Here is a 288,358-nt window from a genome sequence, read left to right as displayed (position 1 = left end):
GCAGAGGGTTGGCAGGGCCAGGCAGCGACCCTCTTTAAAAGGGGTGGGGCGATAGCCCACAATGCTGTACAGAAGCAATGAGAAATCCAATCCTGTGCCACCTCCATCAGGAGCTACACACGTGGGCATAGCAATGGGGAATCCAAGTGCCACACACTATTCATTCTGTCAAGGTGTCGCATAGCTCAATCGACACTGCAAGGGGAAAGCCGTTTGCGCTCTGCCCCCTACCCAAGTCAGTCAGTGTCTTTGTGCCAGACAGGTCAAACACCGCGATGGGAGCTAAGTTTGCACCAACAGCATAGGTGGGTCCTACGAAACCCAAGACATGAACCAAAAATTGATTTGAGCGGCCAAACATGGCAGACTTGCACCGCACCCATGACATAGGCCTCGGCCCACAGCTTCAGCAATCCTAGGCAGGAAGCGGACTTTCACTGCACCCAGGACATAGGCCTCTGCACAAACCCTCAGCAATCGCGGGCCTATAGCGGACTCTATTGCTAGCGAAGCTGTGCACGTCTCATTAGCGCTGTATTGCTCCTGTGGGTTTCGGCCCACACTGCATGCCCCAGTCAGACTGGGGTTTTTTATAAATAGTCACAGGCAGGTACAACTCCGCAATGGGAATTCCGTGTGCACCCACGGCTCCCTGAAACCCACCGGCGGTACATAAACAAATCCCATTGCAGTGCCCAGCACAGCTGAGGTAACGTCAGATTAAATGCAGGTGGGCTTCGGCCCACACTGCATGCCCCAGTCAGGCTGGGGTTCTTTATAAGTAGACACATGCAGTTACAACTCCGGGTGGACCGACAGCATAGGTGGGTCCCAGGAAGCCACCGGCGGTTCATAAATAAATCCCATTGCATTGCCCAGCACAGCTGAGATAACGTCAGATTAAATGCAGGGGGGCTTCGGCCCACACTGCATGCCCCAGTCAGACTGTGTTTTTTTATAAGTTGACACAGGCAGGTACAACTCCCTAATGTGAAGTCCGTGTGGACCCAAAGGATGTGTGGCTCCGTGGAACCCACCGGCGGTACATAAACAAATCCCATTGCAGTGCCCAGCACAGCTGAGGTAACGTCAGATTAAATGCAGGTGGGCTTCGGCCCACACTGCATGCCCCAGTCAGACTGGGGTTCTTTATAAGTAGACACATGCAGTTACAACTCCGTGTGGACCGACAGCATAGGTGGGTCCCAGGAAGCCACCGGCGGTACATAAATAAATCCCATTGCATTGCCCAGCACAGCTGAGGTAACGTCAGATTAAATGCAGGTGGGCTTCAGCCCACACTGCATGCCCCAGTCGGACCGGGGCTTTTAATACATAGACACAGGCAGGTACAAATCTCCTATGTGAAGTCCCTTTGGACCGACAGCATGGGTGGCACCCTGGAACCCACCGGCGGTACATAAATGTATCCCATTGCAGTGCCCTGCTCAGCAGAGCTAACGTCACATACAATACAGGTGGGCTTCGGCCCACAGTGCATGCCCCAGTCAGACTGGTAATATGTACTTTAACTGTAACCGCGTTGGTGGGAATGTGGTGGCGACTGCGGACCTAGTAGCGCGGTTTTACTTAGTTGGTTTTCGGAATGTGGCCAGGATTAAGTGGGCCGTGGCGGGGGGATGGTTGGGGGGCTCTCTTGTTGTGTCGTTAAAGGTGAAATTCTTGGACTGGCGCCAGACGGACCAATGCAAAGGCATTTGCCAAGAATGTTTTCATTGTTGGAGGAGGAGGGGGATGTTTTTGAGGCACTACGTGTCCTCTCCACGTGCCCGTGGTTATATGCACCTTAACAGTAACCGCGTTGGTGGGAAATGGCCTCGCCGCCATCATGTCTTTGGGAAGCCTCTGTTTCCACACCCCAGTGACACAGCATTAGCAGAGGTATAGGCAGAGCCCAGAATTAGTAACATTTCAGCGGTAGCATTAGGGACAGGCCCCAGTAACATATCACTAGCAGCATTATAGGGGGAGCACAGTATTAGTTCCATATCAATAGTAGTAGCAGTCCAGACAGGCCCCAGTAACAATTCCGAAGCAGCATTATAGGGGGAGCACAGTCTTAGTTCCATTTCAGTAATAGTAGCAGTCTAGACAGGCCCCAGTAACAATTCCGAAGCAGCAGTATAGGGGGAGCACAGTCTTAGTTCCATTTCAGTAATAGTAGCACTCAAGACAGGCCACAGTAGCATTCCCGTTGCAGCAGTTTAGGGAGATAACAGTCTTTCACATTTCAGTAGTTGCAGTATAGACAAGGCCCCAGTTACATTTATGTAGCAAAAGTGTAGGCCAACCCCACACACCTTGCTGCACCATGAGTGCAGGCGAAGCCCATAAAAATTACTAGGATTACACTGTAGGCGAGGGCCCCAAAAAATTGGTCTACCAACAGTACTAATGTACCTGAGAAAAATTGCCCATGCCCAACCGAGAGGGAAGGTGAAACCCAGGCAGCCCAGTTAAAATAAAAAATTGGTTCAGGTGCAAGTTTCAACGCTTTAATGAGAATTGAAACGTATAAACATTGTTTACAAAAGTAATATGACTGAGCCTTGTGGGCCTAAGAAAAATTGCCAGTTCGGTGTGATTACGTGAGGTTTCAGGAGGAGGAACAGGAGGAGGAGGAGAATGAATATAATACACAGATTGATGAAGCTAAAAGGTCCCCGTTTTTTTATGGTGATAGAGAACGATGCTTCCATCCGCGGGTGCAGCCTACGTATTGTTTAGGTATCGCTGCTGACCACTGGTGGAGAAGAGAAGTCTGGGGAAATCCAGGCTTTGTTCATCTTTATGAGTGTAAGCCTGTCGGCACTGTCGGTTGACAGGCGGGTACGCTTATCCGTGATGATTCCCACAGCCGCACTAAACACCCTCTCTGACAAGACGCTAGCCGCAGGACAAGCAAGCACCTCCAGGGCATACAGCGCGAGTTCAGGCCACGTGTCCAGCTTCGACACCCAGTAGTTGTAGGGGGCAGAGGCGTCACGGAGGACGGTCGTGCGATCGGCTACGTACTCCCTCACCATCCTTTTACAGTGCTCCCCTCAGCCTTGACTGGAGAGCGGTGACACAGTCTTGCTGGGGAGCCATAAAGCTGGCAAAGGCCTTGGAGAGTGTTCCCCTGCCTGTGCTGTACATGCTGCCTGATCTCCGCGCCTCCCCTGCTACCTGGCCCTCGGAACTGCGCCTTCTGCCACTAGCACTGTCGGATGGGAATTCTACCATCAGTTTGCCTGCCAGGGTCCTGTGGTATAGCATCACTCTCGAACCCCTTTCCTCTTCGGGTATGAGAGTGGAAAGGTTCTCCTTATACCGTGGGTCGAGCAGTGTATACACCCAGTAATCCGTAGAGGCCAGAATGTGTGTAACGCGAGGGTCACGAGAAAGGCATCCTAACATGAAATCAGCCATGTGTGCCAGGGTACCTGTATGGAACACATGGCTATCCTCACTAGAAAGATTACTTTCAGGATCCTCCTCCTCCTCAAGCCATACACGCTGAAAGGATGATAGGCAAGCAGCATGGGTACCCTCAGCAGTGGGCCAAGCTGTCTCTTCCCCCTCCTCCTCATCCTCCTCCCCCTCCTCCTCCTCCTCCTCAACTCGCTGAGATATAGACATGAGGGTGCTCTGACTATCCAGCGACATACTGTCTTCCCCCGCCTCCGTTTCCGAGCGCAAAGCGTCTGCCTTTATGCTTTGCAGAGAACTTCTCAACAGGCATAGCAGAGGAATGGTGACGCTAATGATTGCAGCATCGCCGCTCACCATCTGGGTAGACTTCTCAAAGTTTCCAAGGACGTGGCAGATGTCTGCCAACCAGGCACACTCTTCTGTAAAGAATTGAGGAGGCTGACTCCCACTACACCGCCCATGTTGGAGTTGGTATTCCACTATAGCTCTACGCTGCTCATAGAGCCTGGCCAACATGTGGAGCGTAGAGTTCCACTGTGTGGGCACGTCGCACAACAGTCGGTGCACTGGCAGATTAAACCGATGTTGCTGGGTCTGCAGGGTGGCAGCGTCCGTGTTGGACTTGCGGAAATGTGCGCAGAGCCGGCACACCTTTCCGAGCAGGTCTGACAAGCGTGGGTAGCTTTTCAGAAAGCGCTGAACCACCAAATTAAAGACGTGGGCCAGGCATGGCACGTGCGTGAGCCTGCCAAGCTGCAGAGTCGCCACCAGGTTACGGCCGTTGTCACACACGACCATGCCCGGTTGGAGGCTCAGCGGCGAAAGCCAGCAGTCGGTCTGCTCTGTCAGACCCTGCAGCAGTTTGTGGGCCGTGTGCCTCTTCTCTCCTAAGCTGAGTAGTTTCAGCACGGCCTGCTGACGCTTGCCCACCGCTGTGCTGCCACGCCGCACGACACCGACTGCTGCCGACGTGCTGCTGCTGACACATCTTGATTGCGAGACAGAGGTTGCATAGGAGGAGTAGGTGGAGGAGGGTGGTTTAGTGGAGGAAGCATTCACCGCCGCAGATACCAGCACCGAGCTGGGGCCCGCAATTCTGGGGGTGGGTAGGACGTGAGCGGTCCCAGGCTCTGACTTGGTCCCAGCCTCCACTAAATTCACCCAATGTGCCGTCAGGGTGATATAGTGGCCCTGCCCGCCTGTGCTTGTCCACGTATCCGTTGTTAAGTGGACCTTGGCAGTAACCGCATTGGTGAGGGCGCGTACAATGTTGCGGGAGACGTGGTCGTGCAGGGCTGGGACGGCACATCGGAAAAAGTAGTGGCGACTGGGAACGGAGTAGCGCGGGACCGCCGCCGCCATCATGTTTTTGAAAGCCTCCATTTCCACAAGCCTATACGGCAGCATCTCCAGGCTGATCAATTTGGCTATGGGCACGTTTAACGCTTGAGCATGCGGGTGCGTGGCGGCGTACTTGCGCTTGCGCTCACACAGTTGCACTAGGGACGGCTGGACGCTGCGCTGAGAGACATTGCTGGATGGGGCCGAGGACAGCGGAGGTGAGGGTGTGGGTGCAGGCCGGGAGACGGTCGTGCCTGTGTCCTGAGAGGGGGGTTGCATCTCAGTGGCAGGTTGGGGCACAGGGGGAGAGGCAGTGGTGCAAACCGGAGGCGGTGAACGGCCTTTGTCCCACCTTGTGGGGTGCTTGGCCATCATATGCCTGCGCATGCTGGTGGTCGTGAGGCTGTTGGTGGTGGCTCCCCGGCTGATCTTGGCGCGACAAACCTTGCACACCACAGTTCGTCGGTCGTCTGCACTCTCAGTGAAAAACTGCCACACCTTTGAGCACCTCGGCCTCTGCAGGGTGGCATGGCGCGAGGGGGCGCTTTGGGAAACAGATGGTGGATTATTCGGTCTGGCCCTGCCTCTACCCCTGGACACCGCACTGCCTCTTCCAACCTGCCCTGCTGCTGCACTTGCCTCCCCCTCTGAAGACCTGTCCTCAGTAGGCTTAGCAAACCAGGTGCGGTTAGTCACCTGATCGTCCAGCAGCTCTTCCTCCGATTCCTCTATGCGCTCCTCCCTCGTACTTACTGCCCTTACTACTACCTCCCTGACAGACAAATGTGTCTCATCATCCTCCTTCACAAAAAAAACTCTTGAGACAGTTGCCGGAAGTCCCCAGCCTCATCCCCCGGACCCCGAGAACTTTCCAAAGGTTGGGCATCGGTCACGACAAACTCCTCCGGTGGGAGAGGAAGCATTGCTGCCCATTCTGGGCAGGGGCCCGAGAACAGTTCCTGAGAGTCTGCCTGCTCCTCAGAATGTGTCATTTTAATGGAGTGAGGAGGCTGGGAGGAAGGAGGAGCAGCCGCCAGAGGATTCAGAGTTGCAGCAGTGGACGGCGTAGAAGACTGGGTGGTCGATAGATTGCTGGATGCACTTTCTGCCATCCACGACAGGACCTGCTCACACTGCTCAGTTTCTAATAAAGGTCTACCGCGTGGACCCATTAATTGTGAGATGAATCTCGGGACACCAGAAACTTGCCTCTCTCCTAATCCTGCAGCAGTCGGCTGCGATACACCTGGACCAGGAGCTCGGCCTGTGCCCACACTCTGACTTGTGCCTCCGCGTCTTCGCCCACGTCAACATCCTCTCGGCCTACCCCTACCCCTCAGCATGGTGTATTACGAGTAGAGCAGAAACAGAACGCTGTAATTAAATGTGCCGCTTATTGGCCTGTGGTTGGAGGCTGACTTCGCTTACGGAGCGCACAGCAAAGCAAGGAAACAATTATGCGCAAGCCTGTAGTGAGACCTAGGTGCATATGACTGAGCTACTGTAATTCACCGGGCAGAACCAGTCAAGTGGCCAAATGGCAGTGGTAGGCCTTAAGTATTTTGCTACAATTTTTTAAAATGGTGAGGTGAAAAAGCAGACAGACACCGTATGCAGCGTATATATGTGGCTCCCTGGCTGATCTTGGCGCGACAAAGGTTGCACACCACTATTCGTCGGTCGTCTGGCGTCTCCGTGAAAAACTGCCACACCTTAGAGCACCTCGGCCTCTGCACGGTGGCTTGGCGCGAGGGGGTGCTTTGGGAAACAGCTGGTTGATTATTCGCTCGTGTCCTGCCTCTACCCCTGGCCACCCCACTGCCTCTTCCAACCTGTCCTGCGGCTGCAATTGCCTCCCCCTCTGAAGACCGGTCCTCAGTTGGCTTATCACACCAGGTGGGGTCAGTCATCTCATCGTCCAGCGGCTCTTCCTCCGAATTGTGATATGAAGCTGGGGACCCCAGAAACTGTCCTCTCTCCTACTCCCACAGCAGCCGGCTGCGATTCACCTGGACCAGGAACTCGGCCTATGCCCACACCCTCACTTGGGACTCTGCGTCCTCGACCGCAACCGCGTCCACGTCCTCTGCCCCTACCCATACCCCTCAGCATGCTGGATTAAGAATCGAGAAGAGACAGAGGGGTGTAAAAATGTTTGTGAATTATTGAAGCGCAGTTGCTGGCTGCCAGCGGTAATATAATGCGTTATACGTTACACTAACTGCCACCAGAGAAAAATTGACACTGAAGGCTGAACTGAAGCCTTGCAGTGCACTATGCAGTTGAGATTCACCTCAAGTCCCACAGGCCACGCAGTAATGTGCACTGGGTTACAAGCAGACGTAAAAAAGGAATCGTTTTTAAAAATTAGTTTTTTTTTCCAATGCAATGCAGGCAATGGAGCGTGTATTGGACTCTCCCTCTATGGCTGTCTGGCACCATACACTGCGCCTGCAGCTGTCTAGTAACACAGAGCGGAGAAAAATATTGGTGCTTTTTAAACGTGCACTTGGAAGCAGAGAGCGCTTACGTTACGCTAACTGCCCCCAGCAAAACTGACACTGAAGGCTGAACTGATGCCTTGCAGTGCAATGCTGAGCTACTACAACTCCCAGAAACCACGGAGTTAAATGCACAGGTAGACAGGATTCCACACTACCACTGTCCCTGCCTCACCAATACTTCCCCTATACTACTTAGTACAGACTGCAGCCTGAGAACGCTATAGCTGTAATGGGGCTGCACGCCCGATATACCAAAAAAAAAAAATTGTGCAAAACTGCTCACAGCACCCACAACAGTAGTGCACTAGGTGAGCTGTGGCCCTAAAAGGACTGTTGGGGTTCTTGTAGACACTAACACTGTCCCTATAGCAGCAGCAGCATCAGCAGCACTTTCCCTGATCTCTCCCAGTGTGTCTGTGGCGAGCCGTGGGCGGGGCTGATTTAAATACTCGGGGGTCATTTGATCTCGCCAGCCACTCACTGCAGGGGGGTGGGATAGGGCTGGATCGTCACAGGAGGAAGTTGTAATGCCTTCCTTGTGTTTCTATTGGCCAGAAAAGGGCGCAAATTTCTCAGGGAAGGAAATATAACGAGCATCTCGAGCACCCTAATACTGGAACGAGCATCAAGCTCGGACGAGTGCACTCGCTCATCTCTAATAATGTCCCTTCTGGCCTTCCATTGGCTGCAGTGGTCACGTGGGTAAACAACCCACATCACCTCTGCAACTAATGTAAATGGAAGACCAGAGCAGTGGTGGGGGAGCAGCGCACAGCAGGAGCTGAGTATTTGTGGTTTTTTTTAATATGTGTCTCTCCCTATTGCCAGCAATGTTTCGGGTGATCTGAAAACCCCTTTACATCCAGTACTGTTCCAATAAAATTAATGGTATTTTAAAAACAAAGGCAGCACCAATAGATTATCAGCCATGGAAAACTGTATTTAGTCCTGATTGGGGTCAAGCTAATTACCAAGCACTTCCCCTTATTGGTGGTTCCAGCTCAAGAACCTCCACGAATGTCATGGACTACGTATCTCAATAAGAGATACCAGAGTATGTCTGAATGGCATGTCACTAGACAACTAAAGATGGAATTCCCCATCGGGATGGTACATATGGTGAGATGCAAGAGGAGCTTCCATCTGCTTCTTGTTTTGAACTTTTTATGGTACACAAAGATTTCCACCAAACAACACAGGTCTCCACTATTAGGGCGCCCACCCACTGGCGATTTTTTTCCCTGCGAAATTCGCAGCATTTTTTTCTCTGCAGGGGTCTATGGGACTTGTAATGTTAAAATCGCGATCGCGCAAAATCGCAATTTACCGTGAAATCGCGATTTTGCGCGATCGCGATTTTAACATTACAAGTCCCATAGACCCCTGCAGAGAAAAAAATGCTGCGAATTTCGCAGGGGAAAAAAAACGCCAGTGGGTGGGCGCCCTTAATCTAGTAGTTCCATTCTCAGATACCTCTGTGAAGCTCAATTGTCTAATAAATGTATTGTATCTTTGCACTAGAATGTTGTCTATGCCGAAGTAAACTTCAAGGCTAATGGACAAGTCAAGAGTTCTCAAGGGACATCTGACACCTCAACGACATCTATCAGAATATCAGCTCCAACATATGAAATCATCTCCAAGTGGGACCATGAACATGCATGAACATGTAAAATGCAATAGAAAATAACATCTATAAATTCTCTATAGTGATGCACAGGTATATCACTAGTCAGAACAGAAATCTATTTTATTTGTGAGACCATTGCAGACTAGCTTGTAGGAGACGTTTTGCGTTCCTATGGATCAACATTATGGACAATGTAACTATGCTGCTACCAACCTGATGACAAAGTGACCTACAGATCCCATACCTTATCTAGCCACTTGCAGAACCCACAGTGACTTACAGTAGGTCAGGGGCAGCCTAAGCAGCAGAGCAGTTAGTCAGTACTTTTGGTTGAATCACGTGAGAGACCATCAACCATTTTCCCACCCTGTACAAAAGCCTGATGCCATTTTTTGCACCTTCATCTGAAAATCACTAAAACAGAATGCATCCAGCTCCATTTATACATTTGTCAATCATCTGGTCAACTATTTGGCTGTCCAGCAGTAAAGGGTGTAATGTTTCCTCAGAGGTGAAGTTACCAATAACACCATGGGGTCCATGATAAAGAAAATGGCCAGCAATGTTTTGAGACTATTCAGCAGCAGAACTGCATGCAAAACCCTCTCTGACTCTGTCATAAACATGGATGCCCAAGAGGAAACTCATACTTCAAAATAAGCATGATCAGTCAGCTTTACTGTAATGTGTATACCAGCTAAAAGGCTTCCAGACCGCAGTTATCTCAAATGTGTAGGCAATGGAAGAACTGAACCTCCTTAAATTACTCAGAGGATTGCTGCTTACAGGAAACATACAGCAGTTGTGTTATCACTTTATACGTCTTTTTACTTGGCTGTTATTTTTAATTTTCCTAGAAAACACCTCTTTTATATGCTTCAATGCAACTGGATATCCTGGTGTTCATCCCAGGTTAGAGGCCTGCTGTGTTTGGCTTGTTTGTTGCACATCAATTCCCTTTCCCTCTCCCTCTCCCGACAGTTACGCCCCCCCCCCCCCCCCCACGTAGATCGTTCGATTTCCATCATTGCCACTAATTCTCTCACTTCCCGATGTCGTAGAAACATGAAATTTGGCACGAGCATTGAATATGTCATAAATAGGAAAAGCTAATGGGTCCCAACTCCATTATTCAATTCTATGCGCAAAAGAATTAGCGTCCAAAGTTTACGTACGGAATCTAATTCTCTCACTTCCTGATATATATAAATGAATGTATGTCTGTGTGTCTGTCTGTCTGTCCTTTATGCATTACTACACCATTCATCTGATCGCCATGAGACTTTGGGAAGTTGTTGAGTACACTCCTGGGAAGATTATAGGCATAGTACATTACTGCTATGATAAATGGCGCGTGTGCAAGCGTCATCGACAGTTATGCCCCCCAGACAAAGATCGTTTGATTTCCATCTCAAGCAGGAAACCAAAAGGCATTACGAGCAACGGGATGCGTGTTCAACTACAAAATGATGCATCCGCCGAACGTTTCGCAAGACAATTGCTGGATATTGAGAATGCTGAGGCAACATGAAAGCTGCACTGTGATTGGTTGCTATTCCTTATACTGCTGAGGTAAAATAAGAGCTGTGCTGTGATTGGTTGCTCTTATACTGCTGAGGTAAAAAGAAAGCTGCGCTGTGATTGGTTGCTCTTATACTGCTGAGGTAACATGAAAGCTGCGCTGTGATTGGTTGTTATATATTATACTGCTGAGGTAACATGAAAGATGCGCTGTGATTGGTTGCGATTTCTTATACTGCTGAGGTAACATAAAAGCTGCGCTGTGATTGGTTGCTATTTCTTATACTGCTGAGGTAACATAAAAGCTGCGCTGTGATTGGTTGCTATTTCTTATACTGCTGAGGTAACATAAAAGCTGTGCTGTGATTGGTTGTTATTTCTTATACTGCTGAGGTAAAAAGAAAGCTGCGCTGTGATTGGTTGTTATTTCTTATTCTGCTGAGGTTACATGAAAGCTGCGCTGTGATTGGTTGCTAATTCTTATACTGCTGAGGTAAAAAGAAAGCTGTGCTGTGATTGGCTGCTATTTCTTATTCTGCTGAGGTTACATGAAAGCTGCGCTGTGATTGGTTGCTAATTCTTATACTGCTGAGGTAAAAAGAAAGCTGTGCTGTGATTGGCTGCTATTTCTTATACTGCTGAGGTAACATGAACACTGCGCTGTGATTGGTTGCTATTTCTTATACTGCTGAGGGAACATAAGAGCTGTGCTGTGATTGGTTGCTATTCCTTATACCGCTGAGGTAACATAAAAGCTGTGCTGTGATTGGTTGCTATTTCCTATACTGCTGAGGTAACATGAAAGCTGTGCTGTGATTGGTTGCTATTCCTTATACTGCTGAGGGAACATAAGAGCTGTGCTGTGATTGGTTGCTATTCCTTATACCGCTGAGGTAACATAAAAGCTGTGCTGTGATTGGTTGCTATTTCCTATACTGCTGAGGTAACATGAAAGCTGTGCTGTGATTGGTTGCTATTCCTTATACTGCTGAGGGAACATAAGAGCTGTGCTGTGATTGGTTGCTATTTCTAATACTGCTGAGGTAACATAAAAGCTGCGCTGTGATTGGTTGTTATTTCTTATACTGCTGAGGGAACATGAAAGCTGCGCTGTGATTTTTTTGCTATTCCTTATACTGCTGAGGTAACATGAAAGCTGCGCTGTCATTGGTTGCTTTTTCTTAGGCCGCCTGCACACGAGCGGAAATCCCGCCGTGGGATTTACCGCGGGATTTCCGCCGCTGAAAGTTTGCATAGGAGTGCATTAAAATACGCACTCCTATGCAGACGGCCGCGGTTTGGCCGCGCGAAATCTCGCGCGGCAAACAAACCGCGGCATGTCCTAATTTTCTGCGGGGCACACACTCACCCGGCCGCCTGCTCTGGTCTGCGCATGTGCCGGCTGCACGGCAGCCGGCACATGAAAGAGCCGGGGCCGCCAGGCGCGGGTCAGTACGCGCTCGTCCCTGCAGGCGCTCGGGTCGGATCGCGCGGCGAGAATTCTCGCTACCGGATCCGACCCGCTCGTCTGCAGGCGGCCTAAGGGTGCATTCACACGAACGTATATCGGCTCGGTTTTCACGCCGGGCCGATATACGTTGTCCTCATGTGCAGGGGGGGGGGGGGGGAGGATGGAAGAGCCCAAGAGCAGGAACTGAGCTCCCGCCCCCTCTCTGCCTCCTCTCCACCCCCATGGCACTATTTGCAATAAGAAGTGGTGGGACGGAGGCGGGGCTCATTCACGCTACTTTCTTGTGAATGCAGCCTTATTCTGCTGAGGTAACATGAAAGCTGCGCTGTGATTGATTTGTTATTTCCAATATCCCTGAGGTAAAATAAAAGCTGCGCTGTGATTGATTGTTATTTCCTATATCCCTGAGGTAAAATAAAAGCTGCACTGTGATTGGTTGCTATTTCTTATACTGCTGAGGTAAAATAAAAGCTGCACTGTGATTGGTTGCTATTCCTTATACTGCTGAGGTAACATAAGAGCTGTGCTGTGATTGGTTGCTCTTATACTGCTGAGGTAAAATGAAAGCTGTGCTGTGATTGGTTGCTATTTCTTATACCGCTGAGGTAACATGAAAGCTGTGCTGTGATTGGTTGATATTTCTTATACTGCTGAGGTAAAAAGAAAGCTGTGCTGTGATTGGTTGTTATTTCTTATACTGCTGGGGTTACATGAAAGCTACGCTGTGATTGGTTGCTATTCCTTATACTGCTGAGGGAACATAAGAGCTGCGCTGCGATTGGTTGCTCTTATACTGCTGAGGTAACATGAAAGCTGCGCTGTGATTGGTTGCTATTCCTTATACTGCTGAGGTAAAATAAACGTTGCGCTGTGATTGGTTGCAATTTCTTATACCGCTGAGGTAACATGAAAGCTGTGCTGTGATTGGTTGCTCTTATGCTGCTGAGGTAACATGAAAGCTGCGCTGTGATTGGTTGCTATTCCTTATACTGCTGAGCTAAAATAAAAGCTGTGCTGTGATTGGTTGCTATTTCTCATACTGCTGAGGTAAAATAAATGCTGTGCTGTGATTGGTTGCTATTTCTTATACCGCTCAGGTAAAAAGAAAGCTGTGCTGTGATTGGCTGCTATTCCTTATACTGCTGAGGAAACATAAGGCCTCATGTCCACGGGGAAAATCAGATCCGCTGCAGATTCTCCATGGAGAATCTGCAGCGGGTCCCTCCTGCCCCGCGGACATGAGCGCCGAAAATAGCAATTTAAAAGCATTTACCTATCCGGCGCGGGCGGGGAATGTCAGCTGTTCCTCACGGCCGGATCTTCATTTTCGGCCGGCGGATGAATTCCTGACGCCGGCGGCACGTCGCCAGCACGTCGTCGACGTGCCGCGCGCATGCGCCGGGCACATCCGCCGAGCCGAAGCAAGGAAGATGCGGCCGTGAGGAACAGCTGACATTCCCCGCCCGCGCCGGATAGGTAAATACTTTAAATTCCTATTTTAGGTCTCCCGCGCATCCGGACGGCTTCCATAGGCTTTAATAGAAGCCCGCGGGAGCCGTCCCCGCGGGAGACCCGCATGAAAATGGAGCATGGTCCACATTTTTTCATGCTCCATTTTTTTTAAAATCACTTTTATTGACGATCCGCGGGTATTTATGTACCCCGCGGGTGGTCAATGCATCCCTATGGGGTGCGGATCCGCGCGCGGGAGATCCGCTGCGGATTTTAAATGTCATTTTGCCCGTGGACATGAGCCCTAAGAGCTGTGCTGTGATTGGTTGCTCTTAGACTGCTGAGGTAAAATAAACGTTGTGTTGTAATTGGTTGTTATTTCTTATACCCCTGAGGTAAAATAAAAGCTGCGCTGTGATTGGTTGCTATTTCTTATACTGCTGAGGTAACATGAACGCTGTGCTGTGATTGGCTGCTATTTCTTATACTGCTGAGGTAACATAAAAGCTGCGCTGTGATTGGTTGCTATTTCTTATACCGCTGAGGTAACATAAAAGCTGTGCTGTGATTGGTTGATACATCTTATACTGCTGAGGTAACATGAAAGCTGCGCTGTCATTGGTTGCTATTTCTTATACTGCTGAGGTAAAATGAACGCTGCGCTGTCATTGGTTGCTATTTCTTATTCTGCTGGGGTAACATGAAAGCTGCGCTGTGATTGGTTGCTATTTCTTATACTGCTGAGGTTACATGAAAGCTGTGCTGTGATTGGTTGCTATTTCTTTTTCTGCTGAGGTTACATGAAAGCTGCGCTGTGATTGGTTGCTATTTCTTATACTGCTGAGGTTACATGAAAGCTGTGCTGTGATTGGTTGCTATTCCTTATACTGCTGAGGGAACATAAGAGCTGTGCTGTGATTGGTTGCTCTTATACTGCTGAGGTAAAAAGAAAGCTGCGCTGTCATTGGTTGCTATTTCTCATACTGCTGAGGTAACATGAAAGCTGTGCTGTGATTGGTTGCTATTTCTTATACTGCTGAGGTAAAATAAAAGCTGCGCTGTCATTGGTTGCTATTTCTTATACTGATGAGGTAAAATGAATGCTGCGCTGTGATTGGTTGCTATTTCTTATACTGCTGAGGTAACATGAACGCTGTGCTGTGATTGCCTGTTATTTCTTATACTGCTGAGGTAACATGAACGCTGCGCTGTCATTGGTTGCTACTTCTTATACTGCTGAGGTAACATGAAAGCTGCACTGCGATTGGTTGCTTTTCCTTATACTGCTGAGGGAACATAAGAGCTGTGCTGTGATTGGTTGCTATTTCTTATACTGCTGAGGTAACATGAAAGCTGTGCTGTGATTGGTTGCTATTTCTTATACTGCTGAGGTTACATGAACGCTGCGCTGTGATTGGTTGCTATTCCTTATACTGCTGAGGGAACATAAGAGCTGTGCTGTGATTGGTTGCTATTTCTTATACTGCTGAGGTTACATGAAAGCTGCGCTGTGATTGGTTGCTATTTCTTATACTGCTGAGGTAAAATGAATGCTGCGCTGTGATTGGTTGCTATTTCTTATACTGCTGAGGTAAAATGAATGCTGCGCTGTGATTGGTTGCTATTTCTTATACTGCTGAGGTAACATGAACGCTGCGCTGTCATTGGTTGCTATTTCTTATACCGCTGAGGTAACATGAAAGCTGCGCTGTAATTGGTTGCTATTTCTTATACTGCTGAGGGAACATAAGAGCTGTGCTGTGATTGGTTGCTATTTCTTATACCGCTGAGGTAACATGAACGCTGCGCTGTGATTGGTTGCTATTTCTTATACTGCTGAGGTTACATGAAAGCTGCGCTGTGATTGGTTGCTATTTGTTATACTGCTGAGGTAACATGAAAGCTGTGCTGTGATTGGTGGCTATTTCCTATACTGCTGAGGTAAAATGAACGCTGCGCTGTCATTGGTTGCTATTTCTTATACTGCTGAGGTAAAATGAAAGCTGCGCTGCCATTGGTTGCTATTTCTTCTACTGCTTAGGTACCATGAAAGCTGTGCTGTGATTGGTTGTTATTTCCTACATCCCTGAGGTAAAATAAAAGCTGCACTGTGATTGGTTGCTATTCCTTATACTGCTGAGGGAACATAAGAGGTGTGCTTTGATTGGTTGCTCTTATACTGCTGAGGTTACATGAAAGCTGTGCTGTGATTGGTTGCTATTCCTTATACTGCTGAGGGAACATAAGAGCTGTGCTTTGATTGGGTGCTCTTATATTGCTGAGGTAACATGACAGCTGCGCTGTGATTGGTTTCTATTTCTCATACTGCTGAGGAAAAATGAACGCTGCGCTGTGATTGGTAGCAATTTCTTATACTGCTGAGGTAAAATGAACGCTGCGCTGTGATTGGTTGCTATATATTATACCGCTGAGGTTACATGAAAGCTGTGCTGTGATTGGTTGCTATTTTTTATACTGCTGAGGTTACATGAAAGCGGCGCTGTGATTTTTTGCTATTCCTTATATTGCTAAGGTAAAATAAAAGCTGTGCTGTGATTGGTTGAAACTTCTTATACTGCTGAGGTAACATGAAAGCTGTGCTGTGATTGGTTGCTATTTCTTTTACTGCTGAGGTAAAATGAACGCTACGCTGTCATTGGTTGCTATTTCTTAGGGTGCATTCACACGAACGTATATGGGCTCGGTTTTCACGCCGAGCCGATATACGTTGTCCTCATGTGCAGGGGGGGGGGGGAGGCTGGAAGAGCCAGGAGCAGGAACTGAGCTCCTGCCCCATCTCTGCCTCCTCTCCACCCCTCTGCACTATTTGCAATAAGAAGTGGTGGGACGGAGGCGGGGCTCATTCACGCTACTTTCTTGTGAATGCAGCCTTATTCTGCTGAGGTAACATGAAAGCTGCGCTGTGATTGATTGTTATTTCCTATATCCCTGAGGTAAAATAAAAGCTGCACTGTGATTGGTTGCTATTCCTTATACTGCTGAGGTAACATAAGAGCTGTGCTGTGATTGGTTGCTCTTATACTGCTGAGGTAACATAAAAGCTGTGCTGTGATTGGTTGCTATTCATTATACTGCTGAGGTAAAAAGAAAGCTGTGCTGTGATTGGTTGCTATTCCTTATACTGCTGAGGTAAAAAGAAAGCTGTGCTGTGATTGGTTGCTATTTCTTATACTGCTGAGGTAAAAAGAAAGCTGTGCTGTGATTGGTTGTTATTTCTTATACTGCTGAGGTAAAATGAAAGCTGCACTGTGATTGGTTGCTATTCCTTATACTGCTGAGGTAACATAAGAGCTGTGCTGTGATTGGTTGCTCTTATACTGCTGAGGTAACATAAAAGCTGTGCTGTGATTGGTTGCTATTCCTTATACTGCTGAGGTAAAAAGAAAGCTGTGCTGTGATTGGTTGCTATTTCTTATACTGCTGAGGTAAAAAGAAAGCTGTGCTGTGATTGGTTGTTATTTCTTATACTGCTGAGGTAAAATGAAAGCTGCGCTGTGATTGGTTGCTATTTCTTATACTGCTGAGGTAAAATGAAGGCTGCGCTGTGATTGGTTGCTATTTCTTATACTGCTGAGGTAACATGAACGCTGCACTGTCATTAGTTGCTATTTCTTATACCGCTGAGGTCACATGAACGCTGCGCTGTGATTGGTTGCTATTCCTTATACTGCTGAGGGAACATAAGAGCTGTGCTGTGATTGGTTGCTATTTCTTATACTGCTGAGGTAACATGAAAGCTGTGCTGTGATTGGTTGCTATTTCTTATACTGCTGAGGTTACATGAAAGCTGCGCTGTGATTGGTTGCTATTTGTTATACTGCTGAGGTAACCTGAAAACTGTGCTGTGATTGGTGGCTATTTCCTATACTGCTGAGGTAAAATGAACGCTGCGCTGTCATTGGTTGCTACTTCTCATACTGCTGAGGTAAAATGAACGCTGCGCTGCCATTGGTTGCTATTTCTTATACTGCTGAAGTAACATGAAAGCTGTGCTGTGATTGATTATTTCCTATATCCCTGAGGTAAAATAAAAGCTGCACTGTGATTGGTTGCTATTCTTTATACTGCTGAGGGAACATAAGAGGTGTGCTTTGATTGGTTGCTCTTATACTGCTGAGGTTACATGAAAGCTGTGCTTTGATTTTTTGCTCTTATACTGCTGAGGTTACATGAAAGCTGCGCTGTGATTGGTTGCTATTCCTTACACTGCTGAGGGAACATAAGAGCTGTGCTGTGATTGGTTGCTATTTCTTATACTGCTGAGGAAAAATGAACGCTGCGCTGTGATTGGTTGCTATTTCTTATACCGCTGAGGTAACATGAAAGCTGCGCTGTAATTGGTTGCTATTTCTTATACTGCGGAGGTAACATGAACGCTGCGCTGTGATTGGTTGCTATTCCTTACACTGCTGAGGGAACATAAGAGCTGTGCTTTGATTGGGTGCTTTTATACTGCTGAGGTAACATGAAAGCTGCGCTGTGATTGGTTTCTATTTCTCATACTGCTGAGGAAAAATGAACGCTGCGCTGTGATTGGTTGCTATTTCTTATACTGCTGAGGTAACATGAACGCTGCGCTGTCATTGGTTGCTATTTCTTATACCGCTGAGGTAACATGAAAGCTGCGCTGTAATTGGTTGCTATTTCTTATACTGCTGAGGTAACATGAACGCTGCGCTGTGATTGGTTGCTATTCCTTATACTGCTGAGGGAACATAAGAGCTGTGCTGTGATTGGTTGCTATTTCTTATACTGCTGAGGTAACATGAACGCTGCGCTGTGATTGGTTGCTATTTCTTATACTGCTGAGGTTACATGAAAGCTGCGCTGTGATTGGTTGCTATTTGTTATAATGCTGAGGTAACTTGAAAACTGTGCTGTGATTGGCGGCTATTTCCTATACTGCTGAGGTAACATGAACGCTGCGCTGTCATTGGTTGCTACTTCTCATACTGCTGAGGTAAAATGAACGCTGCGCTGTCATTGGTTGCTATTTCTTATACTGCTGAGGTAAAATGAAAGCTGCGCTGTGATTGGTTGCTATTCCTTATACTGCTGAGGGAACATAAGAGGTGTGCTTTGATTGGTTGCTCTTATACTGCTGAGGTTACATGAAAGCTGCGCTGTGATTGGTTGCTATTCCTTATACTGCTGAGGGAACATAAGAGCTGTGCTTTGATTGGGTGCTCTTATATTGCTGAGGTAACATGAAAGCTGCGCTGTGATTGGTTTCTATTTCTCATACTGCAGGGGAAAAATGAACGCTGCGCTGTGATTGATTGCAATTTCTTATACTGCTGAGGTAAAATGAATGCTGCGCTGTGATTGATTGCTATTTCTTATACCGCTGAGGTTACATGAAAGCTGTGCTGTGATTGGTTGCTATTTTTTATACCGCTGAGGTTACATGAAAGCGGCGCTGTGATTTTTTGCTATTCCTTATATTGCTGAGGTAAAATAAAAGCTGTGCTGTGATTGGTTGAAACTTCTTATACTGCAGAGGTAACATGAAAGCTGCGCTGTGATTGGTTGCTATTTATTTTACTGCTGAGGCAAAATGAACGCTGCGCTGTGATCGGTTGCTATTTCTTAGGGTGCATTCACACGAACGTATATAGGCTCGGTTTTCACGCCGAGCCGATATACGTTGTTCTCATGTGCAGGGGGGGGGGGGGGGGGGGCTGGAAGAGCCCAGGAGCAGGAACTGAGCTCCTGCCCCATCTCTGCCTCCTCTCCACCCCTCTGCACTATTTGCAATAAGAAGTGGTGGGACGGAGGCGGGGCTCATTCACGCTACTTTCTTGTGAATGCAGCCTTATTCTGCTGAGGTAACATGAAAGCTGCGCTGTGATTGATTTGTTATTTCCAATATCCCTGAGGTAAAATAAAAGCTGCACTGTGATTGGTTGCTATTCCTTATACTGCTGAGGTAACATAAGAGCTGTGCTGTGATTGGTTGCTCTTATACTGCTGAGGTAACATAAAAGCTGTGCTGTGATTGGTTGCTATTCCTTATACTGCTGAGGTAAAAAGAAAGCTGTGCTGTGATTGGTTGCTATTTCTTATACTGCTGAGGTAAAAAGAAAGCTGTGCTGTGATTGGTTGTTATTTCTTATACTGCTGAGGTAAAATGAAAGCTGCACTGTGATTGGTTGCTATTCCTTATACTGCGGAGGTAACATAAGAGCTGTGCTGTGATTGGTTGCTCTTATACTGCTGAGGTAACATAAACGCTGTGCTGTGATTGGTTGCTATTCCTTATACTGCTGAGGTAAAAAGAAAGCTGTGCTGTGATTGGTTGTTATTTGTTATACTGCTGAGGTAAAATGAACGCTGCGTTGTCATTGGTTGCTATTTCTTATACTGCTGAGGTAAAATGAAAGCTGCGCTGTGATTGGTTGCTATTCCTTATACTGCTGAGGGAACATAAGAGGTGTGCTTTGATTGGTTGCTCTTATACTGCTGAGGTTACATGAAAGCTGCGCTGTGATTGGTTGCTATTCCTTATACTGCTGAGGGAACATAAGAGCTGTGCTTTGATTGGGTGCTCTTATATTGCTGAGGTAACATGAAAGCTGTGCTGTGATTGGTTTCTATTTCTCATACTGCTGAGGAAAAATGAACGCTGCGCTGTCATTGGTTGCTATTTCTTATACCGCTGAGGTTACATGAAAGCTGTGCTGTGATTGGTTGCTATTTTTTATACTGCTGAGGTTACATGAAAGCTGCGCTGTGATTTTTTGCTATTCCTTATATTGCTGAGGTAAAATAAAAGCTGTGCTGTGATTGGTTGAAACTTCTTATACTGCAGAGGTAACATGAAAGCTGCGCTGTGATTGGTTGCTATTTCTTTTACTGCTGAGGTAAAATGAACGCTGCGCTGTGATTGGTTGCTATTTCTTAGGGTGCATTCACACGAACGTATATGCGCTCGGTTTTCACGCCGAGCCGATATACGTTGTCCTCATGTGCAGGGGGGGGGGGGGGGGGGGCTGGAAGAGCCCAGGAGCAGGAACTGAGCTCCTGCCCCATCTCTGCCTCCTCTCCACCCCTCTGCACTATTTGCAATAAGAAGTGGTGGGACGGAGGCGGGGCTCATTCACGCTACTTTCTTGTGAATGCAGCCTTATTCTGCTGAGGTAACATGAAAGCTGCGCTGTGATTGATTGTTATTTCCTATATCCCTGAGGTAAAATAAAAGCTGCACTGTGGTTGGTTGCTATTCCTTATACTGCTGAGGTAACATAAGAGCTGTGCTGTGATTGGTTGCTCTTATACTGCTGAGGTAAAAAGAAAGCTGCGCTGTCATTGGTTTCTATTTCTCATACTGCTGAGGTAAAATAAACGCTGTGCTGTGATTGGTTATTATTTCTTATACTGCTGAGGTAACATGAACGCTGCGCTGTGATTGGTTGATCTTATACTGCTGAGGTAACATGAAAGCTGCGCTGTGATTGGTTGCTATTCCTTATACTGCTGAAGTAACATGAAAGCTGTGCTATGATTGGTTGTTAATTCCTATATCCCTGAGGTAAAATAAATGCTGCAATGTGATTGGTTGCTATTCCTTATACTGCTGAGGGAACATAAGAGCTGTGCTGTGATTGGTTGCTCTTATACTGCTGAGGTAAAAAGAACGCTGCGCTGAGATTGGTTGCTATTTCTTATACCGCTGAGGTAACATAAAAGCTGTGCTGTGATTGGTTGTTATTTCTTATTCTACTTAGGTAACATGAAAGCTGTGCTGTGATTGGTTGTTATTTCCTATATCCCTGAGGTAAAATAAATGCTGCACTGTGATTGGTTGCTATTCCTTATACTGCTGAGGGAGCATAAGAGCTGTGCTGTGATTGGTTGCTATTTCTTATACTGCTGAGGTAAAAAGAAAGCTGTGCTGTGATTGGTTGTTATTCCTTATACTACTGAGGTAAAATGAAAGCTGCGCTGTGATTGGTTGCTATTCCTTATACTGCTGAGGTAAAATGAAAGCTGTGCTGTGATTGGTTGCTATTCCTTAAACTGCTGAGTAAACATAAGAGCTGCGCTGCGATTGGTTGCTCTTATACTGCTGAGGTAAAAAGAACGCTGCGCTGAGAATGGTTGCTATTTCGTATACCGCTGAGGTAACATAAAAGCTGTGCTGTGATTGGTTGTTATTTCTTTTACTGCTGAGGTAAAATGAAAGCTGTGCTGTGATTGGTTGCTATTCCTTATACTGCTGAGGTAAAATAAAAGCTGCGCTGTGATTGGTTGCTATTTCTTATACTGCTGAGGAAAAATGAAAGCTGTGCTGTGATTGGTTGCTATTCCTTATACTGCTGAGTGAACATAAGAGCTGCGCTGCGATAGGTTGCTCTTATACTGCTGAGGTAAAAAGAACGCTGCGCTGAGATTGGTGGCTATTCCTTATACTGCTGAGGTAACATAAGAGCTGTGCTGTGATTGGTTGCTCTTATACTGCTGAGGTAACATGAAAGCTGTGCTGTGATTGGTTGCTATTCCTTATACTGCTGAGGTAAAAAGAAAGCTGTGCTGTGATTGGTTGTTATTTCTTATGCTGGTGAGGAAAAATGAAAGCTGCACTGTGATTGGTTGCTATTCCTTATACTGCTGAGGTAAAAAGAAAGCTGCGCTGAGATTGGTTGCAATTTCTTATACTGGTGAGGTAAAATGAACGCTGCGCTGCCATTGGTTGCTATTTCTTATACCGCTGAGGTAACATAAAAGCTGTGCTGTGATTGGTTGCTATTTCTTATACTGCTGAGGTATAAAGAAAGCTGTGCTGTGATTGGTTGTTATTTCTTATACTGCTGAGGTAAAATGAAAGCTGCGCTGTGATTGGTTGTTATTTCTTATACTGCTGAGGTAAAATGAAAGCTGCGCTGTGATTGGTTGCTATTCCTTATACTGCTGAGGTAAAAAGAAAGCTGCGCTGAGATTGGTTGCAATTTCTTATACTGCTGAGGTAAAATGAACGCTGCACTGCCATTGGTTACTATTTCTTATACTGCTGAGGTAAAATGAACGCTGCACTGCCATTGGTTGCTATTTCGTATACCGCTGAGGTAACATAAAAGCTGTGCTGTGATTGGTTGTTATTTCTTATACTGCTGAGGTAAAATGAAAGCTGTGCTGTGATTGGTTGCTATTCCTTATACTGCTGAGGTAAAATAAAAGCTGCGCTGTGATTGGTTGCTATTTCTTATACTGCTGAGGAAAAATGAAAGCTGTGCTGTGATTGGTTGCTATTCCTTATACTGCTGAGTGAACATAAGAGCTGCGCTGCGATTGGTTGCTCTTATACTGCTGAGGTAAAAAGAACGCTGCGCTGAGATTGGTTGCTATTCCTTATACTGCTGAGGGAACATAAGAGCTGCGCTGTGATTGGTTGTTCTTATACTGCTGAGGTAAAAAGAAAGCTGCGCTGTGATTGGTTGCTATTTCTTATACTGCTGAGGTAACATGAAAGCTGTGCTGTGATTGGTTGCTATTCCTTATACTGCTGAGGGAACATAAGAGCTGCGCTGTGATTGGTTGCTCTTATACTGCTGAGGTAACATGAAAGCTGTGCTGTGATTGGTTGCTATTTCTTATACTGCTGGGGTTACATGAAAGCAGCGCTGTGATTTTTTGCTATTCCTTATACTGCTTAGGTAAAATGAAAGCTGTGCTGTGATTGGTTGCTATTTCTTATACTGCTGAGGGAACATAAGAGCTGCGCTGCGATTGGTTGCTCTTATACTGCTGAGGTAAAAAGAAAGCTGCAATGTCATTGGTTTCTATTTCTCATACTGCTGAGGTAAATTGAACGCTGTGTTGTAATTGGTTGTTATTTCTTATACTGCTGAGGTAACATAAAAGCTGTGCTGTGATTGGTTGTTATTTCTTATACTGCTGGGGTTACATGAAAGCTGCGCTGTGATTGGCTGCTATTCCTTATACTGCTGAGGGAACATAAGAGCTGCGCTGCGATTGGTTGCTCTAATACTGCTGAGGTAAAATAAACGCTGTGTTGTATACGATTGTTATTTCTTATACTGCTGAGGTAAAATAAAAGCTGCGCTGTGATTGGTTGATCTTATACTGCTGAGGTAACATGAAAGCTGTGCTGTGATTGGTTGTTATTTCCTATATCCCTGAGGTAAAATAAATGCTGCAATGTGATTGGTTGCTATTTCTTATACCGCTGAGGTAACATAAAAGCTGTGCTGTGATTGGTTGTTATTTCTTATACTGCTTAGGTAACATGAAAGCTGTACTGTGATTGGTTGTTATTTCCTATATCCCTGAGGTAAAATAAATGCTGCACTGTGATTCGTTGCTATTCCTTATACTGCTGAGGGAGCATAAAAGCTGTGCTGTGATTGGTTGCTCTTATACTGCTTAGGTAACATAAAAGCTGTGCTGTGATTGGTTGTTATTTCTTATACTGCTGAGGTAAATAGAAAGCTGTGCTGTGATTGGTTGCTATTCCTTATACTGCTGAGGTAAAATGAAAGCTGTGCTGTGATTGGTTGCCATTCCTTATACTGCTGAGTGAACATAAGAGCTGCGCTGCGATTGGTTGCTCTTATACTGCTGAGGTAAAAAAAAGAACGCTGCGCTGAGATTGGTTGCTATTTCTTATACCGCTGAGGTAACATAAAAGCTGTGCTGTGATTGGTTGTTATTCCTTATACTGCTGAGGTAAAATGAAAGCTGCGCTGTGATTGGTTGCTATTTCTTATACTGCTGAAGTAAAATGAAAGCTGTGCTGTGATTGGTTGCTATTCCTTATACTGCTGAGTGAACATAAGAGCTGCGCTGCGATTGGTTGCTCTTATACTGCTGAGGTAAAAAGAACGCTGCGCTGAGATTGGTTGCTATTTCTTATACCGCTGAGGTAACATAAAAGCTGTGCTGTGATTGGTTGCTATTTCTTGTACTGCTTAGGTAACATGAAAGCTGTGCTGTGATTGGTTGCTCTTATACTGCTGAGGTAACATGAAAGCGGTGCTGCGATTTTTGCTATTCCTTATACTGCTGAGGTAACATGAAAGTTGTGCTGTGATTGGTTGCTATTCCTTATACTGCTGAGGTAAAAAGAAAGCTGCGCTGAGATTGGTTGCAATTTCTTATACGGCTGAGGGAACATAAGAGCTGCGCTGCGATTGGTTGCTCTTATACTGCTGAGGTAAAAAGAAAGCTGCGCTGTCATTGGTTTCTATTTCTCATACTGCTTAGGTAAAATGAACGCTGCGCTGAGATTGGTTGCAATTTCTTATACTACTGAGGCAACATAAAAGCTGCGCTGTGATTGGTTGTTATTTCTTATACTGCTGAGGTAAAATAAAAGCTGTGCTGTGATTGGTTGCTATTTCTTATACTTCTGAGGTAACATAAAAGCTATGCTGTGATTGGTTGTTATTTCTTATACTGCTGAGGTAGCATAAAAGCTGTGCTGTGATTGGTTGTTATTTCTTATACTGCTGAGGTAACATGAAAGCTGTGCTGTGATTGGTTGCTCTTATACTGCTGAGGTAACATGAAAGCTGCGCTGTGATTGGTTGTTATATATTATACTGCTGAGGTAACATAAAAGCTGTGCTGTGATTGGTTGATACTTCTACTGAGGTAACATGAAAGCTGCGCTGTGGTTGGTTGCTATTTCTTATACTGCTGAGGTAACATGAAAGCTGTGCTGTGATTGGTTGCTATTTCTTATATTGCTGAGGTAAAATGAATGCTGTGTTGTCATTGGTTGCTATTTCTTATACTTCTGAAGTAACATGAAAGCTGTGCTGTGATTGGTTGTTATTTCCTACATCCCTGAGGTAAAATAAAAGCTGCACTGTGATTGGTTGCTATTCCTTATACTGCTGAGGGAACATAAAAGCTGCACCGTGATTTTTTGCTATTCCTTATACTACTGAGGCTACATGAAAGCTGCGCTGTGATTGGTTGCTATTCCTTATACTACTGAGGTAAAATGAACGCTGCGCTGAGATTGGTTGCAACTTCTTATACTGCTGAGGTAAAAAGAAAGCTGTGCTGTGATTGGTTGCTATTTTTATACTGCTGAGGTAACATAAAAGCTGTGCTGTGATTGGTTGTTATTTCTTATACTGCTGGGGATACATGAAAGCTGCGCTGTGATTTTTTGCTATTCCTTAGGCCTCATGTCCAAGGGGAAAATCAGATCCGCTGCAGATTCTACATGTAGAATCTGCAGCGGGTCCCTCCTGCCCCGCGGACATGAGCGCTGAAAATAGAAATTTAAAAGCATTTACCTTTCCGTAGCGGGCGGCGAAGGTCAGCTGTTCCTCACGGCCGGATCTTCATTTTCGGCCGGCGGATGAATTCCTGACGCCGGCGGCACGTCGCCGGCACGTCGTCGACGTGCCGCGCGCATGCGCCGGGCACATCCGCCGAGCCGAAGCAAGGGAGATGCGGCCGTGAGGAAGAGCAGAGCTTCGCGGTCCGCTGCGGGTGAGTAAATGCTTTTAATTCCTATTTTAGGTCTCCCGCGGATCCGGACGGCTTCCATAGGCTTCAATAGAAGCCCGCGGGAGCCGTCCCCGCGGGAGACCCGCATGAAAATGGAGCATGGTCCAGATTTTTTCATGCTCCATTTTTTTTTAAATGCCTTTTATTGACGATCCGCGGGTATTTATCTACCCCGCGGGTGGTCAATGCATCCCTATGGGGTGCGGATCCGCATGCAGGAAATCCGCTGCGGATCCTAAATCCTATTTTCCCCGTGGACATGAGCCCTTATACTGCTGAGGTAAAATGAAAGCTGCGCTGTGATTGGTTGATATTCCTTATACTGCTGAGTGAACATAAGAGCTGCGCTGTGATTGGTTGCTCTTATACTGCTGAGGTAAAAAGAAAGCTGCGCTGCCATTGGTTGCTATTTCTTATACCGCTGAGGTAACATAAAAGCTGCGCTGAGATTGGTTGTTACTTCTTATACTGCTGAGGTAACATGAAAGCTGTGCTGTGATTGGTTGCTCTTATACTGCTGAGGTAACATGAAAGCGGCGCTGCGATTTTTGCTATTCCTTATACTGCTGAGGTAACATGAAAGTTGTGCTGTGATTGGTTGCTATTCCTTATACTGCTGAGGTAAAAAGAAAGCTGCGCTGTCATTGGTTTCTATTTCTCATACTGCTTAGGTAAAATGAACGCTGCGCTGAGATTGGTTGCAATTTCTTATACTACTGAGGCAACATAAAAGCTGCGCTGTGATTGGTTGTTATTTCTTATACTGCTGAGGTAAAATAAAAGCTGTGCTGTGATTGGTTGCTATTTCTTATACTGCTGAGGTAGCATAAAAGCTGTGCTGTGATTGGTTGTTATTTCTTATACTGCTGAGGTATCATGAAAGCTGTGCTGTGATTGGTTGCTCTTATACTGCTGAGGTAACATGAAAGCTGCGCTGTGATTGGTTGTTATATATTATACTGCTGAGGTAACATAAAAGCTGTGCTGTGATTGGTTGATACTTCTACTGCTGAGGTAACATGAAAGCTGCGCTGTGATTGGTTGCTATTTCTTATACTGCTGAGGTAACATGAAAGCTGTGCTGTGATTGGTTGCTATTTCTTATATTGCTGAGGTAAAATGACTGCTGCGTTGTCATTGGTTGCTATTTCTTATACTTCTGAAGTAACATGAAAGCTGTGCTGTGATTGGTTGTTATTTCCTACATCCCTGAGGTAAAATAAAAGCTGCACTGTGATTGGTTGCTATTCCTTATACTGCTGAGGGAACATAAAAGCTGCACCGTGATTTTTTGCTATTCCTTATACTGCTGAGGTAAAATGAAAGCTGCGCTGTGATTGGTTGCTATTCCTTATACTACTGAGGTTACATGAAAGCTGCGCTGTGATTGGTTGCTATTCCTTATACTACTGAGGTAAAATGAACGCTGCGCTGAGATTGGTTGCAATTTCTTATACTGCTGAGGTAAAAAGAAAGCTGTCCTGTGATTGGTTGCTATTTTTATACTGCTGAGGTAACATAAAAGCTGTGCTGTGATTGGTTGTTATTTCTTATACTGCTGGGGATACATGAAAGCTGCGCTGTGATTTTTTGCTATTCCTTATACTGCTGAGGTAAAATGAAAGCTGCGCTGTGATTGGTTGATATTCCTTATACTGCTGAGTGAACATAAGAGCTGCGCTGTGATTGGTTGCTCTTATACTGCTGAGGTAAAAAGAAAGCTGCGCTGCCATTGGTTGCTATTTCTTATACCGCTGAGGTAACATAAAAGCTGCGCTGAGATTGGTTGTTATTTCTTATACTGCTGAGGTAACATGAAAGCTGTGCTGTGATTGGTTGCTCTTATACTGCTGAGGTAACATGAAAGCTGCGCTGTGAAAGCTGCGCTGTGATTGGTTGCTATTTCTTATACTGCTGAGGTTACATGAAAGCGGCGCTGTGATTTTTTGCTATTCCTTATACTGCTGAGGTAAAATAAAAGCTGTGCTGTGATTGGTTGCTATTTCTCATACTGCTGAGGTAAAATGAAAGCTGTGCTGTGATTGGTTGCTCTTATACTGCTGAGGTTACATAAAGCTGCGCCGTGATTTTTTGCTATTTCTTATACTGCTGAGGTAAAATTAACACTGTGCTGTGATTGGTTGTTATTTCTTATACCCCTGAGTTTCCTTGACTTTCCTTTCTTCTGATGTCGCAGCGATGGGTAAGCTAGTTGTTTCATTAAAAAAAGGGTGACTTAACCTTTCTTATTTATGTCCCTCAAATTTCCTATTTGCAATAATGTAAAAAGTATGATTCAAAGACAACAGGGCTCATGGCATGTGACACAGGGTATGACCACAAGGCTGACTTACTCCTACTCCTTCAATCCCACACCTGTTTTAAGAAGGAAGATAAATCATTCCCCAACACAGTCCTGCATGCTCCAAAAATCTTCGTTGCCAACATTGACCGTTTTTCTGCAAGGCCGGTCAGCTACCTGGACTCTACTCCCTTACTGGATACAGGCCTTCCTGGCTCTCAAGTCGTCAAGATAACCACATGTATCAGGGTCTATGGGGTCATTATAGAGCAGCAAGGACTGACTAATAAAGGTTAACACTTTATTACTAGAGATGAGCGAGCACCAAAATGCTCGGGTGCTCGTTACTCGGGACGAAATTATCGCGATGCTCGAGGGTTCGTTTCGAGTAACGAACCCCATTGAAGTCAATGGGCGACCCGAGCATTTTTGTATTTCGCCGATGCTCGCTAAGGTTTTCATGTGTGAAAATCTGGGCAATTCAAGAAAGTGATGGGAACGACACAGCAACGGATAGGGCAGGCGAGGGGCTACATGTTGGGCTGCATCTCAAGTTCACAGGTCCCACTATTAAGCCACAATACCGGCAAGAGTGGGCCCCCCCTCCCAACAACTTTTACTTCTGAAAAGCCCTCATTAGCATGGCATACCTTAGCTAAGCACCACACTACCTCCAACAAAGCACAATCACTGCCTACATGACACTCCACTGCCACTTCTCCTGGGTTACATGCTGCCCAACCCCCCCCCCCCCCCCGCACGACAGTGTCCACAGCGTACACCAAATTGTCCCTGCCCAGCCTTCAGCTGCCCTCATGCCACGCCACCCTCATGTCTATTTATAAGTGCGCCTGCTAGAGGAAAAGCAGGCACACACTGCAGAGGGTTGGCATGGCTAGGCAGCGACCCCCCCATAAAAGGGGCGGGCCGATAGTCCACAATGCTGTACAGAAGCAATGAGAAATCCAATCCTGTGCCACCTCCATCTGGAGCTGCACACGTGGGCATAGCAATGGGGAACCTATGTGCCACACACTATTCATTCTGTCAAGGTGTCTGCATGCCCCAGTCAGACCGCGTTTTTTTATAAATAGTCACAGCCAGGTCCAACTCCGCAATGGGAATTCCGTGTGCACCCACAGCATGGGTGGCTCCCTGGAACCCACCGGCGGTACATAAAAATATCCCATTGCATTGCCCATCACAGCTGAGGTAATGTCGTGCTTAATACAGGTTGGCTTCGGCCCACACTGCATGCCCCAGTCTGACTGGGGTTCTTTACAAGTGGACAGATGTAGTAACAACTCCCTGTAGACCCACAGCATGGGTGGGTGCCAGGAAGCCACCGGCGGTACATAAATATATCCCATTGCAGTGCCCTACTCAGCAGAGCTAACGTCAGATACAATACAGGTGGGCTTCGGCCCACACTGCATGCCCCAGTCAGACTGGGTTTCTTTACAAGTGGACAGATGTAGGTTCAACTCCGTGTGCACCTACAGCATGGGTGGCTCCCTGGAACCCACCGGTGGTACATAAATAAATCCCATTGCATTGCCCATCACAGCTGAGGTAATGTCGTGGTTAATGCAGGTGGGCTTCGGCCCACACTGCATGCCCCAGTCAGACTGGGGTTCTTTACAAGTGGACAGATGTAGTAACAACACCCTGTGGACCCACAGCATGGGTGGGTGCCAGGAAGCCACCGGCATTACATAAATAAATCCCATTGCATTGCCCATCACAGCTGAGGTAATGTCGTGGTTAATGCAGCTGGGCTTCGGCCCACACTGCATGCCCCAGTCAGACTGGGGTTCTTTACAAGTGGACAGATGCAGTTACAACTCCGTGTGGACCCACAGCATGGGTGGCTCCCTGGAACCCACCGGCGGTACATAAATATATCCCATTGCAGTGCCCTACTCAGCAGAGCTAACGTCAGATACAATACAGGTGGGCTTCGGCCCACACTGCATGCCCCAGTCAGACTGGTAATATGTACCTTAACAGTAACCTCGTTGGTGGTAATGTGGTGGTGACTGCGGACCTGGTAGCGCGGTTTTATGTAGTTGGTTTTCAGAATGTAGCCAGGATTAAGTGGGCCGTGGCGGGGGGATGGTGGTGGTGCTCTCTTGTTGTGTCGTTAAAGGTGAAATTCTTGGGACAGCCACCAGACGGACCAATGCAAAGGTATTTGCCAAGAATGTTTTCATTGTTGGAGGAGGAGGGGGATGTTTTGGAGGCACTATGTGTCCTCTACACGTGTCCGTGGTTATATGCACCTTAACAGTAACAGCGTTGGTGGGAAATGGCCTCGCCGCCATCATGTCTTTGTGAAGCCTCTGTTTCCACACCCCAGTGACATACCATTAGCAGCGGTATAGGCAGAGCCCAGAATTATTAACATTTCAGCGGTAGCATTAGGGACAGGCCCCACTAACATATCACTAGCAGCAGTATAGGGGGAGCGCAGTCTTAGTTCCATTTCAGTAATAGTAGCACTCAAGACAGGCCCCAGTAACATTCCCATTGCAGCAGTTTTGGGAGATAACAGTCTCTTTCACATTTCAGTAGCTGCAGTATAGACAAGGCCCCAGTTACATTTACGTAGCTAAAGTGTAGGCCAACCCCACACACCTTTCTGTACCATGAGTGCAGGCGAAGAACATAGAAATTACTATGATTACACTGTAGGTGAGGGCCCAAAAAAATTGGTGTACCAACAGTACTAATGTACCTCAGAAAAAATTGGCCATGCCCAACCAAGATGGCAGGTGAAACCCATTAATCGCTTTGGTTAATGTGGCTTAAGTGGTAACTAGGCCTGGAGGCAGCCCAGTTTAACGAAAAATTGGTTCAAGTTAAAGTTTCAACGCTTTTAAGAGCATTGAAACGTATAAAAATTGTTTAGAAAAATTACATGAGTGAGCCTTGTGGCCCTAAGAAAAATTGCCCGTTCGGCGTGATTACGTGAGGTTTCAGGAGGAGGAGCAGGAGGAGGAGGAGGAATATTATACACAGATTGATGAAGCAGAAATGTCCCCGTTTTGGATGGTGATAGAGAACGATGCTTCCATCCGCGGGTGCAGCCTACGTATTGTTTAGGTATCGCTGCTGTCCGCTGGTGGAGAAGAGAAGTCTGGGGAAATCCAGGCTTTGTTCATCTTGATGAGTGTAAGCCTGTCGGCACTGTCGGTTGACAGGCGTGTACGCTTATCTGTAATGATTCCCCCAGCCGCACTAAACACCCTCTCTGACAAGACGCTAGCCGCAGGACAAGCAAGCACCTCCAGAGCATACAGCGCGAGTTCAGGCCACGTGTCCAGCTTCGACACCCAGTAGTTGTAGGTGGCAGAGGCGTCACGGAGGACGGTCGTGCGATCGGCTACGTACTCCCTCACCATCCTTTTACAGTGCTCCTGCCGACTCAGCCTTGACTGGGGAGCGGTGACACAGTCTTGGTGGGGAGCCATAAAGCTGTCCAGGGCCTTAAAGAGTGTTGCACTGCCTGTGCTGTACATGCTGCTCGATCTCCGCACCTCCCCTGCTACCTGGCCCTCGGAACTGCGCCTTCTGCCACTAGCGCTGTCAGATGGGAATTTTACCATCAGCTTGTCCGCCAGGGTCCTGTGGTATAGCAACACTCTCGAACCCCTTTCCTCTTCGGGAATGAGAGTGGAAAGGTTCTCCTTATACCGTGGGTCGAGCAGTGTGTACACCCAGTAATCCGTAGTGGCCAGAATGCGTGCAACGCGAGGGTCACGAGAAAGGCATCCTAACATGAAGTCAGCCATGTGTGCCAGGGTACCTGTACGCAACACATGGCTGTCTTCACTAGGAAGATCACTTTCAGGATCCTCCTCCTCCTCTTCCTCCTCAGGCCATACACGCTGAAAGGATGACAGGCAAGCAGCATGAGTACCCTCAGCAGTGGGCCAAGCTGTCTCTTCCCCCTCCTCCTCATCCTCCTCATGCTCCTCCTCCTCCTCCTCACCGCGCTGAGATATAGACAGGAGGGTGCTCTGACTATCCAGCGACATACTGTCTTCCCCCGCCTCCGTTTCCGAGCGCAAAGCATCTGCCTTTATGCTTTGCAGGGAACTTCTCAAGAGGCATAGCAGAGGAATGGCGACGCTAATGATTGCAGCATCGCCGCTCACCACCTGGGTAGACTCCTCAAACTTTCCAAGGACCTGGCAGATGTCTGCCAACCAGGCCCACTCTTCTGAAAAGAATTGAGGAGGCTGACTCCCACTGCGCCGCCCATGTTGGAGTTGGTATTCCACTATAGCTCTACGCTGCTCATAGAGCCTGGCCAACATGTGGAGCGTAGAGTTCCACCGTGTGGGCACGTTGCACAGCAGTCGGTGCACTGGCAGATTAAACCGATGTTTCAGGGTGCGCAGGGTGGCAGCGTCCGTGTGGGACTTGCGGAAATGTGCGCAGAGCCGGCGCACCTTTACGAGCAGGTCTGACAAGCGTGGGTAGCTTTTCAGAAAGCGCTGAACCACCAAATTAAAGACGTGGGCCAGGCATGGCACGTGCGTGAGGCTGCCGAGCTGCAGAGCCGCCACCAGGTTACGCCCGTTGTCACACACGACCATGCCCGGTTGGAGGCTCAGCGGCGCAAGCCAACGGTCGGTCTGCTCTGTTAGACCCCGCAGCAGTTCGTGGGCCGTGTGCCTCTTATCTCCTAAGCTGAGTAGTTTCAGCACGGCCTGCTAATGCTTGCCCACCGCTGTGCTGCCACGCCGCGCGACACCGACTGCTGGCGATGTCCTGATGCTGCTGACACATCTAGATTGCGAGACAGAGGTTGCGGAGGAGGAGGAGGAGGAGTAGGGTGCTTTAGTGGAGGAAGCATACACCCCCGAAGATACCACCACCGAGCTGGGGCCCGCAATTCTGGGGGTGGGTAGGACGTGAGCGGTCCCAGGCTCTGACTCTGTCCCAGCCTCCACTATATTCACCCAATGTGCCGTCAGGGAGATGTAGTGGCCCTGCCCGCCTGTGCTTGTCCACGTGTCCATTGTTAAGTGGACCTTGGCAGTAACCGCGTTGGTGAGGGCGCGTACAATGTTGCGGGAGACGTGGTCGTGCAGGGCTGGGACGGCACATCGGGAAAAGTAGTGGCGACTGGGAACTGAGTAGCGCGGGGCCGCCGCCGCCATCATACTTTTGAAGGACTCCGTTTCCACAACCCTATACGGCAGCATCTCAAGGCTGATAAATTTGGCTATGTGCACGTTTAACGCTTGAGCGTGCGGGTGCGTGGCGGCGTACTTGCGCTTGCGCTCAAACACTTGCGCTAGCGACGGCTGGACGGTGCGGTGCGAGACATTGGTGGATGGGGCCAAGGACAGCGGAGGTGAGGGTGTGGGTGCAGGCCAGGAGACGGTCGTGCCTGTGTCCTGAGAGGGGGGTTGGATCTCAGTGGCAGGTTGGGGCACAGGGGGAGAGGCAGCGGTGCAAACCGGAGGCGGTGAACAGCCTTCGTCCCACCTTGTGGGGTGCTTGGCCATCATATGTCTGCGCATGCTGGTGGTGGTGAGGCTGGTGGTGGTGGCTCCCTGGCTGATCTTGGCGCGACAAAGGTTGCACACCAGTGTTCGTCGGTCGTCAGGCGTCTCTGTGAAAAACTGCCAGACCTTAGAGCACCTTGGCCTCTGCAGGGTGGCATGGCGCGAGGGTGCGCTTTGGGATACAGTTGGTGGATTATTCGGTCTGGCCCTGCCTCTACCCCTGGCCACCGCACTTCTGGGGTGGGTAGGAAGTGAGCGGTCCCAGGCTCTGACTCTGTCCCAGCCTCCACTAAATTCACCCAATGTGCCGTCATGGAGATATAGTGGCCCTGCCCGCCTGTGCTTGTCCACGTGTCCGTTGTTAAGTGGACCTTGCCAGTAACCGCGTTGGTGAGGGCGCGTACAATGTTGCGGGAGACGTGGTCGTGCAGGGCTGGGACGGCACATCGGGAAAAGTAGTGGCGACTGGGAACTGAGTAGCGCGGGGCCCCCGCCGCCATCATACCTTTGAAAGCCTCCGTTTCCACAACCCTATACGGCAGCATCTCCAGGCTGATAAATTTGGCTATGTGCACGTTTAACGCTTGAGCGTGCGGGTGCGTGGCGGCGTACTTGCGCTTGCACTCCAACACTTGCGCTAGCGACAGCTGGACGGTGCGCTGACAGACATTGGTGGATGGGGCCGAGGACAGCGGAGGTGAGGGTGTGGGTGCAGGCTGGGAGACGGTCGTGCCTGTGTCCTGAGAGGGGGGTTGGATCTCAGTGGCAGGTTGGGGCACAGGGGGAGAGGCAGCGGTGCAAACCGGAGGCGGTGAACGGCCTTCGTCCCACCTTGTGGGGTGCTTGGCCATCATATGTCTGCGCATGCTGGTGGTGGTGAGGCTGGTGGTGGTGGCTCCCCGGCTGATCTTGGCGTGACACAGGTTGCACACCACTGTTCCTTGGTCGCCTGCACTCTCAGTGAAAAACTGCCAGACCTTTGAGCACCTCGGCCTCTGCAGGGTGGCATGGCGCGAGGGGGCGCTTTGGGAAACAGTTGGTGGATTATTCGGTCTGGCCCTGCCTCTACCCCTGGCCACCGCACTACCTCTTCCAACCTGCCCTGCTGCTGCCCTTGCCTCCCCCTCTGAAGACCTGTCCTGAGTAGGCGTTGCAAACCAGGTGGGGTCAGTCACCTCATCGTCCTGCTGCTCTTCATCAGAATCCTCTGTGCGCTCCTCCCTCGGACTTACTGCCCTTACTACTACCTCACTGATAGACAACTGTGTCTCATCGTCATCGTCCTCCTCACCCACTGAAAGGTCTTGAGACAGTTGCCGGAAGTCCCTAGCTTCATCCCCCGGACCCCGGGAACTTTCCAATGGTTGGGCATCAGTGACGATAAACTCCTCTGGTGGGAGAGGAACCACAGCTGCCCAATCTGAGCAGGGGCCCGAGAACAGTTCCTGGGAGTCTTCCCACTCCTGAGCAGGTCTCATTGTAGTGGAGTGAGGAGGCTGGGAGGAAGGAGGAGCAGCAGCCAGAGGATTCGGATTTGCAGCAGTGGACGGCGCAGAACTGTGGGTGGACGATAGGTTGCTCGAAGCACTTTCTGCCATCCACGACAGGACCTGCTCACACTGCTCATTTTCTAATAAAGGTCTCCCGCGTGGACCCATTAATTGTGCGATGAATGTGGGGACGCCAGAAACGTGCCTCTCTCCTAATCGCGCAGCAGTCGGCTGCGATACACCTGGATCAGGAGTTCGGCCTGTGCCCACACCCTCACTTGGGCCTACGCGTCCTCGGCCGCGTCCACGTCCTCTAGGCCTACCCCTACCTCTCAGCATGCTGTATTACCAGTGATTTGATTTCCCAGCCAGAAAATAAATTGGCGCAAGCCTGCTGTTAAACTTAGCTGGCTGCGTATGATTTTTGTTTAAGTTCTCCACCCAGCACACACGTACCCAGAACGCTGAGGACTGTCAGAGGCAGGCCAAATAGAATAGTTGCCCTTTTTTTTAAAAGGAAAGGCCCACTGCCTATATTCAATCAATAATAAATGTGTTGTGGCCCTGCAGTGTGTCACAGAACTGCAGTGTTGCACTGTTATTAACTGCAGCAGAGCGGTGATTTCCCAGCCAGGAAATAAATTGGCGCAAGCCTGCAGGCCAAATAGAATTTTTGCCCTTTTTTTGTAAAGGAAAGGCCCACTGACTATATTCAATCAATTAATAAATGTGTTGTGTCGCCCTGCTGTGTGTCACAGAACTGCAGTGTTGCACTGTTATTAACTGCAGCAGAGCGGTGATTTCCCAGCCAGGAAATAAATTGGCGCAAGCCTGCAGGCCAAATAGAATTTTTGCCCTTTTTTTTAAAGGAAAGGCCCACTGACTATATTCAATCAATTAATAAATGTGTTGTGGCCCTGCTGTGTGTCACAGAACTGCAGTGTTGCACTGTTATTAACTACAGCAGAGCGGTGATTTCCCAGCCAGGAAATAAATTGGCGCAAGCCTGCTGTTAAACTTAGCTGGCTGCGTATGATTTTTTTTACGTTTTCCACCCAGCACACACGTACCCAGAACGCTGAGGACTGTCAGAGGCAGGCCAAATAGAATTTTTTCCCTTTTTTTTTAAAGGAAAGGCCCACTGCCTATATTCAATCAATAAAATATGTCTTCTGGCCCTGCCTACACAATTCTGTCCCTGGAGTATTACTGCAGGGCGCAATGCTCTGCACGGCCGATTTGGAAAAAAAAAAAATGTGCAACACTGATAACAGCAGCCTCCACAGTACTGCACACGGTTAGATGTGGTCCTAAGAAGGACCGTTGGGGTTCTTGAAGCCTACACTAACTCCTAACACTCTCCCTACAGCAGCTCCAACACGATACCACTGTCCCTGATCTCTGTCACAACGCATCTGAGGCGAGCCGCGGGAGGGGCCGACGTTTATACTCGGGTGACACCTGATCTCGCCAGCCACTCACAGCAGTGGGGTGGTATAGGGCTGGAACATCACAGGGGGAAGTTGTAATGCCTTCCCTGTCTTTCAATTGGCCAGAAAAGCGCGCTAACGTCTCAGAGATGAAAGTGAAAGTAACCCGAACATCGCGTGGTACTCGTTACGAGTAACGAGCATCCCGAACACCCTAATATTCGCCCGAGCATCAAGCTCGGACGAGTACGTTCGCTCATCTCTATTTATTACTAAAAATTGCAATGCTTTCAAAACATATTTAAAAAAGGATATTTGGTGAAGATGGCCTGATGTATGCAATTAATAGAGGGAGAGAGGTAGGAAGATGGAGAAGAGTTAGGGTTTTTTCTCTTTCCTTTTTATATATCTATAATTATTTTTTTTGTTGAGGATGGGGGAGATTATGATTTTCCTAAATATAGTTAGGATTAATTGCATTGCCTGGGTGTAGTAACACTATATTTTGCTTATGCATGTATAAATGTGTAGAACTTAGGGTGTTTTCAGCGAGCGTGTGCGTATATAGGTGCGCACAAAACCACGTATCTATTAGAACCATTGGCCCCTATGGTGTGTTCACATGTCCATGTTTTACCGGCGTGCAAACACATGTACCTGAAAAACATAGGACATGCGTGCACCATAGGTCCATGTTGTGTGTCAATATTCCCCAGCGGGGAGTTCCCTTGTTACTGAACACTGTGACAGCACTGTCACAGTGTTCAGTGACAAGGGGACTCCCTGTAGGAAGTAAAGAATTCCCCGCCACAGCTATGATAGCTGTGGCAGAGGATTTCTTCATCCCCGTGAGGAGTAAAGAATCCCCTGTCACAGCTGTGATAGCTGTGGCAGGGGAATAAAGACAGCCGTGGCAAAGGATTCAGTGTTCAGTGACAAAGAGACTCCCTGCAGGGCTGAAAAATTCCCCTGCCTCAGCTGTCACAGCTGTGGCAGAGGATCAAAAAGTTCTCCCATTGCTTTCAATGCGACCGACGCTTCTGCAGCTTTAAGGGAAGGGCTTTAAATATAAGCCTTTCCCTGAAAATCATCCCTAGAATGTGTTAAAAATAAACAAATAATATGCTCCCTTCTCCCCACTGCTCTGAATCTCTTTCAGCAGGCAGGGATTTAAAACCCCTGTCTGCTAAAAGGGCTGTATCTGATTGGCCGAGCACTCAGAAAATCACAGATAGAGCCCAGCCATTGATTAAATGACAGCTGATCACTGCCTTTGATTGGTCACAGTGCTCAGCCACTCACAGGCAGCCCTTGGCCATTCATTGAAATCAATGAATGGCTGAGTGCTGCCCTTGATTTGCTGAGTGCTGGGACCAGTTACAGGCAGCACTCAGATTTCATTCAATAAATGGCTGAGTGCTGCCTGTGATTGCTAAGCGCTCAGCCAGTCAGATACAGCCCTTTTAGCAGGTGAGGATTTTAAATCCCTGCCTGCTGATACAGATTCAAAGCAGTGCAGGCAGAAGACGAGCTGAATGAGCCTGAGCCCTGGCAGCTGAGGAGAAGTGAGTGTGTATATATATATATATATATATATATATATATATTTTTTTTTTTTTTTAACACATTCTAGGGATGATTTTCAGGGAAGGTCTTATATTTAAAGCCCTTCCCCGAAAATCCCTGCAGGGCTTGCCAGCAGCCCATTGCTTTCTATGGGAATGTGGAAGTGCGGGTCCCATTGAAACAATGGGAGAACATCGCTGTGACAGGAGATTCTTTACTTCGCACGGGGATGAAGAACTCCTCTGCCACAGCTGTCAAAGCTGTGGCAGAGAAATTCTTCAGCCTCACAGGGAGTCCCCTTGTCACTGAACACTGTGACAGCACTGTCACAGTGTTCAGTGACAAAGGGACTCCCTGTGAAACTGGAGAATTCCCCTGCCACAGCTGTGATAGCTGTGGCAAGGGATTCTTTACATACCGTATAATATTTACACAGCAGCGGCAGAGAGGTGAGTGTGTGTGTATGTATGTATTTCTAATTACATAAATGTCATTGACCACACTGGGATGTGCATATAATTCACTGCAGACACAGACCGGTGTAAATAATTATAGAATTTTTTGCGTACACTTTCACGCTGACAGCGGTACTGTAATGCAAACTCCAGCCAGAAAAAAATTATACGGAAGGCTGCAAACAGGCCAAGCTGCGTAATAGTGAGGCACTACAACTCCCAGCAGCCACCTAGTAAAATGCAGACGGTCGAAGGTAGCCCTAAGAAAGACCGTTGGGGTTCTTGAGGACAGGATCCTACACTAACACTTTCCCTATCTCAGTAGCAGCACTTTCGCTAATCTCTCCCAGTGTGTGTCTGCGGCGAGCCACGGGTGGGACCACTTTAAGTACTCAGCGGTCACTTGATCACGCCAGCCACTCACTGCAGGGGGGGGGGGGGGGGATAGGGCTGCACGCCACAGGATGAAGTGGTAATACCTTCCCTGCATGTCTATTGGCCAGAAAATGGCGCTAAACATGCAGGGAAGGAAATGGAATTGACTCAAGTACCGCGTGGTGCTCGTCTCGAGTAACGAGCATCTCGAGCACCCTGTAACAGACCCCTGTAACACTTCTGTAGCGGCAGTAAAGGCAGACCCCTGTAACATTTATGTAGCAGCAGTATAGGCAGACCCCAGAACCATTTTTGTAGCAGAAGTATAGGCCGACACCTTTAACATTTATGTGGCAGAAGTATAGGCAGACCCCAGTACCATTTCTGTAGTAGAAGTATAGGCAGACTCCTGTAACATTTATGTGGCAGCAGTATAGGGAGACGACTGTAAAATTTCTGTAGCAGAAGTATAGGCAGACCCCTGTAACATTTCTGTAGCAGAAGTATAGGCAGACCCCTGTAACATTTATGTGGCAGCAGTATAGGGAGACGACTGTAACATTTATTTGGCAGAAGTATAGGCAGACCCCTGTAACATTTCTGTAGTAGTATAGGCAGACCCCTGTAACAGTTTTGTAGCAGAAGTATAGGCAGACCCCTGTAACAGTTTTGTAGCAGAAGTATAGGCAGACCCCTGTAACATTTCTGTAGCAGAAGTATAGGCAGACCCCTGTAACAGTTTTGTAGCAGAAGTATAGGCAGACCCCTGTAACAGTTTTGTAGCAGAAGTATAGGCAGACCCCTGTAACATTTATGCAGCAGAAGTTTAGGCAGACCCCAATAACATGTATGTAGCAGACGTTTAGGCAGACCCCAGTAACATTTATGTAGCAGAAGTATAGTCAGACCCCAGTAAAATTTCTGCAGCTAGAGTATAGGCGAAACCCCTGAAAATTGGGGTACCGTGACTGTAGGCGAAGGCCGGAAAAATTAGTAAGTTAACAGTATAGGCGAGGGCCAGAGCAATTAGTGTACCAAGAGTACAAATGTACCCCTGAAAAATTGCTCAACCGAGAGGGCAGGTGAAACCCATAAACATGGCAGAGTTTCACCCCTGTAACATTTCTGTAGCAAGGGTATAAACAGACCCCAGTAAGATTTCTGTAGCACAAGTATAGGCAGACCCCTGTAGCATTTCTGTAGTAAACATATAGACAGACCCCAGTACCATTTCTGTAGCAGCAGTATAGGCAGACCCCTGTAACATATCTGTAGCAGAATACGAAAATTTACAAGGAAAAAAACCCTGGTGCTCCAGTTGTTTGGTGTGTTAAGAGGAGAAAAACGAAAGGCAACTTATTTCATAGGGGGGTCAATGCCTGTGACACCCCTAAAATCCCAGTTGGAGTGTAGGATTATAGATGAAATACGTGTTCATGAAGTTCCAAAGAAGGAGTGTTTCTTTTAAAGTACATGCAACTAGAGATGAGCGAACGTACTCGTCCGAGCTTGATGCTCGTTCGAGTATTAGCGTGTTCGAGATGCTCGTTATTCGAAACGAGCACCACGCGATGTTCGAGTTACTTTCACTTTCATCTCTGAGATGTTAGCGCACTTTTCTGGCCAATAGAAAGACAGGGAAGACATTACAACTTCCTCCTGCGACGGTCAAGCCCTATACCACCCCCCTGCAGTGAGCGGCTGGCGAGATCAGGTGTCACCCGAGTTGTCCTAATTCATACGCAGCCAGCTAAGTGTTACAGCAGGCTTGCGCAAAATTCTTTTCTGGCTCTGCGTTGCCCGTCACATCACCGCTGTATTCCTGTCCACAGTGAAACAGTCTGCAGTAATTTTACATAGTCCAGGGCCAGTAGTGGTGAGGCAGGGACAGAAGACATATACAGTCTGTATGGGCAGTGGTCTTTTCCAAAAAAAATTTGGGAAAAAAAATCTATTTGGGCTGCCTGTGACCGTCCTGAGTGTACTGCGTCTCTGCTGGGGGTAGTTCTCCTAATTCATACGCAGCCTGCTAAGTGTTACAGCAGGCTTGCGCAAAATTCTTTCCTGGCTCTGCGTTGACCGTCACATCACCGCTGTATTCCTGTCCACAGTGAAACAGTCTGCAGTAATTTTACATAGTCCAGGGCCAGTAGTGGTGAGGCAGGGACAAAAGACATATACAGTCTATATAGGCAGTGGTCTTTTCCAAAAAAATTTAGGGAAAAAATCTATTTGGGCTGCCTGTGACCGTCCTGAGTGTACTGCGTCTCTGCTGGGGGTAGTTGTCCTAATCCATACGCAGCCAGCTAAGTGTTACAGCAGGCTTGCGCAAAATTCTTTCCTGGCTCTGCGTTGACCGTCACATCACCGCTGTATTCCTGTCCACAGTGAAACAGTCTGCAGTAATTTTACATAGTCCAGGGCCAGTAGTGGTGGTGAGGCAGGTACAGAAGACATATACAGTCTATATAGGCAGTGGTCTTTTCCAAAAAAATTTGGGGAAAAAAATCTATTTGGGCTGCCTGTGACCGTCCTCAGTGTACTGCGTCTCTGCTGGGGGTAGTTGTCCTAATTCATACGCAGCCAGCTAAGTGTTACAGCAGGCTTGCGCAAAATTCTTCCCTGGCTCTGCTGTGCGTTCCGTAAGCGAAGTCAGCATCCAACTACAGGCCAGTAAGCGGCACATTTAATTACAGCGTTCTGTTTCTGCACTACTGGTAATACACCATGCTGAGGGGTAGGGGTAGGCCTAGAGGACATGGACGTGGACGCGGGCGAGGACGCGGAGGCCCAAGTCAGGGTGTGGGCACAGGCCGAGCTCCTGATCCAGGTGTATCGCAGCCGACTGTTGCGAGATTAGGAGAGAGGCACGTTTCTGGCGTCCCCACATTCATCTCACAATTAATGGGTCCACGCGGTAGACCTTTATTAGAAAATGAGCAGTGTGAGCAGGTCCTGTCGTGGATGGCAGAAAGTGCATCCAGCAATCTATCGACCACCCAGAGTTCTGCGTGGTCCACTGCTGCAACTCTGAATCCTCTGGCTGCTGCTCCTCCTTCCTCCCAGCCTCCTAACTCCATTACAATGACACATTCTGAGGAGCAGGCAGACTCCCAGGAACTGTTCTCGGGCCCCTGCCCAGAATGGGCAGCAATGGTTCCGAATCCTCTCCCACTGGAGGAGTTTGTCGTGACCGATGCCCAACCTTTGGAAAGTTCCCGGGGTCCGGGGGATGAGGCTGGGGACTTCCGGCAACTGTCTCAAGAGCTTTCAGTCGGTGAGGAGGACGATGACGATGAGACACAGTTGTCTATCAGTGAGGTAGTAGTAAGGGCAGTAAGTCCGAATGAGGAGCGCAAAGAGGATTCAGAGGAAGAGCAGCAAGACGATGAGGTGACTGACCCCACCTGGTTTGCTACGCCTACTGAGGACAGGTCTTCAGAGGGGGAGGCAAGGGCAGCAGCAGGGCAGGTTGGAAGAGGTAGTGCGGTGGCCAGGGGTAGAGGCAGGGCCAGACCGAATAATCCACCAACTGTTTCCCAAAGCGCCCCCTCGCGCCATGCCACCCTGCAGAGGCCGAGGTGCTCAAAGGTCTGGCAGTTTTTCACTGAGAGTGCAGGCGACCAAGGAACAGTGGTGTGCAACCTGTGTCACGCCAAGATCAGCCGGGGAGCCACCACCACCAGCCTCACCACCACCAGCATGCGCAGACATATGATGGCGAAGCACCCCACAAGGTGGGACGAAGGCCGTTCACCGCCTCCGGTTTGCACCGCTGCCTCTCCCCCTGTGCCCCAACCTGCCACTGAGATCCAACCCCCCTCTCAGGACACAGGCACGACCGTCTCCCGGCCTGCACCCACACCCTCACCTCCGCTGTCTTCGGCCCCATCCACCAATGTCTGTCAGCGCACCGTCCAGCTGTCGCTAGCGCAAGTGTTGGAGTGCAAGCGCAAGTACGCCGCCACGCACCCGCACGCTCAAGCGTTAAACGTGCACATAGCCAAATTTATCAGCCTGGAGATGCTGCCGTATAGGGTTGTGGAAACGGAGGCTTTCAAAGGTATGATGGCGGCGGGGGCCCCGCGCTACTCAGTTCCCAGTCGCCACTACTTTTCCCGATGTGCCGTCCCAGCCCTGCACGACCATGTCTCCCGCAACATTGTACAGCCTCACGCACGTGCCATGCCTGGCCCACGTCTTTAATTTGGTGGTTCAGTGCTTTCTGAAAAGCTACCCACGCTTGTCAGACCTGCTCGGAAAGGTGCACCGCCTCTGCGCACATTTCCGCAAGTCCCACACGGACGCTGCCACCCTGCGCACCCTGCAACATCGGTTTCATCTGCCAGTGCACCGACTGCTGTGCGACGTGCCCACACGGTGGAACTCTACGCTCCACATGTTGGCCAGGCTCTATGAGCAGCATAGAGCTATAGTGGAATACCAACTCCAACATGGGCGGCGCAGTGGGAGTCAGCCCCCTCAATTCTTTACAGAAGAGTGGGCCTGGTTGGCAGACATCTGCCAGGTCCTTGGAAACTTTGAGGAGTCTACCCAGATGGTGAGCGGCGATGCTGCAATCATTAGCGTCACCATTCCTCTGCTATGCCTCTTGAGAAGTTCCCTGCAAAGCATAAAGGCAGACGCTTTGCGCTCGGAAACAGAGGCGGGGGAAGACAGTATGTCGCTGGATAGTCAGAGCACCCTCCTGTCTATCTCAGCACGTTGAGGAGGAGGAGGAGAAGGAGCATGAGGAAGATGAGGAGGAGGGGGAAGAGACAGCTTGGCCCACTGCTGAGGGTACCTATGCTGCTTGCCTGTCATCCTTTCAGCGTGTATGGCCTGAGGAGGAGGAGCAGGAGGAGGAGGAGGAGGAGGATCCTGAAAGTGATCTTCCTAGTGAGGACAGCCATGTGTTGCGTACAGGTACTCTGGCACACATGGCTGACTTCATGTTAGGATGCCTTTCTCGTGACCCTCGCGTTACACGCATTCTTGCCACTACGGATTACTGGGTGTACAAACTGCTCGACCCACGGTATAAGGAGAACCTTTGCACTCTCATACCCGAAGAGGAAAGGGGTTTGAGAGTGATGCTATACCACAGGACCCTGGCGGACAAGCTGATGGTAAAATTCCCATCCGACAGCGCTAGTGGCAGAAGGCGCAGTTCCGAGAACCAGGTAGCAGGGAAGGCGCGGAGATCAGGCAGCATGTACAGCACAGGCAGGGGAACACTCTCTAAGGCCTTTGACAGCTTTCTGGCTCCCCAGCAAGACTGTGTCACTGCTCCCCAGTCAAGGCTGAGTCGGCGGGAGCACTGTAAAAGGATGGTGAGGGAGTACGTAGCCGATCGCACGACCGTCCTCCGTGACGCCTCTGCCCCCTACAACTACTGGGTGTCGAAGCTGGACACGTGGCCTGAACTCGCGCTCTATGCCCTGGAGGTGCTTGCTTGTCCTGCAGCTAGCGTCTTGTCAGAGAGGGTGTTTAGTGCGGCTGGGGGAATCATCACGGGTAAGCGTACCCGCCTGTCAACCGACAGTGCCGACAGGCTTACACTCATCAAGATGAACAAAGCCTGGATTTCCCCAGACTTCTCTTCTCCACCAGCGGACAGCAGCGATACCTAAACAATACGTAGGCTGCACCCGCGGATGGAAGCATTGTTCTCTATCACCATCAAAAACGTCGACCTTTTAGCTTCATCAATCTGTGTATAATATTCCTCCTCCTCCTCCTGCTCCTCCTCCTAAAACCTCACGTAATCACGCCGAACGGGCAATTTTTCTTAGGCCCACAAGGCTCAGTCATATAATTTTTGTAAACAATTTTTATACGTTTCAATGCTCATTAAAGTGTTGAAACTTTCACCTCAACCAATTTTTATTTTAACTGGGCTGCCTCCAGGCCTAGTTACAAATTAAGTCACATTAACAAAAGCGATTAATGGGTTTCACCTGCCCTCTTGGTTGGGCATGGGCAATTTTTCTGAGGTACATCACTACTGTTGGTACACCATTTTTTGGGGCCCTCGCCTACAGTGTAATCCAATTAATTTTTTGCACACCTGCATTACAGCTGACGTAACATCAGCTATGTTGGGCACTGCAATGGGATATATTTATGTACCGCCGGTGGGTTCCAGGGAGCCACCCATGCTGTGGGTCCACAGGGAGTTGTAACTGCATGTGTCTACTTCTAAAGAACCCCAGTCTGACTGGGGCATGCAGTGTGGGCCGAAGCCCACCTGCATTAAACATGACATTACCTCAGCTGTTATGGGCAATGCAATGGGATATATTTATGTACCGCCGGTGGCTTCCTGGCACCCACCCATGCTGTCGGTCCACAGGGACTTCACAATAGGGAGTTGTACCTGCCTGTGTCTATGAATTAAAAACCCCGGTCAGGTTGGGGCATGCAGTGTGGGCCGAAGCCCACCTGCATTTAATCTGACGTTAGCTCTGCTGTCCAGGGCACTGCAATGGGATACATTTATGTACAGCCGGTGGGTTCCAGGGAGGCACCCATGCTGTGAGTGCACACGGAATTCCCATTGCGGAGTTGTACCTGCCTGTGACTATTTATAAAAAAACGCGGTCTGACTGGGGCATGCAGACACCTTGACAGAATGAATAGTGTGTGGCACATAGGTTCCCCATTGCTATGCCCACGTGTGCAGCTCCTGATGGCGGAGGCACAGGATTATATTTCTCATTGCTTCTGTACAGCATTGTGGGCTATCGTCCTGCCCCTTTTAAAGAGGGTTGCTGCCTAGCCGTGCCAACCCTCTGCAGTGTGTGCCTGCAGTTCCTCCTCATGGCAGACGCACTTATAAATAGATATGAGGGTGGCGTGGCATGAGGGCAGCTGAAGGCTGCGCAGGGACACTTTGGTGTGCGCTGTGGACACTGGGTCGTGCAGGGGGGGGTGGGGGTGGGCAGCATGTAACCGAGGAGAAGTGGCAGCGGAGTGTCATGCAGGCAGTGATTGTGCTTTGTTGGAGGTAGTGTGGTGCTTAGCTAAGGTATGCATTGCTAATGAGCGCTTTTCAGAAGTAAAAATTGTTGGGAGGGGGGGCCCACTCTTGCCGCTATTGTGGCTTAATAGTGGGACCTGGGAACTTGAGATGCAGCCCAACATGTAGCCCCTCGCCTGCCCTATCCGTTGCTGTGTCGTTCCCATCACTTTCTTGAATTGCCAAGATTTTCACAAATGAAAACCTTAGCGAGCATCGGCGATATACAAAAATGCTCGGGTCGCCCATTGACTTCAATGGGGTTCGTTATTCGAAACGAACCCTCGAGCATCGCGAAAATTTCGTCCCGAGTAATGAGCACCCGAGCATTTTGGTGCTCGCTCATCTCTACATGCAACGCGTTTCGGCTATATGAATAGCCTTTATCAAGCATACTTAAAATGCAATAATAAGTCATATTTATATAGAAAAGAGATACCTTATGGTATTTGATCAGCTTGTCAGGAGGACCTGTGTGGATAGGATGGCCCCTTCCGGGTCATGTGTTCGGTGTCACGGGTTCCGTCAGAGGGAGAGGGGAGGGAATGTAGAGAGGGGGAGTGATCTAAGGGCTGGATGAATACACTGCGTTAAGATCAAGGAAACGATTTGTATGGAATATGAAGAAGCAGTATGGAGAACAAGCAAGTTTATAGGTGTTCGGGCGTTCGATAGGTGAAACAAACAGAGAGGCCCTGTGTGATATCGTAATGACGCGGGGACGTAATGACATAGCAAAAGTCACATGACCGGTCATATGGGATAGGGGGAAAATGCTGGGTTGTGAATGGACGTGATGACGTAGGACATAATGACGTGGCATGGGTAATGTGACTGGTCACATGGAACTGAATGGGATGGATAGACGCTGGGTTATAGCGTCATGACGTGGGCACATGGAGACGCAATAGCGTGGTGTCATGTGACTATTCACATGGGAGGTATCTAATAGCTAGTGTTATTCTGGATCTGTGGGCGTGGTTTGCGTCACGTGACTAATCACATGGGCCTCGCTGAATGAAGGTGACATATGTAGCTATAGGAACGGAACATTGTGTTAAGTCACTGGATGGTGACTAGTTGAAATGAATATGACGATACACTAGAGTTACTAGGGATTAATGATATTCCTTAGGAGCTGTTAGGGAAGTATTGGCTATTGGTGTAGATTGCCTAAAATGGTGTAATAATAAAAGATGGGTATTGATATACCAATAGGTACCTTGTCACTTGTAATTGTCAAAAAGAAGTGCATTACAGACTAAATAGCCAAAAGACACACACAAATTAAAACCAGAGCAGTTAAAAATATGATTATGCGATTGAACCAATATCTGATGTTATCTACCAAATGGTTATATCGTAAAATCGACATACATAAAAATTACATAAATATATGTTGACAAACATGCAAAAAGCAATAAAAATGCAATAAAGGTGCAATATAAATGTAATATGAATAAAATGCATATTAATGTATATATTAAAAATTATATATATGTCTATGGACATTTTTCACTGAGATCTAGGTACTAGATCTTTTCAAGAACCTCATTTAAACCAGGAGGGTGTAAAGTGTTAAAATAATAAATCTAAAACATTTCTTTTGCTCTCAGCCTAGAGAATTCACCCTTAGGGATTTGGTCAATAGGGGTGACTCTCATGGAGGAGGGGTCAGATTTGTAGTGTAGAAGGAAGTGTTTAGAGAGGCTGTGTTTTAAAAAACTTTTATTTATATTATGCCTATGTTGGTTTATTCGAACTCTTAAGGAGTTGATTGTACAGCCGATGTATCTCATCTGACATGGACATTTGATTAGGTAGACCAGGTGTTCGGAGGCACAATTTAAATGTTGTTTGATTTCGAGGGGCTTGTCAGAGGTCCCTGTATCAATGTTTTTTCTCCTATGGCAGATGCTGTCAAAGCATTTGCAACCGGATGATCCACATCTGTAAGATCCTATGATGTTGGAAAGAAAGGTGGAATTGGTTTTGTTTTTATTTTTGTTTTTTGAAGGACGTGATGGAGCCAAAATATTGCCCAGTGTTTTGTTTCTTCTGAAGATTATATTCGGATAAATTGTCAGTTTGTCCGAAATGAAAGGATCATCTTTTTAGGGTTTTCCAATGTTTTTTAAGAATGTCCTTTAGTTCATTCTGTTTTGAGTTATATCTAGTTGTAAAACAGACATCTAAGCTTGGATTGATCAATTTTTTTCAATTTTTTGTCCGCCTAATTGTCATTCCTGGGACGGATCGATCGTTCTTCATGTTTGGCCCTATTTATAGAGTTCTCTAGGAGGGTTTTTGGATATTTTTTCTCCAAAAATCTTTTATGAAGGATTTTGGATTGTTCATTAAACATTTGCAAGGTTGAGCAGTTTCTTCGTATTTTCTTAAACTGGCTGTACGGAACATTAGTCTTCCATTTCTTCGCGTGACAGCTTCTGAAATCAAGATAGCTGTTCGCATTTACCTGCTTAAAATGAGTTTTAGTATGTAGAGAGCCTTCCTTGATGTATATATCCAGATCAAGGAATGTAATCTCAGTAGTACTGAAAGTGCCAGTAAACTCTAAACCCCATGTGTTAGTGTTCAGTTGATTGATATATTGTTTGGCTTTCTCCATGGGTCCATCCCAGATCAGTATGATGTCATTTATAAATCGTTTGAAGAAAATGATATGGGGGTCATCGATTTGTTTCTCGAACGCACCCATGTACAGATTAGCATAGCAGGGCGCACATTTTGTGCCCATGGTGGTACCTTTTATTTGTAAATAAAAATGATTATTAAACTTCAAATAGTTATTATAAAGAATGAACTCTAAACTATTTAGTATGAATTGTTTCTGTTTGGGTGGTAACAATGTATCATTTTCCAAAAATGACGCAGTAGCGTTAATACCTTGAGTATGCGGTATACTGGAATAGAGGGAACAAACATCAAGAGTAATCAGGATATATGAAGTTTTCCATGTGAAATGTTGTAATAGTTGGAGCAAATGAGAGGTATCTTTTAGGTAAGTCGGAAGGTGAATGTGAAAAATCTCTGTAATTGCCGGTCGACATATTCTGAAAGATTACTAGTGAGAGAGCCTATACCAGATATAATCGGTCTCCCCGGTGGTTTTTCTATACATTTGTGAATTTTTGGCAAGATATAAAAATAGGCTGTTCTGGATGGGGAGGAGATAAGAAAAATTTCTCGTCTTTGGTTATACAATGGTTTGCACACGCATCCTCTATTAAAGGAGGGTGTTGGATTTTCCGTCAGGGTTTGGTATTGATTGGTGTCGTTTAGGATACGTTTAGCTTCTTCCTGATAATATGCCATATTCATCAACACTATACCTCCTCCCTTGTCCGCATGTTTAATCACTAGGTTTTCATTCTTGGCTAGTTGTTTGATTAAATTCCACTGGCGTTTGTTGAGATTGCCAACACTTTAAGAAGTTTTTTTATCTTTTGTAAGATGTCTGAAGTCTTCTAAGACTTCATTATAGAAGGTGGTAATGTATGGACCTTTGGCGTCAACCGGATAAAATGTACTCGGTATACCCGAGATACCATAAGGTATCTCTTTTCTATATAAGTATGACTTATTATTGCATTTTATGTATGCTTGATAAAGGCTATTCAAATAGCTGAAACGCGTTGCATGTACTTTAAAATAAACACACCTTCTTTGGAACTTCATGAACACGTATTTCATCTATAATCCTACACGCCAACCGGGATTTTAGGGGTGTCACAGGCAATGACCCCCCTACGAAGTAAGTTGCCTTTAATTTTTCTCCTCATACCACACCAAACAACTGGAGCACCAGGGTTTTTTTCCTTGTAAATTTTCGTATCCTGCGTTCTCTGGTATATATTTTGCCTAGAGATACCCAGTGATGCTCTCCCACCTTGGGATGTTTTCCTGACCAGTTCTTTGGATCTACACTTGACAGCATCTGCCTCCTTGGATAATCTGGACGAAACCGTTACCACCCCCCCCCCCCCCCCCCCCACACACACACACACACACACACACCAGGGTATGGTTGCGTCTGGGGTAAGTTTTTTCATTTAGCTCACTCTAGAAAAGCGCCATTTCTCCCCCACCTCACATTGGAGCGCCACTAATCTCACTCTTTGCCTTATATCTGTAGCAGAAGTATAGGCAGACCCCAGTAACATTTTTGCAGCAGAAGTATAGGCAGACCCCTGTAACATTTATGTGGCAAAAGTATAGACAGACCCCTGTAACATTTATGTAGCAGCAGTATAGGCTGACCCCTGTAACATTTTTGTAGCAGCAGTATAGGCAGACCCCTGTAACATTTCTGTAGCGGCAGCATAGGCAGACCCCTGTAACATTTCTGTAGCAGCAGTATAGGCATAACCCTGTAACATTTCTGGAGCAGTAGTATAGGCAGACCTCTGTAACATTTTTGTAGCAGCAGTATAAGCAGACCCCAGTACCATTTCTGTATCAGCTGTATAGGCAGACCCCTGTAATATATCTGTAGCAGAAGTATAGGCAGACCCCAGTAACATTTCTGTAGCAGAAGTATAAGCAGAACCCTGTAACACTTATGTGGCAGATGTATAGGCAGACCCCTGTAACTTCTGCTACAGAAATGTTACAGGGGTCTGCCTATACTGCTGCTACAAAAATGTTACAGGGGTCTGCCTATACTGCTGCTACATAAATGCTACATTACAGTTAGGATTATTTAAAACGTTCAAACTTTATTAAAACCAGAACACAGTGTGGGCAACAGACAAAACAACGAACAAAAAAGAGAATATTTTCCGATGTCTAAATAGACGTGGTTCAGGGAAATAGATCTCAGCGTAAAATTTACACAGGACACCGCTAATGTGTGAGAAACAAGAAGGACTGACTAAACACCGTATGTGATGCCACCAAGATACACAGCCAATCCAATTAACAGTTTTCTAGTCGTATTGTTGTCCATATAGCGATGTACAAGTCACTTATGGAGCTTGTTAGCCTTCATAATTGTGCATAATACCCTGCGGAAATGCATTTATGCTTTTGATGTCAATAGAGCTCTATTCTAATTACAGGACTCTATAGATAGGCATAATGGCCTTCATAAATGCGTACTTTCTTGTGATGTGGACTCACGTAGAGGTAATTGTATTGATAATATAGTGTTATGCTCGTAATGATGTCAAAACGTATGATACTTGTCTAAACATCAAACTCTTGTATTCTGATGTCAAACGTTCAATGTACATTTGTTTCTTATGCTCTTATATTCCAATATACGTTTGGATATCATATTATAACAATCTTGTACTCAACGCGTTTCCCCGCTGAGTGGCAGCGGTTCATCAGGAGTATACAATACATAATCCTTCGTAGTTAGTTATGTATTTCAATGGATTCGTCCCCTAATCATGCCGACTGTATAGTTACAAAGATGACTTGTTGAGAGTGACCTGTCGGTTTATACAGAGACTTATTTGCAATTCTTTTATAGCAGAGTCAAGGGTGGACGTATGCTTAATTTCATCACGTCGCTATCCCAGAACTCAGCTGTTAGTATACTGATCACTATGGAATAAGGACACAAGGGGTGAATGCCCTATGATCGTTTATCCTTTGGACCTCAATGTATCTCGTTCAGTGTAGGGCCAGAGGTAAAAGGATTAAACACAAGGTTCAGATTGACGCTGGGAATATAATCAGTTGCCCTATAGTTGGATTGACTAGATCACTGTCAGTCCCTATATTACTCACAATGTGTTTAGCATTACAGGTTCCACTACCCAATACAACCACTCAGATAAGGTGGAAGAATGGGTCGAGACCTATATGCCAGTGAGGCCAAGTACTGCGCACACCAGGATAGGATAAAGGAGTGCATAAAATAGGATTCAGGTTACAGCCCCTTTTGACCCCTCAGTGATCACAAATAAGCTCCTTAGTATGATTGGTAAGGATCAATCTCTATTAGCTCTACTATTCCTGCATCAGCCCAGAGCGCAAGATGTTTGGTGTGAGAATGCCTAATAGAGCAGGTATTAAACCACAAGAAACATAAGTCAAGATATAGAGCCTCCGGCCTGGATGGTAGGGCGGGGCATTTTTGTAGCAGCAGTATAGGCAGACCCCTGTAACATTTCTGTAGCAGCAGCATAGGCAGACCCCTGTAACATTTCTGTAGCAGCAGTATGAGCATACCCCTGTAACATTTCTGTAGCAGTAGTATAGGCAGACCCCTGTAACATTTTTATAGCAGCAGTATAAGCAGACCCCAGTACCATTTCTGTATCAGCTGTATAGGCAGACCCCTGTAACATATCTGTAGCAGAAGTATAGGCAGACCCCATTAACATTTCTGTAGTAACAGTATAGGCAGACCCCTGTAACATTTATGTGGCAGATGTAAAGGCAGACCCCAGTAACATTTATGTAGCAGCAGTATAGGCAGACCCCTGTAACTTCTGCTACAGAAATGTTACAGGGGTCTGCCTATACTGCTGCTACATAAATGTTACAGGGGTCTGTCTATACTTCTGCCACATAAATGTTACAGTGGTCAGCCTATACTTCTGCTACAAAAATGTTACTGGGGTCTGCCTATACTGCTGCTACAGAAATGTTACTGGGGTCTGTCTATACGTTTACTACAGAAATGCTACAGGGGTCTGCCTATACTTGTGCTACAGAAATGTTACTGGGGTCTGTTTATACCTTTGCTACAGGAATGTTACAGGGGTCTGCCTATACTTCTGCTACAAAAATGTTACAGGGGTCTGCCTATACTGCTGCTACAGAAATGTTACTGGGGTCTGTCTATACGTTTACTACAGAAATGCTACAGGGGTCTGCCTATACTTGTGCTACAGAAATGTTACTGGGGTCTGTTTATACCTTTGCTACAGGAATGTTACAGGGGTCTGTCTATACTATGGGTGCACTAAGTCTTTCCATCGTGGTGTTTTACCTATCTAGCACAAATAATACAGTGACTGACTAGGCCAGAATTGTGGGCCGATGCCAAGTTGCTAGGCGACGTGAAACTCTCCGATGGTTGGGCACTCTGATTTCTTCCTGTGTAATAACATCTTTGTGCGCTTATAGCATAGGCGAGTCCAAGGAACTCAAAGACTTCCCCTTGCAGTGTTGAGCTACCTGTGTTGGGACACATGGATTTCCCATTGCTATGTAACTCAGGGCTCCTTGGGTCACACAAGGTGGAGGCTAGGACCGAGCCTTACCCTGGGCCCGCTAACGTGCTTCCCACGCAGACTATAGCGGGTCCTGGTCATGGTGTCTTGGCCTTGTAATGCCACCTCCTCCTCCTGCTTGGGGTCAGGGGATCTGCACTGGGCATCATGTATTTTCTCCTGTGTTACCACAGTTATCTGAGACACTGGTTTGGGCCAAAGAAGAGTAGTGTTACTACATTAATGAGACGTTCACAGCTGTACTAGCATTGGAGTCCGCTCTATGCCCACGATTACTGAGGGTGTGTGCAGAGGCCTACGTTCTCGGCGCAGTGCAAGTCTGCCATGTTTGGGCACTGTTATTTCTTCATGTTTATTACTGTCTTTGGGTTCCTTCATCTGGCCTATGCTGTGGGTGCACAAAGACTTCACATAGCGGTGTTTGACCTGTCTGGCACAAATACACTGACTTGGGTAGGGTGCAGAGTGCAGATGGCTTTCCCCTTGCGGTGTCAATCAAGCTATCCGACACCAACACAGAATGAATCGTGTGTGGGCACATGGATTCCCCATTGCTATGTAACTCGCGGCACCTTGTGTCACACAAGATGGAGGCTGGAACAAGCTTGAACCTGGGCCCGCTTACGTGAAGATCGAACGTCAATTTCTTATCAATTCTCAACACCATTGTGGCTTTCCCCTTGCGGTGTCGATTGAGCTATCCGACACCTACACAGAATGAATAGTGTGTGGGCACATGGATTTTCCCATTGCTATGTCAGTCGCGGCACCTTGGGTCACACAAGGTGTTTGCTGGGGCCAAGCCTGACCAAAGGCCCGCTCACATACTTCCCACACAGGTTACAGCGGGTGCTGGTCATGGTTTCATGGCCTTGTAAGTCCACCTCCTCCTCCTGCTTGGGGTCAGGGGATCAGCACTGGGCATCATGTATTTGCTCTCGTGTTACCACAGTTATCTGGGAAACTCGTTTGGGCCAAAGGAGAGGAGCGTTACTGCATTAATGAGACGTTCACAGCTGCACTAGCATCGGAGTCCGCTTCATGCTCGCCATTGCTGAGGGTGTGGGCTGAGGCCTATGTCCTGGGGAAACTGCAAATGCGCCCTGTTGGGCCCGTGGAACTTGTTCCACGTTAATCCCGTCTTTGGAGCGGTGAAAGAAAACGTAACTGATTTAATGAGACCTTCACAGCTGTACTAGCATCGGAGTCCGCTTCATGCCCGCATTTGCTGATGGTGTAGGCTGAGGCCTATGTCCTGGGGGAAATGGCAAATGCGCCAGGTTGGGCCTGTGGAACTTGTTCCTGGTTAATCCAGTCTTTGGAGCGGTGAAAGCAACAGCAACTAATTTAATGAGATGTTCACAGCTGTACTAGCATTGAAGTTCGCTTTATGCCCACGATTGCTGAGGGTGTGGGCCGAGGTCCTTGGCGGGGTGTAACTTTGCCATGTTTGGCGCTGTGATTTCCTTATGCGTAATACCATCTTTAAGTTCCTGGGGCTCGCCTATACTGTGGGTGCACAAAGACTTCCCATTGCGGTGTTTTACCCATCTGACACAAACTCACTGACTGACTAGGGCAGAAAAGTAGGCCGAGGCCCTTCGCAGGGTGAAACTCTGCCATGTTTGGGCACTCTGATTTCCTCATATGTAATACCATGCTTGAGTTTCTTGGGCTAGCCTATGCTGCGAGTGCACAATGAGTTCCCATTGCGTTGCTTTACCTGTCTGGCACAAATACACTGACTGACTAGGATAGAAATGTGGGCCGAGGTCCTTGGCGGGGTGAAAGTCTGCCATGTTTCAATGCTCTGATTTCTTCTTGTGTAATACCATCTTTGTGCACTGACAGCATAGGCAAGACCAAGGAACTCAAAGACTTTCCATTGCGGTGTTGAGCTATCTAACACCTACACAGAATGAATTGTGTGGAGACATATAGATTTCCCATTGCTCTGCAACTCGCGGCACCCTGGGTCACACAGGATGGAGGCTGGGACCGAGCCTGACCCTGGGCCTGCTCACGTGCTTCCCACATAGAATATTGCTGCATTGTGGAGATGTGTGGAAGTGCTGGCACCTAAGTCCCCTTTATGCCCACGTTTGCGGCTCCTGACTATTTTTCGACGAAGGTGGCACGGGATTGGAATGATGATCGTACATCAATTTATCATCAATTCTCAACAGCATTGTGGGCTATCGCCCCCCTCTTTCCCTTTCAAAGAGGGTCGCTGCCCGGCCCTGCCAACCCTCTGCAGTGTGTGCCTCCGGTTCCCCCTCATCGCAGACGCACTTGGAAATAGACATGAGAGTGGTGTAGCTATGATGCGAGCGTGTGGCATGAGGGCAGCTGAAGGCTGCGCAGGGAAACTTTTGTGTGCGCTGTGGACGCAGGGTCGTGCGGGGAGTTGGGCAGCATGTAACCCAGGAGAAGAGGCAGCGGTGTGACCCCCAGGCAGTGATTGTCCTTGGTTGCAGGTAGTGTGGTGGTTTGCTAAGGTGTGCCTTGCTAATGACGGTTTGTCCAAAGTAAAAATTGTTGGGGGGGGGGGCAGACTCTTGCCCCTATTGTGGCCTAATAGTGGGACCTGGGAGCCTGAGATGCAGCCCTGCATGTTGCCCCTGCCCTGCCCTATCTGTTTCTGTGGTGTTTCCATGGATTTCGGATGTTTTCTGTTTTTTCACAAGTAAAGACTTATCCGGAGCATCGGTTATATACAAAAATGCTCGACTCCCCCATTGACTTCAATAGGGTTGGTTACTCGAAACAAGCTCTCCAGCATCGTGGAAAGTTTATTCGAGCAACGAGCACCCGAGCATTTTGGTGCTCGCTCATCTCTAGTGGTGACGTTATGAGATGATGTTCTTAGTAACAAGAACGTTGCATTTTTTTTGTAACAATATGGGGGTGGTGCAGGCCATTAATAGTTTAACAGCTTCTTCTTCCCCAGTAGTAAGTTGGTGTTACAAGCTTTATTACTAGAGATGAGCGAACATACTCGGGTGAAAAGATTCGGGGGGCGGGGGAAGGCGTGGCGGCGCGGGGGTAGCAGCGGGGAACAGGGGGGAGCCCTCTCTCTCTCGCTCTCTCCCCCACTCCCCGCTGCAACCCCCCACTCACCCACGGCGCCCCCCGAATCTTTTCGCCCGAGTACGGAAGTACTCGAAAATCGCGGTACTCGGGCGAAAAAGGGGCGTGGCCGAGTACGTTCGCTCATCTCTATTTATCACTGAACATGTGGGTGGTGGCGGTACATCTATCAAGTGTAAAAATTTCAATTATGAATGCTCTCTCAGTTTCAGTGGGACCGTTAACGAGTTGGCTCCAGGTGCGGAAGAAGCGGGGAGTACATGCCCAGCTCGGCTTTGGAACTTGGTCAGGAAGCAGTAAATCACCTGATCAGTGCTTCACTGGCTTCAGGTACAGTGATGGTGTACACGGCTGCATGGCAGGGGTGGAAGAACAGGTTGGAGTCCTTAGGAAACATAAGGACGGATGAGGACCAAGAAGGAGCCCTATTGTACTGGTTGGGAAATGCATCCATGGCGGACAGGTCTGTCACTACGGTGAATCGGTTCATGGCAGGGCTGACACACGATTTAAAATTGAGGGGTAGGTAGGATGTAACAAAAAGTTTTTTAGTGGGCCAAGCAGTAAAAGGTTTTAGGAGGGGCAGGATAAAAGAGGCAGGATAAAAGGAGACCGGTTTCATTTATATTGTTGAAACAGATGGGAGTTGCTTTGGAAAAAATTTGTAAGGGTGAATTTAAATTGGCTTTATTTAAAGTGCAAGCAGAAGAGAAGAATTTGTGGCAGCAAGCAGCGATGCAGTAAAAAACTTCTTCCTTTATTACTCCATACACATACGACGTTTCGATCAACACAGTGATCTTTGTCAAGATCTTTGTAATAAAGGAAGAAGTTTTTTACTGCATCGCTGCTTGCTGCCACAAATTCTTCTCTTCTGCTTGCACTACTTTGGGGTCTCAGGATCCGGATCCCTTTTGTGGCGTGCACAAGGTTGGTCCCACCCTGTGGGTTGAGTGGAGTAGTGCTGCCCTGAATTGTATTATAGGCTTTATTTAAAGTGGCATTTTCATTTGTATATTTTGGAGCATTGCAATTGGGGGAGTTGGTTTGTCCCAGTATAAAAAAGGGGGTGGTCTATTTGTGTAGGAAGGGCGTTTGAAGGTCATTATATGCCAGTCTAAGATGGATCAAGCGGGAAAAGGAAAGAAGATTGTCATTAGTCGAGTGCTGGGTTCACGGATGCGCCCTGTCAGGTGTTGGTAGGTTTATTGTGAACTTTTCCAGAGTGGTGGTGGATTCTTTCCTGCGTCATGCAGACCGGTCCTTTTTGTCCAGATTCTAGTGTATTAAGGTTTTACCAATTTTAGGTTTCGATAGTTCCAGGTTCAGGTCCCACTCTTTAAAAGGGGGTACAGCAATAGAAGTGGCTAACTCGGGTTGGCATTTGGAGGTAATTAAGAGGATTAGGAGATGGGAGTCAGAAAGGTAAAGATATTATGACAAATCACATTTATTGTAAATGTATAGATTGTATGGTAGTGAAGAGTTTGGGGAAAGTGGGACTTATTTCAGGAGGAGGATTGTCGAATCGGTTTATAAAAAATTTAGGTTTATTTTCCTCCTCCCAATTTTTCCCCTCCCCCTTCTTTTTCTTCTTTTACAGATTGTGAATGGCCCGAGTGTGGATTTTGGGGCATTCATGTCTATTGGGTGGGGAAAGAGCAAGCATATGCCAGAATGGAAGACAATTGGGATTTGCAGAGGATGTAGCAGTGATAGAGTGGATAGGGTTATGGGGCATTTCGTAGTGCAGAGTGATACCGGAATTTCAGCATTTTGTGGGTTTGGATAGGATACCGAGTACTGTGGTGCTGCATGTTGGTAGAAATAATTTGGGGCGGAGACCGTTGCGGGAGCTTTCTTGGGATATCAGGTATGACATTTTGCGTTTATTGAAGTCATACCTGGGGTTGGTGGCGGTATGGTTGGAAATTGTACTGCATAAGTCATGGTGTAATGAAAGATTGGTGAACAGATTGAACTAGGCACAGACAAGGTGGAATAGGGAAATTTTGAGTTTTATGGTGAGGAATGGTGGTGTGGCTGGACAGGGTATCTGGAGGGAATTATCATACCAGAGAAAATCTATGATGGTCTACTCTGTAGTTTTCCTCAGACCCTGACTCTTTATTTGTTACTAAAGGTACATAAAAATACACGTAAACCCTCAGAACGCCCAACAGTATCTGGCATAGGAGGTTTATGTGAACAACTTTGCAGGTGTATTGATTACTATTTTAAACAACTTGTTCTTAACTTGTCCTCCTATGTTTATGGTGAGACTGAGAAGCCGAAAAACCTTCTTGTTCGTAGTATTGATGTAGTCCATTGTGGCATTAGGGAGAAAGATGTCAGAAAGATACTTACTGAGAAGGAATGCAGATGGATTGTCAGACTTGGAACCTTGGTCCTTTGGGGATTAAATTAAGTGGTCAGCTTTGCCCTTCTCCTTTAGTTCTCCCTGTTCCTCTTCCCTTTCCTATAGTTCCCCAAGTTCCCCTTCCCATGCTTTTTATATAATAATTTTTATGTTTCTTTACAGTTTATGGCTCCTGCATGTTTTGTGTCCCTATCTTTGTGTTTGTTACATATTTGGAGAGTGGATCAGAGATCCTTCTGATTTTAGTATTATCATCATGTATGCCTCAAAGTACTTTGGTGATCCTACATGGGAGATGGACTGACAACAATTATCACACAATATTGTTTATTGTCATTTTGATACAATTTATTTCCATTTTCACTTTTTATGCACTTTGTGCTTCTTAATGGACTTTTACACTTAACTTACATTGCATTTATTGTTTACGCATATTTAACCTATTATTGATATGGATTTTACTATGAGTATATATATATATACATATATATATATATATATATATATATATATATATTTGTTTTTATTAATTCACTTAACATTTGCTGTATGACTGAATATCGACCATTTGTGCGCTCGGTGTCCGTCCTCAATCTTCTCTCAGCGTATGCACATTACCTTTGCAGTCTGCGTTTACTCTGACCAATGAGTGTTGGGTATCAGGCTTGCAATTACCCAGCATGCGCTATCTTGTCTTCAGTGCCGTTTCTTGTCACATGACCATTCAGAGGGATACAACAGGAGTACTTTGTTTACTTTATAATTATCTATGTGTAGTTTTACTTTTACTGAAAAAAAAAAAGATAAGCATTTTGGAATCTTTGTAATTGTACCGACCTGTAGACAAAATGTGTTGTGCCATTTATGCTGCATGATTAACACTGTAAAAGAAATTGTGTGTGTGTGTGTGGGGGGGGGGGGGGCGTTGCCCAAACTCAGAGTGGGAGAGACGCATGGTGGTCCGGTTCCCATCTAATCAATAAAAAAACCCCAGGAAAAAACCTTTAAAAGGGGATCTGGGTGCACTGCAACTCACCCTTGCCGGCTCCCCTAACCACTGGAGAAGAGATTCGGAGGGCTGGTTTGCGACCTGGAGTGGCTGAGACAACCAGTAGCCCGCTGGTTACCTAAAATCGTGTGCCTCTTCATAGCCAGTCTTGGTCCCCAGAGGACCCGAACAGAGAGAGGAGCTAGCGGAACCCATCGCTGCCGGCGCACACCCAACGAGTCCCCGACACTCACACAGAAGCTGTGCCTGCCTGCGAAGCGGAGGTGAGATCAGATGCTGCCGGGGCCGCCATCTTGCCACGACGGGAAGTAGTGCTTCCAGATCAGAGCTGCTGCTGGACTGTGCTCAGGTCCTTCCCTTACTCACCGGAGCGCAGTGAATAACTGGCCGTATCAGCGGTGGGGGTCGGCCTGGCTGTCAGTGGAGCCCACTTCACATCCAGAGCTTGGTGTCTGTTCCTGTCCCTGTCAGTGGCGTTACTGAGCATAGCACCAGGGAGGAATCCCCCTCACCGGCCTATTACATCGGGGCACCCTGTTGCTTGCCTGGGTGGAGAGCGGGGGTGACACCGTTGGTTCCTACTGCTGGGTCTCTGGTGCTGGGTCCTGCGACACCCAGAGCCACCATCTTGATGCCACAGGGATTTTCAAGTGGGGCACTGCCATCTTGCTACCTCAGGGCATAGAGAGAGAGATTCCCCAACTCACTGCAATTAATAAGAGCTGTTGAGAAGAGCAGCGGACAGGGGGCTGACAACAGCCACATATCTTTGCAGCAGGGGCAAGCACAGAAAAGCCCACCTGAGAATCAAACTACTGTAGTGAGTGCAGCAACCACACAGAGCAAGTAGCGAGAGGTGTAACCTGCCTCTTATAAAGGGACACAGCTAATTTTACAGCATTAAGCAGTTCCTATAGCTACACATATGTTACCATAACATATCCTAAATCTTCCCAGAGAAACTGTATGTTTGCTCGACTACTCACATTTTACATTTCCTAAAAAGCTGCTGACCGTCCTGACCAAATGGCAGTTATTTTATATTTCATATCATCTCTCTATTGTATTCAGCTGCTTGCTGCCACCTAATGGTTTACATAAAAAATCTACTATTCCAAAACTTCCCTTCAATAATGACTGTTCTGAAATAGTCCATTGATGATTCATCTATAATGGCCTAAGTCACATATATCCAGCTATCACCATTCATTTATTCTAAACAGGAGGTTCATTCTCCCTAGACCTGTCAATTACAGCTCTCTCAAACACTTCATATACCTTATCTACCACAGTCTGCAACAATATGACAAGAGGCAAGAAAAGGGACCTTAGTCCCCCAAACTCACTTCCTTCTTCGCATTTACAGCATTGTCTCATCGTAACAAGAATCTTAATGACTCTCCTGATGAAGAAAGTGAGAGTCCTCCGTTCAAACAAGCACTAGGGGATATATTGCCACAACAAACCAATACAAGTCTGGAACACATCACACCAGAGATCCTGAGAGCCATGTTCCAGAATCTCAAAGAAACAATGATGTTATAGCCATAGGTGAACACACTTCTCACCTTAAAGAGAAAATGGAGGACTTTGTTGTGGCTCACAACACACTGGTGGACGCTCACAAGAAAGCAGAAGATGACATCACTGCAAATAAACTAAAGCTGGTGGATCTAGAGAACAGATCAAGGAGGAACACCATCCGGTTTAGAAATATCCCAGAATCCTTAAAAGATTCTCAACTCGTGGAATTTCTTACCAATCTCTTTATTGCAAAAGTCCCCAAAGCTCCACAACCTGACCTTTTGATCGACAGGGCTCATAGGGTACCTAAACCCCAAAACCTCCCAGCTACGGTACCCAGAGACGTTATTGCGAAATTGCACTTCTTTAGAGATGAGCGAGCACCAAAATGCTCGGGTGCTCGTTACTCGGGACGAAATTTTCGCAATGCTCGAGGGTTCGTTTCGAATAACGAACCCCATTGAAGTCAATGGGCGACCCGAGCATTTTTGTATTTCGCCGATGCTCGCTAAGGTTTCCATGTGTGAAAATCTGGGAAATTCAAGAAAGTGATGGGAACGACACAGCAACGGATAGGGCAGGCGAGGGGCTACATGTTGGGCTGCATCTCAAGTTCACAGGTCCCACTATTAAGCCACAATACCGGCAAGAGTGGCCCCCCCCCCCTCCCAACAACTTTTACTTCTGAAAAGCCCTCATTAGCATGGCATACCTTAGCTAAGCACCACACTACCTACAACAAAGCACAATCACTGCCTGCATGACACTCTGCTGCCACTTCTCCTGGGTTACATGCTGCCCAACCCCCCTCCCCCCTGCACGACGCAGTGTCCACAGCGCACACCTAACTGTCCCTGCGCAGCCTTCAGCTGCCCTCATGCCACACCACCCTCATGTCTATTTATAAGTGCGTCTGCCATGAGGAGGAACTGCAGGCACACACTGCAGAGGGTTGGCACGGCTAGGCAGCGACCCTCTTTAAAAGTGGTGGGGCGATAGCCCACAATGCTGTACAGAAGCAATGAGAAATATAATCCTGTGTCACTGCCATCAGGAGCTGCACACGTGGGCATAGCCATGGGGAACCTATGTGCCACACACTATTCATTCTGTCAAGGTGTCTGCATGCCCCAGTCAGACTGGTAATATGTACCTTATCAGTAACCGCGTTGGTGGTAATGTGGTGGTGACTGCGGACCTAGTAGCGCGGTTTTATTTTGTTGGTTTTCGGAATGTGGCCAGGATTAAGTTGGCCGTGGCGGGGGAGGTTTTTGAGGCACTACGTGTCCTCTCCACGTGTCCGTGGTTATATGCACCTTAACAGTAACCACGTTGGTGGTAATGTGGTGGTGACTGCGGACCTAGTAGCGCGGTTTTATTTTGTTGGTTTTCGGAATGTGGCCAGGATTAAGTGGGCCGTGGCGGGGGGATGGTGGGGGGACTCTCTTGTTGTGTCGGTAAAGGTGAAATTCTTGGACTGCCACCAGACGAACCAATGCAAAGGCATTTGTCAAGAATGTTTTCATTGTTGGAGGAGGAGGGGTATGTTTTTGAGGCACTATGTGTCCTCTCCACGTGTCCGTGGTTATATGCACCTTAACAGTAACCGCGTTGGTGGTAATGTGGTGGTGACTGCGGACCTAGCAGCGCGGTTTTATTTTGTTGGTTTTCGGAATGTGGCCAGGATTAAGTTGGCCGTGGCGGGGGATGTTTTTGAGGCACTACGTATCCTCTCTACGTGTCCGTGGTTATATGCACCTTAACAGTAACCGCGTTGGAGGGAAATGGCCTCGCCGCCATCATGTCTTTGGGAAGCCTCTGTTTCCACACCCCAGAGACATACCATTAGCAGCGGTATAGGCAGAGCCCATAATTCGTAACATTTCAGCCGTAGCATTAGGACAGGCCCCACTAACATATCACTAGCAGCATTATAGGGGGAGCACAGTATTAGTTCCATGTCAGTCATAGTAGCACTCAAGACAGGCCCCAGTAACAATTCCGAAGCAGCAGTATAGTGGGAGCGCAGTCTTCGTTCCATTTCAGTAATAGTAGCACTCAAGACAGGCCCCAGTAACAATTCCGAAGCAGCAGTATAGGAGGAGCATAGTCTAAGTTCCATTTAAGTAATAGTAGCAGCCTACACAGGCCCCAGGAACAATTCCGAAGCAGCAGTATAGTGGGAGCGCAGTCTTAGTTCCATTTCAGTAGCTGCAGTATAGCCAAGGCCCAAGTTACATTTATCTAGCTAAAGTGCAGGCCAACCCCACACACCTTTCTGTACCATGAGTGCAGGCGAAGAACATAGAAATTGCTATGATTACACTGTAGGTGAGGGCCCAAAAAAATTGGTGTACCAACAGTACTAATGTACCTCAGTAAAAATTGGCCATGCCCAACCAAGATGGCAGGTGAAACCCATTAATCGCTTTGGTTAATGTGGCTTAAGTGGTAACTAGGCCTGGAGGCAGCCCAGTTTAACGAAAAATTGGTTCAAGTTAAAGTTCCAACGCTTTTAAGAGCATTGAAACGTATAAAAAATTTTTAGAAAAATTATATGAGTGAGCCTTGTGGCCCTAAGAAAAATTGCCCGTTCAGCGTGATTACGTGAGGTTTCAGGAGGAGGAGCAGGAGGAGGAGGAGGAATATTATACACAGATTGATGAAGCAGAAATGTCCCCGTTTTGGATGGTGAGAGAGAACGATGCTTCCATCCGCGGGTGCAGCCTACGTATTGCTTAGGTATCGCTGCTGTCCACTGGTGGAGAAGAGAAGTCTGGGGAAATCCAGCCTTTGTTCATCTTGATGAGTGTTAGCCTGTCGGCACTGTCGGTTGACAGGCGGGTACGCTTATCTGTGATGATTCCCCCAGCCGCACTAAACACCCTCTCCGACAAGACGCTAGCCGCAGGACAAGCAAGCACCTCCAGGGCATACAGCGCGAGTTCAGGCCACGTGTCCAGCTTCGACACCCAGTAGTTGTAGGTGGCAGAGGCGTCACGGAGGACGGTCGTGCGATCGGCTACGTACTCCCTCACCATCCTTTTACAGTGCTCCCGCCGACTCAGCCTTGACTGGGGAGCGGTGACACAGTCTTGGTGGGGAGCCATAAAGCTGTCCAGGCCCTTAAAGACTGTTGCACTGCCTGGGCTGTACATGCTGCTCGATCTCCGCACCTCCCCTGCTACCTGGCCCTCGGAACTGCGCCTTCTGCCACTAGCGCTGTCGGATGGGAATTTTACCCATCAGCTTGTCCGCCAGGGTCCTGTGGTATAGCAACACTCTCGAACCCCTTTCCTCTTCGGGAATGAGACTGGGAAGGTTCTCCTTATAGCGTGGGTCGAGCAGTGTGTACACCCAGTTAACCGTAGTGGCCAGAATGCGTGCAACGCGAGGGTCACGAGAAAGGCATCCTAACATGAAGTCAGCCATGTGTGCCAGGGTACCCGTACGCAACACATGGCTGTTTTCACTAGGAAGATCACTTTCATCCTCCTCCTCCTCCTCCTCCTCATCCTCCTCAGGCCATACACGCTGAAAGGATGACAGGCAAGCAGCAGGGGCACCGTCAGCAGTGGGCCAAGCTGTCTCTTCCCCCTCCTCCTCATCTTCCTCATGCTCCTCCTCCTCCTCCTCCTGAATGCGCTGAGATATAGACAGAAGGGGGCTCTGACTATCCAGCGACATACTGTCTTCCCCCGCCTCCGTTTCCGAGCGCAAAGCGGCTGCCTTTATGGTTTGCAGGGAACTTCTCAAGATGCATAGCAGAGGAATGGTGACGCTAATGATTGCAGCATCGCCGCTCACCACCTGGGTAGACTGCTCAAAGTTTCCAAGGACCTGGCAGATGTCTGCCAACCAGGCCCACTCTTCTGAAAATAATTGAGGAGGCTGACTCCCACTGCGCCGCCCATGTTGGAGTTGGTATTCCACGATAGCTCTACGCTGCTCATAGAGCCTGGCCAACATGTGGAGCGTAGAGTTCCACCGTGTGGGCACGTCGCACAGCAATCGGTGCACTGGCAGATTAACGCGATGTTGCAGGGTGCGCAGGGTGGCAGCGTCCGTGTGGGACTTGCGGAAATGTGCGCAGAGCCGGCGCACCTTTCCGAGCAGGTCTGACAAGCGTGGGTAGCTTTTCAGAAAGCGCTGAACCACCAAATTAAAGACGTGGGCCAGGCATGGCACGTGCGTGAGGCTGCCGAGCTGCAGAGCCGCCACCAGGTTACGGCCGTTGTCACACACGACCATGCCCGGTTGGAGGCTCAGCGGCGCAAGCCAGCGGTCGGTCTGCTCTGTCAGACCCTGCAGCAGTTCGTGGGCCGTGTGCCTCCTATCTCCTAAGCTGAGTAGTTTCAGCACGGCCTGCTGACGCTTGCCCACCGCTGTGCTGCCACGCTGCGCGACACCGACTGCTGGCGACGTCCTGCTGCTGCTGACACATCTAGATTGCGAGACAGAGGTTGAGAAGGAGGAGGAGGAGGAGGAGGGTGCTTTAGTGGAGGAAGCATACACCGCCGAACATACCACCACCGAGCTGTGGCCCGCAATTCTGGGGGTGGGTAGGACGTGAGCGGTCCCAGGCTCTGACTCTGTCCCAGCCTCCACTAAATTCACCCAATGTGCCGTCAGGGAGATGTAGTGGCCCTGCCCGCCTGTGCTTGTCCACGTGTCCGTAGTTAAGTGGACCTTGCCACTAACCGCATTGGTGAGGGCGCGTACAATGTTGCGGGAGACGTGGTCGTGCAGGGCTGGGACGGCACATCGGGAAAAGTAGTGGCGACTGGGAACTGAGTAGCGCGGGGCTGCCGCCGCCATCATAGCTTTGAAAGCCTCCGTTTCCACAACCCTATACGGCAGCATTTCAAGGCTGATAAATTTGGCTATGTGGATGGTTAACGATTGAGCGTGCGGGTGCGTGGCGGCGTACTTGCGCTTGCGCTCCAACACTTGCGCTAGCAACGGCTGGACTGTGCGGTGCGAGACATTGGTGGATGGGGCCGAGGACAGCGGAGGTGAGGGTGTGGGTGCAGGCCATGAGACGGTAGTGCCTGTGTCCTGAGAGGGGGGGTTGGATCTCAGTGGCAGGTTGGGGCACAGGGGGAGAGGCAGCGGTGCCAACCGGAGGCGGTGAACGGCCTTCGTCCCACCTTGTGGGGTGCTTGGCCATCATATGTCTGCGCATGCTGGTGGTGGTGAGGCTGTTGGTGGTGGCTCTCCGGCTGATCTTGGCGTGACAAAGGTTGCACACCACTGTTCGTCGGTCGTCAGGCGTCTCGGTGAAAAACTGCCAGACCTTAGAGCACCTCGGCCTCTGCAGGGTGGCATGGCGCGCGGGTGCGCTTTGGTAAACAGTTGGTGGATTAATCGGTCTGGCCCTGCCTCTACCCCTGGCCACCGCACTGCCTCTTGCAACCTGCCCTGCTGCTGCCCGTGCCTCCCCCTCTGAAGACCTGTCCTGTGTAGGCGTTGCACACCAGGTGGGGTCAGTCACCTCATCGTCCAGCTGCTCTTCCTCCGAATCCTCTGTGCGCTCCTCCCTCGGACTTACTGCCCTTACTACTACCTCACTGCAAGACAACTGTGTCTCATCGTCATCGTCCTCCTCACCCACAGAAAGTTCTTGAGACAGTTGGCGGAAGTCCCCCGGACCCCGGGAACTTTCCAATGGTTGTGCATCAGTGACGATAAACTCCTCTGGTGGGAGAGGAACCACTGCTGCCCAATCTGAGCAGGGGCCCGAGAACAGTTCCTGGGAGTGTTCCCGCTCCTGAGCATGTGTCATTGTAGTGGAGTGAGGAGGCTGGGAGGAAGGAGGAGCAGCAGACAGAGGATTCGGATTTGCAGCAGTGGACGGCGCAGAACTGTGGCTGGACGATAGGTTGCTCGAAGCACTTTCTGCCATCCAGGACAGGACCTGCTCACACTGCTCATTTTCTAATAAAGGTCTCCCGCGTGGACCCATTAATTGGGCGATGAATGTGGGGACGCCAGAAACGTGCCTCTCTCCTAATCGCGCAGCAGTCGGCTGTGACACACCTGGATCAGGAGCTCGGCCTGTGCCCACACCCTCACTTGGGCCTACGCGTCCTCGGCCGCGTCCACGTCCTCTAGGCCTACCCCTACCCCTCAGCATGCTGTATTACCAGTGATTTGATTTCACAGGCAGGAAAGAAATTGGCGCAAGCCTGCAGGCCAAATATAATTTTTTAACTTTTTTTAAAAAGGAAAGGCCCACTGCCTCTAGTGAATGAATAATAAGTTTAATAACTGTGTTGCGGCCCTGCAAAAGTGTCACAGAACTTTACTGTTGCAGAGTTATTAACTGTGGCAGAGCAGGTATTTCCCAGGCAGGAAAGAAATTGGCGCAAGGCTGCACTCAACCGTAGCTGGTTGCGTCTGATTTTTTTACGTTCTCCACGCAGCACACACGTACCCAGAGCCCTTAGGACTGACAGAGGCAGGGCAAATATACTTTTTTCCCTTTTGTTAAAAAAGAAAAGGCCCACTGCGTCTATTCAATGACTAATAACTGTGTTGTGGCCCTGCCTACACAATTCTGTGCCTGTAGTATCAATGCAGGGTGCAATGCTCTGCACTGCCGATTTTGAGAAAAAAAAAAAAAGCAACACAGCTAACAGCAGCCTGCACAGTACTCCACACAGTTAAATGTGGCCCTAGAAAGGACCGTTGAGGTTCTTGAAGGCTACACTCACTCCTAACACTCTCCTTGCCTAAGCACCACTTCTGTCCCTAATACCGGGTGCAATGCTCTGCACTGCCGATTTTGAGAAAAAAAAAAAAATTTCTCCACTACTAACAGCAGCCTGCACACACGTAGATGTGGCCCTAAGAAGGACCGTTGGGGTTCTTGAAGCCTACACTCACTACAAACACTCACCCTACAGCAACTCCAATAGAACAGCACTTTCCCTCACTAACTCACACGGCATCTGAGGCGAGCCGCGGGAGGGGCCGACTTTTATACTCGGGTGACATCTGATCGCCCCAGCCACTCACAGCAGGGGGGTGGTATAGGGCTTGAACGTCACAGGGGGAAGTTGTAATGCCTTCCCTGTCTTTCAATTGGCCAGAAAAGCGCGCTAACGTCTCAGAGATGAAAGTGAAAGTAACCGGAACACCGCGTGGTACTCGTTACGAGTAACGAGCATCCCGAACGCCCTAATATTCGCACGAATATCAAGCTCGGACGAGTACGTTCGCTCATCTCTAAATTTGACGCATACCCAATGCCGAGAGTGGACGAGTTGATTGAGAGACTGGGTTATGCCAGGTACTTTTCCACTCACGACCTTACTAAAGGCTACTGGCAGGTTCCCCTTACAGAGAGCGCGAAAGAAAAGACGGCGTTTGCCACACCAGAAGGGTTGTTTCAGTACATCTGCCTACCCTTCGGTTTGCATGGAGCCCCAGCAACCTTTCAAAGATTGATGGATGTCATACTCAAACCCCATCGTCAATATGCGTCAGCATATTTAGATGATATCATCATCTTTAGCGAAGACTGGGACAGCCATCTACCCAAGGTACAGGCAGTACTGAACTCCCTTAGGAAAGCGGGGCTCACAGCAAACCCAAAGAAGTGCGCCATAGGCCTCGAAGAAGCACGATACCTGGGGTATGTAATAGGCAGGGGTATTATAAAACCCCAGATCAATAAAGTTGAAGCCGTTCAGGACTGGCCACAACCCACTACTAAAAAGCAGGTGAGGGCTTTTTTAGGCATTGTAGGGTACTATAGGCGGTTCGTGCAGAACTTTGCTAGCATAGCAGCACCCCTAACAGACTTGACCAAGAACAGTAAGTCAGTCATGGTCAAGTGGAACCCTGATGCAGAAAAGGCGTTCCCAGAGTTAAAACGGACCCTCTGTAGACGTCCAGTGTTGGTCACACCTAATTTTAAAAGAGAATTTGTCTTTCAAACAGACGCGTCCGACGTGGGACTGGGAGCAGTTCTGTCCCAAGAAGTAGAGGGAGAGGAACATCCCGTAATTTATCTGAGCAGGAAGCTCACGCCACCCGAGAAAAATTACAGCATTGTTGAACAGGAGTGCCTAGCCATTAGAGATGAGCGAGCGTACTCGGATAAGCACTACTCGCTCGAGTAATGTGCTTTATCCGAGTATCGCTGTACTCGGGGCTAAAGATTCGGGTGCCGGCACGGAGCGGGGAGCTGCAGGGGAGAGCGGGGAGGAACGGAGGTAAGATCTTTCTCTCCTTTCTCACCTGTCAGCCGCAGCGGCACCCGAATCTTTAGCCCCGAGCACAGCGATACTCGGATAAAGCCAATTACTCGAACGAGTAGTGCTTATCCGAGTACGCTCGCTCATCTCTACTAGCCATGAAATGGGCCCTTGAATCCCTAAACTACCTTCTAGGTCGGCACTTCAGGCTGATCACAGACCACTCTCCCTTAACCTGGATGTCACAGGCAAAAGAAAGAAACGCCAGAGTCACTAGGTGGTTCCTGACACTTCAAAACTTCAGTTTTTCTGTTGAACACAGGGCAGGAAAGCTACAGGGCAATGCCGATGCCTTATCAAGGACGCATTGCATGGCAGCTAAAGGTGTCCGACCCCACAGGCTCGAACAAAAGGGGAGGGTTTGTGAGACGGTGACCGGCAAAGTGCTGGAGGGCAGATATATTTTGCCTAGGATGCTCTCCTATGCAGCTTTAGGGAGCACTGGGGCAGATACATTTCACCGAGCAGCCTGGGCTCGGTGGAGGAAGCCGGCAGTAGGGTGTCAGTAACATTAAGTTACTGACACGTTGTAGTGTGTAAGTGGCTCCAAGCCACATAATCCGGGCCGGCTTTTCCTGGAGTGGTCAAAGCGAAGGGTGGGATGGCCACTCCCACGTACCAGGTGAGGCTGGTACCAGGCCTTATAAAGCCTGGGCCTACAGGGCCTGGAAAGAGAGCTGAGACCTTTGCAGTTCTAGGAGCCTGGCTGGCTGTGCGCAGATACCATTTGTTTACCAGTACGTAGACAGGGACGCTACATGTATAGTAAGTGCTCAGACGAGCAGGATTTACTTTCTGTTGGCCTGAAGTAAAGGCCTGTATTTTGCTTTGTTTGCTTGGAAATAAACCCAGGCAAAGCCTGGACTAAAGACTTTATCCCATGTGTCACTGTCTTTGACTGCTTATGCCCAGGTTGCTACCGATCCTAAACGCTAATCCCTCACAATATATATATATATATATATATATATATATATATATATATATATATATATATATATATGTGTGTGTGTGTGTGCTGATCTAATATTAGTACCAAGTCTGCTTGAAATTGCTCCAGTCGTTCATGAGTTATAGTGGCACATACACACATACGCTGATGACCTGGCGTTGCCTGTGTATTTTTTTTTTTTAGACACAAAAAGAATTTAAGTGTGTGTGTGTACTGATTTTACATATTAGTATATGAGGAAGAAGCGGTCATCTGTGTAATATAAGACTGAAATAAAAAACATCTGCTCAAGTGCAATTCCGGCTTTCCCTCCCCTTCCTCCCCATGGGTAGTGGGGCTGTGTTAACACTCCCAAATTTGTCCCCATTGAATGAATTCTATATGTACCAAATTTGGTTGACATCGCTCCAGGCACTTATGACTTAGGGCGCCTACCCACTTGCGTTGCCGATTTTCGTGCGTCAAAAAAGGCAGCGTTTTTGGCGCGTTTTCCACATGTTTTTCGTGGCGATTTTCGCGCCTTTTTCGCGCCTTTTCTGTTAATTTCCATTGACATTCATGGGTGCATTAAGAGAAAAATAAGGACACATATGCAACTGACAGTTCCTATGTGAAAAATTGCAACGGACCAAAAAAAAAAACGCAAATGGACAAGAACACATTCTATCCTAATTGCTCTTCAGAAAAAACGCAAAGGAAAAAAAATCGCAAGTGGGTAGGCGCCCTTAGGGTGGCACATATACACATACATCCTACACCCCCCCCCTTCTCCCCACGGGTAGTGTGGGGCTGTGTTATCCCCACCATTGTTTCCTAATGGGATGAGTTATATATGTATTAAGTTTGGTTGGAATTGCTCCAGGGGCCCTTGAGTTATGGTGGCACATACACACATACATACATCCTATTTTATATATAAATACAGATATGGCGAAAGGGGGGTGATTTAAACTTTTAAAACTTTTTTTACATTTAGTAAAACTTCATTGATCTTGTTTTAGTTTTTTAGACCCCCCCAGAGAACCACAATATGTGATGTCTTGATTACTCCTGCAGTATGATGCTATTGCATTACATCATATTGTGATTGGGCAGGCAGTCTATCAAGCCACCCCACAGGGATGGCTTGATAGGCAGACTGCCAAGACAACCCTGGAGCTTTTCAGAAGGCCCCCGGCTGTGATGACACCTGCACTGTTCCCTGTGAACTCATAGTGGGGGGGCCAGTCAGGACCCCCGAACATCATTCAGAGGATTTAAATGCCGCTGTCAGAAATAACAGCGGCATTTAAATGGTTAATAGCGCCATTCGGCCGAGTGTTCGGTTGCAGCTATTGCCTGCAGGTGTCAGCTGTAATAAACAGCTGGCGCCCGCGCTGTATGAAGAGAGGTCGCCCTGTGATCTCTCATCATACATGCCCCGACCCCGCAGGACGTAACTGTATGTCCTATAGAGGGAAGGGGTTAATACATACTAACATACATAGTAACAATAATACATAGTAACATAGTATGTTAGGCTGAATGAATAGATGGAAAATTAGAAGGAATGGAGACCCCAATGGTCAGCACTTTAGAGGGATTTTTCAGTAGAAAATGTCACTTTAGGTAAATAAAGTAATTTACACTTTTCTATGTATCACATTAGTGCAAATTGTTTGAAAAGTTAGTAAGCATTTAAAGGTAAATGAGCTATTGGGCATTTCTTGCCTGCAAGGAGAAAACTTTCTTTTTAAGTTTGGTAAAATTTTTATTCAACAAACATAACATGGTAAGTACCCTGTATATGAGCGATACATCACAAGTGACACCTGCGAAAAGATTCGGGGGGGGGGGGGGGGCGCTGTGGGCGAGTGGGGGGTTGCAGCGGGGAGTGGGGGGGAGAGGGAGAGAGAGAGGGCTCCCCCCTGTTCCCCGCTGCTACCCCCCCCCCCCCCCCCCCCCCGCGCGCCGCCACGCCTCTCCCCGCGCCCCGGCGCCCCCCAAATCTTTTCACCCGAGTACTGAAGTACTCGAAAATCGCGGTGCTCGATCGATTACTCGAAACGAGTACGTTCGCTCATCTCTAGGTTTCTGATCCATGCCTGCAACTGTTGTTGGAAGTGTATCATTCACAACAGTCCAACCCGCATCATTGATCTGGCAACTATTATGCAGAACCACAGCGGCTTTAACAACCGAGCACATTTTTTTGGGTTCCATCTGAATAGTGCCTGGGAAAACTTGCCAGTTATTGGTAAAAATTCCGAAGGCACATTTGGCAAAATAGATATATCCAGTTCAGTGTGCAAAAAAATCTTATTTCTTTATTTGAAGTTTTCACATAAAAGCTCGAGACAAAAGATTAAAATCTTTGTGTCATTATGCCATGGCAACTAATGTGTTTCCACCTGCTTGCAAGACCACAAGCCTGTCGACAGACAAATAAAAAAATTATTGTACGCAGAAAATGGAGACAGAAAATAAATTTTTAAAAATTAGGTCTTTGAAAAAAAAATAAAAGTAGTATAGAAAAAAAAAAACTATATAAGTTTGGTATTGTAGTAATCATACTGACCCATTGAAAAAAGTTATCTTGTCATTTTTGTTGCAGTTTGTGCGCCGTAGAAACAAGACACACTGAAAGATCGCGGAATGTGTTTTTTTCAGAGATGAGCGAACGTACTCGGCAAGGCCGATTTCGCAATCGAGCACCGCGATTTTCGAGTACTTCACTACTCGGGTGAAAAGTACTCGGGTGCGCTGTGGGGCGGGGGGTTGCAGAGGGGAGTGGGGGGTAGCAGCAGGGAACAGGGGGGAGCCCTCTCTCTCTCTCTCCCTCTCCCCCCCCCCCACTCCCCACTGCAACCCCCCGCTCACCCACAGCGCACCCGAGTACTTTTCACCCGAGTAGTGAAGTACTCGAAAATCGCGGTGCTCGATTGCGAAATCGCCCTTACCGAGTACGTTCGCTCATCTCTAGTTTTTTAGTTTTTTTTTCATTTTACCTTGCTTAGAATTTTAAAAAAGTTTTTCAGTACATTATATGGTACATTAAATAGCACCATTGAAATATACAACTTGCCCCGCAAAAAAACAGGGCCACATGAATGCATAAATAAAGAAGTTAGTATTTTTTTTAAAAGGGGGGAGGAAAAAACAAGAATGGAAAAGCAAAAGGAGTAGAGTCATTAAGGGGTTAAAAATTACTGTATGATTCAATTTTTTTGGTTCAGTAGACCATGTGTAGAAATAAGATATACGGCAGTAGGGTTCTTAAAAGCAGTATCACACAGGGCATCATCCAATCTAGGGTCCTAATGACGCATCTCATGGTCAACCACAGATGTATTTAAGTACAAATTACTATTTATATAAAGGCAGTGACTATTTCACACTTCTTACTTCCTTTTATTTTACAGGAAGATACCAGCACTAAACCAAATTGTCTCTTTAGATGCGGCAGCCTTGTCTCCATCTATCCTGTCCACAGAGATGTCCGTGTTATTACTCTGTAAGTACAATCATCTTCATGTGTGTTGGTTTCTGTCTGATGGGGAACCATAGGAGGGGTTTAATAATGTCATATAACACTGGACATTACTACAAGTTACCGGTATACATTCACTGAAAAAGCCAAAAATACAATACCTGAAGGTCTGCAAAGCAGACACGGTCGCCATTGGCACGATCGCCATAAGGCAGGCACAATCGCCGTAGGGCAGGCGCAATGGCCTTAAGCCCTGAAGATATGTAGTCAGCCAGACAATAATGTGTGGAGGAGCAGCTTGTTCCTGGCAGGCTAATATGCAGTCACCCACTCAACCCAGCCCAGAATGGGGAGGAGTGACTGCATATACTAATAGCCTGCACATGTGAACGATACCAAAGATGTCAGCCATAGATGGGTGGTGACCCACCATACAGGATATCAACCCTGGCTGATATGACAGCGGGTTGCCCTGTATCTCCAAGGTGGGCCACACTGGCTGACATCTTGGGCTCCCCCACCAACTAGCAAACTACATACAAAGATACTAATGCATACTAATAAAATGCAGGTGTTGGTACTGCATTTTGGCCAAAACGCATAGGCTGACGGACCGCGTCGAGGTCACACCGCTTCCGTCAGTACCTACGCTAACTCACGATAAATTACATAAAATCACAGAGGTGAGGAAAAAGAAAAAACACATTCACTGAAAAAGCCAAAAATACAATACCTGAAGGTCTGCAAAGCAGACACGGTCGCCATTGGCACGATCGCCATAAGGCAGGCACAACCACCGTAGGGCAGGCGCAATGGCCTTAAGCCCTGAAGATATGTAGTCAGCCAGACAATAATGTGTGGAGGAGCAGCTTGTTCCTGGCAGGCTAATATGCAGTCACCCACTCAACCCAGCCCAGATTGGGGAGGAGTGACTGCATATACTAATAGCCTGCACATGTGAACGATACCAAAGATGTCAGCCATAGATGGGTGGTGACCCACCATACAGGATATCCACCCTGGCTGATATGACAGCAGGTTGCCCTGTATCTCCAAGGTGGGCCACACTGGCTGACATCTTGGGCTCCCCCACCAACTAGCAAACTACATACAAAGATACTAATGCATACTAATAAAATGCGGGTGTTGGTACTGCATTTTGGCCAAAACGCATAGGCTGACGGACCGCGTCGAGGTCACACCGCTTCCGTCAGTACCAACGCTAACTCACAATAAATTACATAAAATCACAGAGGTGAGGAAAAAGAAAAAACACATTCACTGAAAAAGCCAAAAATACAATACCTGAAGCAAAGCAGACACGGTCGCCATAGGCACGATCGCCATAAGGCAGGCACAATCGCCGTAGGGCAGGCGCAATGGCCTTAAGCCCTGAAGATATGTAGTCAGCCAGACAATAATGTGTGGAGGAGCAGCTTGTTCCTGGCAGGCTAATATGCAGTCACCCACTCTTGTGGGCTGGGCTGGGCTGGGTTGAGTGGGTGACTGCATATTAGCCTGCCAGGAACAAGCTGCTCCTCCACACATTATTGTCTGGCTGACTACATATCTTCAGGGCTTAAGGCCATTGCGCCTGCCCTACGGCGATAGTGCCTGCCTTATGGCGATCGTGCCAATGGCGACCGTGTCTGCTTTGCAGACCTGAGGTATTGTATTTTTGGCTTTTTCAGTGAATGTGTTTTTTCTTTTTCCTCACCTCTGTGATTTTATGTAATTTATCGTGAGTTAGCGTAGGTACTGACGGACGCGGTGTGACCTCGACGCGGTCCGTCAGCCTATGCGTTTTGGCCAAAATGCAGTACCAACACCCGCATTTTATTAGTATGCATTAGTATCTTTGTATGTAGTTTGCTAGTTGGTGGGGGAGCCCAAGATGTCAGCCAGTGTGGCCCACCTTGGAGATACAGGGCAACCCGCTGTCATATCAGCCAGGGTTGATATCCTGTATGGTGGGTCACCACCCATCTATGGCTGACATCTTTGGTATCGTTCACATGTGCAGGCTATTAGTATATGCAGTCACTCCTCCCCATTCTGGGCTGGGTTGAGTGGGTGACTGCATATTAGCCTGCCAGGAACAAGCTGCTCCTCCACACATTATTGTCTGGCTGACTACATATCTTCAGGGCTTAAGGCCATTGCGCCTGCCCTACGGCGATTGTGCCTGCCTTATGGCGATCGTGCCTATGGCGACCGTGTTTGCTTTGCAGACCTTCAGGTATTGTATTTTTGGCTTTTTCAGTGAATGTGTTTTTTCTTTTTCCTCACCTCTGTGATTTTAAGTTACCGGTATACACATCAAGTCTTCATCATAGGTCCCGCTATACAGCTGTGTAGTGTATAGTGTCAGATGTGACTATTCATTATATAACACTATGTACAATTAATTATTTATTGTACTGCTAAATCTGATTGCTTAGAAGTAATATATTGAGTAGATCACTATAATTATCGTGACTGGACTGTGGTGAGAATTCTTTCACTAGCTCGGGTCACTAAGCAGCAGCCGCCACATACAGCCAACACCCTGCCCACCCACTGTGGCTAATGGCTACATGATTCTGCTGGTAATAGGCCAATGTTACCTACAAAATCATGTGGCCTTTGTTCGCCATGGGTGGGTGAGGTTTGACCACATTTGTCTGCTACAGTATGGACACCCAACTATATGCCTTGGACATTTTCCCAAGCCAGTATTTTAGTCAGTATGACTTACTACCAGTCGTAATGTTCCCAAACTCCCGGGAGTACAGCTCATTTCAAGCTCTGATATATTTAAAGCTTCTGTACACATTAGATAAAAGTCATTGAAACCCACCATTTTGAGCCGGACCATCTGACTGTTGGATGTGTATGGGGGTCTACTGACTTTAACATGATTGATGATGTTGGGGAAAGAAAGATCAGGCATGTTAAATGTAATGCCGGATCCTGTTCATATTCCTGGAGATAAGCCCCACTAGAGCGATCTGGCTGCAGCTTTCTGCACTGTCCCCATGGAAAACACATGGACGCTCGGCTGAACACAATGCATTAGGCTGCTACAACTATGCTTACGAAGCTCTGGATTCTGATATGTGACGTATAAGAATGAATTGTTATAACAGTTAGTCTCTATAATGCAGGTGTAGCAACACTAATGTGTTAATTCAATAGGCATTCAGTAGAGGGTCAAAGATTATAGATAGGTATTTATTTTATTAAACATATAACTAATAAGTTATTACTAGTAACCAGTAGTTTCTGTAATTGCCACTTTCTCTAATTAATGAAGCCTAACTTTTATTTATCACCTTATTTTTGCTAAACATTATTTTTAGTGTCTGTTAAAAAGGTAGGAATATATAAAATGTCCTGTAGATGGAGATCTGGGGAGAATGTCATGATCAATGCTGATAGTGATCAGTCCTTACTGTGTCCTATGTCTGACAGGGTCTATTTATCTGTATTGTCACCTTCAGTTTACATTGTATTTCTCTTGTAGGTATATGTAGTTACTTCTATCAGAGACTGTGATAAAGTGACCAGTAAATGCTTTGTATCTGCATTAGAGATGAGCGAACGTACTCGTCCGAGCTTGATATTCGTGCGAATATTAGGGTGTTCGGGATGCTCGTTACTCGTAACGAGTACCACGCGGTGTTCCGGTTACTTTCAGTTTCCTCTCTGAGACGTTAGCGCGCTTTTCTGGCCAATTGAAAGACAGGGAAGGCATTACAACTTCCCCCTGTGACGTTCAAGCCCTATAGCACCCCCCTGCTGTGAGTGGCTGGGGCGATCAGATGTCACCCGAGTATAAAAATCGGCCCCTCCCGCGGCTCGGCTCAGATGCCTTGTGACTTAGCTGAGGGAAAGTGCTGCTGCTGGTGCTGCTGTAGGGAGAGCGTTAGGAGTCAGTGTAGGCTTCAAGAACCCCAACGGCCCTTCTTAGGGCCACATCTACTAGTGTGCAGTACTGTGTTAGCACAGTATTTTTTTTTTTTTTTTTGTCCAAAATTGGATCTGCAGAGCATTGCGCCCAGCAATAGGGACAGAAGTGGTGGTTAGGCAGGGAGAGTGTTAGGAGTTAGTGTAGGCTTCAAGAACCCCAACGGTCCTTTCTAGGGCCACTTCTATCCGTGTGCAGTACTGTCCAGGCTGCTGTTAGCAGTGTTGCATTTTTATTTTTTTTCTCAAAACCGGCTGTGCAGAGCATTGCACCCGGCATTAATACTACAGGGATAGAATTGTGTAGGCAGGGCCAGAAGACATTTATTATTCATTGAATATACGCAGTGGGTCCTTCCCTTTGCTAAAAAGGAAAAAAATTATATTTGGCCTGCCTGTGTCAGTCCTAAGGTCTCTGTGTACGTGTGTGCTGCGTGGACAACGTACAAAAATCAGACGCAACCAGCTACGCTTTACTGCAGCCTAGCGCCATTGTCTTTCCTGACTGGCAAATACCTGCTCTGCTAGAGTTAATAACTCTGCTACACTATACTTGTGTGACACTTTTTGAGGGCCACACCACAGATATTAAACTTCTTGTTCATTGAATATACGCAGTGGGTCCTTCCCTTTGCCAAAAAGGAAAAGAAATTATATTTGGCCTGCCTGTGTCAGTCCTAAGGTCTGCGTGTACGTGTGTGCTGCGTGTACAACGTACAAAAATCAGACGCAACCAGCTATGCTTTACTGCAGCCTAGCGCCATTGTCTTTCCTGACTGGCAAATACCTGCTCTGCTAGAGTTAATAACTCTGCTACACTATACTTGTGTGACACTTTTTGAGGGCCACACCACAGATATTAAACTTCTTGTTTTTCATTGAATACACGCAGTGGGGTCTTCCCTAAGTTAAAAAGGAAATAAATTATATTTGGCCTGCCTGTGTCAGTCCTAAGGTCTCCGTGTACGTGTGTGCTGCGTGGACAACGTACAAAAATCAGACGCAACCAGCTACGGTTTACTGCAGCCTTGCGCCAATTTCTTTCCTGCCTGGGAAATCAAATCACTGGTAATACAGCATGCTGAGGGGTAGGGGTAGGCCTAGAGGATGTGGACGCGGCCGAGGACGCGGAGGGCCAAGTGAGGGTGTGGGCACAGGCAGAGCCAGTGCGGTGGCCAGGGTAGAGGCAGGGCCAGACCGAATAATCCACCAACTGTTTCCCAAAGCGCCCCCTCGCGCCATGCCACCCTGCAGAGGTCAAGGTGCTCTACGGTGTGGCAGTTTTTCACAGAGACGCCTGACGACCGACGAACAGTGGTGTGCAACCTTTGTCGCGCCAAGATCAGCTGGGGAGGCACCACCAACAGCATGCGCAGGCATATGATGGCCAAGCACCCCACAAGGTGGGACGATGCCCGTTCACCGCCTCCGGTTTGCACCACTGCCTCTCCCCCTGTGCCCCAACCTGCCACTAAGATCCAACCCCCCCTCTGAGGACACAGGCACTACCTGGCCTGCACCCACACCCTCACCTCCGCTGTCCTCGGCCCCATCCAGCAATGTCTCTCAGCGCAGCGTCCAGACATCGCTAGTGCCACAGTTTGAGCGCGAGCGCAACTACGCCGCCACGCACCCGCACGCTCAAGCGTTAAACGTGCACATTGCAAAATTGATCAGCCTAGAGATGCTGCCGTATAGGCTTGTGGAAACGGAGGCTTTCAAAAGCATGATGGCGGCGGCTGCCCCGCGCTACTCGGTTCCCAGTCGCCACTACTTTTCCCGATGTGCCGTCCCAGCCCTGCACGACCACGTCTCCCGCAACATTGTACGCGCCCTCACTAACGCGGTTACTGCCAAGGTCCACTTAACAACGGACACGTGGACAAGCACAGGCGGGCAGGGCCACTATATCTCCCTGACGGCACATTGGGTGAATTTAGTGGAGGCTGGGACAGAGTCAGAGCCTGGGACCGCTCATACCCTACCCACCCCCAGAATTGAGGGCCCCAGCTCGGTGGTGGTATCTGCGGCGGTGTATGCTTCCTCCACTAAAGCACCTTCCTCCTCCTCCTCCTCCTCCTCCAACGCAACCTCTGTCTCGCAATCAAGATGTGTCAGCAGCACGTCGCCAGCAGTCGGTGTCACGCGGCGTGGCAGCACAGCGGTGGGCAAGCGTCAGCAGGCCGTGCTGAAACTACTCAGCTTAGGAGAGAAGAGGCACACGGCCCACGAACTGCTGCAGGGTCTGACAGAGCAGACCGATCACTGGCTTGCGCCGCTGAGCCTCCAACCGGGCATGGTCGTGTGTGACAACGGCCGTAAGCTGGTGGCGGCTCTGCAGCTCGGCAGCCTCACGCACGTGCCATGCCTGGCCCATGTCTTTAATTTGGTGGTTCAGCGCTTTCTGAAAAGCTACCCCCACTTGTCATACCTGCTCGGAAAGGTGCGCCAGCTCTGCGCACATTTCCGCAAATCCCACACGCACGCTGCCACCCTGCGGACACTGCAACATAGGTTTAATCTGCCAGTGCACCGACTGCTGTGTGACGTGCCCACACAGTGGAACTCTACGCTCCACATGTTGGCCAGACTCTATGAGCAGCGTAGAGCTATAGTGGAATACCAACTCCAACTTGCGCGGCGCAGTGGGAGTCAGCCTCCTCAATTATTTACAGAAGAGTGGCCCTGGTTGGCAGCCATCTGCCAGGTCCTTGGAAAATTTGAGGAGTCTACCCAGGTGGTGAGCGGCGATGCTGCAATCATTAGCGTCACCATTCCTCTGCTATGCATCTTGAGAAGTTCCCTGCAAAGCATAAAGGCAGACGCTTTGCGCTCGGAAACAGAGCAGGGGGAAGACAGTATGTCGCTGGATAGTCAGAGCACCCGCCTGTCTATATCTCAGCGCGTTGAGGAGGAGGAGGAGGAGGAGCATGAGGAGGATGAGGAGGAGGGGGAAGAGACAGCTTGGCCCACTGGTGAGGGTACACATGCTGCTGGGCTGTCATCCTTTCAGCGTGTATGGCCTGAGGAGGAGGAAGAGGAGGAGGAGGAGGAGGATCCTGAAAGTGATCTTCCTAGTGAGGACAGCCATGTGTTGCGTACAGGTACCCTGGCGCACATGGCTGACTTCATGTTAGGATGCCTTTCTCGTGACCCTCGCGTTACACGCATTCTGGCCACTACGGATTACTGGGTGTACACACTGCTCGACCCACGCTATAAGGACAACCTTCCCACTCTCATTCCCGAAGAGGAAAGGGGTTCGAGAGTGTTGCTATACCACAGGGCGCTGGTGGACAAACTGATGGTAAACTTCCCATCCGACAGCGCTAGTGGCAGAAGGCGCAGTTCCGAGGGCCAGGTAGCAGGGGAGGCGCATAGATCAGGCAGCATGTACAGCGCAGGCAGGGGAACATTCTCCAAGGCCTTTGCCAGCTTTATGGCTCCCCAGCAAGACTGTATCACCGATCCCCAGTCAAGGCTGAGTCGGCGGGAGCACTGTAAAAGGATGGTGAGGGAGTACGTAGCCGATCGCACCACCGTCCTCCGTGACGCCTCTGACCCCTACAACTACTGGGTGTCGAAGCTGGACACGTGGCCTGAACTCGCGCTGTATGCCCTGGAGGTGCTTGCTTGTCCTGCGGCTAGCGTCTTGTCAGAGAGTGTGTTTAGTGTGGCTGGGGGAATCATCACGGATAAGCATACCCACCTGTCAAACGACAGTGCCGACAGGCTTACACTCATCAAGATGAACAAAGCCTGGATTTCCCCAGACTTCTCTTCTCCACCAGCGGACAGCAGCGATACCTAAGCAATACGTAGGCTGCACCCGCGGATGGAAGCTACGCTCTCTCTCACCATCCAAAACGGGGACATTTCTGCTTCATCAATCTGTGTCTAATATTCCTCCTCCTCCTCCTGCTCCTCCTCCTGAAACCTCACGTAATCACGCTGAACGGGCAATTTTTCTTAGGGCCACAAGGCTCACTCATAATTTTTCTAAACAATTTTTATATGTTTCAATGCTCTTAAAAGCGTTGAAACTTTAACTTGAACCAATTTTTCGTTAAACTGGGCTGCCTCCAGGCCTAGTTACCACTTAAGCCACATTAACCAAAGCGATTAATGGGTTTCACCTGCCCTCTTGGTTGGCCATGGCCAATTTTTTGGATGTACATTAGTACTGTTGATACAGCAATTTTTGTGGGCCCTCGCCTACAGTGTTATCAAATGAATTTTTAGCCCACCTGCATTACAGCTGACGTTACATCCGCTGTGTTGGGCAATGCACTGGGATATTTTTCTGTATCGCCGGTGGGTTCCAGGGAGCCACCCATGCTGTAGGTGCACACGGAGTTTAACCTACATCTGTCCACTTGTAAAGAACCCCAGTCTGACTGGGGCATGCAGTGTGGGCCGAAGCCCACCTGTATTAAGCACGACATTACTACCTCAGCTGTGTTGGGCAATGCAATGGGATATTTCTATGTACCGCCGGTGGCTTCCTGGCACCCACCCCTGCTGTGGGTCCACAGGGAATTATAAATGCATCTGTTTCCACTTGTAAAGAACCCCAGTCTGACTGGGGCATGCAGTGTGGGCCGAAGCCCACCTGCATTAAGCACGACATTACTACCTCAGCTGTGTTGGGCAATGCAATGGGATATTTTTATGTACCGCCGGTGGGTTCCAGGGAGCCACCCATGCTGTGGGTCCACAGGGACTTCACAATAGGGAGTTGTACCTGCCTGTGTCTATTAATTAAAAACCGCGGTCTGACTGGGGCATGCAGACACCTTGACAGAATGAATAGTGTGTGGCACATAGGTTCCCCATTGCTATGCCCACGTGTGCAGCTCCTGATGGCGGTGGCACAGGATTCTATTCCTCATTGCTTCTGTACAGCATTGTGGGCTATCGCCCCGCCACTTTTAAAGAGGGTCGCTGCCTAGCCGTGCCAACCTCTGCAGTGTGTGCCTGCGGTTCCTCCTCATGGCAGACGCACTTCTAAATAGACATGAGGGTGGTGAGGCATTGGGGCAGCTGAAGGCTGCGCAGGGACACTTTGGTGTGCGCTGTGGGGGGGAGGGGGGGCGGTTGGGCAGCATATAACCCAGGAGAAGTGGCAGTGGAGTGTCATGCAGGCAGTGATTGTGCTTTGTTGGAGGTAGTGTGGTGCTTAGCTAAGGTATGCCATGCTAATGAGGGCTTTTCAGAAGTAAAAGTTTTTGGGAGGGGGGGGGCCCACTCTTGCCACTATTGTGGCTTAATAGTGGGACCTGTGAACTTGAGATGCAGCCCAACATGTAGCCCCTCGCCTGCCCTATCCGTTGCTGTGTCGTTCCCATCACTTTCTTGAATTGCCCAGATTTTCACAGAAGGAAACCTTAGCGAGCATCGGCGAAATACAAAAATGCTCGGGTCGCCCATTGACTTCAATGGGGTTCGTTACTCGAAACGAACCCTCGAGCATCGCGAAAAGTTCGTCCCGAATAACGAGCACCCGAGCATTTTGGTGTTCGCTCATCTCTAATCTGTATATATGAAGGGCTCTTACAACTACTAACAACTGATGAGATGTTTACATATAGTAACAATGAAATAACAAAACTGGTTATATTTAGGTATTCCAATTGTGGGCACTGGTGGCTGTGATGGCAGCAGATGAGCTGAGCTCAACCTCAGTCCTGCCATACGCTAATTACAGATATTAGATAAAGATGCACTATTAGACTCCCAACATGTTTTACGGCTAGAAGCAGCATCATCGGGGGACAAAAAAAAACAGCAATACCGCCCATACCTGGCTCAGCATCCCCCTCTTAAAAGTTTGCCCTTCACTAATCCTTTCTTGCCTGACATGCCTCTGATGGAAGTAACTCCATACACCGTACAAATGAATAAAAATGTCCACTGATGGTGAGGATAGAAATAAATAGACTCTGTCAATCATAGGTCACACTAAGGACTGATCACTATCAGGATCATTCATGAGATTCTCTCCATATCTCTATCCACAAGAAATTTTATTCATCCACACCTTTTTGTTGGGAACTAAAAACAATGTTCAGAAAAAAATGATCTCTTTAGGTGGTAAATATAAGTTAAGTTATAGTAGAGAAAACTTTTTTGACTTCTAGTAAAAACCTATTAGTTATGCATGTACACTAATGGTGGCCCTAAGCTGTTATAACTCCAATGTACCAGGACTACATGATATCTGATGACTATTTTCATGTTCTCTTTTATAGTGTTGGTTCTCGTACAAGAAGGTAAGAAACCAGCCTGGTTCTTCAATCCTTTATTTTATAGCACCGACCTATATACAGTAGGGTTTGGAAGTATTTGGACAGTCACAATTCTCCTTATTTGGCGTCTGCACACTCCACAATGGATGTAAAAAGCCAATAATTTGTGAATGAAGGGGAGACTTTTCACTTTAAGTCAAAGGGTTTAGTACAAATATTGTGTTGACGGTGAATAATAGTTATTTATTATGTAGTCCTTCCATTTTCATAGGCTCAAAAGTATTTAAACAATTAAAGGGGTGGTCTCGCGAAATCAAGTGGGGTTATACACTTCTGTATGGCCATATTAATGCACTTTGTAATATACATCGTGCATTAAATATGAGCCATACAGAAGTTATTCACTTACCTGCTCCGTTGCTAGCGTCCCCGTCGCCATGGTTCCGTCTAATTTCGGTGTCTTCTTGCCTTTTTAGACGCGCTTGCGCAGATCCGTCTTCTCCCTTCTTCTCCCTTCGGCTCCGCTCGGCAGTATCGGCATTTTGGCTCCGCCCCCTTGTACGCATCATCGCGTAGCTCCGCCCCCGTCACGTGCCGATTCCAGCCAATCAGGAGGCTGGAACCGGCACATCATGGGGCGGAGCTACGCGATGATGCGTACAAGGGGGTGGAGCCAAAATGCCGATGCTGCCGAGCGGAGCCGAAGGGAGAAGGGAGAAGACGGATCTGCGCAAGCGCGTCTAAAAAGGCAAGAAGACACCGAAATTAGACGGAACCATGGCGACGGGGACGCTAGCAACGGAGCAGGTAAGTGAATAACTTCTGTATGGCTCATATTTAATGCACGATGTATATTACAAAGTGCATTAATATGGCCATACAGAAGTGCTGAACCCCACTTGCTGCCGCGAGACCACCCCTTTAACTCACAAGCTTAAGATTAAAGTATCTGGGAATGTTTAGCTTGCAAAAAGGAAGGCTGAGAGGCGACTTAATAGCGGTCTACAAATATCTAAAGGGTTGTCACAGTGCAGAGGGATCAGCCATATTCTCATCTGCACAAGGAAAGACCAGAAGCAATGGGCTGAAACTAAATAGGAGGTGACACATTGGATATTAGAAAAAACGTTCTGACAGTGAGGGTGATCAATGAGTGGAACAGGTTACCATGGGAGGGGGTGAGTTCTCCTTCTCTGGAAGTCTTCAAACAAAGGCTGGACAAATATCTGTCTGGGATGATTTAGTAAATCTTGCACTGAACAGGGGGTTGGACTCGATGACCCTGGAGGTCCCTTCCAACTCTACCATTCTATGATTCTATGAAATCAACAATTGGGTACATTGCAGGAGGAGAAGGTGGCATAACAAGTCCAAGAAACCATGACCGAGGTAGGACCCGCAATAGTCTGTGTGGGAAGTATGTGAGTGGGCCCTGAGTCAGGCTCGGTCCCAGTCTCCTCCTTGCGTGACCCAAGGTGCCACGAGTTACATAGCAATGGGAAATCCATGTGTCCACACACTTTTCTTTCTGTGTAAGTGTCAGATAGCATAGGCAAGCCCAAGGAGCTAAAAGACTTCCTCTTGCGGTGTTAAGCTATCAGTGCACAAAGATGGTATTACACAGGAAGAAATCAGAGTGCCCAAACATGGCAGAGTTTCTCACCGCCAAGGACCTCGGCCTCGGCCCACATTTCTGCCCTACTAACACTTCTGTAGCAAAGGTATAGGCGGACCCCTGTAACATTTCTGCAGCAAGAGTATAGGCGAACCCCTGAAACATTGGTGTACCATGAGTGTAGGCGAAGGCCGGAAAAATCAGTTAGATAACAGTATAGGTGAGGGCCAGAAAAATTGGTGTACCAAGAGTACAAGTGTACCCCTTAAAAATTGCTCAACCGCGAAGGCAGGTGAAACCCATAAACATTTTTTAAAGATACAGCTCGCTGTTGCTTAATTTGTTACAGAGCCTGGAGGCACCCCTGTGAAAAAAATTGGTTTCTGTTAAAGTATCAATACTTTTGAAACTTTTAAAAATTGTAAAAAAAATTATAAACAGAGCCTTTTGGGCTGCAGTAAAATTGGCAGTTCAGCGTGATGACATGCTGTTTTAGGAGGAGGCGTAATAATAGCCAAGAGTGATTGACAAAGCTAATTCCCCCTTTTTTTCTGGTGATAGAGAATGCTTTTTTCTCCTATTGCAGCGAAAAGAATCATTAGGTTACACTGCTTTCCGCCGGTGGAGAAGAGAAGTCTGGGGAAATCAAGCTTTTGTTCATCTTTATGATTGTAAGCATGTCGGCAGTGGCAGTTGACAGGCAGGTACGCTTATCCGTGATGATTCCCCCAGCTGAACTAAACACCCTCTCTGACAAGACGCTGGTGGCAGGACAGGAGAGCACCTCCAGGGCGTACAGCACAAGTTCGTGCCACGTGTCTAGCTTTGACACCCAATAGTTGTATGGAGCAGAGGCATCACGGAGGACGGTGGTACAATCGGCTACGTACTCCCTCACCATCTTTTTACAGTGCTCCCTCCGACTCAGCCTTGACTGGGGAATGGTGACACAGTCTTGCAGGGGAGCCATAAAGCTGGCAAAGGCCTTGGAGTGTTCTCCTGCCTGCGCTGAACATGCTGCCTGATCTCCGTGCCTCCCCTGCTACTTGGCCCTCGGAACTGCGTCTTCTGCCACTAGCGCTGTCAGATGGGAAGTTTAGCATCACTTTTTCCACCAGGGCCCTGTGGTATTGCACACTCTCGTACCCCTTTTCTCTTTGGGAATGAGAGTGGAAAGGTTCTCCTTATACCGTGGGTCGAAAAGGGTATACACCCAGTAATCCGTGTTGGCCAGAATGCGTCTAACGTGAGGGTCACGGGAAAGGCAGCCTAACATGAAGTCAGCTATGCGTGCCAGGGTACCAGTACACAGCACCTCGCTGTCCTCACTAGCAAGATGACTTTCAGGATCCTCCTCCTCCTCTACAGCCCATACATGCTGAACAGATGAGAGGCAAGCAGCATGGGTACCCTCTGCAGTGTGCCCAGCTGTCTCTTCCCCCTCCTCCTCCTGCTCCTCCCCCTCCTCCTCCTTCTCCAAAACGTGCTGAGATATAGACATAAGGGTGATCTGGCTATCAAGCGACATACTGTCATCCCCCTTTTCCTGTTCCAATAGCAAAGCGTCGGCCTTTATGCTTAGCAGCGAACTTCTCAGCAGGCAAAGCAGCGGGATGGTAACGCTAATGATTGCCGCATCGCTGCTCACCATCTGGGTAGACTCCTCAAAGTTTCCGATGACCTGGCAGGTATCTGCCATCCATGCCCACTCAGTAAACAATTACGGAGGCTGACTACCACTCCGCCGCCCATGTTGCAGCTGGTATTTCACTATTGCTCTACGCTGCTCGTACAGCCTGGCCAACATGTGCAGCGTAGAATTCCAGCGTGTGGGCATGTCGCACAGCAGTCGGTGCTCTGGCAGCTGAAACCGATGTTACAGGGTCCTCAGGGCTGGCAGCGTCTATGGTGGACTTGCAGAAATGTGCGCACACGCAGCGAACCTTGCCAAGCAGGTTAGACAAGTGGGGGTAGTTTTTCTGAAACCGCTGAACCACCAAATTGAAGACGTGGGCCAGGCATGCCACGTGTGTGAGGCTGCCGAGCTGCTGAGCCGCCACCAGGTTACGGCCGTTGTCACACATGACCATGCCCGGTTGGAGGCTCAGCGGCGAAAGCCAGAAGTCGGTCGGCTCTGTCAGATCCTGCAATAGCTCGGGGTTCGTGTGCCTCTTGTCACCTAAGCTGATTAGTTTCAGCAGGGCCTGCTAATGCTTGCCCAGCACTCTGCTGGTGACGTGCTCACACTTCTTAATTGAAATGTAGAGGTGGCGGAGGAGGAGGGTTTGGAGGAGGTGGCATAAAACGCCACAGATACCAGCACCGAGGTAGGACCCTCTATACTGGGTGTGGGTAAGACATGAGCAGTCCCAGGCTCTGACTCGGTCCCAGCCTCCACCTAATTCACCCAATGTGCCGTCAGGGAGATATAGTGGCCCTGCCCGCCAGTACTTGTCCACGTGTCCGTGATTAAGTGGACCTTCCCAGTAACCGCGATGGTGAGGGCACGATTTATGTTGCGGGAGACGTGCTGGTGTAGGGCTGGGACGGCACACCGGGAAAAATAGTGGCGACTGGGGACCAAGAAGCATGGGATCGCAGCCACTATCATGTTTTTCAAAGCCTCCGTTTCCACAAGCCTCTACAGCAGCATCTCCAGGCTGATTAATTTGGCAATGTGCACGTTTAAAGATTGTGCGTGCGGGTGCGTGGTGGCGTATTTGCGCTTGTGCTCCAACGCTTGTGTTAGCGACAGCTGAACGCTGCACTGAGAGACATTGCTGGATGGAGTGGAGGTGAGGGTGTGGGTGCAGGCTGGTAGGTGCTCGTGCCGGTGCCCTGGGAGGGAGATTGGATCTGTGTGGCAGGTTGGGGCACAGGGGAAGAGGCAGTGGTGTGACCCGGAGGCGGTGAACAGCCTTCGTCCCACCTTGTGGGGTGCTTGGCCATCATATGCCTGCGCATGTTGGTGGTGGTGAGGCTGGTAGTGGTGGCTCCCAGGCTGATCTTGGTGCGACACAGGTTGCACACCACTGTTCGTCGGTCGTCCGCGCTCTCACTAAAAACATCCACATCTTTCAACACCTAGCCCTCTGCACGGAGGCTTGCCGCGAGGGGGTGCTTTGGGAAAAAGTTGGGGGATTCTTCGCTCTGGCCCTGCCTCTACCCCTGGCCACTCCACTGACTCTTCTAACCTGTCATGCTGCTGCACTTGCCTCCCCCTCTGAAGCCCTGTCCTCAGTAGGCTTAGCAAACCAGATGGGGTCAGTCACCTCATCGTTCAGCTGCTCTTCCTCTGAATCCTCTGTGCGCTCCTCCCTCAGACTTTCTGCCCTTACTACTACCTCACTGACAGACAACTGTGTCTCATCATCATCCTCACGCACAAAAAGCTCTTGAGACATGTGCCGGAAGTCCCCAGCCTCATCACCCGGACTCCGGGAACTTTCCAAAGGTTGGGCATCGGTAACAACAAACTCCTCAGGTGAGAGAGGAACCAGTTTTTTTCCCACTCATGGCAGGGACCCGAGAACAGTTCCTGGGAGTCTGCCTGCTCAGAATATGTCATTTTCATGGAGTGAGGAGGCTGGGAGGAAGGAGGTGCAGTCCCTAGGCTGGGAGTAGTGGACTGCGTAGAAGACTGGGTGGTCGATACATTGCTGGACGCATTTGCTGCCATCCACGACAGGACCTGCTCACACTGCTCTGTTTGCAATAAAGGTCTACCATGCGAACCCGTAAATTGTTATATGAAGCTGGGGACCCCAGAAACTTGCCTCTCTCCTAATACCACAGCAGCCGGCTGTGATTCACCCGGAGCAGGAACTCGGCCTGTGCCCACACCCTCCCTTGGACGTCAGCGTCCTTGACACTTACTCCTACTGCTCATCATGGGGGATTAAAAATAGAGCAGGGGCCAAATAAATTACCCCACAGTACAGCACTGACAACTGTGGCTTAGTTCACCACGCACAGAGACTTGTAGATAGCGGAGGCTCTATGCTGTGACTTGAAAAAATAAACCCGCTGTCTTGCGCTTATACCTAGGGGTAATTTACCTCTCGCAGAGACTTGTAGATACTAGAGGCTGTGTGAAGTGGGAGAATACTCTAAAGCCAGTGGATAGTGCTGGTAACTGCGGCTATCTCAACCCCACCAAGGAAAGGGTATTGTGAGACGCATTGCACAGCGGCAGAGCTGAAATACTTTGCAATGGCCCAGGAAATATAACAGTACAGTTTAGCGGTGAGACCTCTGTCTAATGCACTGCAGACACAGAACGATATAACTGAAGTAGTTTGCAGTAGGCTAGGAAATGTTAGAGTGCAGTTTCACGGTGAGAGCTGGTTGTACGGCACTGCAGCCTGAGAACGCTATTACTGACAGGCTGGGAACTGGCCTAGGCCCTAGATGCGTGATACAAAAATGGATGCACTACAACTCCCAGCAAGCCACAACTATAATGCACACGGTCAGATGTAGCCCTAAGAAGGAGCTTTGGGGTTCTTGCATGGAGGATCAGGAGTGGGACTGTATAGTGTATAACTTTCCCTATAAAAGTGGCTGTGCCCCAACACTCTGTGTCTAATGCACTGCAGATACAGAATGGTATAAATGAAGTCGCTCGCAGTAGGCTAGGAGATCTTAGAGAGCAGTTTCACGGTGAGAGCTGGTTGTACGGCACTGCAGCCTGAGAATGCTATTACTGAAAGGCTGGGAACTGGCCTTGATGCGTAATATAAAAATGGATGCACTACATCTCCCAGTAAGCCACAACTATAATGCACATGGTCAGATGTAGCCCTAAGAAGAACTGTTGGGGCTCTTGAAGACAGGATCCTACTCTAACACTTTCTCTATATCAGCAGCAGCTCAGTCCCTAAACTCTGCATAATACACTGCAGACTGAGAACGCTATAGCTGAAATGGCCTGCACAGCCCGAGATGAAAGAAAAAAAAATGGTGCACTACTGCTCCCAGCCAGCCACAACAGTAATGCACACTACGAAGAGTTAGTAGCCCTAAGAAGGACCATTGGGGTTCTTGAAAACTGGATCCTACTCTAACACTTTCCCTATATCAGCAGCAGCACTTTCCCTAACCTCTGCCAGCATGTGTCTGAGGCGAGCCGCGGGCGGGACCAGTTTAAGTACTCGGCGGTCCCCTGATCGGCCCAGCCACTCACTACTGTGGGGTGGGATAGGGCTGGCACGTCACAGCAGGAAGTGGTAATGCCTTGCCCGCATGTCTATTGGCTAGAAAATGGCGCTAAACATGCGGGGAAGAGAAATGCAATTGACTCAAGTACCGTGTGGTGTTTGTCTCAAGTAACGAGCATCTCGAGTACCCTAATGCTCAAACGAGCATCAAGCTCGGACGAGTGTGCTCGCTCATCTCTAGTTAAGACCATTTATAAAGTGGGATATTGACTCAAGAAGTACAGTAGCTAGCTCCCAACAGGGGGTGTTTATACACACACACAGGGTAAGATGCTTTGAAATATATAGAAATTTAATTAGTTCACTTATGTCAATTAACAAAAGACAAAGTGACTGAACAAAGGAGAACTGTAAAATCCCATCAATATTTAGTGTGACCGTTCTTTGCTTTCAAAACATCATCAATTCTTCTAGGTACAATTGCACACATTTTTTTAGGGAACTTGGCAGGGAGGTTGCCCAAACATCCTGGAGAACTAACCAGATCTTCTGTGGATGTTGGCTTGTCTCTTCATGTAATCCCAGACAGACTAATGAGATCAGGCCTTTGTGAGGGCTATAGCATCATTTTCAGGACTCCCTGTTCCTCTTTACGCTGAAGATAGTTCTTAATGACTGTACGTTTATTCTTGCTCCTGCAGAAAAAAATTGGAGCAAGTCAAAAGCCTGCTCGATGGTATTGCATGATGGATAAGTATCTGCCTGTACTTCTCAGCATTGAGGACATTATTAATCCTAAGCAAATCCCCAATTCCATTTGCTGAAATGCAGACTTAGGGCGAGCACCCACTGGCGTTTGCGTTTTCCGCGGGAAAAAAACGCAGCGGTTTCCGCGATTTTTCCGCGCGTTTTTCGCGGCGTTTTCGCGGCTTTTCCATTAATTTTCATTGACTTTCATGGGTGCATTAGGAGAAAAATAAGGACACATATGCAACTGACAGTTCCTATGTTAAAAACGCAAACGCAACGCAAAAAAAACGCCAGTGGACAGGAACACATGTTATCTCTATGCCTGTGCAGGAAAAACGCAAGACGCAGGTAAAAAAAACGCCAGTGGGTGCTCGCCCTTAAACTTGCAAGGAGACTAAACCATGCTTTACTTCTGCCTGCAAACACTCATTATCATACTGCTCTCCACCATGCTTCACTGCTGCCTGCAGATACTCATTATCGTATGGCTCTCTACCATGCTTCACTTCTGCCTGCAGACACTCATTGTACCGCTTTCCACCATGCTTCACTGCTGCCTGCACTCATTACTGTACAGCTCTCCACTATGCTTCACTGCTGACTGCAGACAGTCATTATTATACCATTCTACACCATGCTTCAGTGCTGTCTGCAGACACTCAATATTGTACCACCCTCCCCAATGCTTCACTGTTGCCTGCAGATACTCATTATTGTACCACTCTCCACCATGCTTCACTGCAGACACTCATTACTGTACTGCTCTCCACCATGCTTCACTGCTGCCTACAGACACTCATAATGCTATCCACCATACTACAGTGCTGCCTACACACACTTATTGTACTGCTCTCCACCACGCTACAGTGCTGCCTGCGGACACTTATTATTGTACTGCTATCTACCATGCTTCACGGCTACCTGCAGGCACTCATTATTGTATACCTCTCCAGCCCTTTTGTTAGTCAAATTTTCACAGTTTGACTGATAACTCAGAAGTACTGGCTGCCATTTTTCTGCACCCCAGTTCCTATTTTTTGGTGCACGGTTGTGTCCCGTGGCTTTGTTTTTACTTCAAAAAGGTATAGGTTTGTGACAGCAGTTCCTGCATAAAGAACACATTTAGCCATACTCTCCAAGCAGCAGATAGGTGTACCTGAGTCTCACTAGTTTCTGCCAGTGCTGACATCTTCTGAATTTAAAGGGAAGTAAACGTGATGTGTCTTTCATGTGATGTGTCTCCTGTAAAAACGATCTCTGGGATGAGCCTTGCTGATGCAGTATTACTACCTTGTGTCTTACTGCTGTTAGTTGTGCTGTGGTGTATGACCTGTGATATTAAACTAGAAAACTATTATGAGACGGCGCTCCTCCCACTGTGGTGTGAAGTTATTATGAATAATATAAATAATATATAAATAGGACATTATCCCACTGATCAAACGTCTTCTGTTTCTTCTTCAAGTTGGACACAATCTGATGTTGGTGACCCCGATCCATACTGATATCTTCTACTTCTTGCTGAAGTCTAGTGTTAGCCTCCTCTAGTTTGTCATGAGCAGCTGCTTTTTCTTCATGCCCTTGATTTGCAGCTTCTAACTCCTTTTGAACTTTCTTCTTTTGCTCTTCAACAAAATCCAAGCACTCAGCACTCTTCTCCACTTTCTTTTCCAGAACCGACACCTCAGTCTGAATGGTTGCAATCTGCTCTGACAGGTCTCTCTTAGTTTGTGCATCTTCCTCTAACCGCTTGAGGAACACATTTTTCTCATTTTGCACTGTCTTCGGGTGTGCACTGAGACTAAGCCTCTTCTGCGTCTCTTCTTGCTCTAGCTTCTGGGACTCTTCACTCTGAGCTTCCAGCTCCACCTGCAGTTTGCTCACCTGTTCAGACAACGCTGTCTGCACACTGTCACCTTCAGTGATTTTTTATTTGTAGCACTTGAAGCTGCAGCTCTACTGTATTTTTTGCATTCAGACTCCTGTTTATCCTGCAATAGCATCTTCATAGCTAGCTCATGAGTCTGATTAAGGTCCTGTATCTGGGCTTCATATAGTTCTATTTCTTCATTCTGGTTATCTGTAGCTGGGTCAGCACTTGCTCCTGACGAGCTTCTCGGGCTTCCTTGAAGTCCAGTATGCCTCTCAAGACCTTTGTTTGCTTCTCTGCTCGGCTGCAAGCAGCTTTCTCCATTTCCACCTTTTCTTGGAGCTGATTTATCTGAACTTCCCATTCAACATTTCTCTTTGCTGACTGTGTTTTCAACTTTTTCAAGCCTTGTTCACAGTTGTGGGTTTGTTTTCCCAGCAACACCCTGTGATCAGCTTCAGTTAATCTTGTGAGGTGCTCATTCTCCTTTAAGAGAGCTGCATTCTCTGCTTTCAGCTGCTCAGCTTCCTGGAAAATACTTTCCTTTAGGAATTTATCTCTCTGCTCCTCTGCTAACAGCCTTTGCCTCTTGGCCTCTTCTCCAAGCAGACACAAGTTGGCCCTTTCTTTCTCCAACTGTGCGTCAAGTCTTTCATTAGCAGTCTGACATGCTTCCTCAAGAAACTTTACGTAGGCTTGCATTGGTGCAAATCCTTCCTGAGTTTTAAACAAGGGTTCTCTTGCTGTCTCATCCTGGACCTTATGACCTGCAATGACAACCTCACTTGTCTCAATCACCGCAGCCCCCCCCATCTGCTTTTCTGCTTTGCACCTTTAGTACTGTCTTCTCAGACAGCTCTAGTTTGCTTTCACTACTTCTCCCTATCACTAGAGGCATCCTTGTGCTTACTCCAACATGAGCGTTGGCTGCACGCCTTACAGCTACCTGTTCACACCCTGACTTCATTTGGGAAACATATCTACACATATTAGGCACAAAATACATTCCACCATCCCCCACACATGACACTTCAGGGTTAATGGAATTTTCTTGCACCACCCCATCAGCAACACAGTTCTCAGACAAATCTTCCTTAAATATCTGTGCACACTGTGCGGCTTTCACGGTATCATCGTGCACAGAAAACATATTATGAAACACATTATGCACCATACGGTTTTTGAAATTTTTTGCACCCAATGCAGACACTGCAGTGTTTTCACAGTACTCTCCTGCAAGGAAAACATTTGGTCATGCAAAAATTTCCACACATCCTCATCTCTGGACGAATCTTCACCAAATGTCCAGTTACATTGTGCAGCTTTTGCTGAGCCACCCTGCACATAAGATGTTCTATTAGCCTTTTTAGTGGCCTCACGACTCCATGGAGTCTTCTCCGAATATTTGACACAGTCCTTCTGCAAACACCCCCAGCGTGGCTCTTGTTGGTTGCCTTCCACACCACCCGCCATCTTGACTTCAGTCCAACAAACAAACAAACAAACAAACAAGTTCACAAATTTGCATTGCAACTTTCCTCTGCCTGGTCCTCTAATGCTCCCAAAGCAACCGCAAACTTCGGCCTCCTGGCCCGTTAAACCGCAAACTTCGGCCTCCTGGCCCTTTAAGCTCTGCATCCAGCAGCGCTGCATTCAGCAGACATCCACGTGTTGCTCCTGCAGCTTTGTGCGCCACTCCAAATCATGCCAGCGCATCTTCCACCATATGTGGTAAGTTGGGGTCACTCGCCTCAGGATCACTGACCTCTCTTACATGAAAATGGCGCACCACACGTGTAGAAACTCCAGAGACGTGGATTTCTTTATCTGGCTCCTGCCAGCCTTTATTTGTCATCACATCACACAACGGAAACAGAGTCAAAAATAAACCTTCTTCAGTAAAACAAAGTCCATATAAGCACCCCAACTTGGGTGTGAGTCCAGGGTTGTTGTCCCTGTCGGACTCTGGCCTTTGCTAGGTCACCAGCCTGCAACACCTCAGCTCTGCTGTGCTGGTCCTCACTTCCTGCACAGCTGTGTCTTTTGTAGCTAACTCTTGCTACAACTAGGGTATCGACTCTCTCTTTCCCTCTTACAGGTATTAGGATGCCTGACTAGCACACTCTGCAGGTCATTCTGTGTAACACTCATAGAAAACACCTGTGGAAATCTCACGTACATAGAACTGCTGCATTTTGAAAGCAAAAATGCATCACACTCACAACCAGAATTGTAAGTTTAAGGCTGGATTCAGATGAATGTATATTGGCTCGGTTTTCACGCCCAGCCGATATACGTCATCTCTCTGTGCAGGGGGGGAAACCTCGAAGAGCCAGGAGCAGTGCTCTGAGCTCCCGCCCCCTCTCTGCCTCCTCTCGCCACTTAGCCCAGCCCCCATCCCACCTCCTTTCATTGCAAATAGTGCAGAGGGGCGGAGAGGAGGCAGAGAGGGGGCAGGAGCTCAGAGCACTGCTCCTGGCTCTTCCACCCCCCCCCCCCCTGCAGATGAGGACACCGTATATCGGCTCGGCGTGAAAATTGAGACGATATAGGGTCGTCTGAATCCACCCTAAGGCTGAAAAAAACCACACTGCCAAAGGCGCAACTTCGCTCGGCAGTATGGAGCATAGCTGCGCCTTTACAAGGGAGAGCTTCTCTCCTCGCCAGCAGTTCAAACTCCGTGCCAGAGAGTAAAGTTTGAAATAAGAGGCAGGAAGACATGGGCTGCCCGATCTTCCCCGCACCATGTGTTCACTACATGCAATAAAAATAGGGCATGACCTATATTTTCTCGGCCGCACAAATCAGGGCCGAGAAATCCCTGCAGTGAGAAGAAAACCATTGAACTCCTATTGAAATCAGTGGTTTTGTTTTGTCTGCTTCTACGGCCGTGATTATCATGGCTATATAAGAGGATAAAAAAACGCTGCTGTGTTTATGTCCTTAGAGTGCAATATTGGTCAGATAAAGTTGCCTGTATGACTGCATCCGAATACAGTTATACAGGTTAGTACAGATCTGATAAGGCACAAGTCAAGAAATGTTTATGTTTATTTTAAAAAATTCATTCAAAATGCCCTTTTTCATAGAAAAAAATAAACACATAAACATGTTACACATCACTGCATTCATAATGAGCCATATAATAATACTATTATACACAGTATACGGTGTAAAAAAAAGTTTCAAAATGTTTTTGTTTTTTTTGCTTTCATCCGCCTTCCAAAAAAATCTATAAAAAACCTTCAAAAAGTCGCATGTTCCCTAAAATGGAATGAATGGAAACTAAATCTAGTCCGAAGCTCCTTAATGCCCATTTGGCAAAAAAGTAAAAATTGCATTGGTTGTGGAAGGCGGTGATGTAATTATGATTATTTTTTTTAAGTGTTTTTATTGTTGAAAAATTGGCATATAAAAACTATATAAAATTAGTATGGCAGTAATTACAACTCGCCTTAAAACAAGACCTCATATGGCTGTGTCGACAAAAAAAAAATGTTCTGGATCCTGGAACGTAATAATGTAAAAACAGACAAAAATTGCCTGGTGCAAAACAGGTTCTCTATAACAGCAGTGATGGTTTATGGGGTCGGTAATTCAGCTGTAGACCTCGTGGTTTCGGCAGATGATGGTTGTTTCTATGTGGACTACACATTATGTACATGTTATGGTCCTAATCTGTACTATGAAGATGTGAAGAATGTGCAGGTCATTGTGTCTACAAGTCCTCTATATAATCCATGATGTCTTATAGGAGCCGCCATCAGACCTGCGGTGACCTTCTCTCCAAACTACAAGAAGATATTTACCACAGAGTCTATAACGATGACGTGTTATGGGGGCTCTACTACAGGAGGGGGGCTGAATTATATATGGTACAAAGACAACTCTACTGTACACAATGGAAAATCCTATACAATACAAAGTGCTGAAATATTACACAGTGGAAGTTACCGATGTCAGACCAGACCTGGAGAAATAAGTGACCCTGCTGGACTGGATGTTAGTGATGGTGAGTAAATCAAACAGGTCAAACATATAACACAAGGTAACACATTGTATCACACAGACTGATAACACATCATATATATCACCTCATCTTATATCATGCTGTATTACAGGTCGGGTCATCCTGCAAACCCCTCTATATGTCTATGAAGGAGATGAGATAAATATAAGATGTCACCACCGTCCCAGATACCCTGGAGGACCGACAAGATTCTACAAAGATAACCGAGTCATTAGAGACTGGACAGATACTGCAGAATATTATATAGGAAATGTAGATGGGACGACTGCCGGGACTTACAGATGTGAGAAGCAAATCAGTGGGCCGTACATCTATGGAGATGAAGTTTCTGTATCTGTAGAAGGTAAGTCCAGGATCAGTTATATACGAATTATCTGGCAGTGTTTGTATACTGATGGAGTCACATTGTCTCCTGACCGGCCATCTGTAATTATTACTTTGGCCGAATGAGGATGGCTATGTCGGATTCCTACTGCGAGATCTCGTAGCGGAATCAGACCCTGTGCCCTGGCAGGGACCTCTGTGTACCTGTGTGATGTCTTCTCTGTGCTGCGGATGTGCTGGCTGTCGCTGCACATGCACAGTGGAGACGATGGCGCGCAGCTGCATCGGTGATGACGCGAGCCTGTGGAGATCTTGAAGTTCTTATTTCGGAATCACCACGAGGCGAATGGCACCCATTAACCCTTTAATGACGCGGCCCTTTTTTTCCATTTTCGTTTTTCCTCTCCCATTTAAAGAAAAAAAAAACACCTTTATTTATCCATCAACACCACTTATTTTTTGCCGGTTGTATTTTTTAATGGCGCTATTTAAAGTACCATATAATGTACTGAAAAACGTAAAAAAAATTCTAAGTGGAGTAAAATGAAAAAAAAAAAAACATTCCGCCATCTTTCAGTGCGTCTTGTTTCTGTGGCGCACAACCTGCAACAAAAACGACAAACTTGTTTAGTTTTTTTTCACTGTACTACACTTTTTTTGAAAGACATTTAATTTTTTTCAATTATATTCTGCATTCATCTTGTGCGCTCAATAACTTTATTTTTCCGTCGACGTAGTTCAGCGAGGGCTCCTTTCTTGCAGGATGTCCTGTATTTTCCTGTTAGTAGCAATTCAAAATAAATACGGCTTTTTGCTCGCTTTTTATTGCGTTGTTTTCCTGGAGACAGGGTGACTAAAAAAGTGCATTTTGCGGGTTTTTTTCGTTTGTTTTTTTTCAGACGACGTTCACCGTGCGGGGTAAATAATCTACTACTTTGATAAATCTGACTTTTACAGACGCGGTGATACCAAATATGTATTTTTATTTTATGATTTAGATTTTTTAATTATAGATATGGCAAAAGAGGGGTGATTTAAACTTTTATGACTTTTTTTTTTTACAATTAAAAAACTTTATAGATTTTTCCTTTTTTCCTTTTACTTTTGAGTCCCCCTGGGGGACTACAATATGCAATGCTTTGATCGCTCCTGCAGTATGACGTAATGCTATAGCATTACGTCATACTGCATTCTGACAGGCAGCATATCGGGGATGGCTTGATAGGCAGTCTCCCAAGGCAGCCCTGCGGCCTTTCTGGCTGCCATGACATCTGCACGGCTCCCCCGGTCTCACAGTGGGGGCGGGGCATACAGGACATTCAGGGGATTTAAATACCGCTGTCAGAATTGACAGCAGCATTTAAAGGGTTAATAGCCGCGATCGGCCTTTCAGGTGTCAGTTGTAGTAAACAGCTGACACCCACGCTGTATGCAGAGAGGTCGCCCCGCGACCTCTCTGCATACATACCCCGACGCTCCAGGACGTAAATGTACGTTCTGGAGCGGGAAGGGGTTAACTGCAATGGAAGCCGTCCATGCGAGGCCACACTAGAATAGGACATGCTGTCCCCCCCCCCCCCCCCCCCAGCAGCTGATTTCCGCTCATGGGTATTGAAAAGAGTTTTAACATATCTATGGGTGGTATTTGCTGTGGGATCCAGAGGCGAACGCCCATGTGCATTGGGCCTAAGTCAGGTTATGGTTAAATGTGCAGAATTTTTGGCATGGAATTCTACAGACTGAAACTCTGTAACAAACAGCACTACAATGGAGGATTATCACATTCACAGCGGGATCTACAGCATGGGGCCGTATCGGGGCCCTGGAAGGGCCCATTAGAGAAGGCCCTGCATGACAGGGTTGCTAGGGAACTAGAATAGGCAGGATAGGGTTAACAGTGTTTTGAAAGTGAGCTGTACAGAGAGGGGAGTGTTAGTAGAATAGTGGAGGAATGAGATGATTGGACAGGGTTTATGTAGGGGGAGGGGTTATGGAAGTTTATAAAAGTGGAGGTTTGGGCGGGAGCGCCATATTCGAGAACAGTTGGAAGCTGAGTGCAGAGCTGAGAGTAGGTCAGTGTTTAAATAGGAGTATAGCAGCAGTAGTAGGTGGGGCCGCGGTCGGTGAGCGGCTTTGTGTTGCAATCAGCGGTGTCTGTGTGAGAAAAGAGCAAGCAGACTTACTGTATGGCGTCGGTAGAGGAAGTGCTGGAGCAGCTGCGGGCAGCGGCAGAGCGTCACCCTCCAGGGTGGTTACAACAGGAGGTAGCCGGCATGCTAGTCGGGGCTCCAGCGGCGGTGTTGGGACCAGCGGCAGTGTCAGGAGCAGTGGCAACGTCAGAGACAGTAGACAGAGCGCGGCGTGTGCGCAGGGCCTGTCCTCCAGCAAGGCTGATAGCTGAGGGGGCTAAGCCACAGACCCGGCGCAGGGTAAGGAGCCCCTCCGGGGACCCTTTGGTCGGTCGTCCTGGTCCCAGAGCTAGGGGGAGCAGAGATAGACCAGTTAGGAGGAATCCTGCAGGCCGGCCGGGTCTAACGGTTTCTCACAGGTCTCGCTCTCCTTGGGGGGCAGGGCTAGCAGAGCCAGTATACAGAGTCAGTGGAGAAGAAGCGGCTGGTTTACTAAGTGATGCACTGGTCCAGAAGCCAGCCAGCCAGGTAGTGAGAGGCATGTGGAAGGCAGCCTGGGGGAAAAAGCAGCACGGTCGGCTCAAGGGGAGCAGGGCCAGGTATGGATGTAGTCAACGGAAGGAAAATCCACCTAGGGCCACGGTGTGCTCAGCTGAGCACACCCAGGATAAGAACAGGTCTGGCAATATTCTGGAAGGAGGTCCGATGAGGAGCTATGTTAAGTCGGCAGTGCTGGTGCCGCAACAGGACGAGCATCAGTTGGGCTCGGGATACATCGCGACAGGACAGCAGCTTGTTCCGGTACCAGCTGGAGGACTTGATGGTGGATGCGGACAGAAGGTTGGAGAGTCGACAGGATCCACGTAGCACGCCAGGTGGAAACACAGCGCCCGTACGGCCGGGTGAGCAGAATGTTTCATCTTTTTTTGTCATTTACTGAAGATAATAGAAATGTTAGAAGGGGGTTTAGTAATGTGGGAGGGGCTAAGTTATGTTACAGAGGGATGGGGAAGAATAGCAAGGTTGATTTAAGTCTGTTATTGGGTAATGTGCGGGAGATTTTGGATAGGTGTGAGAAGGGTTTAGGGTCAAGAGGCCAGGTTGGTCCGTCGCCTGTGGCGGCATGGCTAGCTGGGGGGGGGGGAGGGTTTGTACTGGTTTTGGTGGCGGAACAGTAATGGGGAGTCAGCAGATCACTACAGCATCAGCGACATCAGGCGTGACAGTCGCCGTTCAGACTGAAAAGGACGGGGATGCAGTTGGGCTGGACGATAAGGCTAAGGGAAAGGTATATGTGTGCTTTGAAGGTCCGTTAGGGGCACATTTGAAAAAAAAAGATAAAAGAAAAGATTTGGCGGGATGAGCATGTGGAGATTTTTTCTCTACCATTAGAGAAATTTAATCTCAAAAAGGGAAAATGGACAGAATATAAAAAAGAGGAGGAAGAAAAGAAACGGTGACGACTGATTCCGCAAACTTTTCAGAATTGGATGCAGGCGTTCGCGATATTAGCGAGCGTCATTGGGGAAAAGAATCCTGAAAATTTGGGGGTAGTCCAAGCTATTAATGCATTAAGTGCGCACTCTCCGCCAGTGGTAGATTTGTTGCGGCATTTGGTTTTGTTGTGTTTGTCACTGAATACATTGGTAGTTGCGGTATATGTTTCGGGGGTTGAGAACACCATTGCTGACTCAATTTCTCATTTTCAGTGGGAGCGCTTTTGGACTTTGGTACCAGATGCATAGACGGAAGGAATTCAATGCCCTCAGGAACTTTGGAGTCTGGTAGATGTGCGGCGGAGCACCTTATAAGAGGGTCGTTGGCAGCAAATACTTGGAAAGCATATGAGGCTGCATGGAAAGAATGGGAGCGTTGGGTTGAAATTTTGGGTGAAGTTAATAATGATGAGGATAGGATAGGGGCTTTGCTATTGTTATTAAGTGAAGCAGCAAGTAGGGGGTGGTCAGTGGCAAAGGTGGATCGGATAATGGCAGGTCTAGCGTTTAATTTTAAATTGCGAAGGTTGCAAGATGTGACTAAAGATTTTGTGGTACGGCAAGCCTTAAAAGGTTTCAGAAAAGGTAAAACGTGAAAAAGATAGAAGAAGGCCAATTTCCTTTGCAATTTTGGAGGAATAATGGAAGGCTTTGGGGGTGGTCTGTCACAATTCTTTTGTGGTGGTGTTATTCAGGGCGGCTTTTTCGTTGGCATTTTTCGGGGCTTTTCGCATTAGCGAACTGGTATCACCTAATACGAAAATTGGGGGTGGTTTAATGGTCACAGATGTGACATTATTGGGGGAGCAGGTAGAAATCAGGTTGAAACGCTCTAAGACCGATCAATTAGGGGAGGAAAAAAGGATCATTTTGGAAACAGTGCCTGGGGCAAGGATGTGTCCTGTAAGGTGTTTGAAGAAACTAAGGGAGGGTTTGTCATTGGAGGGTGGTCCGTTGTTGAAGCATATGGATGGATCGTTCTTATCCAATTTTCAATTTGGGGCTTTGTTGCAGAAGGCTTTGAAGGAGTTGGGTCTTGACAGAGTGGGCTATTCCTCCCACTCTTTTAGAATTGGAGCGGCAATGGAAGCTGCGGAATGGTGTTTGAGCCCGGCGGTGGTTCAAAAAATTGGAAGATGGGAATCAAGGAGATACCAAATTTACATTAGACCTGAGGGATGGTTTAATGATATGGACTAAAGTTTAGTGAGTTGTGGGGGGGGGGGGTATCGGGAATAGTTATCATAGGGTTGGAAGTATTGTTGTCTGGTTTTTGTTTTAACAGGTCAAGATCCAGTGTTGATTTGGATTGTCGGACATTCCTTTGTCTTCTGGGCGGCGGAGCAGGCAAAGATAAGACCGGAAGGCCGCAAATTAGGTTTTTCCAGGAATGAGGCGATTATCCGCTGGTTAGGTATCAGGGGAATGATGTGGGGTAGGGTACTTCCGGAGGTGAAATCGTTTGCTGAGTTAGATAGGGCCCCTGATATACTAATGTTGCATGCCGGCGGGAATTATTTGGGAGGAAGACCTGCAAGGGAGGTGCGCAGGGATATACAGCACGATTTCTTGCGTTTGAGAAGGCTCTTTCCTGACGTGATAATTGTCTGGTCAGAAATACTGCCCAGAAAGAGGTGGCGGATGGCCAGATCGGTAGAAAAAATTAACAAAGCCCTTATAAAGATCCATAGACACATTTCCAATTTTGTGGCATGAAATGGAGGTGTGAAAATTTGTCACAATAATTTAGAAGGGGTGTATGAGGGCTATTGGAGAAGTGGTGGGGTACATCTGAATCATGTAGGTACGGACATGTGGACACTGGCGATCCAAGAGGGGATCAAAAGGGCTCTTCAATTATGGGGGCTGCGCAGAGTTAGGCAGTAAGTTCTGCTGGCTGTGGGGCGGTCCTTGGAGGCAGATTTGATATATTGGGTAGAAGGAAGTCTTGGTGGGGATGGCCTCACCTGTATGACCACCCTGGTGTTATAGTGGTTGGGTCTGGTGTGTGGGAGAAGGCCAGGGAAGGGATCCCGGGTGGCCTTAATCAATTTTGTTATTATAGCCTGCCAGTGGGGGCGGGCTAGTGGTGTCTCCGAGCCGGGTGCACGGTTGGAGACAAGGTACGGTTTTAGTTGGAAAAACACTAGACCTTTTTAGTTCTGGTTTTGTCTCCAAGGGCCTCCTCTCCTTTATGTAAAGGTTAACAAAGAATAAAATTATTCTGGTTTTGTTAAATAAATTTGGCTGCTGTGGCCAAAAATTTCCGAGTTTAGTTTCTGTGGTTTTATTTTTGATAAGTGGGGGGGGGGGGGGGTAGTAATATGGGGGTGAGTCTAGCATACCCGTGTCAAGCACGGGGCCGTATTGGGGCCCTGGAAGGGCCGATTAGAGAAGGCCCTGCATGACAGGGATGCTAGGGAACTAGAATAGGCATGATAGGAAGCGGGGGTTTGGGCGGGAGCGCCATATTTGAGAACAGTGGCAGCCGTTGGCAGGCGGGGGGGTCCTTGGAGGCAGATTTGATATTTTGGGTGGAAGGAAGTCTTGGTGGGGTCTGGTGTGTGGGAGAAGGCCAGGGAAGGGATCCCGGGTGGCCTTAATCAATTTTGTTATTCTGGCCTCCCAGTGGGGGGGGGGGGCTAGTGGTGTCTCCGAACCGGGTGTAGGCAAGGTACGGTTTTAGTTGGAAAAACACCAGACCTTTTTAGTTTTGGTTTGGTCTCCAAGGGCCTCCTCTCCTTTATGTAAAGGTTAACAAAGAATAAAATGAATGCGGTTTTGTTAAATAAATTTGGCTGTTGTGGCCAAAAATTTCCAACGCGTTTAGGTTCTGTGGTTTTATTTTAGATAAGTGGGGGGGTGGGGGGAGAGTACTATGGGGGTGAGTCTAACATACTCATGTTTTGTAGATGTGATGGGTTTGGGGCACAGATTTTCCCCTTTACAATGTAGACAGTGAAATCTGCAGTAAAATCTATGTGTAGCATCTGTAGCTTTAAGACCATATCTGTAGCAGAGATCTTCCACCATCTTTGAGCTTAGTCTTCAGTCAGTAAATCTTCAGGGTCATGAAGCTGAAAGTAGTGGTCCACTTTCTATGGTACCCCAAGACTTGTAGGACATTCATCCGTGCCTGTGCCCTGACAGAGCCAAAGAGCTGTTGATGACTCTGCAGACCCAGAATGACACGTGGCTAACCCAGAACAATCTGAAGCCAGGTAAGGTTGTGTGTGACAATAGACCATTAAAGAAGATCAGCTCATTATCCATCCAGTCCTATTATAATCAAAATCAAAAATGCTGTTGTCATAGCAATAACAGTGGATTGGTTCCCTTAAAAATGTAACTTTACTTAACAAAAAGATTACACATGGAAACAAAAATATTTAAAAACACAGTATATAGTGCAGACGAATATATTTTTTTGTATTGTGGTTTATTACCATCCACAGTATCATCATTATCCCATATTCAGATAGCTGTCGGTCTATGACTGTAGTTATGTTTGCATTTGTTATTCAGCAGGTCAGTACTGGAGAGAATGGTGAGTGGCACGCCTTCCCCATAAAGACCAGTAACACCCAATAAGTCCTCCTAAGTAGAGGTACAGTGAAGCCTCCAGAGTACTGCCTATGGCATCTGACTAATTAGTTTGATCGTTAGAACCTGCTACATCATCCCCGCAGGTACATGTGTGACAATAGGGCCCTAGCCTTGGTAAGCTCACACATGTACCTTGCCTGGCCCACCTAAACCTGGTAGTACAATTACTCAGGTTTACATCCACTGCTGGAAAAGTCCAGGAGCATTCACACTCAGTCGCCTCTCATCTGGCAGAGGTGCAGTGACAGTTTGGACTACCACCCAAACGCCTGATCTGTGACATACTTAGAGGGTGGAATTCCACTTTCCTTATGTTACAGAGGTTAAGCCAGCAGTAGAAAGTGAGAACGGAGCATCACATGGTGTGTGCGATTAGAAGGTGGTGTATGGAGTTCGGTCACATGACTCCTGCGGAGTGTCTGCAGATTAATGACATTTGTGCCATTTTAGCCTACTTTGAGGAAGCTACCAAAATTCACCGTCATGTAAATGCAATGATCAGTATGACCATGCTAGTTGTCTGCCTGCTGGAACAGACCCTACAGGTCCTCATGGACAATGACGTGTTGTCATAGGAGATGGAGCAAGGGATACCAATCTCCCAATTGTCTCGCCACACCACTATTACACAACACTGGATGGAGGGTGTCTTTGGGTAAGAAAGTGGGGTTTCTAACACATTTTTTCCACCCATAGGAGAAGTATACAGGGGTAGCAGAAGGAAAAAAAGAGAAGTGGAATAATATAGGTCCACAGGCCAGGGAGCAGGCTATGCAACGTTGCTTTCATCCATCACTGCCCTCAGGTATTCTATGTAGATGGAGGACCAGCTGAAGGATACTCTTAGGCCTGACCTCAAGGGATTGGGGGTTACTACTCTTGGGTACTTTGAAGCATATGAGTGCCTTTATGCTACAGTGCCTGCAGAAGGACCGTTACATAGAACACATGAAAACATCAGAACATTTCAGGTTGGCCAACCTCCCTGGTCCCCGCTACAATGCCAAAAGGACAAATTTAATTTTGGCAGTATAGTGGGACCTCTAGATGCAGCATTATCAGGATAGACTGTTGAGGAGCATTTCCCCATGGCTGCAGAGATGCATACTCAAAGGATCACACCTCTGTGGCTCATGGCAGATGAGCAGGAAACCATCACATTAGTCTGTTGCATCTTGCAGCAACAGCTGACAGCCACAGACAGCACTTATCCATGATGGTTCAAGAGTATTTCAGTTCCCTCATGGATGTACTCAGACATGGCATTGGCCTCCTTGATTTCTGGGTGTCTAAGCTGGATGAGTGTCAAGAGCTTATACAACATGCTTTAGGCCTCTCTCACAAAGGCCTTTCGCAAAGCGCCATGAATTCGAGCGCAGCGCTTTGCTTTTCTTCTTTCATTTTTGGCTGCAGCTGGCTTTTAGCACTCCTCGTCATTGATCAATCTTCCATTCCTGAATTTTTAACCCCTCACATGCTGTGATTAATAGCACCCTGCAAGCCGATCACTGCACATAAGTAGTGCAGTGTAGGATACACGCGATTGAACAATCGTATCTTCAAGTTTCTTCGAAGGACAAAATCATATGTTAAAAAAGTTCAATAAAAATTAAATAAAGTCTTATTTTTGGAAAACAAACTGTTTTTTAAAATCCACCTTTATCATAGAAGAAAAATCAATGCATAAACATATTACATATCACTGCATTTGTAATAACCCGTACTACAAAAATCTTATATTCCACACAGTAAGCGGGTAAAAAAAGGCGAAAGTTGTTTCTTTTAACGTTCATCTGCATTCCAAAAAATGCAATAGAAAGTGTTCAAAAAGTCACAACTACCCCAAATTGGTATGAATGTAAACTAAAGCTCATCTCAAGGCCTCCAAAGGCTCATTTGGCAAAAAATAACAATCGTATGGGTTGTGGAGAGCGGCGATGCAAATACTATTTTTTAGAGTTGTTATTGTAGAAAAATATTAACACATAAAAAAACTATATACGATTGGTATCCCAGTAATTACAATGACCCACAGAATAAAAGTAACTTTTTTTTAATACTGTATGTAAACCCTATAAAGGAAACAAAAACAAAATGGCGGAATTTCAATTTGTTTTCCTGTTCCCTCCAAAACAAATTAACAATACATTATATGTACCTTAAAGCGGTCTACTTACAACTCATCCCACATAAAACAAGGGGCCATAGGACTATGTCGATGGAAAAACAAAATGTTATCACTCGTGGAATGCCTGGAGACTAAGGTGCAAAATAGGCCAGTCACTATGGGGTTAAAGGCCACCATAGTGACAGGTTCTCTATAACAGCAGTGATGGTTTATGGGGTCGGTGATTATCTGTAGACCTCGTGGTTTCAGCAGATGATGATTTTTCCTACATGTTATGTTCCTAATTTGTACTATGAAGATATGAAGAATGTGCAGGTCATTGTGTCTACAAGTCCTCTATATAATCCATGATGTCTTATAGGAGCCGCCATCAGACCTGCGGTGACCTTCTCTCCAAACTACAAGAAGATATTTACCACAGAGTCTATAACGATGAGCTGTGATGGGGGCTCTACTATAGGAGGGGGGTCGAATTATATATGGTACAAAGACTATTCTCCTGTACACAATGGAAAATCCTATACAATACAAAGTGCTGGAACATCAGACAGTGGAAGTTACCGATGTCAGACCAGACCTGGAGAAATAAGTGACCCTGCTAGACTGGACGTTAGTGATGGTGAGTAAATATACTGGGTCATACATATAGACACAAGGTAACACATTGTATCACACAGACTGATAACGCATCATATATGTCACCTCATCTTATTTCATGCTGTATTACAGGTTGGGTCATCCTGCAGACCCCTCTATATGTCTATGAGGGAGATAAGATAAATATAAGATGTCACCACCGTCCCGGATACTCTGGAGGACCGACAAGATTCTACAAAGATAACAGATTCATTGCAGACTGGACAGATAATGCAGAATATTACATTGGACATGTAGACAGGACGACTGCCGGGACTTACGGATGTGAGAAAGACATCTCTGGACAGAACATCCATTATGATGTAGCTTCTGTATCTGTAGAAGGTAAGTCCAGGATCAGTTATATAAGAATTATCCGGCAGCGCTTGTATACTGATGGAGTCACATTGTCTCCTGACCGGCCATCTCTAATTATTACTTAGTCAGGTTACGGTTAGATGTAGAATTTTTGGCATGGAATTCTATAGACTGAAACTCTGCAACAAACTGCACTACAATGGAGGATTATCACATTCACAGCGGGATCTACTGTAGATGTGATGGATTTGGGGCACAGATTTCCCCCTTTGTAGTGTAGACAGTGAAATCTGCAGTAAAATCTATCTGTAGCATCTGTAGCTTTAAGACCATATCTGTAGCAGAGATCTTCCACCATCTTTTATTGTTCAATGTTTTTATTTATTATAAAATATCAGGAATTACAGCACATCGATAGCATGTTAAGAACAGATATTATTTCAAGAAGCTTGTTTACATAAAAGGTGCGTCATTTCAACAATTGTGATGAAAACAACTTCTTCATCTTCAGCTAGGATCATTCTAAAAGTCAGAAGAGAAACTCTCGAATATTAATACTTAAATTTATAATGTAATAACTATGTCCAGTTACTTCTAAAATTTCTGAAGTGCTGAGACATATGAGAGAAGGAAGGGAGGGGACAGGGAAGGTTAAAGGATCTCTCTTGAGTGGTAGAAGTCGAATCCTACAAGGTTTAACACATAACAAGATAAACTTTAAATTTTAGTGAGACATAGTCAATTGGTAGGCAAGGGTTGGGATCGACTACTCGATGCATCCAAACCCCTAACTGTTGTGAGCCATTCTACTTTCTTTCTCTAGTGTCTAGAACTCAAAGTTTATATCAACGATTGAATGGACCATGAAGTTCCTCGAGATCCACTTTATGTGGATGCGTGAGCCACGTCTAATTTAAAGTAATTTTCCCATGGACCCCAATTCTCCTTGAAAATTTCTTCCACAATCTTTTAGTAGTCAGTCAGCAAATCTTCCCAGTCCCTGGATGATGATGAGGAGGAGGAGGATTTTTTCTATTTTTCACAGGCAACAAAGTTTCCAGTTGGACCATATTAGATTGAGTACATTTTGTACCTCCCTGTAGTTCTTTATAAACTAAAAAAAACACACAGAAAAAAAAGAAAATATGAAGAAAGCAAGGGATAGTCTTGGGGGTGAATGAGCCAAGTTGGTGCCTTAAGTGGCAACTCTGCTGCCATTCCTTAGAAGTGGTTCTGCCACAGCATTACGTCCACAGCAAGCAGATGAGGTTGTAGAGTAGATGACACAGCATGCTCAAGTACCACCACCAACTCTTCCTCCCAGTCACAGGCACACAGCAGGCAGTCTGTACCAGTCAGCCAGGAGCATCCACATTGTACTTCACCCCATGCCAAATCCTCAGTACCCTCCCAAACAGTGCACATGGACCAGACTGAGGAGCTTTTTGATCATTATATGTCATACACATCAATAGAAAGGCCAAACAGCCAATCAGAGGCTAATTTCACACAGGAAAGCACACTATCAGGCCAAGATACCGCGGATGCGTGGTATTTTTTGGCAAAAAACACTTTTCATCATTTCTGGGAAGTTGTGATCCTCCAGCACAGCTTTTAGCCGAGGTGGAGGATCATCACGTGTTTCGTATTGTTTTCAATGTAAAATCTTGCATCACACTTGTGTGCATATCACACACTGTAATTTTTTTTCCAGCCCCATTGAAAACAATAGACAAGGCATTCCAGGGGAGTGCCCAAAGATAGGACATCGCTCATGTGTGTGTTCCGATTAAAAAAAATGGGGTTAATATTTGTGTGAGATTTGTAAGTCTCGCAACACACAAATCTTGCATGATTTTCTTGATCATGTGAAAGCAGCCAGAGAAGACCAGACATTGAATGCACTGATGCTCAATGATTTTTTTCCCTCCAAATAGGAAGGTGGGGGTGGGTCAGTGCACACAGTCAGCCCTACAAAGACAATGTGTACTCAGGGGGATGTGGAAATGGAGGTGCTAACTCCTGGTGCTCACAGTGACAGAAGGAAAATGATGAAGAAGATGGTGGAAGATGATTAAGTACTTGACCCAACATGGTGTGAAAGCAGGGAGCATCATTATAGCAGTTCGCAGAAGGGAGAGAAAGAGGCGGGCATTGCAGGGCAGCACCTTGCCAAGGCAGCCATTAGAGTGTCCTAAAAAAACAAATGGGCAATGCCGCCACCCTCAGATACTACTAGTCACAGCATCACCAACATCCGTCCCACAGGGCAGGTCTGCTCAGAGAACTTGTACAGCCTGGGCATTCTTTGAAACCACGTGTAATGACAGATAATTGGCCATCTGTAACTTCTGCGATAAGAGTTTAAAACGTGAAAGCATGTAAACAACTCTAACACAACATGCATAAACAGCCACACAAACTTCCATCACCCACTGCTTTGAAGAGCAGTGTATGGCTGCTTGCACTAGAAATGCTGCCCTTCAGGCTAATGGACAAAGATGCCTTCCCCAATGTGATGCTCCATGCTAACCCATAATACCAGATGCCCAGCCACCATTGAGTGATAATGTGTACCTGGCTTTGAAGAACACTGTCAATAGCAGGTTGTACCTGACCATAGTCACCTGGTCCAGCAAGCATGGGTAGGGGCATTACATATCCCTAACAGCATATTGGGTCAATTTCCTAGAGGTGGTGTATCAAGCCAAAATGGGTGGCCTTCATTTCATAATACCCCCAAGACTTGCAGGACATTCCTCCGTGTCTATCCCACAAAACCTGACCTCCATACAGTGGAGCCCATGTCTAATGGCAACATGCTGTGCTAAAACTCATATATCTAGGTTATCCTGGCCACACTACCGAAGAGCTTTTGATGGCTCTGCAGACCCAAACTAACATGTGGCTGACCCGGCACAATCTGAAGCCAGACAAGGTCATGTGTGACAAAGAGATCAACCTGCTGGCAGCCCTTCACCTGAAAAATCTTAAACATGTACCTTGTCTGGTCCATGTGATGAACCTGGAAGTCCTCCCAAAACAAAAATATCTAAATAGCACAATAAAGAGCTATAGAGCTAATGCTTTATGAGGAGCACGCTCTGCCCTCAGGGTGGTATCAGTGGTGCTGCTACTGTTCTTCCCCTACTTCCACTATTTTTCTTCTTTCTGCCCCTCTCTCCTCCCCAAAGCAAAAATATTTAAAAACCATGAGAAAGAGCTCTATCTCTAATGCTTTCCCTTGGAGGAGTACACTGTTTGGGTTTTCTCTATCCCTGGTGTAATTTTTCTTTTAAAAATCTAATTTGTTGTAAATAAGTAGGGGGGCATTACCTCGTATATTATTACAGGATGGGGGCATTACCTCATATATTATTACAGTAATGGAAATTGCCTCGTGTATTATTATAGTAGTGGGGACTTTACATCATATATTATTACAGGATGGGGGAGATTACCTTATATACTATTACAATATGGGGACTTTACATCATATATTATTACAGGATGGGGGAGATTACCTTATATACTATTACAATATGGGGACTTTACATCATATATTATTATAGGATGGGGGAGATTACCTTATATACTATTACAATATGGGGACTTTACATCATATATTATTACAGGATGGGGGAGATTACCTTATATATCATTACAATATGAGGACTTTACATCATATATTATTACAGGATGGGGGAGATTACCTTATATACTATTACAATATGGGGACTTTACATCATATATTATTACAGTAGGGGACAACATTACCTTATATATAACCATAGTAAGGGGACTATACGCCATATAATATTTTCAGCATGAGGAATCTTATGTCATATATCATTACAGTAGAAGGGACATTACCTCATGTATTATTAGAGTAAGGGACTTTACGCTATACTTTATTAACCCCTTCCAGATCCATGACGTAAGGGTACGTCATGGAGCATCGGGGTATGTAGGAAGAGAGGTCGCGTGGCGACCCCTATTCATACAGCGCGAGTGTCAGCTGTTTATTACAGCTGACACCCACAGGCAATAGCCGTTTGGCCAATCGCGGCTGTTAACCCTTTAAATGCCCCGAACGACGCCCCCCCCCCCCCCGCATTGAGATCGGGGGAACCGTGCAGGTGTCATGGCAGGCGGGGGCCTTCTGAAAGGCCCCAGGGCTGGCTCAGCAGACTGCCTATCAAGCCATCCCCGTGGGGTGGCTTGATAGACTGCCTGTCAAATAGCAGGAGCTATCCAAGCATCGCTGGTTGTAGTCGCCCAGGGGGACTTTAAAGTAAAGTTAACAAGAAATATCAATAAAATTTTATTAATTGTAAAAAAAAAAAAGTGATAAAAGTTTAAATCACCCCCCTTTTTGCCATATCTATTATTAAAAAGTCTGAATCCTAAATTATTTTTCCCGCACGGTGAACGTCGTCTGAAAAAAAAAAAAGAACGACAGAAATGCACTTTTTTAGTTATCTAGAAAAAACGCAATAAAAAGTGATTAAAAAGTCGTATGTATTCCGAATTGGTACTATCGGAAACTACAGGACATCCTGCAAAAAATGAGCCCTCGCTCAAGTACGTCGACGGAAAAATAAAAAAATTTATTGCGCGCACAAAATGACCGCACAAAAAAAATTGAAACAAGACGCGCTCAAAGATGACGGAATGTTGTTTGTTTTTTTCATTTTACTCCACTTAAAATTTTTTAAAAGTTTTTCAGTACATAATACGGTACATTAAATAGCACGATTAAAAACTAAAACTCGTCCCGCAAAAAAAAGCCCTCATTCAGCGACGTCGATCGATAAATAAAGGAGTTACAATTTTTTTGAACGGGGGAGAAAAAAACTAAAATGGAAAAAGAAAAAGGGGCCCCGTCATTAAAGGGGTTGTCTCGCAAAATCAAGTGGGTCTATACACTTCTGTATGGCCATATTAATGCACTTTGTAATGTACATCGTGCATTAATTATGAGCCATACAGAAGTTATTCACTTACCTGCTCCGTTGCTAGCGTCCTCGTCTCCATGGTTCCGTCTAAATTCGCTGGCAGCTTGCTTTTTTAGACGCGCTTGCGCAGTCCGTTCTTCTCCTTTCAGCACGAGCCGCTTCAGTGTGCTCCCCGCTACAGCTCTTCTGCGCATGCGCAGACGAGCTGTCACTGCTCGGGAGCGCGCTGGAGAGGCCAGTCTGTACCATCCTCTGTTAGAGGAAGGTGCAGAGCCGCCCAGCTGTCCCGAGAAGCCGCCCAGCTGTCCCGCCGTCCAGGTAAGTGATGGGCCGGGGGGGCTGCCGCTGCGCCGGGGGCGGGCTGCGCCGGGGGGGGGGCTGCCGCTGTGATGGGGGGGCTGCCGCTGCGCCGGGGGGCTGCGCCGGGGGGGGGGGCTGCCGCTGTGATGGGGGGGCTGTCGCTGCGATGGGGGGGCTGTTGCTGCGATGGGGGGGCTGTCGCTGCGATGGGGGGGCTGTCGCTGCGATGGGGGGGGCTGCCGCTGCGATGGGGGGGCTGTCGCTGCTATGGGGGGGCTGCCGCTGTGATGGGGGGGCTGCCGCTGTGCAGGGGGGGGGGGGCTGCGTCGGTTACCTGCTGCCTGGCGGTGGGTGACTGGTCGGCCGTGTTCACTCCAGGGGTCCGGTCGGCGGCTGCGGGGCGTCTGGTTGTCAGGGAGACACAGCTGGTAGCGTCTCGGAAGCGCGCACGTCGGGCTACAGCAAGCGATGGGAAAAGAGCCGGCGGCCATCTTGGGAAAATTTTTATAAGTTGCTGAAACGCTGGAACGGTAAGTACAAACCAGCTTGAAAAGTCATTTACAGGGGGGCTTAGTAATGTATGCTTAATTAGGGGGACTGGGCAATAAAAAAAAATCCACTCCTGCCTCGAGACATCTCCTTTAAGGGGTCAAAGTACTAGCTTACCCGACGCGCGTTGCTGCAACCAATCACAGCGCAGCTTTCATTTTACCTAAGCAGTATAAGAAATAGCAACCAATCACAGCAACGCTTTCATGTGACCTCAGCAGTATAAGGAATAACAACCAATCACAGCACAGCTTTCATGTTACCTCAGCAGTATAATATATAGCAACCAATCACAGCACAGCTTTTATGTTACGTCAGCAGTATAATATATAACAACCAATCACAGCACAGCTCTAATGTAATCTCAGTAGTATAAGATAAAACAACCAATCACAGCGCAGCTTTCATGCTACCTCAACAGTTTAGAAAGTAACAACCAATCACAGCACAGCTTTCATGTTAACTTAGCAGTATAAGAAATAGCAAGCAGTCACAGCTCAGCTTTCATGTTACCTCAGTAGTATAATTTATAACAACCAATCACAGCGCAGATTTCATGTTACCTCAGCAGTATAATATATAACAACTAGAAATGAGCAAGCACCAAAATGCTCGGGTGCTCGTTGCTCGAGTTGAGCTTTCCGCGATGCTCGAGGGTTCGTTTCGAGTAACAAACCCCATTGAAGTCAATGGGCGACTCGAGCATTTTTATATATATCTGATGCTCTCTAAGGTTTTTATTTGTGAAAATCTGCAAAACCTACGAAAGTGATAGAATCGACACAGAAACGGATAGGGCAGGCGAGGGGCAACATGCAGGGCTGCATCTCAAGCTCCCAGGTCCCACTATTAAGCCACAATAGCGGCAAGAGTGGCCCCACCACCCCCCTAACAATTTTTACTTCGGACAAACCCTCATTAGCAAGGCACACCTGAGCTAAGCACCACACTACCTCCAACCAAGAACAAGCACTGCCTGCGGGACACACCGCTGCCTCTTCTCCTGGGTTACATGCTGCCCGACCCCCTACCCCCCCACCCCCCGCACGACCCTGCATCAGCAGAGCACACAAAAGTGTCCCTGCGCAGCCTTTCAGCTGCCCTCATGCCACACGCTGGCCTCATAGCCACACCACCCTCATGTCTATTTATAAGTGCATCTGCCATGAGGAGGAACCGGAGGCACACACTGCAGAGGGTTAGCAGGGCCAGGTAGCGACCCTCTTTAAAAGGGGCGGGGCGATAACCCACAATGCTGTACAGAATCGATGAGAAATTGACGTTCGATCTTCATTCCAATCCTGTGCCACCTCCGTCAGGAGCTGCAAACGTGGGCATAAGTTACATAGCAATGGGGAATCCATGTGCCCACACAGTATTCATTTTGTCTAGGTGTCGCATAGCTCAATCGACATCGCAAGGGAAAAGCCATCTGCACTCTGCCCCCTACCCAAGTCAGTCAGTGTCTTTGTGCCAGACAGGTCAAACACCGCGATGGGAACTAAGTGTGCACCAACAGCATAGGTGGGTCCAAGGCAACCCAAGACATGAAAAATAAATAAATCAGAGCGGCCAAATATGGCAGACTTGCACTGCATCGACGACATAGGCCTTGGCCCACAGCTTCAGCAATCGTAGGCAGGAAGCGGACTTTCACTGCACCCAGGACATAGGCCTCTGCACAAACCCTCAGCAATCCGGGCCTACTGCGGACTCCAATACTAGCGTAGCTGTGAACGTCTCATTAGCGCTGTATTGCTCCTCTAGTGTGTCCCAATTTAGTGCCTCAGATAGCTGAGCTAATGTGAGATAAAGTACAGGTTGGCTTCAGCCCACAATCCATGCCCTGGTCAGTCTGGCCTTTTTTCATAGTTACAGGCAGGTACAACTCTGCTCTGGGAAGTCTGTGTGGACCCACAGCATGGGTGGGTCCCAGGAAGCCACCAACGGTACATTAATAAATCCCATTGCAGTGCCCTGGACAGAAGAGCTAACGTCAGATAAAATACAGGTGGGCTTCGGCCCACACTGCATGCCCGAGTTAGACTGGGGTTTTTAATTAATAGTCACAGGCAGGTACAACTCCGCAATAGGAAGTCTTTGAGCACCCACAGCATGGGTGGCTTCCTGGAACCCACCAACGGTACATAAGTAAGTCCCATTGCAGTGCCCTGCACAGCTGAGGTAACGTCAGATAAAATACAGGTGGGCTTCGGGCCACACTGCATGCCCGAGTTAGACTGGGGTTCTTTAATAGTCACAGGCAGGTACAACTCCCCTATGGTAAGTCTGTGTGGAGTGGACCCACAGCATGGGTGGCTCCCTGGAACCCACCGACGGTACATAAATAAATCCCATTGCAGTACTCCGGATAGCAGAGCTAACGTCAGAAAAAATACAGGTGGGCTTCGGCCCACACTGTACGCCCCAGTCAGACTGGGTTTTTTTAATTAATAGTCACAGACAGGTACAACTCCCCTATGGGAAGTCTGTGTGGAGTGGACCCACAGCATGGGTGGGTCCCAGGAAGCCACCGACAGAACATTAATAAATCCCATTGCAGTGCCCCGGACAGAAGAGCTAACGTCAGATAAAATACAGGTGGGCTTCGGCCAACACTGCATTCCCGAGTCAGACTGGGGTTTTTTTAATAAATAGTCACAGGCAGGTACAACTCCCATATGGGAAGTCTGTGTGGAGTGGACCCACAGCATGGGTGGCTCCCTGGAACCTACCGTCGGTACATAAGTAAGTCCCATTGCAGTGCCCTGCACAGCTGAGGTAACGTCAGATAAAATACAGGTGGGCTTCGGGCCACACTGCATGCCCGAGTTAGACTGGGGTTCTTTAATAGTCACAGGCAGGTACAACTCCCCTATGGTAAGTCTGTGTGGAGTGGACCCACAGCATGGGTGGGTCCCAGGAAGCCACTGACGGTACATTAATAAATCCCATTGCAGTGCCCCGGACAGAAGAGCTAACATCAGATAAAATACAGGTGGGCTTTGGCCCACACTGCATGCCCCAGTCAGACTGAGTTTTTTTTATAAATAGACACAGGCAGGTACAACTCCCCTATGGGAAGTCTGTGTGGAGTGGACCCACAGCATGGGTGGCTCCCTGGAACCCACCGACGGTACATAAATAAATCCCATTGCAGTACCCCGGATAGCAGAGCTAACGTCAGAAAAAATACAGGTGGGCTTCGGCCCACACTGTACGCCCCAGTCAGACTGGGTTTTTTTAATTAATAGTCACAGACAGGTACAACTCCCCTATGGGAAGTCTGTGTGGAGTGGACCCACAGCATGGGTGGGTCCCAGGAAGCCACCGACGGTACATTAATAAATCCCATTGCAGTGCCCCGGACAGAAGAGCTAACGTCAGATAAAATACAGGTGGGCTTCGGCCAACACTGCATTCCCGAGTCAGACTGGGGTTTTTTTAATAAATAGTCACAGGCAGGTACAACTCCCATATGGGAAGTCTGTGTGGAGTGGACCCACAGCATGGGTGGCTCCCTGGAACCTACCGTCGGTACATAAATAAATCCCATCGCAGTGCCCTGGATAGCAGAGCTAATGTCAGATAAAATACAGGTGGGCTTCGGCCCACACTGCATGCCCCAGTGAGACTGGGTTTTTTTTCTTGGGCCAGATACACAGAACACCGCGATGTGAAAACTTAGTGCAACCATACTATGCACAGACCCCTGTAGTATTCCTGTAGCAAAGGTATAAGCTGACCCCACTAACACTTATATTGAAGAAGTCTGGGTTGCAGCAGTGTAGGCAGAGCCCAGTAACATTTCATTTGCAGCAGTATAGACAGACCCCAGTAACATTTCAGTAGCAGCAGTGTAGGCAGAGCCCAGTAACATTTCATTTGCAGCATTATAGACAGACCCCAGTAACATTTCATTTGCAGCAGTATAGACAGACCCCTGTTACATTTCAGTAGCAGCAGTGTAGGCAGAGCCCAGTAACATTTCAGGAGTAACAGTATAGACAGACCCCAGTAACATTTCATTTGCAGCATTATAGACAGACCCCAGTTGCATTTCAGTTGCAGCAGTGTAGGCAGAGCCCAGTAACATTTCAGTAGCAGCAGTGTAGGCAGAGCCCAGTAACATTTCATTTGCAGCAATATAGACAGCCCCCTGTAATATTTCATTTGCAGCAGTATAGACAGACCCCTGTAACATTTCATTTGCAGCAGTATAGACAGACCCCAGTAACATTTCAGTAGTAACAGAATAGACAGACCCCAAAAACATTTCAGTTGCAGCAGTATAGATAGACCCAAGTTACATTTCAGTAGCAGCAGTGTAGGCAGAGCCCAGTAACATTTCATTTGCAGCATTATAGACAGACCCCAGTTACATTTCAGTAGCAGCAGTGTAGGCAGAGCCCAGTAACATTTCAGTAGCAGCAGTGTAGGCAGAGCCCAGTAACATTTCAAGAGTAACAGTGTAGACAGACCCAGTAACATTTCATTTGCAGCATTATAGACAGACCCCAATAACATTTCAGGAGTAACAGTATAGACAGACCCCAGTAACATTTCATTTGCAGCATTATAGAAAGACCCCAGTAACATTTCAGTAGTAACAATATAGACAGACACCAAAAACATTTCAGTTGCAGCAGTGTAGACAGAGCCCAGTAACATTTCAGTAGTAACAGTATAGACAGACCCCAGTAATATTTCATTTGCAGCATTATAGACAGACCCCAGTAACATTTCATTTGCAGCATTATAGACAGACACCAGTAACATTTCAGTAGTAACAGTATAGACAGACCCCAGTAATATTTCATTTGCAGCATTATACACAGACCCCAGTAACATTTCATTTGCAGCAGTATAGACAGACCCCAGTAACATTTCAGTAGCAGCAGTGTAGGCAGACCCCAGTAACATTTCAGTAGCAGCAGTGTAGGCAGAGCCCTGTAACATTTCAGTAGTTAGAGTATAGACAGACCCCAGTAACATTTCCGTAGCAGCAGCATAGGCAGAGCCCAGTATTAGTAACAATTCAGTAGTAACAGTATAGACAGACCCCAGTAGCATTTCAGTAGCAGCAGTATAGGCAGAGCAGCACATTAACATTTCCGTAGCAGCAGTATAGGCGGAGCCCAGTATTAGTAACATTTCAGTAGTAGCAGTATAGACAGACCCCAGTAACATTTCCGTAGCAGCAGTATAGGCAGAGCCTAGTATTAGTAACATTCCAGTAGTAACAGTATAGACAGACCCTGTAACATTTGTGTAGCAGCAGTATAAGCAGAGCACAGCATTAGTAACATTTCTGTGCTAACAGTATAGACAGACCCCAAGTAGCATTTCAGTAGCAGCAGTATAGGCAGAGCCCAGTAACATTTCAATAGTAACAGTATAACCAGACCTCTGTAACATTTCCGTAGCAGCAGTATAGGCAGAGCAGCACATTAACATTTCCGTAGCAGCAGTATAGGCATAGCCCAGTATTAGTTACATTTCAGTAGTAACAGTATAGACAGACCCCAGTAACATTTCTGTAGCAGCAGTATAGGCAGAGCCCAGTATTAGTAACATTACAGTAGTAACAGTATACACAGACCACGGTACACATTTCAGGAGCAGAAGCATCGGCAGACCAAAGTTACATTTCTGTTGCAGAAGTATAGGCAGACCACTGTAGCATTACTGTGGCAGAAGTATAGGCAGGCAGAACCGAGTTACATTTCTGTAGCAAAAGTGTAGGCCAACCCCAGACACATTGGTGTACCATGAGTGCAGGCGAAGCCCATAAAAATTACTTGGATTACATTGTAGGCGAGGGCCCAAAAAATTGGTACACCAACAGTACAAATGTACCCCAGAAAAATTGCCCATGCCCAACCCAGAGGGCAGGTGAAACCCATAACTCGCTGACCTTATTGTGGCTTAATTTGCAACTAGGCCTGGAGGCAGCCCAGTTAAAAAAAATTGGTTCATGTGGATGTTTCAATGCTTTAATTAAAATAGAAACGTATAAATATTGTTTATAAAAGTTATATGAGCCTTTTGGCCCACCGAAAAATTGGTTGTTCGGGGTGATTACGTGAGGTTTCAGGAGGTGGAGGACGAATATCATACACGGATTGACAAAGGTAAATGTCCCCGTTTTTTACGGTGATAGAGAACAATGCTTGCATCCGCGGTTGCAGCGAAAATAATCTTTAGGTACCGCTGCTTTTCACTGGTGGAGAAGAGAAGTCTGGGGAAATCCAGGCTTTGTTCATCTCTATGAGGGTAAGCATGTCGGTGCTGGCAGTTGACAGGCGGGTACGCTTATCCCTGATGATTCCCCCAGCTGCACTAAACACCCTCTCCGACAAGATGCTAGTGGCAGGGCAGGCCAGCACCTCCAGGGCGTACAGCGCAAGTTTGTGCCACGTGTCCAGCTTTGACACCCAATAGTTGTATGGAGCAGAGGCATCACGGAGGACGGTGGTACGATCGGCTATGTACTCCCTCACCATCTTTTTACAGTGCTCCCTTCAACTCAGCCTTGACTGGGGAGTGGTGACACAGTCTTGCTGGGGAGCCATAAAGCTAGCAAAGGCCTTGGAGAGTGTTCCCCTGCCTCTGCTGAACATGCTGCCTGATCTCCGCGCCTCCCCTGCTACTTGGCCTTCGGAACTGCACCTTCTGCCGCTAGCACTGTCAGATGGGAAGTTTACCATCAGTTTGTCCACCAGAGCCCTGTGGTATTGCATCACTCTCGAACCCCTTTCCTCTTCAGGAACGAGAGTGGAAAGGTTCTCCTTATACCGTGGGTCGAGCAGTGTGTACACCCAGTAATCCGTAGTGGCCAGAATGCGTCTAACGCGAGGGTCACAAGAAAGGCATCCTAACATGAAGTTAGCCATGTGTGCCAGGGTACCTGTAGGCAACACATCACTGTCCTCACTAGGAAGATCCCTTTCTGGATCCTCCTCCTCCTTCTCCACAGGCCATACACGCTGAATGGATGAGAGGCAAGCAGCATGGGTACACTCTGCAGTGTGCCCAGCTGTCTCTTCCCCCTCCTCCTCCTCAGGCTCGTCCCCCTCCTCCTTCTCCTCAACGCGCTGAGATATAGACATGAGGGTGCTCTGACTATCCAGCGACATACTGTCTTCCGCCGCCTTCATTTCCGACAGCAAAGCGTCAGCCTTTATGCTTTGCAGGGAACTACTCAACAGGCATAGCAGAGGAATGGTGATGCTAATGATTGCAGCATCGCCGCTCACCATCTGGGTAGACTCCTCAAAGTTTCTAAGGACCTGGCAGATATCTGCCATCCATGCCCACTCCTCTGTAAAGAATTGAGGAGGCTGACTCCCACTATTCTTTACAGAGGAGTGGGCATGTGTAGACAGAGCCCATGTTGGAGTTGGTATTCCACTATAGCTCTACGCTGCTCATACAGCCTGGGCAACATGTACAGCGTAGAGTTCCACAGTGTGGGCACGTCGCAGAGCAGTCGGTGCACTGGCAGATTAAACCGATGTTGCAGGGTCCGCAGGGTGGCAGCGTCCGTGTTGGACTTGTGGAAATGTGCGCTGACCTGGCGCACATTGCGGAGGAGGTCTGACAAGTGTGGGTAGCTTTTCAGAAAGCGCTGAACCACCAAATTAAAGACGTGGGCCAGGCATGGCACTTGTGTGAGGCTGCCGAGCTGCAGAGCCACCACCAGGTTACGGCCGTTGTCACACACGACCATGCCCGGTTGGAGGCTCAGCGGCGAAAGCCAGCGGTCAGTCTGCTCTGTCAGACCATGCAACAGTTCGTGGGCTGTGTGCCTCTTCTCTCCTAAGCTGAGTAGTTTCAGCACGGCCTGCTGGGGCTTGCCCACCACTGTGCTGCCACGCCGCGCGACACCCACTGCTGACACATCTTGATTGCGAGGTAGAGGTTGCGTAGGAGGAGGGGGAGGAAGGTTTAGTGGAGGTGGCATACACCGCTGGAGATACCCGCACCGAGCTGGGGCCCGCATTTCTGGGGATGGGTAGGACGTGAGCGGTCCCAAGCTCTGACTCGGTCCCAGCCTCCACTAAATTCACCCAATGTGCCGTCAGGGAGATATGGTGGCCCTGCCCGCCTGTGCTTGTCCACGTGTCCATTGTTAAGTGGACCTTCCCAGTAACCGCGTTGGTGAGGGTACGTACAATGTTGTGGGAGCCGTGGTCGTGCAGGGCTGGGACGGCACACCGTGAAAAACAGTGGTGATGGGGACCGAGTAGCGCGGGGCCACCGCCGCCATCATGTTTTTGAAAGCCTCCATTTCCACAAGCCTGTACAAAGCTTGAGCGTGCGGGTGTGTGGCGGTGTATTTGCGCTTTCACTCCAACACTTGCGCTAGCGACAGCTGGACGCAGAGCTGAGAGACATTGCTGGATGAGGTCGAGGACAGGGGAGGTGAGGGTATGGGTGCAGGCCGGGAGGAGCTGAGTGGCAGTTTGGGGCACAGGGGGAGAGGCAGTGGTGCGACCCGGAGCCGGTGAACGGCCTTCGTCCCACCTTGTGGGGTGCTTGGCCATCATATGCCTGCGCATGCTGGTGGTGGTGAGGCTGGTAGTGGTGGCTCCCCGGCTGATCTTGGCGCGACAAAGGTTGCACACCACTGTTCGTCGGTCGTCCGCGCTCTTCGTGAAAAACTGCCATACCTTTGAGCACCTTGGCCTCTGCACGGTGGCTTAGCGCGAGGGAGTGCTTTGGGAAACAGCTGGGGGATTATTCGCTCTGGCCCTGCCTCTACCCCTGGCCACCCCACTGCCTCTTCCAACCTGTCCTGTGGCTGCACTTGCCTCCCCCTCTGAAGACCTGTCCTCAGTTGGCTTATCAAACCAGGTGGGGTCAGTCACCTCATCGTCCAGCTGCTCTTCCTCCGAATCCTCTGTGCGCTCCTCCCTCGGACTTACTGCCCTTACTACTGCCTTACTGATAGACAACTGTGTCTCATCGTCATCGTCCTCCTCACCCACTGAAAGCTTTTGAGACAGTTGCCGGAAGTCCCCAGCCTCATCACCTGGACCCCGGGAACTTTCCAAAGGTTGGCCATCAGTCACGACAAACTCCTCAGGTGGGAGAGGAACCATTTTTTCCCCAATCAGGGCAGGGGCCCGAGAACAGTTCCTGGGAGTCTGTCTGCTCATCAGAATGCGTCATTTTCATGGAGTGAGGAGGCTCAAAGGAAGGAGGAGCAGCAGCGAGAGGATTCAGAGTTGCAGCGGTGGACGGCGTAGAAGACTGGGTGGTCGATACATTGCTGGATGCATTTTCTGCCATCCACGACAGGACCTGCTCACACTGCTCATTTTTTAATAAAGGTCTACCATGTGGACCCAAAAATTGTGATATGAAGCTGGGGAGCCTAGAAACTTGCCTCTCTCCTAATCCCGCAGCAGCCAGCTGCGATTCACCTGGACCAGGAACTCGGCCTGTGCCCACACCCTCACCTGGACCTCCACTTCCTCGCCCGCGTCCACGTCCACGTCCTCGAGCCCTACCCCTCAGCATGGTGTATTACGAATAGGGAAGACACAGAGCGGTGTAAATAATTATGAAATTATTTGTGTACACTTTCACGCTAACAGCGGTATTGTAACGCTAACTCCAGGCAGAAACAAAGAATACGGAAAGCTGCAAACAGAAACAGGCCTAGCTGTGCAATAGTAATGCACTACTACTCCCACCAGACACCCTGTAAATTTCAGACGGTCAGAGGTCGCCTAATGATGGAACTTTTTTTTTTTTTTGAAAAAGAGTACACGCTATATAGCGTGTATATGACTTTCCCTCTATCACTGGCTGTGGCCGTACGCTGTGCGTTAAGTTCACTGCAGACACAGAGCGGCGTAAAAAATTATGGAATTATTGGCGTACAGTTTGAGGCTGACAGCAGTATTGTAACGCAAACTGCAGACAGAAAAAAATTATACGGAAGGCTGCAAACAGGCCTAGCTGTGCCATAGTGATGCACTGCAACTCCCACCAGACACCCTGTAAATTTCAGACGGTCAGATGTCGCCCAACGAAGGAGCTTTTTTTAAAAAATTTTTTGAAAAATAATACAGGCTATATAGCGTGTATATGACTTTCCCTCTATCAGTGGCTGTGGCCATATGCTGTGTGTTACGTACACTGCAGACGCAGACCGGGGTAAAAAATTATGGAATTATTGGCGTACAGCTTGACGCTGACAGCGGTATTGTAACGCAAACTACAGCCATAAAAAAATTATCAGGAAGGCTGCAAAAAGGGCTGGCTGTTCAATAGTGATGCACTACAACTCCCACCAGACACCCTGTAAAATGTAGACGGTCAGAGGTAGCCCTAAGAAGGACCGTTGGGGTTCTTGTAGACAGTATCCTACACTACCACTGTCACTGTCTCAGCACCACTTTCCCTATACTCTGTATTACAGACTGCAGACTTAGAACGCTATAGCTATAATAGCCTGCACAGCCCAAGATGAAGAAAAAAATTTGGTACAAAACTGCTCCCAGCAGCCACAACAGTAATGCACATGGTCAGATGTGGCCCTAAGAAGGACCGTTGGGGTTCTTGTAGACCGGATCCTACACTAACACTCTCCCTATAGCAGCAGCAGCACTTTCCCTATGCTCTCCCAGTGTGTGTCTGAGGCGAGCCGCGGGCGGTACCGCTTTAAGTACTCGGCGGTCACTTGATCTCACCAGCCACTCACTGCAGGGGGGGTGGGATAGGACTGGCACGTCACAGGAGGAAGTGGTAATGCCTTCCCTGCATGTCAATTGGCTAAAAAACGGCGCTAAACATGCAGGGAAGGATATGGAATTGACTCGGGTACCTCGTGGTGCTCGTCTCGAGTAACGAGCATCTCGAACACCTTAATGCTCGAGCGAGCATCAAGCTCGGACGAGTGTGCTCGCTCATCTCTAGTTGTGACTCCTTTACTTTTCCTGTTTAGGACCTTACTTATCCTATTTAGGAACTAAAGAATGCTTGTACCTAATTTCACGCTTCTACGACACCAAAAAGTCACATTATGTAGGGGTGCACTTAATTTTATACTTAACATTGAATAATCCAGTTGTGACTCCTTCACTTTTCCTATTTAGGAGCTAAATAATGGTCCTGCCAAATTTAATGTTTGTACGACACCTGGAAGTTAGAATAGTAAATTAGGAACATTACACAGCAGTGCCAATACTTGTGCACGTAACATTGAATAATCAAGTTGTGGCCCCTTTACTTTTGTTTTTAGGACCTAAAGGATACTCCTGCCAAATTTCATAGCTGTACGGCACTGGGAAGTTAAAGTGTTAGATTAGGTACATTACATAGGGGTGCTAATACCTTTGCAATTAGCATTGAATTTTTGATTTTATTTTTCCCAATTAGGACCTAAATAATAGTTGTGCCAAATTTCATGTTTGTACGACACTGGGAAGTTAGAGAATTAGATTAGTTGTATTACATAGATGTGCCAATACGTTTGCACTTAGCATTGAATAATTGAGTTGGGACCCCTTTACTTTTCCTATTTAGGACCTTATTTATCCTATTTAGAAACTAAAGAATGCTTGTGCAAAATTTCATGCTTGTACGATACCGGGAAGTTATATTACATGGGGGTGCACCTTCTTTTGCAATTAGCATTAAATAATAGAGTTGTGCCAAATTAATTTTTTGTATGACACTGGGAATTTACATTATAGAGGGGTGTCAATATTTGTGCACTTGGCATTGAATAATCAAGTTGTGACCCCTTTACTTTTCCTATTTAGGATCTAAAGAATGGTCGTACCAAATTTCATGTTTGTACAACACTGGGATGTTAGAGAATTTAATTAGGTACATTACATAGGGATGCCAATACTTTTGCACTTTGCATTGAGTTTTTAAGTTTTGACCTCTTTACTTTTTCAAGTTAGGACATAAAAAATTGTTGTGCCAAGTTTCCCGTTTGTACGACACCAGGAAATTACATTACATAGGGGTGCCAATACATTTGCACTTAACATTGAATAATCAAGTTGTGACCCCTTTACTTTTCCTATTTAGGACCTAAAGAATGGTTGTGCCAAATTTCATGTTTGTACAACATCAGGAAGTTAGAGAATTTGTGGCGAGTCAGTAAGTGAGGGCTTTCACCTTTATGTATATAGATGTAAATGTATTGTTGGTAATGATGATTGTACTGCTTTCTTACTCTATCCAGTAATATATTATTATCACTGTGTTCCTTTTCTAGAGCTGTTCATGATTCCAACAATAAATATGACCCCGAACTTAATTTTTGCAAATGATAACCTGTCCCTATCATGTGAGACACGTCTCCCTCCTGCCAGACAGAACAGACAACTACGATCTGCTTTCTACAGAGAAGGACGGATTGTTCAGGACTTCAGTATAAATGATATCTATAAAGTCTACAATGTTCAGCTGGAGCATTCTGGGAAATATTCATGTGCTGTAGAAACTACAGATGGCCGAGTGAGGAAGAGAAGTGCAGAGCGATTACTGCAGATAGAAGGTGAGGATGGACGCTGGTGATGTCTTCTACATGTGAGATCTTCTTTCTCCCCCTGGAGTTTTAGGCAAAGTGTAAAATCCCTCTCTATGATTTATTTCTCATCTGTCTCTTTCATTTTTAGAGCCCTTCTCACACCCAAATATTACTGTGACCAGTGAATTCTATGAAGGGGATCCGATGATCCTGACGTGTGATTCAACTCTTAGTCCACACATTTATCATACAGGATTGCAGTTTGCATTCTACAGAGATGGACGGGAGGTTCAAGGATTCAATCTGTCTAATAAGTATGAAGTTCAGTCTGTTCAGCAGAAGGATTCTGGGAATTATACCTGTGAAGTAAAAATCTCAAGTAACACTGCAGTGAGGAGAAGTTATGGGATTTACATACACATACAAGGTAAGCAAACAGAATGTAAAAAGAAATGGAGTATGCACATTGTCCATTATGGAACCACCCAGGAGCTTCTCACCTAGAGAAATGTTCATGAATTAATAGAAAAGGATTTTGTAATTACTGCATAACTTCATTAAATATTAGAAGCCACATAATTACTGCTTTATTTCCCCCCTTATTAAAGGGGTTCTGACATGAATAATGTTTTTATGCTTTAGCAGCCATTGTTCCCTGGTGTGCCTAATGGACCCAGGGAACCCATGGTTTAATGGCTGCTAAAGCATAAAAAGATAATACTTACCTTGTCTTCTGTTGTTGTTGACATCGGGGGGTCATCTCCCGGCAGGCGCTGCTCCTCTTCTTCTGTCTGCACGAGCCGCGCCGCTCCGGGATGCCCTCTGACAGGAGTCAGGACGGGCTGCGTCTCCACTGCGCATGCGCAGCACTCCGGAGTTCAGCCGGACGGACGGGCCGCCCATAGCAAGCACTGCTTGTGACGTGCTTGCTGTGGCAGTCCGTCCGTTGACCTTGGAAGTGCCTGACGGACGGACCAGAGCAGGAAGCGGTCTTTTTGACCGCTCCTGCTCTGCTTTAAAGGCACAGAAGAAGATGCCGGCTGGAGGGGACATGCCTGGCGATCGGGCCAGGCCAGGCAAGGTGAGTACAATTTTTTTTTTTTATGTCAGAACCCCTTTAAGTACATGAGCTCCTGATGTATTACCCTTATGATGTCATTGGTGTGTGGGTGAGAACATTTTACTGTTAGTGCTATTCATCTTGATCGGCCAGATAATAAAATTGACTCGATTTTTGTCAAATTAAGTTGGGTAAGTCTCTCCCAATTTTTGCAAAAAACGTGCGAAAGTCGAATTTCCCTAAATGCCTGCTACTGAGATCAGGATGAAGCCAATCAGAACCCAGAGCATCTTGCTGATGTCACCAAATGTGTCCTCCATCTTGCATATGGGCAGCAATTTCATTAGTTGCCTGTATCAAATTACCCAGCCATATATAACATAGGCACAGTATAACCAGCTGACATTTCACAGCTTGGCACAGGACACAGAAGTTGTATCACATTCATATAACACATGATCTGTTGTTAAGGACAGATATTCTACAGAGAATATATAGCTGCTGGACTGAAAGCTTGTTTACCAGGATTGTATTTGAGGAAACAGAGAAAGAAGCTGCATCATCGAATCATAGAATGGTAGAGTTGGAAAGGAACCTCCAGGGTCCAACCCCCTGCTTTGTGCAGAATTCACTAAATCATCCCAGACAGATATCTGTCCAGCCTTTGTTCGAAGACTTCCATGGAAGGAGAACTCACCACTTCCTGTGGTAACCTGTTCCACTCATTGATCCCCCTCACTGTCTAATGTCTATTTGGGTCTATTTGTGTCTCCTCCCTTTCAGCTTCATCCCATTGCTTCTAGTCTTTCCTTGTGCAAATGAGAATAGGGCTGATCCCTCTGCACTGAAACAGCCCTTCAGATAGACGGCTATTAAGTCTCCTCTCAGCCTTCTTTTTTTGCATTCCCCGAACCTTTAACCATCCTGGTAACTCTTCTCTGAGTTACGCATTTTGAAGTTTATAAAAATAAACACAAACAAGAAAGAAGCGAATACATGCAGTGCGTGTCAGTGGCCTCAGACATTGCACAGTCCGGCCACTACAAATTATTTGCATGCCTGAAGAAGAGAGTAGGTCAATGCAAACTGTTAGCCCACCACAGGATATATGTATTCAGAGGCACTGGTGTACCGTGAGGGGTCGCATGGGTCGTAATTGTGACACGGCTCCTGCATTGAGGGAGCCCAGAGGCCCCACCATATTCAAAATGCACAGTGTGTGCATTACCGATACAGTCGACCGCGTGATCGCTGCGGCTGACAGTGTTTTTGTTGCAGGAGGCAGAGGGAGAAAAGAGGAAGGAGGTGGGAAGCAGGTTGGCCCTCACAGAGGGGAGGATTTTTACACATAGAGTCGACAGCCAATTATAGACTGCAGACTCCCACGGTGTGCGGCCCTCTCACTGGTAGGCTGCAGCTGTGAGTGGTCACAGCTGCAGTCTATCAGTCACTGCCAGCCAGTGATTACCAGGGGAAGGGGCTAGTGCGGCTCTACTCACCTCCGCAGCGATAGATGCACAGCTGGTAGCATGAAAGTGCAGGAGGACCTTTGGTTATAGATCACATGAGCCGGCTCCGGCCATGTGATCAAATGTCCTAGGATCTCATTTACAGGATGCCCAGACATCGCTACAGGGGTGAGTAGGGAAGGAATTGTAATTATGTATGTATAGCTGGTATAAGTTATACCAGCTGTACATATATATTTATATACAGGTTATACCAGCATGGGACATACCACTATATACAGGGGGATATACATCTCCTGTATATGGTGATATGGACCATGTTGGAATAACCTGTGTATCTCCTGTATATAATTATATTAGTACAGCTGGTATAACCTTGGTATATACTGTATACAATTATATATGTACAGCTGGTATAACCTGGGTATATACTGTATAAAATAATATATGTACAGCTGATATAACCTGGGTATATGCTGTGAATGATTATTTGTATAGCTGGTAGAAGTTATGCATATCCTGTATATAATTATATATGTACAGCTGGTATAACCTGGGTAAATACTGTATACAATTATATATGTACAGCTGGTATAACCTGGGTATATACTGTATATTTGAACACTTTACACACACCTGAAAAACTCATCAGAAACCTGCATGCAGTTTAAAAAAAACGCATATATTATTTGAATCCACATGCGGTTGTTAATAGTGCATGCAGTTATGGAAGTGATTTTAATTGTGGTTAAAAAATGCAACAAAATCCATGAACACAGCTTTAGGCCGGCTGCACACAACTGGGTCGGATTCTGCATGCGTGAGCCCGCGGTGGAATCCAACCCTGTGCCCCGCTGGCATCCGTGCGTACCTGTAATTTTTTTTTTTTTTCTGTACTGCGGATGGTCCACAAGGCGAGTCGTCGGACCCGCGCAGTAAAGTTTTTTTTTTTTATCACTGACTTTTCAGTGCCATCGCTAGGCAATGATGTGGGTGCTCGAGCCTATTCTGCAGTGTCAGGACACTGGGTCGGACAGCATGCATTGAGTTCAATGGAGGCCATCCGTGCAGAATCTGCAGTAAAATAGAGCATGCTGGGATTTTCCCTCCGTGAGCAAAAATTCACAATTGATTTCTGCTTGTGTAAAGGAAAAAACGCTTTTCCATAGCATGCTATGGGCGGTACATGCTGCAGAACCGTAGGAGGATGCCTGCTCCATATTCTGCAATGCAAATCCGTCCGTGTGCAGCTGGCCTTAGGCTAATTTGACACGGGTGAGTCTGATATTGGGCTGTGAAACTCTGCCCCATATCACACTCGCCAACATGTGCTGTCCACACGGATGTTAGGGGTTTTTGTGTTGAAACCAGCTCGCCTCACATCATCATATTTTCATGCGACGCAGAGAAAAAAATTAAATCGCTCATGTGTATGATCATATTCAAAAGAATGGGGTTCATATTCATGCGTAATTTATGTGTCTTAGAACGTACGTGTAAAAGCAGCCTAAGACGGTTAAGCCAAGTGGCTAGATCATGTATGTAAATTATCAGGGTTTAGGTATAGGTACGGGTACAGATGGAGGGGGGGGGGGGAGCTGAACTTTTGCACCCCGGCCCTTAAGCCTTTAGGTTTGCCCTTGATCAGAGGGGTGCAGAAATAAAAGTGCCAGTTCCTGTTGCCCACTGTTACATAGAATCTACTCAAGAGGAGAAGGACAATGAAAAGGGAGAGGAGGTGGAAGAGAATGAAGTGCTCGATCTAACATGGAGAAGCAGGGAGAGTCATCATAGCAGCTTGCAGAGGAAGGAGGACGTTGCAGTGCAGCACCATAACAAGACAGTAGAGTGTTGCCGAAAAACAAAAGGGCATAGCCAACACCCTCAGATACTTCTAGTCACAACAGCCGCATCAGACCTACAGCTAGGTCTGCCCACAGTATTTGTGCAGACTAGGCATTCTTTGAAACTGCAGGTGATGATAGAAGAGCGGTCATCTGTAAGATCTGCGGTAAATATTTAAAACATGGCAATAATGTGAACAACCTCCTCAACACAATGAGTTTGAACATCCACATTAACTCCCACCAGCTGCCTTGGAGAGCCGTATGGGCAAGAGGGCAAAGAATTTGTGTCATCCTGCTCCCTCTTCCGCTGCTGTAGCTTCCTCTTCCTCCATTTCTCTCCATGTTCATGCAGTAGTCTCTGAGCACAGAAAGGCAGTTTTGTGTAGGGCAGTAGTATGCCTGCTTCAGTTCTATACTTAGCAATTGATGATCAGTCAGCAGGCTTCAGAGCTAGGGGTGGGAAATGGAGAGCAGAAACTGAGCCGCCACCATCACCATCAGCATTCTCCAAAATAAACCCCATATTTCAGCATGTCCCAGGTGAGCAGCCATGCCTCCATTCCCCAGCTATTAAAAAAAGTAAAAAGGAAGAACCATCCACAAGAACAAAGCCTAAACAATAGCATTGAACAGCTGCTTGCAATAGAAATGCTGCCATTCTCTGGACACAAAACACTTTCTGCAACGTGATGCACCATGCTAACCCACAATACCAGATTCCCATTTCTTTTTCCAAAAAGCCATCCCTGCTCTGCAGTGCCATGTGAGTAATGTGCCCCTGTTGTTGCAGAACGCTGTCAGTGGCAGGGTGCACCTGACCATGGAAATGTGCCTCAGGAAGCATGACCAGAGGTGTTGCAAAGTCTTTGGGGGCAATCTGGCGATAACTGTCAGAGTGGCCATGTCAATGTTCCAGGAGTTTTGCCTAGGGCGAGTGCCCCTGAGTGTCACTCAGTGTTTGGTAAAAACTGGGTCATAGTCGTAAATGTGGCCGACTGGGTCCCCAGGAGGTTGGGCTGGGTGAGTGCCAAGTCCCTCTGAGTACCCCTGAGTGTCTCCCAGTGTTTGGTCAAACTGGGTAATAGCCGTCAATGTGCCCGACTGGGGCTCCAGGAGGTCGGCCTGGGGTGAGCACCAAGTCCCTCTGAGTGCCCCTGAGTGTCTCCCAGTGTTTGGTGGAAAACTGGTGATAGCCGTCAGAGCAGCCGATTCCGTGGTCAGAGCAGTCCATTTGAGTTCCAGGAGGCCTGCCTAAGCCGAGTTAAAATGCGGGTTAAGAGAACTGGGATGAGGAAAATCCAGGGCGTCCATGCTGGGTTGGTGTTCCAAGAGATCAGCATGAGGTGGCAGGTTTTCCCTTAGAGAGTTACTATGTGCCAAAATGGAGGTCAGCAAAAAAGCACCTCTGGCAGATGTATACAGGGTGGCTGGTTGGGTGAAACGGAGTGAGTGACCGGCAATTGGGTGCTAGCCTCCCTGAGTAACTGTGTCAGAGTTCCAGGAGATGGGCCTGACTTCTATACTGGAAAAGATCTTTGAAAAAATTATTAAACAGCATGTATGCAAATACTTGGATGAGAATGGAGTAACTAACCAGAACCAGCATGGGTTTGTAACAAACAAGTTATGCCAGTCAAATCTAATTCCCTTCTATGACAGAATCACCGACTGGGTTGATCAGGGAAATGCGGTGGATATAGTATATCTTGACCATCGTAAAGCATTTCACAAAGCATCTCATACCATACTTATTGAAAAAATGACCAAATATGGGACTGACAAGGCAACTGTTAGGTGGATTCACAACTGGCTGAGTGATCGTACTCAAAGAGTGGTCATAAATGGCTGCACATCCAAGTGGAAGAATGTATCAAGTGGGGTACCACAAGGCTCTGTCCTAGGCCCAGTGTTGTTCAACATCTTTATAAATGATCTGGAGGAGGGAATTGATGGGAAACTGATCAAATTTGCAGATGACACAAAGCTAGGAGGGATAGCTAACACTAGGGAAGAGAGAAAGAGTATTCAGAAAGATCTAGAAAAGCTTGAACAGTGGGTCGGCGACTAACAGAATGGTATTTAACAAGGAGAAATACGAGGTCCTACATCTGGGCAAGAAAAATGAAGAAAGCACATACAGAATGGGAGGAATTGGGAATGTTTAGCTTGCAAAAAAAAGGCTGAAAGGAGACTTAATAGCTGTCTACAAATATCTGAATAAATCAATAAGCCGAAAAAAAATGGATCTGCGCTCATTTGGGAATATTTTTCACCAGGAAACTATTTAGCATAACCAAATCTTCTTTATTCTTCAATGTACAACGTGTTTCGTCATAAAAATGACTTTATCAAGCACATACATTATCTCACTACATGACCATTTATATAGATATAGGCTATTACCTGTAAAGAGTGTCATCATGCTCATTCCACCAGACCCGCTGCCTCCATGATGACATTCTGCATGGTCTAGCACACCTTGCTGCCACCACTGACCATTTTTGATAGGTAGGTCAGCCACCTTGGTTGGAAGTTGTGGATCCCATAAAGCATTTAAGGGTAAGTAATAACATTTTAAGATTTATTCTAAAAAGGATTAGATAAAAATATGCAAAAGAAGAGTTACATAAACGGGCGAGGAGCACTCAAATATACACAAACAGTATAAAAACAGAAATGGGTGAAATAAGAGAAAATACCAGTCTATAAAGTTATTTTAAATAGTCCTGGTGTGTAAGGAATGCATGCAGAACAGGGATCAAACTGCATTAGATGCCAGTCCTGGGTCTGACAATTTAGGGAGGGGACTTCCTTAGTTTTTAAGCTTTTGTAGAACCACTACTCCATTGGTCTTTTTACATCACCGATAGGCATGCTGAGCATATGTGTAGATTATGTGGATAGAAGTCCAATTTAACATTTTGGAGATATTTGCCCAGGAGGCAAATTCAATAGGGGAGATTTGGCTGTATTGTTTCATTTCATGAAACCACCTAATCGTGGATACCAAACATGCTATGTTGCAGATGATTGGATATGCATATGTGGGTTCTGTGGGTCACTCAGTGAAGGGAATACATACACTGGGTATGCAGTAGCCTTACAGTTATGAAAATATAACTACTGTTGGGCTGGGACTTTCAGATGACCCACAATCTCCATTATAAATGTGTCCTCTGATAAATACCGTATCAAGAGAGAAATCTCTCTCTCTCCCCCCAGCTCCCCTCTGCTCTCCCCCGCTCAGAGGAGAAGGCAGTTACTCGAGATGAGTGAGGCTCGCTCGAGTAACTCACCTTACTAAGCGTGCTCACTCATCTCTAATCAGAGCAAAAGGTTTGCTTGCTGGTCTCAGAAAAGCAGGCTACATCAAAGACAACTCTGGTACAGATGTGAACAAAGGGGAAAATGAATTCTGATGATCTCTACTTGGAAGAAAATACACTTCCATCTGCTAGGCCAATCCAACTTTCCCTAGACCAGAAACATGGTAAATTAACACAAAATGATGGCAGGTGATCTACCATGTATCATTATTAAAGTTGAGCAACCGTACTCTGCCGACACTCAAGGGGGAGAGTAGCAGAGCTGCAAGCTAGAGGTCTGGCGCGGACCAGTTATGGGAACCATCACGCATCTGATGGAGGAAGATGCCCTCTAGCTACTCCAGGTGGAGTATTGATGGTGGCCCAGTGAGTTTGTGGACCCTAAATTATGGACTTTGTGTTGTATCCTGTTCACATACGTTTTGCTGTGCTGAACCAATAAATGCTAGCAGATGCCAGTTTTGAAGAATTCAAAGTCTCCTGAGCGGTTTTCTGCATGTGTGCTGTCCACTTCCGGACCGAGAGGTCAGCGATCTAATAAGCGAGTAAACCTCTTTGCCAAATCCCCAAAAGAAGTCCAAACAATCATCTGGTTGGGTTTAAAATCATCTAGTTGAGTGTCCAAAACTGTGGTAATAATAGAGATGTCCTTATTTTATTATTTTTGAATAAAAACACTGAATGAACATTTTTTATTTTCAGGTCGCACAAACAATACGGGGTATACCCGGCAGAATATCATCCGTCTGACCTTATCCGCATGTGTATTAATTCTTGCTACACTATTCATCTTCTATCATATAAAATGGATGAAGTCTATGGAACCAGCAGACGGCTCTACAACATGAGGATCCCCTCAGCTACAAGATCCAACATCATCGTCCATCCATGTTCCTACAGTATAGATACAAATATATACCTGCATCCGCTGCCTGACAACTGTTCTACTAACATAAGGGTGGATTCACAGGTCATGTAAAAATATGCCATAAACAAATCCATCGCACAATCCATAAGCTTTACATGTCTTAGATGCGGATTTTGTTGTGGATTCGAGTGCAGACTTGTTGCTGCACATTCACACCTAAATCCACTTCTAAATCTGCAGATTACACATCGGATTTGTTTGTGGCATACTTTTATTTTATGTACGAGACCCCCCTAAGTATGACTAACACACAATATCCAACTACTGTCCTATGTATCCTTGTATTCTAAGTAAAAAATATTATTGTACTTGCTTTTATTTAATTGCTGTGATATCTCTATTTTTTGTCCAAAATTTTTAAGAAACTCTTCAGTGAGATTAGAAGTAATATCGTGCACATGAGACACTAGACCCAGTCTTCAACTTCTGATGTAAACTTCAGTATTTACATGGAGCCTTTTATACAGAGCTATATAGTCACAACAATTCTTAAGGGAGGTCGGTCACCTCATTTTAGTACAAATATCTGAAGGGCTGTCACAGTGCAGAGGGATCAGCCCTATTCTCATTTGCACAAGAAAAGACTAGAAGCAATGGGATGAAACTGAAAGGGAGGAGACACAGATTAATATTAGAAAATACTTTGACAGTGAGGGTGATCAATAAGTGGAACAGGTTACCACCGGAGGTGGTGAGTTCTCCTTCAATGGAATAGTTCAAACAAAGGCTGGACAAATATCTGTCTGGGATGATTTAGTGAATCCTGCACTGAGCAGGGGGTTGGACCAGATGACCCTGGAGGTCCCTTCCAACTCTACCATTCTATGAGTCTATGATTCATATTGCAAGTAAAGCTAGTCGTGGATTCACTACAATAGATATATTAGTTAATTCAGACACCAGCATTAAAATAGTGGACCACCACTGATTGATCTACAGGCATTCCCAGAAAACATGTAGGAAAGTTCACGTTTGGCCACAATTGCACTAACACAACTTGGAGGAACTTTGGAATAGATGTGCCAATTTGAAGGGGTAATTAATTAATAAGAATTAATTTGAGGAAGATTTCTTGAAAATTCGCACAGGAGGAAGCGTTCAGTGACAATTTAATTGCTGTGAACCATTGTTTTATAGGGATAGCCTTACCAAAGTCCTTCTCCCAAATGAGTAGATGTGCTTCCTTAGAGTATTCCGCCTCTTTATTGAGATAAATATAAATAGATGTTGTAATCTTAAATTCTGATTTAGGTGGATCAAAGAAAAAAAAGCATGTAATTGTTGGTGGATTATTTGATAAAGAAATTCAGACTCAGGGATGTTCTATTGCTGCACCAGATCTGCATAAGGTTTGATTTTCCCCTGATGAACCAGATCAGTAATGCGAAGAATCCTTTTTTTAACTTAAAGCTGCGTTTTGATACCTGGGATAAACAATTTGAGAGTCTCCAACAGGAACCAGACAAAGGGTTTCAAAATGTTTTAGGTATTGCAGTAAAAGAAGGCGTGCAGCTAATCAGGCTCTTATTGAGGGGAATATTGGTATGGGTAATTTGGGATTGACTAGGAATTCAAGTAGGTGAGAACGAAGGGAAACCTTACCTCCCAAGCCTTGTTTTATAGCAGGGTAGCTTACCACTTTAGGTGAATTCCACCAGTTTCTAAGGTGATGCAGGAGGAACACATTGTGATATGTGGTAAGGTTAGGAATCCCCATTTCTCCTCGGGACTTATACTAGAGGCTGCTATCCTAAGACGTTTGTCTCTCCAAACAATGCTGTTTAATTGGCTTTGAAATCTCTGTAGAAGAGACTTGGGTACTAGGACAGGGAGTGCATGGAAAAAATATAAGATTTTTGGCAAGATAATAATCTTTATTTGTATAGCGCCAACTTATTCCGCAGCGCTTTCAAGCATGGGAGGAATGCAAACAATACAACAGTTATAATGTGAGATACAATCATTTTGAAACAAATGGGGTGGGGGTGGTACAGGAAGTACAAGGGGGGGGGGAGTGAGGCATTGGGAATATAGGCAGTAGGGGATTTCATGTGGAAATCAGTTATTAGAAAGCAAACGGGTTGGGGTGGTAAGAAGGTGCAGGGGAAGAGGTCATATGTGATAGGCAGGGTGGAAGGTGTGGGGAGCCATAGGGAGGGGCAGGGGACTAGGTTAGGGGATTTGGTATGCCTCCCTGAAGAGGTGCGTTTTTAAGGCCCATCTGAAATTTCGTTCATCGGAAATTGTCCAGATGCCTTGGGGTAGAGCATTCCAGAGGATAGGTGCCGCTCTGGTGAAGTCCTGTACGTGAGCATGTAAGGTTCATATTAGAGGGGTGTTTAGTCTGAGAGTGTTAGTGGATTGGAGTGAGTGGGCTGGCTGGTGTATGGACAGGAGGGAGGCAATGTTTGGTGGCCCGGCGCCATGCAGACCTTTATAGGTGAGGTTGAGGAGTTTAAATTTAGTTCTGCAGAGGATAGGCTGGCAATGCAGTGACTGGGATAGTGCAGAGACATCTGAGTAATGGCTGGATAGAAAAGTGAGCCTATCTGCCGCATTTAATATAGTTTGGAGTGGAGCAAGTCTGGTGCGTGGGAGGCCTGATGAATAGCAAGTTGCAGTAGTCGAGTCGGGAGTGGATGAGGGTGACCACGAGTGTCTTTAGCATGTCCATGGTAAGGAACGGCTATATTTTACCAATATTTCTGAAGTGCATGTAGCTTGTTTGAGCCAGAGATTGGATGAGGGGGGTAAAGGAGAGGTCAAAGTCCAGTGTGACCCCAAGGCAGCAGGTGTGCCATCTGGGGGTTATGATGGTGCCAAACACTGGAATGGAGATGTTGAAGGGAGGTCGGTTGGAAGGCGAAAGATAAGAAGGTCAGTTTTAGAGACAGTGGACAGGCAGTCGGTGATATTTTGGATGAATGGTTCAGAGATCTCACGGGAAGAGGCAGGGGCGTACCTAAGGGCTCAGGGGCCCGGGTGCAAAAGTTCAGCTCGGGGCCCTCCCCTGGGCCTCCACCCCACACTCCCCTGTACCCATACCTAGATCGTGCTGCATACATGATCTGCCCCTTGGCTTAATCTTTCCAAAAATGACGCGTTTCCTGCACATGAAAATTTGTTTGTAGCCCCGCAGACCACTCTCACACACACCGCTTATTACTGCTATTAGCGCGGTGTCCCGAGCGCCGTACTAACCGCGGTACAACACTCCCATAGATTTTAATGAGCTTACTTAAACCTGCGCTCGAACGTGCTGTCCCTAACGCTGTGATTTTCAAGAGCTGGCTGTTCTATTTTTGCGTTGTCGTGGTTTTTAACACACCTCCTCACAATGATGGGGTGCATTAAAAAGTGCCGTCAGACGCTGTAACCGGTGTTCGAAAACGCTGCTCGAAATTCAGGTAAAAATGCCACAATTTCAAGCTGCGTTTTCTGAACACGTGTCTATCTATATACTATCTATCCCATGTCTATCTATATACTATCTATCCCATATCTATCTATATACTATCTATCTATCCCATGTCTATCTATATACTATCTATCCCATATCTATCTATATACTATCTGTCTATCCCATATCTATCTATATATTATCTATCTGCTATCTATCTACTATCTATTTATCTATTCATCCATCTATCTATATACTATCTATCTATCTATACACTATCTATCTCATATCTATCTATACACTATCTATCTATCTCATATAGTGTCCTCGGGGCCCTAAATGAGGAGGGGAAGGTGCCAGAGGTTAGGGAGATTTGCAGATTGTGGTGAGGTGAGTAATGAAAGCTGGGGAAAGGGGAGAGGGTCGGTAGCACAGGTGGTGGGGTGGGCAGCGGAAAGCAGCCTGGAGACTTCTTCCTCTGTCATTGGTTCTAACATAGAAAGTGAGTAGGTGCTGGATGTAGTGCTGAGGAGACTGGGATCGGAGCTAGCCGTGCAGTTTTTGGAGATTTCTTTTTGAATGTTATCAATTTTTTCTTTGAAATAGGCAGATAGTTCCCCAGCAGTCAGCTCTATCATGGGGGCTGTTTTTTGGGGCTGAGGAGGGAGTGAAAAGTCTTGAAGAGTTGTTTGGGGTTGTGGGATAGTGAGGAGACAAGGGAAGTGAAATAAACTTGTTTGGCATGGTGAAACGCTAGGTTATACGTTTTAAGCATGAATTTGAAGTGGAGGAAGTCTGTGATCAGCTTTGATTGTCTCCACAGCCGCTCAGCGCACCAAGAGCACCACCAGATGAGGTGCGTTTGGGACATAAGCCAAAGGTACCATGGTCTGCGGTTGGAAAGTCTCGGGTCATGGGTGATGCCGCTTCATCCAGGGCATGACTGAGGGTGGTGTGGTAGTGTTCAGCTGCCAGGTTAGGGTAGAGGAGGAAAGAGATAGGGGAGAGGGATAACTGAATGTTCTCAACGAATTGTTGGGTGCAGACGGACTGGAGATTCCCAGAGGTATGATAGATAGAAGGGTCAGGGGAGATGCTAGAGTGCCTGATGGAAAAAGAGAGGAGAGACTGTGATCTGAGAGTGGAAGGGGGAGTTAGTAAAGTGAGAGGCAGAGCAGAGACGGAGGAAAATTAAATTGAGAGTGTTGCCATTTCTGTGAGTGGTGGAGTCAGAGATTAGTGATAGGCCGAGGGAGGAGTTAAGCATTAAAAGCCGAGAGGCAGATGAGGAGCTGGGGTCATTAGTAGGGATGTTGAAATCGCCAAGGATGAGAGTTAGGATTTCATAGGATAGGAAGCGGGGGAGCCAGGTGGCCAAGTGGTCTAGGAACAGGTGGGTGAGACTTGGGGGGCACTAAATAAATGCGACACGCAGGGGCAGTGGGTGGAATAGTCACAGGGTGCGGACTTCGAATGACTCGAAGGTGAGCGAGGGAGCTGAGGGAATAACCTGGAAGGTACAGTTAGGTGAGAGGAAAAATGTCTACTCCTGCGCTGCGCCTGTCGTCTGTTCTGAAGCTGTAGGAGAACTGCAGGCCGTGATAAGACAATGCAGCGTGGGAGGTAAAGTCAGACCGCTGTATCCAGGCTTCGGTGAGGGCAGGCAGGTTAAAGTGCTTTTTGGTGAAGAGGTCATGCATAGTTGGGAGTTTGTTGCATGCGGATTGGGAGTTCCATAGGCGCATTTGAATGGGGCAGGGGGGGGGCATTTTGGTAGAGAGCAGTACGAGGTAGACCTGAGTTGGGGGATATGTCCCCTGTGGCGAGGAGTAGCAGAGTAGCGAGCGTGAGCATGTGGTTAGGGGATTTGTGTAGGTGGATGAAGTGTTTGTTGGCAGTATGGGGGGTTGGAGACATCTGAGGAAGGTTAAAAGTGCATGAGAGCCCTGCATGGGTGAGGAAAGGAGGGAGGGGCTGATGTGGATAGGATGTGTTGGGGTTGGGCGTTGGAAGAAAGTGTTAAGACTTGAAAGGAGGATAGTGGTGGAGGTCAGTGCAAATAGAAGAGTATTTTCTTGCAGAATATGGACAATTGTGGATTTTACCTGTCTCCTGCTCTGTCAAACTGCGCTGTAAAACTGTATCATTCGACTGTATAATCATTTTATATAAGATTATACGCCACATCCAGAAGGGTTCTATGTCAAATGTTTTTTAATGGTATTCAACAATGGGAGAAGATTTTCCCCTACTAATCCAGCCAAGAGGAAACAAAGGTTAATACTCAGGTATGGGATACTCCTCTCTACCCATTGGAAGGGGAACTCAGCTTGTACTGTACTCTCTAAGTCTTTCTTGATAAAGCAGCCTAAGATTTGTGATTTATTAACATTGATTTTATAGTAGGAGATTTTCCCAAAATCTTCCAGAATTTGAAAGGTAGGTCTTAAAGATTAAAGAGGCTCAGGTATGGCAATAATGACATCATCAGCGAAAAGACTTATTTTGTCTTGTCTATGGCTAGCAGAGATACCTTGAATATTTGGGTAGGAGCGAATAGCCTCTGCTAATGGTTTTATTATCAAAGTGAATAACAGAGGGTATTGACCCCTAATGTATATATACTAGAGATGAGCGAGCGCACTCGTCCGAGCATTAGGGTGTTCGAGATGCTCGTTACTCGAGATGAACACCACGCGGCACTCGACTCAATTACATTTCCTTCCCTGAGAAATTTGCGCCCTTTTCTGGCCAATAGAAACACAGGAAAGGCATTACAACTTCCTCCTGTGACGTTCCAGCCCTATCCCAACCCCCTACAGTGAGTGGCTGGCGAGATCAAGTGACCCCCGAGTATTTAAATCTGCCCTGCCCGCGGTTCGCCACAGACACACGCTAAGAGAGATCAGGGACAGTGCTGCTGATGCTGCTGCTGCTATAGGGACAGTGTTAGCGTCTTCAAGAACCACAACGGTCCTTCTTAGGGCCACAGCTCACCTAGTGCATTACTGTTGTGGCTGCTGTGAGCAGTTTTGCACGATTTTTTTTAAAATGTATATCGGGCGTGCAGGCTGTAGCGTTCTCAGGCTGCAGTCTGTACTTGGGTATAGGGGCAGTATTGGTCAGGCAGGGACAGTGGTAGTGTAGAATCCTGTCTACAAGAACCCCAACGGTTCTTCTTAGGGCAACCTGTGACCGTGTGCATTTAACTCCGTGGTTGCTGGGAGTTGTAGTACCTCTGTATTGCACAGCAGAGCCTGCGTGCAGCCTTCATTTAAACATATTTCTGTCCGCACTTTGCATTGCCTCACTGCAGTCTGCCTCTAAGTCTACGCCAAGAAACCACACATTTTCTACAACGTTCTGTGTTATACGTGTGCTGTCTCAGAAGTTCACGGTCTGCCCATAGATTGAAAGTGCCTCAGCCTGCATTGCATAGTAAAATAAGGAGATTTAAAAAATTATTCCTTTTTAACGGCTACCAGTGACCCAGTGCATTTGCCTGCGTGGCCTGTGGGACTTCACGACCATCCAAACTGCATAGTTCACAGCAAGGCCCAAGTGCAGCCTTCCTTATAATTTATCTCTGGCTTCATTTAGCGTTATATTACCGCTGGCAGCCACCAACTGTGCGGCAATAATTCACAAACATTTTTACACTGCTCTGTCTCTGCTCGATTCTTAATCCAGCATGCTGAGGGGTAGGGGTAGGGGCAGAGGACGTGGACGTGGTTGCGGAGTTCCAAGTGAGGGTGTGGGCATAGGACGAGTTCCTGGTCCAGGTGAATCGCAGCCGGCTGCTGCGGGAGTAGGAGAGAGGACAGTTTCTGCGGTCCCCAGCTTCATATCGCAATTTTTGGGTCCACGTCGTAGACCTTTATTAAAAAAATGAGCAGTGTGAGCAGGTCCTGTCGTGGATGGCAGAAAGTCCATCCAGCAATCTCTCGACCACCCAGTCTTCTACGCCGTCCACTGCTGCAACTCTGAATCCTCTGGCTGCTGCTCCTCCTTCCTCCCAGCCTCCTCACTCCATGAAAATGATACATTCTGAGGAGCAGGCAGACTCCCAGGAACTGTTCTCGGGCCCCTGCCCAGATTGGGCAACAATGGTTCCTCTCCCACCGGAGGAGTTTGTCGTGACCGATGCCCAACTTTTGGAAAGTTTATCTAGGTGTGAGAGGGTACTGGATTGGGTTTGAGGAATGATCTATCTCCGGTTGAGGCGTGGATGACACGGTCGCTGCTGACTATCAGCGGGAGTACGCTGGGGGGGGGGGGGAGTTCAGTGGTTGGAGCTGAGGACGCATTGTAAATGGGGGTGACAATTGCTGTGCCGGAAACAGATGATGAAGAGCTCTTTTTGGATGATAGAGCAAAAAAGGAGGTGTATGTGTGTTATGAGGGTCCGCGGGGGGCGCATATAAAAAAGGAGGCTAGAGAAAAAATATGGCGGGACAAGTATGTGGAGATATTCTTATTCCTTCACTTGGAAAAATTTATTTAAACAAGGGTAAAAGGATGGAATATAAAAGGAGAAGGAGGAATAGAGGAGATGGCGCTTCATTCCGCAGACTTTTAGTAATTGGTTGCAGGTGTTTGCCATCTTAGCTGGAGTGATTGGGCAAAAAATTGTTCACCACTTCTTTGTTACCTGGATTTGATTTGGGAAGCTTACAGGGCGTATGGAGGGAAAATTGGCTGCGCTATGATGAGCAGCTTAGGCAGAGAAAAGCAGGCCTTTTGTTGAGGGTGATGGCCCTGGTGAGGTATCCGGACGGTGTTAAGGCGGAATTGTTATTTTTAGGTTTCTGCGATGGTTTTAAAATGCATCCGCCTGTTCATAGTGTTCCTTTCTCTAGAAAGAACCTGCAGTCAGCAGTCTGTTATGCAGAAATTGCTTCAGTAATATTATGGAAGGAGAGAAATAAAGTCTCAGCGCCTCAAAGAACATAAAACATGTAATAAATGAAAAAATCGGTGAGTGACTACTCACCTGGTGCACAGTGCGCTCCTAATTAAAGGAGCCACCGGCACCCGATATCCACGTTTGCCTTAAGATAAATCCTGGTCTTCAATCCTGTATTAGCAGGAGAGACGTCCCGGGGTGTAAAGCCTTCAGGCTTCCGATATCCAAAGCAGTATATAGAAAAAAGACCCCCGCGCTCCGAGACCAGGAGCTCCGTGACATAAATTAAATACCTTTTATTGCGACGCGTTTCAACGGTACACAGACGTCTTTCTCAAGCATTACATACATAATAAAATACACACCTTTATATACATAAACGAATCAATCCTTACTCATTACACCCGGCTCGAATAGACGCCGCGTCCCGGCGCCATCTTGAAACCACGTGGAGTAATCCAACAAACATTCCACGTGATGATATACACGTCATCTATTATATTCATAAAACAAATCTTTACATCATTATTATATTCACTATTAAAACCAAATCCCATGGTCAAAAAATGAACTTGCTCCATAAAATTGTATGTCAAATAGCATATCGTAATTATCAATAGACTATTGTTCCTATTATATTTAAAAAAAAAAAAAATTCTTTTCCTTTTTCATTGTATACTAACAAAATATGGTTGTAAATATTTGTAAACTCCAACCATAAATATTCATATATAATAAATATATGTAAAACAATCATAAATAATGCATTTTCAAAATAGACTATCTATATGAATGAATAAGAACAAATAAATAATTAAATCCAATTTTATAAATATAGGTAACATTGTATCTAAATAATCATATTCTAATTATACCCTATAAAATTAATAAAAATATTTCCATATAAATATTCATATATTATTTCTCTATAAAAAATGTTCTCCTATATATACACAAAATTCATAATTTATTCCCCAATGAATCTAAATTTTCTCCAATATTTCATTTAAACCCCCAGGTACCAGGGTCTTCAATTTGTAAATCCAGTACATCTCCTTACGTCGGAGATGACTGGTTGATTTGTTCTGAATTTGTTCCAGAGGGGTGACTCTCATATCTTTTGGTTCACAATTGTGCTTCTCCAAAAAATGACGTGACAAGCTGTGTTTCAAATATCCCCTCTTGATATTGAATCTATGATTATTAATGCGCATCCTCAGGGAATTTTTGGTTCTCCCTATGTACCTCATATTACAACTGCATTCTATCAAATAAATAATACGTTTGCTACCACAATCCAGTCTATTTTTACTGCCACATTTCACCATTTGATCATCAAGTTCAATGGATATTCTCCCTTGTTGTATGTGTGAACAGCATCCACATTTTGTTCTACCACATTTAAAAATACCTGGTTTTTTTTAGGAAATTCCCATCTTTATCTCTCCCACTTTTTTTACATTCTGCTCTTGAGGGGGCAATGTTATCTTTAATAGTTTTATTTTTCCTAAAAATTAATTTCGGATATTCACCTACTTGGGAAAAATATCAAGAGGGGATATTTGAAACACAGCTTGTCACGTCATTTTTTGGAGAAGCACAATTGTGAACCAAAAGATATGAGAGTCACCCCTCTGGAACAAATTCAGAACAAATCAACCAGTCATCTCCGACGTAAGGAGATGTACTGGATTTACAAATTGAAGACCCTGGTACCTGGGGGTTTAAATGAGATATTGGAGAAAATTAAGATTCATTGGGGAATAAATTATGAATTTTGTGTATATATAGGAGAACATTTTTTATAGAGAAATAATATATGAATATTTATATGGAAATATCTTTATTAATTTTATAGGGTATAATTAGAATATGATTATTTAGATACAATGTTACCTATATTTATAAAATTGGATTTAATTATTTATTTGTTCTTATTCATTCATATAGATAGTCTATTTTGAAAATGCATTATTTATGATTGTTTTACATATATTTATTATATATGAATATTTATGGTTGGAGTTTACAAATATTTACAACCGTATTTTGTTAGTATACAATGAAAAAGGAAAAGAAAAATTTTTTTTTTTTTTTTTAAATATAATAGGAACAATAGTCTATTGATAATTATGATATGCTATTTGACATACAATTTTATGGAGCAAGTGCATTTTTTGACCATGGGATTTGGTTTTAATAGTGAATATAATAATGATGTAAAGATTTGTTTTATGAATATAATAGATGACGTGTATATTATCACGTGGAATGTTTGTTGGATTACTCCACGTGGTTTCAAGATGGCGCCGGGACGCGGCGTCTATTCGAGCCGGGTGTAATGAGTAAGGATTGATTCATTTATGTATATAAAGGTGTGTATTTTATTATGTATGTAATGCTTGAGAAAGACGGCTGTGTACCGTTGAAACGCGTCGCAATAAAAGGTATTTAATTGATGTCACGGAGCTCCTGGTCTCGGAGCGCGGGGGTCTTTTTTCTATATACTGCTTTGGATTATGGAAGGAGGTGTTTTTGGACAGCAAGGTGGGGCCGTCTGAGGAAAAAAAAAATAGACAAGATAGCCAACTTCTGCTGAAACAGCGGGGGGGGGGGGGGGTGTCAGGTCAGCGACCCCAGCTGTTAACCCCTTTCCTGTCGCGATTTATGTAGATTGTGGCATGTAAAAAGTTCACAGAGGGAGCGTGCTCCCTCTGTGACGTCATTGGACTCCCGCAATGAAATCGCAGAGAGCCCGCTGGGTTGCCATGGCAACAGGACGCCAGCTACAGGTGTGGTGCATTGCTAGTGCCTATGATTGCTAAAACAAAGGATAAGGCATTGCAGAACAGGAAACCTGCAATGCCTTATCATAGCGATCATAGGTGCGATTGTACAATTCCCCTACATGTCCCATGGACATAAAAAGTGTAAAAAAAATAATAAATAATGTAAAAAAAAATTTTTTGTGCTTTTTTTTGATATTAGCATTTATCTAAATTAAAATCCCACATATTTGGTATTCTCATATCCGTAACAACGTGTACAATAAATTGAACATGTTTTTTATCCTGCACGGCAAAAAGCATAAAAAACCCCTAAAAAACTGAGGCAAAATGCTTATTTTTTTAATTTTGTTTCCCAAAAAAACACAAGAAGGGTGCATTCAGACGATGGTATATCGGCCGGGTATTCACGCTGGCCGATATACGGCATCTCTCTCTGCAGGGGGAGGTGGCTGGAAGAGCCGGGAGCAGTGCTCTGAGCTCCTGCCCCCTCTCTGCCTCCTCTTCACCCCCCTGCACTATTTGCAATGAGAGGAGGCAAGACAGGGGCGGGTTCCGGGAATTGGTCCTCTGAATGCACCCGAAAAGTGATTAAAAAAGCCATATATACCGCAAAATTGTAGCAATTAAAAACTACAGCTCATCTCGCAAAAAAATAAGTTACAGGACCTTAAATGCATCGATTTAGAAAAAAAAATAATTTCCAAAAAAATGGTTTTTCTTGCAAAAAGTGGAAAAACCTAAAAAAATATAAGAATTTTGGTATCGTTGTAATCGTACCGACCCGCAGAAAAAAAGTGTTGCGTCATTTATGCTGCATGATTAACGCTGTAAAAAATTATCTCTGGCAGAATTCATGTGTTTTCTCTTCCTGCTATCATAAAAAAATTCATAAACAATTTACAATATAGTCTTATGTGCCTAAAAATGGCAACAATAAAAACTGCAGTTCGCCACGCAAAACTCAAACCCTCATACAGCCGCATCAACGGAAAAGTAAAAATGTTATAGCTTTGGAAAAATGGAGATGAAAGTCCCCCAAATCGTTGCGCCCAAAATAGGCCGGGTCTTTAAGGGTTAAATTCCCATCCAATGGATCCTTGGTTTTATTTTATTCTGCCTGTGTTGTTTGTATTTTTCTCACTACATTAATTGTTTGGCTTAGTAGTCCCTTTATATTCTCATGTTGACACAGATTTACCTTTCAGCAGAACTACTGTGATAAATCTGGTGCACCAGTTACTGGTCATCCCCTCTTCAATAAGCCCCCAGGATCCAGCGCTGCAGCCCCTCTGTGGTCCCAGTAGTTGTTGTGATAGGTGATGTCACAGGAACGTAGGTGACCTCTATAGCCAATGAGATGCTGGAGCCTCACGATCGTTCTCCTAAGCGCCATGATGCCAGGAGTTCAGGATCATAATGCTGTAGCCTCTCATTGGCTGCAGAGGTCAGGAATGGTCAAAGTAATCACCGGGAGAACAACGGGGCTGCAGCGCTGGATTTCCGAAGGCAACAGAAGGGTAAGTATGTTTCAGTTTATCATTTTACCCCATATAGCCCTATTGAAATGGGATTGTTCAGTAACTGATCAACCCCTTTACTGTCTAGTCTAAGACCGGCTTCACACGAACGGATCTGCACACATTGAAAGACATTTACTTTTGGTTTCTCGCTCACACTTGCGAATACGAATTGTATATTCTGTGAGCAGAGAAAAAAATCTCAGCATGCTCTATTTTGCTGCAGACTCTCTGCAGGCGGCCTCCATTGAGGTCAATGGAGACCATCTGACCAGCAGCCCATATCATCACTAAGCAAGGGCGCAGGAAATACAAACATGCAGAATCCGACCAGGTCGTTAGAAGGCGGTCTAAGAGTACTTTTACATGGGATAACTCTTGGGCGTCTCAATGACTATCATTCCTGTGCTTCCCCATTGGAGTGACAGTCATTCAGTGAATGCAGGCAGAGCGCACCAGAGGTCTCTTCGGTCCCCTCCATTCACTGTGAAGAGACAGACGTTCATAGATGACTGACTCCCTGTTTACACTGAGTGAGAAGTTACTCATTAGTCTCTGTGTTTCAGTGATCTTGAATGAAGCAACTAGTGACTAATGAGCAATTTCTCCTTCAACATTCTGTCACATTCTGGGTTTACACCGGACAACTATCAGGTCAAAATCACCAATTTGAGCGATTTGTGACTCAGTTGGCCCTTGTAAAAGTATCCTAAGTTTGCACCTTCTAGTTATTAGACAGTATTAGTAAATCTGCCTCATTCTGTTTGAAGAAAGCAATGCTGTAATGACAAGTAAAATACTGTGCAGATAAGAGGAAGAGGAGTGAAGATTACACTAATGTGTTATTATAATCTTCCAGGAAGCTCCTCTATGATGTAATACCGCAGTTCTTGCTTTCCTGCTCCTGACCACCATGTGGTGAGGTGGAGTCTGTATGTTGTTTCATTCTGATCTGCAAACAATTATGAAATATGGACATTTTGGAGCTTAGTAATGAATTAAAGAAGAGGGCATAGAATGTCACCTGTGTATAGTTACATGATGGCCAAGAAGGGAAAACTAAGGTCCGTAAGCTTAATATTAAAGGGGTTCGCTGGAATATTTATAGTATATTACTAATATCCCGCCCCATGCTGCCCACAGCACTTTGCCATATACTTGCCTGTCTGACAATGTACCTTTTCTTTGTTCCGGCAGTGTGTCACATGACCTGCACCGTCACTGCCATCCCAGGTATGTCCCATATACAGGGATAGAAGCAGATACTCCTTGCCCTGTTTATAGGATGTCACTGATGATGTTCTATGCATGGAGATTCCTGGACGACATTGGCTGCTGTGGTCATGTGTATATATAAACATATCACCGCTGCAGTCAGTGTACATACCGACTGGTGGTGTGAATGGGGCAGCGGCGGGGAAACTGCCAACTGTGGTGTAGAAACTTCAGCTTTTCAGTATCTTGGAAAGCTGAGTGCTGAAGTGGAGCTTTGAAGTAGGCTTCAGCAAAGATTGTCACTTCGCCCCAGGGGGTCTGTGGTGTCCCATGGCCCCTGCAAAACCAGATCTAGCAAATGTTTACAATAGGAGATAAGAACAGGAAAACACCTTCACATCCCAGTAAGTTCTCCTCCCCATTTCTTGGTGTGGGTTCCAGGAGATTTCTCTCTCAAACAAAGAAAAGTGTCATTTGGTAATTATGACTGATCTGTACATGGCAGCCCGCTGACAAGGATATTTTATGAAATGTCACATCACCATGAATAAGATGCAGGGACTCCTATCCTTGTGGGATGCTCAGAAACCCAGAACCGCATATCTGGGAAAATATAGATCAGAACATATACGTGTGTAGACTCCATGCGTAGGTAAAATCATGACTAAAAGTATGTCGCGTCTATGGTCCTGATCAGATAACCTCGTGTGGAGATCTGACTGAAAATAGGGAATTATGATTTTTCAGAGTTTCTACAATCCCCACCCTCCCTTCTCTGTGTGACTTCAGGGGGGTAGGAATAAGGTGTGTACTGAGGGATCCTTTAAAATGTGGGACCCCACAGGCCCAAATTGTCTGCCGCTTGGAGTCAACTATGAAAAGACTGTCCTGAATTCTGTGCAATTCCACACAAAGACTGATAATTTTCTTTTAATTTCTCCTGTTTATTTTAACTCATTTAGGACCAGGCACTGTAAATATACGGTGCCTGGTCCCGGGCTTTAAGCCCAGCCATATGTAAAATTACGACGGGAATTAAAACCTCCTGTTTCTGTAATCAATCAGTAGCAGGATGGGTTGTCAGCTGTTAGTAACAGCTGATAACCCAGAGGAGAAGGCAGGAGGGGTTTTTAACCTTTTCTTCCTTCTCCTTCCTCGAGTACACAGTGCTCAATGAGCGCAGTGTACTAAAAAGCCTGGGGGTCACGTTACTGCCAGGATTCCCTGTGATAGCAGAGCTGCAGGGTTGTAGTAGACCCTGACCAACTCTGTCAGTGACTAATATCATTACAGGGGATGTTTTTCCCTGGAACTGCGTCTCCTATGGATGAACCAGCTACAGTGGGAAAATGTCAAATAAAAAAAATAAAAAAATAAGTGTGAATGTTCCCCAGAGGTCTTATATGACATCATGGGGGACATAGATGGTAAAAAATATGATTACATAAATAAATAAAACAAAATTGTAGAATAAAACAACAGTATATACGTAAAAAAGAAAATAAACCAAAGCTGACGCCAACCAAAGCCATTGCTACATGCGCCCTGTAATCCAAAATCATACATATTATATATCAAAACGTCCAAAACAAAATGAGGTACCCATCCCCATACTTTATTTTAGAGTAAATATACTAATTAAAAAAAAAAATACTAGAAATTAAAAAAAAACACTTTTTTTTAGCTTTTTACCCCAATAAAACTAAAAAAAAACGGGGAAAAAAGATATAAAAAATATAGCCCTATATGTCACAGAAAACAAAACACAGTAAAAATAATTTTGGTAGCTAAAGGAAAAAGAATAGGGCAGTAAAACCGACACATTGGTAAAATCCCTAAAAAGTGTCTGGTCCTTAGAGTGCTTTCAGACGAGCATGGCCATGTGCGTACATATGTGCACACAAAACCACAGGTCTATTAAAACCATTGGACCCTATGGAGTGTTCACATGTCTGTGTTTTACAAGCAAGCAAATGCACGTACCTGAAAAACATAGGACATGCATGCACTATAGGTCCATGATGCATGTCAATATTCCCCAGCAGGGAGTCCTCTTGTCACTGAACACTGTGACAGCATTGACACAGTGTTCAGTGACAAGGGGAATCCCAGCAGGGAGTAAAGAATCAGCTGTCACAGTTGTGGCAGAGGATTTCTTCATCTCTGCGGGGAGTAAAGAATCCCCTGCCACGGCTATGGCAGAGGATGGCAATGTTCTCCCATTGCTTTCAATGGAACCAGCGCTTCTGCAGTCCCATTGAAAACAATGGGCTGCCGGCGAGCCCTGCAGGGATTTTCGGGGAAGGGCTTTAAATATAAGTATATATGTATATACTCACCTCTCTGCAGCTGCCGGGGCTCAGGCGCGTCCAGCTGTGTCTTCGCCCTGCACTGCTCTGAATCTCTTTCAGCAGGAGGGGAGTTTTGCTAAGGTATATATTTGCAACTGTTTACTTTATTCTGGACTCACATTTGAAAAACTTTTGGGTTTTTTAAAACCATTTAGGAGACATACAAATTTAGCATTGATTATCAACATTCTAAGGAACACTTTGTTTTCCTGCACCAAGCCAAGATTGCCAAGGCTCATAGGTGTCAGAATGATAGATACCCCAAAATGACCACATTTTAAAAGCTACACCCCTTATTGTATTCACTGAGGAGGTCAGGAGTATTTTTACCCCACAGTTCTTTTTCAGGAATAACTGCAATTTAGAGAAGAAAAAATACAATTTCATATTTTTGCAAATACGTCATTTTAAAGGCAGTTTTTATTCTATAGTGCACATGAAAATGAGGATTTAAACCCCAAAATGGATACCCCTGTTTGTCCTTTGTTCAGAAACATACCCGTTGTGGCCCTAATATTATGTCTTCCTGCACAACGGGGCCCAAAATAAAAGGAGCAGCCAGAGGCGTTCAGAGCAGAAATTTTCCTTGAAGGCATTTTAGGCCCCATTGCCCGCTTGTAGAGCCCTTAAGTGGCCGAAATGATACAGAACCCCAACAAATTACCACATTTTGAAAATTAGACCCCTTAACAACTTTATCTAGGGGTGTACTGCGTATTTTTACTCCACAGTTTTTGAGCGTATCGAAGCAAAGCAGTAGGAAAAAATTACGATTTTTATTTTTTTGACAATTGTGTATTTTAAAAACAGGTTTTTTTATACAGAATACTAAGAAATGAAGACTTTCACCCCCAAAATGGATAGCCCTGTTTGTCCTGTGTTCAAAAACATACCCATTGTGGCCCTAATCTTATGTCTGTATGGAAAGGGGGCCCAAATCCAAGCCGGAGGCTTTCAGAATAGACACTTTGCTTGAAGGTGTTTTAGGCCCCATTGCCCACTTGTAGAGCCATTGAGTGGCCAAAACTACAGAGAACCCCCACAAATGATCCCGTTTTGAAAACTAGACCCCTTAACAAATTAATCTAGGGGTCTTCTGTGTATGTTTACCCCACAGTTTTTGAATGAATCTAAGCAAAGCAGTAGGAAACAATTACGATTTACATCTTTTTGGCAATTGTGTCAATTTAAAAACTATTTTTTTTGTACAGCACACATATGAATGAGGAGTTTCACTCCAGAATGTAAGGCTTGAGGGACAGTTAGGAGGGAAAGCCTCATGGGATGTGGGAGCTTTATGTACATGATGGATGGATGATATGTCACCCTCTATGGAGCCTCATGGGATGTGGGAGCTTTATGTACATGATGGATGGATGATATGTCACCCTCTATGGAGCCTCATGGGATCTGGGAGCTTTATGTACATGATGGATGGATGATATGTCACCCTCTATGGAGCCTCATGGGATCTGGAAGCTTTATGTACATGATGGATGGATGATGTGTCACTCTCTATGGAGAAGGTTTTCTGGTTAGCCATGATATGTTACAAAGGTCATTACTGGGTCAGATGAGATGGCAGAGAGTGAGTTCTGCCCAGTGATGGACTGGTTGGCAGCAGCAGCTGATTGGCTGAAGAAAAATGGCGGGAAATGCCTGTGGTTGTCAGGCAGAATCTGGTGGCCTGACAGTGGCTGGTGATTGGTCCAGAGGAACAAGCTGAGAGGAGCAGCAGTGAGATATGGAGGTGCAGGGATGTGGGCCATCATCATCTGGAAAGGAAGCAGCATGCAGCATCCAGGTGACAGCTGCCTGTTCTTGTCAGCTCCCCTCACCATTCCTGTCAGCTCCCCTCACCATTCCTGTCAGCTCCCCTCACAATTCCTGTCAGCTCCCCTCACAATTCCTGTCACAGCTTCAGACCCTCTGTGAAGATGGAGGACTTTCTCCAGCGGCTGATCGTCAGCGAGGATGAAGTGGTCAGTGAGGAACAGTTTCACAGATTTCTGGAATCCCCTGCGCTTCAGCTTAGAACTTGTCAGCAGCGCAGGCCAGGAGGAGCTGCAGAGGACATTGTGTGAGCGCTTGTATATGAGGAGGACTTGTCAGTAGAAAATTACCAGCGAAGCGAACGCAGAGGCTGCCTTTACCTTCATCCGTTCGGAGGTGACTAAAACCTGGCAGCGGGAACAGTGCCCAGCAGATGCCAACGCCAGCAGGAACAGTGCCCAGCAGATGCCAACACCAGCAGGAACAGTGCCACTAGATGCCAACACCAAGTCCTGTACTGCTGTGCGTGCAGGGTACGGGTGAAGCTCGACAAGATGGCGACGGCCCCTCTGCCAAGTCCTGTGCTGCTGTAATGGCAGCATACAGGTGAAGCTCTACAAGTGGTACCCCTGGTCACTGGCACCTGTGTATAGAAGGATTTAGCTTGTGTACCAGTTGGCAGCGATTTCGCACGGCAGTTTTTGTGTTCGGATTTGGCGGGCCGGAGCCAGGAGCGGGTCTATTATGGGGAAGACATGTGAATCTTTGCATTGTACTTCCTCTCTGCTCCTGGCTTTGGCTCACAGGGTGCTGGGCATCGGGGCCGTCGTGTGAGCGCCCCCTTAGGTAGATTGGTCAGTTTTAAATGTGTTAGTGTTAACCCTTACTAGGCTGTAAAGAAAGGGCTGGTCAGGGTGATGAGGGGGAATGTATGTCTGCTTAACAGTTGTGTTTTATTAATGGTATCATGTCTGAGCTCTGAGGTGACTGAGCTCTGAGGTGACTGAGCTCTGAGGTGACTGAGCTCTGAGGTGACTGAGCTCTGAGGTGACTGAGCGCTGAGGTGACTGAGCTCTGAGGTGATGGAGCGCTGCGCTGAGGTGACTAAGCTCTGAGGTGACGGAGCGCTGCGCTGAGGTGACTGAGCTCTGAGGTGACGGAGCGCTGAGGTGACTGAGCTCTGAGGTGATGGAGCGCTGCACTGAGGTGACTAAGCTCTGAGGTGACGGAGCGCTGCGCTGAGGTGACTGAGCTCTGAGGTAACTGAGCTCTGAGGTAACGGAGCGCTGAGGTGACTGAGCTCTGAGGTGACTGAGCTCTGAGGTGACTGAGCTCTGAGGTAACTGAGCTCTGAGGTAACGGAGCGCTGAGGTGGCTGAGCTCTGAGGTGACTGAGCTCTGAGGTAACGGAGCGCTGAGGTGACTGAGCTCTGAGGTAACGGAGCTCTGAGGTAACGGAGCGCTGAGGTGACTGAGCTCTGAGGTGACTGAGCTCTGAGGTAACGGAGCGCTGAGGTGACTGAGCTCTGAGGTGACTGAGCTCTGAGGTAACGGAGCGCTGAGGTAACTGAGCTCTGAGGTGACTGAGCTCTGAGGTAACGGAGCGCTGAGGTGACTGAGCTCTGAGGTGACTGAGCTCTGAGGTAACGGAGCGCTGAGGTAACTGAGCTCTGAGGTAATGGAGCGCTGAGGTGACTGAGCTCTGATGTAACGGAGCGCTGAGGTGACTGAGCTCTGAGGTGACTGAGCTCTGAGGTAACGGAGCGCTGAGGTGACTGAGCTCTGAGGTAATGGAGCGCTGAGGTGACTGAGCTCTGATGTAACGGAGCGCTGAGGTGACTGAGCTCTGAGGTGACTGAGCTCTGAGGTGACTGAGCGCTGAGGTGACTGAGCTCTGAGGTGACGGAGCGCTGAGGTAACGGAGCTCTGAGGTGACTGAGCGCTGCAGGAGACTGTGCTGAGGTGACCCCTGTATGCAGACTGTCAGCTCTAACCACTGCTTGGTATCTGTCAGCTGTGAGATAACTGGTCACCTATCAGCTCTGAGGTAACCACTGCATGCAGTCTGTCAGCTGTGAGGTAACCACTGTATGCAGGCAGTCAGCTGTGAGGTAACCACTATATGCAGACTATCAGCTGTGAGGTAACCACTGTATGCAGGCTGTCAGCTGTGAGGTAACCACTGCATGCAGTCTGTCAGCTGTGAGGTAACCACTGTATGCAGACTATCAGCTGTGAGGTAACTACTGTATGCAGACTGTCAGCTGTGAGGTAACCACTGTATGCAGTCTGTCAGCTGTGAGGTAACCACTGTATGCAGTCTGTCAGCTGTGAGGTAACCACTGTATGCAGACTATCAGCTGTGAGGTAACTACTGTATGCAGACTGTCAGCTCTGAGGTAAACACTGTATGCAGACTGTCAGCTGTGAGATAACTGGTCACCTATCAGCTGTGAGGTAACCACTGTATGCAGTCTGTCAGCTGTGAGGTAACCACTGTATGCAGACTATCAGCTGTGAGGTAACCACTGTATGCAGACTATCAGCTGTGAGGTAACCACTGTATGCAGACTATCAGCTCTGAGGTAAGCACTGTATGCAGTCTGTGGTTGAGGCGGCTGCTGCTGTTAATCAGATTTGGTTTATAATTACTTGTTATTTTATGACTGTTACTTTCATATAAAAAGAATCAGAATCTAATGATGACCGGAGGAACCGAGATGGTTAATAATGGTTACCGGGGTGTTGGTGCTACCTCGGTGTAACTAGTTAGGTGGTTTATAGACATCCTTGGGGACCTCACTACCTCGGTGTAACTAGTTAGGTGGTTTATAGACATCCTTGGGGACCTCACTACCTCGGTGTAACTAGTTAGGTGGTTTATAGACATCCTTGGGGACCTCACTACCTCGGTGTAACTAGTTAGGTGGTTGTTAGACATCCTTGGGGCGCCTCACTACACTCGGTGTGTGGTTACATTTATGGGATCGAGGTAATGGAGAGCTGTGGGTACTGAGGTAAGAGCTGTGGGTACTGACATGAGGGCTCATATTGTGCCGCTCTCATCCATTTATGGTGGTTTTAGTCAGAAATCAGTACAAATTCCTTGCATCCAGGAAATAGAGAGTTTCCTGCAATAGGGCAAGACTCCAGTGAGGCCACCATATTGGAAGTAGGCCCGGCTCATTAAAGAAGGCTCCCAGTACGGCCTATATGTGCATGAGTTAAAGGGACTCAGCTGTGAAGGGGTTAATAAGTTAATTTCAGTTGTTTATGATCCTGATCTAGTTAAATTGCTTAGAACATAGCTGAGGGCAGAGTTGCCGGTCATTTTGATACCCCCGCCCCCCCCCCCCCCTTTTTTTTTCCATTTGAGGTTGTCCCCTTTAAGGATGATGCCACAGACGGAGTCTATCTCCTCCTGGTTATTTATCATCTATCTTACCCCAAGCAGTTGTCTCTGAATGCTGAGGCGCTCCTGAGCTGCTGGCATTAAGATATGCATCATGTGACTACATTGGCTTTGATATGGCACTTCGGTGAAGTAATGCATTATTCGGATAACTTCTTATTGGTTGGGGTTTTAATCCTTTGGTTTACGGTTTGGCGTTACCGATGGGATCTAAGGCATCCCGCTATTATTTAGGACTATCCTCATTGTTAGAGTAGGTAGGAGGAAGGAATCCCCTGATGTTGGTGTAATACACTACTTAGATGATTGTTGTTTATGGGGCATCATGGTAATGAGGGTATGCACAAGTTTTAGAGGGCATGTGGTCAGGATGGAGGATTTTGGGGTGCCGCTGGCGAACGGAAAAAAAAAAAAAAATTATTGTATGGCCGTGTACTCGGTTGGAGTTCTTAGGTATTTAATTGATAGCATTGTGATGGTTTTTTCCAATTGCCAATGTCAGGGGTGTATAGTTATGGGTTTAATTAGTCAGACATTATGTATGAAGGACGATTACATGGACGGAGTTGCAGCGGTTAGCAGGTCAGTTTTGTTCGGCTTCACAGGTGATTATTATTGGTCGCAGGTATTCCCGCAGGTCATGTGTGGTGATGTGCGGCTGGAAGGCCCATACATCGCATGCGCAGATGTCAAGGGAGCTAAAGCAGGATTTAGTGCTAGGGTTGGTATCTTTGACTGTAATGGTCAGTCAGCTTGGTGATGGGAGCTTGTGAAGCGGAGGAGTTATCATGAGGTGCTGACATCAGTGGATAATGATTATGGAGTGATTGTTGGTAAGAGCTGGTCGGCACCAGTTAATTCGTATGCTAGTCAGATTATGTCTAACATATAACCTCTTACTGAGGGTTAGAGATGGTCGGTGTGAGATTAATGCAGCTGCTATCTTATAGTCTTGTTTGCGGATGCAGCAATTCAGGGAAGAAGAGTCCAACATTCAGGATGCAGCTCACATAGCTCAGTTTGGAAGGTATTGTCGGGTATGGCTTTCTTTCAAAGATGGTATAATCTGGTACCTATTAATTGTTTTTCAGGTAGAGCGATTGATCAGGGGCTGTAAGGCAGTAGCTGATGCCGCTGATCAACGCTCTGCTATCACATTGAGCTTACAAGGGAAGTTGGTGAAAGTATTGCCTGAAGTGTGTAGATCACCAGATGAGGTACAGCTGTTTAGATGTGACTTTGGGGCCTTAAGGATGTGTCCAACCATGGGAGCTTTATAATAATAATAATAATAATTTAAAAAAAACAAAAAACGAAATGGGTAAAGGGGTGTGAATTCGCTTGTTTGCTCATTTTCATGAGAATATATGCTTGCTTAGGAATTTGCAGGCGTTTGTGTCTATGCCTGCAAGCACCAGGTTCTTTGTTGATCCATGTACCCTGTTTCTCCGGTGATAAAATCTACCCGGTAATAAACCCTAGCAGGATTTCTCAGGATGCTTGAACTTTAAGCCCTATTCCAAAATTAAGCCCTAGTTGCAGTTAATTAAAAAAAAAAAAAGGCAATGTAAATAGTGCCAGGCAGTTATACATGGCAAAAGTAAGATCTTGTGGAGCAAAATTAGTAGAAGACCCTGTCTTGTTTTCGGGGAGACAGAGATGATGGACAGTCATTATCTTGCTTTTAATATATAATGGTGCGTAATTGTTTACAGGTGTGGTTTTATTGAAGAACAAGTAAACAGATGGGGTTCATCTCAGTTTAAGTTGTACATGCGCCTGAATAATATGGTGTACTAATTCTTTTTTCATTTTAGAAAAGTATTGTGTGGATTGTTGGACCCTCCTTTGTGTACTGGGCTTCGAGAAGGGCAGCGGATCACTGTTGTTCTGAAAATTTAGGTTTGTACAGAACACAGTTTGAAATTTTTTGGCGCGGTAGCAGATGTAAGAGGTGGAGGGGATTAATGGCTGAACTGATCTATAAAGAGGCACGTGGGTTTGGAGAGTCACGTGGGCCCTCTCCAGATGTTTTAATTTTACACTTAGGGGTTAATGACATAGAAGAGAACACATTGATGTGTCATGGGACATTGAAAGGGAGATGTGGAGCATTAGAACAAGGTTCCAGATACAGTGATAGTTTTTTCAGATATTGTTCCTCGATTATTAGGGTCATTGCCGAGGTCTGTATATAGCGAGAGAATTCGGAGAAGGGTTACCCCGGTGGTAGAGCTCACGCCAGGAGTGGATGTTGTCTTTTTAGACATGCTGATTTGGAAGGTCTTGTTCCAGGCTTCCATAGGAATGATCTAGTATACTTGTCAGAGATTGCGTTGGATATTTTTAATATGGATTTGTGTAGATGATTGAGGAGGCTGCGGGTGTTGGGGGGGCCATGTCATTAGTGGATGCCATGGCCTGGTGGGGAATTGTCGCCCGCATTAGGCGGGTGGGCAGGTAAACTTGGGGAGAGTTTGGTGGTGGTAAAATCGTGTCTGTAAGACAGAGTTTACATGAACTGTTATGGTTATTGATTGGTTAATAAACTTGGGTCTGTAAAACAGAGTTTACAGCAAGTGTTATGGTTATTATTGGTTACATTTCTCCCCAAATGTTGGCAACCCCGTTAATAAACACCGTGGCCTTATTTATCCAATATTGGGGTCTGTGCCGGTTATTTATAAGAGTTTGGTAAGGTTTTAATAAAGCGTAAGATCCCATGGTGTATTCCGTGTTCAGAAACATACGCATTGTGGCCCTAATCTACTTACAGGATACATGGCTAGGTTTATAATGAAGGGAACACCTGAACTGAATAAATTCCTCACTTGTGCGGAAAAAAATGTGACTCCCTAATAATAATCCCCCTCCGTGCCCTTATTGGCATTCCCTAAATCTTAGATAAAAGTAATAATGTAAACTGTGTAGTATGTCCAAAGACAGGGGTAATTACGGAGGCCTTGTTGCGATGGACACATGCGGTAAAAAAACTGGATATCCCTCCTCCTCCCATGCTTTTTGGGGGGTATTTCTTGACCTCAGCGATAGGAATGGGGTGTAAAAAGTGGTGCTTTGTGAGGCCTTGTAAGCTTGCAGAGGTGGAAAGAAGGCGAGCGTTACTGGAGCTTTTTGTAAATGATGTATTACTGGTAGTGTTCTGAATAACGCCCTGGGTACGGCCGTGTAATGTACTGTGCATGACTACGTACTCACACAGAATGGCCTAGCACAGAGAATGGCCTAAGGTAGATTGCTATCTTTTTATCATGTGATCGGGGACCGCTCAACGAGGCCACCGGTCACTGCTCTAGGCTCTCGGAGGCCTTTGGTAGCCAGGAGTAAGGAGATTTCAAATTTCCTGGGCCCACCCCGGCTTCTGCATATGTGTCTGGCATTTTGCCAATGGGCGCATGCTTAGAATTCGGGTAACTGCCGTGGCGGAGGATTGCGTTGGGGTTCAAATACGGAGGTCTCCGGTAAAAAGTTTAATCTTCTCTCACCGATCGGATCAGTGAGGGGAGCTGAAACGTCAACTTTTTTTTCTGTTTTACATGATCGCCATTATCCACGTGACCAGGAACCGCTCACCACAGCCCCCGTGATATCTACAGGCTCTCGGCTACCTTTGGTAGCCAGGAGCAGGGAGGTTTTAAGTTTCCTTTGCCGATGGATAACAGTTATCATGTGATGTGGAACCGCATACAATGGTCCCCGGTAACATCTCCCTGCACTCGACTATGTTTGACAGCCGGGTGCAGGCAGATTTTAAATTTGTCGGGCCCTCCGGCCCGGATGTGGCACGCATGCGGAGAAGCCCGTGGCAGATTCCGATCGCTGTGAGACATCACAGAGGATAGGGGATGAGTATTTCCAGCTGCCCTCATGGATTCGATCTATGAGGGCAGCTGAAACTAACCTTTTTTTAACTTTTCCATGATAACGGGCCCGGGGACTGATCACCAATGATATCTCCTGCCTCCTGGCTACCTTCAGGAGCCGGGAGCCCGGAGATTTCAAATCTCGCTGGCAATCCAGGCTTCTGCGCGTGTGCATGACACCATACGCCCAGTAATGGTTCTATGGGCAGCATGAGTCATCACCCTCTTCTACCCCCTGTTACCTTTTTTGTTATCTCTACTACTACAGATGGACTTCACATGACAATAAGCAGTGGAATGAAAATTAGAAGAAAAGGGGACCCCAAGTGGTCAGCACTAAAGAGGGATTTTTCAGTACAAAATGTCATTTTAGATAAATAAAGTAATTTACACTTTTGCTATTTATCACATTAGAGCAAATTGTTTGAAAAGTTAATAAGCATTTAAAGGTCATTGAGCTACTGGTCATTTTTTGCCTGCAAGGAGAAAACTTTTTTCCCAGTCTGGTAAAATTTGTATTCAACAAATATAACATGCTAAGCATACTATATATAAGCGATACAGCATGAGTGACATCTGCTTCTAAGTATAATGTAGTCACTCCAGGGATTCAACAGTTAAGTTAAGGTCCAACTTTACTGCCGTTATTTTAGTCCATAAAAAGCTTTTGCTAATTGATCATTCCTAATGTCCCATTTAGAGGGCAACATAACAAGTAAACCTCAAGGGGCACACAGAAACCAGTAACTGATTCAAATCCAGTGGTCACGGATATAGACAATAACAGATGATGAGCCGGAAGAGAACTTACAGCAGTAGGGGGCGGGGCTTAGGAGCTGGTGGTATCTCCGAGTTCTCAGACCATTGAGGCAGCAGTCATGGAGGAAGCCACCAGCATGTGGTAGCAGAGGAAATACATAAAGGGGTTGTTCCATCAGGTCGGCGCTTCTTAGAATAAAGCTGCCCCATTGATCATATGATAGTTGTGAGTTCGGCTTATCTAAAGGTGCGTTTACACAGAATTATTATTGTTCAAAAAATTGAATTGCTGCATAAATAGCCATTTATATAGGCTTGTATTACAATAAGATACAAAGTGGAGGGCTACAAATAGGCAATTATATTTGCACCACAAGGTAGTTACAGGAAACTCATCTGTACTCATTTCCATATATATATATTGCTACTATTGTTTCTTTTCCTTACATAAAAATCTTCTTTCTTTGTCTTTTGCAGTTACTATAGTTGTAATCTTTGTTGGTACTCACTACACCTTTTCCTTCCCACTGCAGGTAAGCTCCTTTTCTTCCTCCTGCTCTTTACTTGATGTGTCTTCTTCTCTCACCCAAACTGTACTCCCTGCACTGACAGGAATTCTTTCAACCAACCCATGCGGGGAGGCTACTCCACCAATCACAGGGCTTCTCTGTCACCTCACTCACTGGCAGCCAATCCCATCGCCGTTGCTAGATAGTAAAATGGCCAATGGGAACAGGGCAGCTGATAGTTAATGAAGAAACAGGAAGGTTGTAAGGCAGATTATGCAAGACTGATCTAACATTAAATGAACACTATTTGTGCATGTACCACTTAAAAGTCTTTTTTGCAAACTTTGCGCGATTGCACATGAAAAAAAACCAAACATACAAGAACTATGTATTAGAAAGATCGGGCAATGCCTGTTTTTTTCTTGATCGTAAGCATATTGCTCAAGGATCACGCTAGTGAAAACGAAACCATTGAAATCAATGGCTTTCCCTCTTCACATTTTGTGGGCATGAGCTTCACGTTCACAAAATTATTCAAAAGCATACTTGTCTGTTTAGGCCATAAGAATTGCAGATGTTGTAGACATAGACTAAAACCCAATAAGGGCATCTGTGGAATAAATGTTGATTCCACCAGAGTAGTATCCTCCCTTACAGTAATTCTCCTCTCTGGCTCACAAAGTGAGATACACCCAACTATTATTTCCATATGCCTTAATAGGACACATGGGAAGTGGTTAAACAGATGGAACAATCCCTTTAAAAGTTACTGTATGAATCTATTTTTGGGTTTAGTAGATCAGGTGTAGAAGATAAGATACACATGGAAGCAGGACAGTTATAAGCAGTATCACAAAAGGCATCATCTAATCTAAGGTCCTAATGACGCATCTCATGGTCAACCACAGATGTATTTAAATACAAATTACTATTTATATAAGGGCAGTGACTATTTCACACGTCTTACTTCCTTTTACTTTACTCAGGAAGATACCAGCAGAAACCAAGTTCTCTCTTTAGATCTGACAGCATTGTCTCCATCCATCATGTCCACAGAGATGTCCGTGCTATTACTCTGTAAGTACAATCATCTTCATGTGTGTTGGGGTCTGTCTGATGGGGAATCATAGGAGGGGTTCAATAATGTCATATAATACTGGACATTACTACAAGTTACCGGTCTACACACCAAGTCTGTCCCCAAGGAAAACACATGGATGCTCCCCTGAACCGAAATGCATTAGACTGCTACATTAGCAATCACAGAGCTCTGGATTCTGATATGTAAAGTATAAGGATAAATTGTTAGAACAGTTAGTCTCTATAATGCAAGTGTAGCTACACTAATGTGTTAATTCAATAGGCATTCAGTAGAGGGTCAAAGGTTATAGATATGTTTATTAAAATAAACACCTATAACTAGAGATGAGCGAGCACACTCGGCCGAGCTTGCTACTCTTTTGAGTATTAGGGTACTCGAGATGCTCGTTACTCGAGACGAACACCATGCGGTACTCGAGTCAATTGCATTTCCTTCCCCGCATGTTTAGCATCATTTTCTGGCCAATAAACATGCAGGAAAGGCATTACCACTTCCTGCAGTGAAGTGCCCCCCCCCCCCCACCCCCACAGTAGTGAGTGGCTGGCCTAAATCAGGTGACTGTCAAGTACTTAAAGTGGTTCCGCCCGCGGCTCGCCTCAGACACATGCTGGCAGTGGTTAGGGAAAGTGCTGATGCTTATACAGGGATAGTGTTAGCGTAGGATCCTGTCTTCAAGAACCCCAACGGTCCTTCTTAGGGCTCATCCTGTGATTTACTGTTGTGGCTGGCTGGGAGCAGTAGTGCACCATTTTTTTTAAGCATCTAGGCCTTCGCAGACCATTACACCTATACTGTTCTGTGCCATAGGCAGAGTTGAGGGAAAGACCTACTTATATAGGGAAAGTATTAAAGTAGGATCTTGTCTTCAAGAACCCCAATGGTCCTTTTTAGGGCTACTCCTCATCCTGTTCATTACTGTTGTGGCTGGCTGGGAGCAGTAGTGCATAGTTTTTTTTCATTACGCATCTAGACTAGAGATGAGCGAGCGTACTCGGATAAGCACTACTCGCTCGAGTAATGTGCTTTATCCGAGTATCGCTGTGCTCGGGTCTGAAGATTCGGGTGCCGCTGCGGCTGACAGGTGAGTTGCAGCGGGGAGCAGGGGAGAGCGGGCAGGAGAGAAGGAGAGAAAGATCTTACCTCCGTTCCTCCCCGCTCTCCCCTGCAGCTCCCCGCTCCGTGCCGGCACCCGAATCTTTAGCCCCGAGCACAGCGATACTCGGATAAAGCCAATTACTCGAGCGAGTAGTGCTTATCCGAGTACGCTCGCTCATCTCTAATCTAGACCTGTTTCCAGCCTTTCACTTATAGAATTCTCAGCCTGCAGTGCATTACACCGAGGTCTCACCGGGAAACGTTTTACAGTCGTGATCCTCTGTACAAGAACCCTAACGTTCCTTTTTAGGGAAACTTCTCACCGTGTGCATTATAGTTGTGGCTGGCTGGGAGCCGTAGTGCATCATTTTTTTTTAGTACTCATATCGGCCTGTTCCCAGCCTTTCACTTAAAGCGTTCTCAGCCTGCAGTGCATTACACCGAGGTCTCACCGTGAAACAGCACTCTAATATTTCCTAGGCTACTGCAACGTATTTCAGCTCTGCCACTGTGCAGAGCGTCTGACAATACCCTTTCCTTGAGGAGGGTTGAGATAGCCGCAGTTACCAGCACTATAAACTGGCTTTAGTGTCACTCCACACAGCCTCTCTTATCTGCAAGACTCTGTGAGTGGTAAATTACCCCTAGGTATCAGTGCAAGACAGCGGGTTAATTTTTTCAAGTCACAGCATAGAGCCTCCGCTATCTACAAGTCTTTGTGTGCGGTGAATTAGCCACAGTTGTCAGCGCTGTCCAGTGGGGTAATTTATTTCGGCTCTGCTCTATCCTTAATCCGCCATGAGGAGGAGCAGGGGTAAGGGTCGAGGACGTAAATGTGGACAAGGACGCGGACACGAGCGCCCAAGTGAGGGTGTTGGCACAGGCCGAGTTCCTGGACTGGGTGAATCACAGACGGCTGCTGAAGGATTAGGAGAGAGGCAAGTTTCTGGGCTCCCCATCTTCATATCACAATTTGCAGGTCCGCGTGGTAGACCTTTATTACAAACTGAGCAGTGCGAGCAGGTCCTGTCGTGGATGGCAGAAAATGCTTCCAGCAATGTATCGACCACCCAATCTTCTACGCAGTCCACTACTCCCAGCCTAGGGACTGCAACTCTGAATCCTCTGGCTGCTGCTCCTCCTTCCTCCCAGCCTCCTCACTCCATCAAAATGACATATTCTGAGCAGGCAGACTCCCAGGAAGTGTTCTCAGGTCCCTGCCATGAGTGGGAAAAAATGGTTCCTCTCACCTGAGGAGTTTGTCGTGACCAATGCCCAACCTTTGGAAAGTCCGGGTGATATAGCTGGGGACTTCCGGCAACTGTCTCAAGAGCTTTTCATGGATGAAGATGATGAAACACAGTTGTCTGTCAGTGAGGTAGTAGTAAGGGCAGTAAGTCAGAGGGAGGAGCACACAGAGGATTCGGAGGAAGAGCTGCTGGATGATGAGGTGACTGATCCCACCTGGTTTGCTAAGCCTACTGAGGACAGGGCTTCAGTGGGGGAGGCAAGTGCAGCAGCAGGACAGGTTTGAAGAGGCAGTGGAGTGACCAGCGATAGAGGCAGGGGCAGAGCAAAGAATCCCCCAACTGTTTCCCAAAGCACCCCCTCGCGGCAAGCCTTTTTGCAGAGGGCCAGGTATTCAAAAGTGTGGATGTTTTTTAGTGAGAGCGCGCACAACTGACGAACTGTGGTGTGCAACCTGTGTCACACGAAGATCAGCCGGGGAGCAACAGAGGTAGAGGCAGGGCCAGACCGAATAATCCACCAACTGTTTCCCAAAGCACCCCCTCGCACCATGCAACCCTGCAGAGGCCGAGGTGCTCAAAGGTGTGGCAGTTTTTCACTGAGAGTGCAGACGACCGACGAACTGTGGTGTGCAAGGTTTGTCGCGCCAAGATCAGCCGGGGAGCCACCACCACCAGCCTCACCACCACGAGCATACGCAGGCATATGATGGCCAAGCACCCAACAAGGTGGGGCAAAGGCCATTCACCGCCTCCGGGTCACACCACTCCCTCTTCCTCTGTGCCATAACCTGCCACACAGATCCAATCCCCCTCGTAGGACGCAGGCACGAGCACCTCCCGGCCTGCACCCACACCCTCACCTCCACGGCCTCCACTCCATCCAGCAATGTCTCTCAGCGCAGCGTTCAGCTGTTGCTAACACAAGCGTTGGAGCGAAAGCACAAATGCACCGCAACCAGCCCGTATGCACAAGTTTTAATTGTGCACATTGCCAAATTAATCAGCCTGGAGATGCTGCCGTACAGGCTTGTGGAAACGGAGGCTTTCAAAAACATGATGGCGGCGGTGGACCCCCGCTACTCGGTCCCCAGTCGCCACTATTTTTCCCGGTGTGCCGTCCCGCCCTACACCAGCACATCTCCCGCAACATCAACAGTGCCCTCACCAACGCAGTTACTGGGAAGGTTAACTTATCCCTGGATACGTGAACAAATACTGGCCGGCAGGGCCACTATATCTCCCTGACAGCACATTGGGTGAAGTTGGTGGAGGCTGGGACCAAGTCAGAGCCTGGGACCACTCACGCTCTACCCACACCCAGAATAGCGAGTCCTACCTTGGTGCTGATATATGCAGTGTTTTATGCCACCTCCTCCAAACCCTCCTCCTCCTCCGCCACCTCTACCTATCAATGAAGAAGTGTGAGCACGTCGCCAGTAGTCGGTAGCGTGCGGCAGCACAGCAGTTGGCAAGCGTCAAGAAGCCGTGCTGAAACTAATCAGCTTAGGTGACAAGAGGCACATGGCCCCCGAGCTGTTGCAGGGTCTGACAGAGCAGACCGACCTCTGGCTTTCGTCGCTGAGCCTCCAACCGGGCATGGTCATGTGTGACAACTGCCATAACTTGGTGGTGGCTCTGCAGCTTTGCAACCTCACACACCTGCAATGGCTGGCCAACAACTTCAATCTGGTGGTTCAGCGGTTTCTGAAAACCCCCACTTGTCTGACCTGCTTGGCAAGGTGCGCCACATCTGCGCATATTTTCGCAAGTCCACCACGTATGCTGCCACCCTGAGGACCCTGCAATGTAGGTTTCAGCTGCCAGAGCACCGACTGCTGTGCGATGTGCCCACACGCTGGAATTCTACGCTGCACATGTTGGCCAGGCTGTATGAACAGCGTAGAGCAATAGTGGAATATCAGCTTCAACATGGGCGGCGAAGTTGTAGTCAGCCTCCGCAATTCTTTACAGAGGAGTGGGCATGGATGGCAGATAACTGCCAGGTCCTCGGAAACTTTGAGGTGTCTACCCAAATGGTAAGCGGTGATGCAGCCATCATTAGCATTATCATCCTGCTGCTTTGCCTGCTGAGAAGTTCGCTCCTAAGCATAAAGGCCGACGCTTTGCGGTTGGAACAGGGGACGGGGATGACAGTATGTCGCTTGATAGCTAGACCAACCTCATGTCTCTATCTCAGCGTGTTTTGAAGGAGGAGGAGGGGGACGGGGAGGAGGAGGAGGAGGGGAAAGAGACAGCTGGGCAGACTGCAGAGGGTACACATGCTGCTTGCCTCTCATCTGATCAGCGTGTATGGGCTGAAGAGGAGGAGTAGGAGGACGAGGATCCTGAAGTCATCCTCCTAGTGAGGACAGCGATGTGTTGAGTACTGGGACCCTGGCACACATGGCTGACTTCACGTTAGACTGCATTTCCCGTGACCCTCACGTTAGACGCATTCTGGCCAACACGGATTACTGGGTGTACACTCTTTTTGACCCACGGTATAAGGAGAACCTTTCCACTCTCATTCCCAAAGAGGAAAGGAGTATGAGAGTAATGCAATACCACAGGGCCCTGGTGGAAAAAGTGATGCTAAAGTTCCCATCTGACAGCGCTAGTGGCAGAAGACGCAGTTCCGAGGGCCAACTAGCAGGGGAGGCATGGGAATCAGGCAGCATTTCCAGCGCAGGCAGGGGAACACTCTCCAAGGCCTTTGCCAGTTTTATGGCTCCCCAAACAAGACTGTGTCACCACTCCCCAGTCAAGGCTCAGTTGAAGGAAGCACTGTAAAAAGATGGTGAGGGAGTACATAGCCAATCGTACCACCATCCTCCGTGATGCCTCTGCTCCATACAACTATTGGGTGTCAAAGCTGGACACGTGGCACAAACTTGCGCTGTACGCCCTGGAGGTGCTGGCCTGCCCTGCCACTAGCATCTTGTGAGAGAGGGTGTTTAGTGCAGCTGGGGGAATCATCACGGATAAGCGTACCCGCCTGTCAACTGCCAGTGCCGACATGCTTACCCTCATAAAGATGAACAAAGGCTGGATTTCCCCAGACTTCTCTTGCAGTGGAACCTAATTATTCTTTTTGCTGCAACAGGACAAAAATGCATCCTCTATCACCGCAAAAAACGGGGGAACTAGCTTCGTCAATCACTCTTGTATATTATTACTCCTCCTAAAACAGCATGTCATCACGCTGAACTGCCAATTTGTCTGCTTAAAACTTTTTTACAATTTTTAAAAGTTTCAAAAGTTTTTATACTTTAACTGAAACCAATTTTTTCAGAGGGCTGCCTCCAGGCTCTGTTACAAATTATGCAACAGCGAGCTGTATCTTTAAAAAATGTTTATGGGTTTCGCCTGCCCTCGGCATTCAGCAATTTTTCAGGGGTACACTTGTACTCTTGGTACACTATTTTTTCTGGCCCTTGCCTATACTGTTATCTAATAGAGATGAGCGAACGTACTCGTCCGAGCTTGATACTCGTTCGAGTATTAGCGTGTTCGAGATGCTCGTTGCTCGTGACGAGTACCACGCGATGTTCGAGTTACTTTCACTTTCATCTCTGAGACGTTAGCGCGCTTTTCTGGCCAATACAAAGACAGGGAAGGCATTACAACTTCCCCCTGCGACGTTCAAGCCCTATACCACCCCCCTGCAGTGAGTGGCTGGCGAGATCAGGTGTCACCCGAGTATAAAAATCAGCCCCTCCCGCGGCTTGCCACAGATGCGTTCTGACATAGAGGAGGGAAAGTGCTGTCTTGGTGGAGCTGCTATAGGGAGAGCGTTAGGAGTATTTTAGGCTTCAAGAACCCCAACGGTCCTTCTTAGGGCCACATCTAACCGTGTGCAGTACTGTGGAGGCTGCTTTTTGCAGTGTTGCACATTATTTTTTTTGGTATATCGGCTGTGCAGAGCATTGCACCTTGCAGTAATACTCCAGGGACAGAAGTGGTGGTGAGGCAGGGACAGAAGACATATTGATTGAATATAGGCAGTGGGCCTTTGCAAAAACATTTGGGGAAAAAAATCTATTTGGGCTGCCTGTGACTGTCCTCAGTGTTCTGGGTCTGTGCTGGGTGTAGTTGTCCTCCTAATTCATACGCAGCCAGCTAAGTGTTACAGCAGGCTTGCGCAAAATTATTTCCTGGCTCTGTCTGGGCTGTTAAATCACCGCTGTATTGCAGTCCACAGTGCAACACTCTGCAGTTATTTGACATACTCCAGGGCCAGTAGCGGTGAGGCAGGGACAGAAGACATATTGATTGAATATAGGCAGTGGGCCTTTGCAAAAACATTTGGGGAAAAAAATCTATTTGGGCTGCCTGTGACTGTCCTCAGTGTTCTGGGTCTGTGCTGGGTGTAGTTGTCCTCCTAATTCATACGAAGCCAGCTAAGTGTTACAGCAGGCTTGCGCAAAATTATTTCCTGGCTCTGTCTGGGCTGTTAATTCACCGCTGCATTGCAGTCCACAGTGCAACGCTCTGCAGTTATTTGACATACTCCAGGGCCAGTAGCGGTGAGGTAGGGACAGAAGACATATTGATTGAATATAGGCAGTGGGCCTTTGCAAAAACATTTGGGGAAAAAATCTATTTGGGCTGCCTGTCACTGTCCTCAGTGTTCTGGGTCTCTGCTGGGTGTAGTTGTCCTCCAAATTCATACGCAGCCAGCTAAGTGTTACAGCAGGCTTGCGCAAAATTATTTCCTGGCTCTGTCTGGGCTGTTAAATCACCGCTGTATTGCAGTCCACAGTGCAACACTCTGCAGTTATTTGACATACTCCAGGGCCAGTAGCGGTGAGGCAGGGACAGAAGACATATTGATTGAATATAGGCAGTGGGCCTTTGCAAAAACATTTGGGGAAAAAAATCTATTTGGGCTGCCTGTCACTGTCCTCAGTGTTCTGGGTCTCTGCTGCGTGTAGTAGTCCTCCTAATTCATACGCAGCCAGCTAAGTGTTACAGCAGGCTTACGCAAAATTATTTCCTGGCGTTCCGTAAGCGAAGTCAGCCTCCAACCACAGGCCAATAAGCGGCACATTTAATTACAGCGTTCTGTTTCTGCATTACTGGTAATACAGCATGCTGAGGGGTAGGGGTAGGCCTAGAGGACGTGGACGAGGACGCGGAGGCCCAAGTCAGGGTGTGGGCACAGGCCGAGCTCCTGATCCAGGTGTATCGCAGCCGACTGCTGCGGGATTAGGAGAGAGGCACGTTTCTGGCGTCCCCACATTCATCGCACAATTAATGGGTCCACGCGGTAGACCTTTATTAGAAAATGAGCAGTGTGAGCAGGTCCTGTCCTGGATGGCAGAAAGTGCATTCAGCAATCTATCGTCCACCCACAGTTCTGCGCCGTCCACTGCTGCAACTCTGAATCCTCTGGCTGCTGCTCCTCCTTCCTCCCAGCCTCCTCACTCCGTTACAATGAGACATTCTGAGGAGCGGGCAGACTCCCAGGAACTGTTCTCGGGCCCCTGCTCAGATTGGGCAGCAGTAATTCCTCTCCCACCAGAGGAGTTTATCGTGACTGATGCCCAACCATTGGAAAGTTCCCGGGGTCCGGGGGATGAGGCTGGGGACTTCCGGCAACTGTCTCAAGACCTTTCAGTGGGTGAGGAGGCCGATGACGATGAGACACAGTTGTCTATCAGTGAGGTAGTAGTAAGGGCAGTAAGACCGAGGGAGGAGCGCACAGAGGATTCGGAGGAAGAGCAGCAGGACAATGAGGTGACTGACCCCACCTGGTTTGCTACGCCTACTGAGGACAGGTCTTCAGAGGGGGAGCCAAGGGCAGCAGCAGGGCAGGTTGCAAGAGGCAGTGCGGTGGCCAGGGGTAGAGGCAGGGCCAGACCGAATAATCCACCAACTGTTTCCCAAAGCGCCCCCCTCGCGTCATGCCACCCTGCAGAGGCCGAGGTGCTCAAAGGTCTGGCAGTTTTTCACTGAGAGTACAGACGACCGACGAACAGTGGTGTGCAACCTTTGTCGCGCCAAGATCAGCCGGGGAGCCACCACCACCAGCCTCACCACCACCAGCATGCGCAAACATATGATGGCCAAGCACCCCACAAGGTGGGACGAAGGCCGTTCACCGCCTCCGGTTTGCACCGCTGCCTCTCCCCCTGTGCCCCAACCTGCCACTGAGATGCAACCCCCCTGTCAGGGCACAGGCACTACCGTCTCCTGGCCTGCACCCACACCCTCACCTCCGCTGTCCTCGGCCCCATCCACCAATGTCTGTCAGCGCACCGTCCAGCCGTCACTAGCACAAGTGTTGGAGCGCAAGTACACCGCCACGCACCCGCACGCTCAAACGTTAAACGTGCACATAGCCAAATTTATCAGCCTGGAGATGCTGCCGTATAGGGTTGTGGAAACGGAGTCTTTCAAAAGTATGATGGCAGCGGCGGCCCCGCGCTACTCAGTTCCCAGTCGCCACTACTTTTCCCAATGTGCTGTCCCAGCCCTACACGACCACGTCTCCCGCAACATTGTACGCGCCCTCACCAACGCGGTTACTGCCAAGGTCCACTTAACAACAGACACGTGGACAAGCACAAGCGGGCAGGGCCACTATATCTCCCTGACAGCACATTGGGTGAATTTAGTGGAGGCTGGGACAGAGTCAGAGCCTGGGACCGCTCACGTCCTACACCCCCAGAATTGCGTGTCCCAGCTCGGTGGTGGTATCTGCGGCGGTGTATGCTTCCTCCACTAAAGCACCCTCCTCCTCCTCCTCCAACGCAACCTCTGTCTCGCAATCAAGATGTGTCAGCAGCAGCAGCACGTCGCCAGCAGTCAGTGTCACGCGGCGTGGCAGCACAGCGGTGGGCAAGCGTCAGCAGGCCGTGCTGAAACTACTCAGCTTAGGAGAGAAGAGGCACACGGCCCACGAACTGCTGCAGGGTATGACAGAGCAGACCGACCGCTGGCTTGCGCCGCTGAGCCTCCAACCGGGCATGGTCGTGTGTGACAACGGCCGTAACCTGGTGGCGGCTCTGCAGCTCGGCAGCCTCACGCACGTGCCATGCCTGGCCCACGTCTTTAATTTGGTGGTTCAGCGCTTTCTGAAAAGCTACCCACGCTTGACAGACCTGCTCGGAAAGGTGCGCCGGCTCTGCGCACATTTCCGCAAGTCCCACACGGACGCTGCCACCCTGCGCACCCTGCAACATTGGTTTCATCTGCCAGTGCACCGACTGCTATGCGACGTGCCCACACGGTGGAACTCTACGCTCCACATGTTGGCCAGGCTCTATGAGCAGCGTAGAGCTATAGTGGAATACCAACTCCAACATGGGCGGCGCAGTGGGAGTCAGCCTCCTCAATTCTTTACAGAAGAGTGGGCCTGGTTGGCAGACATCTGCCAGGTCCTTGGAAACTTTGAGGAGTCTACCCAGATGGTGAGCGGTGATGCTGCAATCATTAGCGTCACCATTTCTCTGCTATGCCTCTTGAGAAGTACCCTGCAAAGCATAAATGCAGACGCTTTGCGCTCGGAAACAGAGCTGGGGGAAGACAGTATGTCGCTGGATAGTCAGAGCACCCTCCTGTCTATATCTCAGCGCGTTGAGGAGGAGGAGGAGGAGCATGAGGAGGATGAGGAGGAGGGGGAAGAGACAGCTTGGCCCACTGCTGAGGGTACACATGCTGCTTGCCTGTCATCCTTTCAGCGTGTATGGCCTGAGGAGGAGGAGGAGGAGGATCCTGAAAGTGATCTTCCTAGTGAGGACAGTCATGTGTTGCGTACAGGTACCCTGGCACACATGGCTGACTTCATGTTAGGATGCCTTTCTCGTGACCCTCGCATTACACGCATTCTGGCCACTACGGATTACTGGGTGTACACACTGCTTGACCCACAGTATAAGGAGAACCTTTCCACTCTCATACCCGAAGAGGAAAGGGGTTCGAGAGTGATGCTATACCACAGGACGCTGGCGGACAAACTGATGGTAAAATTCCCATCCGACAGCGCTAGTGGCCGAAGGCGCAGTTCCGAGGGCCAGGTAGCAGGGGAGGCGCGGAGATCAGGCAGCATGTACAGCACAGGCAGGGGAACACTCTCTAAGGCCCTTGACAGCTTTATGGCTTCTCAGCAAGACTGTGTCACCACTCCCCAGTCAAGGCTGAGTCGGCGGGAGCACTGTAAAAGGATGGTGAGGGAGTACGTAGCCGATCGCACGACCGTCCTCCGTGACGCCTCTGCCCCCTACAACTACTGGGTGTCGAAGCTGGACACGTGGCCTGAATTCGCACTATATGCCCTGGAGGTGCTTGCTTGTCCTGCGGCTAGCATCTTGTCAGAGAGGGTGTTTAGTGCGGCTGGGGGAATCATCACAGATAAGCGTACCCGCCTGTCAACCGACAGTGCCGACAGGCTTACACTCATCAAGATGAACAAAGCCTGGATTTCCCCAGACTTCTTTTCTCCACCAGCGGACAGCAGCGATACCTAAACAATACGTAGGCTTCACCCGCGGATGGAAGCATCGTTCTCTATCACCATCAAAAACGGGGACCTTTTTGCTTCATCAATCTGTGTATAATATTCCTCCTCCTCCTCCTGCTCCTCCTCCTGAAACCTCACATAATCACGCCGAACGGGCATTTTTTCTTAGGCCCACAAGGCTCACTCATATAATTTTTGTAAACAACTTTTATACGTTTCAATGCTCATTAAAGCGTTGAAACTTTCACCTCAACCAATTTTTATTTTAACTGGGCTGCCTCCAGGCCTAGTTACCAATTAAGCCACATTAACCAAAGCGATTAATGGATTTCACCTGCCCTCTTGGTTGGGCATGGGCAATTTTTCTCAGGTACATTAGTACTGTTGGTACACCAATTTTTGGGGGCCCTCGCCTACAGTGTAATCAAATGAATTTTTAGCCCACCTGCATTACAGCTGACGTTACATCAGCTGTGTTGGGCACTGCAATGGGATATATTTATGTACCGCCGGTGGGTTCCAGGGAGCCACCCATGCCGTGGGTCCACAGGGAGTTGTAACTGCATGTGTCCACTTCTAAAGAACCCCAGTCTGACTGGGGCATGCAGTGTGGGCCGAAGCCCACCTGCATTAAGCACGACATTACCTCAGCTGTGATGGGCAATGCAATGGGATACATTTATGTACCGCCGGTGGGTTCCAGGGAGCCACCCATGCTGTGGGTGCACACGGAATTCCCATTGCGGAGTTGTACCTGCCTGTGAATATTTATAAAAAAACGCGGTCTGACTGGGGGATGCAGACACCTTGACAGAATGAATAGTGTGTGGCACATAGGTTCCCCATTGCTATGCCCACGTGTGCAGCTCCAGATGGAGGTGGAACAGGATTGGATTTCTCATTGCTTCTGTACAGCATTGTGGACTATCGCCCCGCCCCTTTTAAAGAGGGTCGCTGCCTAGCCGTGCCAACCCTCTGCAGTGTGTGCCTGCGGTTCCTCTGGCAGACGCACTTATAAATAGACATGAGGGTGGCGTGGCATGAGGGCAGCTGAAGGCTGGGCAGGGACAGTTTGGTGTGCGCTGTGGACACTGGGTCGTGCGGGGGGGGTTGGTCAGCATGTAACCCAGGAGAAGGGGCAGCGGAGTGTCATGCAGGCAGTGATTGTGTTTTGTTGGAGGTAGTGTGGTGCTTAGCTAAGGTATGCATTGCTAATGAGGGCTTTTCAGAAGTAAAAATTGTTGGGGGGGGGGGCCACTCTTGCCGCTATTGTGGCTTAATAGTGGGACCTGTGAACTTGAGATGCAGCCCAACCTGTAGCCCCTCGCCTGCCCTATCTGTTGCTGTGTCGTTCCCATCACTTTCTTGAATTGCCCCGATTTTCACAAATGAAAACCTTAGCGAGCATCGGCGATATACAAAAATGCTCGGGTCGCCCATTGACTTCAATGGGGTTCGTTACTCGAAACGAACCCTCGAGCATCGCGATAATTTCTTCCCGAGTAACGAGCACCCGAGCATTTTGGTGCTCGCTCATCTCTATTATCTAACTAATTTTTCCGGCCTTCGCCTACACTCATAGTAACCACATTTTTTAAGCTGTTCGCCTATACTCTTGGTACACCAATGTTTCAAGGGTTCGCCTACACTCTTGCTACAGAACTGTTAGAGGGGTCCGCCTATACTGTTGCTACAAAAATGTCACTGGGGTCCGCCTATACTCTTGCTACATAAATGTTACTGGGTTCTGCCTATACATTTGCTACTAAAAGGTTTGAGGGGTCCGCCTATACTCTTGCTACAGAAATGTTACTGGGGTCCGCCTATACAGTTGCTACAGAAATGTTACTGGGGTCCGCCTATACAGTTGCTACATAAATGTTACTGGGGTCCGCCTATGCTGTGGGTACACAAAGACTTCTCATTGCTGTGTCTTACCTGTCTGGCAAAAATACACTGACTGACTAGGGCATGAATTGTGGGCCGAGGCCGAGGTCCTTGGTGGGGTGAAACTCTGCCATGTTTGGGCACTCTGATTTTTTCCTGTGTAATACCATCTTTGTGCACCCACAGCATAGGCGAGCCCAAGAAACTTAAAGACTTCCAATTGCGGTGTTGAGCTATCTGACACCTACACAGAATGAATTGTGTGGGGACACATGGATTTCCCATTGCTATGTAACTCAAGCACCTTGGGTCACACAAGGTGGAGGCTGGGACCGAGCCTGACCCTGGGCCCCTTTATGCCCATGTTTGCGGCTCCTGACAATTTTGTGATGGAGGTGGCACGGAATTGGAATGATAATCGTACGTCAATTTATCATCAATTCTCAACAGCATTGTGGGCTATCACCCACACTTTTAAGGAGAGTCGCTGCCTAGCCCGGCCTACCCTCTGCAGTGTGTGCCTCTGGTTCCTCCTCATCCAGTATGCACTTATAAATAGACATGAGGGTGGTGTGGCTATCAAGCGAGCGTGTGGCATGAGGCCAGCTGAACGCTGCGCAGGGAAAATTTTGTGTGCGCTGTAAACGCAGGGTCATACGGGGGTTGGACAGCAATGCCAGCATGTAACCCAAGAGAAGAGGCAGAACAAGTGTCACCAGCAGGCAGTGGTTTTCCTTGGTTGCAGGTAGTGTGGTGCTTAGCTAAGATGTGCCAGCACGTGTGCCTTGCTAATGAGGGTTTCTGCTGGGCAGAACAATATATAAAATATCCCGTGGATGGAGATCAAGAGAGAATATCATCATGCTGATAGCGGTCAGTCCTTACTATCTCCTATGTCTGACAGGGTCTATTTATCTGTATTGTCACCTTCAGTGTACATTGTTATTCTCCTGTATGGTATATGTAGTCACTTCTATCAGAGACTATGATAAAGTGACCAGTAAATGCTTTGTGCCTGTATTTATGAAGGGTTCTTACAGCTACTGACAACTGATGGGATGTTTACATATATTAACAATAAAATAGCAAAACTGGTACATATTGAGATATTCCGATTGTGGGCACTAGTGGCTGTGATGGCAGCAGATGAGCTGAGCTCCAACTCAGTCCTGCCATACACTGATTACAGATATTAGATAAAGATGCACTATTAGACTCCCAACATGTTTCACAACTAAAAACAGCGTCATCAGGGGACAAAAAAATACCAACAATACCGCCCATAGCTGGCTCAGTATCCCCTTTTACGGCCGGCTGTCCACGGGTGTTGCAAAGTCCCGCAGCAGATCGCCGCCGCTGGAGCCACCGCCCGGGGGCAGGAGCCGCCGCCAAATCTCCACCGGTCAGCCCTATCTAACAGATAGGCTGACCGTGGAGAATCGGAGCAATTCGCAGCATGCTGCAAATTGCCTGCCGCGAGCGAAGAATCACAATGATTCTCCGCTCGTGGACACGGGGCCGGCACTTTCCATAGCACTCTATGGAAAGCTTTAGCCTGCATGATTCAACTGCGATTTACCGTCGTGGACAGGGGGCCTAAAAGTTTGCCCTTCACTAATCCTCTCTTGCCTGACATGCCTCTGATGGAAGTAACTCCATACACCGTACAAATGAATAAAAATGTCCACTGATGGTGATGATACAAATAAATAGACTCTGTCAGTCGTAGGTCACAGTGAGGACTGGTCGCTATCAGGATCATTCATGAGATTCTCTCCAGATCTCCATCCACAGGACATTTTATTCATTCACACCTTTTTGTTGGCAACTAAAAACAATGTTTAGAAATAAAGTATCTCTTTAGGTGGTAAATGAAAGTTAAGTTGTTGCAGGGAAAACGTTTTTGACTTACAGTAAAAACCTGTTAGTTATGCATGTACACTAATGGTGTCCCTAAGCTGTAATAACTCCAATGTATCAGGACTACATGATTTCTGATAACTATTTTCCTGTTCTCTTTTATAGTGTTGGTTCTCATACAAGAAGGTAAGTTACCAGCATTGTTCTTCCATCCTTTATTTTATAACACTGACCCATATACAGTAGGGTTTAGAAGTATTTGGACAGTCACACCATTCTCATTATTTGGCGTCTGCACACTCCACAATGGATGTGAAACAGTCATCAGTTTGTGATTGAAGAGGAGACTTTCCGCTTTAAGTCAAAGGGTTTAGTACAAATATTGTGTTGACGGTGAATAATAGTCAATTATTACGTAGTCCTTCTGTTTTCATAGGCTCAAAATATTTATACAATTAACTCACAAGCAGTTTAGTGATAGGGTGCAGCCTGTTACTATAACAATGTTGGCTAAATACTATGATTGGTGATGATGATGATACCGGCAATGGATAATGGAGCAGATGGTATGCCACAGAAATAGCAAGCATTATTTCCCTATTCTCTCCCTGATGCTGACCCTAACTTCAGACACCACTGTCAGCAATTATCTCTCAGTTATCACTGCTGGTGACCATGTTTGAAATACCATTCATAACAACAAGACGGCATTAGGAGCCAAACAAGAAGAAAAACAAGCCAACTAAATAAAAAACTAAGACTATGAAAAAACAAACAAGGATTGAGCTAACACAAACCAAACTAAACTAGAACAAGATACTAGAACCTAAACAAGAAATACTGGAATAGACACATATTATTACTATCACCAGCAACCACACTGAAGAAGCCAGTGATACTTAAAGGGAGGCAGGCCAATGAGAAACTATTTACTATAGGAGGTTAGCTGATCCACTCCAATGGATCAGCCGTGGGAACAATGCATAGCTACTGTCCAACAGCAGGTTAGAAGGCAGGAGATGACGATCCAGCATCAGAACTCCTTATGGTCAGAACATTTACTGACATGTTGAGAGAAAGTCTGAAGATGATTCCAAACAAATTTGTATTTGGTTGTCATTTATAAGCACTCTGAATATGTGGTCCAAAGAGTTCAAGTGAACAAGCCATCATCAGACTGAAAAAAATGAGACAGCAGAAATTTTAGGAGCAGTCAAATCAACAATTTGGTACACTCTTAAAATGAAGGAAAGCACTGGTGACATATGCAACACCAAAGACCAAAAGAGCATGGAAGACAACCAAAGTCTCAAAATGCATATAAAACACTCCAGATGCCAGAGAATATGTTAACCAGCCACGGGAGCCTGGTATCCAGCTTTCCAGTCAAACTAAATGGGATTAATTATATTGGAGATCTTAACAGTTTAATTAGACAGTCTTCAGAGGACATAGTAGATTCCAAAGTTCAAAAAAGTGGAACTTATCTCTGTATTCACATTCTTCCATCCATAGCTGCCAATCGCTTCATGCTTTAGTATCAATCTTCACTAGCATCCTACAGATACCAGCATGTGGTTCATTTTTAGACATCTGATGCGCACTCCACCTGTTGCCAGCTCATACAATCAATGTACACTTCAATATAGTGCAGGTTCATCTGTTCTGGTCTTTAATATTCAACCATTTTGTCCTATATACTGACTCCCACAGGGAACAATTAGGATGGTTTACAACATGAAACAGGCTAGATTAGGCACATATTAGATACTAGAACTGCTGTAACATTTCTGTAGCAAGAGTATAGGCGAATCCCTCAAACCATTCAGTAGAAAAAGTAGAGGCGGACACCTGTAACGTTTCTGTAGCAAGTATATAGGCGGACCCCAGTAGTATTTCTCTAACCGCGCTCTCACTGAAAAACATCCACACCTTAGAACACCTAGCCCCCTGCGGCTTGCAGCGCCGGGGTGCTTTGGGAAACAGTTGGGGGATTCTTTGCTCTGGCCCTGGCTACCCCACTGCCTCTTCCAACCTGTCCTGCTTTTGCACTTGCCTCCCCCTCTGAAGCCCTGTCTTCTGTAGGCTTAGCAAGCCAGGTGGGGTCAGTCACCTCATCGTCCAGCAGCTCTTTCTCCGAATCCTCTGTGCGCTCCTCCCTCGGACTTACTGCCGTTACTACTGCCTCAATGACAGACAACTGTGTCTCATCATCCTCATCCACAAAAAGCTTTTGAGACAGTTGCCGGAAATCCCCAGCCTCATCACCCAGACTCCAGGAACTTTCCAAAGGTTGGGTATCGGTCACGACAAACTCCTCCGGTGGGAGAGGAACCGGCAGGGACCTAAAAACAGTTCCTGGGAGTCTGCCTGCTCAGAATCTGTCATTTTCCTGGAGTGACGAGGTTGAGAGAAAGGAGGAGCAGCCAGAGGATTCAGAGTTGCAGTCCCTAGGCCGGGAGTAGTGGACTGTGTAGAAGACCGGGTGGTGGATACATTGCTGACGCATTATCTGCCATTCACGACAGGACCTGCTCGCACTGCTCTACTTGTAATAAAGGTCTACCACGCGGACCCGCAAATTGTGATAGGAAGCTGGTGAGCGTAGGGACTGGGCGCTCTCCTAATCCCTCAGCAGCCGCCTGTGATGCACCCCACCCCGGACCTCGGCCTGCGCCCGCACCCTCACTTGGACGCCCGCAGCCGCGTCCTCGTCCTCGGCCCTTACCTCTACTCCTCATTACTTCGGAATAAATCACCCCACCGTATAGCACTTAGAACTGTGGCTAATTTACCGCACACAGAGATGTGTAGATACCAGAGGCTCTATGCTGTGACCGGAAAAAATTAAACCGCTGTCTAGCGCTGATACGGAGGGATCATTTACCGCTCACAGAGACTTGTATATAATAGAGAGGCTGTATGCAGTGGGTGAAAAATAGAAAGGCAGTGTATAGTGCTAATGACAGGGGGAACTTCAATGCAACCAAGGAAAGGGTATCGTGCGACGCTCTGCCCAGGGGCAGAAAGCTATACAGCCAGTGAACAGTGCTAATAACAGGGGCAACTTCACTGAACCCAAGGAAAGGGTATTGTGTGATGCTCTGCCCAGGGGCAGAAAGCTATACAGCCAGTGAACAGTGCTGATAACTGCGGCTACTTCACCCAACACATAGAATGGTGTCTGTGAAATGCTGTTCTGCAGTGGCCCAGGACATATTTGCGTACTATTTAGCGATGAGAGTGAGCCCTCTGCCTAAGGCACTGCACACATAAGACGGTATAGCTGCAATGATCTGGAGTGGCCCAGGAAAAATTTGCATACTATTTAGCGATGAGTCTGAGAATGCTATAGCTGTAATGCTCTGCAGTGGGATATAGGTTTTAAAAAAACAAAACTGGTGCACTACTGCTCCCAGCCAGGCACAACTGTAATGCACACGATGAGGAGTAGCCCTAAGAAGGACCATTGGGGTTCTTGAAGACTGGATCCTACTCTAACACTTTCCTTATATCAGCAGCAGCACTTTCCCTAACCACTGCCAGCATGTGTCTGAGGGAAGCCGAGGGCGGGACCAGTTTAAGTTGTCGGCGGTCACCTGATCGGCCCAGCCACTCACTACTGTGGGGTGGGGGTGGTGGGGCTGGCACGTCACAGCAGGAAGTGATAATGCCTTCCCCGCATGTTTATTGGCTAGAAAATGGCGCTAAACATTCAGGGAAGAGAAATCCAATTGACTCGAGTACCGTGTGGTGTTCGTCTCGGGTAACAAGCATCTCGATTTGCCTAATACTCGAACGAGCATCAAGCTCCGACAGGTTTGCTCGCTCATCTCTAGTAGTTTTACATGCCTTGCATTTATTGCATGGAAAGAAACCTATTAATGCTATCCCTTTATCTTGATTCTGCAGACAGCTTTTTACTAAGTGACCCTTTTCTGCCCCAGCTCTAATATACACAATCTGCGGTTGAATCGGTAATTTCATGCCCAAAAATGTGTCATTCCTCAACACAAGCCAGTGCTTCTGAAAGATGTTTATAATAGTGATATGATCTCTACTATAACTGGTGATAGAAGGAATTTCCTCTTTTCTTTCAGGTTTCTTTTTTTACTGCAGTTAAAGGGGTTGTCCCGCGCCGAAACGGGTTTGTTTTTTTTTCAATAGCCCCCCTGTTCGGCGCGAGACAAACCCGATGCAGGGATAAAAAAAAAAACAGATAGTACTTACCCGCATCCCCGCGGTCCAGCGTCTTCATACTTACCTTGTGAAGATGGCCGCCGGGATCTTCACCCTCGGTGGACCGCAGGGCTTCTGTGCGGTCCATTGCCGATTCCAGCCTCCTGATTGGCTGGAATCGGCACATGTGACGGGGCGGAGCTACGAGGAGCCGCTCTCCGGCAGGAGCGGCCCCATTCAGCAAAGGAGAAGACCGGACTGCGCAAGCGCGTCTAATCGGGCGATTAGACGCTGAAGATTAGACGGCACCATGGCGACGGGGACGCCAGCAACGGAACAGGTAAGTGAATAACTTCTGTATGGCTCATAATTAATGCACAATGTACATTACAAAGTGCATTAATATGGCCATACAGAAGTGTATACCCCCACTTTGTTTCGTGGGACAACCCCTTTAATACTTCCTCATTCTCACTAGAACTTCTTCCTTTTTGCTGTTTAGAATTTCCTTCAGATAGTTTTTTTTTCTTTCCAATGTTTTATGCGATAATTTCTATTCTTATTTATGGATTTTCTAGTTTAGCTCACATCCCTTGGCAAGTTACCGGGCCATAAGATAATTTACAAGGTGGGATATGGACTCAAGAAGTACAGTAACTGGCTCACAACAGGTGGGGCTGTACAGGCCTTATTCTAACTATATATTTATAGTATTGGGCAAAAGTTTTAGACAGCCTTTTTAAAAAATGCTGCGGGGTAAGAATGCTTTGAAATATAGAAATTTAATTAGTTCACTTTTGTCAATTAACAAAAGACAAAGTGACTGAACAACGGAGAAGTCTAAATCCCATCAATATTTAGTGTCACCACCCTTTGCTTTCAAAACATCAATTCTTCTAGGTACAATTACACATTTTGTGAAAGAACTTAGCAGGGAGGTTGCCCAAACATCCTGGAGAACTAACCAGATCTTCTTTGGATGTCGGCTTGTCTCTTCATGTAATCCCAGACAGACTGATGAGATCAGGGCTTTGAGAGGCCATTGGGCTACGACTAGAGATGAGCGAGCACCAAAATGCTCGGGTGCTCTTTGCTCGGGACGAAATTTTCGCGATGCTCGAGGGTTCGTTTCGAATAACGAACCCCATTGAAGTCAATGGGCGACTCGAGCATTTTTGTATATCGCCGATGCTCACTAAGGTTTTCATTTGTGAAAATCTGGGCAATTCAAGAAAGTGATGGGAACGACACAGCAACAGATAGGGCAGGCGAGGGGCTACATGTTGGGCTGCATCTCAAGTTCACAGGTCCCAATATTAAGCCACAATAGCGGCAAGAGTGCCCCCCCCCCCTCCCAACAACTTTTACTTCTGAAAAGCCCTCATTAGCAATGCATACCTTAGCTAAGCACCACACTACCTCCAACAAAGCACAATCACTGCAAGCATGACACTCCGCTGCCACTTCTCCTGGGTTACATGCTGCCCAACCCCCCCACCCGCACGACCCAGTGTCCACAGCGCACACCAAATTGTCCCTGCACAGCCTTCAGCTGCCCTCATGCCACGCCACACTCATGTCTATTTATAAGTGCGTCTGCCAGAGGAACCGCAGGCACACTCTGCAGAGGGTTGGCACGGCTAGGCAGCGACCCTCTTTAAAAGGGGCTGGGCGATAGCCCACAATGCTGTACAGAAGCAATGAGAAATCCAATCCTGTGCCACCTCCATCTGGAGCTGCACACGTGGGCATAGCAATGGGGAACCTATGTGCCACACACTATTCATTCTGTCAAGGTGTCTGCATGCCCCAGTCAGACCGCGGTTTTTTTATAAATAGTCACAGGCAGGTACAACTGGGAATCCCCAACTCCGCAATGGGAATTCCGTGTGCACCCACAGCATGGGTGGCTCCCTGGAACCCACCCGCTGTACATAAATGTATCCCATTGCAGTGCCCTGGACAGCAGAGCTAACGTCAGATGAAATGCAGGTGGGCTTCGGCCCACACTGCATGCCCCAGTCAGACTGGGGTTCTTTAGAAGTGGACACAGATGCATTTACAACTCCCTGTGGACCCACAGCATGGGTGGGTGCCAGGAAGCCACTGGCGGTACATAAAAATATCCCATTGCATTGCCCATCACAGCTGATGTTACGTCAGCTGTAATGCAGGTGGGCAAAAATTTAATTGGATTACACTGTAGGCGAGGGCCCACAAAAATTGGTGTACCAACAGTACTAATGTACCTGAGAAAAATTGCCCATGCCCAACCGAGAGGGCAGGTGAAACCCATTAATCGCTTTGGTTACTGTGGCTTAATTGGTAACTAGGCCTGGAGGCAACCCAGTTCAAATAAAAATTGGTTCAGGTGAAAGTTTCAACGCTTTAATGAGCATTGAAACGTATAAACATTGTTTACAAAAATTATATGACTGAGCCTTGTAGGCCTAAGAAAAAATGCACGTTCGGCGTGATTCCTCAGGTTTCAGGAGGATGAATATTATACACAGATTGATGAAGCAAAAAGGTCCCCATTTTGGATGGTGATAGAGAACGATGCTTCCATCCGCGGGTGCAGCCTACGTATTGTTTAGGTACCGCTGCTGTCCGCTGGTGGAGAAGAGAAGTCTGGGGAAATCCAGGCTTTGTTCATCTTGATGAGTGTAAGCCTGTCGGCACTGTCGGTTGACAGGTGGGTACGCTTATCCGTGAGGATTCCCCCAGCCACACTAAACACACTCTCTGACAAGACGCTAGCCGCAGGACAAGCAAGCACCTCCAGGACATACAGCGCGAGTTCAGGCCACGTGTCCAGCTTCAACACCCAGTAGTTGTAGGGGGCAGAGGCGTCACTGAGGACGGTCGTGCGATCGGCTACGTACTCCCTCACCATCCTTTTACAGTGCTCCCCGCTTGACTGGGGAGCGGTGACACAGTCTTGCTGGGGAGTCATAAAGCTGTCAAAGGCCTTAGAGAGTGTTCCCCTGCCTGCGCTGTACATGCTGCCTGATCTCTGCGCCTCCCCTGCTACCTGGGCCGCGGAAATGCGCCTTCGGCCACTAGCGCTGTCGGATGGGAAGTTTACCATCAGTTTGTCCACCAGCGCCCTGTGGTATAGCATCATTCTCGAACCCCTTTCCTCTTCGGGAATGAGAGTGGAAAGGCTCTCCTTATACCGTGGGTCGAGCAGTGTGTACACCCAGTAATCCGTAGCGGCCAGAATGCGTGTAACGCGAGGGTCACGAGAAAGGCATCCTAACATGAAGTCAGCCATGTGTGGCGGGGTACCTGTACGCAACACATGGCTGTCCTCACTAGGAAGATCACTTTCAGGATCCTCCTCCTCCTCCTCTGGCCATACACGCTGAAAGGATGACAGGCAAGCTGCATCTGTACCCTCAGCAGTGGGCCAAGCTGTCTCTTCCCCCTCCTCCTCATGCTCCTCCCCTCCTCCTCCTCCTCCTCTGGCCATACAAGCTGAAAGGATGACAGGCAAGCAGCATCTGTCCCCTCAGCAGTGGGCCAAGCTGTCTCTTCCCCCTCCTCCTCATGCTCCTCCCCCTCCTCCTCAACGCGCTGAGATATAGACATGAGGTTGCTCTGACTATCCAGCGACATACTGTCTCCCCCGCCTCCGTTTCTGATCCCAAAGCGTCTGCCTTTATGCTTTGCAGGGAACTTCTCAAGAGGCATAGCAGAGAAATGGTGACGCTAATGATTGCAGCATCCCCGCTCACTATCTGGGTAGACTCCTCAAAGTTTCCAAGGACCTGGCAGATGGCTGCCAACCAGGCCCACTCTTCTGTAAATAATTGAGGAGGCTGACTCCCACTGCGCCGCCCATGTTGGAGTTGGTATTCCACTATAGCTCTACGCTGCTCATAGAGTCTGGCCAACATGTGGAGCGTAGAGTTCCACTGTGTGGGCACGTCGCACAGCAGTCGGTGCACTGGCAGATTAAACCGATGTTGCAGTGTCCGCAGGGTGGCAGCGTGCGTGTGGGATTTGCGGAAATGTGCGCCGAGCTGGCGCACCTTTCCGAGCAGGTATGACAAGTGGGGGTAGCTTTTCAGAAAGCGCTGAACCACCAAATTAAAGACATGGGCCAGGCATGGCACGTGTGTGAGGCTGCCGAGCTGCAGAGCCGCCACCAGGTTACGGCCGTTGTCACACACGACCATGCCCGGTTGGAGGCTCAGCGGCGCAAGCAAGCGGTCGGTCTGCTCTGTCAGACCCTGCAGCAGTTCGTGGGCCGTGTGACTCTTCTCTCCTAAGCTGAGTAGTTTCAGCACGGCCTGCTGACGCTTGCCCACCGCTGTGCTGCCACGCCGCGTGACACCGACTGCTGGTGACGTGCTGCTGCTGCTGACACATCTTGATTGCGAGACAGAGGTTGCGGAGGAGGAGGAGGAGGAGGGTGGTTTAGTGGAGGAAGCATACACCCCCACAGATACCAGCACCGAGCTGGGGCACGCAATTCGGGGGGTGGGTAGGACGTGAGCGGTCCCAGGCTCTGTCTCTGTCCCAACCTCCACTAAATTCACCCAATGTGCCGTCAGGGAGATATAGTGGCCCTGCCCGCCTGTGCTTGTCCACGTGTCTGTTGTTAAGTGGACCTTGGTAGTAACCGCGTTGGTGAGGGCCCGTACAATGTTGCGGGAGACATGGTCATGCAGGCCTGGGACGGCACATCGGGAAAAGTAGTGGCGACTGGGAACCGAGTAGCGCGGGGCCGCCGCCGCCATCATGCTTTTGAAAGCCTCCGTTTCCACAAGCCTATACGGCAGCATCTCTAGGCTGATCAATTTTGCAATGTCCACGTTTAACGCTTGAGCGTGCGGGTGCGTGGCGTCGTACTTGCGCTTGCGCTCAAACAGTGGTGCTAGCGACGTCTGGACGCTACGCTGAGAGACATTGGTGGATGGGGCCGAGGACAGCGGAGGTGAGGGTGTGGGTGCAGGCCAGGAGACGGTAGTGCCTGTGTCCTCAGAGGGGGATTGGATCTCAGTGGCAGGTTGGGGCACAGGGGGAGAGGCAGTGGTGCAAACCGGAGGCGGTGAACGGGCATCGTCCCACCTTGTGGGGTGCTTGGCCATCATATGCCTGCGCATGCTGGTGGTGGTGCCTCCCCAGCTGATCTTGGCGCGACAAAGGTTGCACACCACTGTTCGTCGGTCGTCAGGCGTCTCTGTGAAAAACTGCCACACCGTAGAGCACCTTGACCTCTGCAGGGTGGCATGGCGCGAGGGGGCGCTTTGGGAACCAGTTGGTGGATTATTCGGTCTGGCCCTGCCTTTCCCCCTGGCCACCGCACTGGCTCGGCCTGTGCCCACACCCTGACTTGGGCCTCCGCGTCCTCGCCCGCGTCCACGTCCTATAGGCCTACCCCTACCCCTCAGCATGGTGTATTACCAGGAGTGAAGAAACAGAACGCTGTAATTAAATGTGCCACTTATTGGCCTGTGCTTGGAGGCTGACTTCGTTTACGGAACGCCAGGAAATAATTTGGCGCAAGCCTGCTGTAACACTTAGCTGGCTGCGTATTTATTTGGAGAAATACTACCCCCAGCAGACACGGACCCAGAACACTGAGCAGAGTGACAGGCAGGCCAAATAGATTTTTTGACCAATATTTTTTTGAAAAGGACCACTGCGTATATTCAATCAAAAATATATGTCTTCTGGCCCTGCCTACACAATTCTGTCCCTGGAGTATTACTGCAGGGCGCAATGCTCTGCACGGCCGATATACCAAAAAAAAAAAAAGTGCAACACTGCAAAAAGCAGCCTCCACACTACTGCACACGGTTAGATGTGGCCCTAAGAAGGACCGTTGGGGTTCTTGAAGCCTACACTAACTCCTAACACTCTCCCTACTGCAGCTCCAACACGATAGCACTTTCCCTCAGCTATGTCACAACGCATCTGAGGCGAGCCGTGGGAGGGGCCGATTTTTATACTCGGGTGACACCTGATCTCGCCAGCCACTCACTGCAGGGGGGTGGTATAGGGCTTGAACGTCGCAGGGGGAAGTTGTAATGCCTTCCCTGTCTTTCAATTGGCCAGAAAAGCGCGCTAACCTCTCAGAGATGAAAGTGAAAGTAACCCGAACATCGCGTGGTACTCGTTACGAGTAACGAGCATCTCGAACACGCTAATACTTGAACGAGTATCAAGCTCGGACGAGTACGTTCGCTCATCTCCAGCTACGACCCCATCATGACTGCAGACAGTATATTAGTCTGATTGGTGGAATACATATCAGTGGACGGGGTACATAAAGGCGTCAGACTTCTGTGGTTCTATCTTTATTCATAAATTATTGCTAGTTTTGCTTTATGTGATAGTTTAATTTTGTTTATGTTTTAGTTTTCATATTAGTCTGGATTAGTGCCTACTGGTTGTGCTTCAATTCTCTGTTCTGCATACTGTTTAATGTACCCTTTTTAAAATTTTATTTGTAATTTCACATGTCTGTCGATACCTCACACGTGTGTTTTTATGTATTTTTTATTTCTTCCTATCTTTTTTCCCCTTCACTAAAACCTTGCCCTTAGGCCTTACTCACACGAACGTATGTACGCGACTAATTAGCAGCATACATACTTTCACGCCGAGCTGATATACGTCGTCCTCATCTGCAGTGGGGGGGGGGGGGGGAAAGGATGGAAGAGCCAGGAGCAGGCACTGAGCTCCAACCTCCTCTCTGCCTTCTCTCCGCCCCTCTGCACTATTTGCACTGGGGAGAGGTGGGGCGGGGGCGGGGCTAATTCTCTGAACGTAGCCCCGCCCCCATCCTGCCTCCTTTCATAGTGCAGAGGTCGGGGAGGGGGCGGAGAGGGGGTGGAGAGCGGGTGGGAGCTCAGTTCCTGCTCCTGGCTCTTCCATCCTTTCCCCCCTGCATATGAGGACGACGTATATCGGCTCGGCGTGAAAACCGAGCCGATATACGTTCGTGTGAATCCAGCCTTAGAGATAGATATTGTAGAGAGGATATATTGTGGCTGGTGTGAAAGCTTGCAGACCAGGGTTATGTTGGAGGGACCAGAGAAAGACGCTGCATGTTTATATCCTTATATAAAACATGGTCTTAACTATAGATAAGCGAGTATACTCGCTAAAGGCAATTGCTCGAGCGAGCATTGCCTTTAGCGAGTATCTCCCCCGCTCGAGGCAGAAGGTTCGGGTGTCGGCAGCGGGCACAGAGCTGCGGGGAAGAGCGGGGCGCTCTCTCTCACTCTCCCCCCCCCCCCCGCGCTCTACTCACCGCTCCCCCGCGTCGGCACCCGAACCTTCAGTCTCGAACGGGGGAGATACTCGCTAAAGGCAATGCTCGCTCGAGCAATTGCCTTTAGCGAGTATACTCGCTCATCTCTAGTCTTAACTAGAGATGAGCGAGCATACTCGGCCACGCCCTTTTTTGCCCGAGCGCCGTGATTTTCGAGTACTTCCGTACTCGGGCGAAAAGATTCGGGGGGCGCCGTGGGTGAGTGGGGGGTTGCAGCGGGGAGTGGGGGGGAGAGGGAGAGAGAGAGGGCTCCCCCCTGTTCTCCGCTGCTACCCCCCGCTCCGCCACACCTCCCCCCGCCCCCCGGCGCCCCCCGAATCTTTTCACCCGAGTACGGAAGTACTCGAAAATCGCGGTGCTCGATCGAGTAATTACTCGAAACGAGTAGGTTCGCTCATCTCTAGTCCTAACCCTTTGCAGTCCAATTTTGGATTCAGGGTTTCCTAGGGGGCTTTTTCTTTCTGCCTTTATACAATGGCGCCATCTGCTGGCTAGATCAAGTACAGCGGTATGGCACATGCTGGACAGCAGAGCGGCTAGTAATTTACAGTTAGAATACCCTGCCGGACGTCTTCCAAAATCGAAGCTGCACAGCCTTCGATGAGAATGTTTACAGATGTCAGACAGTGGAATGGAAAGGGTTAAATTTCAATTTTTTTTTTTAAACTAGTTTTTATTGATATTTTTCAAATTTTCTATACAAAGGTACAGTAAGAGAGTCATACATATCTCTTTATCTATACATGTGGCATAAAACAATATATTTGCATGGTAATAACTAGAGATGAGCAAGCACACTCATCCAAGCTTGATGCTCATTCGAGTATCAGGGTACTCGAGATGCTTGTTACTCGGGACGAACACCACGCGGTACTCGAGTCAATTGCATTTCCCTTCCCCGCATGTTTAGCACCATTTTCTAGCCAATAAACATGCGAGGAAGGCATTACCACTTCCTGCAGTGACGTGCCAGCCCTCTCTCCACCCCCTCCCCACAGTAGTGAGTGGCTGGCGAGATCAGGTGACCGCCGAGTACTTAAACAGGTCCCGCCCGAGGCTCAGACGCAAGCTGGCAGAGCTTAGGGAAAGTGCTCCTGCTGATATAGGGAAAGTGTTAGAGTAGGATCCAGTCTTCAAGAACCCCAATAGTCCTTCTTAGGGCTACTCCTCATCATGTGCATTACAGTTGTGGCTAGCTGGGAGCAGTCGTGCGCTAGGTTTTTTTTTACATCTATCCCTCTGCAGAGCTTTACAGCTATAGCAGCTCACTCTCATCACTAAATAGTACGCAAATATGTCCTGGGCCACTGCAGAACAGCATTTTCCAGACACCATTCTATGTGTTGGGTGAAGTTGCCGCAGTTATCAGCACAATCCACTGGCTGGATAGCTTTCTGCCCCTGTGCAGAGCATCGCACAAATACCCTTTCCTTGGGTGCGGTGAAGTTGGGTTTTTTCTCTTTTTAATATATATATATATCTCTGCAAGGCATTACAGCTCTCAGTTTGCAGTGCAATATGCAGAGTTGAGGGAAAGTGTTTGAGTAGGATCCTGTCTTCAAGAACCCCAACAGTCCTTCTTGGGGCTACTCCTCATCCTGTGCATTACAGTTGTGGCTGGCTGGGTGCAGTGGTGCACCAGTTTTTTTTTTGTTTTTTTTTAACATCCATACCTCTGCAGAGCATTACAGCTATAGCAACTCACTCTCATCGCAAAAGTTCCCGGAGTCCGGGTCATGAGGCTGGGGACTTCCAGCAACTGTCTCAAGAGCTTTTTGTGGATGAGGATGATGAGACACAGTTGTCTGTCAGTGAGGTAGTAGTAAGGGCACTAAATCTGAGGGAGGAGCGCACAGAGGATTCGGAGGATGAGCAGCTGGACGATGAGGTGACTGATCCCACCTGGTTTGCTACGCCTACTGAAGATAGAGCTTCAGAGGGGGAGGCAAGTGCAGCAGCAGGACAGGTTGGAAGAGGCAGTGCGGTGGCCAGGGGTAGAGGCAGGGCCAGACCGAATAATCCACCAACTGTTTCCCAAAGCACCCTCTTGCGGCAAGCCACAGAGGGCTAGGTGTTCAAAAGTGTGCATGTTTTTCAGTGAGAGCGCGGACGTGCAACCTGTGCTACACCAAGATCAGCCAGGGAGCCACCACTACCAGCCTCACCACCACCAGCATACGCAGGCATATGATGGCCAAGCACCCCACAAAGTGGGACGAAGACCATTCACCGCCTCCGGGTCACATCACTGCCTCTTCCTCTGTGCCACAGATCCAATACCCCTCCCAGGACGCAGGCTGTCGCTAGCGCAAGCGTTGGAGCGAAAGCGCAAATACGCCGCCACCCACCCGCACGCACAAGCTTTAAACATGCACATTGCCAAATTAATCAGCCTGGAGATGCTGCCGTACAGGCTTGTGGAAACGGAGGCTTTCAAAAACATAATAGCGGCGGCGGCCCCGCGCTACTCAGTCCCCTTTATGCCCACGTTTGCGGCTCCTGACAATTTTGTGACGGAGGTGGCACAGGATTAGAATGATGATCATATGTGAATTTATCACCAATACTCCACAGCATTGCGGGCCGCACTTTCAACACAATAAAATAAAATAAATACTAATAGATATCACGTACGAGGTAAGTATTGTATCTATTAAGAACTATAAACAGCCTCTTGTATAAAAGGCATCTGGTCTCCGCAGAAACAATTATACCTTACTTATAGCTAACTTGGCCTGATCGGATAGGCACCATTCTGGGCCACCGCTACTGGGGGAGCAATGGTCATTTTACTAGATATAGGGAGAAAGTAAGCATCAATAAACAGGTAACAATAACAGGAGTCACCAATCTGTGTTAAGGTGCTGAGCATGTAAAGGCCCATTTAGACACAACGTTATTCCTGAATAACGAGGTATCTATTAAGAGTTAACTTCCTTACGAAAGAAGTTAACTCTTAAAAGATACTTAACCCCTTCCCGCTCCTTGACGTACCGGTATGTCATAGGAGCCTGGTACTTCCCGCAATATGACGTACTGGTACGTCATCGGTATAGCGCGAGATCATGACTGACCTCGCGCTATCCCGCAGCGGGTGCCGGCTGTCAGTCACAGCCGACGTCCCGCTGTTAACCCCTTCCCTGCCGCGATCTAAGTAGATCTCGGCAGGGAAAGAGTTCACAGAGGGAGCGCGCACCCTCTGCGTCTCCGGTCGGATCTAGCGATGTTATCGCGAGAGCCTGGCCTGTCGCCATGGCAACAGGATGCCAGACACTGGCGTCCTGTGTTGCCAATGCCTATGATCGCTGTATTAGCGATAAAGCATGGCAGGGCAGTAGCTCTGCCATGCCTTATCACAGCGATCATAGGTACAGTGCTGCAAGTCCCTCAGAGGGACTCAAACAGTTTTAAAAAAAGATTTTAAAAAATGTAAAAAAAAGAAAAATGTTAAAAAATGTAAAAAAAAAAACCCTTCTTTTGTGCTTTTTATAATATTTGCAAAAAAAAAAAAGGTAAAAAAAAATTAAAACCCCACATATTGGGTACTGACGCGTCTGTAACGACACGTACAAAAAGTTGAACATGCTTTTTATTTTGTACGGCAAAAAGCGTTAAAAAAAACGCTAAAAAACAGAGGCAAAATGCTAATTTTTAGCATTTTGCCTCCCAAAAAATGCAATAAAAGTGATCAAAAAAGCCCTACATTCCCCAAAATGGTACAAATAAAAACTACAGCTCGTCTCGCAAAAAATAAGCCCTCACAGAGCTCCATACATAAAAAAATAAAAAAGTTACAGGACTTTCAATGCAGCTATAGAGAAAAAAAAAGATTTCCAAAAAAAAGGGGGTTTTATTGCAAAAAAAGTGTAAAAACCTAAAAAAAATATAAGAATTTTGGTATCATTGTAACCGTACCGACCTGCAGAAAAAATTTTGTGTGTCATTTACGCTGCATGATTAACGCTGTAAAAAAAGAAATCTATGGCAGAATTAATGCATTTTCTCTCCCTGTTATCATAAAAAAAATAATAAAAGTTTTACGATATAGTCCATGTACCGAAAAGTGGAACCAATAAAAACTACAGTTCGCCACGCAAAAAACGAGCCCTTATACGGCCGCATTGACGGAAAAATAAAAAAGTTATCACTTTTGAAAAAATGGAGATGGAAAAATACCAAAAATCGCTTGGTCCTTAATGCCATAATAGGCCGTGTCCTTAAGGGGTTAATGCATAGAAAATCCCATACATGAGAAATTTATTTTAAATGACCCCAAACCAAACAATACATTTTACCCTACTGAGAGCAAGGGTGAGTATGTGGAGTTATTCTATCAAAATGTACTCAAAGATTTTAGAAAAATGTGTAACTGAACGACCGAAAAAATTTAATGTATCTAGAAGCCAAAGAAATACCCTCAACCACCTAAGTCATATTGAAGATATAGTTATTAGAGGGGCAGATAAGGGGGAGGTATTGTCTTTATCGGATACGAACAGAGGTTACCATTCAGAGGCTCTGAGGATACTGGATGATAGGAAATATTATGAAAAACTAATGAATGACCCCACCAATGGTATATTGTCTGAGTTCTACATGCTAATAAAGGAAGCATTAGCTTCCAATAGTTTATCGATATCAGAGTACAAATATATCTGTGAGATATCTTACGATACTCCATACTTCTACCATATACCTAAAATCCATAAGGATATTTTTAATCCCCCAGGGCGACCCATTGTAGCAGGAATGTGCTCGGTTACAAACCGGTTATCTGAGTACATTGATCTACCATAAAGATATGTTGTTGTATTACCATCTTATGTTAGAGACTCGAGTCATATGTTGGATATTTTAAAGGATGTCATATGGGATTCATCATATTTATGTTGCACATTGGATGGGGAGGCATTATATTCCAACATGGGGACTGAAGCTATAGATATCATATTGAGGGAAGACCCTCTTATGCCAATACAACAGAAATAATTCATTTTGAGGGCCATTACCTTCATACTACAGAATAATTATTTCTCCTATAACTCTGTCTTCTACAAACAGTCGGGACCGCAATGGGCTCAAAATGTGCACCAAGTTTTGCAAAATTTGTGATGGGGATATTTGAAAGGAACAAGTTCAGGGATCCACGGATTGTATTATACAAAAGATATATTGATGATATCCTAATTATTTGGAATGAGAAGAAGGATGATTTGAGGTCATACATAACGAAGCTAAATATGAATGAATTTAATTTCAAGTTTACGGACAAGATCAGTGAAAACAGTGTTGTATTTTTGGACCTTGAATTGAGAAGGGAGGGTAATGAAATAATCACCAGGACTCATTTTAAACCGGTCGATATTAACAGCTACTTAAACTTTCAGAGTTGTCATCATAAAAAGTGGAAAGTGAATGTCCCTTATGGACAATTGAAAAGGGTCAAAAGGAATTGTACTAGGTGATCGGAATTTGAGAATCAGGCAGAAATTGTAAAAACAAGATTTCGGGAGAAAGGGTACCCGGGTACTATTATCGAAACAGCTTATAAGAAAAGAGTGAATGAAGAAGACAATAAGGAGAAAAAAGTGGAAAAGCGAAACTAGATAATAGGGGACAACCCAATATAGAATTTAGGATCGCATTTATTACCAAATACAGCTCCCAATACGGTCACATTAGGAGTATTTTGAGAAAAAAACTGGACTATTTTGAGGGAGGATCCATATTTGGGAAAACAGCTACCAAAAAATCTGGTGAAAATAAAACATTAAAAATCTACTTGCCCGATCATGCCCTACAAAAGAAAGAAAGAAAGAGAAGAAATATGAATCCTATGTGGGCTATAAAAGATGGGAAAAATTGAGTTTTCAAATGTGGAGTGAAAAGGTGCAAATGCTGCATTAATAGAAAAGGCGAAAATTAGTGAAAAGGTGCAAATGCTGCATTAATATAACACCTAAAAGAAGAGTGATAAAGATAGATGAGAATGAATGTGTTGAGATCAAACAAAGACTTACATGTGAAACCGTAATTTACCTACAAGAATGCCCGTGTGATAAACAATACATAGGAAGAACTAGACTGCACTAAGGACAAGGGTATCCCAACATAGGAGTAATATCAAGACAGGTTTCTCTCAACATAATGTTTCCCAACATATTTACCTTCAACACAATTGTAATTTTTCCGATCTGAGAGTTACTCCCATAGAACATATTCTTACCAAGTCTATTTCTGAAATGCGAAAAAAAGAAGTGTATTGGGTTTTTAAAGTGAACACCAAAGCCCCATATGGTTTGATTGAGGTATTGGAGGAAATATAAATATAAAAATATCATTATACAGCCATACTATCCCAATTGTATTTTAATGGAATTTACTCAGCATTTTGTATTTGTTTCTAGAGAGATAAAGTATCATTGTATATCTAGGTTTTTTATTGTCATTTAGTGTTTTATGTGCACAATTATTCTTATCTGAAATGTCTTTATATTCCAGATTTTTCTGGTATATACATGTGTATATATATATATATATATATATATATATATATATATATATGTTTTAAGATTTTTCTTATACATTCTTATACATTTTTCTATATTCATCTATTTTGTGTGCCACTTCTGGGATTGACACCATGGCTGTCCCATTGCAGAACACATGAAGGGTATCTGTAGGTAGATCATTGGATCGGTGTATACATCCTGGCGCATACCCATGCGTCAACACGTAGGCATGTGACATGTGACGATGCTTACGTCTATAGTCACGCCCTGTAATGGCGGCTCCCGTTGGGAACCCATTGTCAGAAGCCACTCGTAGGTTTAGACATGTTTTTACACAGCAGCACGTACTCATGTGATATTTGGACGCTTACCGCGTCATATGCCATGCCCAGTACTGGCAGTATCGACTTCAAGTAGGTTGATCTGAGATGTAAGTGACAGTTACAATTTATTATATAAATGCTGTTGTGTGTTCGTTATGTTTATGCTTGATAAAGGCTTATATATATATGCTGACGAGCCGAAACGCGTTGCATTTTTAAAATAAGGAAAGACTTATATAATACTAGCTGATATACCCGGCTTCGCCCGAGTTAATTTGGTACTGGTGTTTATCTGGTGTTCACACGGAAAATCTTATGAAGTCATGGTTACTTTAGAGATACTGAGGAAAAACATATGTTCACCATTTTGCATAGTTCTCTGCGTTACCCAGGAAACACCACGTGGAGGTAACCATGCGACGTTTCCTTTATATAAAATGACATCAGGAAGTGAGAGAATTAGATTACATACATAAAATTTGGACACTAATTCTTTTGCGCTTAGAATTGAATAATCGAGTTGGGACCCATTAGCTTTTCCTATTTATGACATAATCAATGCTCGTGCCAAATTTACTGTTTCTATGACACCGGAAAGTGAGAAAATTACATTCCACACGTAAAATTTGGACGCTAATTCTTTTGCGCATAGAATTCAATAATCGAGTTGGGACCCATTAGCGTTTCCTATTTATGACATAATCAATGCTCGTGCCAAATTTCCCGTTTCTATGACACCGGAAAGTGAAAAAATTACATTCCGCACGTAAAATTTGGACGCCAATTATTTTGCGCTAGAATTGAACAATCGAGTTGGGACCTATGAACTTTTCCTATTTATGACATAATCAATGCTCGTGCCAAATTTCTTGTTTCTATGACACCGGAAAGTGAGAAAATTAGATTCTGTACGTAAAATTTGGACGCTAATTCTTTTGCGCATAGAATTGAATAATGGAGTTGGGACCCATTAACTTTTCATATTTATGACACAATCAATGCTCGTGCCAAATTTCATGTTTCTATCACATTGGGAAGTGATTTAGATTATGTACGTAAAATTTGGACGCTAATTCTTTTGCGCATAGAATTGAATAATGGAGTTGGGTCCCATTAGCTTTTACTATTTATGACATAATCAATGCTCGTGCCAAATTTCACGTTTCTATGACACCGGAAAGTGAGAAAATTACATTCCGTACGTAAAATTTGGACGCTAATTCTTTTGCGCATAGAATTGAATAATCGAGTCGGGACCCAATTACTTTTCCTATTTTGGAGATAATCTATGCTTGTGGCAAATTTCATGTTTCTACGACATCGGGAAGTTGGAGAACTTTTGGCGAGTCAGTCAGTGAGTGAGTGAGTGAGTGAGTGAGTCAGTGAGGGCTTTCGTCTTTATATATGTAACTAGCTGATATACCCGGCTTCGCCCGAGTTAATTTGGTACTGGTGTTTATCTGGTGTTCACACGGAAAAGCTTATGAAGTCGTGGTTACTTTAGAGATACTGAGGAAAAAAAATATGTTCACCATTTTGCCTAGTTCTCTGCGTTACCCAGGAAACACCACGTGGAGGCAACCATGCGACGTTTCCTTTATATAAAATGACATCAGGAAGTGAGAGAATTAGATTACATACATAAAATTTGGACACTAATTCTTTTGCGCTTAGAATTGAATAATGGAGTTGGGACCCATTAGCTTTTCCTATTTATGACATAATCAATGCTTGTGCCAAATTTCCCGTTTCTATGACACCGGAAAGTGAAAAAATTACATTCCGTACGTAAAATTTGGACGCTAATTCTTTTGCGCTTAGAATTGAATAATGGAGTTGGGACCCATTAGCTTTTCCTATTTATGACATAATCAATGCTTGTGCCAAATTTCCCGTTTCTATGACACCGGAAAGTGAAAAAATTACATTCCGTACGTAAAATTTGGACGCTAATTCTTTTGCGCATAGAATTGAATAATGGAGTTGGGACCCATTAGCTTTTCCTATTTATGACATAATCAATGCTCATGCCAAATTTCCTGTTTCTATGACACCGGAAAGTGAAAAAAATTACATTCCGCACGTAAAATTTCGACGCCAATTCTTTTGCGCTAGAATTTAATAATCGAGTTGGGACCCATTAGCTTTTCCTATGTATGACATAATCAATGCTCGTGCCAAATTTCCCGTTTCTATGACACCGGAAAGTGAAAAAATTACATTCCGTACGTAAAATTTGGACGCTAATTCTTTTGCGCATAGAATTGAATAAACGAGTGGGGACCCATTAGCGTTTCCTATTTATGACATAATCAATGCTTGTGCCAAATTTCACGTTTCTATGACACCGGAAAGTGAAAAAATTACATTCCGTACGTAAAATTTGGACGCTAATTCTTTTGCGCATAGAATTGAACAATCGAGTTGGGACCTATGAACTTTTCCTATTTATGACATAATCAATGCTCGTGCCAAATTTCACGTTTCTATGACACCGGAAAGTGAAAAAATTACATTCCGCACGTAAAATTTGGACGCTAACTCTTTTGCGCATAAAATTGAATAATGGAGTTGGGACCCATTAGCTTTTCTTATGTATGACATAATCAATGCTCGTGCCAAATTTCCCGTTTCTATGACACCGGAAAGTGAAAAAATTACATTCCGTACGTAAAATGTCGACGCCAATTATTTTGCGCTAGAATTGAAGAATGGAGTTGGGACCCATTGGCTTTTCCTATTCATGACATAATCAATGCTCGTGCCAAATTTCCTGTTTCTATGACACCGGAAAGTGAGAAAATTAGATTCCGTGCGTAAAATTTGGACGCTAATTCTTTTGCGCATAGAATTGAATAATCGAGTTGGGACCCAATTACTTTTCCTATTTTGGAGATAATCTATGCTTGTGGCAAATTTCATGTTTCTACGATATCGGGAAGTTGGAGAACTTTTGGCGAGTCAGTCAGTGAGTCAGTCAGCGAGTCAGTGAGTCAGTCAGCGAGTCAGTCAGTGAGTCAGCGAGTCAGTGAGTCAGTCAGCGAGTCAGTCAGTGAGTCAGCGAGTCAGTCAGTCAGTCAGTCAGTCAGTCAGTCAGTCAGTGAGGGCTTTCAGCTTTATATATATAGATATGGATTCCTGATAGTCTATCCTCGGTAGCGCTTGGAGATTTTTTATTGTTCCTTGTTGGCTATTGGTACATTGCTCCTCCAGTGGAAGACACAAGCCTCCAGCAGCTCTCCTGATCCCGGAATAAGAGGAAAGGACTGGGAAACATCATCCAATATATTTTACATGCCTGCTGGGACGTGGAGGTGTTAGTGGGTTTCCCGCAGGGGAGCCCCACTGGGCACCAGGTAAGTCCCCCTTTTTACTCCGATTCCTATTGCTATCCTATCTGTATTCGGTGGAGCGCTGGGTTCATCTGTTTACTAGAGAGTTTAATTTGGCTTTTATTGGAAGAACCAGTGAAAGCCGCTGTATCACATTTATATGCCTGTGGTCTGTACATTGGGAGAGGGGATTTTTTTGTTACTTCCATTCCCAAATATTTAACCCCTTACATGCCACGATCAATGGCAATTGTGGCATGTAAAAGTCGACAGGAAGAGGTCAAGAAATGTTTATGTTTATTTAAACAAATTGAAAAAAAAAAACTGTTTCATTTAGGCCGGCTGCACACGGCGCCCCCCAGAGACCCCCAAACTTACCTGTGGATTCGGCATCCTCGCTCCCGCATGATGCTTCAGCGGTAGGCGGGGAAGCGGTTTTACGCTATCTTCCGCTGTGCTACAGCGGAAGATAGCGTGACGGACTGGCTTCCATTGACTGCAATGGAAGCCGTCCGCGTGTACACCTGCGGCAAATAGAGCATGCCGCGGGTGAGGTCGGGTGATTTCACGGTGCGGAATTCCGCGATGGAATTCCGCACCATGAGCATTGAGCTATTAGGTTCAATAGAACCTAATAGCTGCGGGCAACGCAGCGGATTTCCGCCGCAAATTACGAGGCAGAAATCCGTTAGTGGGAAGGAGCCCTTAAAATGTCCTTTTTCATAAAAAAAAAAAAAACATAACCATGTTACATATCACTGCATTCATAATGACGCATATAATAATACTATTATACACAGTATACGGTGTAAAAAAAAATTTTTTTTAATTTTTTAACTGCATTTAACTGTATGTAAAAACAGACAAAAATCGCCTGGTGCAAAACAGGTTCTCTATAACTGCAGTGATGGTTTATGGGGTCGGTGATTCAGCTGCAGACCTGATGGTTTCGGCAGGTGATGGTTGTTTCTATGTGGACTGCACATTATGTACATGTTATGGTCCTAATCTGTACTATGAAGATATGAAGAATGTGCAGGTCATTGTGTCTACAAGTCCTCTATATAATCCATGATGTCTTATAGGAGCCGCCATCAGACCTGCGGTGACCTTCTCTCCAAACTACAGGAAGATATTTACCACAGAGTCTATAACGATGACCTGTGATGGGGGCTCTACTATAGGAGGGGGGCCGAATTATATATGGTACAAAGACTATTCTCCTGTATACAATGGAAAATCCTATATAATACAAAGTGCTGAAACATCAGACAGTGGAAGTTACCGATGTCAGACCAGACCTGGAGAAATAAGTGACCCTGCTGGACTGGAAGTTGTCCGTGGTGAGTAAATATACCGGGTCATACATATAGACACAAGGTAACACATTGTATCACACAGACTGATAACCCATCATATATGTCACCTCATCTTATATCATGCTGTATTACAGGTTATGTCATCCTGCAGACCCCTCTATATGTCTATGAAGGAGATGAGATACATATAAGATGTCACCAGCGTCTTGGATACTATGTACGACGGACAAGATTCTACAAAGATAACATACTCATTAGAGACTGGACATATACTGCAGAATATTATATAGGAAATGTAGATGGGACGACTTCCGGGACTTACAGATGTGAGAAACAAATCAGTGGGCCGTACATCGATGGAGATGCAGTTTCTGTTTCTGCAGAAGGTAAGTCCAGGATCAGTTATATAAGAATTATCCAGGAGTGTTTGTATACTGATGGAGTCACATTGTCTCCTGACCGGCCATCTGTAATTATTACTTAGGCCAAATGCAGACGGCCGCATCAGATTCCTACTGCGAGATCTCATAGCGGAATCAGACCCTCTGCCCCGGTGGTGACCCCCGTGTACCTGTGTGATGTCTTCTTCTCTGTGCTGCTGATGTGCGGGCTGCTGCTGCACATGCACAGTGCAGAGAATGACACGCCATTGCGCCGGCGATGACGCGAATCTGTGTCGATTTTGAAATTCTCATTTCAGAATCGCCGCAAGGCGGACGGCATCCTTTGACTGCAATGGAAGCTCTTCATGCGAGGCCCTCACTAGAAATAGGACATGCGGCAATTCCCCATCCCCACGAACAGAAAATCGCAGTTGATTTCCGCTCGTGGGCATGGAAAAGCGTTTTGCATAGCATGTCTATGGGTAGTATTTGCTGTGGGATCCAGAGGTGAACACCTGCTCCGGATCTCGCAGTGCAAATACGCCCATGTGCATTGGGCCTAAGTAGGGTTACGGTTAGATGTGGAGAATTTAGGGGATGGAATTTTACAGACTGAAACTCTGCAACAAACTGCACTACAATGGAGGATTATCAACTTCACAGCGGGATCTACTGTAGAGGTGATGGATTTGGGGCACAGATTTTCCCCTTTACAATGTAGACAGTGAAATCTGCAGTAAAATCTATATGTAGCATCTGTAGCTTTAAGACCGTATCTGTAGCAGAGATCTTCCACCATCTTTGAGCTTAGTCTTCAGTCAGTTAATCTTCAGGGTCATGAAGCTGAAAGCAGTGGTCCACTTTCTATGGTACCCCAAGACTTGTAGGACATTCATCCGTGCCTGTGCCCTGACAAACCCAAAGAGCTGTTGATGACTCTGCAGACCCAGAATGACACGTGGCTAACCCAGAACAATCTGAAGCCAGGTAAGGTTGTGTGTGACAATAGACCAATAAAAAGATCAGCTCATTATCCATCCAGTCCTATTATAATCAAAATGAAGAATGCTTGTTGTCATAAGCAATAACAATGGATTGGTTCCCTTAAAAATGTAACTTTACTTAACAAAAAGATTACACATGGAAACAAAAATATTTAAAAACCCAGTATATAGTGCAGACGTATATATCTGTTTCTATTGTGGTTTATTAACATCCAGAGTATCATCATTATCCCATATTCAGATAGCTGTCGGTCTATGACTGTAGTTATGTTTGCATTTGTTATTCAGCAGGTCAGTACTGGAGAGAATGGTGAGTGGCGCACGTTCCCCATAAAGACCAGTAACACCCAATAAGTCCTCCTAAGTAGAGGTACAGTGAAGCCTCCAGAGTACTGCTTATAGCATCTGAGAAAATAGTTTGATCGTTAGAACCTGCTACACCATCTCCCCAAGGTACATGTGTAACAATAAGGCCTTCATCTTGGTAAGTTTAGACATGTACCTTGCCTGGCCCATCTAAACCTGGTAGTACAATTACTCAGGTTTACATCCACTGCTGGAAAAGTCCAGGAGCATTCACACTCAGTCACCTCTCATCTGGCAGAGGTGCAGTGACAGTTTGAACTACCACCCAACTGCCTCATCAGGGACATACCTAGAGGGAGAAATTCCACGTTCCTTATGTTACAGAGGTTAAGCCAGCAGTAGAAAGGGATAACTGAGTACCAGATGGTGTGTGCCATTAGCAGGTGGTGTATGGAGATCGGTCACATGACTCCTGTGGAGTGTCTGTAAATCAAAGATGTGTCTGCCCTTTTAGCCTACTTTGAGGAAGCTACTAAAATACACCGCCATGTAGATGCAATGATCAGTATGACCATCCCTGTTGTCTGCCTGCTGGAACAGACCCTACAGGGCCTCATGGACAATGACGTGTTGTCATAGGAGATGGAGCAAGGGATACCAATCTCCCAACTGTCTCGCCACTCCACTATTATACAACACTGGATGGAGGGTGTCTTTGGGTAAGAAAGTGGGGTTTCTAACACATTTCTCCACCCATAGGAGAAGTATACAGGGGGAGCAGAAGGAAAAAAAGAGAAGTGGAATAATATAGGTCCACAGGCCAGGGAGCAGGCTATGCAACGTTGCTTTCATCCATCACTGTCCTCAGGTATTCTATGTAGATGGAGGACCAGCTGAAGGATACTCTTAGGCCTGACCTTGAGGGATTGGGGGCTTTTACTTTTGGGTACTTTGAAGCATATGAGTGCTTTTATGCTACAGTGCCTGCAGAAGGACCATTACATAGAACATATGAAAACATCAGAACATTTCTGGGTGGCCAACCTCCCTGATCTCCGCTACAACGCCAAAAGGACAATTTTAATTTTGGCAGTATAGTGGGACCTCTAGATGCAGCATTATCAGGATAGACTGTTGAGCAGCATTTCTCTATGGCTGCAGAGATGCATCCTCAAAGGATCACAGGTCTGCGGCTCATGTCAGATGAGCAGGAAGCCATCACATCAGCACCACCACCAGGGGCAGGGGAGGTCTAACAGAGGTGGGTATAGATTTTTCAGTCTGTTGCATCTTGCAGCAACAGCTGACAGTCACAGGCAGCACTTATCCATGATGGTCCAAGAGTATTTCAGCTCCCCCATGGATGCACTCAGACATGGCAGTGGCCTCTTTGATTTCTGGGTGTCTAAGCTGGATGAGTTTCGAGAGCTTGTACAACATGCTTTAGGCCTCCCTCACACAGGCCTTTGGCAAAGCGCCATGAATTCGAGAGCAGCACTTTGCCTTTTTTCTTTCATTTTTGTCTGCAGCTGGCTTTTAGCACTCCTCATCATTGATCAAACTTCCATTCCTGAATTTTTAACCCCTTACATGCTGCAATCAATAGCACCCTGCAAGCCGATCACTGCACATAAGTAGTGCAGTGTGGGATACATGCGATTGAACAATCGTATCTTCAAGTTTCTTTGAGGGATAAAAACCTTTTGTTAAAAAAGTTCAAGAAAAATTAAATAAAGTTTTATTTTTGGAAAAAAAACAGTTTTTTACAATCTACTTTTATCATAAAAGAAAAATCAATGCATTAACGTCTTACATATCACTGCATTTGTAATAACCCGTACTACAAAAATCTTATATTCCACACAGTAAGCGAGTAAAAAAAAGGCAAAAGTTGTTTCTTTTAATGTTCATCTGCATTCCAAAAAATGCAATAGAAAGTGTTCAAAAAGTCACAACTACTCCAAATTGGTATGAATGTAAACTAAAGCTCATCTCAGGGGCTCCAACGGCTCATTTGGCAAAAAATAACAATCGTATGGGTTGTGGAGAACGGCGATGCAAAAAAAATTTTTTAGAGTTTTTATTGTAGAAAAATAATAACACATAAAAAACTATATACGATTGGTATCCCAGTAATTACAATGACCCACAGAATAAAAGTAACTTTTTTTAATACTGTATGTAAACCCTATAAAGGAAACAAAAACAAAATGGCGGAATTTCAAATTTTTTTCCTGTTCCCTCCAAAAAAAATTAACAATACATTATATGTACCTTAAAGCGGTCTACTTACAACTCATCCCACATAAAACAAGGGGCCATATGACTATGTCGATGGAAAAACAAAATGTTACCCCTCTGGAATGCCTGGAGACTAAGGTGCAAAATAGGCCAGTCACTATGGGGTTAAAGGCTACCATAGTGACAGGTTCTCTATAACAGCAGTGATGGTTTATGGGGTCGGTGATTTAGCTGTAGACCTCGTGGATTCAGCAGATGATGATTTTTCCTACATGTTATGTTCCTAATCTGTACTATGAAGATATGAAGAATGTGCAGGTCATTGTGTCTACAAGTCCTCTATATAATCCATGATGTCTTATAGGAGCCACCATCAGACCTGCAGTGACCTTCTCTCCAAACTACAAGAAGATATTTATCACAGAGTCTATAACGATGATCTGTGATGGGGGCTCTACTACAGGAGGGGGGCCGAATTATATATGGTCCAAAGACAATTCTCCTGTACACAATGGAAAGTCCTATACAATACAAAGTGCTGTAAGATCAGACAGTGGAAGTTACCGATGTCAGACCAGTACTGGAGAAATAAGTGACCCTGCTAGACTGGACGTTAGTGATGGTGAGTAAATCTACTGGGTCATACATATAGACACAAGGTAACACATTGTATCACATGGATTGATAACACATCATATATGGTACCTCATCTTATATCATTCTGTATTACAGGTTATGTCATCCTGCAGACACCACTATATGTCTATGAAGGAAATGGGATAAATATAAAATGCCACCACCGTCCCGGATACTCTGGAGGACGGACAATATTCTACAAAGATAACAGAGTCATTAGAGACTGGGCAGATAATGCAGAATATTATATAGGAAAAATAGGTAGAATGACTGTTGGGACTTACAGATGTGAGAAAGTAATCAGTGAGCTGTACATCTCTAAAGATGCAGTTTCTGTATCTGTAGAAGGTAAGTCCAGGATTGGTTATATAAGAATTAGAGATGAGCGAGCACCAAAATGCTCGGGTGCTCGTTACTCGAGTCGAACTTTCAGTGATGCTCGAGAGTTCGTTTCGAGTAACGAACCCCATTGAAGTCAATGGGTGACTCGAGCATTTTTGTATATCGCCGATGCTCGCTAAGGTTTTCATTTGTGAAAATCTGCAAAACACAATAAAGTGATGGAAACGACACAGAAACAAATAGGGCAGGCGAGGAGCTACATTTTGGGCTGCATCTCAAGTTCCCAGGTTCCACTATTAAGCCACAATAGCGGCAAGAGTGAGACCCCCCCCACACACACTGTCAGCGTAAAGATCGTTCTCCTCTGCCACAGCTGTAACAGCTGTGGCAGAGAAGAACGATGTTAGCCCATTGAATTCAATGGAGCCGGCAATACAGCCGACTCCATTGAAAGCAATGGGCTGCCGGCGATCGCGGGATGAATTGTCGGGAAGGGGTTAAATATATAAGCCCTTCCCTGCAATTCATCCAGAAATGTGTAAAAATAAAAAATATATATATACTTACCTGGTCCCTGCAGACGGAGTTCAGCGCGGCAGGCTGCAGTTCTCCTGAACTGCTCTGAACAGCTGTGAGTAGTATTCAGCAGCCGGGGATTTAAAATCCCCGCCTGCTGAATCAGATGCCTCTGATTGGTCACAGCCTGACCAATCAGAGGCATCCCTCACTCACACCCATTCATGAATTCATGAATGGGTGAGTGAGGGCTGCCTCTGATTGGCTCAGCGCAGGGACAGCTGAGAGCTGCCCCTGAGCCAATCAGAGGCAGCCCTCACTCATCCATTCATGAATTCATGAATGGGTGTGAGTGAGGGATGCCTCTGATTGGTCAGGCTGTGACCAATCAGAGGCATCTGATTCAGCAGGCGGGGATTTTAAATCCCCGGCTGCTGAATACTACTCACAGCTGTTCAGAGCAGTTCAGGAGAACTGCAGCCTGCCGCGCTGAACTCCGTCTGCAGGGACCAGGTAAGTATATATATATTTTTTATTTTTACACATTTCTGGATGAATTGCAGGGAAGGGCTTATATATTTAACCCCTTCCCGACAATTCATCCCGCGATCGCCGGCAGCCCATTGCTTTCAATGGAGTCGGCTGTATTGCCGGCTCCATTGAATTCAATGGGCTAACATCGTTCTGCCGGGACCAGGTAAGTATATATATATTTTTTATTTTTACACATTTCTGGATGAATTGTAGGGAAGGGCTTATATATTTAAGCCCTTCCCGACAATTCATCCCGCGTACGCCGGCAGCCCATTGCTTTCAATAGAGCCGGCTGTATTGCTGGCTCCATTGAATTCAATGGTCAGTGCTCGTTTAATCAAGACGAGTACCGCGTGGTGCTCGTCTCGAGTAACGAGCATCTCGAGCACCCTAATACTCGAACGAGCATCAAGCTCGGACGAGTATGCTCGCTCATCTCTAATAAGAATTATCTGGCAGCATTTGTATACTGATGGAGTCACATTGTCTCCTGACCGGTCATCCGTAATTATTACTTAGTCAGGTTACGGTTAGATGTGGAGGATTTTTGGGGTGGAATACTACAGACTGAAACTCTGCAACAAACTGCACTACATGGGAGGATTATCACATTCACAGTGGGATCTACTGTAGATGTGATGGATTTGGGGCACAGATTTCCCCCTTTGTAGTATAGACAGTGAAATCTGCAGTAAAATCTATCTGTAGCATCTGTAGCTTTAGGACCGTATCTGTAGCAGAGATCTTCCACCATCTATTAGTAGTCAGTCAGTAAATCTCCCCAGTCCCTGGAACCCTACAGCACCATGTAACTATGGGGAAAGGGTGATATTGGTGAAATGGTCACATCTCAGTCCAACTGTACACTTCAATAATACTGCTGGTAAGGCTACATGATGATGACGAGGAGGAGGATTTTTTCTATTTTTCACAGGAAACATAGTTTCGAGTTGGACCATATTAGATTAAGTACATTTTGTATCGCCCTGTAGTTCTCTATAAACTAAAAACTAAACTAAAAAAAAACACAGAAAAAAATAAAATATGAACAAAGCAAGGGATAGTCTTGGGGGTGAATGGGCCAAGTTGGTGCCTTAAGTGGCAACCCTGCTGCCATTCCTTAGAAGTGGTTCTGCAACAGCATTACATCCACAGCAAGCAGACGAGGTTGTAGAGTAGATGACACAGCATGCTCAAGTACCACCACCTCCTCTTCCTCCCAGCCGCAGGCACACAGCAGGCAGTCTGCACCAGTCAGCCAGCAGCATCCACACTGTACTTCACCCCATGCCAAATCCCCAGTACCCTCCCAAACAGTGCACATGGACCAGACTGAGGAGCTTTTTGATCATTATATGTCATACACATCAATAGAAAGGCTAAACAACCGATGGGAGGCTAATGACACATGGGAACGCACACTAACAGGCAAAGAAACTCAGCCTTATAGCCCGTTCATGCATCTGCGATGTTCCCGCGGATGTGAGGCATTTTTTGGCAAAAAACATTTCTCATCATTTCTGGGAAGTTGCGATCTTCCGGCACAGCTTTTTGCCGCGGTGGAGGATCATCACGTGTTTCGTATTGTTTTCAATGTAAAATCTTGCATCGCACTCGTGTGCATATCACTAGAGATGAGCGAGCACCAAAATGCTCGGGTGCTCGTTACTCGGGACGAACTTTTCGCGATGCTCGAGGGTTCGTTTCGAGTAACGAACCCCATTGAAGTCAATGGGCGACCCGAGAATTTTTGTATTTCGCCGATGCTCGCTAAGGTTTCCTTGTGTGAAAATCTGGGCAATTCAAGAAAGTGATGGGAACGACACAGCAACGGATAGGGCAGGCGAGGGGCTACATGTTGGGCTGCATCTCAAGTTCACAGGTCCCACTATTAAGACACAATAGCGGCAAGAGTGGGGCCCCCCCCTCCCAAAAACTTTTACTTCTGAAAAGGCCTCATTAGCATGGCATACCTTTGCTAAGCACCACACTACCTCCAACAAAGCACAATCACTGCCTGCATGACACTCCGCTGCCACTTCTCCTGGGTTACATGCTGCCCAACCGCCCCCCCTCCCCCCCACAGCGCACACCAAAGTGTCCCTGCGCAGCCTTCAGCTGCCCTCATGCCACACCACCATCATGTCTATTTAGAAGTGCGTCTGCCATGAGGAGGAACCACAGGCACACACTGCAGAGGGTTGGCACGGCTAGGCAGCGACCCTCTTTAAAAGGGGTGGGGCGATAGCCCACAATGCTGTACAGAAGCAATGAGAAATCCAATCCTGTGCCACCTCCATCTGGAGCTGCACACGTGGGCATAGCAATGGGGAACCTATGTGCCACACACTATTCATTCTTTCAAGGTGTCTGCATGCCCCAGTCAGACCGGGCTTTTTAATTCATAGACACAGGCATGTCCAACTCCCTATTGTGAAGTCCCTGTCGACCGACAGCATGGGTGGCTCCCTGGAACCCACCGGCCATACACAAAAATATCCCATTGCATTGCCCAACACAGCTGAGGTAGTAATGTCGTGCTTAATGCAGGTGGGCTTCGGCCCACACTGCATGCCCCAGTCTGACTGGGGTTCTTTACAAGTGGAAACGGATGCATTTATAATTCCCTGTGGACCCACAGCATGGGTGGGTGCCAGGAAGCCACCGGCGGTACATAGAAATATCCCATTGCATTGCCCAACACAGCTGAGGTAGTAATGTCATGCTTAATGCCGGTGGGTTCCGGCCAACACTGCATGCCCCAGTCAGACTGGTAATATGTACCTTAACAGTAACCGCGTTGGTGGTAATGTGGTGGTGACTGCGGACCTAGTAGTGCGGTTTTATTTTGTTGGTTTTCGGAATGTGGCCAGGATTAAGTGGGCCGTGGCGGGGGATGTTTTGGAGGCACTACGTGTCCTCTCCACGTGTCCGTGGTTATATGCACCTTAACAGTAACAGCGTTGGTGGGAAATGGCCTCGCCGCCATCATGTCTTTGGGAAGCCTCTGTTTCCACACCCCAGAGACATACCATTAGCAGCGGTATAGGCAGAGCCCAGAATTAGTAACATTTCAGCCGTAGCATTAGCGACAGGCCCCACTAACATATCACTAGCAGCATTATAGGGGGAGCACAGTCTTAGTTCCATTTAAGTCATTGTAGCAGCCTACACAGGCCCACAGGAACAATTCCAAAGCAGCAGTATAGGAGGAGCATAGTCTTAGTTCCATTTAAGTCATTGTAGCAGCCTACACAGGCCCCAGGAACAATTCCGAAGCAGCAGTATAGGAGGAGCATAGTCTTAGTTCCATTTAAGTCATTGTAGCAGCCTACACAGGCCCCAGGAACAATTCCGAAGCAGCAGTATAGTGGGAGCGCAGTCTTAGTTCCATTTCAGTAGCTGCAGTATAGCCAAGGCCCAAGTTACATTTATGTAGCTAAAGTGTAGGCCAACCCCGCACACACTTCTGTACCATGAGTGCAGGCGAAGAACATACAAATTGCTATGATTACACTGTAGGTGAGGGCCCCAAAACATTGGTGTACCAACAGTACTAATGTACCTCAGTAAAAATTGGCCATGCCCAACCAAGATGGCAGGTGAAACCCATTAATCGCTTTGGTTAATGTGGCTTAAGTGGTAACTAGGCCTGGAGGCAGCCCAGTTTAACGAAAAATTGGTTCAAGTGAAAGTTTCAACGCTTTTAAGAGCATTGAAACATATAAAAATTGTTTAGACAAATTAGATGAGTGAGCCTTGTGGCCCTAAGAAAAATTGCCCATTCAGCGTGATTACGTGAGGTTTCAGGAGGAGGAGCAGGAGGAGGAGGAGGAATATTAGACACAGATTGATGAAGCAGAAATGTCCCCGTTTTGGATGGTGAGAGAGAACGATGCTTCCATCCGCGGGTGCAGCCTACGTATTGCTTAGGTATCGCTGCTGTCCGCTGGTGGAGAAGAGAAGTCTGGGGAAATCCAGGCTTTGTTCATCTTGATGAGTGTTAGCCTGTCGGCACTGTCGGTTGACAGGCGGGTACGCTTATCTGTGATGATTCCCCCAGCCGCACTAAACACCCTTTCCGACAAGACGCTAGCCGCAGGACAAGCAAGCACCTCCAGGGCATACAGCACTAGTTCAGGCCACGTGTCCAGCTTCGACACCCAGTAGTTGTAGGTGGCAGAGGCGTCACGGAGGACGGTCGTGCGATCGGCTACGTACTCCCTCACCATCCTTTTACAGTGCTCCCGTCGACTCAGCCTTGACTGGGGAGCGGTGACACAGTCTTGCTGGGGAGCCATAAAGCTGTCCAGGCCCTTAAAGACTGTTGCACTGCCTGGGCTGTACATGCTGCTCGATCTCCGCACCTCCCCTGCTACCTGGCCCTCGGAACTGCGCCTTCTGCCACTAGCGCTGTCGGATGGGAATTTTACCATCAGCTTGTCCGCCAGGGTCCTGTGGTATAGCAACACTCTCGAACCCCTTTCCTCTTCGAGAATGAGAGTGGGAAGGTTCTCCTTATAGCGTGGGTCGAGCAGTGTGTACACCCAGTAATCCGTAGTGGCCAGAATGCGTGTAACGCGAGGGTCACGAGAAAGGCATCCTAACATGAAGTCAGCCATGTGTGCCAGGGTACCTGTACGCAACACATGGCTGTCCGCACTAGGAAGATCACTTTCAGGATCCTCCTCCTCCTCCTCCTCCTCCTCAGGCCATAAACGCTGAAATGATGACAGGCAAGCAGCATGGGTACCGTCAGCAGTGGGCCAAGCTGTCTCTTCCCCCTCCTCCTCATGCTCCTCCTCCTGAACGCGCTGAGATATAGACAGGAGGGTGCTCTGACTATCCAGCGACATACTGTCTTCCCCCAGCTCTGTTTCCGAGCGCAAAGCGGCTGCCTTTATGGTTTGCAGGGAACTTCTCAAGATGCATAGCAGAGGAATGGTGACGCTAATGATTGCAGCATCGCCGCTCACCACCTGGGTAGACTGCCCAAAGTTTCGAAGGACCTGGCAGATGTCTGCCAACCAGGCCCACTCTTCTGAAAATAATTGAGGAGGCTGACTCCCACTGCGCCGCCCATGTTGGAGTTGGTATTCCACTATAGCTCTACGCTGCTCATAGAGCCTGGCCAACATGTGGAGCGTAGAGTTCCACCGTGTGGGCACGTCGCACAGCAGTCGGTGCACTGGCAGATTAAACCGATGTTGCAGGGTGCGCAGGGTGGCTGCGTCCGTGTGGGACTTGCGGAAATGTGCGCTGAGCCGGCGCACCTTTCCGAGCAGGTCTGACAAGCGTGGGTAGCTTTTCAGAAAGCGCTGAACCACCAAATTAAAGACGTGGGCCAGGCATGGCACGTGCGTGAGGCTGCCGAGCTGCAGAGCCGCCACCAGGTTACGGCCGTTGTCACACACGACCATGCCCGGTTGGAGGCTCAGCGGCGCAAGCCAACGGTCGGTCTGCTCTGTCAGACCCTGCAGCAGTTCGTGGGCCTTGTGCCTCGTATCTCCTAAGCTGAGTAGTTTCAGCACGGCCTGCTGACGCTTGCCCACCGCTGTGCTGCCACGCCGCGCGACACCGACTGCTGGCGACGTCCTGCTGCTGCTGACACATCTAGATTGCGAGACAGAGGTTGAGGAGGAGGAGGAGGGTGCTTTAGTGGACGAAGCATACACCGCCGAACATACCACCACCGAGCTGGGGCCCGTAATTCTGGGGGTGGGTAGGACGTGAGCGGTCCCAGGCTCTGACTCTGTCCCAGCCTCCACTAAATTCACCCAATGTGCCATCAGGGAGATGTAGTGGCCCTGCCCGCCTGTGCTTGTCCACGTGTCCGTAGTTAAGTGGACCTTGCCACTAACCGCATTGGTGAGGGCGCGTACAATGTTGCGGGAGACGTGGTCGTGCAGGGCTGGGACGGCACATCGGGAAAAGTAGTGGCGACTGGGAACTAAGTAGCGCGGGGCCGCCGCCGCCATCATAGCTTTGAAAGCCTCCGTTTCCACAACCCTATACGGCAGCATCTAAAGGCTGATAAATTTGGCTATGTTGACGGTTAACGATTGAGCGTGCGGGTGCGTGGCGGAGTACTTGCGCTTGTGCTCCAACACATGCGCTAGTGACGGCTGGACTGTGCGAGACATTGGTGGATGGGGCCGAGGACAGCGGAGGTGAGGGTGTGGGTGCAGGCCAGGAGACGGTAGTGCCTGTGTCTTGAGAGGGGGGTTGGATCTCAGTGGCAGGTTGGGGCACAGGGGGAGAGGCAGCGGTGCAAACCGGAGGCGGTGAACGGCCTTCGTCCCACCTTGTGGGGTGTTTGGCCATCATATGTCTGCGCATGCTGGTGGTGGTGAGGCTGTTGGTGGTGGCTCCCCGGCTGATCTTGGCACGACAAAGGTTGCACACCACTGTTCGTCGGTCGTCAGGCGTCTCTGTGAAAAACTGCCAGACCTTAGAGCACCTCGGCCTCTGCAGGGTGGCATGGCGCGAGGGTACGCTTTGGGAAACAGTTGGTGGATTATTCGGTCTGGCCCTGCCTCTACCCCTGGACACCGCACTGCCTCTTTCAACCTGCCCTGCTGCTGCCCTTGCCTCCCCCTCTGAAGACCTGTCCTGAGTAGGCGTTGCACACCAGGTGGGGTCAGTCACCTCATCGTCCTGCTGCTCTTCCTCCGAATCCTCTGTGCGCTCCTCCCTCGCACTTACTGCCCTTACTACTACCTCACTGCAAGACAACTGTGTCTCATCGTCATCGTCCTCCTCACCCACTGAAAGGTCTTGAGACAGTTGCCGGAAGTCCCCAGCCTCATCCCCCGGACCCCGGGAACTTTCCAGTGGTTGTGCATCAGTGACGATAAACTCCTCTGGTGGGAGAGGAACCACTGCTGTCCAATCTGAGCAGGGGCCCGAGAACAGTTCCTGGGAGTCTTCCCGCTCCTGAGCATGTGTCATTGTAGTGGAGTGAGGAGGCTGGGAGGAAGGAGGAGCAGCAGACAGAGGATTCGGATTTGCAGCACTGGACGGCGCAGAACTGCGGGTTGACGATAGGTTGCTCGAAGCACTTTCTGCCATCCACGACAGGACCTGCTCACACTGTTCATTTTCTAATAAAGGTCTCCCGCGTGGACCCATTAATTGGGCGATGAATGTGGGGACGCCAGAAACGTGCCCCTCTCCTAATCGCGCAGCAGTCGGCTGCGACACACCTGGATCAGGAGCTCGGCCTGTGCCCACACCCTCACTTGGGCCTACGCGTCCTCGGCCGCATCCACGTCCTCTAGGCCTACCCCTACCCCTCAGCATGCTGTATTACCAGTGATTTCCAAGCCAGGAAAGAAATTGGCGCAAGCCTGCAGCCAAAATAGAATTTTTTCCCTTGTTTTTCAAAAGGACAAGCCACACTGCGTGTATTCAATGAATCCAACTAAGTGTAATAACTGTGTTGTGGCCCTGCAAATGTGTCAGAGAACTGCAGTGATGCAAAGTTATTCGCTACAGTAGATCATGGATTTCCCATGCAGGAAAAAAATTGGCGCAAGCCTGCAGCCAAAATAGAATTTTTTCCCTTGTTTTTCAAAAGGACAAGCCACACTGCGTGTATTCAATGAATACAACTAAGTTTAATAACTGTGTTGTGGCCCTGCAAATGTGTCAGAGAACTGCAGTGATGCAAAGTTATTCGCTACAGCAGATCAGGGATTTCCCATGCAGGAAAAAAATTGGCGCAAGCCTGCAGTAAAACGTAGCTGGCTGCGTCTGATTTTTTTTAACGTTCTGCACGCAGCACACACGTACCCAGAGCCCTGAGGACTGTCAGAGGCAGGTGAATTAGAATTTTTTCCCTTGTTTTTCAAAGGACAAGCCACACTGCGTCTATTCAATGAATAATGTATGTCTTCTGGCCCTGCCTACACAATTCTATCCCTGTAGTATTAATGCCGGGTGCAATGGTCTGCACAGCCGGTTTTGAGAAAAAAAAAAAAATATGCAACACTGCTAACAGCAGCCTGGACAGTACTGCACACGGATAGATGTGGCCCTAGAAAGGACCATTGGGGTTCTTGAAGCCTACACTCACTGCTAACACTCTCCCTGCCTAACCACCACTTCTGTCCCTATTGCAGGGCGCAATGCTCTGCAGATTCAATTTTGAAAAAAAATAAAAAATACTGTGCTAACACAGTACTGCACACTAGTAGATGTGGCCCTAAGAAGGACCGTTGGGGTTCTTGAAGCCTACACTAACTCCTAACGCTCTCCCTACAGCAGCTCCAGCACGATAGTACTTTCCCTCAGCTAAGTCACAAGGCATGTGTGGCGAGCCGTGGGAGGGGCCGATTTTTATACTCGGGTGACACCTGATCTCGCCAGCCACTCACAGCAGGGGGGTGGCATAGGGGTTGAACGTCACAGGGGGAAGTTGTAATGCCTTCCCTGTCTTTCAATTGGCCAGAAAAGCGCGCTAACGTCTCAGAGAGGAAACTGAAAGTAACCGGAACACCGCGTGGTACTCGTTACGAGTAACGAGCATCCCGAACACCCTAATATTCGCACGAATATCAAGCTCGGACGAGTACGTTCGTTCATCTCTACATATCACACATTGCAATTTTTTTTTCCAGCCCCATTGAAAACAATAGACAAGGCATTCCAGGGGAGTGCCCAAAGATAGGACATCGCTCATGTGTGTGTCCTGATTCAAAAGAATGGGGTTAATATTTGTGTGAGATTTGTAAGTCTCGCAACACACAAATCTTGCGTGATTTTCTTGGTCATGTAAAAGCAGCCAGAGAAGACCAGACATTGAACGCACTGATGCTCAATGATTTTTTTCCCTCCAAATAGGAAGATGAGGGTGGGTCAGTGCACACAGTCAGCCCTACACAGACAATGTGTACTAAGGGGGATGTGGAAATGGAGGTGCCCGCTCCTAGTGCTCACAGTGACAGGAGGAGAGTGATGAACATGATGGTGGAAGATGTTTAACCCCTTAGAGACCAGCCCATAGTCTTTTTACGTCCTGCCCAAGTGGCCTTTATTCTCTGAGGACGTAAAAACATGTGTCCTGCAGAGAATAAAGCCACGTGGGCTCTGGACGTTACAGCTCCATGCTGTCGGTGCCCGCAGGTAGCCGACAGCATGGAGCTGTCATCCTGGGCTGCGGACAGTCCCCCCCAGCATTGCGATCGGCGCTATCCAAGGGATAGCGCCGATCGCAATAAAGTGAAAAAAAGTTCCGGATCCATCAGGGCAACTGAAATTACTCACCCACCTATTCCTGGGTCTTCTGCGGTGATGGGGTCCTCCCGGACCTGCCGCCGCTCTTCTGCGCATGCGCGCCAGACGGATGACGTGACGCGTATGCGCAGAAGCCCGGGAGCCCCCAGCAAATTCAAAATCTCCTGGCTCCTGAAGGTAGCCAGGAACCAGGAGATGTTACATGGGACAACAGTGAGCGGTCCCTGGGTCCGTGATTGCCGCTATCCAATGGATAGCGGCGATTACGAAAAATTTTGAAAAAGTAAAAAAAGTACAAGTTTCACCTCCCCTCATGGATCCGATCCATGAGGGGAGGTGAAAATACTCACCTCAGCTCCGCCGATGTCCCCGGTGTTCCGGGACCTGAAGTCCCCGCCTGCGCATGCGCGCCCGATAACAGTGATCATTTAAATTTAAAAAAAAAAATGTGTAAAAAAGTTTTAAAAAGTCTTACGTTTAAAAAGCTTACGTTTCATCACCCCTCACGGATCATATTCATGAGGGGGGATGAAAGTACATACATAAGACACCCGGATTTATTACCGCGGACCTTATCCCAGCTTCTGCGCACACGCCCATCGCCAAAATGGCAGACGCATGCGCAAAAGCTGTGGATTGCCAGGATAATTTAAATTCTCCCTGCTCCTGGCTACAAAACTTAGCGAAGAGCCTGGAGATTTCATGGGGGCCCGCGGTGAGCGGTTCCTGATCCCGTGTTCGCAGTTATACAATGGATAATGGCGATCACGTAAAAGTTTTTAAAAAATTGAAGTTTCATCTACCCTCAGCGATGCGATCGGTGAGAGGAGATGAAACTTTTTACCAGAGGCCTCCGTATTTGAACTCCGACGTGATCCTCCTTTGTGAACCTTGCCGGATTCTGCAGATGCGACCACCAGCAAAATGCAGGACACATACGCAGGAGTCGGGGAGCCCAGGAAATTTAAAATCTCCTTGCTCTCAGCGACCAACAGCATATAATGGAGGGAACACCCACTGGATTGCAGGGCACAACTGAATAAATTCCAGGTCCCGTTGCTCACTTGTACGGAATAAAAATTGACTCCCTAAAAATATCCCGCCCCTCCGCGCCCTTTTCAGCTTTCCCCAATTCTTAGATAAAAATAATGATGTGAACTGTGTGGTATTTCCGAAGACAGGGGTAATTACGGAGGCTGGTTGGAATGGGCACATGGGGCAATCAAACCGGGTATCCCTCCTCCTCTCATGTTTTTGGGGGGTCATTTCGTGATCTCAGTGGCGGGTATGGGGTGTAAAAAGTGGCGCTCTGTGAGTCTCTGTAATCTTGCTGCGGGGCAACCTCTCTTCATACAGCGCGGGCGTCAGCTGTTTATTACAGCTGACACCCGTGGGCAATAGCTATTAACCCTTTAAATGCCCCAAACGATGTTCGGGGGAGCTATAAGCCCCCTCGAAGTGAGATTGGGGGAGCCGTGCAGGTGTCATGGCAGCAGGGGGCCTTCTGAAAGGCCCCAGGGCTGCCTCAGCAGACTGCCTGTCAAATAGCAGTATGTCGTAATGCTATAGCATTAAGTCATACTGCAGGAGTGATCAAAGCATCGCTGGTTGTGGTCCCCCAGGGGAACTTTAAAGTAAAGTAAAAAAAAATATGAATAAAGTTTTATTAATTGTAAAAAAAAAAAAAAAAAATGGATAAAAGTTTAAATTACCCCCTTTTCCCATAACTATTATTAAAAAATCTGAATCATAAGTTATTTTTCCCGCACGGTGAACGTCGTCCGAAAAAAAAAAAAGAACGCCAGAAATGCACTTTTTTAGTTACCCTGTCTCCCAGAAAAAACGCAATAAAAAGTGACCAAAAAGTTGTATGCATTCCGAATTGGTACTATCGGAAACTACAGGACATCCTGCAAAAAATGAGCCCTCACTCAACCACATCGACAGAAAAATAAAAAAGTTATTGTGCGCACAAAATGACCGCAGAAAGTAATTGAAAAAAATTAAATGTCTTTGAAAAAAAACTGAGTAGTATAGTAAAAAAAAATATACAAGTTTGGTATCATAGTGATCGTACCGACCCATAAAATGTTGCTTTTGCTGCAGTTTATGCGCCATAAAAACAAGACGCGCTGAAAGATGACGGAATGTTGTTGTTTTTTTTCATTTTACTCCACTTAAAATTTTTTAAAAGTTTTTCAGTACATAATACGGTACATTAAATAGCACCATTGAAAACTACAACTCGTCCCGCAAAAAACAGGCCCTCATTCAGCGACGTCGATGGATAAATAAAGGAGTTACGATTTTTCCTCAGCACTATGGGAAATAAAGTTAAAGATTCAGCTGCCCTGATGGATCCATCAGGGCAGCTGAAATTACTCACCCACCTTCTCCGGGGTCTTCTGTGGTGACAGGCTCCTCCTGGACCTGCCGCCGCTCTTCTGCGCATGTGCGCCAGACGGATGACGTGACGCGCATGCGCTGAAGCCTGGGAGCCCCCAGCAAATTCAAAATCTCCTGGCTCCTGAAGGTAGCCGGGAACCAGGAGATGTTACCGAGGACAGCAGTTAGCGGTCCCTGGGCCCGTGATTGCCGCTATCCAATGGATATAACAACCAATCGCAGCGCAGCTTTCATGTTACCTCAGTAGTATAAGAAATACCAACCAATCACAGCGCAGCTTTCATGTTACCTCAGCAGTATAATATATAGCAACCAATCACAGCACAGCTTTCATGTTACCTCAGCAATATAAGAAATAACAACCAATCACAGTGCAGCTTTCATGTTACCTCAGCAGTATAAGGAATTGCAACCAATCACAGCGAAGATTTCCTTTTCCTCAGCACTATGGGAAATAACAAATCACAGCACAGCTTTCAGCATACCTCAGCAGTATAAGAAATAACAACCAATCACAGCACAGCTTTCAGCATACCTCAGCAGTATAAGAAATAACAAGCAATCACAGCGCAGCTTTCATGTTACCTCAGCAGTATAAGGAATAGCAACCGCAATTGTCTTGGGAAACGTTCGGCGGATGCATCATTTTGTAGCTGAACACGCATCCTGTTGCTCGTAATGCCTTTTTCTTTCGTGCTTGAGATGGAAATCGATTGGTCAATCTACGTCTGGGGGGCATAACTGTCGACGATGCTCGCACGTGCGCCACCTATCGTTGGATAGATGTATTATGCCAGAAACCTTCACAGGAGTGTACTCAACAACTTCCCAAAGGACAGTCAAATCGAGGGGCCACTACTCTCTGCTAATATATGTTTGTAGAGCTGTATACGCCTACTCTCTAATTCTAGTAATGATTATTATCCCCTATATTGGCCCCAGTAGTAATAGTGACCCCCACAGTGACCTCAGTAGTAATATGGTCCCCAACATTGGCCTCTGTAGTAATAGTGTCCCCTATATTGGTCCCACACAGTGGCCTCAATAGTAAGTGTCTTTTATATTGGCCCCAGTAGTAATAGTGACCCCACAGTGGCCTCAGTAGTAATAAGGTTCCCTATATTGGCCTCAATAGTAATAGTGACCCCCACAGTGGCCTCAGTAGTAATAACATCCCCTATATGGGCCCCAGTAATAATAGTGCCCCCGTGTGGCCGATATACTTACCTCCTGCTTGTCTTCAAAGTACAGCGGCCCCTTTGTTTAATGCTGCTGTGGGCAGAAGTGTGTGCGCCCAGATGCCTCCTCCCTTCTACTCCCCACTTGCAGAACCAAGAAGGAGAAGTCAGAGAAGTAGGAACTTGGTTGCTCACACTGTCTTCTGTGTGTGCACCTGTAAGGCCTCATGGCCACGGACTTATTGGTTAAAGGCTGTGGGTCTCCCTATTTTACCGGTGTTTGTACATACTGGGTCTGCCGGCAGAGACCACATATGGCTGTGAGTATACTGCACCAGTCTGGAGACAGCCATTTGTAAGATTAAATTTTGCTGGGATTGAAGAAAGCATAGGCTTGTTATAGGGCCCTACTAAACAAAACTTCATGGGGACTCAACTTAGTCTTACGATTGGGCACAGTTCTGACTGAGTAGAGGGTTAATAAAATGAGTACCTCTTATTTTCTATGACTTCTGATACACCATATATACAAATTAATTAATTCAACAATTTATTAGCCATAGTTTTGGTATTTTATTTTACAAGCCACACCTCCAGCTGTCCTGAGAAGAGGTCTATGCAAACCAACATAAACTCCAAAACACCTACCTCTGGTAGCTGTATGCACTGAATCTGCAGTCACTGAAACAGATAGCCTGGCCTTGTAGCAACAGCGAGGAGGCATTTTAACCAATTGGCCTGGACTGTGACAGGCGCATACTATGTATGCAGTTCTGTACAAATCGGGTTGCAACTGTGTTGAACTCTGGGGCAAGCCAAGCAGAAGACACTATACCACACAGTACCTCCTTTGAGTGATGAGTTAGCCCATGGCTCAGGTGAGACATCATGCAGTAGAGCATGCAGGAAAAGCACAGGAGTATAACCTTCCTTCACACCCTGTCAGTGTTCTGTTCGCTCCTCTCAGTGCCACTCTTCCTTTACTCCCTTTGAGGTCTGTTCCTGCAAATTAAGCAATAGAGAGATATCTACACCCACTTCGGGTGCAACCCAGTTAATCAGTCAAGGGGAGTCGGGATGCTGCTCTGGCTGCTGTTTCTACTCACTGTTTCATTACAGCCTCAGGAGTTGTCTCTTTGGTAAGGTAAAGGCAAAGGCCCCTGGTGCAAGCACTGAGTCATGACCGATTCCTAGCGTGACATCACATCAGACTGTTTTTGCCATTGCCTTCCCCAGTCATCTTTACCCCCCAGCAAACTAGGTACTCATTTTACTGACCTTGGAAAGATGGAAGTATGAGTCAAACTTGAGACGGCTACCTGACCCAAGCGGGGATTGAACCCACAAACCTTCAGGTACTGAGTGAGAGCTTAGGACTGCATTCTGCTGCCTTCACACTTTGTGCTTGTTCAACAAAGACTCTGCTTTTGCATTCTGGATTGGTTTTCCCAATGATCCAACAAAATTTCCACTGCGCCACAAGGGTGCAAAAGCAAATGCGATTCCAAAAGCGTACCTCAAATGCAGATATTAACAGTCTTTCCTTCAGCCAGTCCATACACTTCAGTGAGTGCCATCAACTACAGCTTCCTGAGCAGATGTCCCAAAAAGGGAGAAGGTTTTTCTTTTTCTACAATTACCAATTTTGGTTTCTGCTGCACAACCTGTTCTGTCTGGCCATTTTCATGATTTTCGGAAAATCTACGAAAAACTCAAAATCTGCGCTAGCAATTGGTTCATCTTGAACATGCTTAAATCCAGTGATTGTATGCATGCTGCAGAAGAAACAATCAGGTATATTGCTCTCCTTTAAAGCGTAAGCTGGACAAGCACCAGCAGGACATCACATGGAAAGCATTTTCTAGATCCACATCCGTAAAATGAGTGGCAGTAGGGGGCTAGCCTTTTTCTCCTGACTGCATATAGTGGAGTATTACAAGGAGAAGTGGTTTCTTTTTATGCCCTGGCCTGTAGTAAGCCTTTTCTTTCAGCTTGACCAAGACAGGTGGGACCGGAAGCTTCCCGATATCTGTCTTGCTAGTCGCCACTAGCGTCTGTTGGACATGAGTAAGCTGGGCTATATCTGCAGGGGCCATGGACTTGTTAGCTTTTTCCAAAAAAACAAAAGCTTTTAACAATCAAATTAAATGTTCACCTGCCTCAGAACTGAGGGTAACAGTACTATCAGTTGAGAAGTGGATAGTGGCTTGCTAAGGCTTGTCACATCTGACCCAAACCGATTTACAAGTGCAGAGTCACTGACTAGGAATTGTGTTATAATCCTATGCGTCAATTTATGCATTAGGAATAGGAGCTTAAATAAGACTTCTAGTTTCACTTTCCTGTATTCCAGGCAATCACAGTCTTGAGATTCAGTTACATGGTCTGCCTCACCTTCCCCTTTCCAAATTCAGCAGAAGGAATGAAGCTGTATTTAGAACTATTGAGATTGTGATGTGATCTGATTGGCTCAGCGCAGGGACCAATAAGGGGCTGAGATCTGCCCCTGATTGGTCGCTGAGCCAATCAGAGGCAGCACTCACTCACCCATTCATGAATTCATGAATGGGTGTGAGTGAGAGCTGCCTCTGATTGGTCAGGCTGTGACCAATCAGAGGCAGCTCATTCAGCAGGCGGGGATTTTAAATCCCCGGCTGCTGAATTCTACTCAGAGCAGTTCAGGAGAACTGCCGCCGGCCGCGGTTGAACTCTGGCTGCAGGGACAAGGTTAGTATATATTTTTTTTGTGTTTTTACACATTTCTGCATGAATTTCAGGGAAGGGCTCATATTTTTAAGCCCTTCCCGAAAATTCATCGTGAGATCGCCCGCAGCGCATTGCTTTCAATGGAGCCAGCTGTATTGCCGGCTCCATTGAATTCAATGCGCTGGACAGCTCTGGCCCGTTTCTATTGAAACGCGGCTAGGAGCAGTTTTTTCGGGCGATTTTTCGGCCCCGGTCACGCGATTTGCGGATGCGCATCCGTCATGCGATCCGCAAATCGCGGGAAAAATCGCCCGTGTGACTAAGGCCTCAAAGGATCACAACTCTGCGGCTCATGTCAGATGAGCAGGAAGCCATCACATCAGCACCACCACCGGGGCAGGGGAGGTCTAACAGAGGTGGGTATAGATTTTTCAGTCTGTCGCATCTTGCAGCAACAGCTGACAGTCACAGGCAGTACTTATCCATGATGGTCCAAGAGTATTTCAGCTCCCCCATGGATGTACTCAGACATGGCATTGGCCTCTTTGATTTCTGGGTGTCTAAACTGGATGAGTGTCGAGAGCTTGTACAACATGCTTTAGGCCTCCCTCACACAGGCCTTTGGCAAAGCGCCATGCATTCGAGCGCAGTGCTTTGCCTTTTTTCTTTCGTTTTTGGCTGCAGCTGGCTTTTAACACTCCTCAGCGTTGATCAAACTTCCATTCCTGAATTTTTAACCCCTTAGATGCTGTGATTAATACCACCCTGCAAGCCGATCACTGCACATAAGTAGTGCAGTGTAGGATACATGTGATTGAACAATCGTATCTTCAAGTTTCTTTGAGGGACAAAATCATATGTTAAAAAAGTTCAAGAAAAGTTAAATAAAGTTTATTTTTAAAGAAAAAAAGTTTTTTAAAATCCGCCTTTATCATAGAAGAAAAAATAATGCATTAACGTCTTACATATCACTGCATTTGTAATAACCCGTACTACAAAAATATTATATTCCACACAGTAAGCGGGTAAAAAAAAGGCAAAAGTTGTTTCTTTTAATGTTCATCTGCATTCCAAAAAATGCAAGGCCTAGAACGGCTCATTTGGCAAAAAATAACAATCGTATGGGTTGTGGAGAGCGGCGATGCAAATACAATTTTTTTTAGTTTTTATTGTAGAAAAATAATAACACATTAAAAACTATATACGATTGATATCACAGTAATTACAATGACCCACAGAATAAAAGTAACTTTTTTGTATACTGTATGTAAACCCTATAAAGGAAACAAAAACAAAATGGTGGAATTTCAATTTTTTGTCCTGTTCCCTCCAAAAAAAATTAACAATACATTATATGTACCTTAAAGCGGTCTACTTACAACTCATCCCACATAAAACAAGGGGCCATATGACTATGTCGATGGAAAAACAAAATGTTACCCCTCTGGAATGCCTGGAGACTAAGGTGCAAAATAGGCCAGTCACTATGGGGTTAAAGGCTACCAAAGTGACAGGTTCTCTATAACAGCAGTGATGGTTTATGGGGTCGGTGATTTAGCTGTAGACCTCGTGGATTCAGCAGATGATGATTTTTCCGACATGTTATGTTCCTAATCTGTACTATGAAGATATGAAGAATGTGCAGGTCATTGTGTCTACAAGTCCTCTATATAATACATGATGTCTTATAGGAGCCGCCATCAGACCTGTGGTGACCTTCTCTCCAAACTACAAGAAGATATTTACCACAGAGTCTATAACGATGACCTGTGATGGGAGCTCTACTATAGGAGGGGGGCCGAATTATATATGGTCCAAAGACAATTCTTATGTACACAATGGAAAGTCCTATACAATACAAAGTGCTGAAATATTACACAGTGGAAGTTACCAATGTCAGACCAGTACTGGAGAAATAAGTGACCCTGCTAGACTGGACGTTAGTGATGGTGAGTAAATCTACCAGGTCATACATATAACACAAGGTAACACATTGTATCACACAGACTGATAACACATCATATATGTCACCTCATCTTATATCATTCTGTATTACAGGTCGGGTCATCCTGCAGACCCCTCTATATGTCTATGAAGGAAATTGGATAAATATTAGATGTCACCACTATCCCGGATACTCTGCAGGACGGACAATATTCTACAAAGATAACATAGTCATTAGAGACTGGACAGATAATGCAGAATATTATATAGGAAAAATAGATGGAATGACTGTTGGGACTTACAGATGTGAGAAAGCAATCAGTGGGCCACACTTCACTGAAGATGCAGTTTCTGTATCTGTAGAAGGTAAGTCCAGGATCGGTTATATAAGAATTATCTGGCAGTATTTATATACTGATGGAGTCACATTGTCTCCTGACCGGCCATCTGTAATTATTACTTAGTCAGGTTACGGTTAGATGTGGAGGATTTTTGGGGTGGAATTCTACAGACTGAAACTCTGCAACAAACTGCACTACATGGGAGGATTATCAACTTCACAGCGGGATCTACTGTAGATGTGATGGATTTGGGGCACAGATTTCCCCCTTTACAATGTAGACAGTGAAATCTGCAGTAAAATCTATCTGTAGCATCTGTAGCTTTAGGACCGTATCTGTAGCAGAGATCTTCCACCATCTTTTAGTAGTCAGTCAGTAAATCTTCCCAGTCCCTGGAACCCTACAGCACCATGTAACTATGGGGAAAGGGTGATATTGGTGAAATGGTCACATCTCAGTCCAACTGTACACTTCAAATAATACTGCTGGTAAGGCTACATGATGATGACGAGGAGGAGGATTTTTTCTATTTTTCACAGGAAACATAGTTTGGAGTTGGACCATATTAGATTAAGTACATTTTGTACCTCCCTGTAGTTCTCTATAAACTAAAAAAAAAAAACACAGAAAAAAAGAAATATGAAGAAAGCAAGGGATAGTCTTGGGGGTGAATGGGCCAAGTTGGTGCCTTAAGTGGCAACCCTGCTGCCATTCCTTAGAAGTGGTTCTGCAACAGCATTACATCCACAGCAAGCAGACGAGGTTGTAGAGTAGATGACACCGCATGCTCAAGTACCACCACCTCCTCTTCCTCCCAGTCGCAGGCACACAGCAGGTAATCTGTACCAGTCAGCCAGGAGCATCCACACTGTACTTCACCCCATGCCAAATCCCCAGTACCCTCCCAAACAGTGCACATGGACCAGACTGAGGAGCTTTTTGATCATTATGTGTCATACACGTCAATAGAAAGGCCAAACAACCGATGGGAGGCTAATTTCACATGGAAAAGCACACTATCAGGCCAAGAAACTCAGCCTGATAACCCGCTCATGCATCTGCGATGTTCCCGCGGATGTGAGGCATTTTTTGGCAAAAAACACTTTTCATCATTTTTGGGAAGTTGCGATCCTCCGGCACAGCTTTTAGCCGCGGTGGAGGATCGTCACGTGTTTCCTATTGTTTTCAATGTAAAATCTTGCAGCGCACTCGTGTGCATATAACACAGTGCAATTTTTTTTCCAGCTCCATTGAAAACAATAGACGAAGCATTCCAAGGGAGTGCCCAAGGATAGGACATCGCTCATGTGTGTGTTCTGATTCAAAAGAATGGGGTTAATATTTGTGTGAGATTTGTAAGTCTCGCAACACACAAATCTTGCGTGATTTTCTTGATCATGTGAAAGCAGTCAGAGAAGACCAGATATTGAACGCACTGATGCTCAATGATTTTTTTCCCTCCAAATAGGAAGATGAGGGTGGGTCAGTGCACACAGTCAGCCCTACACAGACAATGTGCACTCCGGGGAATGTGGAAATGGAGGTGCCCGCTCCTAGTGCTCACAGTGACAGGAGGAGAGTGATGAACATGATGGTGGAAGATGTTTAACCCCTTAGAGACCAGCCCATAGTCTTTTTACGTCCTGCCCAAGTGGCTTTTATTCTCTGAGGACGTAAAAACATGTGTCCTGCAGAGAATAAAGCCACGTGGGCTCTGGACGTTACAGCTCCATGCTGTCGGTGCCCGCAGGTAGCCGACAGCATGGAGCTGTCATCCTGGGCTGCGGACAGTCCCCCCCGACATTGCGATCGGCGCTATCCAAGGGATAGCGCCGATCGCAATAATGGGAAAAAAAGTTCCGGATCCATCAGGGCAGCTGAAATTACTCACCCACCTTCTCCGGGGTCTTCTGCGGTGATGGGGTCCTCCCGGACCTGCCGCCGCTCTTCTGCGCATGCGCGCCAGACAGATAACGTGACGCGCATGCGCAGAAGCCCGGGAGCCCCCAGCCAATTCAAAATCTCCTGGCTCCTGAAGGTAGCCAGGAACCAGGAGATGTTACATGGGACAACAGTGAGCGGTCCCTGGGTCCGTGATTGCCGCTATCCAATGGATAGCGGCGATTACGAAAAATTTTGAAAAAGTAAAAAAAGTACAAGTTTCACCTCCCCTCATGGATCCGATCCATGAGGGGAGGTGAAAATACTCACCTCAGGTCCGCCGATGTCCCCGGTGTTCCGGGACCCGAAGTCCCCGCCTGCGCATGCGCACCTGATAACAGTGATCATTTAAATTTTAAAAAAAATGTGTAAAAAAGTTTTAAAAAGTCTTACGTTTAAAAAGCTTACGTTTCATCACCCCTCACGGATCATATTCATGAGGGGGGATGAAAGTACATACATAAGACACCCGGATTTATTACCACGGACCTTATCCCAGCTTCTGCGCACACGCCCGTCGCCAAAATGGCGGACGCATGCGCAAAAGCTGTGGATTGCCAGGATAATTTAAATTCTCCCTGCTCCTGGCTACAAAACTTAGCGAAGAGCCTGGAGATTTCACGGGGGCCCGCGGTGAGCGGTTCCTGATCACGTGTTCGCCGTTATCCAATGGATAATGGCGATCACGTAAAAGTTTTTAAAAAATTGAAGTTTCATCTACCCTCAGCGATGCGATCGGTGAGAGGAGATGAAACTTTTTACCAGAGGCCTCCGTATTTGAACCCCGACGCGATCCTCCTTCGTGAACCTTGCCGGATTCTGCACATGCGACCACCGTCAAAATGCCGGACACATGCGCAGGAGTCGGGGAGCCCAGGAAATTTAAAATCTCCTTGCTCTCAGCGACCAACGGCATATAATGGAGGGAACACCCACTGGATTGCAGGGCACAACTGAATAAATTCCAGGTCCCGTTGCTCACTTGTACGGAATAAAAATTGACTCCCTAAAAATATCCCTCCCCTCCGCGCCCTTTTCAGCTTTCCCCAATTCTTAGATAAAAATAATGATGTGAACTGTGTGGTATTTCCGAAGACAGGGGTAATTACGGAGGCTGGTTGGAATGGGCACATGGGGCAATCAAACCGGGTATCCCCCTCCTCTCATGTTTTTGGGGGGTCATTTCTTGATCTCAGTGGCGGGTATGGGGTGTAAAAAGTGGCGCTTTGTGAGTCTCTGTGATCTTGCTGCGGGGCGACCTCTCTTCATACAGCGCTGGCGTCAGCTGTTTATTACAGCTGACACCCGTGGGCAATAGCTATGAACCCTTTAAATGCCCCAAACGATGTTCGGGGGTCCTGAAAGCCCCTGATCCATCAGGGCAGCTGAAATTACTCACCCACCGGGGTCTTCTGCGGTGACAGGCTCCTCCCGGCCCTGCCGCCGCTCTTCTGCGCATGCGCGCCAGACGGATGACGTGACGCGCATGCGCAGAAGCCCGGGAGTCCCCAGCAAATTCAAAATCTCCTGGCTCCTGAAGGTAGCCGGGAACCAGGAGATGTTACCGAGGACAGCAGTGAGCGGTCCCTGGGCCCGTGATTGCCGCTATCCAATGGATATAACAACCAATCGCAGCGCAGCTTTCATGTTACCTCAGTAGTATAAGAAATACCAACCAATCACAGCGCAGCTTTCATGTTACCTCAGCAGTATAATATATAGCAACCAATCACAGCACAGCTTTCATGTTACCTGAGCAGTATAAGAAATAACAACCAATCACAGTGCAGCTTTCATGTTACCTCAGCAGTATAAGGAATTGCAACCAATCACAGCGAAGATTTCCTTTTCCTCAGCACTATGGGAAATAACAAATCACAGCACAGCTTTCAGCATACCTCAGCAGTATAAGAAATAACAACCAATCACAGCACAGCTTTCAGCATACCTCAGCAGTATAAGAAATAACAACCAATCACAGCACAGCTTTCAGCATACCTCAGCAGTATAAGAAATAACAAGCAATCACAGCGCAGCTTTCATGTTACCTCAGCAGTATAAGGAATAGCAACCGCAATTGTCTTGGGAAACGTTCGGCGGATGCATCATTTTGTAGCTGAACACGCATCCTGTTGCTCGTAATGCCTTTTTCTTTCATGCTCGAGATGGAAATCGATTGGTCAATCTACGTCTGGGGGGCATAACTGTCGACGATGCTCGCACGTGCGCCACCTATCGTTGGATAGATGTATTATGCCAGAAACCTTCACAGGAGTGTACTCAACAACTTCCCAAAGGACAGTCAAATCGAGGGGCCACTACTCTCTGCTAATATATGTTTGTAGCGCCGTATACGCCTACTCTCTAATTCTAGTAATGATTATTATCCCCTATATTGGCCCCAGTAGTAATAGTGACCCCCACAGTGACCTCAGTAGTAATATGGTCCCCAACGTTGGCCTCTGTAGTAATAGTGTCCCCTATATTGGTCCCACACAGTGTCCTCAATAGTAAGTGTCTTTTATATTGGCCCCAGTAGTAATAGTGACCCCCACAGTGGCCTCAGTAGTAATAGTGACCCCCACAGTGGCCTCAGTAGTAATAACATCCCCTATATTGGCCCCAGTAATAATAGTGCCCCCCTGTGGCAGATATACTTACCTCCTGCTTGTCTTCAAAGTACAGCGGCCCCTTTGTTTGATGCTGCTGTGGGCAGAGTGTGTGCGCCCAGATGCCTCCTCCCTTCTACTCCCCACTGGCAGAACCAAGAAGGAGAAGTCAGAGAAGTAGGAACTTAGTTGCTCACACTGTCTTCTGTGTGTGCACCTGTAAGGCCTCATGGCCACGGCCTTATTGGTTAAAGGCTGTGGGTCTCCCTATTTTACCGGTGTTTGCAAATGCGGGGGTCTTCCAGAAAAGACCACATATGGCTGCAAGTATACTGCACCAGTCTGGAGACAGCCATTTGTAAGATTAAATTTTGCTGGGATTGAAGAAAGCATAGGCTTGTTATGGGGCCCTACTAAACAAAACTTCATAGGGACTCAACTTAGTCTTACGATTGGGCACAGTTCTGACTGAGTAGAGGGTTAATAAAATGAGTACCTCTTATTTTCTATGACTTCTGATACACCATATATACAAATAATTAATTCAACAATTTATTAGCCATAGTTTTGGTATTTTATTTTACAAGCCACATCTCCAGCTTTCCTCAGAAGAGGTCTATGCAAACCAACATAAACTCCAAAACACCTACCTCTGGTAGCTGCATGCAGTGAAACTACAGTCACTGAAACAGATAGCCTGGCCTTGTAGCAACAGCGAGGAGGCATTTTAACCAATTGGCCTGGACTGTGACAGGCGCATACTATGTATGCAGTTCTGTACAAATCGGGTTGCAACAGTGTTGAACTCTGGGGCAAGCCAAGCAGAAGACACTATAGCACACAGTACCTGCTTTGAGTGATGAGTTAGCCCATGGCTCAGGTGAGACATCATGCAGTAGAGCAGACCTGGGCAAAGCACGGCCCGCGGGCCACATCCGGCCCGCTGAATAGCTCGGACCGGCCCGCAAAGAGTGTCCTGGTGACTCACCAATGAGTCCGGTGTCAGCAACGGGAAGCAGCGAAACTATGCACTCCGAAGCCTTGTCCATTTTGTTCACTTCTGTGCTGTGCTAATAGTTATTCAGGCCTTACTTATTCAAGCACCTCTACCAATGACGTAGGCTTGAATAACTTTATTAAACAGCACATAAGTTAACAAAATGGACAAGGCTTCGGAGTTTGTAGTTTCACTGCTTCCCGATGCTGAGTAAGTGATGCCACTGTAACTTCTGAGTGCCAGGATGCTCGTTGCGGACCTTGGGGAGTGCCAGGACAATCGTTCCACGCTCGTCATTGGTAAGTGTCAGGACTTTTCCCTTTGCATTGTAATTAGAATAATAATACTAATAATATTCACTTTTTAATCTCTCTTCTTGGGGCAGCTCTCTGTGCCCTCTCCTAGGAGCATACTACTGTGTATTAAAAAAATCTATTTTCCGAGGTTAGCTGTTAACCCTTAAATATGGCGGCTAACATTAAAAAAAGAAAAATTGATGCAGAATGCCGAGTTTTTAACAAAGAATGGACTTCTAAATATCTATTTACTGAAACCAAAGGTAAAGCTGTGTGTTTAGTTTGTGGAGAGCAGATAGCTGTATTTAAAGATTACAATTTGCATCGCCATTATGAGACTAAACACGGAGAGAAATACAAGAACTTGACGGAGGCAGAGCGGGCACGGGTATCTGAAGATTTGCTAGCAAAACTGCAAAGTCAGCAAGGATTTTTTAAAAAGCTTCACTCATCCAGGGATGCAGCCGTAAAGACCTGCTTTGTAGTATCCTACAAAATTGCAAGAAACAGTAAGCCATTCTCTGATGGGGAGTTTGTCAAAGAATGTTTGGTGGACTCTGCAGCGCTAATTTGTCCTGAGAAAAAAGAAGCATTCGCAAAAGATAGTTAATTTCATCAGGGCAAGAGCACTAAATCACAGACAATTTGTTGCACTGTTGGAGGAGCCGTATTACAGCGCCATTCATTTTCAATGGCGGCCGTATTCTGGCCGCAAATCGGGCGGCTGGAATACGGCCCCATTAAGGCAATGTGCATGGAGCCTTCGTATGTTGGTCTGGCCCTCTAAAACCATTCCAATTTCTCATGTGGCCCCATGGGAAAATTAATTGCCCACCCCTGCAGTAGAGCATGCAGGAAAAGCACAGGAGTATAACCTTCCTTCAAACCCTGTCACTGTTCTGTTCGCTCCTCTCAATGCCAATCTTCCTTTACTCCCTTTGAGGTCTGTTCCTGCAAATTAAGCAATAGAGAGATATCTACACCCACTTCGGGTGCAACCCAGTTAATCAGTCAAGGGGAGTCGGGATGCTGCTCTGGCTGCTGTTTCTACTCACTGTTTCATTACAGCCTTAGGAGTTGTCTCTTTGGTAAGGTAAAGGCAAAGGCCCTGGTGCAAGTATGAGTCAAACTTGAGCCGGCTACCTGACCCAAGTGGGGATTGAACCCACAAACCTTCAGGTACTGAGTGAGAGCTTAGGACTGCATTCTGCTGCCTTCACACTTTGTGCTTGTTCAACAAAGACTCTGCTTTTGCATTCTGGATTGGTTTTCCCAATGATCCAACAAAATTTCCACTGCGCCACAAGGGTGCAAAAGCAAATGCGATTCCAAAAGTGTACCTCAAATCGATGCAGATATTAACAGTCTTTCCTTCCGCCAGTCCATACACTTCAGTGAGTGCCATCAACTCCAGCTTCCTGAGCAGATGTCCCAAAAAGGGAGAAGGTTTTTCTTTTTCTACAATTACCAATTTTGGTTTCTGCTGCACAACCTGTTCTGTCTGGCCATTTTCATGATTTTCGGAAAATCTACGAAAAACTCAAAATCTGCGCTAGCAGTTGGTTCATCTTTAACATGCTCAAATCCAGTGATTTTATGCATGCTGCAGAAGAAACAATCAGGTATATTGCTCTCCTTTAAAGCGTAAGCTGTACAAGCACCAGCAGGACATCACATGGAAAGCATTTTCTAGATCCACATCCGTAAAATGAGTGGCAGTAGGGGGCTAGCCTTTTTCTCCTGACTGGATATAGTGGAGTATTACAAGGAGAAGTGGTTTCTTTTTATGCCCTGGCCTGTAGTAAGCCTTTTCTTTCAGCTTGACCAAGACAGGTGGGACCGGAAGCTTCCCGATATCTGTCTTGCTAGTCGCCACTAGCATCTGTTGGACATGATTAAGTTGGGCTATATCTGCAGGGGCCATGGACTTGTTAGCTTTTTCCAAGAAAACAAAAGCTTTTAACAATCAAATTAAATGTTCACCTGCCTCAGAACTGAGGGTAACAGTACTATCAGTTGAGAAGTGGATAGTGGCTTGCTAAGGCTTGTCACATCGGACCCAAACCGATTTACAAGTGCAGAGTCACTGACTAGGAATTGTGTTATAATCCTATGCGTCAATTTATGCATTAGGAATAGGACCTTAAATAAGACTTCTAGTTTCACTTTCCTGTATTCCAGGCAATCACAGTCTTGAGATTCAGTTACATGGTCTGCCTCACCTTCCCCTTTCCAAATTCAGCAGAAGGAATGAAGCTGTATTTAGAACTACTGAGATTGTAATGTGAGGGTGCTGGCAGGGCAGTATCATACCTAGGGAATCTGGTACCTGAAGGATTTTTAATTTGTACTTAATGCTGAATTTTCATGCCTACATGAGAGACCATGACAGTAAGCCACCCACAACTCCTCTGGTACCTGCATAAAAATTAGTTTCAGATAAGGGAAGAATTTAGAGTTAGTAACCATACTGCACAAATGGTGGTTAACTGCTGGTTTATACCTCTAAAACTCACGTGGGGTATATTTGTTTCTGCTTGTATCACTGAAAATATGTCTGCCATAATAGGTTGACTGGGCAGGTCTGTAACATTATAAGTCTACCCGCATTAAAAATGTGATTGTGTTTGCGAAACACTCATCAGGTTTCTCAAATACATAATTATCTCATTTTAGCATCATACTTCAATAGTATTCAAATACATACAACCCAACTGTAACGTCTTCCAACGGCCAAACTCAGAAATTCACACAGAACTCAGGGAGGGATAAACAACAACTTCAAAAGGGATTTATCAAACACCCAATACACCCTCCAAGAACTCGGTAAATCCAACTTATAAGCTAGAGGATTAATGACTCGCGTTATGGCAAAGGGACCGTTAAAACGCGGCGCAAGCTTTACCGAGGGGATCTCAATTTTAAATTCTTCGTGGACAGATAGACCTTCTGACCGACCTCAAATGCCTCTGACACAGTGGACCTTTTACAACTACGTAGTTGCATACGACCACTTGCTTCCTCCAGATTCTTGTGCACACCATTCCAGACCTCCCTCAACTCACTAGTAATAACATCAATAGCGGGACTAATTGTAGGTACTGGAATGGAAGTCGGGAACCGGGGATGCCGAACAAACACACAGAAGAAAGATGACAACCCCGTCGCAGAACTGATACGATTATTTGTGGTGAATGACCCTCTCACCCACAAAAAGACACAAGTATTGTACTAGGTCTTGATTTTTACGTTCCATTTGCCCATTCGTCTGCGGATGAAATGCTGATAAGAAAGACAGAGATGTTCCCAAGTTTTTACAGAAGGCCCTCCAAAATCGGGCCACGAATTGCATCCCCTGATCCGAAACTATATTAACTGGTATTCTGTGCAATCTTATAATCTCTCTAATGAAAATCGTCACTAATTCAGCAGCAGATGGAAATTTTTCCAAAGCATCAAAATGAGCCATTTTCGAGAACCTGTCAACAACTACCAAAATCGTGGAACACCCTTGTGACAGAGGCAGGTCAGTGACAAAATCCATGGACATGTGCGACCATGGACTACCAGGTACTGACAGCAGCAATAACAGTCCCTCAGGGCTCTTACGGCGACTCTTACCACATGCACAAGCTGAACACCGATTTAAAAACTCCCGGACCTCCCTGCCATGCCGGGCCACCAGTAGAATCAGTGTTTTGTGGATATTTCTGAAGCTGAGCCGGTTCCGTGTCAGGGCTGCCACCACGACACCGGGTGGGAAGATGCCTTCTAGAGAAGAGTCCTTAACCTCCAGAGTCCCGAAACTGCGGGAGAGGGTATCAGCTTTCACATTTTTATCTCCCGGCAGGTACGTGACTGTAAAATTGAATCTCGAGAAAGAAAAGCACCCACCTGGCTTGCCGTGCATTGAGACGCTTAGCATTCTCAAGATACACTAAGTTCTTGTGATCGGTGAAGATTGTCACCTGGAGACGAGCCCCCTCCAGAAGATGACGCCATTCGTCAAATGCCCATTTTATTGCCAACAGTTCCCTGTTCCCAACACCGTAGTTCCACTTGGCACTACTGAATTTACGGGAAAAGAATGCACATGGACTATACCCTGAACAACCCTCCAATTCCTGGGAGAGGACTGCCCCCACCCCCAACCTCCGAGGCGTCTGCCTCCACGAAAAAAGGCTTCTGAGGGTCTGGCTGGGCAAGCACCGGTACAGTGGAAACAGCCCTCTTAATTGCTCAAACGCCTCTGAAGCTTCCGGAGACCATGACAACTCGTCGGCTTTTTTTTCGTGAGATCAGTCAGCGGTTGTGCAGTCACTGAAACATTTCTGATAAATTTTGTGTAAAAGTTTGCAAACCCAACAAAACGCTAAAGAGACTTCTAATTATCTGGTTTAGCCCATTGTGTGATTGCCGCAACCTTGTCTGACTCCATATACACATCAGTTAGAGTAACGATATACCCAAGAAATGACACTCGTTTGACCCCAAATGAGCACTTCTCCAATCTAACATACAATTGGTACTCCCGTAGCCGCTCTAACACTAAATGGAGATGCCTGACATGCGTGTCCCAATCCGACGAGTACACCAAAATGTCGTCCAAATAGACAACCACAAAACCCCCTAGATAATCGTGAAAGACCGCGTTCATAACCCCCTGAAAAGCCACAGGGGCGCTGCATAACTCGAAGGGCATAACCAGACACTCAAAGTGCCCCAACGGGGTGCTGAACGCGGTCTTCCACTCGTCACCAAACTTAATATGTGTATGATTAACCCCCCCCCCCCCCGAAGGTCAAGCTTAGAGAACCAGCGTGCTCCCACCACCTGATTCAACAGATTAGGGATCACAGGGAGCGAGCACTGGTTCTTTATGCTGATATTGTTTAAAGCCCAATAGTCAACACAAGGCCGCAAAGACCCATCTTTCTTTTAAAAAAAAAACAGGCCTGCTCTAGCTGGTGACTTTGATGGTCTGATATGTTCCTTGGCTAAAGCCTCTGAAATACAGGATTTAAGAGCCTCATTGTTACCATGCAGGGCGGCGCTGGGTCCCGTGACCGGCGCGCGACGCTCCGATGTCGGCTCCGGCGTCCCGGAGTTCTGCTGTCGCCGCGCTCCCGGCGGCGTGGAGCAGCCAGCGTGCAGCGGCGTGGGCGTGTCCGCCCATAGGGTGCCGCCCGCTCTCCTCCACCTTCCATATGCAACAGTGGGAGAGTCGGCTCCTCCCACTCTCCGCCCCTGGGCGGAGGCTTTAAGTTAAAAGGCTGGCAGTGACCTGAGCTCACTGCCAGTTATTGGTTCTATTAGCCTCTAGTCAGGTCTGTCTCAGTCTGCTCTAGTTGCTAGTCAGTGTCCTTCCAGTTTGCCTGTGAGCTCCATCTCCAGCCTTACTCTGCCTTTGGTCTGTTCCACCTGCCTCTTCTGTCGGCACTCTGTCCCCCGTTTAGTTAAGTTCCATCTAGGTAGTCGCCAGGTCCCTAGCCAGAGCAGGGACCGCCGCCCAGTTGTCCGCCTGGGGTTAGCCAGGGCCGAGGCAAGTAGGCAGGGACAGTGGGGTGCGGGAAGTTCAAGGCACCCCACCTGGCGCTCGGGGGGCAGAGTGCCGTAACATAATAACTGGCCCTTAAAAACTGTTTTGTCATGGAGGCGATCAGTTCCCTCACGAACCAGCTGCAGGCCCTAGTGCCTGTGATCCAAGATTTATCCGCCCAGGAGCAGCGGGGGGTGTCGCAGGGGCCGGACGCCTCAACTAGCCCAGAACCCAAGTGCCCTCTTCCCGAGGTGTTTTCTGGGGAGAGGAACAAGTTTTTTGTTTTCCGACAGGCGTGTCGCCTGTTTTTTTCGGATGCGCCCCCGTTCTTCCGGGTCGGAGGCTCAGAGGGTCGGGCTGATAATGTCCCTGCTGCGGGGGCTTTTTCCATCCCTGAGGGTTCCTCCTGCCTGCAGTCCGTGGACTCCTTTTTTCAGGAACTCGGGGGTATCTTCGACTAACCGGACCGAGCGGGGTTGGCGGTTTCGCGGTTTTTGGCGCTGCGGCAGGGGTCGTCTTGTGTGGAGGATTATTGCTCCAACTTCAGACGTTATGCGTGGGATACGACATGGAATGATAGCGCTCTGAAAGACGTTTTTCTGCAGGTCCTCTCGGACGCAGTTAAAGACCTGTTAATTTCCCATCCCGTTCCCGGGTCCTTAAGGGAGGCTATGGAGCTAGCGGTGAAGGCAGATAGGAGGCTCAGGTCTAGGAAGCAGGACAGGCAGACCCGTAGAATCAGGGAGGTCGGTTGCCCTGGTCCCTCTTCCTCCTTACCAGTCTCTGTGCCCGAGCCGATGGAGGTGAATCCGCTGGACCCCAAAGAGCGACGCCGGATCCGTTTGTTGCATCGTCACTGCCTCTACTGCGGGAAAGCTGGACATCGGGTGATAACCTGCCCACTGAGGTCTCAACGCTCGCAGCCGGAACCGGTGGAAAACTCCGAGTCCTAGGCGATTGCAGGGAGGATCGCCTAGGACTTCAGGTACTTCCTAAACTTTTGGTACCGTGTCACGTTAGATTCCGGGATTTTTCCCGGTCAGGGCGAGCGTTTATTGATTCCGGAGAAGTCGCTAACTTGATAAGTCTGTGTTTTGTCCGTTCTCTGATGGCGGAATTTGTGGCGCTGAAGACGCCAATTCATTTTACCAGTATTGATGCTACCCCTCTCTCTACAGGCCTGGTACGATGGAGGACCCCAAGGTTAAAGTTCACGGTGGGGATCCTCCACTCGGAAGAACTGTCTTTTCTGGTTATGGAAAAAATGTCGGTTGATGTGGTGCTTGGTATGCCCTGGTTGGCACTGCACAATCCCCAATTTGATTGGTCCACACGGGAATTGACTCATTGTGGATCATCCTGTCATAATCACCTGTCTACCATAGCTGTGTGCTCCGCAGATACGGTGCTCATTCCGGAGTATTTGTCAGACTTTCAGGATGTATTCTCCAAAAAACTGTCTAAGGCTCTGCCTCCTCATAGGGAGTGGGACTGTGGTATTGATCTGATTCCCGACAGTCCCATCCCTAAGGGGGCCATTTTCAATTTGTCAGGCCGTGAGCATGAAGCCCTCAAGTCCTATGTCTCGGAGGCTCTGGCTAACCGACATATCCGGCCGTCCAGGTCCCCTGCCGGGGCAGGTCTCTTCTTTGTAGAGAAGAAGGACGGGACATTAAGGCCTTGTGTGGATTACCGGGCCTTGAATAAAATCACTCTGAAGAACCAGTGCTCCTTGCCCCTAATTCCTGACTTGTTGAATCAGGTGGTAGGGGCCCACTGGTTCTCCAAACTGGACTTGCGGGGGGCTTACAATTTAATTTGCATTAGAGAGGGAGATGAATGGAAGACTGCGTTCAACACCCCGTTAGGACATTTTGAATGTCTGGTCATGCCTTTTGGACTTTGTAACGCCCCCGCTGTGTTTCAGGGTTTTATGAACGCGGTCTTTCACGACTTCCTGGGGGTATTTCTGGTCATCTATCTTGACGACATTCTGGTGTACTCGCCTGACTGGGACTCACATGTGCGGCACCTGAGGTTGGTCCTGACCCGTTTGCGCGAGTATCAACTTTTTGTCAAGTTAGAGAAATGTACATTTGGTTCTAAACAAATATCCTTCCTTGGTTATGCAATCTCACCCACGGAGATTCAGATGGAGTCTGATAAAGTAGCAGCAATCTCCCAATGGGTCAGACCAGACAACCTCAAGGCTCTCCAGCGGTTCTTAGGTTTTGCAAATTTTTACCGCAAATTCATTAGGAATTACTCAGTTATTGCTCAACCTCTGACTGACCTGACTAAGAAGGGGGCCGACTTGGGTAAGGGGTCGCCTGCAGCCCTTGAGGCCTTTAGCCATCTAAAAAGGGCATTCATGACTGCCCCGGTGCTAATACAGCCGGACGCACGACTACCCTTTTTCATTGAGGTAGATGCATCTGAAGTGGGGACAGGAGCAGTATTGTCGCAGGAAGTCAGTGGGAGATCCGGGTATAGCCCATGTGCGTTCTTTTCGCAGAAGTTGAATTCAGCAGAGCGCAACTACGACGTGGGTAACCATGAATTATTGGCTATCAAATGGGCTCTGGAAGAGTGGCGACACCATCTTGAGGGTGCTAGACACTCAATTACCGTATATACTGATCACAAGAATCTGGTATATCTCGCCAATGCGAAAAGACTCACAGCTCGTCAAGCCAGGTGGGCGTTGTTTTTCGCCAGGTTTAATTTCGTCATGACATATATCCCAGGAGAGAAGAACGTGAAGGCGGACGCCCTGTCACGGAGTTTCGGGGTACCGGATAGTGAGACCATGACTCCCGAGAATATCTTAGCCCCCGGCGTGGTGGTGGCAGCTGTAGAGTCTAACTTCGTCCCTCAACTACAGGATGCTCAGCAGGACGCTCCTTCGGGAGTGCCGGAGGGCAGATGGTTTGTGCCAGAGACCCTACGCCCTAGAGTCATGGATGAGTCTCACTCGTCGGTTCTCGCCGGGCATCCAGGGTTCCAGGGGACCCTGGAGCTTTGTTCCAGACACTTCTGGTGGCCAGGCATGTCTCAGGAGATCCGCAACTTTGTGAGGGGTTGCTCGGTCTGTGCTCGCAATAACAGTCGACGGCGTCCTCCAGAGGGTCCTCTGAGACCGCTACCGGTTCCTTCCAGTCCATGGTCGCACTTATCAGTAGATTTCATCACTGACCTACCAGAATCCCAGAAGTGCACCACTATCTTAGTGGTGGTCGACCGGTTCTCAAAGATGGCACATTTTGTGGCGTTAAAAAAGCTACCCTTGGCAAAAGAATTCGCCACGATTTTTGTAAAGGAAATAATTCGCCTACATGGGGTTCCCCAAAATATTGTATCTGATCGCGGGGTTCAGTTTGTGTCGCACTTTTGGCGTGCCTTCTGCAGAAACCTGGGAACGTCGCTTTCCTTCTCTTCAGCATTCCACCCGCAGACTAATGGTCAGACTGAGCGGAAGAACCAAGATTTAGTGCAATATTTACGGTTGTTTGCTAGCAAAAAGGCTCATCAGTGGGCAGAGTTCCTGCCGTTGGCAGAGTTTGCACTAAACAACCGCCTTTGTTCTTCCACTGGGTGTCTCCATTTTTTTGTGTATACGGTCAGCATCCTTGCTTCCTTACAGCAATCCCTACTCCGTCGGTCTGTCCGGCAGCTGATGACGCCACAGATACGCTTCGGGGAGTATTGAAAGAGGTACAGAGAAACTTGGAGGCAGTGGGGGCCCGTATGCAGTTGCGTAGTGGGAAGAGTCTGTCTGTGTCTGAACCTTACAGGGTGGGACAGAAGGTATACCTGTCTTCTAAAAATCTCAAATTGCGGGTCCCGTCCTTGAAGCTGTCGCCACGTTACGTGGGGCCGTTTACCATCACACGTGTGGTGAACCCACTCGCCTACGAGCTGGGGTTGCCAGCCACATGGAGGGTTCACAGGGTATTCCATAAGTCGCTATTGAAACCTTTTGTCCCTTCGGTGATAGTATCAGTGGAGCACAATGTAAGAGGCACTAGATGATCTTGACAGAACCCTCCCCACCGAACTAGCTCCAGAATAGTCCAATCAAACTGAGGATTGTGCGTCCTTAGCCACGGCAATCCCAGAACGATATGACCAGAAATGAAATAACTTCTGAATGTAATGCGCCCACCCAGAACCGAAGTTCTGGTGTCCTCCAACACACTACCCTGAGGACAGAGGGGTTGCATCGATACTGGTAAAGTGAATCGGCTAACCTAACTTGATAACAGTGGTCTTACGAACTGCAAATGGATAAGGTTCGCGGCCGGCCCAGAATCAATAAATGCCTGTCCCACCCTGTGAAAAGCCTTGTAAGACACACTACAAGGCACCAGTAATTTAGGGAGCACCTGACCTCCTAGATGACCCTCCCAACAGTCACCTAGAAGCTGAAGTTTTCCTGCTGCTTCCGTATCTGCCGTTCCTGGCAGGACGCGATGCGATGACCAGCCTTGCCACAGTAGAAACAGAGTTGGTTTGAAACCCGGAACTGCCTCCGTTCTTCAGGACTCAACTGGTCCACTTCCGTACCATCAGCTCTGGAGGTTGACAATGGGGTACAGGCTGTAGAAGTCGCCAGAGACTTAGCACCACATTCTTGACGGTACTCTAGCTTAGCTTCCCTTCTAGACTTGAGTCTACGATCAGCTCTGACTGCCAATTCTATAGCCTGATTCAAAGTAGAGGGTGACAGATGGGATAGCAATAGATCTTTTACTGTGTCAGACAGGCCTACCAAAAACAAATCTTTGAGCACACAGTCGTTCCATGCAGATTCACCTGAATACTGCCTGAAACTAGAGCAATATTCTTCTGCCGACTGGCGCTCCTGGTGTAGAGCCAACAACTTACTGACTGCATAACCTGTATGATCGGGTTCATCAAAAATATTCCCGAGCTCAATGAAAAAAAGAGTATACTGATTGCAGACAAGCGGAATCAGCTGTTAAAGAATAGGCCCATGACTGAGGCCCTTCTCTGAGCAGAGACATAACAATCCCCACCCGTTGGGGCTCGGACCCTGAGGAACGAGGCTGTAAGTGAAAAAACAACTTACAAGCCTCCCGGAAGACAAAGAATTTTTTCCGGTCCCCCAAGAACACCTTGGGTAATGGGCATTTAGGTTCAGGTACTGGATCAGCGGGCACAACCAACCACTGCTCATGATGGCTGAGACGCCCCAACAGGTCCTGACTTATCCCGGACAGGTTACGAATCTGACTGGTAATCATATTGTAGGACTCCATTTACACCGTGAATCCCACCTCAAAAAAACGCAGGAAAATATTTTTTGGGCCAGTTATTATGTTACAGTACTAGTAGAGTGCACAGGTACGCATGGCGCAGGACTCCCTGACCCTCACCCACGCCAATGTCCCTTCCTGGAGGTAGCTCCAAAGGTGGACAGGTCCAGGCCGCCAACACTGACCCTACACTTCCTAGTGGCAGGACAGGAAGGAACCGCCATACCTATGCAGAAGACAACTTACTATTACCGACAGGCTAGGCCGATAGAATAAACCAACACAACAGGAAAACCACAGAACACAGGCAGAGCTGGATTGAGACAAGGTAACTTCCACTGGAGCAGGACCGAAGTCAGACACACAGGGAACGGAACCAATAACTGGCAACTGCTATCAGCAGCTGCCAGACTATATTCAGGAGTCTCCGCCCAATCAAGCCGGCTGACTGGAGTTTCCAGCCAGCCACTATAACTCACAGAGGTAGAGCGCACACCTCTCATAGCAGGCGCGCACACGAGCGCACGCGCCACACATTGCACTCGCACACCGGAGCGCGGCGCCATTCCTCACCGACCCGAACGTGGGAGCAACACCATCCCAGAACGCCGCCATGAACCATGCCACTGCCACCCGTCGTCCCTGACCGGCATCATGGTAACAACAACAGGGGTCTGGTGCAAAAGGACAGACATAAGAACAAAACTGCGAATAGCACCAGTGACTAGAAGCCAGAACAGACAGACCACGGAACAGAACTGACAGACCACAGAACAGGATTGCGAATAGCACCAGGGACTAGACGCCAGAAATGACAAACCATGGAACAGAACGGACAGCAGCAGAACAGGATTGACAGACCATGGAACAACGAGACTGCAAATAGCACCAGGAGCTAGACACCAGAACTGGCAGACCATTGAACAGAACTGACAGACCACAGAACAACATGACTGCGACTAGCACCAGGAGGCTAGACATCAGAACTGACAGTCCATGGAACAACGACACTGCGGAGAGCACCAGGAGGCTAGACATCAGAACAGACCAAAGAACACCTCATTGTTCACACTGATAGATCACAGGCAGAAAGAAACATAAATCAGACTGAAAAAAGACATATAGGACTTATCCATACAAGCCTAGCACTTCACAGGAGCACACACATGAGCATGCACACGGCACACGCAAAACAAAGCGAATGATAAATAAGAACAGGGAAAAGAACTAATGTACAACCCACACACAGGAGAGCGTAACAAATGCTACACATAACTCCCACCTGAAATGCGCATACTCTGCTATGTCCAGTTCACACCACAACTCAGGGACTTAGAAACTCAAGAACTCTCTAACATACAGATAAACAGAAACTCAGAAAGAACAATGAAATAGTGAACTGGACACATGGAAAGACATACCACACACACACACACACACACACACACACACACACACACACAGGGGAGGGGGATCAAATGAAACAAATGACCTCCACCTGTGTCAGGGGAAAAAAAACTCCCTTTAGTATGTCATCCGGCGTCCAAATTGTAACGAGTACTCATCATTGATTGTTTAAGTTATACCGATCGGTAGGAAGAGAAACCGTACATGTGCATGGAATGTACAATTCATCTACTTCGATTTTATTGGCGTTACAAGAGGTCTTTTATAGACCTATCATATAATTAAAGTGACGTTGATTCTGAGCCAAACATTACATATTTGTTTACATTATTCAATAATGCCACGTGTTCAATCAAAGTCCATCATGATACCTAACATTTTCCATTCTTCAGCGATTCTGTTTTCTTATACGGGTTTGTCTTTATGACTTTATTTTAAGGTAAATTTATTGGTTATATCAGCTGTAACCTGGTATGTGTTTGTTCTTATCAATTTATGTCTGGACTTTCAACCATCGCCTGACTAGTCACCAGTTATGGTTTATTGCTGGTGAAGTCAAGCTAACATTCTACCAAGGCCTAAAGCTTATACAAGAAATGATTTCTCTGAAACAGTAGAATCTGAAATAATATCACAAAGCTGGGGTCCTGGGTAATTTCCCCCACAACCTGTTACGACCCTAATACTCACAAGAGTACAATTATATTCTGTTGACACACATACCTTCCACCTAAATCGCATTCGCTCTGTTATGTCTTATAACCGACTAAACTCAGGAATTCAGACAGAACTCGGATGACAGGAAGCCAAAAAGACTCTGTTACATCTTCCAAATGACCAAATTGAGGAATCTAGACAGAACTCACTGACAAGCTAACTCAGATGGAACCCAGACAGAACCGCATGACTGAAAGACGGACTACATACTCGATTACAGGCATACACCAAAGTCTGTCAAGTGCACAAAACACTCACCTGTGTACCTACACACTTAGCCCGATGGAATAACTATTGCATGTACGAGGTAGTCATTCATATTTTGGCCAAGATACTTAAGCCCACGAGCCGACTTCACGGCTTCTCGTTGTCTCACGAGTCCCTACTCTAATGAGACAACTAACCCCAGAAAAACCTGCCTGCATGTTGGGCGATCGTCTCAATAGGGATGACCCTGTGCTGGAACCTAGGGCCCTACCTCATCCTAGATGATAAAAAATCTACAGCAAGACTGTGTTCACACCACATGTACGGAAACCTGCACAGACACGTAGCTCCGCCCCATGGCGTGCCGATTCCAGCCTCCTGATTGGCTGGAATCGGCACATGTGACGGGGGCGGAGCTACGCGATGACGCGTACAAGGGGCGGAGCCAAAACGCCGCTGCTGCCGAGCTGAAGGGAGAAGACCCATCTGCGCAAGCGCATCTAAAAAAGCAAGAAGACACCGAAATTAGACGGAGCCATGGAGACGGGGACGCCAGCAACGGAGCAGGTAAGTGAATAACTTCTGTATGGCTCATATTTAATGCACGATGTATATTACAAAGTGCATTAATATGGCCATACAGAAGTACTTAACCCCACTTGCTTTCGCGAGACAACCCCTTTAAGCAACTTCAAATCACTGCACATAAACATCTCTATAGAATTATCTTGTATGCCGGCCTTGGAGAAGATTTAAAGATATACAACATATACATCTAAAACTGGAAAGATATCTTCAAATTCCGGAACAACATAATGGACTACTACATATACATATATACACCTGTCCCTCTGCATCAAAGTGACACAGGAGTCACCAACTTTAACCCCCTTTTACCTTAAAGGGGTTGTCCCGCGGCAGCAAGTGGGTCTATACACTTCTGTATGGCCATATTAATGCACTTTGTAATATACATTGTGTATTAATTATGAGCCATACAGAAGTTATAAAAAGTTTTATACTTACCTGCTCCGTTGCTGGCGTCCTCGTCTCCATGGTGCCGACTAATTTTCGCCCTCCGATGGCCAAATTAGCCGCGCTTGCGCAGTCCGGGTCTTCTCCTGTCTTCTATGGAGCCGCTCGTGCAGAATGCAGGCTCCGTGTAGCTCCGCCCCGTCACGTGCCGATTCCAGCCAATCAGGAGGCTGGAATCGGCAATGGACCGCACAGAAGAGCTGCGGTCCACGGAGACAGAGGATCCCGGCGGCCATCTTCAGCGGTAAGTATTGAAGTCACCGGAGCGCGGGGATTAAGGTAAGCGCTCCGGTAAGCTTTCTTTACCTCCCTGCATCGGGGTTGTCTCGCGCCGACCGGGGGGGGGGGGTTGAAAAAAAAAAAATCCGTTTCGGCGCGGGACAACCCCTTTAACCTCGGGAACACGGGTTCCTTTGTCATTTGCTATAGTTAGTAAGTGGCACAGGCATGAGGGTGGATGTGTCTTTACCAGGGCGAGCCATCCACTAGTAGGCAGAGGTTGTCACACTCTAGTTCCCCTTAGGAAAAGTTTCCCTCCTTTGTTTATTTTTCCTTGGACTGCAGGGAGTACCTAGTGGTGTGAACACGGCCAGAGACTTTATATTTTAGTGTGTAGTTATTGCATGCACAAAGCAGACATGACACTTCCGTACTCCATTTTATGGCATCTGTCATTTTACTTATATTAACCTTTTCTTATCCAGATCCCAGCTATTACAACAGTAGGGGGATATTTCCTTATGTATTATTATAGTAGGAAGGACATTATCTCGTATATGATTACACTGTGAAGGACATTACCTCATATATTATAGTAGAGAGCACATTGCTTTCTATAGTATTACAGTAGAGGGTATATTACCTCATATTATTACAGTAGGAGCACATTACCCCATATAACATTACAGTAGATGGACATTAAGGAGAAGGTAAGGGAGTTGTTATTTGTATAGCGCCAACTTATTCCGCAGCGCTTTTTAGGTAATTTGTTTATTATCCTCCAGCAAGCTGAGTACTCATTTTACCAACCATGGAAAGATGGAAGGCTGAGTCACCCTTGAGCCGGTTACTGGAATCATGCGGCGATTGAACCTGCAACCTTCAGGTCTTGAGTGAGAGCTTAGGACTGCATTCTGCTGTTTTAACACTCTGCGGCACACAAGGCCTAATGTACAACCCCTCAAATTCTCCTCATTTAGGACGTGAAGAATGCTTGTGCCAAATTTCACACATATACTGTATGACAGTGGGAAGTTACATTACATAGGGGTGCATGTACTTTTGCAATCAGCATTGAATAATCGAGTTGTGACCTCATTACTTTTCCAATTTAGGACCTAAAGTATGCTTGTGCCAAATTTCATGCTTGTACAACACCCAAAAGTTACATTACATATGGGTACACTTACTTTTGCATTTATCACTGAATAATCAAGTTGCGACCCCTTTACTTTTCCTTTTTAGGACCTTACTTATTCTATCTAGGAACTAAAGAATGCTTGTACCTAATTTTACACTTCTACGACACCAAGAAGTCACATTATGTAGGGGTGCGCTTACATTTACACTTAACATTGAATAATCAAGTTGTGACTCCTTCACTTTTCCTATTTAGGAGCTAAATAATGGTCCTGCCAAACTTAAAGGGGTTGTCCCGCGGCAGCAAGTGGGTCTATACACTTCTGTATGGCCATATTAATGCACTTTGTAATGTACATTGTGCATTAATTATGAGCCATACAGAAGTTATCAAAAGTTTTTTACTTACCTGCTCCGTTGCTAGCGTCCTCGTTCCCATGGAGCCGACTAATTTTCGCCCTCCGATGGCCAAATTAGCCGCGCTTGCGCAGTCCGGGTCTTCTGCTCTCTTCAATGGAGCCGCTCGTGCAGAATGCAGGCTCCGTGTAGCTCCGCCCCGTCACGTGCCGATTCCAGCCAATCAGGAGGCTGGAATCGGCAATGGACCGCACAGAAGAGCTGCGGTCCATGGAGGAAGAGGATCCCGGCGGCCATCTTCACCGGTAAGTATAGAAGTCACCGGAGCGCGGGGATTAAGGTAAGCGCTGAGCGGTTTTTTTTTTTAGGTCCCTGCATCGGGGTTGTCTCGCGCCGAACGGGGGGGGGGGGGGGGTTGAAAAAAAAAAAAAACGTTTCGGCGCGGGACAACCCCTTTAATGTTTGTACGACACCGGGAAGTTAGAGAAATAGATTAGGAACATTACACAGCAGTGGCAATACTTATGCACTTAACATTGAATAATCAAGTTGTGGCCCCTTTACTTTTGTATTTAGGACCTAAAGAATACTCCTGCCTAATGTCATGGTTGTACGGCACTGGGAAGTTAAAGTGTTAGATTAGGTACATTGCATAGGGGTGCTAATACTTTTGCAATTAGACCAATTCACAGACGTGACTACCACTAAAAACGTATTTTATTAAATATATTAAAAAACATAAACTGGGCACTACAAAGACAACACACAGCAACCAGGTACCTCCAGATTGCATTCCCTAGCCTACCATCAAGGTGATGGGTCATACCTTTTTCTTTGCTCTCTCTTGAGCCCTATATCTGGGGGGTTTGCTGGGGTTGCTTGCCTGAAATCTAACTACTAGGAAACTAGCTTTATGGCTTGTCTATCTTGAGAGCATGCACAGCGTCTAAAAGTGTTTCTACAACTAGGTCAGGAGAGTTTGACTCATACTAATGTCATACCTCCATACTAATGACCTCTATGCAAGCAATTTGGACATCTAAAAGTGCTTCTACAATTAGGTCAGGAGAGTTTGACTTATATTAATGTCATACCTCCACACCAATGACCTCTAATGCGAGCACTTTGGGTTGGAATCTAGCACTTTAGCTATTCTTGTTTGCTTAAGTGCAATTAATTGGGTCAGGAGATCAGGACATAATTTTATGCCTTATCCCCATATTGATGACCTAAATTCTAACTCGATACGCTAACTACTTTGAGTATCCTACTTGTGCATGACAAGCATTATACCATCTCTCTAGCGCTCAGATATTTGAGAGCAGTGACCCCCCCATATTTTCGGGGACGCTCTACTCTACCTCTGTGCGTGTATTGACGGGCATACTTTGAAATAAACACCTCTCGTTATGTACCTACATATATCATCTAGCTATTAACCGCTAGCACACAAGATAAGCTTCCTTGTTTAGAGGTACCTTTTGGCAGGCCCCCAACCCTAAGAGTTACCTTAATGCCCTAATTGAGAGTATAGAACTCTCCTATAATAAGGATATTTATCCTGATCACTACACAAGTTTTGCTGTATTCATCTTAGATACAGCTTTTTATATATTAGTTTGATGTTCTCTCGGGGATTTTTCATTCCCTCTACCTTTGAACCTATGACTCAAGTACTGTATCTCCTGATGATCCAACAAATTAATGGTGAAACGCGTAGAGTATAAGTACTGACCAACTCTAGTACTGATCTGAGTATTTGTACTGGCTTACTCAAGTACTGATCATCATAAGTGAATACCTAGATGGTGATCCTGTCTTGTCGACACCCATAACAATTCAGGACGCTCAATTGTTGTGAGAGTCCAAATGGTAACCCTGCCTTGTTTACACATAGAATAAACCAGCTCTTTTGGCTCCTATATTGAATTATCCTTTGCTTTTTTGAATCCATCTTGGGTAGAGTGTTTTTGTTTGTTATCATAAAACATTTTTTTTTTATCGCTTATCAAGTATCAAATAACTCCAGGTCCTTATCCTCCTATAACGAATCTGTGTCTGGAGGTACCTGGTTGCTGTGTGTTGTCTTTGTAGTGCCCAGTTTATGTTTTTTAATATATTTAATAAAATACGTTTTTAGTGGTAGTCACGTCTGTGAATTGGGCTTATATTTCCTAGTTGACTCTATACTGCCCCCTCTGTGAAGTCGTTACTTTTGCAATTAGCATTGAATTTTTGAGTTTATTTTTCCCAATTAGGACCTAAAGAATGGTTGTGCCAAATTTCATGTTTGTACGACACCGGGAAGTTAGAGAATTAGATTAGGTGTATTACATAGATGTGCCAATACTTTTGCACTTAGCATTGAATAATTGAGTTGGGACCCCTTTACTTTTCCTATTTAGGACCTTATTTATCGTATTTAGGAATAAAGAATGCGTGTGCAAAATTTCACACTTGTACGACACCGGGAAGTTATATTACATGGGAGTGCACCTTCTTTTACAATTAGCATTAAATAATAGAGTTGTGCCAAATTTCATTTTTGTATGACACTGGGAATTTACATTATAGAGGGGTGCCAATACTTGTGTACTTAGCATTGAATAATCGAGTTGTGACCCCTTTACTTTTCCTACTTAGGATCTAAAGAATGGTCGTACCAAATTTCATGTTTGTACAACAATGGGATGTTAGAGAATTTAATTAGGTACATTACATAGGGGTGCCAATACTTTTGCACTTTGCATTGTTTTTAAGTTTTGACCTCTTTACTTTTTCAAGTTAGGACTAGAGATGAGCGAGCACCAAAATGCTCGGGTGCTCGTTACTCAGGACGAAAAATTCGCGATGCTCGAGGGTTCGTTTCGAATAACGAACCCCATTGAAGTCAATGGGCGACCCGAGCATTTTTGTATATCGCCGATGCTCGCTAAGGTTTCCATTTGTGAAAATCTGGGCAATTCAAGAAAGTGATGGGAATGACACAGCAACGGATAGGGCAGGCGAGGGGCTACATGTTGGGCTGCATCTCAAGTTCCCAGGTCCAACTATTAAGCCACAATAGCGGCAAGAGTGGGCCCCCCCCCCCCCTCCCAACAATTTTTACTTCTGAAAAGCCCTCATTAGCAATGCATACCTTAGCTAAGCACCACACTACCTCCAACAAAGCACAATCACTGCCTGCATGACACTCTGCTGCCACTTCTCCTGGGTTACATGCTGCCCAACCCCCCCCCCCCCCCCCCCCTGCACGACCCAGTGTCCACAGCGCACACCAAATTGTCCCTGCGCAGCCTTCAGCTGCCCTCATGCCACACGCTGGCCTCATGCCACACCACCCTCATGTCTATTTATAAGTGCGTCTGCCATGAGGAGCAACCGCAGGCACACACTGCAGAGGGTTGGCACGGCTAGGCAGCGACCCTCTTTAAAAGGGGCGGGGCGATAGCCCACAGTGCTGTACAGAAGCAATGAGAAATATAATCCTGTGCCACCGCCATCAGGAGCTGCACACGTGGGCATAGCAATGGGGAACCTATGTGCCACACACTATTCATTCTGTCAAGGTGTCTGCATGCCCCAGTCAGACCGCGGTTTTTTATAAATAGTCACAGGCAGGTACAACTCCGCAATGGGAATTCCGTGTGCACCAACAGCATGGGTGGCTCCCTGGAACCCACCGGCTGTATATAAATGTATCCCATTGCAGTGCCCTGGACAGCAGAGCTAACGTCAGATTAAATTCAGGTGGGCTTCGGCCCACACTGCATGCCTCAACCTGACCGGGCTTTTTAATTCATAGACACAGGCAGGTACAACTCCCTATTGTGAAGTCCCTGTGGACCGACAGCATGGGTGGGTGCCAGGAAGCCACCGATGGCACATAAATATATCCCATTGCATTGCCCATCACAGCTGAGGTAATGTCATGTTTAATGTAGGTGGGCTTCGGCCCACACTGCATGCCCCAGTCAGACTGGGGTTCTTTAGAAGTGGACACATGTAGTTACAACTCCGTGTGGCCCGACAGCATGGGTGGGTGCCAGGAAGCCACCGATGGCACATAAATATATCCCATTGCATTGCCCATCACAGCTGAGGTAATGTCATGTTTAATGTAGGTGGGCTTCGGCCCACACTGCATGCCCCAGTCAGACTGGGGTTCTTTAGAAGTGGACACATGTAGTTACAACTCCGTGTGGACCGACAGCATGGGTGGGTGCCAGGAAGCCATCGGCGGTACATAAATAAATCCCATTGCAGTGCCCAGCACAGCTGAGGTAATGTCATGTGTAATGCAGGTGGGCTTCGGCCCACACTGCATGCCCCAGTCAGACTGGGGTTCTTTAGAAGTGGACACATGCACTTACAACTCCGTGTGGACCGACAGCATGGGTGGGTGCCAGGAAGCCACTGGCGGTACATAAATAAATCCCATTGCAGTGCCCAGCACAGCTGAGGTAATGTCATGTTTAATGCAGGTGGGCTTCGGCCCATACTGCATGCCCCAGTCAGACTGGGGTTCTTTAGAAGTGGACACATGTACTTACAACTCCGTGTGGACCGACAGCATGGGCGGGTGCAAGGAAGCCACTGGCGGTACATAAATAAATCCCATTGCAGTGCCCAGCACAGCTGAGGTAATGTCATGTTTAATGCAGGTGGGCTTCGGTCCACACTGCATGCCCCAGCCAGACTGGGGTTCTTTAGAAGTGGACACATGTAGTTACAACTCCGTGTGGACCGACAGCATGGGTGGCTCCCTGGAACCCACCGGCGGTACATAAATATATCCCATTGCAGTGCCCATCACAGCTGAGGTAATGTCATGTTTAATGCAGGTGGGCTTCGGCCCACACTGCATGCCCCAGTCAGACTGGGGTTCTTTAGAAGTGGACACATGTAGTTACAACTCCGTGTGGACCGACAGCATGGGTGGCTCCCTGGAACCCACCGGCGGTACATAAATATATCCCATTGCAGTGCCCAGCACAGCTGATGTAACATCAGCTGTAATGCAGGTGGGCAAAAAATTACTAGGATTACACTGTAGGCGAGGGCCCCAAAAAATTGGTGTACCAACAGTACTAATGTACCTCAGAAAAATTGCCCATGCCCAACCAAGAGGGCAGGTGAAACCCATTACTCGCTTTGGTTAATGTGGCTTAATTGGTAACTAGACCTGGAGGCAGCCCAGTTAAAATAAAAATTGGTTCAGGTGCAAGTTTCAACGCTTTAATGAGCATTGAAACGTATAAAAATTGTTTAGAAAAATTATACGACTGAGCCTTGTAGGCCTAAGAAAAATTGCCCGTTTGGCATGATTACGTGAGGTTTCAGGAGGAGGAGCAGGAGGAGGAGGATGAATATAATACACAGATTGATGAAGCTAAAAGATCCCCGTTTTTGATGGTGATAGAGAACGATGCTTCCATCCGCGGGTGCAGCCTAGGTATTGTTTAGGTATCGCTGCTGTCCGCTGGTGGAGAAGAGAAGTCTGGGGAAATCCAGGCTTTGTTCATCTTGATGAGTGTAAGCCTGTCGGTTGACAGGCGGGTACGCTTATCTGTGATGATTCCCCCAGCCGCACTAAACACCCTCTCTGACAAGACGCTAGCCGCAGGACAAGCAAGCACCTCCAGGGCATACAGCGCGAGTTCAGGCCACGTGTCCAGCTTCGACACCCAGTAGTTGTAGGGGGCAGAGGCGTCACGGAGGACGGTCGTGCGATCGGCTACGTACTCCCTTACCATCCTTTTACAGTGCTCCCGCCGACTCAGCCTTGACTGGGGAGCGGTGACACAGTCTTGCTGGGGAGCCAGAAAGCTGTCAAAGACCTTAGAGAGTGTTCCCCTGCCTGTGCTGTACATGCTGCCTGATCTCCGCGCCTCCCCTGCTACCTGGCCCTCGGAACTGCGCCTTCTGCCACTAGCGCTATCGGATGGGAATTTTACCATCAACTTGTCCACCAGGGTCCTGTGGTATAGCATCACTCTCGAACCCCTTTCCTCTTCGGGTATCAGAGTGGAAAAGTTCTCCTTATATCGTGGGTCGAGCAATGTGTACACCCAGTAATCCGTTGTGGCCATAATGCATGTAACGCGAGGGTCACGAGAAAGGCATCCTAACATGAAGTCTGCCATGTGTGCCAGAGTACCTGTACGCAACACATGGCTGTCCTCACTAGGAAGATCACTTTCAGGATCATCCTCCTCCTCCTCCTCCTCAGGCCATACACGCTGAAAGGATGACAGGCAAGCAGCATGGGTACCCTCAGCAGTGGGCCAAGCTGTCTCTTCCCCCTCCTCCTCATCCTCCTCATGCTCCTCCTCATGCTCCTCCTCCTCCTCCTCCTCAACGCGCTGAGATATAGACAGGAGGGTGCTCTGACTATCCAGCGACATACTGTCTTCCCCCGGCTCTGTTTCCGAGCGCAAAGCATCTGCCTTTATGCTTTGCAGGGAACTTCTCAAGAGGCATAGCAGAGGAATGGTGACGCTAATGATTGCAGCATCGCCGCTCACCATCTGGGTAGACTCCTCAAAGTTTCCAAGGTCCTGGCAGATGTCTGCCAACCAGGCCCACTCTTCTGTAAAGAATTGAGGAGGCTGACTCCCACTGCGCCGCCCATGTTGGAGTTGGTATTCCACTATAGCTCTACGCTGCTCATAGAGCCTGGCCAACATGTGGAGCGTAGAGTTCCACCGTGTGGGCACGTCGCACAGCAGTCGGTGCACTGGCAGATTAAACCGATGTTGCAGGGTGCGCAGGGTGGCAGCGTCCGTGTGGGACTTACGGAAATGTGCGCAGAGCCGGCGCACCTTTCCGAGCAGGTCTGACAAGCGTGGGTAGCTTTTCAGAAAGCGCTGAACCACCAAATTAAAGACGTGGGCCAGGCATGGCACGTGCGTGAGGCTGCCGAGCTGCAGAGCCGCCACCAGGTTACGGCCGTTGTCACACACGACCATGCCCGGTTGGAGGCTCAGCGGCGCAAGCCAACGGTCGGTCTGCTCTGTCAGACCCTGCAGCAGTTCGTGGGCCGTGTGCCTCGTATCTCCTAAGCTGAGTAGTTTCAGCACGGCCTGCTGACGCTTTCCCACCGCTGTGCTGCCACGCCGCGCGACACCGTTTGCTTCCGACGTGCTGCTGCTGACACATCTTGATTGCGAGACAGAGGTTGCGGAGGAGGAGGAGGGTGGTTTAGTGGAGGAAGCATACACCGCCGCAGATACCACCACCGAGCTGGGGCCCGCAATTCTGGGGGTGGGTAGGACGTGAGCGGTCCCAGGCTCTGACTCTGTCCCAGCCTCCACTAAATTCACCCAATGTGCCGTCAGGGAGATATAGTGGCCCTGCCCGCCTGTGCTTGTCCACGTGTCCGTTGTTAAGTGGACCTTGGCAGTAACCGCGTTGGTGAGAGCGCGTACAATGTTGTGGGAGACGTGGTCGTGCAGGGCTGGGACGGCACATCGGGAAAAGTAGTGGCGACTGGGAACTGAGTAGCGTGGGGCCGCCGCCGCCGCCATCATACTTTTGAAAGCCTCCGTTTCCACAACCCTATACGGCAGCATCTCCAGGCTGATAAATTTGGCTATGTGCACGTTTAATGCTTGAGCGTGCGGGTGCGTGGCGGAGTACTTGCGCTTGTGCTCCAACACTTGTGCTAGCGACGGCTGGACGGTGCGCTGAGAGACATTGCTGGATGGGGCCGAGGACAGCGGAGGTGAGGGTGTGGGTGCAGGCCAGGAGACGGTAGTGCCTGTGTCTTGAGAGGGGGGTTGGATCTCAGTGGCAGGTTGGGGCACAGGGGGAGAGGCAGCGGTGCAAACCGGAGGCGGTGAACGGCCTTCGTCCCACCTTGTGGGGTGCTTGGCCATCATATGTCTGCGCATGCTGGTGGTGGTGGCTCCCCGGCTGATCTTGGCGCGACACAGGTTGCACACCACTGTTCGTCGGTCGTCTGCACTCTCAGTGAAAAACTGCCAGACCTTTGAGCACCTCGGCCTCTGCAGGGTGGCATGGCGCGAGGGGGCGCTTTGGGAAACAGTTGGTGGATTATTCGGTCTGGCCCTGCCTCTATCCCTGGCCACCGCACTGCCTCTTCCAACCTGCCCTGCTGCTGCCCTTGCCTCCCCCTCTGAAGACCTGTCCTCAGTAGGTGTAGCAAACCAGGTGGGGTCAGTCACCTCATCGTCCTGCTGCTCTTCCTCCGAATCCTCTGTGCGCTCCTCCCTCAGACTTACTGAAATTACTACTACCTCACTGATAGACAACTGTGTCTCATCGTCATCGTCCTCCTCACCCACTGAAAGCTCTTGAGACAGTTGCCGGAAGTCCCCAGCCTCATCCCCCAGACCCCGGGAACTTTCCAAAGGTTGGGCATCGGTCACGACAAACTCCTCCAGTGGGAGAGGATCTGGAACCATTGCTGCTCATTCTGGGCAGGGGCCCGAGAACAGTTCCTGGGAGTCTGCCTGCTCCTCAGAATGTGTCATTGTAATGGAGTGAGGAGGCTGGGAGGAAGGAGGAGCAGCAGCCAGAGGATTCAGAGTTGCAGCAGTGGACGGCGCAGAACTCTGGGTGGTCGATAGATTGCTGGATGCACTTTCTGCCATCCACGACAGGACCTGCTCACACTGCTCATTTTCTAATAAAGGTCTACCGCGTGGACCCATTAATTGTGAGATGAATGTGGAGACGCCAGAAACGTGCCTCTCTCCTAATCCCGCAGCAGTCGGCTGCAATACACCTGGATCAGGAGCTCGGCCTGTGCCCACACCCTGACTTGGGCCTCCGCGTCCTTGCCCGCGTCCACGTCCTCTAGGCCTACCCCTACCCCTCAGCATGCTGTATTACCAGTAGTGCAGAAACAGAACGCTGTAATTAAATGTGCCGCTTATTGGCCTGTGGTTGGAGGCTGACTTCGCTTATGGAACGCACAGAGCCAGGAAAGAATTTTGCGCAAGCCTGCTCTAACACTTAGCTGGCTGCGTATGAATTAGGACAACTACCCCCAGCACAGACCCAGTACACTGAGGACGGTCACAGGCAGCCCAAATAGATTTTTTTTCCCAAATGTTTTTCGAAAGGCCCACTGCCTATATACACTAAATATGTCTTCTCTCTCTGCGTCACCACTACTGGCCCTGGACTATGTAAAATAACTGCAGACTGTTGCACTGTGGACTGGAATACAGCGGTGATGTAACAGGCAACACAGAGCCAGGAAAGAATTTTGCGCAAGCCTGCTGTAACACTTAGCTGGCTGCGTATGAATTAGGACAACTACCCCCAGCACAGACCCAGTACACTGAGGACGGTCACAGGCAGCCCAAATAGATTTTTTTTCCCAAATGTTTTTGGAAAGGCCCACTGCCTATATTCACTAAATATGTCTTCTGTCCCTGCCTCACCACCACTACTGGCCCTGGACTATGTATAATTACTGCAGAACGCAATGCTCTGCACGGCCGATATACAAAAAAAAATAAAATGTGCAACACTGCAAAAAGCAGCCTCCACACTACTGCACACGGTTAGATGTGGCCCTAAGAAGGACCGTTGGGGTTCTTGAAGCCTAAAATACTCCTAACACTCTCCCTATAGCAACTCCAGCAAGACAGCACTTTCCCTGATCTCTGTCAGAACGCATCTGTGGCGAGCCACGGGAGGGGACGATTTATATACTCGGGTGACACCTGATCTCGCCAGCCACTCACTGCAGGGGGGTGGTATAGGGCTTGAACGTCGCAGGGGGAAGTTGTAATGCCTTCCCTGTCTTTCTATTGGCCAGAAAAGCGCGCTAACGTCTCAGAGATGAAAGTGAAAGTAACTCGAACATCGCGTGGTGCTCGTTTCGAATAACGAGCATCTCGAACACGCTAATGCTCGAACGAGCATCAAGCTCGGACGAGTACATTCGCTCATCTCTAGTTAGGACCTAAAAAATGGTTGTGCCAAGTTTCCCGTTTGTACGACACCAGGAAATTACATTACATAGGGGTGCCAATACATTTGCACTTAACATTGAATAATCAGGTTGTGACCCCTTTACTTTTCCTATTTAGAACCTAAAGAATGGTTGCGCCAAATTTCATGTTTGTACAACATCAGGAAGTTAGAGAATTTGTGGCGAGTCAGTCAGTAAGTGAGGGCTTTCACCTTTATGTATATAGATGTAAATGTATTGTTGGTAATGATGATTGTACTGCTTTCTTACTCTATCCAGTAATATATTATCACTGTGTTCCTTTTCTAGAGCTGTTCATGATTCCAACAATAAATGTGACCTTGAACTTAATTTTTGCAAATGATAACCTGACCTTAACATGTGAGACCCGTCTCCCTCCTGCCAGACAGAACAGACAACTACGATCTGCTTTCTACAGAGAAGGACGGATTGTTCAGGACTTCAGTATAAATTATATCTATGAAGTCTGCAATGTTCAGCTGGAGCATTCTGGGAAGTATTCATGTGAGGTAGAAACTACAGATGGCCAAGTGAGGAAGAGAAGTGCAGAGCGGTTACTGCAGATAGAAGGTGAGGATGGGCGCTGGTTATGTCTTCTACATGTGAGATCTTCTTTCTCCCCCTGGAGTTTTAGGCAAAGTGTAAAATCCCTCTCTATGATTTATTTCTCATCTGTCTCTTTCACTTTTAGAGCCCTTCTCACACCCAAATATTACTGTAACCAGTGAATTGTATGAAGGGGATCCGATGACCCTGACATGTGATTCAACTCTTAGTCCACACATTTATCATACAGGATTGCAGTTTGCATTCTACAGAGATGGACAGGAGGTTCAGGGATTCAATTTGTCTAATAAGTATGAAGTTCATTCTGTTCAGCAGAAGGATTCTGGGAATTATACGTGTGAAGTAAAAATCTCAAGTAACAATGCAGTGAGGAGAAGTTATGGGATTTACAGTCACATACAAGGTAGGCAAACAGAATATAAAAAGAAATGGAGTATGCACATTGTCCATTATGGAACCACCCAGGAGCTTCTCACCTAGAGAAATGTTCATGAATTATTAGAAAAGGATTTTGTAATTACTGCATAACGTCATTAAATATTAGAAACCACAGAATTACTACTTCCCCCCCTTATTAAGTACATGAGCTCCTGATGTATTACCCTTATGATGTTATTGGTGTGTGGGTGAGAAAATTTTTCTGTTAGTGTTATTCGTCTTGATCAGCCAGGCAATAAAATTGACCCGATTCTTGGCAAATTAAATTGTGTCTCTCCCAATTTTTGCAAAAATCATGCAAAAGTCGAATTTCTCTAAATGCCTGCTACTGAGATCAGGATGAAGCCAATCAGAATCCAGAGCACCTTGCTGATGTCACCAAATGTGTCCTTCATCTTGCATATGAGCAGCAGTTTCATTAGGGTCATCGGGTCCAACCCCCTGTTCAGTGCAGGATCATTAAATCATCCCAGACAGATATCTGTCCAGCCTCTGTTCGAAGACTTCCATTGATGGAGAACTCCCCACCTCCTGTGGCAAGCTGTTTCACTCAGTGAAAATGTAGCAGTTCCCACCGACAGCACTAAGTATACCCTTGTCGGGGTCAGGCCACCCAAATGCAAAAGCCAGATGGAAACCAAAAAACCTATTTCACTCATTGATCCCCCTCACTGTCTAATATATAATCTCTGTCTCAGTTTCATCCCATTGTTTCTAGTCTTCCCTTGTGCAGATGATAATAGGGCTGATCCCTCTACATTGTGACGGCCCTTCAGATATTTGTAGACGGCTATTAAGTCTCCTCTCAGCCTTCTTTTTTGCATTCCCCAAACCTTTAACCATCCTCGTAACTCTTCTCTGAACTTGCTCTATTGTCTATATCTTTTTTAAATTGAAATACAGTGAAAGGACAGCACTGTGATAGAAACCTGGTAATAGAATTAGCAAATTATTTTGAAAAAAATTTATATGGGGACTTACCTGGTGTATGCAACCTAACTAAAGGATATGCAGGTTGACATATAGACAACGTCCCAGAGACCACTGAATGATGCTCCATCCTTAAGGCTGGGTTCCCACAGGGCAGAATCCCGCTGGAAATCTTGCGGTTTGGCCAAATTGAAAAACCGCAAGATTTCTGCCAGGAAAGCACTGCTTCAAAACCCACGACACTTAGCGGTGGGTTTTGGAGCAGCTTGGCTGCATGCTTTTCCATTGTGGCCAGCGCTCCCATAGAAATGAGCGCCGCCTCAACAGAAAAAAAAAATAGAATAGACATGCTGCAGCGGGGAAATCCACGCCACAGAGCCGGCTTTGCTGCGATGGATTGGCCGTCCCCCGCGTGAAAGAGATTTTTGACAAATCTCATCCACATGGCTGGCTAGCCCCGGGCTTAGCGGCCGCAAGCGGATTTGCTGCGGCGAAATCCTGAACGGAATTTCCATGGCAAATCCACCCTGTGTGAACCCAGCCTAAGCATGTTGTACATCCACCACAAAATGGAGAACAGCTGGTCCACACACCAGATACCACGTTTAGTGATCCAGGAATAACAATACAAAACACAAGGTAAAAGATAAGTCCTGTGCTCTAAGGAATAGGATAAAAAAAATACCTAGACTACGTTTAAGAAACTTACTTCTGAGGGAGGTCTCATATCCCGGAGTCCCCCTTAACGGTAACTAATGCATTAGAATCAGTCAGGAAAGCAATCCCATTAGAAGAGGTGTCCAACTTCAGTTATTTTAATATGACAAATAACTTTTGACAAATAAAAGACTAATAACATACAAAAACATAAAATGAAGTATAAAATATGCAATAGCAGCAGGTGCAGCACGTTTCGAGGTTAAAAAAAACAAGCAAAAAAACACAAACACAGAAAAAGCTAATACATGCAGTGCGTGTCAGTGGCCTCAGACATTGCACAGTCACGAGTCCAGCAACTACAAATTATTTGCATGCATAAGGCCGCCTGCAGACGGGCGGGTCGGATCCGGCGGCGAGAATTCTCGCCACGAGACCCGACCCCAGCGCCTGCAGGGAGGAGCGCGTACTTACCCGCGCCTGGCGGCCCGGCTCTTTCATGTGCCGGCTGCCGGGCAGCCGGCCCATGCGCAGACTGGAGCCGGCGGCCAGGTGTGTGACGTTTCTGTGCGAGGCTCTGCGAGCCCCGCACAGAAATAGGACATGCTGCGGCTTGTTTCCCGCGCGACATTTTGCGCGGCCAAACCGCGGCCGTCTGCATAGGAGTGCGTATTGTAATGCACTCCTATGCAGGCTTTCAGTGGCGTAAAACCCGCAGATAATCCCGCCGCGGGATTTCCGCCCGTGTGCAGGCAGCCTAAAGAGGAAAGTGGGTCAATGCAAACTGTTGGCCCTCCACAGGACATATGTACTCAGGGGGATGCAGTAATAGAAGTGCCAGTTCCTGGTCCCCAGAGTTACATAGAGTCCACTCCAGAGGAGAAGGACGACGAAGAGGAAGAGGAGGTGGAAGAGAATGAAGTGCTCGATCTAGCATGGAGAAGCAGGGAGAATCATCATAACAGCTTGTAGAGGGAGGAGGACGTTGCAATGCAGCACCATGACAAGACAGTAGGGTGTTGCCGAAAAACAAAAGGGCATAGCCAACACCCTCAGCTACTTCTAGTCATAACAGCAACATCAGACCTACAGCTAGGTCTGCCCACAGTATTTTTGCAGACTAGGCATTCTTTGAAACTGCAGGTGATGACAGAAGAGCGGTCATCTGTAAGATCTGCGGTAACAATTTAAAACATGGCAATAATGTGAACAACCTCCTCAACACAATGAGTTTGAACATCCACATTAACTCCCACCAGCTGCCTTGGAGAGCCCATCTGGGCAAGAGGGCAAAGAATCTGTCTCATCCTGCTCCCTCTTCCGCTGCTTTCTGTAGCTTCCTCTTCCTCCATTTCTCTCCAGGTTCATGCAGTAGCCTCTGAGCACAGAAAGGCAGTTTTGTGTAGGGCAGCAGTATGCCTGCTTCAGTTCTATACTTAGCAATTGATGATCAGGCAGCAGGCTTCAGAGCTAGGGGTGGGAAATGGAGAGCAGCAAATGAGCCGCCACCATCACCTCTCCATCAGCATTCACCAACATCTACCCCATATTCTAGCATGTCCCAGGTCAGCAGCCATGCCTCCATTCTCCAGCTATATAAAAAATTCCACCCCAACCATCCACGAGCACAGAACCTATACAATAGCATTGCACAGCTGCTTGCAATGGAAATGCTGCCATTCAAGCCTGTGGACACAAACACTTTCTGCAAAATGATGCTAACCCACAGTACCAGATTCCCATTTCTTTTCCCAAAAAGCCATCCCTGCTCTGCAGTGCCATGTGAGTAATGTGCCACTGTTGTTGCAGAGTGCTGTCAGTGGCAGGGTGCACTGGACCACCAAAACGTACCTCAGGAACCCTGACCAGGGGTGTTGCATATCCTTAACAGCACACTGGGTCAATGTCCTGCAAGTTGGTCATAAAGCCAAACTGGTGGTTCACATTTCATGGTACCCCCAAGACTTGCAGGACATTAATCCATCTTTGTATTTTTTTTTAATGATCAAACTTGTATTACAGCTACACACAGATATTTCATATTAAGTTTCTAGATATGGGTGTAGTCTAGCATAACAGCTTAGACGTTTAACTTAGCCAGCCAGAAGAAACTCCCTTTATAAGAAATGATTGATGTCATAGTATGAGCTTGAATAGCAAAAATAAGATGACACAGCAGAACTTTGTCATCTTATATCCATATGGATATAGGTATGTGAATAAATCAAGCCTCCATGCAGTGCTGTAGGTGCTAAAAGCCAACATGCTGCCCTTAAATTCATATGTCTAGGGTGAGCACAGCCACATGAACAAAGATCTGTCATGTGATGACCTTGCACTATCTAAAGTCAGGCAGGGTCGTGTGTAACAATGGTGCCAACATGCTGGCAGCCCTTTGCCTAAGTAATCTCACAAATGTATCTGTTTTCTCTCAGAAAGTAGATGGAACATCAACAGATCTTGCCTGTGCTATTGGGGAAATAAAAGAATGCAGGTTAACTATAAGCCGAGAGATGGTGAGGGAACACTTAGCTAACTTAAATAAATTCAAGTCTCAAGGTCCAGATGAAATACATCCAAGGATACTAAAGGAAGCAGCAAAGGTAATTGCTGAACCACTCGCCATAATCTTTGAAAATTCCTGGAGAACAGGAGAAGTCCCAGAAGATTGGAAAAGTGCAAATGTTGTCCCTATCTTCAAAAAAGGGAAGAAGGTGGATCCAGGAAACTACAGGCCTGTGAGCCTGACCTCTATACCGGGAAAGATCTTTGAACAAATTATTAAACAGCATGTATGCAAGTACTTGAATGAAAAGGGAGTAATTAACCAGAGCCAGCATGGGTTTCTAACAAACAAGTCATGCTAGACTAATCTAATTTCCTTCTATGACTGAATCACTGACTGGGTTGATCAGGGAAATGCGGTGGATATAGTATATCTTGACTTTAGTAAAGCATTTGACAAAGTATCCCATACCATACTTATAGAAAAAAATGACCAAATATGGGACTGACAAGGCAACTGTTAGGTGGATTCACAACTGGCTGAGTGATTGTACTCAAAGAGTGGTCATAAATGGCTGCACAGCCAAGTGGAAGAATGTATTAAGTGGGGACCACAAGGCTCTGTCCTAGGCCCAGTGTTGTTCAACATTTTTATAAATGATCTAGAGGAGTGAATTGATCAAATTTGCTGACAGCACAAAGCTAGGAGGGATAGCTAATACTAGGGAAGAGAGAGAGAGTATTCTAAAGGATCTAGGAAACTTTGCACAGTGGTCAACGACTAACAGAATGGTATTTAACAAGGAGAAATGCAAAGTCCTACATCTGGGGAAGAAAGCACATACAGAATGGGAGAAATTGGACCAAGTAGCAGCAAATGTGAAAAAGACTTGGGTATACTAATACATCATAGAGTCAACATGCAGTTTAAACAGCCACTGTGCAATAGTGAACGGCTGCTGTGTTAGGCGAATGGAGGGGGGGGCAGGGGAGCGAGAGGAGAGAAATCTCCTGCACTGCCCTGCCCCCCTGCTGGCCGCTCTGTGAACCAGCCTGCTCTGCTAGCTCCTGTGCAGGAGCACGGGAGCGTGGAGACACAGGGACGAGTGTCAGGCATTGTTTGCCCGACATTTGTCCTGTGTAAATGGGGCTTCAGTTTAGCTCTTCTCTGTTTGGTTTTCTAGTCTCTGAGTCATAGTGCTGTTACATATTGAGCACGACTGTTCTTCTTTCGTGCAAATCACAAGTCAGGCAGACATTTTTTCTTGCACCGTAGTCACAAATTAACTGATGTAATACATTCAAACCTGCACAGCAGTGAGTGGGGAGATAGCGACTTACAACAGAAAGTGTTGATAAGGCAGTGCGGCCAACATAAGATTTAATAGAACTAATAGATACTTTTTGACTCACCCTTGTCCTGGGTAATCTAAGTACTGGAAGGCACCATTAATGCTATGGAAATGTGACTGCTGTAAGTGAAGTCTACTTCTGTTGTCTTGTATCCAACTGGTGTCATTACAAATATCAAAATAAAGTAAAACACATTGGGGCATATTTACTATTCAAACTATGACAATTCTATGGTGCAAATTACACCACAAAACTTTTTTACTTGCTTGAAAAAGCAGAGGGTCAAAATTGCACAAAACTAAGCCAACTAATAGTTAGTCTAAGTTAGACAAGACAGACTTAAAATTTGACAAATTTATCATTCAGCGAAAAATCTGTCATTTTAAGGATGCCTGTCTACATTTGCATCTAACTGTTATACAGTATTCGTAAAAAAAAAAGTCATTGTATCCATTTATCTACAAGCCTTCTTCTTTCTATTGTGAATTTCTTTAAATATTAATTTTTGAACTATTTCTTTCTTTTCCAGAGCTCTCTGCCCCAAAATTGAAAGTATTTCCAGAGTTGGTCAATGAGGGGGACAACATGACATTAACTTGTGAAACAAATCTTACCAAACATAAACAAAATGCTACAAAACTGCGGTACGCCTTCTACAGAAATGATGTAAAGATTCAGGGATTCAACTCTTCTAATAAATATGAAGTGCAATTCAATCAAGAGAAAAATGTTGGGACATATACATGTGAGATACAAACATCAACCGGCAGAGTAAAGAAGAGGAGTCAGGAACTTCCCATAGAAGGTAAGCAGAGACTATCATCCTGTCCTGGTCACCTATGTCAACCTATGAGTATTATCTAACAATGCATCGTGTTTCTCCATAGGGCAAAATGATTCTTCTCTAACGACCATACTATTAGTAAGTTTGGGGCTGTTACTAATCATCGTCATCATCTCGATTGTCTTGTGTATATACTATCAACGCCGATCATCCAATAATAACCCGCAGCCACCAACAGGTAATAGGAAATTCCACCATATTTATCATTTTTTCATTACCATAATGTTCACTAGACTGCTTGTTATTAGAAGCCATTTATTATATGCTAAGATATGTCCACAGGCTTTGGAGTTTAGATGACTATTTCATAGACCTACAGACCTTGAGCAGACACATTTAGTGACATACTAAATTTTCATTAGCAATAGTGCATTTAAGATATTCCAAAACAACACGTGACTTTTTCTGTATCAAAAATGTTTACATTGATATTTGTAATGTCCTTTATTGTATTGGAGGCTGAGAGAAGTCAACGATGCGTCCAACTCAAGAAACTTTCATCATGTTAAAATACCACCTAAACAACTAATAGAATTGTTCATTATGGACCAACTAATCATTATGACTGTGTCAATATTTACTGAGCTGCTTCTGTTTCAGACGCTGACCATGATTACTCCCCTGAAGGTGAAGTCAGTTACGCAGTCCTTGCCATGTCTAGTAGGCCGCAAAGTAAGTATTTTCAACACATCTCCATCTATTACCTCCCCCATCCATCTTGTTGATATGCTGCTTGAGATAAACATGTCCTAAATAGAGATGAGCGAACGTACTCGGTAAGGCCGATTTCGCAATCAAGCACCGCGATTTTCGAGTACTTCACTACTCGGGTGAAAAGATTCGGGGGTCGCCGGGGCGTGGCGTGGAGGAGCGGGGGGTAGCAGCGCGGAACTGGTGGGAGCTCTCTCTCTCCCCCTCTCCCCCTCTCCCCTCCATTCCCCTCTGCTCACCCACGGCGCCCCCGAATCTTTTCACCCGAGTAGTGAAGTACTCGAAAATCGAAGTGCTCGATTGCAAAATCGGCCTTACCGAGTACGTTCGCTCATCTCTAGTCCTAAACATGTCCAGATGGGTATTAAAAACTAATAGAGGCTTCACTGTATTTTACTGTATGTCTAGGGGCCACTTGCACCAACCATGATGTTGATCCCGGTTCAGCTAAACTGTGATAAGCTATTGAAGGAGGTTTAAGCAAAATATGTTGCACTAAAATTTTTTAAATCTAAGATTTACAAAACTGCAAGGGCGAGTCAAAAATTATTTGCACTCTGGCTGTAGAATTTATTTTAACCGCATAAGGACCAAGCGCAGTAAATATACAGTGCTTTGTCCTGGGTTTAATCCCTGCCCATAGCAAAAATGCAACACAGGATTAAAGCCTCTGCTACTGCAATCAAGCAGGAGCAGCTCATGTCCTTAGCCATCAGACAAAGCCAAAGACCCAGAGGAGAAGGGAGACGTGGTATACTTAAAAGTGAAATTGGAAGTGTTAGTTCTGCTATGCAACCCAGCAATCACGTGACTACCGGGTGCCCCCTGTCACAGCAAAGCTGCAAGCCCTGATTTACTCTGCCAGTGACTATTGTCATTACATGGGGGATGTTTCCCCTGTAACTGGGGTTCCTATGGATGTCGATTGCAGCTGTTAACCCTTTAATGCTGAAATAAATTCTGACAACAGCATTTTAATGCCTAGATCCATGTTCAGGGGTCTTGACTGGCCCTCTGTGATGAGATTGTGAGGTGCCATTCGGTTGCCATGGCAGCGGGGACCTTCTAAAAGACCCCAGGGCTGCCATTGCAGATTGCCTATCAGGGCATGCCTGTGGGGTGGCTTGACAGATTTCCTGTTTCAATAATTATTTAAAAAATATGAAAGGAAATACAAGTTAAAAAAAAAAAAACCTTTGTCATATTTATAATAAAAAAAGCTAAATAAAAAATTTCCAAAGCATATTTGGTATCGCCGCATCTATAAATGTCCAATCTATCAAAGTAACAAATTATTTACCCCACACAGTAAATGTCGTGAGAAAAACAAAATTAACGCCAGAATTGAGCTTTTTTTGGTCCCCCCAGTATCGAAGAAAAAATGTAATAAAAGGTTAACAAAAAGTCATATGCAATTCACAATGGTACCAATAGAAACTACAAACACAAACACAACTATGTTGACATTAAAATAAAAAAAGTTATGGCAGACAGAAAATAAATTACATTTTTTTTCGGAAGATATTTTATATTTTAAGAGTAGTGCAGCAAAATATATATATTTAGATATAAATAAAATAAAATAAAATAAAATAATCATATAATGTTAGCTGCAGTTTGTACGTAGAAATAAGACACCCCCCCCCCCCCCTTCGAGAGATCCATGGGAGTTATGGAGACAGCCAAACAAGGCAATTTACTACTTGTCGTCTTTTTTTTATTTTTATTTTTTAGTGTGTGTAGCTCCATCACACAAATTAAATGGTTAAACAATTGTTGTGTGTCTTAAACTATTGCTTATTTATTAGGTGCTGTCAATTTTACATCTATGTGACCATACGAGTTCCTTAGGGCAGAAATAAATTCACAAAGATTCTGCAATAAAATTTGATTGGAAAGCAAAAAAAAAAAAAAAAGAAAGAAATAAGACCCTCCCCTCACCTAAATTTGGCGGAATTTCTTTTTTTCTCCAATTCACTCCACTTAGAATTTTTTAAAAGTTCTTCAGTACATTATATATGGTACAATAAACAGTACAATTGAAAAATATAACATGTTCCATTAAAAACAAGCCCTCTACGTTGATGGATAAATAAAAGAGTTATAATTTTTTTTAAGTGGGGAGGAAAGACGAAAAATGAAATAAAAAGGGATTGAAAATTGTTTTAGGCTGAGCCGCAAACCACAAAAGCAACGCTGTCTTCACCTTTTCATCAGATGTAAATCTTTGCCAGCTTAGATTTTTTCAAGGGACGAAACAGGTGATAGTCCGATGGGACAAGATCATCATGCTTTAACACCTCAAAACAATGTATTTGGAGAGTGTTGACAGATGGTAGCAGTGTGCAGACATGGTTGTGGTGTGCGTCATGCAAGAACACAACACCCCTTGATAGCAGTCCTCTAGGCTTTGTTTGAATTTTAGGCTTCAGCTCTATAGTGAGCATCTCACTGTACAGAGCACAGTTGATCTTTGAACCATTTTTCTGATAATGCTCTAGCTCCTTCTTCATGGCTAACACTTGTGCAACCTTCATTGAACTTCTTTATCCATTCATACACACTTCTTTAAGACAAAACACTTTCTCCATACTGTGCACAAAGTCTTCAATAAGTATCGGCACTATACACAACCTCAGACCATAAAAAACAAATCGTTGCACGCTGTTCTTTCGTGCAAATCACAAGTGGGGCAGTCATTTTTTTCTTACACTGTAGTCACAAATTACCTGATGTAATATGTTCAAACCTGCACAGCAGTGAATGGGGTGATAGCGACTTACAACAGAAAGTGTTGATTAGACAGTGCGGCCAACATAAGTTTTAATAGAACTGGAATGCGGATACTTTTTGACTCACCCTTGCAAGTTCAAGTGATCTGTGATCAATGGTTCAACCTAAAAGAAATGTGTTGCAATAGTGATTGGTGACTGTTGTCAAGTAATCTTCTCTACATTCATGGCGATCTTCTCATCGTTCATAGTGCTAGTAAAAACATGGCTGCTACCAGCAGCAAACGTGGATGAAATTTTAACACCTAGGAAAAGTCTATTAGTCACGTCTGCCATGTTGAATGTTGCGAGTTGCACTTCAATTAACAAGTCCTCCAAAATCAGGCGATCAAATTGATCTAAGATCTGAAGCCCAATCACAAGCCAAAATTGCGTTGGTAAAATGTTTTTCTTCTTGATTGGTGATTGCTTCTTGTCGGATGCTGATCAAAACTTTGGTGCAACTAGCCCTATACCAAGGATCTTTAAAATTTGGCTTAGTCTTTTTTTAAAGGGTTCTCCCTTTACAATTAGAGTATACAGGTAAATGTATGCTGATGCTCACTTTGATATTTTTGCATTTGCTGTTCCAGGCAGAGAGCAGGACTGTACACTAACTACTAGTACGTAACCTAAAGATCTCCCCAACATTTTCCCATTCTCATTTTATACATTCAATAATATTATTGTTATCTTGGTTAGCGTGTATCTATTATGCCTCATATAAACTGAGAATAACTACTAAAGATCACTAAACCTGATCATCATCTTCTCATTTTGCAGTGGCTATACATGTAGGAACATATATGTACTCCTATGTATGTAATCCTATGCATGTCAGATATGTCCAGTTGACTAAAGTACCTACATTCTTGAAAAAGTCCTTGTAAAAGTTTTTTTGTCCATTTTCTAGGTCAGTTGCCAAAAGACAATGAATCTGTAAGTACTACAAATTACTTAACTTGAGAAATATCTATATTAAGTATTCTAGATGGCTTAATGGGAATGTCTACCATTCAAACATTTTTAGGTTAATGAGTTAAAAATGTTGTGATTACTTTCTTAATATGTATTTTAAGTGGGCAGTTTATTTTTTATGGAGAGCTCCAAATACCCTATACAGATATTTAATAGTTTTTCCTTGGATGACATACAGTAGGTCTCCACATACTGTAGCTAGCTTCAGAAAAGCTTAGGAGTCAATGCATTTTATGGCCTTCCAGATGAAAAAAAAAAAGATGGAAATCTGTGTCTATTTTCCACCTTACATACTATGTTATGTTACTTTAAGACACACATTTTATCATTGTACTTACTAATATATTCATACACAAGGGCCAGTATACACCACTTCTCAGCAGAATGCAGACAAGCAAATTGCTATATGGAAGACCATTGCGCAGGTACAAGATACTGATAATATAAAAGAATTGGGGGAATAAAAGAATGCAGGCTATCTGTAAGCAGAGAGATGGTGAGGGAACACTTAGCTAACTTAACTGAATTGAAGTCTGAAGGTCCAGATGAATTACATCCTAGGATACTAAAGGAAGCAGCGGAGGTAATTGCTGAACCACTCGCCATAATCTTTGAAAATTCCTGGAGAACAGGCGAAGTCCCAGAAGATTGGAAAAGGGCAAATGTCCCTATCTTCAAAAAAGGGAAGAAGGTGGATCCAGGAAACTACAGGCCTGTGAGCCTGACTTCTATACAAGGAAAGATCATTGAACAAATTATTAAACAGCATGTATGCAAGTATTTGCATAAAAATGGAGTAATTAACCAGAGCCAGCATGGGTTTGTAACAAACAAGTCATGCCAGACGAATCTAATTTCCTTCTATGACAGTATCACAGACTGGGTTGATCAGGGAAATATGGTGGATATAGTTTATCTTGACCTTAGTAAACATTTGACAAAGTATCTCATACCATACTTATTGAAAAAAATGACCAAATATGGGACTGACAAGGCAACTGTTAGGTGGATTCACAACTGGCAGAGGGATCGTACTCAAAGAGTGGTCATAAATGACTGCACATCCAAGTGGAAGAATGTATCAAGTGGGGTACCACAAGGCTCCGTCCCAGCCCCAGTGTTGTTCAACATTTTTATAAATAATCTGGAGAAGGGAATTGATGGGAAACTGATCAAATTTTCCAACAACACAAAGCTAGGAGGGATAGCTAACACTAGGGAAGAGAGAGAGAGAGCATTTAAAAAGATCTAGAAAAGCTTGCACAGTGGGCGGCAACTAACAGAATGGTATTTAACAAGGAGAAATGCAAAGTCCTACATCTGGGCAAAAAAAATGAAAAAAGCACATACAGAATGGGAGGAATTGAGCTAAGCAGCAGCAAATGTGAAAAATACTTTGGTATACTAATAGATCACAGACTGAACATGAGTCAACAATGTGATGTAGCAGCAAGAGAGAACACAATTCTGGGATGCATTAAGAGAAGCATAGAGTCTAGATTATGTGAGGTAATTATCCCCCTCTACTCTTCCTTAGTCAGACCACATCTGGAATACTGTCTCTAGTTCTGGGCACCCCACTTTAAAAAAGACATAGACAAACTAGAGCAACTTTAGAGAAGAGTTACCAAGATGGTGAGCGGTCTGCTAATCATGTCAAATGAAGAACGATTAAAGGATCTGGGAATGTTTAGCTTGCAAAAAAGAAGGCTGAGAGGAGACTTAATAGCTGTCTACAAATATCATAAGGGCTGTCACATTGCAGAGGGATCAGCCCTATTCTCATCTGCACAAGGAAATACTAGAAGCAATGGGATGAAACTGAAAGGGAGAAGACACAAATGAGATATTGGAAAAAAATTTCTGATAGTGAGGGTGATCAATGAGTGGAACATGTTACCATGGGAGGTGATGAGTTCTCCTTCAATGGAAGTGTTCAAAGGCTGGACAAATATCTGTCTGGGATGATTTAGTAAATCCTGCATTGAGCAGGGGGTTGGACCCGATGACCATAGAGGTCCCATCCAACTCTACCATACTATGATTCTATAACCAATCACTCACACACACCCCACATATCGAGGTAAGTGACTGTTTAGTATACTTGCACAGGCATACAAAGAGCTTCATTCCCCCTGATACAGGTGCAACATGCAAGCTTACAGCCTATTAATAACAACCCATACGATTCAGCCCAGCATACTGCCTGCACCTCTCAAGTGAACCACATAGGCACCAACACTCTGGGCTCCCCCAGCATTCGAAAGCCAGAGTGCTTACTGCAAAAATAGTGATAAATGGTCAAAATACTTAAGCTTGCAACCGACGTCAAGGGGTTTCGTTATCTTGCGAGTCTCTACAATAACATTAACAAACATAACACTAAAAAAAGGACAAATCAACTAAAAAAAAAATCACAGAAGGGGGCCTTACTTACAATATATTTGGTAAATATATTTGGTAAATCTGTAAATATGGGTGCTGGCAGTGATTTTTGGGTTGATTTGTCCTTTTTCACTGACATTTTATAGCGTTATTTCATACAATGGTAGGAATTTATGAAGTTATTGTAAATTATGTGCTTTATTATCTATTTACATGTCATGTAGACATGTTATTACATAGGGGGAGGTCCATGAGCTGAGATCAGACTAATTTTTAGGATGACATGAGGTCTCATGCTTGAACATGTACAAATTAGAAACTCTTGGACTTGGAAAAACTATTGTTTTCAAAGCAAAAGGATTATTCAGAGTTATTTCTTTTATATAATTTTAGGTCCCCTGTGCCCAAAACTATAGAAAAGTAATATACTGACTGTGATGCCAGACTGCCACTTCGACAGTTTGCTGCCACAGCATCTGACAGGTGACATCACCCGGGCAGAAGGCCTGGTGACATCTTGTAAACATATCATGTGGGCTTCTAATCTAGAAGCGCTTAATCAGACTTACAGGACATTACTGATAACGTCCCTTCTGGTCTCCCATTGGCTGCAGTACACAAGTGGGTAAACAATCCACATCGCCGCTGCAACCAATGTAAATAGAAGAAGCGCTCAGCAGGAGGTGAGTGTTGTGGCTTTTTTAATACCCTATGTGTCCCCCGTATTGCCAGTAATTTTTGGGTGCTCAGAAAACCACTTTATATCCAACACTATTCCAATAAAATCAATTATATTTATTAAAACAGAGGCAGCATCAAGAGATTATCAGCCATGGAAAATTCTGTTCAGTCCTGATTGTGGTCAAGCTCTTTACCAAGCACTTCACACCTATCATACTGTAAATTATTGCTGGTTCCAGCTCATGAACCTCCATAAATGTCATGCAATACATGTCTGAATAACAGATATCAGAATATGCATTAATAGCTTGTCATTGGACAACTGAAGATAGAATTCCCCATTGGGATGGCAGTTATGGTGAGGCCCAAGAGGAGCTTTCATATGCTTCTTATAGTAAACATTTTATGTTACACATAGATTTCCACCAAACAACACAGGTCTCCACCATTAATGTAGTAGTTCTATTCTCAGAGACCTATGTGTAGCTCAATTGTCTAATAAATGTATTTTATCTTTGCACTAGAATGTTGTATATGCCAAAGTAAAAAAGTCCAAGGCTAATGGACAAGTCAAGAGTTCTCAAGGGACATCTGACACCTCAACCGACATCTATCAGAATATCAGCTCCAACAGATGAAATCATCTCCAAATGGGACCATGAAGAGTACAATACAATAGATAATATCTGTAAATTCTCTATATGATGCACAAGTGTATCACTGGTCAGCACAGAAATCTATTTTCTTACTGAGACCATTGGAAACTAGCTTGTAGGGGTTGTTTTGTGTTCTTATGGGTCAACATTGTATGATAATAAGTTGAGCTTGATGGATTTGGTGGTCATTAAGCCTTATGCACAATGTAACTATGCTGTTACCAACCTGATGATAAAGTGATCTACAGATCCCATATTATTTTGCACCTTGCAGAACCCACAATGACTTACAGTAGGTTAGGGGCAGACTAAGCAGCAGAGCAGTTAGTCTGTACTCTTGTTTGAATCACATGAGACCCATACGCCACTTTTCCACCCCGTACAAAAGCCTGATGCCATTTATTGCTCCATTAATACATTTGGCAATCATCTGGTCAAGCAGTTGGAAGTCCCATACTAAAGTATGTAATATTTCCTCTGAGGTGAAGTTACCAATAACACCATGGGGTCCAAGATAAAGAAAATGGACAGCTAATTTTTGGCACTATTCAGCAGCAGAACTGCATGCAAAACCTTCTCTGACTCTGTCATAAACATGGATGCCCAAGAGGAAACTCTTACTTCAAAATAAGCATGTTCAGTCACCGTTACTGTAATGTGTATACCAGCTAAAAACGCTTACAGACAGCAGTTATTTCCGGTGTATAGGCAATTGAAGAATTGAACCTTTCAAATTTTTCAGAGGATTGCTGCATACAGGAAACATACAACGGTTGTGTTATCACTTTATATGTTTTTTTTTACTTGGCTGTTATTTTTCATTTTTTCTAGAAAACACCTCTTTTATATGCTTATTCTCTAACCCCAAACCAATAAACTGAAAAATGCAATAATCATGCAACAAAAAATTGCAATACCTTTGGATATCCTGGTATTCATCCCAGGTTGAAGGCCTGCTGTGTTTGGTTTGTTTGTTGCACATCTTTTCACAACAATAACTTTTGTTTTGTAATTGTTTTATGAAACAAAAGGAGACTTAATCTTTCTTATTTATGTCCCTCAGATTTCCTAATTGCAATAATGTAAAGGGTATGATTCACAGACAACAGGACTTACGACATGTGACACAGGAGATGACCATAGGGCTGACTTACTTCTGCTCCTTTAACCCTGGCAATTCAGAGAGTGCAGAAAAGTCTATATTACATGAATAACACCCATCTATCACCGACTAACCGAGTCAATACTATTACAACCATACTCATTGTCTAATTCACGGACATATGGTGTAGATTGGGTTACTCCATCAAAACCCAATATACAGGGTTATTCTCTTATGACCTGACTTGAGAGTATTCCTCTCCTGTAACTAGGTCTAAGTTCTTTGTTATGTTCAGTCTATATATGTGTGCATGGGCTTCACGCCACAGTTGTCTAGCCCTAGTGTGAGTGTTTTGTAACGATTATCCAATAAAAATGATCTACGAGACTTTTAAAAAGTCTGGTCTGCGAAGGGCCACTCCTTCAATCCTGCACTCATTTCAAAAAAGAACATAAATCACTTCCCAATACAGTCCTGCATGCTTCAAAAATCCTCACTGCCACCATTGACCTTTTTGCTGCAAAGCCGGTCAGCCACCTGGATTCTATTTACTTGGATACAACAGTCAAGATGACCACTTATCATGGTCTATGGGTTCTCTAAAGAGGAACAAGGGCTGACTAATAAAGGTTAATTTCTTATAAAAATTGCAGTGCTTACAAAAAATACTTAAAAAAGGATATTTGGTGAAAATGGTCTGATATATATGATGGATAGTTTACATTGAGTGCTGAGATAATCTCTTGAGTCTTTTTAAACAGTTGCTGATGGATATTTTTTTGTGTGACCTATTTAAGGTCCCAGCAAATGTAATTTAATTATTGGAGGCTAGCCCCCATTCATGTCTATCACTCTGTGTATGTAGGAGAGGAAAAGAACAAAACACCTATTCTCAGTTTGGGGAAAAATTCTACTCCTATGGACCATTTTCTCAACTTCAGCTTGTATATTGATTTACATGCTGAGGTTGTTGGGTAATTTTTGGGTCTGTGGTCCTAAAGATACCAAACTATGCATAGTCATGGCCGACCTACTATTTGCTGATAAACAGCTTTTTCAGTGATTTTTGACTTGATATTACTAGCCCCTTATTTTATATGTTTGTGCAATAAACGTTTTGTTTTATGTAAACTTCCCAGTGAAAAAAAAATTCCAGAATAAAGGTTCTCTTTGCCGCTTCAAGATACTAAGGTATCATAGAATAATGGGATTTGGAGGGGGTGAGGGAGAGAGGTGAGAAGGTGGAAAACAGTTAGGGTATTTTTTTTTTCTTTTCTTTTTGTATGTTTCTAAATATTTTTGTTATGTTCGTATGGGCAAGTGCGCACTGGGCCCTCAGGGACGTGACCCAAATTGATAGGGAACACCTGGTGAAACTACCACAGATTAGCACCTCTTCCTATCTTCTACTAGGGTAAGTGACACAGACCTACCTGAGCGGGGCCAACACCCCAATAAAGGGCAGCCAAGCGGTCTTCGGATCTGGGCCATTGCTGTCCCAAGGAACCCACGCACCCTGGATGGGACACATACACATGCCAGCACTGACAGGGACAACTGGATAGAGTACGAAGACACGCAGAACCATAATTACACCATACAGCAGCCAATACACAAAAACTAGTGGCAGATGTAAATGCTATAAATGCCAGTTGACATTTTGATCAAAATATGGAAGCTAGCGGGCCCTGTCTGCTAGACCCTACACTAACCAGGAGTCCAGCAACATAACCAAACAAAATCACAAGACAAAATACAAAGCTTTCTTGCAGCCTCCACACATAGAATCTGCTCACACAACACCAGGGGAGAGAATGAGAACAGAGAAAGCTGACCACACCCACATCTGGAAAGATAGCTTTATGTGTATTTACCTAGAGCGATTGGCTGACTAGAGACACACATGCCCAGCCAGCACAATCCCCACCACCTGAGCAGGAGAACTCCAGAGAAGCTTTAGAACCATTATTATGATTTGCCTAAGTATGGTTATGATTAATTGTATTATTCTTACGCATATATAAATGCATAGAACTCAAGGGGTAATTGTATTTAAAATAGAACTCCAATAAAAATGATCTGATTTAAAAAATGGATAATATACCAAGGAAGGAATATACAGTTTTTACAAGACAGGAAAATAAAAGGAGTAAAAAAGAGAAATATCAGTTCATATGGCATAGACTGGCTCAAACCTGTAATGCAAGAGGACACGCGAGGGGTAGACAGTTCCTGTATGCTGAGGTGCCCCTAACATGAGGCGACTTGAGCTGCACCTCAAAGCGGTGACGCTAGGGTTGCTAACTGGTTAGTAGGCCATCATCCTGGCAGGTAAGTACACACAGTATTTACTTGTTACTAGACATATTAATTGCCAGTGAAAAATAATTGCTTGCTGTGAGACAGCCGGGAATTCAACCCAATTCACTCATCAATAGCTTCAGTCTAGTGGCTATTGCTGTTGTAATTAGTCTGAGACCCCTGACCTTTTCGCAACTGTCTGCTTTCCTACATGCAGATGACATCCTGTACGCTGAACTCCTCTATTATAACAGTGTGACAGGAGCTGTGTGATCATCATCAATAACTATGACAGCAGTGTCTCTGTCCCCCTCCATGCAGTTTCTGTGGTTCTAACATTACATAGACTGAGAAGCTGACTAGAAACTGAAAATATAAACCCAAGTAGATCTGAGCTGGACAGAATTGAGCTCACATGATCATCTGAGGAAAAGCTGGCAGGAGTTTCAGACAAAAAGAAATAACTAACCAAGGTAACACTAGCTCACTTATATACATAGTGTGAATATCTGCATAATGAATGAATAAAAAAATCACCAGAGCTGCCCTTTAACAAAACGGAGAATGGGATCAGTCCTGATGGTTTTTAGTTCTAGTCTTTGCCTCAGGTGTCTTGCTTCATTGGGCAAATCCCTTGTTTAGGACTGTTAAATGGTGTAATATGGGGACAAATACCAGAAATACTCAAAAGCATTTCCTGTAATCCCCTTCACTATAAGGAAATGGGAAATGATTATCTGCTGTTCCTTTTGAAGCTTGTAGAAACCAGGCTTAGGTGACAAATGAGACTCTTCTCTCCAAGGGATCACTGGCGTAACTATAGGTGATGCGGTTGCACCCGGGCCCAGGAGCCTTAGGGGCCCATAAGGCTTCCCTTCTCCATATAGGGATCCCAGTACTATGAATAAAGCATTATAGTTGGGGGCCCTGTTACAGGTTTTGCATTGGGGCCCAGAAGCTTCATGTTACACCTCTGTTAGGGATGCTAGCCTTCCCCAACCCCCAGAGCTCCTTCCTGCAATAAAAGTCCTTAGACAGTTCAATAAGCTTAAATAATATAACAAAGTTAGCCGTGTGCCAAGTATAGGCAGTTATGATACCTTTTCATCATAGACACCACGAGAGAAGCTACTACTGTCCAAAAATAAATAAATAAAAAAAATTGAGTCCCATTTCAAGTCTGCCTGAGACCCCCTGGATGTTCCACAATGCTTCAGGGAAACGCACTATGGACAGAACAGACAAAAGTGGAACTTTTTAGCAGAAATGCACACCAGAGGGAACATAATACTCCAACACCTGAGCCTCATCCAACTGTGAAACAGAACTGGCTTTGCTTTTTTCATATGGCTTCTTCATTTATAATTCAATTAATTCAAGAACTCAACAGTACAACAAATATTCATAAAGAGGGGACATGTGAAGAATACTGAAAATAAAGCTGCATCAATAAGTCAGGTATCTAGGGACGTGAAATTACAAATACATTGTTGCTACAGTTCTTAGGAAATTGAGAAATGTTTGGTGTCAAAAATCCATGATGTCATGTTAAAGGAAAAGGAACTACTTTTCTGTCTATACAGTTTCTTTTCTATATGCCTATACAGTGGCATTAGTTGAAGCCTTCCATTTGGGGTGTACCATCCATTATAGGCTCAGGCGCAGTGTACAATTATAAAGCCCGACTGTATATAAAGATGATTATTATAATTACTATTTTAATTATTACAGTAGGTGATTGTAAGGGGGGCTTTCAGGCTTCCCTTACATGTGTGCATTTCCCACTATTCCATTGGTATTGATACATTGTGTATGTGGATTTAGGCCACTCTCACACACGCTGCTTTTTACCGCCATTATCACGACATCCTGAGGACCATGCTAATCACGGTACAATGCTCCCATTGTTTTAAAAAGCTCTTGCAGACCTGCGCTCGAACGCTGTCTGTTCTATTTTCGAGCTTTTTAATGCACCTCCATCACAATGATGGAGTGTGTTAAAAGGCGCTGTCAAATGTTGTGATGTGTTCAAAAATGCTGCTCAAATTTGCAGTAAAATTGCAGCGATTTTGAGTGGCGTTTGTGAGAGTGGCCTTTAAGGGGGAGGGAGGAATCTATCGGGGTGCACAGAGGTAGCCTCGCCATCTTGTAAGGTAGCAGCTATGAGGAAGGACATGCTGTATGTTGCTCTTATGGGGCGACACTCTTACAACCTTGTGACACCGGCAGCTCCATGAGGTACCGGTGGTGGATCTACCAGTGAGAAAATAGAAGGGCAAAGATAAAAATTCTTAACATTGCCTAAATTGCACGGCTCTACCACAGTGCGGTTTCGTGGTTTCTGCTTCTCGTTGCAGCCCGCCTTGAGTCCTGCTCCCTGCCTGACGCTGTACATTGTCTTCAGCGCTCCACACTTACACAAGAGACAGGCTGTTAGTCAGAAAAGAGAAACAGCACTTCCCGTTTTGAAGCATGATATCAGGAGATTCACCCATATTGCTGTGTCATCTATTACTCCCTGTTAGTCATTTCTAGGATGAGAGCTGACTGTAAAACATATAAATACTGTCATGATAGGTGATTTATTGGCCTGTTATTTCACACCTGGATGGGGGGCTTTTGATTCCACCCTTCTCTTTGTGACAGGGCAGGATGTAGTATCAGCATTGCTGTGCTCTTTTTTCGTCATTGAGTGAACTCCTCCCTGTTGTTTCCCCCATCGCAAAAACAAAAAACTCATGCATATGATTTCATTCAAAAGAGGGGTACATATTCGTGTGAGATTTGTGCGCCTCGCAGTGCTTTTTTCGGACGTGTGAAAGCGCCAAAAACATTAGAACTGTTGTGATGTTTTACTGCATTGCCTTTGAACTGATAAAGGAGTCATTAATTAGTCCCATGGCAGTCATAGTGTTAAAAGAACACTAAACATAGAAAATTACCAAAAAAAAATCAAAAATATTCCTGTACTTCACATTTTCATTTTTATGTCTTGGAACCTATTTTATATCATAATGCAAATCAAACTGAGAAATATATATAAAAATCTTTTCTGGGGGCTGGGCCTCGCCACTGAGGAGAGCGGACACAAGGACTTTGGGCTCTGGGATCCCTGCAACTTAACTCAGTAATACCAGGCCCATACCGACTCAAATCTCTACCCCCAACCTCTCCACAGTCTTCTTTACCATCAGTGCTGTCAGGAGGGTTCTGTTCCCGTGGCAGCAGAGTGCGGGGCCTGCTGAGGCCTTCGCATCCCTGGCCTGTAGTGTCCTGCTCGTCTGTCCCGGCATGGACATAGATCCCGACCCACTGCTCTACTGAGCATGCTGGCACCTCCAGCTAGCTACTGCAGCTGTGCTGAGGAGTCCCACGGCCACATGGAGGACATCAGCTGTTCCGGCGAAGCGGCACTTGGTTAGGCCAGTCTCTGCTTGAGCACCCACCAGCTCTCTCACTTCTGAACTCAGCAGCCCAAGCAGTGAGCTGCTGCAGCTGTACACACAGAGGCTGGTGGTCATATTAGAAAGTCAAAGGAGAAGAAGAGGGGGAAAACCAAGAGAAGAAGATAAGAAGGGAAAAAAACAACAAATATATAAATAATGAAATAAATAAACAACTAAATAAATAAATAAAAGAAAGAAAGTCTGTCTGTGAGATTTACAGCAGTGAATAGGAAAGAGATAGAGGTGAAGAAAGGTGAAAAAGGCTTTGAGCTGAAAAGAGGCTGCAGTAATTACATAAAGAGGAACTTACAGAAAGATGACCAACCGTGCAGAGAAAGTCAAAGAAATATTGGTCGATAATCATAAAGAACTGTACCTCCAAAGAATCCGCATAGACGATCTAGAGAACCGCTCTAGACGCAATAATATACGTGTACGAGGAATCCCAGAGAATATCCCTGACCAAGAGATCCCCACTGCCCTCTCCCAGATCTTCAACAAACTGCTGGAAAGAGAGGAGGATGCGGATCTTGGCCTGGAAAGGGCCCATTGGGTTTTAAGGCCTAGGTCCGTGAAATCTGACAGACTGCGGGATGTCCACTGCTGCCTACAAAGCTTTAAAACCAAAGAGGAAATCCTGTATAAAGCCAGAGCAGCAAAAAAATAGAATACAATGACAATGAAATCCAAATCTTCCAAGATCTCCCCTAACTAGACCTGATGAGACAATTACAACCCCTTACAAGAGCACTGAGAGATAAGGAATTACCTTACAAATGGCTGTTCCCTTTCGGCCTAGCAATCTCAAGCTCAAACAGAACGTGGATCATAAAGACGCTGGAGGACCTTCCCCTGATTCTAAGCAAGCTAGACCTCTCACACATACGAATCCCAGATTGGACTTGCGCAGAGAAATCACTTGATCTTCCTCCTCTCCCGAAAACGGATTTCTGGACCCAGGTCACCCCAAACAAGCCAAGGAAGGTGAGAAGATTGGAGCAGGACCATACCAGGTCCCTCAGATGAGGCCTTTCATCAGACAACACTTGAGTAGATGGGACATTCCATTCCTCAATAACAACTCGTTCTGCTCTGAGCAGATAATTATGGGATGCTTGTTAGTCATCAGATGTAACTTGCCTGTTTAACGCTGAGTTTTTAAATGTTCTTCTCTGATCCCGCTGGGGAACCTGAGTGGAGCAAAGTTAATCTAATTCAATCAGTTCATCCCATCAACGTTTGTTGTTATAAGATCACAAATGGTCCTTCTTTGTGCACCCCCCCCCCCCCAAAAAAAAAAATAAATAAACAAAAAAAACTGATTTCTTGCTTTTGAACCTGAGCATGAGTGAAAATCGTCCACAAAACGTTATTAATTGTTTTTCATCTTGTTGTTTCTTCAAGTTTTACTTTGTTAACCCCTATTTTACCCTCCCCACCCTAGAGAACTCTGCAGATTTTAACATACTTCATACATGTTACCCTAAAATAACTAATGTCTAAGCTACAAATTACCACCTTTAACATCAAAGGTATCAATGTCCCCCAAAAGAGATCCCAAATCCTTCACTATTTAGGAGGAAACAAAACAGATATAGCGTTTCTACACGAAACGCACTTCAAGAAGTGCTACACTCCTCTGTCCGAAAACAAAACCTTCACCAAAAATGGTAGAATGCTTCTGCTCCACTTAAACGACATAGAGGTGTGGCAAGAATTTTAAATTAAAAATTTACTATTCCAATTTATCAATGTCCAACCAGACCCAGAGAGACGATATATATTTCTCAAAGGCTCACTGCACGATAAAATATACACATTTGCTAATATCTATGCCCCAAATAATAACCAAGTAAACCTATTTGACCAATTAGAAAAATTTAAAGAGGGACATTTAATTGTAGACGGGGACTTTAATGTGCCCATAGAACCGTCTATTGACCCATCCAATGGTGCTTCTTCTGTATCCTATTCAAATCTTAAAAAAATTAAAAAACTATTCTCTGAGCTAAATCTAGTCGACTTTTGGAGGATAAATAACCCCTCCACAAACGGTTCTCCTTCTATTCACCTGTGCATAAAAAATATTCTAGAATAGACTACATATATATACCGCACCATCTACTCAGCTCAGTTTATGATGTAATACTTTTCTCAGACCATGCCCCCTTCCCTCTGGAAAGAGCCCTCACAACAACAAAAAATGACCAACAAACTGGATATTTAATGACAGCCTCCTCTAAAACAGAGAGGATGTAGCCACAATCAATCATAATATCCAGATATATTTTAAAGATAATGCACACTATTCCACAAAACCCGCAATCCTGTGGGAAGCACACAAGGCTGTAATTAGAAGTCTTCTGATACAAATAGGTTCCAGAAGGAAAAAAGAAATAGAGAAAGCTGACCTTATTGAACAAATCAAAAAACTAGAACTTCAACACAAAAAATCAACTACATGACCTCTTCAACTTACTTATCAAACTGAGGGAACTGCTTAACCTAAACTTAGAAATATAACTCTTTTACGCCAAATTTAAGCATTATGCCCTATCAGAAAAATGTGAGAAAAAATTATTCATTGATCAAAAAACAAAACTCCATGAGCTATATCACTAGAATTAAAGATAAAAGCTACCAACTCCACCACACAACAGACAACATAGCCAAGATATTATGAGCCTCTTACTCTGACCTTTACAACATAGATAAACAAGAGAACTCAGAATCACAAAACACTAGGCAAATCCAAATCCCTCCCACAGGTCACAGTCCCCCAGAAATGAGTGCTGAGCAACCCTATCTCCCTGAAAGAAATAGAGGACACTATTAGCTCCCTCTCCAAAGGCAAAAACCCAGGCCCAGATGGCTTTAGCTCCATCTATTATAAGACATTCAAAGATACCCTAACCCCAGCCTTACATGATTATCTCAATCACATCAATGCCACTAATAACTTCCCAAAAGAAGCTCTTATGGCCCGCATATCGCTAATCCCCAAGGAAGGGAAAGACAACACTGTCTGTAGCAGCTACAGACCAATTTCATTAATCAATAATGACATCAAACTTTACATTAAAATTCTTGCTCATAAAGTTAAGCTTCTTCTTCCAAACCTAATTAATAGGGAATAAGTGGGTTTTACTCCTCTTAGAGAAGCAAAGGACAACACTACCAGACTTCTGAACGTCATACAACATGCTAAATACACCATAACTCCCTTAGCGCTCCTCACAACTGATGCAGAAAAGACTTTTGACAGGGTAAATTGGTTATTTCTTAAACTGACCCTACAAAAAGTCAATTTCCCTGATAACTTCATTGACAAGACTATGGCCCTATATCAGAACCCCTCAGCCAAAATGAAAATCAATGGACATCTGTCCCCTTTCTTTAACATCAAGAATGGTACAAGACAAGGCTGTCCACTCTCACCTCTCCTATTTATTCTCTCAATGGAGTTTTCCTAGAAAGATTAAGGCAAAACCAACAAATCACAGGTCTGAAGTGTGGACAAACGGAACATAAAGGCCCATTTAGACACAATGATCTTCGCTCAAAAATCGCTCAAAGCCATCTTTTGAGCGATAATCGTTGTGTCTAAGTGCACTGACATTGTGCAGTTTTTGTTAAGCCATCGCTGATCTTTGAGCATGCGGAAAGATCAGCAATCAGTTATCAGGAATTCACAGTGGGATACAGCTGATACTATTGTTTCAGCTGTATCCCACTCCCTGAAGACAGGCTGGGTATGAAGAACAGAGCGGTCCAGCTGCGTTCTTCATACCCCGCTTGGAGCGCCTTTGCTGTATAACAGCTGGGCGCTCCATGCAGAAAACAGCTGGATGCAGAAGACAAGTGGAGCCACCTCGCTTGTCTTCTCCATCCTCTGCTCGGAACACTCGGCTATATAACATCCGGGGGCTCCTTGCAGAAAACCGCTAGATGCAGAATACAAGCAGGGCCACCTCGCTTTCTTCTCCATCCTCTGCTCAGAGCACTCAGCTGTATAAAAGCCGGGCACTCCGTGCAGAAAATAGCTGGATGCAGAAGACAAGCGGGGCCACCCCGCTTGTCCTCAGCATCCTCCGCTCGCAGCGCTTGGGTGTATAACAGCCGGGCACTCCGTGCAGAAAACAGCTGGATGCAGAAGACAAGCGGGGCCATCCCGCTTGTCTTCAGCATCCTCCGCTTGGAGCGCAAGGAGATCGCTCAAGTTTGAGCGATCACCTTGCGCTGTAAAAGCACACAACGATTAACGCTCAAAAATCACTCAAAAGATTTTTTGAGCGATAATCATTGTATTTAAACAACCCTTAAGACACCATCCTTTGCTGATGATGCATTGCTATTTCTATCCAACCAACAGCATTCTCTTAAGCCACTCCCGAGGGAGTTTGACCTTTTTGGCCAAATCTCTAATTTCAAGCTCAATTTCTTGAAATCAGAACTCCTCAACATAAACATTAATGAAACAACCTGGTCCCTGTTATCTAAAACATCTCCGTTCAAAAACACATGCTCCCACATAACATATCTAGGAACCAAGATCTCCCCTGACCTGTCCGATCTATATAAGCTAAACTTCACACCATGGCTAGACAAAATTGAAAGAGACATAGCTATTTGGATGTCTCTCCAGATATCTTGGCTAGGGAGAAAGAACTTAATAAAAATGCTAGTCCTTCTGAAAATTCTCTACCTGCTGCAAGTGCTTCCCATAGAAATACCCCAATCTTTTTTTCTCAAACTGAAGCATCTAATTTCCAGATTCATTTGGCAAAACAAAAGCCACAGGGTAGAACATAAAACTCTAATTAGACTTAAACACTCCGGAGGTATCGGCTTGCCTGACCCCGAATCCTACTACTATGCCGTCCATCTAGCCTGAAAAATTGAGCTAATTCACCCTTCCTTTAACAAATTATGGGACGAACTAGAATGCCATTTGCTAGGGACCAAACTTCATTCTTTACCTTGGCTAACTCAGTACAATAAACCTCTATTAAGAGACATCACCAATCCACTCGTTGCAATCTCTTCAAAATTTGGCATAAGCAAAATAAGAAATGTAGATTCTTACTATATATAAGTGGATACACCCCTTTCTTAAATGTAATGCCAAACAAGCTGAAGCATTTGAAAAACTACATTAAACAATATTCCAAATTCACTAATACGCCATTCCTGAAATTATTCCATAACCTGTTTATTTCATCGCAGGACCTCCAAGAGTTACTCAATAACAAAGATCATCAAGTAATCAAAGATGCAATATCTATCTTCCGATCAGATATCCTAAACACTAACCAAGACTTACATTTTCATAAAGCACTAGGGAAAGATTATGCCCCCCAGGGGCATTATCTCCAAATAATACCACACACTCATCTATATATATAAAATTGAATGTATGTCTGTCTGCGTGCGTGCGTGCGTGCGTGTGTGCGTGCGTGCGTGTTTGTCCTTTATGCGCTACTACACCATTCATCCGATCGCCATGAAACTTTGGGAAGTTGTTGAGTACACTCCTGGGAAGATTATAGGCATAGTACAAATATCCTACGATAAATGGCGCGCGAGCTTCGTCGAAAGTTACGCCCCCCCCCCCCCACGTAGATCGAATAAGTAAGCCACCTGCTATTGTGATGTCATCACTGATGTCATCAACATCGGACGCCCTTGAACATGCCCCAACATGTTCTATAAAGCTGCATTGTGATGTCATTAAGGCTCTATTATGACACGTACAGCTTGGAACCACTAGAGCACGCCAGCCAATTACCATTGGAGTTGGAAGTGGGTAAACAAGTACTAGGATATCTTCCTAAGAAGCCACAGCAGCCGGATAAATTGTATGTTCCACCCAACGGCTATTTTATTCAGCCCGCAAGGGGGAAGCAGCGGCCTACAAAATCTAATTCTCTCATTTCCTGATGTCATAGATAGATAGATAGATAGATAGATAGATAGATAGATAGATAGATAGATAGACTGTATGCAATAACCCTGATAGATAGATAGATAGATAGATAGATAGATAGATAGATAGATAGATAGATAGACTGTATGCAATGACACGTACAGCTTGAAACCATAAATACTAGAGCACGCCAGCCATTTACAGTCAGTCTCCATTGAAGTTGGAAGTGGGCAAACATGTACTAGGCCAGTGATGGCGAACCTTTTAGGGACCGAGTGCCCAAACTACAACCCAAAACCCACTTATGTATCGCAAAGTGCCAACACGTCAGGGGGCGGGGCTTATCACAACGTATGATTTTACCCCCGTCGTTCTAAAAAGGACAAGGCTGTTTCAGAATAGACCGGGTGCAGATTCTGACTGCTTTTTGGACGCGGAAATACTGCAGAATGTGCTCAGCGGAGATTTCTGTGGAAAATTCTGCAGCATTTCCGCATCTAAAAAGCAGTCAAAATCTGCACCCGGTCTATTCTGAAAGAGCCCTGCCCATTTCTGCCACATGTACACATACCCCAGCGGTAATAGTGACACCTTCACCCCAGCGATAATAGTGACATCCCACAGCAGTAATAATAGTGACACTCCCCCCATTAGTAATAAGAGTGACATACCCCAGCGGTAAACCTCAGTGGTCGCTGCTGCCGTCATCTAGATATATAAAAACGTAGTATGTATGTATGTCTGTCTTCGCAGCAACGCGCGAACATGCCCCAACATGTTCTCATAAGCTGCATTGTGATGTCATTAAGGCTGTATTATGACACGTACAGCTTGGAACCACTAGAGCACGCCAGCCAATTACCATTGGAGTTGGAAGTGGGTAAACAAGTACTAGGATATCTTCCTAAGAAGCCACAGCAGCCGGATAAATTGTATGTTCCACCCAACGGCTATTTTATTCAGCCCGCAAGGGGGAAGCAGCGGCCTACAAAATCTAATTCTCTCATTTCCTGATGTCATAGATAGATAGATAGATAGATAGACTGTATGCAATAACCCAGATAGATAGATAGATAGACTGTATGCAATAACCCAGATAGATAGATAGATAGATAGATAGATAGATAGATAGATAGACTGTATGCAATAACCCTGATAGATAGATAGATAGATAGATAGATAGATAGATAGATAGATAGATAGACTGTATGCAATAACCCTGATAGATAGATAGATAGATAGATAGATAGATAGATAGATAGATAGACTGTATGCAATAACCCAGATAGATAGATAGATAGATAGATAGATAGATAGATAGATAGACTGTATGCAATAACCCAGATAGATAGATAGATAGATAGACTGTATGCAATGACACGTACAGCTTGAAACCATAAATACTAGAGCACGCCAGCCATTTACAGTCAGTCTCCATTGGAGTTGGAAGTGGGCAAACATGTACTAGGCTATCTTCCCAAGAAGCCACAGCAGCCGGATAAATTGTATGTTCCACCCAACGGCTATTTTATTCAGCCCGCAAGGGGGAAGCAGCGGCCTACAAAATCTCATTCAGGTAGGTAGGTTCAGTTCTTGGAGGTTGGGGAATGCTTATGGGCAAGGCCTTATGTCTCATCCCAACTTAATTCTCTCACTTCCCAATGTCATAGAAACTTAAAATTTGGCATGAGCATTGATTATGTCATAAATAGGAAAAGTTAATGGGTCCCAACTCGATTATTCAATTCAAAGCGCCAAAGAATTAGCGTTCAAATTTTACGTACGGAATCTAATTCTCTCATTTCCTGATGTCATAGATAGATAGATAGATAGACTGTATGCAATAACCCTGATAGATAGATAGATAGATAGATAGATAGATAGATAGTAGAGATGAGCGAACGTGTCCGTAACGGACACATCCGCACCCGGACACCGGCTTTAGCGAACACTGGAGTGTTCGCGCGTAAGTGTCCGGGTGCCGCCGGGGGGCGGGGAGATGCGCGGCGGCGCGGGCGGCAGTAGCGGGGAACAGGGGGGAGCCCTCTCTCTCTCCCTCTCCCCCCCGCTCCCCGCCGCACCCCCCCCGCGCTGCCACGGCGGCCCCCGAACTTTTTCGCCCGAACACCGAGGTGTTCGCAAAGTTCGGTGTTCGGGCGAAAAAGGGGCGGGGGCCGAACGTGTTCGCTCATCTCTAATAGATAGATAGATAGATAGATAGATAGATAGACTGTATGCAATGACACGTACAGCTTGAAACCATAAATACTAGAGCACGCCAGCCATTTACAGTCAGTCTCCATTGGAGTTGGAAGTGGGCAAACATGTACTAGGCTATCTTCCCAAGAAGCCACAGCAGCCGGATAAATTGGATGTTCCACACAACGGCTATTTTATTCAGCCTGCAAGGGGGAAGCAGCGGCCTACAAAACCTCAGTGGTCGCTGCTGCCGTCATCTAGATATATAAAAACGAATGTATGTATGTATGTCTGTCTTCGCAGCAACGCGCGACGGGTACGCTAGTCTTTAATAAAGATACCCCTCATACATCTCCAGTTTGGAGAGAGACCTCAATATTGTATTCTCACAAAACTAAACGTGCAATATTCTTAAAAAGGCACACTCACAATCAATGTCAGTAAGATACCAGGAATTAAACTATAAAATAGTATCCAGATGGTATAAAACTCCGGAGCTTCTTCACAGAATTAACCCAAAATACTCCTGGACATGTTGGAGATGTTCCAAAGCCGAGGGCATATTCTCACACATCTGGTTCACATGCTCATCTTTGTATCCGTTTTGGTATGAAATACGGAAAATATTAAATCAAATTCTTGGATTTGAGGTTACTCTTTCACCCAAACTCCTCTTGTTGAACTTAACCCCTCAGAATGATCCCGAAAAGAGAGATCCTATACTCCCATTCCTTCTTGATGAGGTCAAAATATTAATCCCCAGACATTGGAAAGAATCAGATCCACCTAGTATTAAGGATTGGCTTAACGAGATCTGCATATTAAGCAGTTTTGAAAAAACTAAATACTCTGAAGAAGGTAAGCTAGAAAAATACCTCAAGATATGGACCAAGTGGGTCACCTACAGGAACAAGTAGCTACCTCTTAGCTTATTCCCAATAGTCAGCTATTATGTCCCTTCAATACATTTTCCACTGTAAAGATTATATTTTGTTCTCAAAGCAGAGTCACTCGAATCCTCATTCCGTTCTCCTTCCTGTTACCCTCCCTTCCCCTTTTCGTGCTCTTCCCCTGGTTTTCTTCCTGTCTTCTCCCATGTATATACAATTGCAAATTTTGATACCAAAAGATGTGAGACTTATCAGTGTATTGTAAACCCTGCAGTTCCCCCCACTCTTTTCCTTTCTGTATCCTAGTCAATCTTATAAAGAGAGAATTTATACAAAAAAATCTCTTCTACATATTCCACCCCCTCATCAACCAAAATGGTTATGAAACGGATCTTCAAAGTATTTTAATACTGTTTATTTCAGGAACAGAAATTGGTGCAATCTAAGAAACCGTAATTTTATCTTGTAGACATGAATGATGAAAGCAAAAATGTTGTTTAGTGTCCTTTAAATACTTATTAAAGAATAATAATTTCATAGATTTTTCCCTTTTTCACTTCCTCATTGCCTGGTCGAGCGCACTCTGGTTTATATAAACACTAGCGTACCCGTCGCGCGTTGCTGCGAAGACAGACATACATACATACATTCGTTTTTATATATCTAGATGACGGCAGCAGCGACCACTGAGGTTTTGTAGGCCGCTGCTTCCCCCTTGCAGGCTGAATAAAATAGCCGTTGTGTGGAACATCCAATTTATCCGGCTGCTGTGGCTTCTTGGGAAGATAGCCTAGTACATGTTTGCCCACTTCCAACTCCAATGGAGACTGACTGTAAATGGCTGGCGTGCTCTAGTATTTATGGTTTCAAGCTGTACGTGTCATTGCATACAGTCTATCTATCTATCTATCTATCTATCTATCTATTAGAGATGAGCGAACACGTTCGGCCCCGCCCCTTTTTCGCCCGAACACCGAACTTTGCGAACACCTCGGTGTTCGGGCGAAAAAGTTCGGGGGCCGCCGTGGCAGCGCGGGGGGGTGCGGCGGGGAGCGGGGGGGAGAGGGAGAGAGAGAGGGCTCCCCCCTGTTCCCCGCTACTGCCGCCCGCGCCGCCGCGCATCTCCCCGCCCCCCGGCGGCACCCGGACACTTACGCGCGAACACTCCAGTGTTCGCTAAAGCCGGTGTCCGGGTGCGGATGTGTCCGTTACGGACACGTTCGCTCATCTCTACTATCTATCTATCTATCTATCTATCTATCTATCTATCAGGGTTATTGCA

The 288,358-nt window shown here is 46.5% G+C and overlaps 3 protein-coding genes across 3 annotated transcripts; all 3 read left to right on the top strand.

Annotated features, from left to right (window-relative positions):
* Window positions 1–97,339: 97,339 nt before the first annotated feature.
* Window positions 97,340–273,409, top strand: LOC136571849 (Fc receptor-like protein 5). Its single transcript, XM_066572470.1, has 11 exons — window positions 97,340–97,526; window positions 97,636–97,887; window positions 107,589–107,846; window positions 107,957–108,208; window positions 126,236–126,517; window positions 126,639–126,917; window positions 262,716–262,991; window positions 263,074–263,208; window positions 263,631–263,702; window positions 267,426–267,451; window positions 271,081–273,409. The coding sequence occupies exons 1-11, from the start codon at window positions 97,340–97,342 to the stop codon at window positions 271,192–271,194; spliced, it is 2,133 nt and encodes a 710-aa protein (XP_066428567.1). The 3' UTR covers window positions 271,195–273,409.
* LOC136631699 (low affinity immunoglobulin gamma Fc region receptor III-A-like) lies at window positions 161,597–202,578 on the top strand. The gene is made up of 7 exons (XM_066605987.1): window positions 161,597–161,656; window positions 162,619–162,709; window positions 177,456–177,476; window positions 200,013–200,270; window positions 200,381–200,632; window positions 201,875–201,943; window positions 202,454–202,578. The coding sequence occupies exons 2-7, from the start codon at window positions 162,679–162,681 to the stop codon at window positions 202,576–202,578; spliced, it is 756 nt and encodes a 251-aa protein (XP_066462084.1). The 5' UTR covers window positions 161,597–161,656; window positions 162,619–162,678.
* LOC136631698 (high affinity immunoglobulin gamma Fc receptor I-like) lies at window positions 200,603–256,783 on the top strand. The gene is made up of 6 exons (XM_066605986.1): window positions 200,603–200,632; window positions 201,850–201,943; window positions 204,545–204,802; window positions 204,913–205,164; window positions 256,025–256,306; window positions 256,428–256,783. Exons 1-6 carry the CDS (start codon window positions 200,603–200,605, stop codon window positions 256,781–256,783), a joined length of 1,272 nt encoding a protein of 423 aa, XP_066462083.1.
* Window positions 273,410–288,358: the final 14,949 nt, after the last annotated feature.

This window comes from Eleutherodactylus coqui, chromosome 6 (genome assembly GCF_035609145.1).
Source record: "Eleutherodactylus coqui strain aEleCoq1 chromosome 6, aEleCoq1.hap1, whole genome shotgun sequence".
In the NCBI taxonomy this organism is placed as follows: domain Eukaryota; kingdom Metazoa; phylum Chordata; class Amphibia; order Anura; family Eleutherodactylidae; genus Eleutherodactylus; species Eleutherodactylus coqui.
This window is presented reverse-complemented; position numbering and strand designations above follow the sequence as displayed.

Excerpts from the sequence above, each read along its gene's own strand:
- LOC136571849 (XM_066572470.1), top strand. The coding sequence starts at position 97,340 with ATGACGTGTTATGGGGGCTCTACTACAGGAGGGGGGCTGAATTATATA. Across the intron at positions 107,847-107,956 it reads TAGACTGGACGTTAGTGATG|GTTGGGTCATCCTGCAGACC; the intron begins GTGAGTAAATAT and ends GCTGTATTACAG. Across the intron at positions 108,209-126,235 it reads AGCTTCTGTATCTGTAGAAG|AGCTGTTCATGATTCCAACA; the intron begins GTAAGTCCAGGA and ends TTCCTTTTCTAG.
- LOC136631699 (XM_066605987.1), top strand. The coding sequence starts at position 162,679 with ATGTCCACAGAGATGTCCGTGCTATTACTCT. Across the intron at positions 177,477-200,012 it reads GTTGGTTCTCATACAAGAAG|GAGCCGCCATCAGACCTGCG; the intron begins GTAAGTTACCAG and ends GATGTCTTATAG. Across the intron at positions 200,633-201,874 it reads AGTTTCTGTTTCTGCAGAAG|ATAGCTGTCGGTCTATGACT; the intron begins GTAAGTCCAGGA and ends TCCCATATTCAG.
- LOC136631698 (XM_066605986.1), top strand. The coding sequence starts at position 200,603 with ATGGAGATGCAGTTTCTGTTTCTGCAGAAG. Across the intron at positions 201,944-204,544 it reads GGTCAGTACTGGAGAGAATG|GAGCCACCATCAGACCTGCA; the intron begins GTGAGTGGCGCA and ends GATGTCTTATAG. Across the intron at positions 256,307-256,427 it reads GCGGTTACTGCAGATAGAAG|AGCCCTTCTCACACCCAAAT; the intron begins GTGAGGATGGGC and ends TTTCACTTTTAG.